General features: G+C 42.1%; 9 protein-coding genes and 1 non-coding gene across 10 annotated transcripts; 5 read left to right on the top strand and 5 right to left on the bottom strand.

Annotated features, from left to right (window-relative positions):
* Window positions 1-49,675: 49,675 nt before the first annotated feature.
* uvrag (UV radiation resistance associated gene) lies at window positions 49,676-148,199 on the bottom strand. The gene is made up of 15 exons (XM_085364265.1): window positions 147,909-148,199; window positions 141,206-141,323; window positions 140,826-140,860; window positions 139,532-139,693; window positions 137,680-137,754; window positions 137,468-137,553; window positions 127,909-128,014; window positions 123,790-123,916; window positions 117,203-117,287; window positions 114,484-114,571; window positions 114,185-114,245; window positions 111,416-111,581; window positions 101,124-101,199; window positions 67,481-67,572; window positions 49,676-51,967 (listed from the first exon to the last, which is right to left on the bottom strand). The coding sequence occupies exons 1-15, from the start codon at window positions 148,011-148,013 to the stop codon at window positions 51,115-51,117; spliced, it is 2,235 nt and encodes a 744-aa protein (XP_085220391.1). The 5' UTR covers window positions 148,014-148,199; the 3' UTR covers window positions 49,676-51,114.
* Window positions 148,200-149,562: 1,363 nt separating this feature from the next.
* Window positions 149,563-159,940, bottom strand: dgat2 (diacylglycerol O-acyltransferase 2). Its single transcript, XM_085364264.1, has 8 exons — window positions 159,659-159,940; window positions 157,879-158,007; window positions 157,583-157,690; window positions 156,437-156,507; window positions 153,780-153,984; window positions 153,230-153,404; window positions 151,721-151,905; window positions 149,563-151,534 (listed from the first exon to the last, which is right to left on the bottom strand). The coding sequence occupies exons 1-8, from the start codon at window positions 159,696-159,698 to the stop codon at window positions 151,380-151,382; spliced, it is 1,068 nt and encodes a 355-aa protein (XP_085220390.1). The 5' UTR covers window positions 159,699-159,940; the 3' UTR covers window positions 149,563-151,379.
* Window positions 159,941-165,037: 5,097 nt separating this feature from the next.
* On the bottom strand, window positions 165,038-178,198 carry mogat2 (monoacylglycerol O-acyltransferase 2). The gene is made up of 6 exons (XM_085363297.1): window positions 178,065-178,198; window positions 177,060-177,238; window positions 166,540-166,744; window positions 166,249-166,423; window positions 165,818-166,017; window positions 165,038-165,464 (listed from the first exon to the last, which is right to left on the bottom strand). The coding sequence occupies exons 1-6, from the start codon at window positions 178,156-178,158 to the stop codon at window positions 165,310-165,312; spliced, it is 1,008 nt and encodes a 335-aa protein (XP_085219423.1). The 5' UTR covers window positions 178,159-178,198; the 3' UTR covers window positions 165,038-165,309.
* A 1,869-nt stretch (window positions 178,199-180,067) lies between these two features.
* Window positions 180,068-202,492, top strand: map6a (microtubule-associated protein 6a). Its single transcript, XM_085363296.1, has 5 exons — window positions 180,068-180,783; window positions 196,557-196,770; window positions 196,926-197,140; window positions 200,349-200,459; window positions 202,345-202,492. Exons 1-5 carry the CDS (start codon window positions 180,068-180,070, stop codon window positions 202,490-202,492), a joined length of 1,404 nt encoding a protein of 467 aa, XP_085219422.1.
* Window positions 202,493-208,732: 6,240 nt separating this feature from the next.
* On the bottom strand, window positions 208,733-224,153 carry umodl1 (uromodulin-like 1). Its single transcript, XM_085363295.1, has 17 exons — window positions 224,078-224,153; window positions 223,614-223,856; window positions 223,194-223,352; window positions 222,071-222,192; window positions 221,762-221,945; window positions 220,922-221,062; window positions 219,194-219,457; window positions 218,079-218,336; window positions 216,707-216,819; window positions 216,412-216,631; window positions 215,065-215,202; window positions 214,529-214,986; window positions 214,213-214,373; window positions 213,302-213,532; window positions 209,711-209,867; window positions 209,518-209,602; window positions 208,733-208,981 (listed from the first exon to the last, which is right to left on the bottom strand). Exons 1-17 carry the CDS (start codon window positions 224,151-224,153, stop codon window positions 208,794-208,796), a joined length of 3,198 nt encoding a protein of 1,065 aa, XP_085219421.1. The 3' UTR covers window positions 208,733-208,793.
* Window positions 211,696-211,799, top strand: LOC146623711 (U6 spliceosomal RNA). Its single transcript, XR_014906555.1, has one exon. It is a non-coding gene; the product is annotated as a U6 spliceosomal RNA (small nuclear RNA).
* A 1,923-nt stretch (window positions 224,154-226,076) lies between the features above and the next one.
* zbtb21 (zinc finger and BTB domain containing 21) lies at window positions 226,077-235,658 on the top strand. Its single transcript, XM_085363294.1, has 2 exons — window positions 226,077-226,167; window positions 231,117-235,658. Exon 2 carries the CDS (start codon window positions 231,119-231,121, stop codon window positions 234,182-234,184), a length of 3,066 nt encoding a protein of 1,021 aa, XP_085219420.1. The 5' UTR covers window positions 226,077-226,167; window positions 231,117-231,118; the 3' UTR covers window positions 234,185-235,658.
* A 2,924-nt stretch (window positions 235,659-238,582) lies between these two features.
* Window positions 238,583-239,948, bottom strand: atg101 (autophagy related 101). Its single transcript, XM_085363292.1, has 2 exons — window positions 239,354-239,948; window positions 238,583-239,276 (listed from the first exon to the last, which is right to left on the bottom strand). The coding sequence occupies exons 1-2, from the start codon at window positions 239,603-239,605 to the stop codon at window positions 238,872-238,874; spliced, it is 657 nt and encodes a 218-aa protein (XP_085219418.1). The 5' UTR covers window positions 239,606-239,948; the 3' UTR covers window positions 238,583-238,871.
* Window positions 239,949-240,096: 148 nt separating this feature from the next.
* On the top strand, window positions 240,097-256,992 carry c2cd2 (C2 calcium dependent domain containing 2). Its single transcript, XM_085364262.1, has 13 exons — window positions 240,097-240,996; window positions 241,324-241,419; window positions 244,322-244,441; window positions 247,452-247,553; window positions 247,910-248,008; window positions 249,632-249,740; window positions 251,071-251,179; window positions 251,264-251,328; window positions 252,076-252,191; window positions 252,324-252,486; window positions 252,750-252,991; window positions 253,310-253,577; window positions 255,759-256,992. Exons 1-13 carry the CDS (start codon window positions 240,706-240,708, stop codon window positions 255,977-255,979), a joined length of 2,001 nt encoding a protein of 666 aa, XP_085220388.1. The 5' UTR covers window positions 240,097-240,705; the 3' UTR covers window positions 255,980-256,992.
* A 2,636-nt stretch (window positions 256,993-259,628) lies between these two features.
* Window positions 259,629-274,145, top strand: prdm15 (PR domain containing 15). The gene is made up of 24 exons (XM_085363291.1): window positions 259,629-259,685; window positions 260,248-260,287; window positions 260,400-260,493; window positions 261,305-261,458; window positions 261,549-261,701; window positions 261,800-261,908; window positions 261,997-262,080; window positions 262,338-262,547; window positions 264,298-264,507; window positions 264,605-264,699; window positions 264,781-264,868; window positions 264,946-265,113; window positions 266,509-266,603; window positions 266,688-266,819; window positions 267,381-267,521; window positions 267,622-267,785; window positions 268,142-268,221; window positions 268,558-268,677; window positions 268,786-268,917; window positions 269,308-269,391; window positions 271,015-271,190; window positions 271,287-271,367; window positions 272,193-272,414; window positions 273,609-274,145. The coding sequence occupies exons 2-24, from the start codon at window positions 260,257-260,259 to the stop codon at window positions 274,143-274,145; spliced, it is 3,360 nt and encodes a 1,119-aa protein (XP_085219417.1). The 5' UTR covers window positions 259,629-259,685; window positions 260,248-260,256.
* The last annotated feature ends 14,213 nt before the right edge of the window (window positions 274,146-288,358 follow it).

Genomic DNA, 288,358 nt, shown 5'->3' with positions numbered 1-288,358 from the left:
GATTGTAGATGTGAGATTACTTCTGTCACTTTGAATCACACGGTTTGATATTGCTTCACTTGGTGCTTCCTTGGGTTTGGTTTCTCTACTCTCTTTATTGCCTTCCATCTCTTTCATTTGTGGTTCCTTGTCACTTTCCTTTTCTTTCCTTTTCTTTGAGGTTTTGTCTCGTTCCTCATGCAAACATGTCGGGTGTTTCCCTTTACATGTGTCACACATCTTTCTCCTTTCACATTTCTTTGATTGGTGTCCAAAGCCTAGACATCCAAAGCACAGTCCCTTAGTTTGCACAAATTTGACTCTTTCACTCAAGACCTTGTCCATAAACTTCCTACATGTGTGAATGCTATGATTTGAGTTTTCACAAAACACACATTTTTTTGTGTTGGACGTCTCTTCTGCAGCACTCACTAGCACCTTTGCTCCAACACTTCTTGTCTTGAAAGATTTCATTTTCTCTGAGTCACCTGCTTTGAGTGCATGAAGCGATGTTACTGGATTGCACGCAATCTTGGCTTCTCTCGCAATGAAGTCAACAAAGTGGCTAAATGTTGGAAAGGAACCATCTTGTTCTTCAATTTCAATGACCTTTCGATTCCATCTTGCTGACAACCAATCAGGTAGCTTGCTTAGCATTCTCTGATTCTCATTGCAGTCATTCAAAACTTCAAGACCTTTAACCTGAAGCATGGCCGCTTCACATCCTCTGAGAAAATCTGAAAATTCTCGAAGTTCAACGCTATCCTTGTTCCCAATCCTTGGCCATGATGTCAACTTATCTCTGAAAGCTTTGGTGATTACAAATGAACTTCCATATCTTTCCTCCAAAACGTTCCATGCTGAGTAATAAGCACGCTCTGTTCCCAACAGAAAATAACTCTCAACAGCCTTTCTCGCCGGTCCTCCAACATACTTGTGAAGATAGTAAATCTTTTCATTCACTGGGATGTTCTTTCTGTCTATCAGCATTTGAAACGACATTTTCCAATCCTTGTACTTGAGAGGATCTCCGTTGAAGACTGTAGGTTCTGGTACTGGTAGGCGACTTATGTGAATGGACTCAGCTAGAGCTTGGGCCAATGTTGTGGTACTATCTTCCTGTTTGCTTTCTCTTGGTTGTGACCTTAAGTTGGCTTGTGGCATATCAAACGGCTCTGCATTTGCATTAAGTTGCGAATGTGCAAACTGATTCATCGGTTTAGCTGTGACATTTCTCCGTTTGCTCCTTTCGTGCAGAAGGTCTGATATTTCTTCATCTGAGCTTCCTTCGTCATTGTACACTTTCAAACGTGCTTTAGCAGCATTCATTCTCTTTACTGTTTCTAGCCTTTCAAGCTCTCTTCGCTTTTGCTCTAAGGCCTTCTGTTTCTCAGCATTCTCTGCTTCAAGGATTTCAAGTGCCTTTCTTTCACTTTCCAATTCCTCCATAATCTTCAGAGTTGCTTCAGTAGCCGCAAGCTCTGCAGCTGCTTCTTGCCTCTTTACAGACAACTTACTTGAGCTTCTTGATTGCCTGCTATTCGAACCTTTGGATCTTTGAGAGGCGGCAGAATTGAATGCTGATCCTATATCACTCCAGTGAACCAATCTCTCAGAAAGTTCTTCGTCTTCTTCTGCTGCTAATTTTTCTTGAGCTAGCTTTATCATCTTTTGAGAAACCGCATCACAGGTGTCCACTCTGCGGCGAGTGTCTGCATCAGGAGTTTCATGATTGCGCAGTTCATCATAAACTTGTTTCACTTCTGCCGAGGTATGTTCAACTCGGCCGATAAGCTCTTTAAGTTTTGCACTAACAGGTTCTTCAAGTGCCTTTTTGCCTTGTTTTGCAACAACTTTCCACATTTCATAACTGACTTTGAAGCGAGCTTGAAGCTTGTTCACCTTTTCATCATGTAGTGCTTGGCCCCTTTCAGTGAACTTCTTAACTCTTTGACTTTTCCTCAAACTTCCTTCTTTAGTAGCTTTATTTGTGCATGGTTCTGGCAAACTTTCTTGCTCTTCAAAAGCTTCTTGCTGCTCCACAGCTTCAGTGTCACAGCCTTCTTGCTCCATGTCACAGACAGTCAAAGGTATTGTACTACACTCAAGTCACCTAGGTCAACTTAAATACGTGAATAGTCACCTTATGAAGCACCTAGGACCTTAAATTGCTTTACTTTAAAGAGTCAACTTAAACATATGTCACAAACTCTTAAACCAAAATAGTAAATTGCTCTTCACTTGTAGTAAAACAGAAAATAACCTTCAATATCAAACAAAATACTATAATGTGACCTTTAAATATCTAATGCAGTCTTAAAATAAGCAAACCCTTATAATCAACTTAAACGTACCTTAATTACAGTTACTTAGCATAAACAACAATAACATGAGCTTAAACTTTTACTCCAAACCACCACACTTCCACTTTCATTGCTTGACAGAGTCCCTTTAAGATGAGCTAAAGAAATCTACTCTCCACATTTAACTTGTATAAACGTGTTACTTCTTTGTAGCTTAACCAAGCTGCACCGCTGGACTCTGGTTGCTTTATGAGATGTCTGTGTGTGTGTTTGAGCGTCTTTGATGCGTGAGAGAGACGCGAGCTTAATCACGTGACCCGGCGCGCTGTCGGCTCCGCTCCGCTCCCACTCGGCTCAGCTCCGCTCCCGCTCGGCTCCGCTGCGGCAGACCTCTTTCTCCTTCTCTCTCCTCCAGCACGAAGCAGGCTGAGTTCTGACTGTTACTCCCCTCGAGTTGTAATAAAGCTCAACTTGTTCCTTGTGTTTTAACTGACATTTATTTCGGACAGGAGGATTCTTCGACATGCCTTAACTTGTAATGATGTCCAACCACAGCCGATACAATGCCGTCAGAACTAAAAAGAAATACAAACTTAAATGAATATTCTTAATAAAGCCCCTAAGCATTATATATGGCGAAACATTCCAACAAAACAATCAATAAAATACACATTACACCTCACACTGCGGTAATTGCACTAGAATATCACGCAACACTAGCATATTTACATACAACGAAAATAAACAAAAGAAAACATTTACCTCATTGGCCTCACTCAAAGGGAATAAAACTTTAATCCTTACATCGTGGGGAGGTCCAAAAAAGGCACTCTTTTATTTATCTTACTATTTACTATCTTACTGTGGACGTGCAAACCTCGTGGCTCGTCTCAATTAGCTTGCTGAGTGTGCCAGCCAAAAATACCCTCTTAGCAACAACAGACGGAACTATAGAAAAGGTTCCTATCTAATTGCACAATTAGTAAAAATAACACATTTAAACATATAAATCCAATGAACAAAACATGAATTACTATTGATTTATTTCTTAATATTTCAACTACTAATTGTTTCAACCTTACATATCTAATAAAATGAACTTAAATGCGAGAGTTGCCTATGACGGCAGCTACAGTTGTTATTTTGCCATTTGTTAGGTTTCTGTTCTTTGCCTGCCTGCTCCCACTTCTCTGTGTTCCCTCTGTCTGTCCATGGTGTTATTGTGTCTGCTCATGAGTCTGCCTGTCAAGTTCAGTGTCCTGTCTGGTTCTCTGTCTGTTAATTTCCTGTTTTATTCTGAAGGTTCATGTCTGATGTGAGTGTGTTCAGTTTACATTTCCCCTGTCCCGTCAGCTCTGATTTCTCCCAGCTGTGTTGCCCTCCTGTCTCTTATCCCCTGATTACTGGTGTGTGTATTTAAGCCCTGTGTGTTCTCCTGCCTGTTGCCGGTTCGTCTGTATTACTCCATGTAAGTCCGCGCTTTTCTGCATTCATCTGTGTCTCTCTGCGTTTTTGTATCCTCCGTCAGTCTGCCTTTCACCCCGTGTCCTGTGGATTTCTAGTTGCTCTTTAGTTTTCCCAGTTTAGGTTTCCGTTAGTTTGTCTCATTATTCGTTTTCTGTTCCTGCCACTGACACCTTGTAAATAAACTCCACTAATCTTTTCATACACTGCTTGCTCTTGGGTCCTTTTTCCAACTCCACACGGCTCGCCTCGGCAGCCGTGACAGTATTGTGCTTTTGGAGTTTGTTTTTTATTCCTGAAAGATATTGTATCTATAAATATGCTTAATGTTAAGTTTTTTGATATTGTGAAATCCTGCAGCACAATTTCTAAAACATGAAGTTTGTGTTATTCAAAGGTTGCATGTTTGTTGCACTCTGGTTAGTTTGCAGTATTGTGTTGAAGTTTACAGCGATGCACTTTGCTGGGCTGGTGCCGAGCAGCCGTGGTGTTCATGATCAATGTTAAGTTACTTCAAGTGTTGCAGACATCTTGTTTTAAAGACATCAAATTAAATTTAAGGTGATAATGGAAACCAGCGACACCACGCGCGAAACATTCGCTTACATCTTCCTGGAGATGACTTGGGCTCACAATAGAAATCACTGTGACTCGTACGGCTCATAGTACTGCACCGAACTCAGGCTTCCCTCCTGTCAAACACCACTTTAGCCCCTGAATAATCTGTATTACAACAGAAAACAGAGCTTTTTTTTGTACTCACGGAAACAGACTCAAAACTTCAGAGCCTGTACTTTTAATTCTCACGACCTCTCGGCTCCAGCGTTATAGTCCTAGCACCAGTGTTGGGAAAGTTACTTTTAAAATGTATTCCACTACAGATTACAGATTACATGCCCCAAAATGTATTTTGTAACGTATTCTGTTACGTTACTCACTGAGAGTAACGTATTCTGAATACTTTGGATTACTTAATATATTATTAAGCTTTTTACAGCTACATGAATGTCCTATTGCTGTGTGATTTATTACTGTTACTGAAGGTTACTCTCCACACCAACACCAACTAGATGTTTAAATCTTAATATAAATGAGTAACAGTAGGTGGCCATTAGGTAAGGCTGCACTTTTTGCAGCGATCTCGTATAGAAACTATTCCTCGCGTATATAAAACAGGTCCGCGGCTCCGAACCGTAGTAAAGGGACCTCTGGCTGATACGTCGGGTTCATGTCGGGCTCGTAGCTGAAAACTAGCTTTACTTTGTTGTCTGGGTCGACTTTGCTAGCAGAGACAGAGAGAGGCGTTGAAAGGCTGCTCCAACGGGACTTATTGTTTCAGAGGAAAACACGAACACAGTGTACAGTCGAGTCTTAACAGCTTACTTACAGCTGGACTGGTCAGGCTCTCTGTTTGGCTGCAGTGGTTATTATTATATCTACATGCTTCCAGCTCCTACTTTTCCTTTCTCTCCCTCCTCGCTCACAGACACATCACAGGTATGGCAGTCCATTCTCCCTGCAGCACGGACTACACTGCCCATCAGGCTGCATGCTTTAGGGCGATGCCTGTAACACTCTGCCTGTTGCCTTCATGTTAAATCATTTTAAAAAATATTTCTTCACGTCATTGTGAGACGCAAGATTGAGACACGGGCATTTGAGCCTCTTAATGTTTTGTTTGGGTTTCCAACGGCGTGGAATTACCAAACATAGAGAGGGCGTAGCCTAACATATGAAACAGGAAAAGACCGCCATGTAATCCCTTTACTTCAGCAAAGTAACTGTATTCTAAATACCACCTTTTTAAATGGTAACTGTAACGGAATACAGTTACTCATAGTTTGTATTTTAAATACGTAACGGCGGTACATGTACTCCGTTACTCCCTGTCAGGGACCAAGCAGTAAAGCATAAAGGACACAGGTGGTTTTAATTCAAAAAACAGGTTTTATTGACCCAAAAATATGAAAATATATTTAACAAAGCCAAAACTTAAACAGGCAGACCAATAAAAGAGGTCAACTCAATAGACTAAACTCAAGATAATAATTAACAAAACCTCAAACAAACATATGGTAAACTGACCTGCTGAAATGACACACAGGGGGACTTAAATACTGGTTTAGCTAAACCAAATGACACACACGGGGGAAAACAAGATGGCTGCCATATAACCAACTAATACAAAACATTTAAACAAACATGAAACACCCCCCAGGCAATGAAGCATGTGGTGCAATCCAATTAGGCTGTCAGCAGTACTTCAGGTCTCCCAGCCCTTTGCCACACCTTTTGCCAGACAGGAGGAGACACCAACCCCCAGGTAACTCAAACAAAGAAAGATGTATTAATATAACATAAAACAGAACTTTGACCTTGCAAGGTTAATATGTGTGCACGCCATATAAACATTGGAAGGTGTGATGGAAAAATGAATACATTTAATAAAGAAACGATATTGAACAATAAATAGAATATTTTAAAGTAGTGACTGTAAATTAAACTAAAGTGAATCAACGGGTGATGAGGTGTGGAGCTTACCATGTGTGGCATGCCATCACACACCTCCCCTCTTCAGAGCTGGAACAGCGAGAGAGATAGTCAGCAGTAAGGTTCTCCTTGCCTGGTACGTGGTGGACAGTGAATCGGAATGGCTGTAAGGCCAGGTACCAGCGGGTAATTCGCCCATTTGTGTCCTTCATCTGCTCAAGCCACTGTAGTGCTTTGTGATCAGTTTCCAAGGTGAAGTCTCTTCCCAGTAGATAGTAGCGGAAGGAGTCCAGGGCCCACTTGATCGCTAAGGTCTCCTTCTCTACTGTGGAATACCGAACTTCCCGTGGAAACAGTTTCCGGCTGATGTAAGCCACTGGATGGCGGCCTTCCATGGTTTCCTGAAGGAGGACAGCTCCCAGGCCCCGATCTGAAGCATCAGTCTGTAATATGAATGATTCATCAAAGTTGGGACTGTACAAAACCGGTTGCTTACTTAGTGACTGTTGTATGTCATGAAATGCTGCCACTGCCTCCTCTGTCCACTGGATGTAATTGGGGGAACGTGATCCCGTCAGGTCTGTGAGCAGAGCTGCCCTGTTGGAGAACTGAGGGATGAAACGACGGTAGAAACCTGCCATGCCCAAAAAGGATCTCAGCTGCTTCCTTGTTTAGGGCAGGGGGGATGATTCCATGGCCTCGATTTTGCTGACTTGTGGCCTGATAACCCCCTTGCCGATGACATGGCCCAGGTATTCTGTCTCAGCAGCGGCGAAAACACACTTTGACGGATTCACCGTCAACCCAGCTGAGTGCAGGTGGTCCAGAACAGTTCGCAGGTGTTCCACATGCTCCTCCCAGGTGTTGCTGTGGATAACAATATCATCCAAGTAAGCAGCAGCAAAGTCAGAGCAGTCATGTAATACCTGATCCATCAGCCGTTGGAAAGTTGCTGGAGCTCCATGTAGTCCAAATGGCAAGACTGTAAATCGGAAAAGCCCCCATGGTGTTCTGAATGCTGTGAACTCTCTGGACCGTTGAGTGAGTGGGACCTGCCAGTAACCCTTACACAGATCTATTGTGGTCAGGTACCTTGCTTTTCCCAGACGTTCAAGTAGATCATCAATTCTTGGTGTCGGGTAGGAGTCAAACATGGATATGGAGTTCAGGTACCTGAAATCAATGCAGAACCTCATACTCTCATCCTTTTTGGGTACCAAGACCACAGGGTTGCACCATTCACTCTTAGATCTTTCAATGATCCCTAGAGATAGCATCAAATCGATTTCCTTCTTCAATGAAGGCAGCAGACGTTCTGGGATCCTGTAACTTAATCGTCTCACAGAGGCACCTTCTCGTACCACAATATCATGTTCGACAATGTCAGTTCTCCCTGGATTCTCTTGAAAGACTGCTGATTTACACATTTCTCTCACCTGCTGCTGCTTGTCCTCTGGGAGATGGCTGAGATCATAATCTAGAGAGCCAGCAGGTGGTAGATATTGCTCATCTGCTTCATCTTCTTCAGGCACTCGCCGTATGAGCATTGCATCCGCCTTGTGTTCAATACGCTCCACCCACTCCTTCAGAAGGTTTATATGCAAGACCTTGCTGGAGCGCAACTGCCCTGGGGTGGACACCTCATATGTGGTGGGTCCCAGCTTCCTCATGACTTCAAATGGCCCCTGCCACTTTGCCAACAATTTGTTGTTGTCACTGGGGAGGAGCACGAGCACCTTTTGTCCTGGCTCAAACGCACGCTGACGAGCAGATTTATCATACCAAGACTTCTGCTGCTGCTGGGCCTCCACCATATGTGATTGAGCAAGTTCACCCATTTTCTCCAACCGTTCTCTCATCTGAATGACATAAGACAAAATGTTCTTGGATCCCCCCTCCACCTTGTCTCCCTCCCAGATCTCCTTTAACAGAGTTAGAGGGCCACGAACCTCATAACCATACAACAGCTCAAAAGGTGAAAAAAAAACCTGTGGAGGCTTGGGGGACTTCTCTATAAGCAAAGAGTAGATATGGCAGCCATTGATCCCAATCGTTACCACTGTCGTTGACAAACTTCCTGAGCATCTGTTTCAATGTCTGGTTAAACCGTTCTGTCAGCCCATCAGTTTGAGGGTGGTATGGTGAAGTTCTCAGACTCCGGATGCCCAACAACTGATAAACTTGCTTTAACAGAGTAGACATGAAGTTAGTGCCTTGATCAGTTAGTATTTCTCGTGGAAACCCAACTCTTGCAAAGAACTGCACTAAACAAAATGCAATGGGCTTGGCCTTTATAGATTTTAAAGGGAACACCTCAGGATATTTTGTGGCATAATCTGTTACAACAAGCATGTAACGATTTCCTGCTTTGCTCCTCTCAACAGGCCCTACAATATCCATTCCAAGACGCTCAAAAGGAGTGCCGATGACAGGGAGAGGTTGGAGTGGAGCTCTATGGGGGATTTTAGCAGATGTTATCTGACACTGTGGGCAACTTTTACAAAACTGAGCCACATCTTTGCTAAGACCAGGCCAGTAGAAATGATGTTTGATGCGAGCTGTGGTCTTGTGTTTACCAAGGTGGCCAGCCCACGGAATAGAATGCCCTAAGGTGAGAATGGCGTTTCTAACCTTCTGGGGAACCACCAGCTGCAGCACCGACCCCTGCTGACGATAGAGAATGTCATTTTGCAAGATGTACTCACTGTTAACCTGCTCCACTCCAGGTTCCTTTTCTTTGGCCTTCCGGAAAAGAGATATTAAAGATTGATCAGATTTTTGGAGTTCAGCAATTTCAGTTGGAATATTAAACCCTAGGGGTGACGGTGTTGGCTCAGCGTCTGTTAGTGTATCCACAGGTGAAAATTTGAATTTCTCCTGCCTTCTTTGTCTGCGGGTCTTCCGTGGCTTCACCACAGTTGTCTCAAACTCCTCATTAAAAAAAGGCAGGGCACTCAGGGTCTCAGAGTGGGTACTGACTTGCTTAGCCTGAGCTCTGGTAACAGCTACATTGCACTCCTCAGTCTGCTCAGACTCCAACAAATCAAAAAGCACAGGAAGGTCACGCCCTAACACGGCAGAGTAAGGCAAACTGTTCACAACACCCACATTCAGCAGATACATCTGGTCCTGAACTTTAATGTAGATGTCAGCTGTCGGATATCTTTTCTCATCTCCATGGACACAACAGATTGAAATTGTATCACTGGTGCGAACAATATTAGGTGGGGCAAAATCTGAGTGAATAAGAGACCGAGAACTGCCAGAGTCAAGAAGGGCATTGAGTAGAACCCCATTCACTTCAATCTGGCTCATTTTGATGGATTTGTCACTCTCCTGCTCAGGATCAGCATTAGAACGAGGAGCAAAACACATTTGCACCATTTTAGCAGAATTTCTTGGGCACATAGGTTTTGTATGGCCCTCTAATCCACAAAGATAACAAATGAGCTTCTTACCAGAGGCCTTTGGTGGTCTAGTGGTAGACTGAGAGCTCTTACTGGTGCTTGTATTTGCTGAATCCAGATGGTTTTGCTGAGGTATCTTCCGGGTGTCCCTCGATACCTTCCATGCATTATGGCTCCATGCTTGCCCCTTCTTTCTGGCAGCAACAAAAACATCAGCTAACCGAGCCGCTTCCATTGCTGAACCAGGGTTGTGTTCTCTGATCCAAACCTGAAGCTCAGGAGATAACATTCTGAGAAACTGCTCCAAGATTATAGTTTCACCAATGTCATGAATAGTTTTACCCTTTGGCTGGATCCATTTCCCATAAAGCTCCTTCAGTCTCGCATATAGCTCACGAGGGCTTTCATCTGGTTGAACGTCCAGGGATCTGAATCTTTGCCTATATGTTTCAGGGTTAATGTCATATTTTGACAGAATAGCTGATTTCACTTTATCATAGTCTAATGAATCATCAATGTCCATGTGAACATAGGCACCTCTAGCTTTACCAGTAAGCAAGGGTATCAAATGAAAAACCCAATCTGACTTCTGCCGTCGATAAGCTGTAGCCATACGTTCAAATGCGATCAGGAAATGTTCAATATCATCAGCTTCAGTTAATCTTTCCAATCTGCCCTCTATTTGTAGGGGAAACTGAAATGCTGGTGAAATGGCTGGATTGGAATTAGTCATAACTGGTTCAGCCTGGGCCTGCTGAACAGAGGAAGAAGGATGAATATCAAACTCTAATGATTCAGAGCGAGCTTCTGCAGAATCTGATGGTGATGTTCTGACTTGGATTTCTGACTGCAAAAGTCTAAACTGATGTTGAAAGGCTTTAAATCGCTGTTCTTGTCGTGCATTTAACTCACTCTGTTTTGCATCCCGGATGTCCTGTTGTTCCATGTGAGCATGTAGCATATTGACTAGATCAGACAAAGTAGGCTCCTTTTCAACTCTCTCCACAACTTCAGTGACTCCTGAGGCTCCATTTTCCTCCTCTTCACAGGTTTGCTGAGCAGATCGCTTTTTCTTTTCATTCTTGCCACCACGATGCATTCTTCCTCCTCATGGGGAAAAACAGAAGAAAGAAAAAAAGAAAAAGAAAAAAGACCTGTGTCCAATACTGGATGATCCCACTGCTGCCACCAATTGTCAGGGACCAAGCAGTAAAGCATAAAGGACACAGGTGGTTTTAATTCAAAAAACAGGTTTTATTGACCCAAAAATATGAAAATATATTTAACAAAGCCAAAACTTAAACAGGCAGACCAATAAAAGAGGTCAACTCAACAGACTAAACTCAAGATAATCATTAACAAAACCTCAAACAAACATATGGTAAACTGACCTGCTGAAATGACACACAGGGGGACTTAAATACTGGTTTAGCTAAACCAAATGACACACACGGGGGAAAACAAGATGGCTGCCATATAACCAACTAATACAAAACATTTAAACAAACATGAAACACCCCCCAGGCAATGAAGCATGTGGTGCAATCCAATTAGGCTGTCAGCAGTACTTCAGGTCTCCCAGCCCTTTGCCACACCTTTTGCCAGACAGGAGGAGACACCAACCCCCAGGTAACTCAAACAAAGAAAGATGTATTAATATAACATAAAACAGAACTTTGACCTTGCAAGGTTAATATGTGTGCACGCCATATAAACATTGGAAGGTGTGATGGAAAAATGAATACATTTAATAAAGAAACGATATTGAACAATAAATAGAATATTTTAAAGTAGTGACTGTAAATTAAACTAAAGTGAATCAACGGGTGATGAGGTGTGGAGCTTACCATGTGTGGCATGCCATCACACTCCCCAACACTGCCTAGCACTGATATAAAAGTATTACAAAACTTTTCATCAACGTCTCAGCAGGACAGAGAATAAGACCATGATTCATGATGTCATTCCTTCCTTAGGCTACAGTAGCTGCTTTTGGCTGGTTCCAACATCATGATGTGTATCAGTGTGTTTTACACGTGAACCAACACGGTGCAAATGTGGGACACAATTATTTTTGGCACAAAATACTTGGACTATTTTAATGGACGTAGGCATGAAGACACCGCTACTCGGCATCCGCTCTCTGCTGTCATGTTTGGACTACTTGAGCTCAGTTTATTTTTGTTTCTAACTGAAGTGACAAGGAGATAAAGAAGTGTAATGTCACCCTTGAATGTTTGGAGACAGCCTTTACTATGCAGGAGGACGAGTGGGGTAACAATCAGGAAAAGGACCACAGTGGGTCTGTTCTTTCTCAGGCACCGTTGCAGGTCAAATCCAGACGTGATCTCTTCTCTTTCCCGCTGCTGGTCCCCCATGGCAAGCGTCATGTGACACCGCTTTCTGTTGAAGAGGCGCATTACAAATAGAAAGAAAAAACTGCTTCAGAGGGACCGTTTAAAAGAGCAGAGAGATGCTAAAGAGTGGAAAGTCTAGCACAGAGCTACACCAGAGAGTCATTTTCACAGATTATAAAAATGTTGTGCCCCATAACTTTTCATATACTGGGACTAAAAATACTGCAGCTTGTTCTAAATAAAGGGCTGTCTAATGAAAAGGGCTTTAAAAAGTTGATAAACTCAAAAAGAACTTAAACTGTGAAATCGTATATTTAAAATTCATCCAGATATAAGGGAAGGTTTTCTATAAATAAAGAAAAGGCTGTTCTGGAGCCCAGAGGCCACAGTGGTAGCTCCTCTGTCCCTTTTAGCTTTCACCAAAGGCTTCTGGAGCTGATAAGACCCGAGGATCTCAAGCTGTGAGGTCAGATCTGTAAAAGTGACGAATTTCTAAAACTAATTTGGATCATGCAGTAAAAACACTAAACCTGGGGTCATGTGACAACAGGATACTGTGGTGTCTGGAGTCGATCGATAGCTTTTGGTTTCAGGCAGGTAAAAAGGCTGCTTAATAATGAATGTGTGTAATTCATGAACGTGTTAAAAATGGCCCTGTGAAACATTTAGGACGTCAAAGACATTAATCACCAGCCCTGGTTCAGCTCTGTCATCAGGAAATACTGTTTGCTCACAGCAGCATCTGCAGAAAAGCCAAGATCCAAGGTTTACAGGCAGACTGGTCAACTGAGCATTATACCAGATCTGCTACCTTCTGATGGTGCTCGTCCCGAGGTAAATGACATTCAAACACCCAGCTGTCCACAGCAGGGAGTTTTTTTGTCTTCTGTTACTTTGCAGTCTACTCTGATCTGTAAGGTCTATTGTAAGTGCTCAGAGCTGCGGACGGGTTTTTCTTTAGAGTACTTTTGAAAGACATTGAGTACTGAATCCAGAGAACAAGCCAAAGGATGTGTTATGTTAGAGAACCTCTGACGTCGGTGAACATCGGATTCCAGTTTGGCCCTCATCAGAGGTGCTCGACATAGAAATGCATATAGGATCAGTTCACCTGTCACTGTGAGTGCCGTTCAAAGTTGAGTCATTATTATTCGTTAAATGTCTAATTTTTTGGCACAATGTTCAATACTTGCCGTGTAAGGAAAGAGCTCACCTTTCGCTCACCTTTCACCACACTTATCTAAGCCAAAGCCACCAGAGGAATTGTTTTTGTTGTTTTTTAAATCCATAAAAATGCTAGCACCCACCATAAAATCTCAAATATTGAAATAAACAGCTGTATAACACTTTTAAAGTTATTAGACCCTCCAAATATGCGTATGGTCTCAATAGTGATCATGCTTCTCTGGTTCCAACTACAATCTGATTTGGCTGCATTTCTAAATGAGGATGAAGAAGCCAGAAATGTTCCTAAAGTATTCAGAAGGTTTCCAAGGTCCACTGGAATTACAGCCCAAATCTGATGCTGACGCAGTCTGATATGCAGACTGAGCAGACATTGTTTGAATTGTTTGACAAAATTTGAACCGTTGATGGAGAGTCAGAGGTCTGGAACCAAGCAAACATTGACCAAAAACATGTATACTGCTCAAAAGTCCCAGAATAACATTAGATATAGACCTCCGTTTTACTGAGTTTATAAGACGCAGTAAATAAACAGGAGAAGCTTCAGCACCCTCCGGACTTCTTCCTCCTAGCGTTTTTCTCGCTCTGCAGGGTCCGATTTTCTGCAAAGCCGCCTCCATTCAGCACGATCAAGGGCGTCGTTCAGGTTGGCGCCGATCTTCTTCACGTCGTCTTTGACTCGGTCCATCCATCGCCTTTTTGGTCTGCCCCTTGGTCGCCGGCCTTGGGGGCTGAGTCGCAGTGCTGTTCTTGTTTTCGTCACTTCTGACCACGAGTCTGCGGACAGCATTTTGTAAAACTGCTGAAAGAAGGCTTCAAGAGCAGCTTCATTTTAGACCAATCGTTTTAAGAGTAGTTTCACTTCTGTATACTGAGTTTGTTTACAAAATTTAAACTTAGGTAGCCATTATCAGTATTTCTGCATTAACGAGGGAGTATAGCCACCTTTCAGTGATGGACCTCAGAAGTTAAGCAAACCATCTTCCAGCTGGTATTTCACCAAAATAAGTGCATGCTGCATACACAGACACCCAAACATAGCCTGATAATCAGCATAGCACGCATTTTATTGTAAGATGGTCATATATTTCCTTTGGAGCTACTGAATACCAAAACACAACTTGGGAAAAAAGAGTTATAGTACGCACTGAAATTAGCCAGAAATGTAGCTAATCTGTTTCCAAGACTCTCAAGAGTGCTAGAAATGTGTAATAAAAGGTTTACAGGATGAGTACAACGCAGCTCTTTATTAGCATACACTAGCTGCCTAATTTGTAGCCAGTCAGTGATACGCTGCATGTTCTCGTTTGCTCCTAAAGTAAATGTATGTAAAAATAAATGGCTAATCTGCACATAGAGAAGAAATACTGGACAAACCAGAGTTGTTCTCAAGACTTAATGACTACATACAAGGGAGCACAATGAAAGTGTAATGAAGTAGGCAGGAACTGGCTGTGAAAATCTGGAACAGGAAGAAGACTATAAAACACTCTGCCAATGGATGACCTGCTGAAAAGGCATTCACGTTTTATAGGCTCTGACGCTCTACTTAGAAAACCATTATTTGTCTGTGAGGGAAAGTTAGACTGCACACAATGGGTTGCTAAAAACTATTGCTTCTACTTACTGCTCAGACATCTGTGTAAAACAGATATTACATATATATATATATATACTTACTAGGACCTGGAATTACTAAGAATTCCTTATTCATGGGAAATAACTTGTTTCTTGCCAAAGAGCATGTTCTGTGGATCGACATTCTCCGCTTTTTTTATTGATTAAGTGAATGATTGACAGTTATGACAGTCACTGGATTGTCTGTGAGGTGTTTGTGGTAGATGGTGTGGTGGTTAGCAGTGCTTCCTCATAGCTAGAAGGTCCTGGCTTAAATCTAATGTGGGGCCTTTTTGTGTGGACTAAACTTCTACACTGACCACAGGTGTGAATGGTTGTCTGTCCCTGACTGCTGACCTGGGTGTACCCTGCTTCTTGCCCTCTGACAGTGCTGATAGGCACACAGAGAGATGCTGAATTGGATAAGAAGAAGAAAAAGAATCAATATTTCTTCATCGTGTTTCTTCTATCTGGCGCTTCGTATCACAAATGAAGTGTAAGCTACATTTCTTGGAGACGGGTCGGCTGTGAGTAAACGTTCTACACCTCATGGCGTGGAGCTACTTTACATAACCCCTCGGACTGCTCCAACTGCCCAGGGTTAAAAATCGTACAGGTCATAACCATCCAGAGGAGATGGTATAACAAACTAAGTTATAGGCAGCCATTGTCATTTCCTTTTTATACCAGAAAGCAAATGAAGTTGCATATTGACAGCAGGCCTTAGTGCAAACCAGGTGTTGGAGGGGAGATCCTGTTTACAAAGCCATTCCTCGTGGTTGCAAGGTGCTTGTTTACTTTGCAGATATTGCTCAGCATTCTACATATTCCAAGAGGAGCGCTTGCTTTATGTTTTATCCCTCTCCTCTAGCTACAGCCCGGTGTGGCCTTTGCCAGCTGTCACTGGAATGACCTCTAATTAACACTAAGCTCCGAGCTTTAATGTCCTTTTGAGTGGGTGTGTGTTTATGTGTGTGTACCAGCTCCCTCCATAAATACCCTCTGGCATGTAGTAGCCATTCTCATTGAGGAACACTGCTATTGGCTATTCATGTGTGTGTGTGTGTGTGTGTGTGTGTGTACAGTACATTATGTGAATGTGCACATAAAAAGCTGTTTTATTGGTGTTTACAGCAGAGCAAAAAAGTCCAAAAATTTGCAACATTTTCCCACTTGTAACCATAAAGGTGATCAATTCTGTTTTAATTAAAATATGGGATGCTCTGCTATGCCACACACTCCCTGTAGGACACACACGCACACTCCCACACATGCTTTCCACTTGTTGACTTGTGGTGCCAGCCTGATCTCACCTTTCTAGCAGTCCATGAAGCCAGTCTGCAGTGTGGACAGCCCCCTTCACACTCAAGGGTCCCTCTTAGATCTCATTACACTGTATTACGACTAAGCCCACCATGCATTCCCACAGTGGAAAATCCCGCTGTTCTCAGTGTATGGCTGAAAAACCATTAATTTCCCCACTCCCCTGTTTTACACCGATACAATCTCCCATTCTTCATGTTCGTAAAACCAGCGAGAGCTCTCTTGGCCGATGAGATAGCAGCTGCACCGACGCTGTTCTTCAATAAGTGAGCAGTGAAGTAAGAGCGTTGCTGCAGAGCTGCAGGGCTTCATCTTCTTCCTCACAGCAGGAGCGGCTCAGCTCATAATGTTGAGAAATGGTTTTTAAAAAGTAATGTGAGGTAGCCTCTGAAGGAAGTCTCACAGGATGGGAAAACTCCAGCCGTGGCCGGCGGCACTAAATAAAGACGGGGGGCGGAGGACTTTATTAATTTGCTTTTTTGTTTTCCTCCCTGTGTCAGTGCTGGTATTTTTGGAGCAAATGGTTTCTTCAGCAGCTGTGACCCACCTGGGATGAGCGTGTGTTTGTATGAGGGAGTATGCTGTTATTAGTTCATGGTCACCTTCCTGGCTAAGCAACCGGTCATGGCGGGGGTGGTGTGTGGGAGACAGAGAGCCAGGCCACACACACCTCATGCACGGCTGCAGTGTTCATGTCCCCGAGTTTCTCTTCCTCAGTCCTGTGGATTTTCAGCAACAGGCGCAGAAACAGCCAAGCTGTGATATCGTGGTTGCGGTCGCATTGATCGGCCTGTACGGCACCACCTGGGGGTGACCGAAGGAGCTTAGATGCCACTAATGCATGCTAATGTGCACGTGGCCGAAGAATTTCAAGCTAGAGTTTGTCAAAGCTTAACCCTCTGCACAGAGGGATCAGGGATGCAGAGCCGCAGAACTCTGCGTCTACAAAAATAATAATAACATGCTTCTCTGCAGCTCCCTCCGTGTCGAAATCCCAGCCTGCTGCGATCACAGGGGCAAGGAGGAATTCCTGTCTGGAGATGCCAGAAGCTGTTAGTCTGAGAAACAGAGAAACTCTGCTCGCTGCGTTCAACCACAGGGGAGGGAAGAGTTCTTCTATACAATGAGGCCAAATTTATATGCTCTGGGGAGGGGAGACGGACGTGTTTGCAGGTTTTTAATTAAGTAGGAGAAGAGTAAATCAATGAGGGAAAACAGTCTGCGTTTGCTCGTCAAAAAGTAGCCGAGCATAAAAAGGTATTCAGCCTGTCTTTCTTTAATGTATTCAGTATTTATCTCCCTTCTTGCATTCAGTATATTCCTTTTCCTCATTCTGTCTTCTTTCAGTACTTGTTTTTCCCCTTTTCCAGCTGTGCCGTCCCTCTTATTTATTTCTTTGTTTCCTTTCTTTTGGTTCTGTCCATTTTAAGTTCTTTAAGGCATTTGTTCCTTTTCTACATTCCTTCCTTCTCTTCCCAGCGTTTTCTCTGTACCTGTCTGATAAAGCGACAGCCACATAGCGAGAGCTGCGTGCGTACAATGTGACAGCTCTTAAACGCTGCTGCCTCGGCAGTGACAGGCTGCTGAGCGCCGTGGTTGATGGGATGCAGTTAAAGTTACAGCAGCAGATGGAAAAGCTTTACAGAGAGGCATTTCAGAGCTACTTCACATGCCCCCTGCCTTTGTGCAGCAGCGTATATATATGGAGAGGTATTAAAATCCGAGGGTCACATACATCTTCTGCTCAAACACATCCTGGGCAACCAGGAAAAGGAGCCTCATGGTTTTCCCACATTGCACCTGGGTGAATTTTGAACCCCCACCGCCCCTTTTAAATTTGACTTTATCTTTGCCTTGGCTTTTTTTTCTCAGCTTAGTATTTCACACCTCGTAGCTGCCAGCCTGACAGCTGATTTATTTCTTTTTGGTGCAAAAGGCAGTCCCCACCTTGAAAGATGTTTGGGACTGGCAGGCAGGTAGTATGGTGTTACACCTCGGGCCTTTGCGGTTTGCATTGTTGTCCGGCTGAACTGACGTCACTTGACATTCATGTCTACCTCTTACCCTGCAGGACGGCTGATCTCGTTACCATTCAGCAAGCGGAATTCAAGAAGAATAAATCCTCAGCTGTGTAAGAGTTTATAGGGCTCCCTGGATGTTATTTATCCCTGTAGCCAGGAGGATATCCCATGTGAGTACAAGGCATTCAGGGGTTAATGTGAAATCCTCCTTATTCCCCTCATACAAGATGATTTATTCCTCAGACTTAAGTTGTAGCACATGTGTCTTGCATGGACGGAGCAGCACATCGGATATGACTGCTGCCCCCAACGCCTTGAGAGCCATTTGTTAAGGGTCCAAAGAGGTCAGAAAAAATTTTGACCCTACAATCAGCCAAGCCTGCCGGCCGTGGTGCACATATCAGTTGGTTTTCGTGTTCTTTGAGCTGCTTAACAAGCAGGGGGCTTCGACTCAAGTACTGCCATCTGGCAAGCAGCGACAATAACATCCATCCTAAAAGAAAACGGACAGGCAGAATAGAAGAGCCAACTTTAAGATTATCCCTCAGACACAGTCACTGCACAAATCCCTGTTATTCACAGGAAACCAGGATCTGACTGGAGGCTACGAATGTAAGGGAGCTTTTAAGGTGTGCTGTAAAGGTAAGCAATCGGGATGATGTAGCTATGTCGAGCCATAAAATGAATCATTGTCTCTACTGGGGCACATTTCCCCCCATCTTCACCATTGTTCGTGTCCATCTCCAGTATCCACTTGGCTTCTATTCTTATCTCTTTTGTAAGTGGGATTATGGTGACATGTTGTCTATCGTGGCTTTTACAGCAAGTACTGCATCCGTCGCCTCAGGACAACCATAGGGCGGTCAGCGCAGGTTACAGGGATCTTTGCACGCACGCACACCCGCATGGAGTTACATGTTGGCCTACAGGAACTGGCTCACAAAGGAGAGTGTTTGACTGGGGATTTCTGTTATTAGGAATAAAGGGATGAATTGTTGCTCATCAGATGATCAGCTTCGTCATGGTTTAGCTCAAAGAAATTGTTCAACATTGTGATTTATGAACTTGCAATATTTGTACAGAATAAATAATCAAAAATATATTGATATTTATTTTGTGTTTTTTTTTATTTAACTTTTAGACAGCATAGGTGTTCAGCACTGTTGCCTCATGGCACCATTTTACCTGCGCCTTTCTGTTTGGAGCTTTGCATGTTCTGCCCAGGTCTGTACGGGTTCTCACCGGCACTCTGAATATAATAAAGTAAGAATTCTGACTGTTTTCTCAGAACTCTGACATTAATCTCAGAATTCTGAGAAAACAGTATTAAAGTCTTAGTTTAATCTCAGAATTTTGGGATTAAAGCCTGACAGTGGCCCTATTCCTCTTCAGTAAGCTTCTAACTCTGTTAAACTAAATAAATCATATTTTTTACAGATGCATGGATGTTAAACTTTGTTACACCTGGTAGAGCAGCCACACTAATCATTTCATTAAAGATGAAACTCTCAGTGATGTGTTTGTTTGAGTTTGGGACCTGAAGAAGAGTTTGGACAGCAGGTCTTTATGCTAAGACAAGCTAATTTAGCAGAATTTAGCTAGCACTACAGAAGAGGACAGAGCATAACTGGGCTGTGTTTTAAGTTGCAGGTAATTTCAAATTCAGCTTTTAAAAAACTCAGAAAATATCATGAAACAAATTGTTTTTGTCACAGAATATGTGTACTAGCCAGCAGCTAACTTTACAGTCGCTGCGTTTCCCAGTATGTGCAATACTGAGGTGATAAAAGATGCAAGAAAAAGAAGACCGACAAGGAAGATGGGACTTCATTTTTAAAGGTAAGGAGAGCTCAGCATTAGATTACATCTGATCCCGCTTTAACCCTTGTGCATTATTAATCTTCCAATGATTTATGCTGTGACAGCTGCTGATCATTTTTTATTAGCCACACAGATTTTTAAAAAGATTCCAGTTACCAAACAAGCTTTGTTACAACACAATAGCGAATGCAAACAAGCTGCTTGCTTCTGCAACAACAGAGGAACATTTCGTTCTCTTCTTACTCAGGATGAGGACTCGTAGGCTGTTTTTAGGATGCCTGTGTGTTGATGAAAGCACACATTCTTGATGCTCCAATCAAATTTAATTGTTTCAGTTATTACCAAACTGAGTCCATATATCAGTTATGAAGCAAAATTACTGCATAGTAGAATATGAACAGCTAGCTACTATTTAAAATAAATTAAAACTTTATTGCAAAATCCTACTTTGTACAATAGTACAACAAAACTGGAGTACTGTCCTACATCGCTGCTGAAAGAAAGGCAAGCAGGTATCAGAATCAACATGCATACAGAAAAATATACGTGTTTGTGTGTGGAAAAAAAGGAGCTAATCAGATCAGATTAGGGCAAAAACTGTCCTTGAGTCTATTTTGGTCTTTAGTGAGGCAGGGAGCGCCCAATGATGTTCTGGGCGGTGTTAATCACCCTTTGTAGTGCCTTCTGGTGTGCCATTTCTTTTCAAATACGAGAAAGCAGCATGTCAAATTGAACTTGACCGTTGTTCCCTTCACACCACAAACGATGTGGAAGAAGATGTGCACAGAACTGCAGAATCCAGTCCCGGAAATGTTGCTTCACTACAAAGATTTTCACAGAGGTGATCAGATGGAGCATTTTCATACTCTAGAAATGTTTGACCCGTTGCCCAGTACTGCACACCATCTTGGCTGTATTTGTGTGCCTGTAATATAATACTTCCCTGCATCAAATAAGCGAGGCATTCCTCTTCCACTTTAACATCCTCAATTGTGCAATAAGTCACCTTTTTTTTTTTACAGTTTAAGTTTTGCTGGCTAACTCGTTTTTTATCCACACACTCCACCAGAGAACTTCAATGTACCAAAACTAGATCCGATGTTTTCGCAGATGTAATTTGAGTTCCTGCCACACTGAGGAACTACAGGTAAAAGTTCAGTCCATTTGAAGCCCATCTTGAACAAAGTCATGTGTCTTCGTGCTAATTCAGTTAGCCTTGAACTCGTAAAGACCATAACTGGAACAGCTGGATTGTTTCCTACGTAGAAGGATTACCAATACCGATGATGTATCCACATATGCCTCCAATAAAAAGTGGAGGGAAATGAGGGTCAAAGTTGACATAGCTAAAGCCAACAAAACATCAGAAGACAGAGATATAAATCTGGCAAAGTCAATATTAGTCAGATAGGAGATATGAGGAGCCTGAAGGAAACATCTCTAGATCAATGCCCCAGCCCCTTGGGGCTCTCAAAGTAGAGCATTCAGCCCAACCCCACCCTCATCACTCCGCTCTTTAACTAGACCTGTGTTTCAGCTTCTGTCTCATCCATCTCATCTGCAGCAGTGCTGTTAGGCTGCTCCCAGCTGCCGCCTCCAGAGGAATCCACATACCTGCACTCCCCCTCCTCTGCCAAGAACCATTCAGTCCACAAACAACAAATAACTTACCTCAGCTGATGGATGACTCGGCGTGTAACCTAATACGGGGGCTTTCATCTTGTCTGTAGAGCTACTAACAGCTTAACTAGAGGTTCAACAAAGGTTTGATCATGATGGGAAAAGGAAAAGAAAATATGCCATATTGTGTAAAATACATTGATACTGGCCATAAATGCATGTTTGTCTTCATTAAGCTACATGAACTTTAGATTAGCTGTGCACACAGTATAGATGTTACTGGTTCTGGGAGCAGGGCTGGAGTTAGTCTTCTCTCCAAGTCTCGTGACTCTGCAGTCCGCTCTTCCTACTCTGTAGTGTGTCTCCTTTAAACTCTGCAAACATTTCCTTTATTTATTGGGTCCTCCCATCAAAGCTCCAAATTCCCTGTAAGGCTGAGGTTTTCATGTTCCTAAGCGGGATCCAAAGCTTTAAATTTTCACTGATGGTTACTTTTACAGATACAGGAGCAATTCCAGCTCACATTTTACATTTTTGCAGTTAAAAAGTACATGTGAGTCAACCCTGTAGAGCAGAGATTTACAAGCCAAACACTGTGGCCTTTTATCCAAAAGATCATTTAGTAATACTTAGATTGGAAACTAATTCTCCTTTTGCACTGTGTCCTGTAAATTCATGCTTTAGTTCAACAGGAAAACATAGTGACCACCAAAAGAAAGTGAAAACCTTACACGCACATCTGACATGATTAACATTGTACATGATAGCTAAGATATTGATTGGTCACTGTAATCCAGCAATAACTAGATGGGAAAAACGACCTTTTCGGAACACAGAGTGATCGATTGTGTGAACTTAGAATGTTTATGTGATCCTGCTTTTTAAAGTGATGACATGTCATTCAGACATAGACCACTTTTACATACATCTGGCAACAGGACAATATTGTGCCCTATTCTCAAGATTTGATCATACATTAAATGGCAAATAATGCATAGGGCTCCGAAGCAGTGCTATTCCTCCAAGCAGAACATCTCCACTAACCTGCTCTGCTTAATGTCATGTGTATGTGTTAGTCCCCATAGGGAAATTACTCCTCTGCATTTAACCCATTCACCCAGTGAAGCAGTGGGCAGCCACCAAAGCAACACCCGGGGAGCAGTGTGTAGGGACGGTACCTTGCTTAGGGGTACCTCGGGGTAGCTGGTCAGTGGATTCAAACCTCCGACCTTCCGATCATGGGGCAACCACTCTACCTACTGAGCTATCCCTTTTAATGTAAGGTCCGAAATATTGACTCTGACCTGCTTATTCGTTTTCTAAAGGTTCAATCAGAAGTGAACATATAAAAAGTATGAATTTATTTTTGCGAGCAAGACAGTTTTTTGACAGGAGCCTTAATCTGGAGACTCTTCATGATTTAATGTGTCCACTCAGTGGACATGCAGTCTGAACTGAATCGATCTCCTCGTTAGACACTAATCACACTTTAAAATGGTCCAGTGCTATTTTACAGCCAGTGTGTGACGTACGTGTGGGTAGTCAGTTAATCAGTCTACACTCACTTTAACGTGCTCTTGATAGATAATGAAATCTGTTGCACTGCTGATATAAATTAAAGTGACATTTATCCAATTTATCACTGGAACAGACCCTGTTACACTGTTTAGGGGTTGCAAAATAAATTTCAAGCTTTGAAAAGTGATTTCAGTTCAGCCAGCTATTCCAGCATGTTTTACATGCTTTGTAACAGCTGCAGGACTTATTCAAGTGCTGTCTCCTCTATACTTCTTTTCTATAGCTAAGCCTCGTGTTGTGTTGGAGCTCCTGATAGCATTCAGCCCAGCCTTTGTCACACAACAGAACAATATTGCCTGTTGGTGTTGGCTTACACAGCTTATCTCATCCTAGACAGCACATACAGCACGTGTGCTTTTAGGGGCCCACAATGTCAAAATTGCTGTGGGCTACCCCACATGGAATAAACCCTACAGTTCACCCACAGATACCCACTATGGGCATGTTTGTTGGGGTTCTACAGCAACCCGTCCCTCCATTGTCCTGAATGCTTTTAGAAGCAGCTGGCAGCAGATGCTGCTATCTGCTCTTTAACTGTTGACGTGACGAATCCTGCTTCCGGGTCCAAACTGCGTTTAGTAAGGCTGTTGTGTTTTTAACATGTTTTAATGCTTTTTATCTTGTTGTATTTAATGTCAACAAGCCCCTAAAAACAGTCAGTGATCACTGTCGGCTTCTCTCGGTTTTTATTACCGCTATTCGTTTTAAAGCTCAGTTTTTAAAACCTTACCATGTAGCTACAGCCCAGCCCATGCAGCAGTATATTAATGACTAACCTCGTATTGTGGATGGATTATCTCAGTTGTTCTCCTGACTGAAGTTTGGTCCGTTTACAGCATCCTGCCATGCCATTGCATTTGTCTCTAACCATCAGGAACCCTCACGTTAACTTTTACCCAGTGGAAAATTGTTAGCGTTCATCCTCCAGCTTCACTGTGTTTATGCTATGCTAACATAGCTGTGTCGCTAGCGATCATGTAGCACATCATTATATAGCAGCTAGCCCAACTTCAGTAACCCTACAAACGTCACTGCTGTTTAGTTTTCTGTCTTCATTTATGTTGGAAGTGATAGCAGAGCTGTACGTTTGAATTTATTCATAAATCTCTCAGTCAGAACAAGCTATATCATGTTTAGCAGGAAGCTAGCGAGCTAACTTCCTGCTAACTTTTAACAACAACAGCAACAACAACAATCTTTATTTATAGAGCACATTTTAAAGCCAAGGGCATGCCAAAGTGCTTTACATAAAAGAATAAAACAATAAAACAATTAACACTATAACATCAGAGTCATATAAGTGTGGAATTATGTTCACAGGTAAAAACCACTAATAAGAGTAAACTATAGCACATAGCTATAGCAAAGTAAAGCTGTACCATCAAACACAGTGATAGAGAACATAGACAACGCAAGACAACGCAAGACAAACAGAAAAACTAATAGAATAACTCACTGCAAACAAGGCCAGGATTTAACTGGTAGAAAAAGCAAGTTCAAACAGATATGTTTTAAGCCGTGATTTAAAAGATTGAATAGAGTCAGACGCCCGGATGCCAATCGGGAGATTGTTCCACAGCTCAGGTGCAGCTAGAGCAAACGCTCGATCACCTCTAGACTTCAAACGAGATCTGGGCTGAACCAACAATAACTGTGAGGATGATCTTAAAGCCCTCGCAGGAGCATATGAGTTTAAGAGTTCCTTAAGATAGCTTGGTCCTGTGTTATTAGTAATTTTAAAAGTAAGCAACAGAATTTTAAATTATTAACTCTGTTAAATTTTGTTTTCATGGATGCCTGGATGTTAAACTTAATTGTTACACCTGGTAAATCAGCAACGCTGATCATTTTATTAAAGATGAAAGAATTTAGACAGTTTGTAACTCTCAGTGATGCCGCAGTGTTCGTTTGACTTTGGGACCTGAAGCGGAGTTTGGGTCCAGACACAGCTGATGATGTCAGACTTAAAGACCAGATAAAGTGTATGACAGGAAGGAGAAGCCCAAGCTCCTGCTGGTGAGTATGCACATATGTTCATAGAATAGAATAAATCCTTATTTTGGTGCATTATCATGCTATGTTGTAACTACCACAAAAGATGAAGCACAGCTTAGAATTTTCAAAATGTTTTTCAGGTAAGATTCTGAGTATTAAAAATGAAAGTTTTGAGCTGGTGCTGGGTGAAAAGAGAGTGCACATGAGAAATAAATATTTACATTCTTTTTGAATGTTCATCCAGCATTAAGGAGGTCACCCAAGTCAGCAAGCTTCACCGAATGTCTCTAAATGTCCTCATACTTCAGTCCAGACCAAAGTGTTGACTCATCAATCATCGAAGTTCCAAGAGCTACACATAGTTAGCAACATAAATAGGGTTATCACAAAACTTTGCATTTTCTCTCAAACATATATGTTATACCAACAGTATAAAAGTCATTTTTTGCATAGACCCAGCCAACAATAACGAAGCCCAGAGGGCAAATGGAAAACATTTCCAGAACAGAGCAATCTCCAAAAAATATACTACTTTTCCCCTAGAAGGTTGGATAATTACACAAAACACTATCAGACATCTCTAATGAAAAATACAATAACATAATAACACCTTAAAAGGATTTGTTACGTGCTTTTCTTAAGCTTAGGTAAGATGATATTACCTAATATGTCATTCTTCGTATTACAGAAAGACTTTGATACCGTGTCTGATTTCAGTGTTAAACCGGTAATGAGTGCAATGTTAATAGCGTAATCCCACTATTTCATGATAGAAGAGGCTGGGTATCCATTTCAAGGGCCAGTAATGGACTACTGGTTTAACAGCAGAAACGCCAAACACGGGGCAGATACATGCAGCTACCGAACAAGACTTAACCTACAGCTGTGATCTGTATGGGTGTGGAAAAACATGTCTGTTGCACAACATATGGTAATACAGAGTGTTGTTGACAAAAATTTGGACGCGGTTGGTGGTTTTTATTTTGCAGAGGATTGTCTGAGCTGAGCCAGGAATCGCTACATTCTTTCCTCACGTTGTGAATTATTAATCTCACATTAATCTCGGCTTTTCATGACACAGCAGCCTCAGTACTGTTACTGTTGCTTTGGCTGACTTTGTTTCCCTCACAAATTTATTACATTTGCTCAACATTACTTACTTGCAAGAAACAACAGGCAAACCAGTGTTTAACTATCACATAGGCTGACAGGAATTTGGGAGGTATTTGGATTTTTGGCTACATAAATCTAGTTCACAGACGCAGGACCAACGCTTTAAATTTAAGATTAAAAAAACATGTACACGCTGGGCTCGTGCCAGCATTTGTGAGCTTTGCATACTGTATACAAATAACTACTTTTAGCTGAAAGTCTTCAGCGGAGATGGCTTTGAAACAACTGAGACTGTTGTAGAGAAATCAAATCATCAATCAAAAGCTTATTTTAAGGACTTCCTGGAAAATATAGTTAGAAATGGTTTCGTAAGCATTTCCACAGGATAGTTTCCTCTAAAGAACGTCTTCAGCTTCTGTCTGTGGCTTAACCTCAGTATTTCTAGAATTCTAACTATTCTTGTTTCAAACAGCTGAGAAATAACTTTAAAGACACCAGCGAGACACTGATTCACTTTCACTTTGGCTTCTGCTCCTGAAAAGCTATAAAGTCACACCCCTGATGTAAACATGCTTTCCCTTACTTAGATAAGAATATTAATAGGCCTAAATTTGATTGGGTTCATCTCAAGAGGAAGTTGGTTGGTGAAGGTCTGAGTGGTGACGGCTGTTTGTCAGAGCGGCTACAGAGCTGGAGCCCAGGAACAGATTTCTGGAAGGGTCCTCAAAACAGAGGCCAGCCGTGTTTCTTTGCCTCGCTGCAGCACTGGACCGAGAGGCCCTCCAGAATAACACCCAGTGCCTGGAACCAAAGTAATCCTCACTGTGTCTCACAGTAGGGGAGTATTTCTCTGCCATAGCTCTGAAATGCTGTCCTCTTTATACAAAACTACCTTTTACTGAGCAGACTGACTGTCCATTGGAGCTTAGCTTTTGTTTCGTATTTGCATAACTATGTTATTTTATACAATTATAGATTAAAGGGATAGTCAATGAGAGCAATAAAAATGATTAAAGGACCAACTGGTGCTAACTTTACAGCGTAATTTTAAATCACAGAAAGTCAGTGAAGTAAAAACGGTCATCTTTAGTCATGAGCTGTGATAATGAGGTTTTCTTTGACAAAATCTAAAGAAGAGAAGACGTCCCATGATCTGTCTGTAACTGTCATCATTAAGAGTGTGGATTTGACTAAGAAACAGTGTTAAACATTCCCATTCAGTACCTGTAACCTACCACGCCTGACACACCTGACTATGCTACAAGCAACATTCAACACAGTTGAACTCAACAAGAAGTAAAACCCCAACTGTAACTGTCCAATCAGAGATGCTATCAGATAATGTTTACAAACTGTTGATAAAGAACATAGAGATAAAGCAGCAACACTGTTGGAAATAAGACAAGACAAGGCTGAATAAAACTGTTAATCTTGGGATTTAATCGTCAACTTGATGGCTGGAGATCTGAAACATTAAACTGGATACATTTAAAATATGAAATCTTACTGTCCTTTGGGGCGTATTAGATCAGATGTGGAAACTGCTTGGATTTTTCTTCACACAGATCAAAATCAAATCGATTTCATTGATTGAATGGGTACTTTGTAGTCTGTGTTCTAGTAACTGCGATCCTTAAAGTACAAAAATGTCAGCAGCAGATTAGACTCCAGTCCAGCATGTCTCAGCAATGTCACTCATAACATAAGTACATTTCCACCACTGTGAAAAAATGTTATTCATAACTCAAAATTTTGAGTTGATAAGTTCAAAATTCAAGGTATTTTTTTTTTCAAAATTTCATGTTAGCTCAGCCAATCAGCACGCTGTTTTTTTTTTGTTACCCAGAAGCAGATGGCGCAGACACAGGTGCCCTCAGGTAGTGATATGATGCTGTGCTGCTCATAATGCAAGAATCTGCTTACAGTTGATTTTACACCCAAACATGTAATATAACCTGCTGTTAACAGCTGATGTGTTCAGCCTAAGTCACCACAGCAGCTTTGCCAGATAAAGAAACAAAGCTTTAAGCTTGACGTAGCTTCTTATGTCATTAATCTTGCCTCGTAGGTTTGTTAGCTAACTCTAGCAGTAGTTACTGCTAGAGGTGAACAAGTTGCATGTGGGATAATTCTTGCAAGGGAAAAAGAGACTAATTAAATTAAATCTGTTTTTTTACTAGAACCAGATGGTGATGATGACAAAAATGTTGCTCTTACAGTGTAGCTGAAAACACGCAGTGAAACAGTCAGAAGGCTGAGGCTAGTTTAAGTCTGGACTCAGGAGCAGTGCTATTAAATGCAAACAGAACCACAGATATTTAATGCTCCAGTGTCCTTATAATTTTTTGAAGCAGCTGTATTTTCCAGCTCCAACTTTTATCTCACGTTGCCTAAATGTATCTCCCTCGGGTGCCTCGGGGCTTGTAGTTACCTGTTGATAATAAAATGTGTGTAGTCTGTAAAATCACTTAATGTATCTCATCCATATTTATGAATACAAACAGACTTCGGCTAGAAAAAGCTAAGAAAGCCATAAAACCTGGACCTACAGCAATGACCAGAACAGAAAAGCATGTTCTAGTCATTTCTGCTTACACTGTATATTAGACAAACACAAGACGTTTTTTTCACGTCTGACTTCACTAACAGACATCAAGTATCTTGGCTCACGCTCACAAATGAAAGCCTGCCTCTCACCAGACGCACATCAATCCAACACGCGAGGGGAAAAGACTGGAACGTCTCAGGATAATTATTTCATGTGTCTTTTGATCATTTTTCTTTATCTTTACCATCAACCACTGGCAACACTGGCAACAAATGTTGTTGTGATAATAGATTACTTGTTTCATATTAAGGAAAAAAAATCATACAAAACTAAAGATCAAAACTTGGTGAGCAACAGATAAAGGCTGATGATTTTTAATGAATTACTTGTTTGTATTGTTGAGCAATAGATTTACGGTGGGGTGGAAACAGAGGTCGGATAATCACAAAGAAATGAAAAACGCGTGAGGTCAAAAGACACGTGATGTCTCCTGCACTCATCTGATCTCAGGGTTACCTGCTGAGTTCTAAGTGAACCCCTGAAACACAATGAACCAGCTCACCAAACGTTAATCTTTATCATTATTGCCATTATTGTCAGGTACTCTTGCACTTGCATGCTATGCCAACATTACAGCATGTCTGCGATTCATCCCAAATATTACACTTTCAGTTTAAAAGTCCACCTATGCTGACATGAATTAGAATTAGAAATTGTCATTCATGCATTTGTTTCATCTCGTCTGGACTATTGTAATTCTTTGTTTACTTGTTTATGTAAAGCCTCTTTGGAGCATCTGCAAGTTGTTCAGAACGCTGCTGCAAAGCTTCTGACCAAGTCCTCCGAGTTTTCCCATGTCACACCCCTGCTGATTCAGCTGCACTGGCTCCCCGTTAAATTCAGAATCCACTTTAAGGTTTTGACCTTGACTTTCAGGGCTCTGCATGGACAAGCACCAACATAAGTGAACTTTTACATAAATACATTCCCAGCAGGTCCCTGAGGTCATGTGACCAGGGCTTGCTTGCTGTCCAACACACGAGGCTGAAAGCAAAAGGCGACAAAGCTTTTGTAACTGTGGCCCCCAGATTGTGGAACTCTCTCCCTTTGAGCCTGAGATCTGTGGACTCAGTGGTCGCTTCTAAAAATTTCCCGTCATCATTTGTGCACATTATTACTCAATGTTTAATACAGATGTGAAAAGTACAGCTGTGTGCTATTAATTCGGTTTTGTTTAAAATTGTTGTTAAACAACAATCAGATTCCATATTTTACTAATAATCAGAAATCGTCATAATCCAAAGCGTCTATAAATGTTTCCTCATATTTCAGGTGGAATTATTGTGTTGTAGGATCTACCTTACAGTATAAAGCGCCTTGAGGCGACTGTTGTTGTGATTTGGCGCTGTATAAATAAAATTGAATTGATGATTCTGTTTGACCCACATAAATTTCAGCACTAAATAAAAGCCCCACAGGAGAAAATCAGTCTGGTTAGGAGTGTTTGGCTCTATAAACTCTAATACTTTATGTCTGTGAACAATTTGCTGGAACTCTGAAATTTCATCTATCTGTCACTAGCACTTGACTTTCCTACAGTAATATAATTAGAGTTCGACCACTTAAAAGGTACACAAGAAAAACAGAAGGATGTAGTGTGTAATAAAAGATGCTGTTATTCATTAAACATTAATACTAGTTGTTTAAAACTCTTACTCTGGATATACGACTGTTTCTGTTTATTTCAGCTGATTCTGTCAATCAGCTGTGTCGTGTTGGGAGGAGAGGGGGGTCCTGTTTCATTTTGCACTACCATTAACTAATACCTAACTAATTTGAGGCATAGATGTATGCGAGTAGGTGACCACTTGCATCGGTGGACAGGAAGACGAACATTTAAATTGAGTTAAAGTCATTGAATGATGACATTTTCATCAAAATTCTGCTAGAAATATCTGGAAAGTATGTTAGGTCTACAAATGTCACGGCACAGTCGTGGTTTAAATTGTTGTATTGGGATAATTCCAGGTTTTCCGCACCTAAAGTTGACATATGTAGGAATATCCTTGAAGCATATTTTTAAAACTATACTTAGAAAAAGTTAATGTGGCCCGCTACGTCAAATCCACATTATTAATATAGAAAGTATGTATATAAAAGACTTTCCTGCAAATGGAAATATGTCCTCTATGTCCTGACAAAGTAAAAGTAAAATTAGATGATTAATGTTGCGTCTTGTCTCAGTCTTTGATTTGCTCCTTTTAGATTTCTCTTTAGTTACATTGGTTACTTTTACAATCATTTAACAGGAGAAGAATTCAATAATACTGACTCAATTGTAGCCTCAGATACTGTTTTCACAGTATTATTAGTAATAATTCTGTGAAAACTAATAAATATATATTATATTATAGTATAGTATATTGTTGCTCTTTATTGTTAGCTCCAAAACGAATGTTTTTGTAGCGTTTGTGTGTCATCATTGTGTCTGTAAACATGACAGCTCGAAAGGTTTTGAATAAAAACCTTGTAGGTCTGTCGAGTGGGGCGATGTTAACAAACCACTGAAGTCCTTAAATCAAGTCTTTAAGGTCAACTTGATGGGCAAAAAAACCAACTTTAAGTTGTAAATTATGATTTTAGCGTTGTGTGTACTGTCAACATGTAGAAACGACCATATAAGGATTAAAAATATTTCGTTACATCAATAGATTGATGTGAAGATCAAAGTGATAAAAAGGATACATAAAGCTATTTAAAATGACAACAGGTAACAGGAATGTGGTGCCACGAGTATAAATGATGACTTTGTTATATACATGACAGTAACAGGTTGTAGCCATTTACAATATTCCTGAATGAGTATGATTTTTTTTAAATGCAATAAACTTGCAAAAATATTTTTTACTTGATATTTTTTACACACATTTGAACAAATCTGACTAAACAATGACATGAGTGCTATGCATGTACTATATCCATATAAAAAAAATGAAGACATTTAGCTCAAATTAAAAAAGCCTGTTGTTTTTGCTGCACTGCTGTCTTCTTAAAGTAAGTTTTAAATAATCCAGAACCCAGTACGACTGCTTTAAAACTGCCCAGAGCTGCTTTGGTGGCGGTTTAGTAAAGTGCTTCTTGTTTTCACTGCATTGCTTACATTTCAAATACAAACACCCTTTTGTTTATTTTACACAGACAAATAACAGTATTTTATTTCAGTCGTACTGGAAATAGTACAATTTCCATAACATTTTGATACTATAATTATAGCGTATGCCAGAATAGTTATTGGATGATGTTTTTCGCTTGCTTGTTTCTTCAACAAAAGGTACGATAATTCATTTTTATCATAATGTTACTGCGACACAACTACTGCATAGTTGTTGCTGGGACGTTAGAGCTGACAATAAACATATGGAACTATAAAACATTTATTGTTGAGCCAATGGAAATTCTCCCAGGTTTTCTCCTGTTTCTTCCATATGATGTTGCAAATGTGCCAAATCGCTTTTCTTTTTACATTTTCTCTCATCCGGCTGCAGTGGGACAAGGTGCAACAAAGTATCCCCTGATGACCTGATGTATGCACTCAGACACTTAAAGGAACTTTATGCTGTTTAAGCTACTACACCGAACCAGAGATGTGGACGTGGCACAGGAGTATTCCAGTAACGCCTGAGTTCCAGCTTTTCACAGTCCCTGATTACAGGGACACAGTATAATACCATTAACTGCACTTGCGCTGGTACAAATACAAAATTCTGCCATGAAAAGGTTTATTGAAAAGCATTAAACGGGCTCATTTTGACTGAAAGGAACTGACAGAGTAATAAAAATGTGTTTGTGACATTAAGCCAAAGGATTTCTGTGGTGGATGAACTAAAGTGAAGGCAATGAGAGAGTAACGAGTATTGTTTCACTATATACTCAAACTTTTGCAGCCATGAAACACACACATCCAGTTTTATTGTCTGCAAATCCACCTTGTGATTTATTGTTATTAGAGCCAAGCTGTGCATAATGCGTTTCCTCCTCTCTAGTTTAGCAAAAATAAATGGCCTCTGGCAAGTTAAGTGACATTTTTATGGAATACAAACAGTTTCCAAGATTTTTTTTATGCATTCATTAAAATAAAACTAAATTTTTAGAGGGAGAAAACAAACAAAATGAATCCAGTCCTAATGTGACAAATGATGAGAGAAGGATGCCAACCGTGGGCCGACACAAGAGGCCGAGCACAACACAACACAACAACCTTTGGGAATTATGTTAGTCTCGCCCACCGGTCACACTGGCTCTTTCCGGAAAAAAAGAAAAAGGAAATTTCAAGCTTGTAAAGGCTTAAAAGGCTGCATGTGCTGGCTATCATTCAGTTCATGGTGCTGGTACTGTTCTTGGGCGCTTTGGCCTTTCTTTCATACATAAACGGGCTCAAACAGAACTTTAGAAAAACTCCTTTCAGGGTGAAAATCTTCACCCTGGAAAGATTTTCTGGATTTACAGTGGTGGTAAAAAGAAAGCACACGCAATTTAAATTCTAAGGTTTTATGCATCGGGACACAATAAAAATAATTGGGTCCTTAGCGTGTCTTAAAATGAGCTAAATGCAACCTTAATCTGCTAGTCAAATGCACTTGATTAACTGATCATCAGCAAGTGCCGGACGTTTGCTGGTCTGCAGCAAGGTTGTTGTGTTGTGTTGGAGGGAAGATGTCAGCAATGATCTTAGAGAAGGTTATAAAGCTGTTTCTGTAAGAGGTGGCAGACACCACAAACAGACTTGGGGACATGCACAGAGCTGCGCACAGCTGCAGATACTGTGCTAATGCAGTTTTCTTATTATACTATGTTCTAGTTCAGCTCAACTGGCTCACTTCACGAGCCCAGCGACGTGATCTAGAGAATCCAGTTAAAACCTGAAAAAAAATACTCTGACCTTAGCAAACCTTCAGGAGTTTGCAGATGTGGAAAAAACACAACGTGCCAATGAGAAAGTGTTTACCATTTTAACATAACACATGACTGTGAAAGGTCCTTTTGACGCTACATTTGGAGAATGAGCGCTTGGATGTATCACGGGCTCTGTTGACAAAGCTGCAAAACTTTTATCCAAACTTCAGTCGCAGCTTTTAGGATCGCCTTATTCGTTCCCGAATCTTACGAATTACTTCGATGACAACATGCATGACAGCAAACAGTCATTTCAGCATAACAATCATTTTAATAATAATTACTTAAACCCTGCTGGTGTGAAGTGATCTTTTTCCTCTTATTTGCTCCTAATAAACAGACATTTACTGTGTTTGTTCCTGTAACATGCTGAAATTGTTAACAAGGGTGTTAAGCGTTCAGCCCTGTTACTAGAGTTTCACCACCAGTAGGTTTTACTATTCCCCACTGAATTCTCAGAGTTTTCACTCCAAGGTGAAGTACTGGGAGTTCCCCCAGAATGACTTAAAAATGTTGAACTGTGTTTCCGCACAGAGCTTTGGCAAGTTTGAGAGGAGGAACAGAGACAGTTTGTCAGAAATGAACTTGACAGGCTGATGAACGGTTTAGCTGAAAATGTGACCACCAGATACATATCTTACATGAGCTCTCAGCTTTAGGAAGCGATGGTGGTGAGATAATAATGTCCCTGAACGTGGAATTATTATTACAGAAGACTGTGTGCAAGTAGGTTTAGACGGGGCGGATGAGAAGAGGATTTCAGAGGCTTTGTTCTGGTTAAATCAGTCACTGTTTCCAGGCGTGCTGAGGCTTTGAGTGCCGCCAACAGGAGAGATGGTCCCACCTGCTGGGTGGATATTCCCTCAATGGAAATGTCACCTCCTCAACACTCGAGTGGCTCTCTCACAGTTTTCATTTCTCTCACTCCGTCTTTTTCACTTCTTCTTGCCTCTTTTGTGTAGCCAGTCCTACCAGGGGGGCAATGAACATCAGATGTGCATAAATGCCGCTAGGTCCTAAAGACCGGGCGCACCTGTGATGTTCAAGATGAGACAATTACCCACATGACGAGGTGATTAGTGAGGAGAACATTGAGCCAATTTAACAACCTTGAAGATTTCCTTATAAAAAGCCGGATTTTAGTGATTATCAGTGGCAGCAGCCATGTGTGTCCCATTATCGGATGTGTTTGCACAGCTAAGATGTGGCTTTGCTCTCGGTTTTGATGTTCCCATGCACACTTGGGTTGGGACAAACCCAAAATGCTGGATGTTCAGTTACCTAACAAGATACTTCATCCAGTAATATTAAAACTACAAAATTTAAAAAAACTGAATTGTATTTTCAAGAAACAAAATGACATCATAACAATGTGATTGGTCAGCTGCAGTGTTGATCCTGACCAAACATTATTACCAACACGAGGATTTCAGACTGTGTTTCATAAAAATGATTAAAATTCATCTACACGTGTTCTAACGTGCTTTTGACTGCATGAGCAAAGCAGCCACAGCTTTACCCCTGTGGTTTGTGTCAAGGTTATCATGGTGAACTAGAAATAAACTAGAGCTCTATGAAGCAGTAATGTGGATTGTATGTACGGCAATTTTGTCTCATTTGTCAGTGTAGCCAGGCTGTTATGCATACAGTTAAGAGGACACGAGCTCATACAGTCGTGATAGTAGTAACATCATTTCATCATTTTCAATTCAATTCAATTTTATTTATACAGCATCAAATCACGGTCGCCTCAAGGTGCTTGATATTGTAAGGTCGACCCTATTATAGCACATAAAGAGAAAAGCCCAACAATCATATGACCTCCTATGAGCAGCACTTTGGCGACAATGGGAAGGAAAAACTCCCTTTTATCAGGAAGAAACCTCCGGCAGAACCAGGCTCAGGGAGGGGCGGGGCCATCTGCTGTGATTGGTTGGGGTGAGAGAAGGAAGACAGGATAAAGACATGCTGTGGAAGAGACACAGAGGTTAATAACAGATATGATTCAATGCAGAGAGGTCTGTTAATACATAGTGAGTGAGAAAGGTGACTGGAAAGGAAAAACTCAGTGCATCATGGGAATCCCCCGGCAGCCTACGTCTATTGCAGCATAACTAAGGGAGGATTCAGGGTCACCTGGTCCAGCCCTAACTATATGCTTTAGCAAAAAGGAAAGTTTGAAGCCTAATCTTGAAAGTAGAGATAGTGTCTGTCTCCTGAATCCAAACTGGAAGCTGGTTCCACAGAAGAGGGGCCTGAAAACTGAAGGCTCTGCCTCCCATTCTACTTTTAAATACTCTAGGAACAACAAGTAGGCCTGCAGAGCGAGAGCGAAGTGCTCTAATAGGGTGATATGGTACTACAAGGTCATTAAGATAAGATGGGGCCTGATTATTTAAGACCTTGTATGCAGAGATGGGCAGTAACGCGTAATCTGATTACTTTTTTCAAGTAACTAGTAAAGTAAGGGATTACTATTGCAAAAACGGTAATTAGATTACCGTTACTTTCCCGTAGGAACGCTTCGTTACTGCGTTACTAAAACAGTGATTTTTTGCGAGAATGTCTCACGACAGTGACATAAGCGAGTGCGCCGTTGGTGACAACAGCTGTGTGCAGATCAACAGTGGATCACATATCGATTGTGGGAGAGAGTATGAGCGTGCAGCGTTTAAAGCGTGGAAGTACTGACCTTACTTTGAGTTTGATTCCATAAAAAGTGACAAAAACATTAGCGTCCGCTGTGCGTGGGAAGAAAACTTCTTTTTACAGTGAAAAAACCCCTAAACTTCCGAGCAAGTACCGAGTAGCTACGACGTAATGGGAAATTCAGAGAGAAACTCGCGGATTCTTCCACTGACCGCGGCACACCTGCACCAGGGTAAACCTCCGCCTACCCCACTCCTGCTTTACAGGTGAAAATAGAGCAACAGGACCGCTGAATCTTTGACTTTATTTATTTTCTGCTGTGTTTTACTTGCATCTATTTGAAAGACTGAGTGTAAACACAAAAAATATTTTATTTTATGAGCTGGAATGTGCAGAAAACAGGTTTAAATATTAAACAAATTTATTCAAGTCAGAGAATGTTGCATATAATTAAATTTTTGTTTGATGCATAAAGTTAAAAGATTAACTCATTCACTGCCAGCCATTGGCAGTGAATGAGTTAAACCCATTGACTCATTCACTGCCATTGACGGCTATAGACGTCAATGGCAGTGAATGAGTTAAAACTAATAAAACAAGTTTTAAAAAGAGACTTTTCCATTTGATTACATTTTGTATGATGGATTATGCAGAAAAAGTAGAATTGGGCTGAAAGATCTATCGCTTTATCACCTCTTCAGGTTGTAAATCGTGTTTTTAAAAAGTAACTAAGTAACTAAGTAATTAATTACTTTTGAAAATAAGTAATCAGTAAAGTAACGGGATTACTTTTTGGGGGAAGTAATCAGTAATTAGTTACTGATTACTTTTTTCAAGTAACTTGACCAACACTGCTTGTATGTGAGGAGCAGGATTTTGAATTCTGGATTTAACAGGAAGCCAAAACAGGAGAAATCTGCTCTCTTTCTAGTCCCTGTCAGGACGCTTGCTGCAGCATTTTTACCGGTCCAGATCAGTTTTGTTGTTGCAACAAACAATATAACCACTGAATTTTGCAAATCAGTTTTTTAACAACAATGGCTCAGTTTGTGAGAGAGGACACCCTGACATCAGTGATTTTTTTGTATCTTCTGGAATTTTGGGTGAAAAGGTCAAGAGCAGCTTCAGGGTGAGAAACTAAATTGTGCTGGTGTGACAATGAGCAGTTCAAAGAGCTGTACTTCAGTTTCGAAGACGCACCTGCTTGCTAAGTGCAGCACCGTGGCGCTGAGGCCTGCTGAGGAATAAAGTGCTGAAGAATAATGCCGGTGATCAAGCTACACATCAGAGGCAGCGACGTTTTTGTCCTTTTAAAGCTGGTTACTAAGTTAAAGCTCATGTGCTTTTTATTCATATTGTGTGTAGTAACAGAAGTGGGTACGTGTGTTTTTTATTTGATTTCTGGTTTGTTTTGCTGCTTGCTGGCCATTAAAAATGAAATGAATGTAGGTTGCAGGAGCCTCTCCAGACACACTGGAAACTGAATTAAATACAGTGATTTTTCTGTTACCTTTAAAGCCAACATGGTAATGATACAAGTTCGCACAACATGTGTTTTCAATACTTGAAAGGTAGCATGGCTTTGCAGTGCCCTGAAAGGACACGCGTGGTAAAACTGACACTATGACTTGCGTGTGACTTGTTTAATGGTTGTTTTGGGGATAAAATCCGTAAAGCTGATTAACAGTTGTGTAGGACTTGACTTTCAGTCCATGCCAAAATGACATAAAAAAAATGTACACGACTCAGGTCTGTTGCCCATCAGTAACATATTCCAGGAGCAGTATACTCCCTGGAGCTGTAACTTTTGGCTAGTGACCTTTTAAACGACACCCTAAACCTGTCAGATTTTGCAGGGTGCAGGCGTATTTTCTTTTATTTGAATACTTGTGAGAAAATTCAGTATTTCACAGTTAGCACATATAGTTATGCCAGAAGCTCTGCGGGGCTTTGCTGAGGCGCAGCAGCGCTCTGAGCTAAATGTTATATAGGTGATGTTTAGGAGTTATAACGTTTACCAGTTCTATCTCTGTTAGAGATAAATATAAAGCAGTGCTTGTGTTGTAGTAAAACCTGCGTGACTCTAATGTGATGTCAGTTTGTTAATTTGTAAAGTAAAGAAAAAGTAAACTAAACAAAGGATAGTGTTTCGAAACGAGTTTTGCGTGCTCCCTGTGTCGTCTCCTCAGACTTGGTTCAGCTGTGTCTCCCTTCTGTTACGTATTTCCTCGTTACCCTCTGTGTGTCTCTCCCTGCGTTTTCTTTTCGTTTTTTGTTCAGCATCCACCTTCATCTCCGTCGTCTGCGTTTGGGTCCACACTTACTTCATTCCACGCCGTCTTCCTCCGCAGACCTGACCCCGCCCCTCCCTGAGCCTGGTTCTGCCAGGAGTTTCTTCCTGTTATAAGAGGTTTTTCTATCCCACTGTCACCAAGTGCACACAGTCTGATTGTTCAGGTTTTTATGTCTTTTATATGTACAGTGGTGTCTTTAACTTATATATATATATATACACTTACATGCTACTATGTGAATGGGTATGGTGGAATCATGGACCAGTTGAAAGTCTGGACACAACTTCTCATTGTAGATACATGCTGAAGACATTAAATATATCAAGCAAGATATATGGAATTATGCTGGAAAGAAAAAAATGGTAACTCTTAAAATGTCTCACATTTCAGATTCCTCAAAGTAGCCCTTTGCTTTGACAGTGCTGCAAATCCTCGGCCTTCTCTCAGTGAGCTTCATGACGTGTGCCTGTCAGGGTTTATTTGTGGAATTTCTTGTCTTCTTAATGGAGTTGCAACCATCAGTTGTGTTGTGCAGAAGTCAGGTTGGTACACAGCTGACAGCCCTATTTGTGTGTCCCCAAGTGCAGTCGCAAAAACCATCAAGTGCTGCAATGAAAGTGGAAAAGAAAAGGAAGACCAAGAGTCGCCTCTGCTGCTGAGGATAAATTCATCCGAGTCAGCAGGAGTGGGCTTTGCTGGTGATATTGTTGGGGATTTATTCAAAATTGAAGTCAACCTGAGCCAGCATGGCTACCACAGCATCCTGTAGCCAGATGCGTCCCATCATTTATTCTTCAACAGGACAATGACCCCAAACACACCTGCAGGCTGTGTCAGGGCTATTTGACCAAGAAGCAGAGTGATGGAGTGCTGCACCTGATGGCCTGGCCTCCACAGTCACACCTGACCTAAACCCAGTGGAGATGGATTGGGATGGAGCGCAAAGTGAAGGCAAAAGTGCTCAGCATCTCTGGGAACTCCTTCACGGATGTTGGAAAACAATTTCAGGTGACGAAGCTCATCGAGAGAATGCCAAAGTGATCTTAGTAAATAGTCATGAAAATAAAGAAAAGAAGGCGTGTCCAAACTTTTCACTGGCAGTGTATTAAAAATAAATATCTCCACAGCGACGTCTTTCCCAGGCTTCAACATTTTAGTTTAGTTCAGCACTACATTAGCAGGTAAAGAAAACTGCTTGGTTAGTGAGCTGCTGCCATAAACTGCATATATCCAATGAATATGAATGCATATCTATTAATTAGTGCTAAGCAACAGGCTAATGAAACCACCGAGGTTCACTTAGTAACACAGACACAGGGAGCATCGTGGAGTATATTTAGTCGCAAGGTTAGAATCATGAACGAATGCACGGCTGTACCTTAAAGGCATGCAGAGAAAGGGAATCCCTCTCCTGTCAGAGAGGAGCAAACATGATGTTATCCTGCAAGAACACCTATTTCTGAACAGGTACATCATACACAGCACAATGCCTCAAAAGCCGAAATGATCACCCGGCTAAAATCTAATCTTCCCCTCCGTGCTGTGATATGTTTTTACCTATTGTATCCTGTTGTTAGCTGTAGGGGGACTGTTACTGAGGCTCATTGTGTCTTCCTCTGCATGTCAGGTGTCAGTTACGTCATTCAAAAGATGTGAAGGTAATTGTAGGGAACCACAATGTCAACAAGAATGAATTTACAATGAAATGCACATATGAGCACGATGACATCAGTTCTCAGCGATTGGCTTTCACTTCACAAGTCCACAGTAAATCTGTCATGCTCATTGTGATATTATTTTTTTACTCAGAATTATGCACTCACAGCACCCCGAATCCCAAAGTTGATATTGCTGCAGTGAAATCAGCTGGACACTACTGCGTTTCATTAAGGCGTTCAACTGGACCATGTGGGGAGAATAAGTCAGCCCCATAAAAGTCAGGCTTTGGTGAATGGCTGGGAAAGATTTGGGCTTGCGTTTTAAAAGGAAAACACTGTGAGTGATAGAGGGGAGTGAAGCTTTACTGCTGTAAAAACTGGAGCGATGACTGGGATTTCATCCAGCCAGTTTTGTTTCTTAGATGGCTTAAACAGCTGAAGCGGGCTAGAACCAGTTTGACCAGCCGGGTCCAGACCCAGGACAGGCCGAGATGAGCAAATCCACTCGGTACTGGCCTTAGCTCTCAGCCAGGACACCGGAACCGCTGCATTTCCCTGCTGTCTTGTAACGCAGTCCCCTAATAGCTATATTGTGACTCTCGGCCAGCTAAAGAGTTACAGTCGCTGTATGAGGTCTCAGCTCACTAACCAATGAAATGTCTTTGTGCAAATGTTAACCTCAGAGTTAAAGACTTTGGATGCAGGCTCTTCAGTAATACAGCCAACACTGAATACTGTACATAGTCTGCATAGCAGTATACCCCTTGTGCACATATCACACAGCTCCACTGCATCTCCAGGCTACTTACCAGAGACTGAAACACAAAGAGATGCTTCAGTATTTACAGGGTGTGAAGAGGAGACTGTGTATCCATTTACAATGAGACAGTTTCTGTTGTCAAAGAACAGAATTCAGATCAAACTGATGTTATTGTACTCTGCCATGAAAATCTTAGAAATATGGTATCTAACCAGATTCTTACTCTTATCTTGGCCTCCAGTAACTCTGTGAGGAACCGTGGAGTCATGAATCCTCCCTTAGTTATGCTGCAAAAGGTGTAGGCTGCTGGGGGATTCCCATGATGCACTGGGTGTTTCTTCTTCACTCCCTATGTATTAACAGACCTCTCTGCACTGAATCATATCTGTTATTAACCTCTGTCTCTCTTCCACAGCATGTCTTTATCCTGTCTTCCTTCTCTCACCCCAACCAATCACAGCAGATGGCCCCGCCCCTCCCTGAGCCTGGTTCTGCTGGAGGTTTCTTCCTGTTAAAAGGGAGTTTTTCCTTCCCACTGTCGCCAAAGTGCGTGCTCATAGGGGGTCATATGATTGTTGGGTTTTTCTCTGTATGTGCTATAATAGGGTCGACCTTACAATATAAAGCCCCTTGAGGCGACTGTTGTTGTGATTTTGAGCTGTATAAATAAACTGAATTGAATGTTTTGCTGTGTCGTGTTTGACTTCTTAGTTTTTCACAAAACTATTGTTTGATTGTTTGTTCCAGGTGAGCTGCATCTTATTTTCTCTTTCTTTTCTTTTTTGTTTTAATTTCTGTCGCATGCAGGCTGCTAAAAATTAAGAGACATGCATCAACAACAATTAACTGCAGTCATAGCAGATGGCTGACCCTCCGGTTCAGGGAGGGTCCTCTTGTTATTTTACTTTATTTTTATGTTATGTTAAGCACTTTCTCAGCACTTGCTGTTTTTAAAGCACTTTATACATAAAGTTGGTTTGGCTCGAGTGTTAAAAGAGTTTTTCCCCACTGTCACAAAGTGCTCATCACTAGGAGGTTGTCTGATTTTGGGAGTTTTTTCTGTATTATTGTAGTGCCTTTGGTTCACAATATAAAGCACCTTGAGGCAACTGCTGTTGTTATTTAGTTTAACTTTTTTAATCACCTGTTTTCCAACGTGGACCTCAGTAAAGCTAAGCCTGACACCCCTGTTCAACCAAAATTTCAGACTCTAAAGCTTTTGGATGTGAAAATGCTAAAATAACATCGTAAAAATGTGAGTAAAAGTATGTTGACGTTGTTTTAAGCAAAGTTCACCAAACCATCAGGTGACAGAAGGATGTTTTATATTGTTATAAAGGCCGTAGGAAAGCAGTTACCTTGGTGCTGTGAGGCTGGTTTGTGTTGGTCACCTGAATCAACACCCGTCACATAACAAGGTTTGCTAACACTCGCTAACATTAATCATCCACAGCTAGGCCGAGCACAGCTGAGTGTATGAAGCTAAAAAAAGGTGTGATTTATGACTTATGAACGATGGTTTCATTTTGAACTATTCCTTGTAGATTTAACTTCTCTTCAGAGGAATCGCTGCTTAAAAATAAACAATTTAACTGAGAAATGTAAACTTTTAGCTTCTCAGGAGAGGATTGATCCACATAATGTGCGACCTTTTCCACAGCTTTCCATAAACGAATATAGAAAAATCTCATCATGTCTGAGGTGTAGTGTGTCAGGATTAATGACACTGAGCCTACTGTGTGATGGGAAACAGGTCATGACAATGATACAGAGTATCAGTGAGACCTAGGACTGACAAAGGGAGGGTGAATGACTTTGACCTGGGACTGTGTGTCGGACGATATGGCTGCTGTATAAATGAGCTGCTGATTTATTGCAGCTATTCTCCTTCCTGTGCGCTCTGTTTATCCTGCTCATGATATTTGCTAAGATGGATTCTTCTCAGTCACAGCATGGCCATGAGGATTTGACAGACAGGACAATTTAACCAGACTGTTTAAATCGATGATCTGAGTTAATGAGGACACTGCTGTGGACGGACACACACACACACACACACACACACACACACACACACACACACACACACACACACACACACACACACACGGGTGTAAAGCCCAGAGACAGGGGCTTAGACAACCAGCAGTGCTGGTTTGGCTGATGTGTATTTTGTGAGGTGCCTGTGAAGATGAACAGCACAGCAGACCGTGTAGTTCAGCTGAGCACTCGGCCCAAAAATATCCGGACATCCTTGCGAGCGAGGAACGAGGCCTGCTTACTCTCATGCTCAGCGCCTCGGTTCATTTTTCTCATAAACTTTAAACTACAATAATAACCTGCAAACTCTCAAAACTAAAACCCATGCACCTGTGCACAGGCACGCACACGCACACTGCAGATCTGCCTTCCATAGTGGCACAAATGTCCCGTCTCGGCCTCAATGAAGTGTCATTACCAGAAGTGTTGAGGCCTGCTGACACCTGTGGAGCCAACAGCCTGCATAGGGCCACAAGAAGCTTAAAGGACTGAGAAAAAGGAAACTGGTTTATGTAAAGCTGCAAACAGAGAGGACACGGCAACAACTATGAACAATCCAGCCGGTGATTCTGAAAGAGGAGCAATTTCCATGAGTAATAAGTGAAAATATATTGATCTGCTTCAAAGAACTACGGGAGATGTGAATTAAAGGCACTCAGTTTGCTTCAAAGCCTTTAAGTTGCTGTTTTCCGGCTCTTAATGTGAACAAATTGATACATTACCTGAAGCAGGGACAAAAATGATGTGGTAATACCACCACACAGGCTGCACTTTACTCAGTTAAGTGCATAATGAGGTAAAGGAAAGCAGAAGGGTTTACTTCATTACAAAAGGGCTTACGTCAAGCACTGACTGCATTGCACAACCGTGTGTGTGTGTGTGTGTACACTTAAATGTATTCAAATACACGGCCAATTGGAAAATGACTGACAAACTGTGTTTTGCTGTTAAGGCTGTGGATGCCTGTAGTTTGGCATGGAATGGAAAAAAATCTCTCAATGAGTTGTGCATGTAGGACTGGTCACACAAGATCAGCTCAGGAGCAGACGCTTTCATGCAAAAAGAAGAATCAGAAATAATTTGCAGAAATTTGACCTACAAAAAACATTTTTTGTTCAGAGCAAAGAAAGGGGGGAAAGGCAGAGTACACCCCAGGAATTACTCCTGCTAAAAGTGGCGATACTAGCTACTGATGCCATGGATGTACTTTTGCACAGAAGAACATTACATCTATAGATACAAGTTTGTCGAGTGAATCATTGAAAAATCACATTTTCTTTGTGGTGTCATCATGTATCACCATGCAGACGTAGTTCAAATTTAAAAGGAAAAACAAGTTGAATTCCATTTGAGAATGAGCTGCTCGTCTGAGATGTCTGCAAGAGTAAAACAAGGTTTAAATAATGATCCATGGCCCTGAAAGCAATATATTAATAACTAATTAATAACTAACTAACGAGGAATACAAAGTGCAGCTAAAGAACCAGTCAGAAGCACCAGGTGATAAAATGGCACGCAGCCATATGTGAAATATTTCACGTGGGATGTTTTCTAGACAAGTGCAAAAGATTAAAAGGCCATACCTGCCAGGTTAATGTGCTTTTGCATGTTAAAGGAGGAAGAACTCATTTCCCTGTCATTACATTATGAAGCAGTGTTGTCCTAACCATAAACATATCAACATGCTACATAATGCAATGTATTAAAGAGGCCCAACCTCCACATTATTAGGCTGCTTACGGATAATGAATACTTTTACTGTTGCAGAGCCAAACTGGCCGGTCAGTTCACCATGTCTGCAGCGAAACGTGTAAATAACTGCATGAAGATTCCACAGTAATTTTGGGAAAAGCCCACCTAGGGAGGGATTTGCCTCCCTGCTGGTAAAGATAAGTCAGGTTGACTTGTATTGAAATAAACATTTGATCGTAGCTCCCAGGATTCTTGTCCGACCTCAGGTCTGATGAGTGTGATACGAAAGGACAAATAATAGTCTCTCAAAGTTATAGTAATGATAGTTTCAATGTTGGCAGTCTACGGTGTTGCGAGGCATCCGCACAGGACGTAGCAGTGATGCATCAACACAGATTGGAATATCTATGGAAGCGGGCAGGTGGAGACTTGAGGCTTTTATTATATTAACTCATGCAGTAGAAATGTTTTCTGTTACTCGCCCAGTCTTAATGCATTTCCCACCAAATAATTACACGGAACAAATTTATGGCATTTACTTTTTGGATTTTTGGCATGCTAATGAGCCAGCCCACTTGTTGCTCACAAAGCGCACCAGCACTGAACATACAAACAGTAAAATAATCCTATTTTACCTGAGACACACAGCCAGACGCTGCTCTGGCTCAGCCGCCCCTGAAATGATTTCTCTGCCTCCAACTCTGCTAATAAGAGCTCAAACTGTCCCCCGACATCCTGAAATATGGACAAAAGTGGTTGTGATACAAAAAACCCTTTTTTGCAGTTTTCTTGGTAAATCTCAAGAAGCTTGGTCTGTGTGTACATTACACAACAAAGTCACATCTGGAAAATTTGGGAATTTCTGTTGATTTTTTAGCCATGGAGCTCCGTGTGTGGAGACCTTTAAATTTACTGTCACGCTGAAGCAACTAGCAGTGGGAGTGAAGGAAACCCACTGACCTCTACATGCTGGTATGGTAAATAATTATACTGTCAGCACCTACACGGGTATTTTGGTAAACCGCTTTGGCTGTGCATGTTGGCCTTTTGTCTACATGTGAACTGTGTTTGAGGTCACTGAAAGCAGAGAAAAACACCTCCAGGGGAAAACGTTCAAAAACTCAGTTTCGGTGCTTAGATGTGGACGAGGAAAACCAAGATGGTGTCAGTCAGTTGTTGCCCACTAGTGTCCGGTGTCAGCTGCAAAGGGATTATTACAAATCGCTTCATGGGGATTTTGAATGGATGGACAATCTTTGGAATCTCTTAGCATTCCCATGCTAGCTCAGGGCAGTTGTGCAACTGGAAAGTTGGTGGCTCCAGTTTCCCCAAACACTTCCATTGAAGTGTGAATGCTTCTGTGTGTGAATGAGATGCTTGAGACAGAATTACTGGTGTTTCTACTTTTGATTAGGGCTGAACGATATATCGCATTTGCGATAATATCGCGACATGATCAAGTGCAATTTTCTAACCGCAAAGGCTGCGATTATACTCTGGACATGTCCAAATTCATGGGCTGCATCCTCCTGAGGCCGCATTTGTAGACCGATTACGTCACAGCGACGTGCCGAAGGCTGTCCAAATTACTACCATATCCCAGAATTCATAGCGCGGCCCAGCCAAACTCCAGTTTCCAGCAATGGCGGCCGCTACTAAGTTTTAAAATTACTCATACTAATCTTTCTGGGTCACAAAATAAACTTTTAACATATTTTCAGGCGAGAAAGTAGTTGTGTAAACATCAAATATCTGCTCGGTTTATCAAGATATCCCATATTTGCAAAAGTGCTTCGACGTTTTCAGAGGCGTCTGCTACCCACCAGCTCGACAGCTAGCCGGGAGCTCGAGGGTTACTGATGCGGCCGAGAACGGCACAACTCCCGGCACATCATTTTCAGATCACCGCGGAGTTTCGCTGCTCGGGTTAAACGTAATATATAAGTCACTTAGACAACCTAAAAATGTTATTGTTGGGCTTTTTTCAGTGTTTTGTTTGTTCGTGAGTAAATCGGTTTGGCTGAGATTAAAGTTATTAGATTAGATAAAATAAAACTTTATTAATCCCCCGGGTGGGTTCCTCCTTGGTTTTCACACAGCTGACTAAACGTCAAACAGAAAACTTATTAAACAGAAGTATGAGACAGTCGAGAATTTACACCAGTGTCTGGTTATATTTTAGATAGCAAGAAGCAGACGGCCGAGTTTATTAAACTCCACCGAGACAGCGGTGACGCTAATCAGAACTAGACCGTCCAATTTCACGCCTTTAAATTTTAAAGGCGTGTTTGTGTGTGTGTTTATACAATTGCTATTATGTTTGCACTTTATGTGTAATGTTACTGACTGCAGAGATCAGTAAGATGTGTGTATTTTTTATTTATTAGTTTTATTTATTTAATATTATTTTTTAATTGAATGACTGTCTAGTAGTTCACAGATGTCGAAAAACTGAGTGTGGTAAAGCCACTGATTTTGTTTATGTATATTTCTGCAATCTGCACATTGTACTGACTTTCATTTTAATGTTTACACCAGGGTTCCTTGTCAGCACTTTATGCTCAGATGTTTGTAAGCTAAAAATAAACTATTGTGTATGTTCAAATATACTGTTGTGATTGAAGAAGTTAAATAAAAATGTCAGTCATCAATTCATGCATCACCTCATGTCATCATAACAGAGGTCTGTCTTCCAGGAAAGAACAGTTTAAAATTAATGTAATATAGTATTGGCCATACTATATGATGTATTGCTTGTCTTTGTTTAATAATACAGAAGACAAAGACCTTAAAAAATAATCGCATATCGCATCGCAATCGCAATATTGGGGCAAAAAATCGCAATTAGATTATTTTCCATAATCGTTCAGCCCTACTTTTGATAGGAAACATTCCAAACAAATGCAAACAGACGACTCTTAAATGGGATTAGGGTTGCCAACTCCCTGAAAAATAAATAAGGGACACCTCGTGGCCAGGGCCGGGCAACCCAGTTGTCTTCACCCTTCCCAGTGTGGTAGCTCTTTTTTTGTGTGTGAAATTATTTTTTAACCATTTGACTTGAACTTGATTTAAGCAGATGCATATTCTTTGTGATATGACCATATGGGAAACAAATGATCATTTAGCCATTTATTTTTAGCTCAAAATGACAACATTAACACAGTAAAACAGGTCTCTTTCTTAAACAGAAGCCTGTCATGCTTAACTTTTGAGAATATAAGTAAATCTTTCTTTAAAAGAACTCTGTCCTACTTAACTTAAAATTATATAAATTAATAGAAAGCAATAGAACGAAAAATATTCTTGTAACTGTGCACATATAGTGCATTTAGTACAATTGGCTTCAGCTGAGGTATTATTTCAGCTTTTCTAATGCTAATCAGCTGCTCCTGTTTGTAAACCCACTTGTTCCCACGATTACGCATCTTAACTCATCATCATTATTCATCTATGTATTACTTTTATGTATTAGTCATCTATTTGTTGTAATCATCTATCCTTGCAGTTGTTTATTACACAAAATAAATTATATTATCACACTTCTGGCCACATAGCGCTGATATTCACTGCACATGCCCATATTAACCTTAACCAGAGGGTTTAAAAACAAACAAACCAGTGTTTACATACCATATCTGCTTCTGCCGTGGCCTGGTGGACAAGAAATTGGTAAAGGGTTCCCCGAGCTTTCACGCCCCTCATGTTCTTCATGTGCCCACCAATAGAAGCATGCCTATGGAAAAAGTGCGCCAGCACACAGTGCAGTGCGCTTTATAGTGCACTTTTCCAGCCAGGTGTTTTCCTTTTCCCAGTCCTCCCTGTACTTTTGCAGCCTTTTTTTTTCCTCTTTCTCTGAGGGGAACAAACATTGCTGCTCTAATGCTGGGCTTACACTGTGCGATTTTTGGCCCATTTTGAGCCGATTTTTGAGTCGTGCGACCGATTTGGTGATCAGCCCGATTTTGGCCTTCATCGTGCATCGTGTAGTATACGTGGGGTAACGAGAAGCGATTAACACCTCACGACCAGCTCCCGATCATCAATCGCTCGTGAGGGTGTCACCGCAGCTGCTCACGCGCAAACACGTAAACGTCGGTGAAAAAGACGTTGCAGCACAGCTGTGCAGCGTGTGATCTGGACACAAGCGATGGAGGCACTTGTAGAACTTTGGAAAGCTCATCCGAGCCTTTTCCATGTGGCATCACAAAATTATCACGACCACAACAACCGTGAAAACAGTTGGATTTACACTGCTGCTCAATCACAGCTGCCTGATCATGTTTTTCATTAGCAATTTAGCAAAGTTGATGTGGTGGTGGTGTGTCTGTGTGAGTGAAAGACAGAGAGAGCGAGCGACAGATTTTCTGTTATAACCTTCATGTTATGGAGGCACAGTGTGCCGTCCGAGACGTGCACCGCAGTGTCGGCGTTTGTTTCCCTGTTGGCCATGCTTGTTGTTGTGGTCATCAGTTGTCTTCCGGTATTTTCTCCGTAAGCGACCTTTCCTCGACCAATGAGATGAGCGGTAATCTGACTTGTCATACTCGAATTGTCATAAGTGTGCTGTCAGCTCATTGGTCACAAAGCAGGAGAGGGGCTGGGAATTATGTTTTCAAACAAAGTGTTAATTCCATTAAAAGTTATAGACTACTTTTGATTCTCACTGTATTACGGGACAAAGTGCGTCCCTTATTAGCTCAATACGGGACGTGTACTTTTGTTTCTAAATACGGGACGATTCCGTTTTTTAAGGGACGGTTGGCAACCCTAAATGGGATACATACACCCATGCCATTGGACCGCAAGTCTTTAATAACGCCCCCAAAAATCTCCATACAAAAGTATATGTACATGGTCACTTAATGAACTGTATGGTTATAGAAATGATTTAATATGCTTCACCTTTTAGTTTTAAATACAATAAATCCCAACAATCAGCAAACACGGTACTGCATCGGGAACACGACGTGCGCCGCCAGTGGAAAGTCCATCTTCATCAAGGCCAGCGGTGCAAAGCAGCTGTCCAAGTCTGGACCCGGATACTGGTTATGACATCAGTCTACTACATTTGACAACATTCATGAGTGAATTCAAACTAAATATTGATTTCTTCACACACACAGTTGCTGAGACATAAATAATGCAAAAACTGAATACCAGTGCAAGAAAGCGTTGGGAGCAGGGAGACGCTAAATCACAGACGGTGGGATTGAGACACTCGTTGACAGTTAGAAGAGAGCCTGAGTGACACTCCAACAGACGACGGACACGCAGTGACAGGTTTTGGTCTACTGAATGTAAGAATCAGCGGACATGTCGTTAAATTTATGCCGATGGGGGACGATAAACTTAAAAGGTAAAAGCTGAGGAAAAAAAGACACCGTATCCCTGCCAAGATCTGAAAGCTTCGACCTGCCACTCTTAAGATCCTCATTTGAGACCTGAAGGAGAAACTCGAGCCCGTGAGGAGAAGGACGAGTGGGTCAGCCTGTCGAAGCCGAGGAGATGCAGCGTGTCACAGCTAACGAGTCTCTGACTGGGCTACGGGTTCCAGCTCCCACCTCGCTCTGTGGTAGCAGAATACTGCTGTGTCCTTGGGGTCACTGGTGGGATTACTCCAACTGTGATTGTGTGACTATGATGTCATGCTGATGTGTGGTGTGTGCACACTCACACACTTACTTCCAACTGCCCACTGTCATACACCCTGAATGAAGGCTCGGGAAGCATTTTAACATTTGCTTGTACAGTCAAAGGTGGAATTACTGGGACATCCGACTCTCAAAAGGAAAAACCGCACTAATTCAAAAGACTAGCAGAGTGATCAGGAGGGAGCTGTGGAGGTACTGAGCTGCACTCTGGCTGTGGATCTAAAAGGAGGCAAGGTCAAGACTGAGCGTCATTTTACTGTAATGGTCCCGTTTACTGGAACAACAGAGGGGGGATTACTTAAGCTGAGGCTAAATCCTTCTGTGAATCTAAAAGGTCTTAAAACTGCTTTCAATCTGTTTGTAAAATATATTAAAGTTTGCATGAACAGTAAGAGCAGTGCTTGTCCCAGTACTTGCACTTTCAACTGCTTCTTATTTAAATGTTTATTATGGAAATGTTTACAATAAGTGCAAATTGGTTGTTTTTCCAGAGGAGCTCCTACGTCCTCCACGTCTCGCATGCCCTGCCTCGCATTTTTTCCAAAAGCATCTGTGCAAGTTTCCTGCCTTCGTCTCTCCTCAGGTCCTCAGCCTTACTTCTCAGAGTTCTTGCGTGGCCGACGAAAACTGGACATGTTCTCATTCAGTGCATAGATTCGCCTGGAAAACTCCTCGAAGCCAGCCATGTCCAGCTCTCCCAGCACTTGTTCGTCACACTCCACAGCTACGGCATGGTCTACGGGGATGCAACGGTAGTCATCCAGCCGGGCTTCATCTGCTAATCCCAACCCCATCCCCAGACCTAAACCAGTGGCCTCTGTGCCCATGATCTCCTCAGCTTGTTCCACTGAGCAGCGCAGCTCTGGGATCAGGCTGATGGGCGCCTGTTCTAATACTAAAGAGCCATTCATGGCACCTGGGTGCTGGGCAGCGGGCATCGTTTCTTCATCAGTGTCCTGCACTGCAGAAGAGTTTGGTATCATTGAGCTGCTGGACGGGTTCTCCTCCATCTCATCACTCTTGTTCTCTTTATGCCGTTCGCTCTCTCCTTCAGCAGTTTCACGTCCTTCTGCCTCCACCGCTGTGCCTCTAGCCTCCTGCTTCTCTTCCTTCTGCTCTTCCTCCACAATGGTTTCCGTATTCGTGGAGAGGTCAAGTGGGGCCTTGCTTGGATCAAGGGAGGATGACAGGTGTGTGGGTGATGGTGACGGCGAAGGCGGTCCCAGGCCAACCTGGGACTTTCCCTCACTGATGGCTGTATTGTAGCTGGGTGGAGGGGTTGCTGGCTTGTATTTAAGCTCTGCTTCAGCCTCTGAACTCGCTCTGTTCCTCAAGCCTCGGTCTGGGGAGCTGGTGTGGCAGGGATAGGCCAGCTCGGAAGCTGCAGACACACCGAGCTGAGACTTGGCGGGCACTGGGATGGAGCTGGAGACATGATGTCGGTCACTGTAAGGAGAAAAGAGAGATATCGAATAAGCAAAGACATTTAAAAAGCTACAATAACAAAGTGCCTCTCTATATAACGGCACCATGTTTAAGATGAAATATAGAGCTGTGCTCAGAGGTTTACATGCACTCATCATTGGTCTGAATAATTGTACACTGTACACCTTTAATGACAACAACTGCTTGAGTTTGGATTCATTTTCTCTGATCCACACGGTCAAAAGTACACAGGCCTACACTCACACACACTTAAATCTTTTTAGCACTTGTGCTGAAGGTTCAAACATTTAACCAAAGCTAATTTAACCAATACCAAGACCTCTCAACCTGTTTTTAGTGAACATGATTGATTTGCAGTTTCTCTTTGCCAGCAAGCATCAAAGGCATTTGTTTGACAGCACGTGGATGGACCAATATCAGGAGATCTAAGAAGAATGAATGACTTGCACAAGTTGAAAAGGTCTCTTTTTCTAAACAACTGCTGATTCCAAGATCATTAGATCAAATAACTGCAAGTACATGTTAATTGGATGCGTCTCCACTTTTCTATGCTCTGGAAGAAACTGTCACCTTCAGATAAGTGAATGAGGCCAACATTAAGCTTGTGGAAGGGCCTGACCTCGTTAAAAAATTGCAGCCTATTTTTACAAGCAGAGTCTGTTGGAAAAAGAATGACCGTGACTGTATGTGCTGTAAACCTCTGGCCACATTTATAGTAAGTGGGGTATTTTAGAGTGAAGAGGCTGTTGCATAAATGTGATATTGTCAATGAAAGCGTCTGCAGGCCATCAACTAACAACACACAATTTTGTTAACATATATGCAGCCAGGTCAATTCAACAACGGCCAGTGCAATCTCCCAGAGCAGAGCGGACCTGATGATGAAGTGAGCAATCTAACGCCACAAGTAAAGCATAGAGTTATGGAAGAATCAAATGACACCACAACTTTCAGTGCTGAACTTTTATCATTGCTCCTCTTTGATAACAAACAGTATTTTTCAACGTCAAAAGACTGTTTTACACTGACACAGTTTGTTAAAATCTGTTATAACATATTGTTCGTATTTGCAACAGATCAAAGATCAATTCTGCAGCCAACAGAAGAAAGTATCCTAAGAAGTCTTTCCCCTGGTCCAGGAGAGCAGCAGCTGCAGCTCTTTGTAGGTCACTTCCCCTCACACCATTCAGAAAACATTTGTGCAGTCTGTGCGAGCACTATACATTCAACTTCTGCTTGCTGGGAAAAGCAGCAGGCGCCGACCCAAGTATGTCAGACATTTTCTTCCATCGCAGATAACAGTCTTCGGATCGCCCCGCCCATGAACTGGAGCCATAAATCTATTTAAACAGGCGCCTCGCCGCTTCTTCCGATAGCCAAGGCCACGTATACTCTGCTAAAAATGACCGTTCTGGTGCAGAACAGCCGGGGTTAAAGCTGAAGCAGGACCTTCCTGTGAATCGAGGGTAAATCTCTGATCAGTCAGACATGCAGTCGTAACAGACGTCCTTCCTGTTGCTGACACTCACCGAGGAAGTCTTCTTTGTAACATTTGACATCAGTAATGACAGCACTGGCTGACACGTGCGTTACCCAAAAGTCTGATGGACAGTTTCACCACCAAACCCATGACAGCTTGTGAAAAGGACCTTGGGTCTGACCCTCTCAGGCACCCTGCCAGGGTGGTCCTGACAGGGTTCACGGGCAGGACACCTCGCTAAGCAGAGTGGAGAAGCTCGTCTAGTCTTAAGAGAAACGTGTCAAACTTCAAAGTGCCTGTGATGCAGTAAATGAGAAACATTCACAGTCTGAAGCTCCAGTATGAAACTGCTTATTGTAACAACCTGGAGATACTGTCCCTCATGGCTCACATTTAAGCTAATTGGAGGCTTACGCGGAGATGTACACGTTGGATCGTCAAACAAGGCCAGGTTTAAAAAACAATAAAGGGAAGAGGTAATGACGTTATCCAGCTCTGCTTTACTTGGCAGTACAGGTCAACCAAAACACATCATCTGCTACAACTGCTCTCCTCCAACAGGCACATGGTCGGTCCTGAGGCAAAGCGTATTTGGGCAAATTGGAAACAATGTGCTCTTTACCACCTAATTTTCTGGAAAGATCAATAAGAAGAAGGAGCAGAGCGAGAAGCTGAATGATTTGCCATCTCAAACACTTATCTGTAACTTTCCAAATGGAACCATCATGGCCTCCTTGGAAGCCAGTTCAAAAAAAGATTCAAAACCTGAACCAGTGGAAACGCATAAAGACAGATGCCGTGAGAAGTCATTTTCCATTTAAGTAATTGGAAAATGTTGTTCAGACTGAATTGTAATGCACATTTGGAAACTGAAGAAGACTGAGTAAAAATCGGAAGATTTCCGCGCATCATTTATAACAAGCTAGTAAACGATTACTATGTTTTCTAGTTTGACCGATTGATGTCTGTTCGGCAGCGGCTGATTAGAAGCCTCTGACTTTAATTGGTACCGCTTATTTTCTTCCACTCCTCCCTCCAGCTGGCTCACCATTTAACCTGCCTGCTCCGATTTCATCTATGCCAGAGAACAATGCATTATTGACACTGGCATAGAATCACACGGTCACCATACAGTCTTTTACAGAATGAGGAGTTTTGTATTTGGACCGTGTTACTTTGTTCCACTCAGTTTCAAGGTTAGGCTCCTATTACTGTCATTACTTGTGTCAAATTGTGCGGCAGAGTATTAGCAACAGAGGAGACTGGGTGTGTCGGGGAGGAAGCCAGCCAAGAGAACCTACGAGCAGGAATACATTTCTCTTTTTCGTAAAACATTTTAACTGTTACAGCTATTTCGTGCTATTTAATACTGGCAATTAGGTTAAATGTGTATGACCATATGTGAGAATGTGTCGATTAATCATGCCATGAAAACACTTCCTAAAGCTGTCTGGAAAAGCCGGAACTTAAAGTGGTCGTATTTAAATAATGCCAAGTGCTTATAGTAAGCAGCACAGGACAATTATGTGTTGTTAAATAGATCCAGAGCTTATTATGAGTGGGTTTTTTTCCAGGAATGGGGTGTTATTGTCTGTTTGGTTAGTAGACACTGACCTCTAGGTCTGTAGTATATGAAGATGTACTCAGGTAAGAAGTAAACTGCCTGCAGTGCAGTAAACCAAAGTTCTGCTTTATGGCACTTCCATTTGGAGTTACTATATAAAAATATCAGAACCACAGTTAACCTGAAATTCAACAGTTTTGTAAGAGAACGTCAGATGAGTTACTAACCGCGGGTGACGCACAGATATTCTTCCACGCCTCGGAGCTCCTTTACCTCTGTTTAAACATATTTCAGATCACATACTTTTTTGGGCTTTTTCCAATAATAGTGAAGATGATGCTGGTGGTAACTTAGAAGTGCTGTCATTACATAATGCAGCTCTGACTCCATTGTTTACAGTATTCTCTGCAGTCTGCAGCACGTGAAGGATCACAGCAACCTGCCAACTGAATGCATTGCTGGAACATATATACAAACTTATTGTTTTACATACAGTATAAACACCAATGACACCATCTTTTCCTCTTTTTTGACACAATATACATATATAGTATGTATATATAGAGTACTGGCCTCCACGTGTACACCACTTATGAAGATGAGATGCTGTAATAGGCTTGAGGTCTCAAACTTTCTGTGCAGCTTGGACTCATACGAGGAGCTTGACATTTCACGCTGACTGGAAGAAGACCTGTTGCTCCCTAATGTATGCTGTGCAGCTCCACAGTTAGCACAAGCTGCTCACCTACAGGAGACATTTAAGTCTCACTGGGCCCCATCCTCAAACAAACTACACATTATAAAGGCTACGAACAGGCCTCTGTCTAAATCATCAAGCCGAAAACTTGACTTGCCAAGCCAGAAATAGCTGCCTTCCCTCTTAAGCGTTTTGCCTTCTCTCTTCCTTTCCACTGCTGTTGTCAAACCTGGCACATTTCAAGGCGATTCAGGAATTTGGTGAGTCAAGCCTTCTTACTGTCTAATCACCTGACAGGCTTCACAACACGCCCCCGATCATATCCAAATGCTGCTATGGCGTCACAGGTTTTGGGCCAAAGCTAACAACAGCAGATAAGACTTGTGCGTTTGATGTGGTTTAGTCGTTTCACAGGGATTTCCCTAAAGTAAACATGACTAAAAACCTGATACGTGGTATGGAGGAAGCCAAGTTTTCTTTTTGCTTTATTAGAGTGGCTCTTATTGACTGTCTGGCCTTTGAAGACAGACTGACCACAGCACAGCATGTGGAACAAAAGCTGAGAACATCCTCGCACTACTCAATGGTGCTGATGTGCTACAGAAATTACAAAGACAAAATCTGCAACACTGATATACTGCGTATGCAGTATGCATGTTGCTATCGTCTTCCTGTGATCCAGTCCCCTCAAAACATCAGTACTCTCTACTATTTATGACGAGCAGTATACAAACCCCACTTATGATGCATAGAAAGCCTGGGTTGGGTCAGTGGCTGTCAAACTCAGGTGTCTGGGCCACAGACGACCACGCGGTGTGCGGAGGGGTATTTATATTTATCTTACATATTGTCAGAATGTAAGATATTAAAAAACCAAAACAAAAAGGTATCACAACTTTTAAAAAAAGGTGAGAAAGAGAAAATGTATTCCCAAATAAGGAGGAATGGACGCTTGGAGAACACGAAAAAGGAAATGATCAAAAATACAGCAATTCCACAGAGAACCTGTCAAGCTTAACGTCCCTTACAAATGCTTATTTTAGGTGTATAACTCAAGAATTTCTCTTCCTTTTTTTTTTGCACTGACAGGAGCGCAGCTGTCTAAATATTACAACCCTCGGTGTACTTCATGCAACACAAATCCCTTTGCTAACTTCAGTCACTGTGGGGTTTGGGGAAGATTCACATCCACCAGCTGTGGCGTTGAATGTGCATGGCTAGGCGCCCTGCCACACCTTGCTCCCCCCACACACGTGTACGTAGCCCTGCTTCCAGGCACCGGAGTGGGATTAGGACCCTGTGAACTTCTGCCAGGCCCTCAGCGGATGTGGAGCGGCAAATGGGACCATGTTGAACGTGTTTGCTTTGATGTCGACAGACTGCGTAGTTTACAAAGAACTGGTTTCTGGTGCTGTCTCTATATGCCTCTCGATAATAGATTCACCATTTCCCCCACTGTTTCCCATCCTTCAGCGAGATTAGAGGAGAAAAAACTATACTGCTCATTTTTCACCAGGGCTGCATTGTATATACTCTGACATGTTATGATGTGTTTCTGAGAGAGAACTGTTTGGAAATCTATTAAGATATGATCAGCAGTTTCCCAGATGAGCATCACGAAGCCCACTGTATAAAAATGACATACGCTCTTTTCGATTCTTACACGCATTCTTTCTGCTTTTCCATTCGGTCTGTATAAAATATCCAAGATGAACCCACTATGCACCCGTGGTGTGGGTATGAATTATTTCTATATGTAGGAGGCAAATGTTTCCAAATCTGTTCTGGAAACAGTTCCCTCTGTCATAGCCTTCACCACATCATTCTTGTTTGGATGTGTGGAAGGAAGAAAAAGGTGGCAAAGAGGAGGATAGGCAGCTGATTAGCCTGCCTCTCACGGGCTATATAGCAAAATTACCTGCAGCTGTCACGTAGCCTCTTAAAAACATCCATATTTCATAAGCCGAGTCCCAGCTCCAGGCATTCCTTCTGAATTCAGCCTTTTTAAACCCGGCAGGAAGAAGAACCGGAACTGACACAGACAGAAAGCAACAGTGCGTCCAACAAAGCTGTACTTTTATGACAAAATGTGTGGGTCAACTTATTAAGTAACACAAATGAACAAATAAAATGTTGAAAACATACATGTACGCACATTACGATCAAGGAGCAATAAAGGTGGATAGTTTCTTTTTTCAAGCAGCAGTCAGAAGTTGACAGATTTGTTCATTCACACCACTTTACAGAGGATTCTTTCATCAGAGCCCTGTGTCAGGCCGGACTTTCATCTGGGCGAATCAAAAAAAAAAACGGAATGGGAAGGGGCGTGGTTAGCAAGCAATGGCGTAGGACGTTTTTTGGAAGAGCTCCGCACCAGCCTGTAATTTTCTGTTTATACCCATCTGTTTTTTGACACCTTTCTGTTGATTTCTGACGTTTGGATATATCTTATAACAATGACGAAGCCTAAGGCTCCAAAAGCCCGTGAAAAGACTGAGAAAATCGGAGAAGATGGAGGTGAACCAGCTAGTGTAGCTAACGGGCACGCGCTAGCTGGGGAGCCGAGTGCAATTAGCCCCGTAACTTCCCAAGTGGCTAACCCGACGTCCGCCGACATAATGAGTGCAATCACTAGATTGGAGGCTTCGGTTGATAGCAAATTGACTGCTATCTCAACCACGATGAATGCTGTGGAGGCCGCTCTTTCCGCGGTAACTGGGAGGATACATGATGTTGAGGAAGCTGTAAATGGGCATGACGAGAGGATTGCCGTCTTAGAGGCGCTCTGCGACTCGCTCCAGAAAGGCTACGATTTACATCACAAAAAATTGGATGACCTCGAGTCCCGGTCCAGACGACAGAATATCAGGATCCTTGGAGTCGCGGAGGGAACAGAGAAAGGGAACCCGCTGGACTTTGTTTCTGAGCTTATTCCTAAGCTCCTGGGGAGTGAGAATTTTCCGGGCAGGGTCGTGGTGAATAGAGCACACCGTGCCCTGGGCCCCAAGCCAGCTGACGGGGACCGGCCTCGTCCTTTAATTGTAAGGCTGCACTACTACCAAACCCGCGAGCGTATCCTGAGGATGGCAGCACAAAAAGCTCCGCTGCAGTACAATGGGGCGAAAGTTTTTATCTTTCCAGATTTGACCGCGGAGGTGCTGACACGGCGCAAGAAGTTTGAAGAAATCCGCAAACGATGCAGGGCGGCCAATCTACGCTACGGCTTTATTCATCCGGCTCGGTTTCGGGTGACGATGGACGGGGTCACACAGACTTTCGATAAGCCGGAGGCAGCCAAAAAATTCCTGGACCAGAAACTGGCCGCGGGGTCGGATGAGTAGGGCTCTCCAACACAACGGTTTACGTCCTCGATTATATGTTTTCTCTGTATAAGCCTTATTATTGCTGTTCTTCTGGGCGTGTTGCTGTGGACTCATATAGCTTGGGTCAGTATTGTTGCTGATATTGCTCCCTACAATGTGGACAATATATGCCCTCAGGGTCCTTGTTTATTCTTTGATTTGCTGTATGGGAGCCTAGTAATGCTCGCACATATATGGTTTATATGGCTCTCGTATTTTAATTTATCTGAATTTTCGCCTTTTTTTTTTTTTTTTTTTTCCTTATAAAGTGTCTTATAAATCTCTCTTTGCTGGTGTGGGGCTGCGGGATGGGTTACGGGAAGGATTGTAGCTACTACTATGTTCCTACTGGGTATGTTGGGTGGAGACGGGCTTCGATTGGGGGGGCCCCTCATTTTTGGTGGGACTGTTTTTTGTGTTTTATGTTTGGATGTTCTTGTTCTATGGTGGTACAAGCTTAAACGTGGTAATTTCAGAGTGTATGACTACTGGTTAGCTAGTCGAATTGGGATAAGTAGCATTTATGTTAAATACACTCAATAAGTCTACACTGAGGTTGATCAGTTGGAATGTGAAAGGCCTGGGTAATCCTGTAAAAAGGGCTAAAGTTCTTGCACACCTTAAACGATTGCAACCTGACATAATTTTTCTACAGGAGACGCATGCTAAACGCAAGGTTCAGTCAGTGCTCCGTGCCAATTGGCTGGGTCAGGCATACAATGCTAATTTTGGAGCTAAAGCAAGAGGGGTTGCAATTTTGTTCAGGAAGAATATTCCCTTCTGTCAAAGCACAGTTACTGCGGATCCAGGGGGAAGGTACCTCATTCTTACAGGTCTCTTGAACTCCTTACCTGTCACCTTTGTAAACGTATACGGTCCTAACTTTGATTGCCCTGAGTTTTTTCAAAGGACTTTTAAGCTGCTGCCAAATGTGAATAATTCTCATATTGTAATAGCTGGGGATATGAATCTGGTACTGGACACCCGCTTGGATAAAAGTGCATCGGCCCATACCCAACAGTCTAAATCCAGTCATGCTGTGAAGAGTGCGTTGAAAAACATGAACATGGTGGATACTTGGAGATTACTCTACCCCACAGGCAGGGCTTACTCCTTTTTCTCTTCCGTTCATGGGTCGTACTCCCGTATTGATTATATCTTTCTGGACTCTAAACTTGTTCATATTATGAGGGATGTCACCTACCATCCCATTTTGATTTCTGACCATGGCCCTGTGTCCATTAATCTGGATTTTGCAGGTTTAGCTACCTTACAGAGACGGGATTGGCGCTTTGACCCAACTCTGCTTAAAGATGAGACCTTTCATAAGAAATTAGAGGAGCACATTTTGGATTTTCTTAATGATAATGATAAAGGCGATGTTGACGATGCAATTCTCTGGGAGAGTATGAAGGCAGTAATTCGAGGCCACATTATTTCGTTCTCTGCAGCTAAACGTAAATCCCAGGAAATGGCTTTGAAGGATCTTGAGTTAAATTTACTGCAGCTAGAACAAACTTATCAGTCCTCTCCCAATATAGAATTACTGGGCAAAATTACTAAATTGAAGTGCGAGTATAGTTCTCTGCTCAGCAAACAAGTTTGCCTTCAAATCACTAAGTGTAAGCAAACATTCTTTGAACTAGGTGATAAGCCTCATAGGTTGCTTGCAAGATTACTTAGAAAAACACAAGCATCGCAAACAATACTGTCAATCAATGACGAGCATGGGCAGACCACTAGAAACCCCCAAGAAATAAACAAGTGTTTTGAAGACTTCTATCGTGATCTCTATAGCTCTAAGAGTTCTGCGAGTCAGTCGTCAATTGAGGACTTTCTGGAAAAGTGTGATCTCCCGAAATTGGATGATGAGGCAGTTGCAGATTTGGAGGCGGACTTTACATTAGATGAGATTAAGACAGCTATTCAACAGATGTCAAATAATAAGGCCCCTGGACCGGATGGTTTTGGAGCAGAGTTCTATAAAGCTTACTCCTCATTGCTAGCTCCTCTGATTTTGCGTATGTTTAACTACTCAAAATTGTCTGGCTCTTTGCCAAGTTCATTATATCATGGGGTAATTTCGTTGATTCTTAAAAAAGATCGTGATCCTATGTCTGTCTCGTCCTATCGACCTATATCTCTCCTTTCTGTTGAGACCAAGATATTAACGAAAGTTTTATCAAACCGCCTTAAGGATCATATTGCTAAACTTATCCACCCGGATCAAACAGGGTTTATCCCTAACCGCTACATTTATTTTAACTTGCGTAGATTGTTTAATCTCATATATAGTTCTGCTAGGTGTTCGGATGATTCTGTGGTAATAGCTTTGGATGCTGAAAAGGCTTTTGATCAGGTCGAGTGGCCGTATATGTTTACTGTATTATCCAAATTTGGATTTGGTGATTCTTTTATTAATTGGATTAGAATTCTGTACAAAGGACCTATGGCCTCGGTGAGGACTAATAATGATGTATCGGTTCCTTTTCGATTGCACAGGGGCACGCGTCAGGGAGATCCCATCTCTCCTTTTATTTTTGCCCTGGCCCTAGAACCTTTAGCAGCCCGTATACGGCTCAGTTCTGATATACAACCGATTATGCATCAGGGTATTCCTCATAAGTTCTCCGCTTATGCTGATGACGTTGTCTTATTCGTGTCGAAACCCAAGACCTCGATCGGTCCACTATTGCAACTTATTAACGAATTTGGCTCTCTCTCAGGGTATAAGATAAACTGGACAAAGAGTGAACTCATACCTCTGTCGGACGGGGTGGACATGACTTACTTACATAGTACTCCATTTAGAATAGCGCTGGATATGTTTGAATGTCTCGGTATCACAGTCACGCGTAAGGTGTCACAGCTTTTAAAGAAAAATTGGGATAGAAAAGTTAAACAATTGGAGAAGAATATTGAGTTCTGGGTCACATTGCCAATTTCCATGGTGGGGCGGATTAATGCCATCAAAATGGTAGTTTTGCCCAGATTTTTGTACATCTTTCAGTCAATTCCAGTGTGCGTTCCCCAGTCATATTTTAAGAAGTTGGAATCTATTGTATCCTCTTTTGTTTGGTCGGGTAAGGTTCCTAGAATTTCCAGAAAACATCTTGTTAAACATAAGACTTGTGGTGGCCTTGGACTCCCAAACTTTAGGTTATATTATATGGCTGCACACTTAAATGTTTTTTCTTTTTGGCGAAGGTGTGCTCCAGGTGCTAGTTTGGAAGGACAACCCGCATGGTTGATGATGGAACACCTATCTTGTAGACAAACTTGTCTCCCGGCCCTGCTTAATAGCCCGATAAAAGTGAAGAATACACTATATGGCAGAAATCCTGTGGTTCAAAATTCAATTAAGGTTTGGAACCAACTATTGGACACAGTAAAGGCTCCTAAAATGTATTTGGATGCTCCGCTATGTAACAACCATGCCTTCAGGCCTGGGCTGGAGGACAGCACGTTTGTGTCATGGCAGGGAAGAGGGATTTGTTCTCTCAAAGATATTTACATTAATGGATATTTTCCATCTTTTCAACAACTGAGGGTGAAATTTAATCTTCCTAATTCACATTTTTTCAGATTTTTACAGTTAAGACATTTCATCAAAGCATCTGTTCCACGATACGGTCTGATTCCTCGAAGCCCAGTGCTTGACAGCTTCATGTCGGTTGAGCCCTATACTAGAGGTGCTGTGTCCCGCTTTTACAGGGCCTTACTGGATATGTGCAGTCCTTCCTCTGATACTTTTAGGGAGCAGTGGCAGGAAGAACTGGGGGTGGATGTTCCTGATGATCTTTGGCAAGAGTGCATTAAGAATGTATATTGTAGTTCTGTAAATGCTAGACACTGTTTGATCCAATTTAAGGTTGTGCATAGGTTGCACTTCTCTCCCACTAAACTGGAAAAGATATATAAGAACGTCTCAGCCCTCTGTGTTAAGTGTTCAAGTGGTCGAGGAACTTTATCTCACCTTTTCTTTCAATGCCAAAGGCTGCGGCCTTTTTGGAATCATCTGTTTGATTTTTTGTCCAAAGCCATTGGCAGGGTGGTCCCATGTACCCCCTTTGCAGCGTTGTTCGGGGTGTGTGAACTGGGATGGGCAAGGGACAAGACGGAGATGCAGGTTGTGTCAATGACCACACTTGTGGCTAGAAAGCTGATACTTCTCTGCTGGAAGTCTGATAAACCCCCTACCTTCGAAATGTGGTTGAGAGCATTTGGAAATGTACTCCATCTGGAAAAAATCAGGTTTACCCTGTCTAACCGAGAGAGTGTGTTTGATAAGATTTGGCAACCGGTCGTTAGCCTGATGGACAACCTTAATTGAAGTATACTCTGTCTTGACATTTATGTATGATGTATCACCACCTTGTTGACTTGCCGTTCACCTTCTATTGTGTTCTTTTTGAAGGTGATTGTTGTATGCTACTCAATTATAAAATCAATAAAAATATATTAAAAAAACAAAACAAAAAAAAAACGGAATGTTCCATTTATAGAAGTTATACAAGTAACATTACATCAGTGAAATACTGGAACGTTTGTCTTATGACTACACTTTGTTACTAAGCTGCTTTTTGCTGTTTTAAGATTTTCATTTTTCCTGTGACTTACTGCAGGTTTGGGTAACAGTAGGTTACAGAAGCAACCATTTATTTAGCCAGGGGCGCTCAATTTAGGTGGAACACCTAATGGAACGATTAAAGAAGGAATCTAGTTTTAGGAACGATTTTTTTGGGAGGCCTACAATTTGTTTTTATTCATTCCACAATTAGAAGAGGAGGCTGTGGTGCTCACAGGGACTGGTTTCTATTTGTGAAAGTCAGAGCAGAGGCAGAAAATCCAAAGAAAGAAACTAAAAAGTAGAAACTAATAAACTAAAAAGATGGAAATCTAAGGAGCTTAAAGTGGACTTCTTCAGGTTTCAGACGTTTCAGCTCCCATCTGAGAAGCTTCTTCAGTTCTAAGAGCTCGGTGGAGAGTCCGAGGTATTTAAGCCCTGATGGGAGTTGCTCCTTAAGAGGGTCCCTGACCCACTATTGATCATGTTCCTCATCATATAAGGCAATGTGTGAAAACGGGTGTGGTCATTATCAGCAGAGGTTTCAGGGGACACCACTGTGAGACAGTTTCTGACCATTAAACTGACCTCACAGCCCGCTGTTCACCAGCGGTGCTAGCTTCAACTATGCAAACACAAACACTACGTTAGACGAACAGAATCGACTTCTTTTATTTGGTTTCTCTGTCCAAAATGTGAACATTGGCATCCTCGAAAGACTGACCCAATGTGGATCTGTCCATTCTGCTCACCCTAGCTGGTGTCTGACCTTCTTTACTGTGCATCTCTGCTGATTGGATGAAAGCCCAGTTGGGACAACCACATGTTTAAAGAGCTTTCTTTACATGCGTTCCTTTTCTTTCCCTTCTGCCTCAGAGGGGACGTTTTCTGCCCGGTGATGCAGAGTCCTGATTACTCCAAGTTTGTGTTCCGGAGGGTGGTGGGAGTCAAAGAGTCGATACTGGTCTGCGTGTGTGGGCTTCCGATAAACTTCAGCATTGAGGTTTCCATTCTCCTCAGTGTACACAGCACAGTGCAGAAATGGCAAACTATTATTCTTTGTATGGTGAATTTTATGTTTCTATTTACTGAGTTGATGTGAACAGTGACGGATTCTGTTTCTTGGGTTTTGATTTGTCATCAACGTATTTGTACCAGTGGTTAGGTACTGTCCCTTCAAAAGAGCAAAGAGCCTCACTTTCCACTTCCACAAGGTTTGCCACAGTGGGTGACACTGGGGAGCCCGTGGCACATCCATGTTTTTGTCTGTAGAAACCTTTATTGTATTTCCACTGCATGTCTTTATCCTGTCTTCCTTCTCTCATCCCAACCAATCACAGCAGATGGCCCCGCCCCTCCCTGAGCCTGGTTCTACTGGAGGTTTCTTCCTGTTAAAAGGGAGTTTTTCCTTCCCACTGTCGCCAAAGTGCTTGCTCATAGGGGGTCATATGATTGTTGGGTTTTTCTCTGTATGTATTATTGTAGGGTCTACCTTACAATATAAAGCTCCTTGAGGCGACTGTTGTTGTGATTTGGCGTTGTGTAAATAAAATTGAATTGAAAAATTGAAACTGAATATTTAAAATATTTGTTTGTAAGGCAGAGGTCTGACAGTGATGGGGGTAAAGCTAATTCTGTTTTCTAAGGCGCTGTCTTGCTGTAGTCATTTTCTGACCGTCTCCACTGTCTCAGTTTTGGGACTGCAAGTGAAGAGTGAGACCACAACAAAGGGCTCTATGGTTTCATCTGGATCAGTGTAAATGTCTGAGTTTCTGATTTGGTCTTTGAACTGAAGAAGCTTCTCGGATGAAACAGCATCAAACTCGTCTCTGAAACTCGTAGAAAACCATGACCTGTAAGGCTGGGAACCCACACCAACATAAATCCAGTGGAGTTGAGTCCCAGAACATAAACATGGACAGCATACCATTGTAGGTTTCATTTAAATATGTACATATTTATGTCTAATATTGGTTACAATTTCCTGTTGTACTCTGCTGTATTGAGTAGCTAAATGGCAAAATATCAAAACGTAACTAAAATAGTTTTGCTCAATATGTACGAGAGGTTTAAAGACGACTTAGTGTTGTGGCACGCCATCAATTATTAGTCTTCAGAGGTGCCTGTAGGCAGACAGAGTGCGCTTCCAGTCTTTGTGCTAAAATAAACTAATCAGCTGCTGGCTGCTTCATATTTACTCTACAGAAACGTAGAGTAAATATGTACGTATTTTCTCCAAATGCCGAACCGTCTAATCGCTGTGGCAACATAGCTGAAGCTCTATATCTTCTGACAGTGCTAATGACAGATAAATCTGTAACATGTGTTTGTGGCTCAGTGCTGCTCAAAATGATGGGAACGGCAGTTTCTTTCACTCAGCTGATGGCTTCTGAGTCAGTACAGAGCAACTCCTCTCTGTCACTGTGGTCTCGTTGTCACACAAGAGCGTGGCTGTGGAAAACCGCTGCAGAAGACTTCCACTTTCTTTAAAACCTCCCATGCGCTCGCGCACACACAGCTCCAGGGTTAGCAGACCCACGCTTTCATCTCATCTGTCTTTGGGCTCTTCCACTTCCCGTGAAGATTTTTTGGGAGTGGGACAGAGTTGAGAGCTCGAGCTTTTCATGGCATCTTTCCTTTCAAAACAAAAGATTATTCAATTAATGTGTGTAATACACATTTTCCCCTTTGCTGACCCTGGGAGAGGAGATCAAAGACAGCTTTTTCTTTTATAGGGAAGTGGAGCTGAAGTCTGATGGAGACCAACTCTCAGGTTTTAGTAAAGGGTTACTCACAGGCCATAAGACTGGAGCAGAGATCTAAGCATTCCAGTGGACAAAGTAGCTGCTGTAAAACTCATTACCCACTCCTTTTTTTAGATGTAGGGGAATGATGATGTGCAGGGACGTTACATCATCATAACTTAAAACAAAGTATTCTTTTAGCAGCACTTTCAAAGTCTTTTGTAAATAACAGTCTATGTGACAAACGCAACGAATGGCTGCATCAGATCTTTATTTTCATTTCCTACTAATGACCCGACTACTGCGCTGTATATTCTGTATTAATCTGTTGTTTAAGGCAGCGGCCCCCAACCATTTTTGTGCCACGGACCGGCCTGTAAGGTGTCGCGGATAAATACAACAAAATAAAACCGGTACCAAAAAAAAAAAAAAAAAAAGACGATTTATTCATAACATGCGGGAAAAGAGCCAGGGAAATTAAGTTAACGATAAAAACCCTGAAAACCATAAATGTCACACCCGAGCGTCAACTCTTGCGGCCCAGTGCCAAACGACTCGCGGAGCGATACCGGTCCATGGCCCGGGGGTTGAGGACGCTGGTTTAAGATACAAAACATGAATGGCACTATTGCTGAGTAGCTGACTAATTCAAAAGTAGTCTGTTTGTTTTGGCAGCAGTGCTATTAGCCTACTTTGGCCCATTTCATGGTTAAAATCACTAACAGGGACAAAAGTGTTTGTAAGTGAGTGTTGAAAAGTGTCAGACTGAAGACTTTGTCCTTTTTCTAATAGTTCAGCTTTTGAAAAACGTGCTGGTCATTACTTATGTAAATTGGCAGCTTGTGTGTTTAGAAATGTGTGCGTTGTTAGCAGATCTCCAGCAAAAATGTCGACTCCAAAGTTGGCGTGTTTGAGACTGTCCATGTCCATTTGCCCTGCTTAGTAAACTTTACAAACTATTAACTTGGAGCATGGCCTATACTTTGAATCTAGCTAATCACAGCTTGCATGTGAAGCTGCATGTGTCTCTTGCAAACACAGAGCAGATTTCTGAATCATCTTTAGAACCCACTGTAGAAAGTGTCTGCGTCATTCTTACCATCGCACCATCAGCCCATGTTCCAGGAAGTTCTTCAGGTTGGGTAGTGTCTGCTGCAGGTCTGGGGTGGTCAGTCCATGTTGATATCTCAGCTGCAAGACAAGGGAGCCACATGCTGTGTCATTAACTCCTGACAACCTACCACGTTGTACTGAGCCACACGTAACCTTACACGTAGCGTATGGTGGGCCGGCACCGTCGCATTTAACTCTGACACATGTGCACAGTCTCCATGTTTATAGGAGATAGAAATATTACCTACAGAAGAAGTCTGCATTCTTTCGCCATGACACAGTACTATTCTCCCCTTCAGACTATTATTCATCTGGACACAGAGTGGGCAGTCTTCCCTGATAACAGGCATGTGCGCTAATCAAATCAAATCAAATCAAATCAAATCAAATCACTTTTGATGGAAGCAGTCTGAACAGTTTATGGCTGGGGTGACTGGAGTCCTTGATGATCCTCCCCGCTTTCCTCAGGCACCGCTTCCTGTAGATGTCTTGGAGGGAGGGAAGCTCACCTCCAATTATCCGTTCAGAGCACCGCACTACTCGCTGGAGCGCTTTGCAGTTGTATGTAAAGTGTGTGGAAAGACAGGAGATGAGATGCGGGTGGCAAGAAACAGCAAACACGTTACTGAAACATCTGGATGAAATGGGGCAAAGACAGGACATTAGAAAGCCCATTACATTCTCCCATGATCTCTCTCTCTCTGACTTCTATATTTGGCCTTGAACAGTCCCCTCCTTTTAGCCACAGCACTTTATTTCATGATGATACAATCAAATCTTACATTTAAAAAAAAAAAGAAAAAGAAAAAGTTTCAAGGCCACTTTGAACCTCCAGCACTCGTGTCTCCTCCAACAGTTGAGTGATGTCACAGCAAGCCATCAGTTGTCCCGGGGAGTTTATTTAACCTATATCACTGAACAGCAGAGGAGCATCATGCCACACGTCTAGCTTATATCTCAGAGGCCCCTCTATCACATACACACTGCCTACATCGGCTTACATCTGTTTTGTTTCCACTTGGGTGCCACAGCAACCACTCAAATTTCTTTTTTAAACACTTCTGTGGTGAAGAGATGAAGCGCACATGACTATGGCAGTCCACTCACTCAGGATGCACTCAGATGCAGCTCGTTGATATACGAGCACTTAATGGATAAGCGGCCTAACTGAAAAAGGAATTAAGGAGAAATAAATGTTGAGGCCTCTGAGGTCAAAGATTAGATTTACCTGAAGAAGAGAGATGTTTTCAAGGTCGTCAGCAGGCCTTCAGACACATCCATACAAGCTTTTTTTTTTTCTTGTGGTAAATTTTGTTGTAGTGGCACAGTAGCCACACCTAACATTTAGGTTTCACAATCCGGTGCTTTTGTGGGGCTCTCTTAAATGAAGTGTGCGAAGTGATTGTGGTTACAAAGCACAATTAAAGAGTGTATTTTCTGCACTAAAAATCCTTTAATTTTCTCAAAAATCATCAGTGCGCCTCATGTATGAATTCTGGTCGTGCTTACTGACCTCAAACCGATTTTCTGTGCTACATGGTGCTCAAAGCTCTGTCAAAAATGTTTTAGCACGACTTTGCTAAGCTACGAAGCCGCACCGCTTGATGGATTGTTGGAGCATTACAGCTACCGTAGTCAGGAGCCTCGCAGAGGAATCTGGGTCCTAAACTCCGTCCGTTTCAGGTCCCAAGTCAAGCGAACACTGCAGCATCACTGAGAGTTACAAACTGTCTAAATTCTTTAATTTTTAATAAAATGATCAGCGTTGCTGCTTTACCAGGTGTAACAATTAAGTTTAACATCCAGGCATCCATGAAAACAGAATTTATTACATCTAACGGAGTTAGAAGTTAGCAGGAAGTTAGCTCGCTAGCTTCCACCTAAACATGATATAGCATGTTCTGACTGAGAGATTTCTGAAAGAATTCAAACGTACAGCTCTGCTATCACTTCCAACATAAATGAAGACAGAAAAATAAACAGCAGTGACGTTTGTAGGGTTGCTGAAGTTGGGCTAGCTGGTATATAATGATGTGCAACATGATCGCTAGCGACACAGCTATGTTAGCATAACATAAACACAGTGAAGCTGGAGGATGAACGCCAACTTTTTTCCACTTATAAAAGTTAACGTGAAGGTTCCTGGTGGTTAGGGACAAATGCAATCACATGGCAGGATGCTGTAAACGGACCAAACTTCAGTCAGGAGAACAACTGAGATAATCCATCCACAATACGAGGTTAGTCATTAATATACTGCAACAACATGGGAATAGAGCAGCTGCCAGAGAACGCAGCATTAATGAATCAATGGTACAGAAGTGGAGTAGCAAGAAGAATGAGTTGAGGAAAGTTTGACTTATCTGACTGTTTTTGTTTCACTTAATGCGCCTTATAATCTGGTGCGCCTTATGGTCCGAAGAATACGGTACACAATAAAGATTCCCCAAATTATATTTATATGCATTATTTACCCAAAGACATAAGTTTCACTGTGTAACCAACAGGAGAGCAGTGAGGCTTTGTAGAGGACTGCTGCACACTCGTCTCTCAGCTCACAACACAGAGACCAGTGGTAACTGTAAGGATATCCATCTGAAGCCAGATTAGGACCCGTAACAGCGTTGATGGAGCTGATCTGTTCAATTCTGCATTTTTCTGTGTCAGGATGATGTGGTACTGTCACCCCACCTGGCAGGTGGACGGTGTGAACACAAGTTGCGGTTTGATAAGGTTTAAAGCAAAAATATGTTTGGCAGTAGAAGCTCTTCAAATATGAGACACCCAGACAAAGACCAAGCGTGGCTCTTGTAAAGCTTGCTTAATAGCAAGTAGAGGCATAAAGGCACTGAAACAAAAAGGTCCACTCAACATAAATCCCCTTCAATGTCAACAGCTGCCAGAATAATGTGCACACTGTATGGCATGAAGGGTACAGTATGTGTATGATGGACTGAAGTGTTTTGCATCAATCTTGCAGTGTGTTTTTGCATGTGTGTGTTCTGGTCTCAAATGGTCCGTGTCTGTTAGGGGAGCACCAGAATCAACAGCTCTGACAGTATCAGAGGGAGGTTTTATCAAACACAGCTCATAGTGGGGGAGTCGGAGACAAGTGTGACACCTCAAAACCCAGCTGATGATGGAACGGTCCAAAACCTACGAGAACAACACAGAGATCCCATTCATGGATCAAGGTAAACATCGGGGTTCTGACCAAGAGATGGTGGAACTGGGTTTGAATCGGTAGGCCAAGATCAATAACACCAACAGATTTAGACCCAAAGAAGAAAAAGCACAGCAATGTCAGCAAAGTGGGGCTGGCTGCTAAATGCTACAAAAATTCAAAACCCTTTCCTACCTCACATCAGTCCCAGAGCTTTAAAAAGGAGAAAGCAGGAATCATGAATCAGATATAAGTATAAGGTTAAAGCCTTTGTAGAACATAATGTATGTTTTCCCTCTCAGTTAGGCAGCGTAACAAAACGCTATCTTTAAAATCCCATTACTTGGCCTGTGTTCTTGAGTGTGTGAAAAACACTGATGTCAAATTACATGGCTGTAAGTTCGAGTGCGTGTGGAGGAGGAAAAGCATGAGCCTGCATTTGGATTTGTTCCTTTTATTGTTTTCCTTATGATTAGAAAGTATGCGACGTGCAGCAAGCGGATATGAGCGAATACGAGAGACTGATGGGTGACGTCACAGTCTCGCTCCCAGTGATCTTCAGCACTGTGGAGGCTGCCGTGAGCAATTCAACTTCTGATGTGTTTGGTCTTGTTTTGTGCGACATACAGTCGACCCCCCGTCTACACCTGCCTCTGTATGACATCATTGAGAAAGAATATTCCTAATATAGTCACATCAGAAACATAAAGACACCTGTGGGCACAGAAACCGTCACTCTACCTGGTGTTCAAATCTTCTTTCTGCAAGGGGCAGCCAAGCAGAAGAAAGTAGGCTTAATAGGAAAGTAGGAGCGAACAGCTTGTTTCAGAGGATGAGGGACTGCACCAAGACGTAGTACGATGTAAGAAAGGTTATTACTGAACTGCAAATCATGCAAAACAGCTCTAGTACCATCTGTAGAAAAATACATTGTGCTGGAAATGAGCACAGTTGGTATAAATATGTCCGTCCTGAGGAAGCCCATATGTGGTTGCCTTGTATTCTGATGAGGAACATGGCTGATCCTTTATAATGTATGCCTCCTACAAGCCAACGCTGAAGAATTCCAAACTCTACCTGCATGGATATTCACTCAAGCCAAATCTCTGCCAGTGTGCACCAACAACACTTGAGCTAAGTGTGTGCTTGGCAGCAGTGCAGAGCCACCAGTGCTGGGTGACTGCAGCTTCACACAGTCTCTGTAATGAGGTGTTAAACACATTCAGACAGTTTGTAAGGCTGAACGCATACAGCCCTACAGCTGACCCAGTGCTCAGCCAGCCAGACTATCAATATTCATAAACCAGTCTGGCCCTTCCTGGTAGAAGCTGCATTAAGTTTCTCCTCAGGGTTCACAGGGTATGTGTATATATATATGAGTGCTGCTTGTGGCCTTTGTGTAGGGAAGACATTTTTCCTGTAAGCTGGCTTCCAAATATGCAAGCATCAACCCTCTTATTTCTTCTTCTGACCCGCCTTCTGATCTCTAGACACAAACAGAAAATCAAAAATGGAACGTAGAGAGCTGAAAATACTGCAAAAGAAGATGAAAATTGTGAGAACCCAGCAACAGCGGGCCACAGGCCTGGGATCAGCAAAGCCATGAAGCTATGGCAAAGAGCTGCTGAAGCTAGGTTAAGAAGAGAGGTGGTGATCAGTGAGCAGTAGTGTGGCTTCATACTGAGAAAGAACACTACAGATGTGATGTTTGTTTTGATTGATGGAGACGTATAGAGAAGTTAAGTAGGAGTTGCATTGTGTCTGTGGAGCTAAAGAAAGCATATGATAGAGTAAGACAGGAGCTGTGGTACTGAATGAGCAAGTCAGGAGTGGCAGAAAAGCATATAAGGCTGGTGCTGCACATGCATGAGGACGGTGAGGTAACATATGGGTTTAGAGGTAGAGGTGGGACTACATCAGGGGTCTGCGCTGATGTTTGCAATGGTAACTGACAGGCTGACAGACGAGGTCAGGCAAGAGTCTTTGTGGAGTATGATGTTTATGTGATCTGCAGTGAGAGCAGGGAGCAGGTGGAAGAGGGCCTGGAGAGGTGGAGGGATGTACTGGAGAGAAAAGAAACCAAAGTCAGTAGATGTGAGACAGACTACATATGTGTGAAGGTTTATGAGCTGAAATACCTTAGTTCAACCATCCAAAGCAACGGGCAGTGCACAAGAGAGGTGAGGAAGAGAGTGCAGGCAAGGTGGAGTGGGTGAAGATTAGCGTCAGGGGTGAAATGTGAGAGAAGGATAGCAGCAAGAGTGAATGAAAAGACTGGTAGAGATCTGCTATGGTGTATGGTTTGAAGACAGCTGCGCTAACAAAAAGAAGGAGGCCGAGCTGAAGATTAAGAGCGAGCAGAATGGACAGTATTAGAAATGAGTACAGAGATGACAAAGTTAGAGAAGCAAGGCTGAGAGAGTTTGCAGACCTCAGAGGAGGTTTACAGATGTAAAGTAAGAGGACATGAAGAAAGTTGGTGTGTCAGAACAGGATGCTGGAGATATGATGAGATTGACGCAGATTCACTGTGGTGACCCCTAAAGGGAGCAGCTGAAACAGCAGTAGTGAGAAAGACCTGATGCAGCTTAATGGCTTAAAGCTGGGTGTTATTTCCAACTCTGTGCTCCATGAAAGCTTCGACTGCAGGATGGAAACAAACAGCTAAACAGGAAGGTTTAGATTCTGGTCTAAAAATTCAAACTGTTTTTGGGAGTGTGTCACTGACACCAAATAAAAAAGGGCTTGTTTTCTGCTGCACACAGCAGGATTGAACTTTTGCGCAAACCAACAGCATGCAGAAACAATCTCAGTGTTTCTGTTAGCAAATACAGAGCCGCTCAAACAATTGCTCAGAATCAGATCACTTGAGAGAGCTTGTCATTTCCAGTTTCCCTTTCATACCTCCTTGTGATTTATGCTGGAGTCGTTTACGTGTTTGTGCACGAGTGTGGATGCGTGCTTTCATGCTGCCCACAGGGTTCCTTGTAATAGGGCTAACCATGTCGTGGCAAGAAATTCCCAGGGCCCATTGAGGACAGCTGAAAGGTGAGAGGATCTAGTTCGGGGTGGGGGGTTGGTGGATTGGGGACACCCACTGGGGCTTTTTCAAATGATGACATAGTGAAATTGATCTAGCAAGGGATCCTCCCTGCTGCACACGGTTGTGGGTATGTGTGTACATTCCCTTCAACAAAACCCACTCAGGGCTTTGGAGACTCTGCAGCGCGTCTAGTGGGTAATCAGTCTGTATGACAGCAGGGTTTATTATGAGTGTGTGAGTTTAGAGAACGAGTGCAACTGACCCATCACATCTGAGAATTTGGGGACTCATCCCTATTCATCATCAAGATAGAGGAACAGCCCCAAGAATGCAGCAGTGTATACAGGCCCAGCTTGCCAATCCACTGGAGCCATGACCACACACAAACACACGCAAGCTGAACAGGGCTGGCGGGAACCAGTCAGTTTACAGTACATGCCACCCATCATTTGGCAAAATCTGCTTGTTTGCTCTGAACTCTGTAAAGACACTAAACAAGCACAGTACTAATCACATTCAGATTAAAACCACTAATATGGGCGTTTGCTGAGAATTTTGAGGTTTATTACTGACGACGCGTTGCAGAAACGGTCGCCCAGGTAACTGGTTTCTGAAGTCTGATTTCGAAACCTCAAGAGAAGAAAAAACAAAAACAAAAGTCACCATATTTAGGTCAGACAGAGTCAAGTTATCAAGCCTGGTGAGCAAGCTGCATCCCTGGTGCTAAATAATAAACTAATAAAGTACTCGACTTTAACTCATCACAACTAAAGCACAAATTTTTTGAATGGACTATACTGCACAGCGAGACATATTATTTATCATGTAACTGTATTAAAATGCTCCAAAAGGCTGCAAAAGTGAGAGGTCCAGTTCAGACTCGAATTAGCAAAGGTGACGTCTAGCAGACAGCTACTGCCGACAGCTGAACACCTGTCAGTTACAGCACACTTCATTTTTCGCCCTGGATTCGCCTGCCATGAAAGGGTAACTATCTGTAGTGGAACCAGGCTACAAACATGCTTTTCATGTTAAGTTTAACATGATAGTCTCTGGGTTTCACCCGTTTTTCCACTCCCGGAAATGCCATTTTTGCCATTTTTCAACTAGCATTGTGTTTCAGGATCAGAGGTTGCTATCTGTTGCAGCCCAAAACCTGAACTTGATGAGTTAAAAGGTGAAAGTCTCCAAATGAAACTCTGCAGTATCATATGCATGACTAGCCTGTCCACTGGGGTAAAGCCAGGAACGGTTATTTTACAGAGCACATAGGTTTTACATGCTCCCTGGGGAAGGTAATCAGGGAGCTCATTAGGTCCTATGACAGCTTGTTATAAGGGGGCTAACCAGGGGTTCCTCCCTCCACTGTCCCTGTGGTCAGACTGTGTACGGGATACTTCAGCAGAGGCAGCGAGGCTGACCCAGGCATTCGTTTTCATACTTAGACCTCATATGTTGAGAATTGGAGCTTTGGGAGATAAGTTGCCAGACAATTTTTCAGAGCCGTGCCTTTTCTGGTTAAGATGATTGATTCATGAACAGCTTACATACCAGTGAATTACAAAGAAACAGAGCATACGTAGAAATAATATTACAGGAGCTGAATGATATTTTGGTGTAGCAAAATCCCCTGTAACAAATGATGACCATTAGTGTGGACTAATTTGTTACAGCGTAATTAAACTGTTCCCGTCACTCCTCTCATCATGATAGATGGAATTCAGTAAAGCCTACAGTGCTGTTTGTTAAGCCAAAGCTAACACACAGACCAAGTTTTAAATTACTATTAAAATCTGGTCAATTCTAAAAAGCCCAATGAAACTGTGAAAAAGCGTTACTGTACTTAATGTTGCATTTACCTCAATTTGAACCAATATGGGTTGTGATGCATATGGGCCGTCCCTCTGTTCAAGTGAGACATGCAATAAAAACAGCAGTTTCTTGGCTGATTAGAGCAGCTTTGGGGCAGCTGTGGTGTCTTTTCGGGTCGTTTGGCTGGTGCGTGAAAATCACCCGCCCCACACGCAGCACGCGTGTGTGGCCAGAACTGCTTTGCAGATGATTTGTGTTTGCAGCGATCCACACATACAGCTCTGAATCTCTTTTCTCTGTTTGCCTTCGTATCTGCTGCAGCCAACGGCTTCAAGGTCGAGTCCAGCCTTCAGGAAATAAACATCTGATTCACCTCAGTGGGCTGATATGGTGGAAATGTCAGAACACCATATTTACATATGGGGAGATTTCATCTGATATGTTATTTTGATGTTTCAATAAACAGTTTAAGTCAGGAGAAAGATTACAGCACTGGCATTATCTTTGTGGCTAAGCTGCAAAACCAGGCCGCAAAATTTCTTGTGTTATACAGTTTATGTTTATACAGTTTGAACCTACAATACAACATGATTTAACCAAGCTCTGCTTGAACTTTGAACATCAGGAAGAAAACAAATTATTCTGGATTTATAACTTTGAAACTGAACCTGAAAGTGAAACTTTCCTAAAGGGACAACTGTGCCCTTACATCCCATTTGAACTTCCCTCTTTGCCATGTTTGCAGCTGTGAGCAACAATTAAAAATAAAAGCAAATGACATTTCTGCTCTTACGTCTTAATAACAACGTGACACATCTGTGTTGCTGTTGATGCAGCTTTTCTTTGTCTTTCTTGGCAACTGCAACCAGACAAGTGCATCGCTAAGAACGCTGAGTCTAAAGTCCTTCGGGGAAGTGTTCGCTGTTACCAGTGTTTCCCAGTGTTAACTGACCAAAATCTCATATCTCGATATAAGACATTTATCGTCCCGACAACAATATAAATCACAAACATGTTACATTTTCTGTAAATTCTGTGAATCTCGGGCAACTTGACTTGTGTGAAGAGTCTTCAGCTGGGCGTCGTGCACCTGGAGTCGAGTGTTTTGACTGATGCGTGAAACTGTACACTTTTAGACATAAACTGTAACAGCCACCAGTATCTTTGTATTTATTACACGGCGTGCTGCGGGGGAAAGCCTGTTCTAAGCTTCGAGTCTGAGGTCATTTGGAGCGCCCGACGGCTCTTTTTTTGCTTCTCGCCCATAAACTCTCTCCACACTCTTTCACGTGACTCTTGCGTAGGTGGTAGAAGATGTTTGTCGTGTCGAGTCTGAGGTGGGGGCCGGTTTCCTGCATAATTTGCAGAGTACAGTTTTCTGGTCCATGTCAGACTTTTCATAACCAACCCATGTCCGTGCTACAGAGGCAGCCCCTCGTTTAGGAATAAGGTCCTGGTTTGTTTTGACTGGTCCTTCTGTTTGTCATCATTTTAGTTTATTTTGAAAATCTGAACTGGATCTTCAGCTTTACTGTGAAAGGTTTATGTGGAAAATAAACAAGACGACGGCGGAGCCACACGCTGGGTTTACCATCGTTGTTGCTAACGACAACGCGTAAAAACAGTCGCTTGTCCGTCCGTAGTGTGGTTATTTTAAATATAAGAGAAAGAGAGAACTTTTAGAAATTAATATAGCTGCTGCAGTGACCATCAAAACGATGAAATATTGCCGTAAACAGTTTATTTTGGGACACCATGAAACAAACGATAGCGTAAAATGAAACGATGTTTTTATATCGTCATCAGATACATATCATCATATCGAACAGGCCTAGTGTGAACCTTCACTATCAGAAGAGCCATTTTTGAGCAATTTTTGATTAAAAAACAAAAGAAAAACTCAAAGCCTGAAGTACCATTGAGAAAACTGCAACGCACCAAGCCATGTTTTAAACACACACACACGCCGTCCTGTTTTCAGAGTGGTGACCTCATGACTCCCTTAATGTGATGCATTTCAGGGAAACCTGGAAACTGTAGCGGCAGAAAAAGCTTTTTTACTCTCTCTCCAAACAGGCTTGCTAGTAGTTGGATGTGAACTTAAATACATTACTGGCATGTTGCAAAGCTAGTATTAGCTTCATACTGGTGTAACTACGGCACCTCTAACAAATACCAGAAACCAGCAGTTACACTCAGAAATACCTTCTGGTCTTATCTCCAAGTTTTATCTTTTTTTGCCTTTTCCCCTCCTCAACCCCGTTTGCTTTCCATTAAACAGAACGTCCCCTCTGAGAATCTCTTTCTAGCTCACTGGTGGATTAGAAATGGTTGATTATGTTTGGTACAGTATGGTGCTCCTATGATTCCACCCATCTGGCCTATTCTATCCTACACAGTAGGCCCATAATGAAAATCAGCCTGTACAGCCATCAATCATCCACTAAATGAATTATATTGAAACGGTGGGCAGGATGCACGCAAAATGGCCGAGACAAAAGGGCAGCAGATGGGAGTAGTGAGAAAAAGTGACGTTTCACGGAAGGACGAGCATTTCTAATGTTGTACGTGGTCGTGTTAATCGCCGACCTGCTGTTTTTAGATTCTGCATTTGCGGCTTTGAGTTATCCGACAGGAAAAACGTCAAGTGGCGCAATGCAGGTTCAAAACCTCAACTGTCGTGCAGCACAGCGCACAACATGAAGTCCAAGTTGATTAATCACCAGAGCCTTTCATGTGTCTGAATAAATATACAGAGGAGGGCTGAAAAGTTGTTTGAGTCTGGCTAGGGTCATTCATTCACAACAAAAATTCACTTCCCTTAAGTTCCGAGCAGCTCTCCGGCCTTGAATACACGCCACGGCTATCATCATCCACTCTTTGAGCCAAGCTTAGAATTCATAAACACTGCGAGCGTTTGCTTACCAACGAGAAAGACTTCCCACATCTTTAGAGTTTCAAGAATCACCACCATGTCATTCACAACTTGTAAAAAAAAAAAAAAAAAAAAAAAAGCATGACTATTTTCTAGCCTAAGTATTTCTTTTATTTCTTAGTTTAAAACATCAACCCAGTTACATTCGATTAGAAGTGGGCTGCATGCAAACGCAGGCAACTCCATTCATAGCTCAAACACCAGTGCAGGGCAGCGGTCCACCCACGTCACAGTTCGAGTGAACAGCTCCAAACAAGAAGCCAGTCGCATCAACAAAGCAGAACAGTAATATTTCTTCAGGTGTTGTATACTTCAAAAAAATGGTGCTTCACATGTTTGTTTGGTTTTCTTTTAGAAAAACACGATTTAATATTAGACTTCCTGTTGTCCTTCTGGACGTGCGTAACCATAGAGGAGAGGCTGAACAGCTACAGCGTCTGTGTGGCAAGGATAATGATTTGACTGTTATAGGAGCTCATAATTCATATTTCTATTTTAGGAGTTAAAGAATTACCTATTGCTTAAAAAAAGCAGTGTAGACTACTGAGTAATGTTGTAAGCCCTCCATTTCTTCTGTTTTTCTTGGAGGTGGGAGCATCTGCACCTTGGCTGAAATCGAAGCCCATATTGAGGCAAAAATGATTTGCGCCGCCACAAACACATACCGATTCAACACGAGTTGGATCGTGTCTTTCAAGTCATTATCAGATTTTTTGTCAACATTAAGCGCTGACCAGTTGATAAACTGCTTCCGTCAATTCCAGAAAAGTGTCAACACATGCAGGCCAGGCGCTATAAAAATAAGTTAGAGTTTTACTCTCACTAATTAAATCAACCAAACATTAAATCATGCTTTTTATTGTTAGACCTGCCTCAAAGCGGCTGATAGAAAACAGACTGAGACCACATTCAGGCTTAAACAATCAAATCCCTTTCTTCTACTGAGCAGCCCTTCATGTAGACGAGGAGGTGCACAGCATAAGCAACAGTGAGAACTTCCAAGGGAGCTGAAATGTAGCTAAATGTTAACATCTATCTGAAAAGATGTAACGCGACTCCTTCCGTGGTAAATGAAAGTCACGGGTTAATCATTGAAGACTTTATCTGCCCTTATCATCTAAAGCTCCACAGCTCAGCTCGCAGCGGCCTGTAACTAATCTACAGCACATAATGTCTAACATCCAGGATCCGGGTACCTGAGCGAGATCGGAGAAAAGTGACGGAAAGGAAAGGGGAAACAGTACTTATAGACTCTAAACATTTTACTTTAAGAATCCACTGGGGAAAAAAAGACAAAAACAATTGTGTCTCTAAATCATCTTGGGTGTGCCCAGACTTCAGCTGAGTGCAGGAGGCTCGACTGAAGCCTGGGTTACATTAGCTCCTACTGGCCGACATCCCTAAGCGTGTGACCACACCGTCAGAGGTCACGTTACAGTGTGGGTAATGCAAGTGGACGGTTTTGCAAACAAGAACCCCGAGGACTAAAGAAACAAAAGTCTCTCATTTTCCACTTTGCTACAGTTTAAAGTGTTACAGCACTGCATCCTCTAATGTGAAACAGTTTAAATGAGCTTTAAATGTCCTCTATCTACACACTTATACAGTGCAGCAGTATGTTTCAGGTTAAGGTTTTTGACCAAATTATTGGCTTTAGCACAGTGGCAGCATCGCTTAAAAATGCATGAAACCCAAAGCAAACCACTGATATCTTCATGGGAACTGCATGACTGCATATCGTCACACAAGAATTTGAAATTCCTCCTTTAACGGTTGAAATGCAGTCATTTTTGTCAGTTTTGTTCCCGTCTCTTGTGTCAAGCAAGCGTGTGATAAAACAGCTCTTAGTATTTCATACTGAAAGCTCTCCCACTGCATTTAACATTTTTTAACTGTGTTGGCTTTCTCCTTTTCCCCTCTCCGCTCCCTCCCTCTGTCTCCTCCACACTCTGGTAATGTAATACAGGTGTGGTGTACTCACTGAGCCTGGGTCCGGTTCAAATAGAGCCCTAATTCAAACCAGATTCTTCTGTCGCATTACTTGTTGTTACACTTTGCCGAGTATCGTGTTGCTGCCAAATTCAGTCAACAGATTTACATAATTACGGGAAAGGCTGTATGAGACGAATAGGAAATTCAGTTAGGGACACCACTGGTGGCAAGAGACCAATGGTAGTCTCCTCTGAGCCCGAGCACTGCGAGGACAAGGTGGGTGCTGCAGTGCCATGATGTGGTTCCTGAGTGAGTACTGATCAGTGCAGCAGGCAGCTTGTCTAACGTGCTACAGAGTCACTTATTAGAGGTGCCACCCTCCTCGAGCGTCGCTCCGGCCCTCGAGCTAATGACCCTCGCCACTGTAACACTAGACAAACTAAGAAACCCAACACCTACGCGTGCTAGCTCTCTGTGTGAAATCACAACACCGACTCCAATTTCCTGTCAGCAGTACTGGCATGGAAGGCTATCATCAATCCTCCATGGCAGCTCTCATAAGGACTCCCAGTGCTTGGATGAGGCACACCTAGCAGAGTATGGTAATTCACTACTTTGTAGTTTCTAGTACAAAGCACACAAAGCTCGTGAAGCCACACATGTCCGTGGAATGAACAGCAGCCGGTGCCAAAGAATGAAGGGCACAGGAAACTGGAGCTTCATCAGAGCTCATCGCACACATCGACCGTACTCTTCGTTAGACGTAGTGATCCAGTGAAGGAGGACGCTTCTCCTGAATCGACCACAAATACTCACGACAACTTACTTATTTCAAAAATAGCGCGAGTCTGATCACACTCGTTTTATTACTTGGAATTAAAGCGCTGCGGTGTTTTACAGGGGAAATTTTTCTCTCCCTGTTTTTTAATACATGTGTTTCCACAAGGCCCCTGGAAAATACTAGACCAGAGGATGAATATATGGTTTGTGGGCAGGTGCCTCTCCTAGCTTCACGCTGCCCACATGTTCTCTCCGAGTCTATTTAACTTCTGGAGAATAGGGCATATTATTTTCTTTTCGTTTCCTCTTTATTTTGTGCATGTCTTTACGACTGAGATTTTCTATTAATTTTACCGCTGGATCCGAGGTCACAGGGAGAGCCTGGGCTGGAAAACTCTGTGCACATTTTTCATCTGTCCGAATTACCAGCTTGGAAATGTATTGCTTTCAGAGTGATGCTTGAGAGAGCTACTTATCCAAATGTCTGCTTAGTTTAACTGTCTATTTTTAAGTCTAAAGCATGAGTGAGCCATGACAAGAACTGAAGAATGAATAATAAATGATGTGGGCTTTGGTTTGGCTGTTTAAAAACTATTTCACACTACATAAAAACAGCAAACATTTGCATCTGGCAGATAGTATTAAAACCTCTTTCAGCCTACGTCACCGAAACAGTTTGTCAAGTATGAATACAACCTCGATGACAGTAAAATGACTACGTCTGGGCTGCAGTACAGCTCGCTGGCCAAGTACATGCCCTATCAAAACAGTAAGCAGAAAGCTGAAGATGAAATCTTAGACTTTCAATATTTCAGAGAGCTCAAAGGGACTTGCAGTCAGATCCTGCTGCGAGTTTACTGGATAAAACGTGCCACATTAAACTGCCCCGTGGAGCAATTTGACTCTGTGAGGATAAAAGGAAAACAAGAAGAATTTCATATATCCACTGTATGTGTACCACTTGTAATATGGACATCTTCAGTAGAAAAACTGCACTTTGGATTTGAATAATAGTCTAAAAATGTATTTATACATCAGCCACGAAGATGCAAATATTAAATATTACCAGTAGATTGTAGTAAGAACTACAGGCAAAGACAAAATCTTCATTATGCTTGAGAAAGGACACTTATGTAAAAGACTTCTAATGGAAGGATTAAAGACTGACTTGTGTTAATGTCGTTTGGGATTTAAACCATCAGATGGCACATGAGTAATTAAAGTGCCGCAAACCAGGACCGACAAATACGACTATGAACAAAGTGTGTTGTAAAACACAGCAAATACAGTAATGCACGAGAAAAGGAGAAGCCTCGGCTTTCACCGGTTCCAAGTATCAAATTAAAACCTGCTACGACATAGGAAGAGGATCGGCTCGGTCCCGTTTATTTTGGAGAGCCCGGAGCATTCCCGATCATCTGGGTTCGTTCAGCTGTGACCCAGCAGAGCGTTAACCATGTTTAAACTGTTTTGTTTTTTTTACATTGCCAAAGGGTTGAAATGTTTGAATATGAAGCAGTCCAATAGAGAGAGAAAAAAAAAAATCGCTGATTACAACTTTGTAATTCAAATGACATATCTGATTACACCTGGATGTGGAGTGTTTAATGCATGATTTGCTTCACATCAGGTGAGGATTAGGATCTAATCTGGAAGTAGAATGTCTGAGTCATACTTCTAATTACCGTAATTGTCGGGCTATAAGCCGCTACTTTTTGCACAAGCTTTGAACCCTGCGGCTTTTAGTCAGGTGCGGCTTTTCTCTGGATTGTCCGTGATTTTTGTCATATCGTAAGACGATTTGTTTTGTTTGTTCCGCTGTTGTACGGCACTACGTTGCCTGGCGGAAGGGCATGTGATCAGACACACAGTATCGGGGTTCAAGAGTGGTATGTTGGTCACATGTCCATCTGCCAGGCAACATAGTGCCGTACAAGTAGCGCTACACGTTCAGCGGGAGTCGTGGATGACGAGCGGCAATAAACTTGCGAAAAGCAAGTTATGCTCAACTCCACCGGTGGAATCTGACAGCGTGGAAAAGTGTGAAAACATCCACGATCACCAACGGATTTCGAAGGGCTGGACTGTTGCATGATGGAGAGGACACCGCCACGGCCCTTCAGAGGGTGTTCGACTCTGACACTGACAACGAGGATTTCTTTGGTTTTGAAAGTGACAACGAAGGAAAGGAGCTGAGAGTGGATGACGAAGCCATCCTGAGCCTGTTCGTCTCCGACACTGGAGAAGAGGACTTTGGTGGTTTCAGTGCGCAGGAAGAAGAGAAAGATGGTGGTGAATGACTGACTTTTCTTCTTGTTAAAGCCGTGTCGCTGCACCTGAGCCTAAAAGGTAGTCCGAATCTATTTTTCTGGTGTGCTGTAGGTTATTGTTATGTACTACATTTGTTACTCATTTATGAAGCACAGTACATGTTTCATACTTGTAATTACCGCTACTTTTACATATACCTAAAAAGCTGTGCAAATATGTACCCATAACTTGTTTTTCAAAATATTAATAAAAGGGGTGTGTCTCCAAACAGCCATCTCTTTCCTGACAATTCCCTTTGTGCATATTCTCTTACATATGATAAGTCAACATTGAAACACCTGCGGCTTTTAGTCAGGTGCGGCTAATGTATGTACAAAACGGGATTTCCCCCTGATTTTAGCTTGTGCGGCTAATATTCAGGTGCGCTTTGTAGTCCGGGAAATACGGTAGTTTTTATTTCATTTTTACTTTCTGTTTATAGTTTTTAAATTGTATGAAAATATTAGTTTGAGTGTTAGTTTTGGTCTTCAATTATTATTCGGCATGTGTCGGGGGCAAGATTTAGGAAAATCCGTTCATGTACAACAATACAATGAAAATAATTAAAATGTTTTCACATCTGGTTAGGTTACTATAACAACCATCATTCATACCGTCCTCTGACCTGCTTGACTGTGTGCTTAGTAAAAACTGTTCACGGCTCTTTATCTACCTAGAATACAATAATTTACTCAACTTCCTGTTGAGTAACTGCCAGCCTCCATCTGCTAAGGCAAGACAAATATACACACAATATGAAACGCACATCAAACATTTCATACCTTTAAGTTTAATCCCACAGCGTGAAAGCACCAAATAACTTTCCCAGACACATCTGAAGTGCATTGATTACTTACAAAAACACACACTTGAGATTTTCATAGTAAGAAAACCAACATATTTTTAAGATATGACCTAATTCCCAACCAACCAACCATGCCTGGGATTTAAAGAGAGAGAGCAGAGATGGAACAAGGAACAAATAGCTATTGTGTGGACAAGTCCCCCCCCAACACACAGACACACTTATGTAGGCCAACTATGTAGATTGTTCCATTAATTCAGCATGAGGGGGGAAAGTGTGAGGCTGAACGTGCGGTTTCAAACTCTCTAACCTGGACGAACGCCACCGCTGCACTGAAGGCTGCAGTGAAATGTGAGGGAATCCAGCTCTCATAAAACTGCAAATTCATCGACCCGACTAAAACATCTTCTCACAAAGAAAGACGAAAATTGATCTGATGAAATTTGACAAAATAAAAGCAAAGCCAGGTAATCCAAATAGCTGTTCACACAGCACATCTCATTGGAGCTGCTCCAGCTGATCACAACTCTAAAAAGTGCCAATAGATGAGGCCATCAAGTGGAGACAGCCAAGCAGACACAGCAATGCATTTTCACTTAAACAAGCAGCTGTTTTTTATCTGCATTAAAGTTATAGAAAAATGTAACAGTGCAAATGCAAACTCCTCACTGACAGTTTAACCAAAAGGCATTTCCAGTGGAAACTGGCCGACACATCCTCAGCATAACCATGTATAACATCCACAAAACTTAAAAAGAGGTTATACACACACACAATACGGTAACATTATGTTGAAGCACAGTACATATCACTCCGCCTACGATAGCCGTAATGCTCCGACAATCCATCGAGCGGTGCGGCTTCGTAGCTTAGCAAAGTCGTACTGAAACATTTGACAGATTTTCGAGCGCCGTGCACATAAAATCGTTTCGAGGTCAGTAAACACAACCAGAGTTCATACATAAGGCACACGGGATTATAAGGGGCTCTGTCGACTTTCAGAAAAATCAAAGGATTGATTTTAAGTGCGCCGTATTTTCCAAACAACACGGTAATAACGACGGCCCGCTAGCATGCGCTACCAAAAATAGTGCTTTGTTGTGTATCGGACGAAAGCTAAACCAGTTCCACCAGTGAAGCTGCAGCATTTTTTACAAACCAGTTCTGGTTCATCAGTTTCATTCAACGGTCCGCTTTCGCCCTCCTCTTTCTCCGTCGCCGGCATGCTTTTTCCGCCATGTGCGTATGAAAACAAAGGCAGTGCGCCTGCGTGTTTTACCCATATTCTATCGCCATATTTCATTTTCTTATCGTTGCCCAACATTACACCGGTATTACCGTGAACGGTATGATATGGCCCAGCGCTAGTCCTGACAGGTGAACTTCTCTGGTCGTTCAGCTCTCCCAGCAGTGGTAAAGAGAGATACCCTCCAGCTCTCAAGAAACACTAACCTGCTTCACTCTGACTGCTGTAACAGTTGTAAGGCTGAGGCTCCAAAGACATAAAAACATGTGCGCTGACGCAGGATTACACCATGTGTATTTGTGTTTATATTTATAGTTGGATACTGAGGCAGGACGCAACCGAACTGCTCTGAAAAGCACGAGCCAACAACTTGGCTGAGACATGTTTTAGCATTCAAAAAAAGGTTGGTGGGTGTTTCCATGGCACTGGTAGTAATTTGTCCACTAAAATTTTAGAGATGTCTGCTTGGCGTCATAACGGGTGAGTAAAAACCTGAAGCACCAAAACAAACACAACAGTTGATATGCAGTAAAGTAAAGCTGAATATATATATGTAATATAGCTTATGTAGAAGTAGAAAGAGGGACATTATAAGAGAGAAATGTAGAACTCAAAGACTCCTCAGCAGAAATCTAAAGAAAAATTATACAGTGCAACGACTAATTAAGTGTACTTATAGTTTTTCTTGGCAATTGGTGGGGTGGGTATTAAGAAATTTGACTAATTATTCTATAGATGCAGTTTTCCTTCCTGTAAATAAGTGTGTTGCCATTATCAGGATGGCTGTTAAATGGAAAGCCTTTCCTCTAGAAGGAAGTTAAAGAAGGGGACTTCCTCTAACAGTGATCATTACTAACAGCTGAACATGCATAAGTAAATATTACGGTTAAATCTACACCGACAGCTCAGAATGTTCAAACTGAATTTGCCTAATAGGCTATTGGTCCTTTGCGTGGCTTCATCCCACTGCTTAGAAGGTGCCCTGTGGTATCTGGCAACAGGATCAGAGCAGCGGATCCTTTATATCCCACAAGTTTTGAGCTGGACCCACTGCAGATCAGACGTGGTTCAGCACATCCCCCAACATGCAGCCCATGAGCCGAGGTGTTCTGGCTATAACAATTTCACCCTTGTCAGAACAGATAAAATCTTTACATAAGTCCTGAGCTTCCACGGTGAGTATGTATGTTTCAGCTCATCAGTGTGCAGCTGCTTCTTGCACTATATATCTGATCGTGCATATGTTTGCATCATGAACTAAAGCTGTAGGTGTCTGCAAGTGCTGGGAAAGTCTTGTCTCAAGACCACGGTGAAAGAAAATACGTTATTTAGATTTACAGAAAACAGCTTAGACGAATTATTTTCAAAGACAGAACTCCCTCAGTTTTTTGGGTTTTTTTTACGTGAGCTGGTGTTTATTTAACAGCTCTTTCATGAGCCACTTAGCCTCTTTTCTTCAACAACTGTAAAATGGTTACGTGACCTCTGGGGCAGCAGGCTTGGGCGCATCATAGACGCTTCATTAATTAAAAAAACAAAATAAAAAAGCTTAGCTATGGCTGGATGGCAGGGATGATGACATGACAGTAAGGACACTCCACCCACATCCTCTCACCTTTGCCAGCTAATTGAAGCTGACACCAGGGGCTGATGGAGAGACACTGCCCTAATGAGGTGAGACTGTACATGGCAGACGGGAGTGTTGGAGAGAGTGGCATTTCAAGAAAGAGACTAATTCTGAGATTCACTTGACAAACCTAAATTAGTGATAGAGGCAGCGATTTTGCGATGATAAGCGCCCAACGTACAGACTTTGTGGACCACAGCCGCGGTGCTAATTCAGATCAAAGGCTGCCGACTGGCCAGAGTCAAAGGGCTGTAATGAAATCCACATGGAGGCAGGAAAAGCACCGGCTAGAGGCATGAACGCAGAGCTGGAATGGCTGATATTTTTTCAGATACTGACCACCTGGGGCCAGCATTGTTTTATTCTCAGAGCTGTTTAATATCACTGAGCTGTAATGAGGCCAGCACTCAAGAACAAATACCTCTACTCACATAAGCCCATATGAGAGCACACACGAGGCTTGATGAATTAAAAAGGAAAACAAATTGTTCTAAACTTGCTGATATAAAGTAGACTCGTTCTCTGCCCCGTCTTCTCTTACGACGAGTTAACAGGGACCTCTGGTGCTAAGCTTGGCCTCCAAAAGCAGAGAAAATCCTTTGGTTTGTGTGCTTTGGATCCATTCTGTTTCCCTCTTGAAAAGCAGACCAAACACTACAGATACTGTAACACACCATCAAATAACCACGATCAAAGGAAGTGATAAAACCTCCAGTCAAACCCCCGGCTTCCTCCCATTCCATTAATCTGTTGAGAAGTTTGTTTAATTCTAACCTAAGTCAGCATTTTTAGACAAAAGAGGAGAGAGGCTTCGACGCTCTAACAGAGTGCTAGTGAAACGAGGCGAGCTCCAAACACACAGGCCTCGGCTACAAATTCCAACCAGCTGGAAACTGCAGACACACTATTAAGTAAATGATGGAGCAGAGCAGCCAACACTCTCTAAACACCCAGAATCTCAGCAAAGCCCTCGTTTTTTAGACCGCCGTGCCAAAAAATCCACAGCCTGACCTGTGGGAAAAATACATTTGAAGATAACCATAACACGACTGCACCGATTGATTATAAAGGATGATACACAAAAGCAAATGAAACATGGCACAAGATCGCTGCTTATCATCCGTGGATCTCAACCTATTATTTTAAATTCTTTATGCAGATTACTCGACGACATGTAGGTCCCCCTCCGCCCAACGAGTGAGCCTACACACCATCAGCTTTTGCACGTAGCAAAACTGTGTGGCTTTCACTAACTAGAGACACGACACACTGGCTGGGGCTTAAAAACAATCTCAGTACTGCTCCTCATATGGAATTCTTTCCAATCACTGACTTTCCCTTATACACAGACAGGATTAACATTTACTTTTACTCTTCTCTGTAGTGGAACTAGCTCCTGTGGTACCTCTTTGCGGCGAAGGACAAACCTAGAACTACCAACCACGAAATGTGGAAATTCAATTAGACGAATTTAAGTGTTTCATAAAGTCATAGGTGGCTGTCCAGAGGAATTCTCATAAAAGCTCAGAGCTCAGGCATAATCGCTGTGCAGTGACAGCCTCGCTACGTACACACGCCCATAAGTGGAAACCGCAGAACAGTGACATACACTTAGAAATGTGGTCTGAGACCTGCTTGTAAATCTCGAGGCAAGTTAGAGCTGACAGACTACAAAGGTGGCTTTCTTCATTGTCCTGGTCAGCTCTGGAGCATCTATCAATTCCCAGAAACGGTATCTGAGAGCAGAACGTCAAACGCCACAGCCAAACTATCGCAATCTCCGTGGCACAGCAGGATATGGTAAATATCTGTTTATAGAAACGGGTGCTCCCACTTTGGGTTGTAAAAAGGGTCCCGCCAACAACTCTCTCTGGCCAATAAGTGGCAGTGGATGCAAGCTGTAGCTAACAACAAAAGTTTGTGATGGAAAATAGGGACCACACAGTAAGGCTACGAAAACCCAAGGGCAAAGAGGGGTGTACATTAAAGTCTGGCGTTGGTTAATGGATAGCTTGAATATGGCTTTCCAGAGAAACGCAGAACAACTAATCCACAAAGGAGCTTCCCCCACAGCCTCTACTCCAAACATCAGAAGAACTGGTGTAATTTCTCAGTAGCTGTTCTTCCGGTTCTGTAGCAGTGAGATGATCAAGTTTCACATCTCCTGCAGATAGACCGCTAGCAGCTCCCAATTCATGCGGCAAAACATCCGTTCAGTTTGGTCCAAGACGGCAGCCGTGAATATAGCTGCTTCCTTTTTACAGACATGCAGGAACACGCGCACATAAATGTAACAGACAAAAAGTTAAAGTTTGGTTAGAAACCTTTCATGTGACCTTTGGACTCTTCCCACATCATTAACTTCATTTTATTCAAATGCTTTCAATTCAGAAGGTGAAACATTCAGACGATGTGTTACACCTTACTCCTACGAGTGTTCGATCAATATATCGATTACCTTGATGGATTAATGCTAATCAAATGTTTTCTAAGTAATCCGAGTCATTCAACTAGGAGGGTGAGTAATGATTTTTTATCATAATACAAATTAAATGTGCCCAAAAAATAAAAATAAAACCCAACACAGGCAGTCGCTCCAATAATCCAAAGTTGTTTCTGTCTGACACAACATGAAAGCGCAACAATTTAACTACAATCTGCAGTTTCACACAAAATTGCAAACACCCTGTTCTTGTTATAATTCATATATTATCTGTCCAACACATACAAAGCACAATCCAAATGAGATCACGGAGCAGTGCAGGTTACAGACTCAACCTTTTCGCTTCAGCTCGGCCTGTCGGCAATTTCATTATACAATCTATGCAGCTCTCAACTGAACCTGCTTATAAGCTGCCAGCAAGAATTTCTCACTTGAAATGTGATAAACAAAGTAGAATAATGAAGTGAAGTAAAGACATGTTGTTAAAAGTGGCACCTTAATGGCCTTTAAATGCATAACACATTGTTAAACTTTGGCTCAATAACTTCTCCTCTATTAGATACGAGCGGATGATTATCCAACATTTGTATAGCATGTGGCCACGTGGGAGATGATGCTCAAAGCTTAGCGTTTCAAGCTCTTGCTCACCAGCCTGGAGGAGAACAGGCACGTTTATGGCCTAAAACAGAACGTCACCTAGTACCTCATTTCTTCTTTCCTGTTAAGGTGAAAGTGACGGATACGCGATTGATTTAGAGCTGTGTACTCCGGTGCCTGTCCTGCCCATTATCTGTTGTATCATATTAATGCCTTTGAAATAGAAAGCGGATGTGGCCGTTATGGAATGATGAAGACAATGAGTGGCAGCCGGCAGTTGAAATGGTCTGATTACTTCCAGGCTCCGTCTGTTCCAGAGTAAAAATGGTGGCAGAGCCTGGAGAGCCGCGGTCCAGGGTTCAGGTAAACAAACAGCATACAGTGGGCTGCGTTACGATTGCTGAACATCGAGGGCTCTTTTTGTTGAGATGAGGTCTGCACTGAGGCAGCCGGACCGGAGAATGATCGCTGTTGTTTTGGGTGGAGGGGGCGACAGTGCAGATGTAATCGGCCGTTTCTCTTCCTAGATTTCTTTTTGCTTTTGGGAATGTTCTCTGGTACGCACCAAAAAGTGAGTCATAAACCGCAAAGTCATAGCTGGATGAGGAGAGAAACACCAACGGATTTCTGAGGGAAACAGAATAGTTTCGTCTAAAACGCTTCCAAATTCTCAGAAAGAGCCTTTGGAGAAACAGGCTGAAGATCCAGTTTCTGCTCTCATTCAAGGGAATCTGAGCTGTGCAGAGGCGAAAAAAAAAGGATAAATACTGCAGATAAGGCCGGATACAGGAGGACTTTTCTTGTGTAAGCAGTGCCTCGGAAACTGAAAGATAAATCGCTGCCAAACGTTGTCTGTTTTTCTTTGTTTTTCTTTATAAACGTGAAAGCCTCAAAGTAAGCTCGGGATCTGGGTTCCACTGCTACTTTATTCAGTTTAAGAATGAGGAGATGTTGCAAGATGTGGCAAAAAACTGAAATTAGAATCCCTGCATTTACACTATACATACACACAAACATAAAAGTGGGCAGCAAGAACACACATTTTGATCATTTACATGTGACTACTAAACAATCAGTCATTGTATACCACCACCTCTGAATACCTCTGGCAGACGGAGTAAACACAAAACTGTTCGGAGGAATGTCAACTATGGAAAAACTGAGTTCGTGAGCAAATACGGTCCACCCATTGTTTCTTTAAAGGGAAAACCCGGTCAGCCATCGACCTGTACCATCTCCAACATGTGCAATACTAAAGAAAATAAGGTAATAGCTGGAGATAGTTTCCCATGGAGAATTTTAACCATCGTGACAACTCAGTCTGAGGTGGAGGGGAGTTATGAGGTGGAAGGGAGCTGTGCAATGCTCACTTTCTGCGTGTCTTTGAGTGGGTCATATGGTTTTTATCGAAGCACAATCACATGAGCTATGCCAAGATTTTGTCCCATCTCTTGTGACTTGGGGTCAAAAACTCTGTCACAGAGGCAAAGAGATGGAGGGTCTAAAGCTTGGACTGGAGCATGGGAACTGAACAGAGATGAATGAGAGAAGAGCAACAATGAACAAAAGAGCCGATCAGGTCAAAGGGTTTCCCTGCGCACACCTCACCATAAGCTGAAGAGACACAGTAACGTTTCCATGTTCTTTTTTAGGATGGCAAAACGAGACCAGTTTCCTGCCAGCTCACATTTTATTTACAAATCTGTCAGACTTCTGACTAACTTTGGTTTCAGCGGCGTCTGTGAGGGAAAAAGGACAATTTCCCCTGTTGTATTTTATCCAAACACGCTCGCTGTGGATGGTTGAGATAAGCAAAATATAAATTTCACTATTAGGGGCTGAGTGACCATACAACACAACCGCAACACTGTATGCTCTGATTTATGTTCATAATCCTTAACTTTGAAAATTAGTTTGACATGTTTTTAGAATATATTTAGTATTAAATCTCCCATTTCACTATTTATCCAAAGTTAAGGAACTCACACTAGGTGACAGCATATATGAATGAAGCAGAATCAGCTTCCTGTGAGCCTCGTTCCCATCATCCAACTGTAAACACCAACTCTTGTATACTGCTGTAATTTTAAACAACCTTTCCAAAGGAGCTGCACCAAGAATACCTCCAGCCAACCAGCTCGTGTTGCGCTTGCTGCCACCTCCACTAACCACTAAATGCAGTAGGCTCCCCCATGAGTCATAGCTGTGTTTTATGGAGCCACAGTTGCCGCTCTTAATGACAGCAGGCGCTCTGACGTATGCCCCAGACCACCGCTATGGCACTCTGCCTTTAGACCATGGTGTGAAATTGCCCAGAGACTTGGCAGGTGGAAGAATACAAGCGACTTTCTCCTGTAGACAGAAATAAAGGTGAACCCCGGGGTGACCTGCTTGGGCTGCAACAGATTTAAAGTGTTTTAAATCCCAATACTTGGTTTCCTGTGCCTGAGGCCCACAAAATATGATATACCAAGCACTGAGTCTGAGAACTAGCTGTTGTGTTGACCTCTTCCTGTTGAAAGCATGGCTCCTTCGTGTAGCATCAGTTGTCATCTAATAAGCCCCACATGCCTGTTTCCCAAAAACAGAGCATGGTGGATAAAGCTGGCAATCTGGAAACGCAGCACATGACAATAAGCCGCTCCACTCAGCCACCCTAACTCGGTGGGTTTTTCTGTGTATAGATGAGAGGCAGACTTTAACACTTATGCCTCCCTGTAGATGGATACATCAGGCCCACTTACATACTATTAAAAAAACTCATGTAATTCATTCATGTAACAGCCAAGCAAAGAGAGAAAAACTCTTCTCACATCCTCTCCAAACGCTGAGGTTTGGGGATCGGCTCAGTTTGGAATAAAAGAAAACATACATGTTAACAAAAAAGGCAAAGTTTCCAAACAAACATTTGTGACTCACTCAAGCGTTGCAAATTTTGCAATATTTTCTGATTACACAAGAAATAAAAGAGGGAATTGGGGAGAATAGCTGGACTTTAGCCCGAACATTCCTCAAAGCCTTTTGTTTTTAAACTTCTTATCCTCAAACAAATTAAGCTGAACGAGCAGCACAGGAGCCTGTTATCAGCTGACGTCCAGGATGCTCAGTGCATCTTCTCCATCCCAATAGGAGCAAACGTTCCCCTCTGCCACATCAAAGAAGGGTCGCCCCGCTACGGCACAGATCCTTGGCCAGCTTCGACGGTATCACTTTCAAACACGGCCGCACAAGGCAATTTAATAGTAGACGGACAGCTAATGTATCCCACCCAGCGTCCAGTCACCACCAAAGCAGCCAATCAGACCTTCAGTCGGGCCTGCTGTGAAACCAGACCTCTGCTTGTCTGCAAAGCCAGACTTTGGACAAGCTGTGCATGACTGCTTAACGTGGCTGATTCAAAACAAGGAGGCCTCCAAAGACACAAAGAAAAATTTAAAAACCACAATCTCAATAATGACTCTCTGCTGCAACTAGAAAAGCCATCTGTTTGAAAATAATATTAGCCAGAGAAAACCACAGCTTAAAGTGTAGGGTCAATAAATGAGCCATTTCCCAGTAAAAGCCCCAATAAGAACCTCGACAGGAAACATAGAGCAGTAAAAGTAAAAAGTCAAAGTCAGCCAGCTGATAAAGTGCTTGACAATCACAGTTAATGACTTCTAATTAGATTTAAAGGAGACATTACATACGAGTTAAGCCTGCATTTCCCGGGATTAAGTCCTAAACCCTGAAATTTTGTGATGCGAGACCACAAAACTGATAGCTTATGTAACCCAGTGAGTTTACACGACTCAGTAATGCACTACAACATGTTATTGTTAATTGGGATTTATCATTACTCTGTTAATCACTGAGTTGATCAAAAATAAATCAATAATAAAAGATAAATACTATAAATATAAGAATAAAACCCAAAGAGTATATTTAACACCCCTACTGGTTAGGAAGGAACAAGCCCCGCCTTCCCCTGCTCTGTACCGTCACGTGCTCAGACACAGAGAGAGACGGAGGTGCACGAGACCATCACTGATTTTCACCGCCAAGCTTTTCGCTGGAAAATAACTATTAACTTGATAAATTGAGCAAATATCCATACCGGAGATCTGCATGGACCTTGGAGAAACGGACCTGATTTATTGTGAACATTTCGGACCTTGAAACCATCGCGGTGAGTCAGAAGCTGTTAAGCTAACCTTGAAGCTAAAAAGCTAACAAGAAGTTAACAGGGAATATAATGGCCCGATTTCAATGTCGTAGATCTGCGCGGGAGCGGATGAAGTGGACAAGATCCTCTCTGAGAGTTGAACATTAGAAGTAGAGCTGGGCGATATGAGATTTTTTCATATCACGATATGTTTTTTTCATTTCAGGCGATAACGATATCTATCACGATATCAGCCAAATAACTATATTTGTAAGATTTAAATGTGCCGTTGCTCACAAGTAAAATGTGAAATAATCAGCAGCTTGTTTTTAAATATTTATTTCCCATAATAAGTTCAACAGGGTAGATGTACTTAAGGAACATGAGACTTTTTCAGATAAATAAAGGCAAATATTGCAAACTACACAAAAGGCAGCCGCTAAAGCGTTTAAGTTTCAAAATAGAACAAACGAAACAGACTAAATTGTCAATTCCACTTAGAAACAAAATATTAATTCTAAAAATAAATCTTAGTTTGTTTTACAGAAGAACAGACAAAACTGACTAACTTTTGTCAATATCAAATAAACTGAGAACTAAAAGGAAATTCTCAATCTCTCCTTGTTGTATAGCTGAGCTTTTCAAACAGTTTTAACAGTTACTTTAGTCTGACAAAAGCCGAATGACGAATTAGCGCTTCCAGTCAGAGACCGAGGCTACGTCCACACGTACACGGGTATTTTTGAAAACGGAGATTTTCCGTTTTCGTTTTAAAAAATAATCCCGTCCACACATAAAGGTAGAAATGAAGGAAAACGCTGCTATGAACATGCCAAAGCAGCAGGTGGCGCTAGATTCCTAACCGTGCAGAAATGTTGGCCAATCAGAAGTCTAGAAGCCTCGGTGGGAAAAAGTAAACAAAGCTGGGGCATAGAAGCAGAACCGAGTCGTATGTGTGGAGGGACAGTAACTGTGTGTACATGTAAGCATTTAAACACTGCAGAGAGTAGAATTAACAGTAACAGTATTGTAGAAATTCATTTCACCGAAACAACGTGGCGCACAGTGTGACGCATGCACCAGTTTATTGTATTTCCAGACTTGCTTTCGGCACAATTTACAGTGCACGCTACTCTGTTTTTAGTCAGACTTGAAATAGCCGAAATACCTTCACACTACGGAACTTCTATGGCTCTTCCGTTCGACAATCTCTCCGGCATTGGAACCATCATCTGTTTTCTCTTCGGTCACGCTCGGTTGATTTTTCTAGTCGGCACACTCATTTCCTCCATTACCCGCTGGCTGCTTCCCAAACAAACACACGTGCGGCTTGGCACTTGTGCTGTACGTAACAAGTCACGCGACATGAAGCTGCGGCTGTGATTGGTTCGGCTCTGCGCTACTTAATTTGGATCGGCCGACTTTTTTTTTTTTTTTTTTAAAGAGGACAAGAGCGGCGAGGTCTATCGCGATAGCTTAATTTCTCTATCGAGTAAAAGTTATATCGCGATAGATATCGTTATCGTTCTATCGCCCAGCTCTAATTAGAAGTGTGCTGGTGAGTTAAACTGGGACTGGGCGAATCAGGCTAATTGAAAAGCTAACTAGCCTAATGCTCATAGCTGTAGCTGACCACGTTTTCACTGTGGGAGAACACACGGGGTTTCTCACTGAGTTCAGCCATTTTGAGCACTCAGCTTGTGTGCTGATGATGTTCTAGTATTACTTGTTGAATATTAAATGCACTAAAATTAGATGATGGAATAAGTTAATGTTGATCTTAAAGGTCATGAATCTACTTTATTTTGTTACATTTGATGCTCGAGCGGCACTGGATAGATGTCCGTGTGTATTCTTACTGTGCTGATACGTTACCACATACTGTAAAACTACAGCCTGTGGGTTTTTGTATATTCTTTTGGTAATTTTATTCTGTACATTGAGTGTAAATAATATATTGCTTCATTGCTATGCAGTGTAAAGCAATGCTCCTGTAATTCAGTTAAAAGGCAATACTGTAAAAAAATAATCTACCATAGTTTATGGTTTATTTCTGATTTCTGATAGAAATGTGCACCTTGACGATAGAATAAGCTGATTGTGATTTAAAGATTGCATTCATGATTAAGATGCACTGTATAGACTATAGTTAGAAATTAGAATTAATGTTTTGTGCTTGTTTTGTTATAGCACTTACATTATTTACATATGGCCATGTATATCATTAGAGTGTGAACTGAATTAGTAATAGTCCTGTTGTTTACAGGCTAGGTTTTTTTTATGGGATCGTGAGACCTGGATCTCTTCCTGACGAGGAAGATGGCGAGCCTTTCCCTTTGAACCGAACCGAACCACACAAACTTTTGACCTGTTGGATTTGACTTGACTGAACACTGACTATTAAGCCGGCAAGACTGACATATCTGAGCTCAGATAGGATTCTGACTGTTATTATTATTGCTGTCACTGTATTTTATTTTGTTTTCATTCCTGTTCATAAAATGCTGTTAAATTGTTGCTAAATAGTTTAATACAATTCATAGCAACTTTACCTGTGGCTCCAGTCATTCTTCTCCACGCAACTCCCTTTATCCCTCCTGCGAATCTAGCTATTGGCCCATTCTCTCCATCTTACTTTAATTTCCCCTACCCTATCCTGTACTTGGCTACACTTACATTCAGAGAAGTGAACGGCTTAATGTGGAGTTCAGAAATCAGCCAAACTGGGAGGAAGAAGCTCCGTTTGTGGAGCGTTGCATTTTATTGACTGTGACATGTTTACCACTTCTTCAGTTTTTTCAGGTTTTAAACAATCGCAGCATCGAGCTGGACTACTCATGTGGCACAACCATACTGCTCTGGAGTCAAGCTGATAACTCATCCATAATGTGGAGACGCACACATGGAATGTATAAGGAAGTGCTTTGAACGAAAGCTGAAATTTTATCCTGTAAAAATAGTAACGCTCCTCTGAGCTGCTAGAGGCACATTTCTCAAGGTCAACAAAGCAAAGACAAAGTGTTTGGATCTCTCCTAAACAAGAGGCCACAGCAGCAAAGAGAACTTGGGAATCTACATGCAAGGCTTACACTTATTGTGTAGCGAATTCTGTTACTGCACAGATGAGGCTTTGTGAGCATTGCATATCGGCAAATAGCAGGCGTGCCGCCTTTTTATTAATTCATCATTCCACAGATTCTTTTTACAAAGTTATCGTGCACTCTGCACATGTACCCACCTGTGCTGTAGCTGAAGGCTTCCATCTGGATTCAAACCTTTAATTTGAATCTTTCTGCATTGGTTTCATGGACACTGGTGAGGACGTCCAGCTGTCTGGAACTCATTGTTCCTCTGCAGTGGACCAGATTCCTTTGAAGCACCATATATAAGGCCAGTTTCATCATTACAAAAGGAATGTGTCTAAAGAATATGCTTTACTCTTGAAATCCCAAAAAGACCTCTCTATGAATCACTGCCACATTTTGAACCGACAAATTCAACAATATTACTTGACAATATCTGCATTACGGATAAGCTGATTTCGATTAGGAATATTTCTCCTGCAGCCAAGCCATCCTTGCATGTGCCTTCAATCAGTGGGCAAATTAAACTTTCAGCAGGAGAGAGCATGCTGTGCTGCATCTGATGTCACTATGTGGTTGAGCCTGGTGAAACAAAGCTGATGTGTGGCTCTGATAAAAAAACTAAACTGAGATGATTGCACACCAAATGATCTTCCAGTCAATTTGAATCCACCTACGATACAACACCAGAACATAAGACATCCTGCACACAAACTTGCATACTTGTATATGTTCATCTGAGCTTTACTGCAAACTTTTCCAAGGCTTTGCGAGTGTGAATGCATGACTGTGCACATATGTGAGTGCTCGAACATGTGCATCTGTGTTTAGCCCTGACAGTTATTACAAAACAGTAAAATCCAGAGAAAAATACAAACCTCAGCCCAGCAAATATTTCACCTTTGACAAGAGATCGCTTAGACTGACAAGCAGTGATGGAATGAGTGCTGGATTAGTTTGGCATGTGCATTCTGCTATTAACGTGAATAATAGCTTCCCTTCTGAAATCATGAGACACAAATCATCATTTAGCTACATGACACGGTAAAACCAGTGAATTCCATTTAGTGGTTTTAGACAGCACTTATTTTCTTTTGCCGTCTAAAATGTTTTCTTATCTCACTTATTTTCTTATTCTTGGATGCTGTTGGAAAGATGGCAGATTTTATTGCTGGCTAGAAGCTCGTGGTGTAGCATTAACACTGAAACCTCCCAGTGCGCCGCGTTCTGAAGTGAGCCACCTGTTAGAGCGAGTGGCCCAGTTAAGAGGTGGAGAGCTCCGTCATCCTCGGCCGAACGAGGAGGAAAACAGGGAGTGGAACGCAAACTGTTAAAAGTCGGTGCCAAATGACTCGAGGATAACTGGAGGGCGTAACTAAGGTCAACACATTAAACGTACTTCAATAAACCGAGACGGGTCAAGAGTTCAACAGATCACATGAAAAGACCAAATCCAAAAATAAATTGTTCCTGCTATTAAGTATATACAGTCACATATAAAGATTTAAGCTGTTTTTTCCACACTTGCATGTTTCAGATCATCAAACAAAAATAGATGATGATATTCAAAGTCCTCAAAATATTACTTTGTACTGCAAAATAATGAACCTCTGATTATTGAAAAACCGCCTCTGTAAGATGCTCTTTATAGCAAATCTTGTTACTGAGCTGCTGCAAATTCAACCAATTCGTTGCAAAATGTTCTTTCAGCTGTTTGTTTTCAGTGGCTCTTATTTTCCATCCCAAATTTGAGACCTGCTGCTAGGGCTGTGCGATACGACCAGAATCTCATATCCCGATATAAAACAGCTATCGTCCGATAACGATATAAATCACAAATTTAATATTTTCTGTAAATTCTGTGAATCTCGGGCAGCTCAACTTGCGTGAAGTGTTTCCAGCTGGGTGTCGTGTAGCTGGAGTCGAGTGTTGTAACCGATGCATGAAACGATACATTTTTAGACATAAGTTGTAACGGCGCCGTTTTCTTTGTGAGTATTTATTACACGGCGTGCTGCGGGGAAAAGCCTGTTCTAACGTTTGAGTCTAAGCTTTATTTTTTAGCACCTGGCGGCTCTTTTTTACTTCTCATCCGTAAATAATCTGCTCTTTCACGTGATTCAGTTTATTTTGAAAAGTCTCAACAGGATCTTGAGCTTTATTGTGAAAGGTTTATGTGGAACATAAACAAGCGGACACGCGAAGGTTTTACCGTCGCTGTTGCTAACGACAACGCATAAAAACAGGTTCTATTAAATATAAGAGAAAGAGAGAACTTTAATAAATGAATATACCCACTACAGTGACCATCAAAATAATGAAAAAATATTGCTGTAAACAGTTTATTTTGCGACACCACGAAACAAACGATAGCGTAAAATGAAACGGTAGACGTTTTTATATCGTCATCCGATATATATGGTTATATCGAACAGCCCTACTGCTGCTGCCACTAAATTTAAAATGAGCTAATAGTTAAAAACATCTGAAATGTTTTCCATGTTCGACTGGTAATCAAATATGGGTTTATGAGATTAGCAACTCATCTCATTCTGTTTTTACTTTTACACAACGTCCAATTTGACATGTGAGATATGACATCAAAAACCAGTTTCATCCTATCCTGGAATTATAAATTATTCCTGGATCTACACGCAGCTCGATTCCAAAATTGCACATCTGGTAAAATTTCCATGCAAATCATCCATAACTTTGAGTAACCCTGCTAACAAACACAAACTGAATCCATTACATAACTTCCTTGGCAGAGGTAACGATCACAGATTAACACTTGTAAATTGGCGCTAATTTAAAAGTGTTAATGAGTCGATGAGTGTTGTGAGCTTTGCATGTCTGTCTCTTCAACTGACTAACAGCATCATTCATTACTTTTACATCAAGGGCGTAAAAACTTCATTCCACATTAGTCCACATAGATTGCAATAATTCAGCACTTACTAATATTTAAATTAAGCCTGACTAAAAGGCTTTTACAGCTGTTTCAGGAATTTCTTTATGACTAACACCTCCATTAATAACAATCAAGCTTTTTAATGACCAACCAGATGTTCCTGGAGCAACACACAGACTGGGGAAGTCTGCAGGTGTTGCAATGGATTAATACACAATGGTTTTGTTGTTTTCATGAGACAATTTGACGACATGAGACCGATATAATATCATCATCCTTTATAGTGATGGCAGAGTGTAAATGTATTAACACCTGTATGTCAACAGCAGGTCTCGACACACTGAACGCCGTATTGTGAAACTTAACCTCCTAGGACCTGCGTCCACATATGTGGACATCACATTTTGGCTTATTTAGACCAAAATACTCAATTTTGCTCTACAAGGGCCTGATATCCACTTACGAGGACATTATCCTGCTACTGTTCTATCAAAATTTTAAACGAATATCCTCATATGTCGCTCTTATTTTTCTTAAAAACAAAAATAAAATCTGGTAATTCTTTGTTTTTACATTCATCGGGCCCCAATGTGCCGAAATATCAAAGAGAAATTAAAATTGCTGCCGTGGAAGAGTTCGGGTCTTAGGAGGTTAATGGACGAGACGCTGCACTCGGTACTAGCAACTTTTAGAAACTGCAGGACAACTTACAGTTACAAATTAGTATGATTTTTAAATAAGTTTTCAAGTCTAAAATGTCGTCAAACATGTTTAGCGCGTGTGCATGCAATGGATTACCTGGGCGATGTTCTTGTTGAGTAAGTAGACGCCATATTCAAAATGAAACCGCTCTCCTCTGGGGTACAAAGGGAATCTGTGAAATGCAGAAGAAAAAGAAACACTTAAAGAGGATTTTACTGTTTGTGATCCAGTCAGAGAACGTCTGCAAGCCGGCTACATTATATCCATATTACACATCAAAATATACTACACTTCCATCTACCTCGTTCTCTCTGGCTTCGCCACAGGAACGATTTGACTCGCATTGTTGAAAGTGTCCGATAATGTAGCCGGCAGTGTTTACATTGGGTGATACTTGCAGATTGCTCAGGAATCGAAGTCTGAGTCTATGATCCCTTCCCACAGATGCCACCTCCGTACGGCGCTAAACTGAAATATCAAACAGCAGAGGCGTCCAAACAACGTGTTTATCCGCCCCTGAACAGGAACAAATTTTCTTTTCAGCATGGTGGGAAAGTCCTATCGGCGCCAGTCGCATGGCTTAGGTAGGACATGCAGGGAATGCTCATGAAGGAGATCCGGGAGATGCCCTTGGGTGCTGGCGTGGGGTAGTGAGGTGAATACGCTGACATGCAGAGATACGGTTGGGGATGTTAAGGCCGGACTCATCCCTTTCAGTCATTAAGTGCTTATGCCTCCTGATCTCCCACTGAGGAGGCTTCAGCGTGATGAGAAACGAGCTCCACAGAATAAGCAGGGATTTACTCTGAGCAAACACACACATACTCAAACCTGTGAATACTTTCAGGGACTACATTCATATCAGAGCTTTATCTGAAGAGCCCTTCAAAATTCTTCACCTTTACCTTTGGAGGAACCTAACCCCAAGTCTGCTCTTAACCTCTCACCCAAACGCTGAAGCAACGTGGGAGGAAATATGAGTGAACTTTGGAGTTTTAGCGTTTTATGGCTCATGACATTCATCAGCAGAGTTGAGATGTTACATGTTGAGCTGATAAGAGGCCAAGTCAAATATAAACAAGGTTGTAAAGATAAAAATGAATAAAGCTTGTGCTTTAGAAATTTCACTTGAGGTGTAAATGTTTTTCTTTACTAAAAGAATAAGGTGGAAAAGTAAAAGAATTAAAAAACCTACAATACACACTCACTGTGACTAATTGCTTCTCATCTATTGGATAGTATTCCCGTGTGTGTGCCACAGGGAGGTCAGAGGTGATCTTAATCCTGTGCAGGAATAAAGTAGAAAAATACAGCAGAAACTCTGCAGCTTATAGGATATTATACGTCCAGATTTCACTGTATGACATTTGTGTTTTAGCATTTCCTCTCGATAAGAAGAACATACAGAACTAAGGGATTTTTAACAGCTCTCTCTCTTTTATTTGGCTTTTATCCACATCCTGAAAGTTTGCTTTACATCATATCTGCGGCTGTCTGGACATGTCAGACAACATTCTGACTGCAGGGTTCACTGTAAACACCTCCTCACTCACGCATCGCACTGCAGATCCGGGAAGGTTGAGAAGTAAACCTCGAACACATGGAGATCTTTGCAGCCCCGAAAATGAAATTTAACAGGATGTTGCTGCAAAAGTCTGGCAAAGAAAAAGTGCCGGTGTAGCCCGAGGGCCACACAGCCCGTCGCTCGTTAGACCTCCGTATCGCCGACATGCAGCCAAGGCCCCGCGGAGAAGGCGACACGCCAGAGGTCATATCTCAGCATTCGGAAATAACTAACAGGGAGAGGAAGAACAGCACAACAGGCATTCCCTGTGCACTGCTGGCAGAGCCAACATCACTTCCCCAAAAACAGATAGGATTTGTTTGCTGATGAGCATGACTGAAAGGGAAACAAAGCTACCTTCAACACACACAAACGCACCACGCACACTCCTGTACAGTGCGGTGATTAATGACTGCTGTCCGCTGTGTCTGAAATCACACTGCAGAGAGACTCTGGTTCACCAAACACCAGGAATTCCTCACGGGGACGTCCAGTAACGCCAAATATATTATTACACCGCAGCGGCGGGGAGGATCGAGTCGAGGGGAGGAGGCGCTGAAGGAGAACTTCAGCTAGAGAGCACTTTTAATTAATGCCGTTTGTTTGTCCGTCAGCGAGAGTACACAAAGAGCGGCGAGCACAGTTTAATAAAAGCCGGTGGAGTGGTCGGGCAAACAAAGAACCCGTTAAGTGTGGATGACTTGAGAAATCAAACAAACACCAGCGTTCAATGGTTTGTTCTTATTTGCTGTGTTTCGTTCCAGAGTAAAAAGGAAATCGCTGTATGAAATAACAGCCCTTGAGAACAGACTGCCATTGCCATTATCTCTGCTACAGCAGGAAAAATCTAAATGACGTGTCTGCGAGAGACATACGAGTATGAGGAGGCCGGACGCCGTTTTTAATCACTCATCCGGCAACATAAACTGAAACAGTCCTCTGCACTAAACAATGTACGTGGTTCTTTTGTTTAATTGTGTTTTACATGTAAATCAAATCAAATCAAATCAAATCATCTCTTTCCCAGAAGGCCTCCGCACATTTCTTCACTTTCCTTGATCAGGCAGTTTCTTCCGTCAGCACATCCCTCTCCCGCTCCCCTCGGCGGAAGCGCCGCTGAAGGGTCACGTCTATGAAACTAACACAGCAAACTGAAAACGACAGGCGCCGTAATCAACACGCCCACTCACTTAAGGGTGCATTCAAAAGACTGATTACTGAAACATGAAATCTGCTTTCATTTAGCTAATATTCAACTCTGGATGCACCGGACAGACAAAAAAAAAAAAAGATGACAAAGAATAACAGTGATTTGAGGGCAGACGTAAATCTGTCACATTTCTTCCCCCTGCAAAAAAATAAAAAAAATAAAATGCACTTCTCTTTCCTTCTCATCTAAAGAGCATCCCAACCACAGCATAGTTAATGTGCAAGTGCTGGCTCTGGGTGTAGACCTGAAAATATGTAATTAATAAGTGTGGAGCCACGACATTGTAAAAAGACAAAAGCAGTATCTTACAGGAAAGTCCCCGGGTTTTATATGAATGCCCCCAGCCTGCCAGCGTTTTAACTGCAGGGTCTAGACAGCCTTTATCCACAGACAGCCTTCAAATATAAAGCTGGGACTCTTGTTAAATGAAGGAAACAACCAATAAACACGTAGTTACAACGATGGGATGAAGCAAAGGAAGGCTCGCTGCTCTCTCTCTTCCTGTCCATTTCTTTTTAAACTCACTCTTTGTCCTGCCTTTTATTTCTGTTCAGGGATCTTTTAATAGCAGGCTGACTTATAATGCTTTCATCTGTGGTTGATGCACGACCAGTGTCTCTGCACCGTCTGCCTGTACTGTACTCTGGGGCCTGCTAGCAGGTGTCAGCAGCACATGACGTTTTTTATAGTTAAACGACCACATTTGTGGGCGATTTGCGCAGTGAGGAAATGTTCCTGCAGCACAAAGATGTACAAGCCTGTTTAAAACAACCATTGACTTCTGGAGATTTTACAACAATAACAAAGCTAAAATAGAGGGCACCGAGTCCATCTGAGCTCTGTTTTCTTTCTGTCAAAATTGCGATGTCTCTATAGACACCTTGTTAAAAGCATTAAAAGCAGCCAATTAGAGAACTGGGGCCACAAGGTCACAGGGCAAACCTACAAAGTCTGTATATTTAAGCATTTTCTGGTACACGACTGCTCTCACTCCCCTTCCGAGTCCACTGGATGAAACGGAGGAACATAAGGAAGACACAGCTATGCAGGTGGGTGGTCGAGCGTAGCTTTAGCGCGGTTCATGAGAATATGGTGGGAAGGCTCCTAGTGACTGACTGACTGACCCGCTGAAATGTATACACTGGCTGAAGTGTCCACATGTGTTGGCTTGCCTGTTTAGACATTCTAATTAATACTCCAAATGTGCAAAACAACAGATCTGGCTCACATGCCGGAGCCGAGGCTTGGCCGGTATTTAAATGGTGGTGTGGGCTGCTTGTAAGTTTCACAATGTCTTTAATGTGCAATTTCAAATGCCAGGGGACCATAAATCATTTGGACTTGCTTTAAAAAGAAAAAAAAGAAAAACAACCTACACCTGCCTTGCAACTGTTAAAGATCTGATGGCAGCGGTTACTCTATAAATCACCGGGAGCTGTAATTTCCAATATCTGAGAAATGATTACACTGAGCATCTGTCACTGAATGCTATTTTAATGACCACTGCTGCACTTAAGACCCCGGCATAACCATTTCACCATCTTGGTCAACGCCGTTAAGGCGTCTCCTGAGTGATGTGGTGGCTGCTTGCTCTGTCACACTGGGTTTTCATCACGGCTCTTAAGAATATCCAGGGGTCTGCTGACCCCGGCACCCAACCCCCACACACTCCTCTTTCCCCGTTTCCTTCTGTCTTCTTCAGCTCCCTTGTTTTCTCAAGGGGAGCTGACCATCGCACCAGTCCAAAATGTTATATCGTGTATGACGATGAACACCACTTGCACTTTATCGAACTTCCCAGCACTGTGGCAGCTCCATCAGACAGACGAGCATCTCTGCAGACGTGTGGCAAAAACAAAAAACTATCACACATGCAGCACAGATGCTTTTTATTAACTTTTTAATGAAGAATGGATAAAAAGTGCTTGTATAGGCTTCACAGCAGCAGGACACCAAGATGAAGGGCTGCTTACGCAACTCAGCTGTCAACCTAGAGGAGCCTCACTGACTTCTTCAGAGCCATTAAAAACATACCAATCCTGCCTTTGGCCTTGAGCGATATGACAGAAAACCTCAGAAGACAAGTAAACACTCTGTCCAGTCCTCGGGTGCCTTTGTAGTTGACGTACGTACCTAAATAATGAGCCATTCTCAAATTTGATTTAAGCCCTCATGGCTTCCCAGTTGATCGCCTCATTCATCTCTCGTATGAAGAACACAGCAACTATGCAACCGAACCACTACAGAACATGTGCGTATCACACCAGCGAAACCACAACATTTATTCTATAATACCAAGAGAATGTGTTTACTTGTTTCTGTCACTGTGGAGCCCAGTGTCGTTTTATACTGGACAGGACACTCGTTTCATCCTGGAAAACAACACAAGCAATTTAAAATGCACGAAATCTCCAACACATTTAAACTGTAGTGAGAATCTAGAGGAGGACTAACTGTCATTCTCTTCATCTGCACTGAATGAGCTTAAGTGCAGGAGAAAATGAAACCACTCCATTTGCAAAATAGCCACCAGGGGTGCATACTGTTTTCCTTTTTATTAAATCGTTTGGGTGAACTGCTCTTTTAACTTATTTACTGATCCTGAAACAACTTAAATGGAACAATAAAAAGTTACTCTCCTCTCGTGGGCGTGCATGCTTCCCAGTAACGTAGGTCACCCTGTAAACCGGGTGTTTAGCCTCACACTGCTTTGTCTTGTCACTGCTGTGCAGCTTCAGGCAGGCAGAGCAGCGGGGGGGTTATTCCCACTCTTCTCCTCTTCACATAGTCCATGTTAAGAGGCATGAAACCGCTGGAGGCCTGGAACAATGACCGCTTTTCTTGGTGTTCGCAGGTTCCTCTCGTCTTCAGCTGGTATCCCTTCCCTGGCAGCAGCTCTGTCTTTTAAATTTGAAGCGAGCAGCGATGCGTAAATCCCACTTACATCAACTTTTCTCTAACCAGCGATAGTTTAAAAGAAAAAAGCTGATGCGCTCCAGTGCTTTGGTTGAACAACTATATGACTCAGTTCGTGTTTTTTTAATGGCCAGGCTCTGGTCTCAATCAAATGCGGGACATCTGGATCACATCTCCCTCCTTCTCCCCCTCGCAATCAGCAACTCTGGAACTGTGCTCAACACGAGTCCAAATGTGGGTGCAACATGTTAAAAGTCCAACAATTTTTGAGAACATCTCTGACCCAGAGGACAGCGATCCCTGAAAAGGTCAAATTGTACTTGTCGTTAAACAGTCCAGTCATATTCCACACCCTGCTTTCAAACACTGTTGCGGGGCCAGATTCAAACTCTGGCCTTTGCCCAGTGTTGGAGTTTAACACAGTTCAGAGCAACAGAGGCCTCGTCTGATTTTCTTGGACTAAAATATTTTGGTCTTTGTAATAAAACTATTGTTGTTTTAACCCACAGGAGGAAAAGAATGAGGTAACAAACTCACAAGGTAAAATATTTTCAGATTCTTCTCTCACCAAACTAAAGCTCTGCTTCTTGTAACATTTAAATTAACAGCGACAATAGAAAAATGTTCTTGCTCAGCTCCGGCCGTCGCTCTTAACGGCTTAAGGAGCAGGATTTTCTGCTAACAGAGTATATCTGTAATCTGGACTCACACTAGTTATAATATGCTGCAGTAGAGAATGAATGAAGATGTTGAGACTGAGATGAGAACTACAAACATGGCTCACATAGTAAAACTAGCCGTTTAGGGAAAGCCAAGTAAGTGCAATTATCATTTAACAGCAGAAGGTGCAACCAAGACACCTCCAAGTGTCTATGTGCACGCTATTAAAAGTGGCTTTGCTAATCCTGAAGCTGATCGCACACCACCTAACTTATCACCACTAGCCGGCCTTTTCCGACACTTTAATTGCCCCTTTTTTGTAAACTTTCAGAGCCCGGCTGGGTGCTTTCCATCTCCCCACACATCATTTTGTTGTATGTCTGCAGCCCACTGGGGCCTCAGCAGTCATTAACGTGTGCAGGGGGTGGGGTTTGCTGGAGTGCATGGCCCCACGCGGTAAAGAGCAAAGTTGGACTGTTGTGTCTTTGCGATATCCATGGACGCCACAGGTTGTTGACGGATGCTGGTGTAAACACGCTTGGTAGGACTGGAAACGAGTAACGCAACTCACAGGGAGTCTCTCTATTGTCTTGACGTGTTAAGCCACTGAATTGTTTCGGCTCCACACAATGCTTTCCTCTTTTTATGTGACATGTGGATGTGAAAGAGGCAGTGCTCAGCGACATCAGCTCCACACGCGTGCCTCCACTGCAGACATGTAAAGACAAAACAAAGCCAGTATTTTTGGCGGCCATGTGTATTCATTTGCAGTCAACTACATAACAGCGACTGAGCCATTCACGTTGTGTGACTGAAAGGCACGGGCAATGCTTAATGCAAAAGCAGTAATAATTTATAGGTGCTTTCCTGCAAAATTATTGCAGATGAGTATTTCAATGAATTCTCCCACAGTGCCTCTGTTCAGCATCGCAACACGAGACAAAATGATGGCATCAAAATTAATCCAGAAACAACAAACATCTGATCATTGACTGAAATATTCCACCGATATCAACCAGGAGGCAACAGGTAAAGAGCTGATGAGCATAAGCAAGACTGTGGACTTCATCATACTCTATAATAAAGTGCGACATCCACGGCCATCAGCAGCACTACAGCCAAATCTCGCTCCACGCCGGTCACGTATTGGAAGGCCTTCGTGTGGAATGTCAGTACGTATGTACATTCCTGAGCGCGTGTGTCCCGAGTGTGCAATTATCATAACAGAGAGGGGTTTTTTGTTTCTCATTTTTTACATTATTTTTCTGACTTGATGCATAGTTACAAGAGCATAACACACACAAATAATAATTTCATCACATTAGCCGTTGCTGCTCCTCTGTGCTTCCTGACTAACACAAAGGGTCCTGGCAAACCCCCAGATCAGTTTATCATTTGTCACGCTCTGTGTCAACATCGTGACTGAACAAAAAGAAATGTAAAAAAAAAAAAAAAGATACAATGTGGCGAAGGTAGGAAGCAAAGTGGTTACAACCGTAGGGTATGACTGTGAAAGGCTGCTGTGTGATTTACAGTCTGTTCCCTGTGAACACCTGAGTAAACCCAGTTGCTACCATAGGCAAAACAAAACAACTTCGAGGGACGACTCAGGCGCTTTCTTCACCGACCAGCTATGCATGTGTTAACGTGAAACAACAAGTATCCATACTGAGGTTTTTGTTCAGCAGTCATTTCCAAATCAGAACAGTATTTCAGATTTGGACGCACGTCTGAATCAAGAAGCCAACACAGCCGTCAAAACGGCCTACTGACGCTACTGTGTGGTCTGTGTGTGATTGTGCACTGATGCACTCGTGTGGAGCTCATGACTACCAAATCTGTGTTGTGTTTGAGAAATTCAAACTCAACTCGGGGGGTGGACGAAAAAAAAACCCCAAAACGCTGTTTTAGTCAAACACAGCTAAGAAGCACAGGTCCACACAAACCGCTGTGCAACACGATCGGGCTAGATTCAGCACACAAACCAGTCGATTCAGTAAATAAAGGTGACGATTGTGGTTCCTTATTCTCTGTCACATACTCTACATGCTGCATGCACTGTTACAGTGATGCATGCTAACATTAAGGCCAAAGACTCAAGCAATGAGGTCTGCAGCAGGATTCACTGATCCAACACTTTCCACCTGAGACGCAGAAACTTTGGCTTAAGATATCTGCAGATCTTCTATCCATCATTTGCAGACATTCACAGTCAGATGGTTGCATAAGGGTTAGTATCCCACACAGAAAGGGAACACTCAGGGATTGAACTACCAACCTTCCTATTTGTAGATAACCTGCTCTACCTCCTGGGCTACAGCCACCTCAAAGCTGTAACAACTGTAAAAACTTGGTAACAAATCCATGGATACTACCGCGTGGAAAGTTGAATTTATCATCTGTAGGAAATCTAAAGCCTCAAGGCTGGTAATTTACCAACTTTAATAAAACTTCCACGTATTCATTGTGGCTCCGTAGGTTTGAGGAGACTGCTGAAAGTGTGATGCAGCTGGTTCCAATGGTGGTGACAATCACTTTAAACAATACTTTGGAACGTTGTGATGTTTTTCCAATAAAACATTCTTGTTAACAATGTTGAAATGTTACAAATGTTAAAGGCTTTTGTTGAGTTAGAGACCAGCACCGACCGCACAGTCAAAAAAATCTACTGGTGTTGGAGTAAAGAAATACTAACCAAACAAGACTAATTTTAGCTGAAAACATGCAGGGACATGTTTGTAGAAGACGGTTTGGACGTGAACAAGGCAGAATGTTTGGACACAAAACAAATATAAGCTGAAATAGAGTAAATAAACTTTTTGAAAGAGATAATTTAATTTTGTAGAAACTAAAACTGAGATAAGTAAAAGAGACAGAACAAATAACCAGTGCTTGTGCAGCAGCGGCAAAAGGAAAGGAAAGAAAGAAAAGAATGATTTGCACAGTTTTAGATGGCAAAAAGCATAAATATTTTTCCCGTCCAGGAGCACAACACAAAAAGAGTTTGTTTGCAACAGAGTAAATTTAACAGCCAGTCTCATCTGCAATGGGAGGCATGGACTCTGCTCAAACTGCAGTAAAGTCTAAATGGTGGATTTCACAGTAAAAGCGCTTCATTTATCAGAGTGTCACAGTTTAAATCTGTACATTTACATATTCACAAAGTAAACAACATTCATTCTTCTTGAGAGAAGAAAGTCAGACTTTATTCCCTCTGTTTTATTCACGGCAATTTACATCAACTGCTTTCTTTAAAGTCTGGATGCATATGATAATGTGATGATTCTGACTTTGCAGAGAGAAGCAATTTATTTGAAGGACCCTCCATGAGAAACAGATGGCTTATTTTCATCCATCTGCTGAGCTGATCTCGTTCATAAAAGGGCAACGTTGGAATAAGAAGAAATGTCCCAAACATCACTGTCGCTGTTCTGCTGTAACTTTGCTGTTTTTCCTTTTTCTGTGTCTTCGTTGATCGCCCTGTCTGTGCGACTTTGTTATTGGTCTCTCTTTCTTTCTGTATTATTTTGGAGATCATTCCCATGTGTGTCTTCCTGCCTTTTGACTTCCTCCTTTTGTTCTCGTCTCGCCCTTGTTACTGTCTGATTGAGTTCACCTTGCTCAGTCTATATTTTGTCTGCGTGCTGTCAGTCAGCTCACTGAATTATCCACCACTTCTTCCCCGTGTCTGGTTCGCATGTTTCCTCTAACAAATTTTATTTTCCTTGTTTTTTGAGAGAATTGGATTTCCTCAGTTTCACTGCAGCCGAATAAACGTGCTCGTGCCAAATGTTGACTCCCAACCTCGTTAGAATTGTACAAATTCTGTTTTTGCTTTATATGGATTTCTTTGCACGTTTGCATATTTTAAATAAATTACACTAGAAAAATACAAAGACGTGAGGAGTGGCTCGAGACTTTTGCGCAGTGCTGTATACTATATGTACAGATCGTACAGTAAGAAAGAGAGCTCAGCATTTGTGATGTGGATATTTCAGGTTTTTGCTAATATTAGGTGTGTTTGTAAAGGGTACTTACTCTCTCTCTTTCTCAGTGAGTCTGTCAGTGATGGTGTCCTTGATAGAAGAGCGTGAACCCTTGTGGATCACCGGATACCTAAGAGGGATCTGCAGGAAGCATGAGATCATGAGGACCAGGTGTGCTGTGTAACCCAAGGCGACTGCTATGCTCCCATCATCCTTTGCTGCAGGACACAAAGTGAAAAAGATGCTCTGCTTATCACATATTTAAGGTTTGGTCACAAATGAGACGTTTCCTGCTCAGTTGTTAAGTGCGCCTTTTAGTTATTATTACTTTGGTATATTATTATTATTATTATTATTATTATAAACCAAAGTGTTTAAGAATCTCACTCAATGAAAACTGAGTCAAAATAGTAACATTTTATTATGGTGAAAACCTCAAAGCATACAGTCAATGTCAGGGCTGTTTGTCTACATCTTATGACCCCCAAACTGTACGAACATCCAGCTAAAGATAACTTGGTAACAAAGTATTTGCTGGAAGGAGAGTAGTCGCATTCATGTTTTTAAATGCGTTGCAGTACGTGGCACAGCACACAGTACCAAAAAACACTGGCTGCGCTGAGATTCCCAAATTCTCTGTGATATGTGCTTAAGAAGCAAAAGCATCACGTACAGCTAACCCCTCCGAGTCCAAATATCTGTTAGTGTGGAAAACTGGATGCCTCCGTGAACATTTGACGGACTGGGAAAGAAACTGCAAACCAACTCACTGTAAGCACGAGAAATTGTTTCAAGACAAAACACAAAGTGGTTTCACATTCTCAGAAGGACACTGCTCGAGGCTAAGACTTAAAATCACTGTGATTTTTATCTTAATGCTTTGAAATAATAAACTATGGCAACAGAGTGGTAGACTCTTTGGCTCAAAATGTGTGTTTTTCAACTTAGCACAGAACCCCTGGATTATATCACTGTCCTTCCTGTCTTTTCAGTCCAAAGGGTTAAAGCCCATGGAGAGAACGACTTCCTGCCCCCGAGGAATATCAGGTCAACTGAAGGACACAAGTTTAAGTGACACCTCTGGGTGCTAATGGAGCCTGCAGATACCTCATGAGGCTGAGCTCACAGGGAAGGCTTTGGGGTAAACGTGAAACATGGATGGGCTTCAATGTCCACCTTGACTCTACAGGATTAGGACGCCAACTAACCCTAATCCTGGGCTCTGATGTGAAATATTCCTCTCCTGCAGGCTTTTTCAAACCGGCTTTGACACACAGACAGCTCTGGACTCTGAGACCTCTAACTGCAGAAGACTAAAGAGAAATGAAGAGAAATGAGTAAAGTGGAGGTGGGCAGTCCATGTTTCTCCATCTGTCCTGACTGACAACACATGCAGTACATCGTTTTCCTTTTGAATCAGTATTAAATTTAATCTGCCTCACTTTAGCCTCACACCGGTAACAGACGACTTCAGGGCTGTGGTTCATGCTCGCACTTTTGTAGATGTGTCTGAAAGGACCGATCGATCATCTAAAACTGAGAGAAAACAGGATTCGGTCTGTGTGTCAAATTTTAAATTGAGAACAAGTAATGGCTGCCCATCTCTACTGTGTATGTAAAAGATGTTAACAGGTGGGGAGCGGCAGCAGGGAGCGGAGGAGTCGAGGCTAGTGTTGCTGAATTACGGCCTCAGAGGCTTGCTGGGTTTCACCAGCTGTGAGGAAGGGGAGCCCGAGAATGCGGCGTGGACAGTGGAGGTTGTGTTCCCTGTGTTGGACAAGTGGTCCTGACCAAAGCTCAGCATTCAGAAACCCATTCAATTCTCATCCCCCAACTATTAAGAGGTCATACAGTCATCACATTTCTCTTGCTGTGACTGCAAATCCAATTTGTCACGACACATACGATGCGACCTTTACTCCAACCTTCCCCACCAAGCTCATAACGGGAGCATTGTGTGCGAATGTGCCTGCTGACACAACTTTTTTAATGCCCCGCAGTTCACTAATGTGTCTTTTATACCATACCATGTGGTTTTTGTGGCTCTTTTCCGGTAGAACCGGATAAAAACCATCTTGTGACAAGACTCTCTTAGAATGTGGTGGCAGTGAACAGCTCCAACAGCTACCAGCAAGAGATCAGCAAGAATGCAAACTAACCATGCTGCATCTCATCAGGGCAAAACGACCAAATCAACAATTCCCTGCAGAAACTCTCATTGCCCTCTATAACTGATCGTAATTAGATCAGTATGGAGCAGTCTTCCTCCTTTTGACATGGCGCACTCCATGCGTAGTTCGTGCTCCTCTTTTGAGGCTTACTTGTGCATGTCTACCTATAAAGGGCTGTGCATGTCTCTGTTAATTTGATCACTGATGTCATGCACAAGACGAGACGTGCAGCAGTGGGTGTACTGTGATTTCAACTGAGCAGACCGCGTGAATGGGAATATCAATCATCTGCAGCTTCTACAGCTATTCTCCCCTCATTTAGGCTACAATTATGTCATTATGCCCTTTATGTATGAAAATGACAAACTATCAATTATCGCATTCGTGCACAGTACGACAAAGGTTATGGTACCTTAACAGTAATAGCTTTTTGCAAAATTGCCATCTGCAATAGCCAAAACTATGATATCATAGATAACTGTCTATGAAATCATCAGCCTTCATTTATCCTTCAGTAAAATGTTAGATTGCTTCACTTCACGACATCTGCATCTAACCACAAGCGTCGAATGCAAGACAAAACATTTGCACAGCATACCACTTATCCTCCTGTAACACTTAAATAGGCGGGCAGGCACATAATCAATTACCTTGAAAGTCTTCCGAGTTTGGCAGCTTCACTCCACAGATGACATAATCCGACTGATTGGTCTGTGGATTTAAAGAAGAGCTTTCACATGAAGGACAGAGCAACTGGACATCAGCAACAGATCCATAATCAGCCGGCAGAGGGACGGGCCTAAAATCATTCAGTTAGTATACAAACTAAATTTATCTTTGGAATAAACATGGAAATCGCTGCACACACTATATAACCCCCTCCAGCATCTGTGCTTCACCAAAGTCTTACATTTGTAACCAGATATTTCTCTGCAGTTGCCCAACTCACCACATCGATGGGGTAGATGTAGGAAAGCTCAGAGAGGAGCTGACGACAACGGAAGGTGAGCTGGGCGTTGGACTTGAGGAACTGCTCTCTGATGGAGACAGAGCAGAGGTCAGTTAAAGAGATGGGAACAGATGAAAATCAGAGGGAGGACAGGGTCCCAATTAAAGCCTTAAAGGCCTGACAGCTACTGCCTATATAAAAGGGATCAAGACAAAAGATGCAGTATAATATGGCAGTTTAATGTTGGAAAAAAAAGGAACAAAAATAGCATGATCTGGGGGTTTTCTCCTCTCTCTTCATGTGACAATGTACTGTTCAAAATTGTCATTACAGGTCCTTTTTAGTAATGCAGGGTCTGTCTATGGCCACTAGGAAAAATCATTCTTAATGGCTGTTATCCAGGTTTTAGTCTTTGACCTATGCGTATAGCTCCGAGGTGACACAGACTGAAACTAAAGGAAGCTGTGGAGCTAAGTGAAACCTACCACGATTCCCCTTTTCATTTTTTTGCATTTAAAATGTTGTTACCTGAACTTTTATAGTTAAAAGTCATGAACATGACTGGATGCCTTTGTATGAATACTCTCTAAATGTGTATGCTTACATTTAAGTGAGTCTGTTCGCATTTTAAACTCATGCCTCTACTTGTGGATCAGTGTGGATAATACCAAAGCATTTCATGCAGATACCTCTACGTTCTTCCATTAATGTGTGTAAAATCTCACCACTAGATGCTATTGGACTGCAGATTGTGCATAATCGGTGGCCACTGTAGAACAAACAGCTCGAACCACTTTCTGTGCATGCTGTGTTTGTAATGAGTGCAGGCTGTCAGTCCTGTATCCCTCAGCTATCACACGTGTCCACGTCTGTTTGCTCTGGACGAGGCTGGAAATGTTTGTGCAAAGAGTCTGACACAAACTGATGAGTCAGTGAAGCTCACATCTGACCAATGACAGCGATACCGAGGCGAGTCGTCGAGGACATCACCGAAGTTCTCGCTCAGTAATCCATCAACACCTACGAGTCCTCTCCTGCTCTGTCTTTAGCAGACTACACATGTGGCTGGTCTCTAGTCACATAGATAAAAATGCGATCAGGGTATGAATGCCATGCCTGTCTCAAGACAGTCAGGCAATATGGTGTCTTTTACAAACCGGCGCCTGCTCCTGTGTATGTTTAATGGACTCATTCTAAGTTTATGAGAACACATCAATTTGGAAGATGTCATTACATAATAACCAGTGTATATTTATGAATTCAACATTCGTACATTTAAAAATACATGTTTGTTTAAGCAGTTACTCGTAAAATACGCCAACCTAAACACTTTGTGTATACACCAATCCTGCGTCACAGAAGGAAGAGAAAGAAGAAGTTTAGTTCTCAATAGTAAAAACTTCTTTCTGTTTTTCTGATAAGTTAACTGGGTGCTGACTTTACTATTAGAACATATTAGATAAAAGTGGGATCGATCTTCTCTTTAAATGAGCAAACTGTTAACTCCGCTGTTATTGTGCAAGATACAGTGAAACTAATGTTACACTGTATCAGTAAATAAGTAGCACTTGTAGTTTATAATTGGAATAAATATACTGCTCCAAAAAGATCTTTCAGTAAAGATTTTCAACATGAACTTTTCTTTCATGAAGGTCCAACATGTCATTTAAGTGTTGCTTTTATGTTTTTGGCTTTTATTCTATGTTTGATTTGTTTTTGAGCACAACAGTTTTCGTTGTCTTATATAGTTGTGTCATGTTGGTTTGCTGTGTTGTAACTCTTTGCTTAACTGCTTTTTTCCTACAAAACTGCGATTAACGTGACCTCTGCTGCGAGTTTCTCTGGACAAAACCATCTGATGAGTTCAGAAAAGAAATATTTCTTCGGCTGAACTGCCAACATGTGGAAATGTGGAATGTCTTAATTAAAAGTGCTCTTAACTCAAGAAAGCTGTCACACAATAGTTTAACCTTTAACTATAAATAAATTAATAAATCGCACATCCTGTCTTAGTACAGAAGAATTCAAAAAAAATGCAGCTATGTAGCTATAAAATAGTATCATGAAAACACTGACGTCACATTTTCAGAGTAACACGATTGAGTAAATGTACTTGTAACTTTCTGGGGATCGAAGCCATGACAAGATTCAAATAATATTAAACAGAAACGTGGAAAGGCTGAGAAAAAGTGTGTATGCTCAGTATAACATTCCCTCGCTAAACACTATAAATGAAAAGAGACACTTTCATGAAAAACAAACGACAAGTTATTTCCAAGGAATGGATGTTAAGCAGATACAAGTGTCGGTGTTAATTTCCTGTTTGCTGGGTCTCTTGGCCCCTGCTGGCCTTCCTGGGGCTCTGGCTTACCCTCTGCGACTGCCAGGTACTTCTCAGATAAACAAAAACGTATCCAGAATGTGTGCCCGCTGCACACACGTCTCACCGCAAGCCAAGGCAAACACCGGCCAAACGCCTTTTTAGCACAATGTGCAAACTCTTGGTCGAGAACACATAAACAGGGAGCAGCGGCCACAAAAACAGGCCATTGTTTTGAAAGGTGCAGGGTGCAATCTTATACCTGTTAGCTCAATTTAATGCAAGTGACTAACACACTGAGCATCATCATTCAGAGTGTCCATCTGATGGGGTTCAAGCTTTTAAATCGTTTTCCTGTGCAGCAAACACAGAAACGGTTAATTGTGGTTTGATACACACCTCTTGGCTGTGCATTCCTTCTGCAGCTTGGATAAGGACTCTTTCTCCTCCTTCAGACGCTCGTGCTGAGCAGAAAACGAATCCTCTGACAGAGACAGAAAAGAAAAATGTAAATTATTAGGTGTGCGTTTGTTCTGGTCTATCTGAACAGCCAGCCAGGTGGGCTTGTGTTTGGTTGGCTGCCATCCACTGTTAAACCCGAGCAAGATCAAACAGCTGCTTTGATGAGCCCAAAACATTTCCTTCTGACACAACATAAAACCTAATGACATATGTATGCAGATTATAGGATTAGTCAGACAGTAAATACAGAGTTGGGGAAATGAATAAAATCAGACAGAAAAGTGACGGGATGATACAGAGTGAGGAAGTGGCGTTACCGCAGCACTGGCAAGCTCACAGTATGCACGTGAAAAAAGCAGAACGATAACGGCTAATTAAAGGTTCGAACAGCATGTCTCTCGGATAGAGCATCACATAAGCAGTAGACAAAAGCAGTAGAAATGCATTGCATTCTTTTTCCTTGAACTCAATGTTTACAGTTTTTTTGGCTTGTTTACACAGCGAACGATTTAATTTTTATCCCTTTCAAATTATGAATAATAATCATTACAAAGGAAAGCAGCGCTGTTTGCTGCGTGACGGGGTGAACTGCAGAGACGTGCATCAATCTAACATTTCACATCAACTTAGCAAAGCAGTCTGTGCGTTACGTTCTGGCTTCACCACATGAGAAACGTTGGAGTGTCTCGTCTGGTATCCCGTACAGTACTCACAACAGCGTTCTGAGTCGTGTGAATAAATAGCATCCTTTCATGCAGATAAAAAGGGATTTTGATGGGAAAATTGTTATTGGATGCGACGCGTCCTCCCATAAAGGCTCCTCTCCTTTCACATGAATTTCCTCTTCAGGTTTGCCTGTGGTTAGCAGCCTCTTATTGCTTCTAATTCCTCAGTGGGAAGCAGTTTTGTTTAACTGTAAGAGGAGATGGACAGACAGCTGATCTCAAATCACACGCGTCTAACATTCTTGGCTTCGTCTAACTGGTTAAGCCGTGATGGCAGCTCCTTCTGAAGTTTTTCTATAACTCTAGTTCCTCTCAATGTATGCCATCAAACAAAGAGTTAAATCTTTAACACATTTGCAGAATTAAACACACATTCTAGCTTAGAATAATTCACATTCTGGCAAATGCAACTCATTTTCAGAGAAAGAAGAATTTAAGTGAAACACATTTTGTTTACAGTAAATATGTAGTCAAGCACATTTAAGTGGTACTGAATTCAGTTTAGTTCAGTGTCTGCATGAAACCACCAGAACATACAGAACAGACTGTATACAACGATGGGCACAGCATACCGATCTAAAAAATGAAACCAAAGCAGAAGTTATGTTAAATCTTTCCAACAAGCAACAGAGGGCGAACATCCTGGTTGCAAAGGTCTAGAAGAAAATGACTGTGCTGCTTATAGGTGCTATTGTGCAGTTGTCAATGTGTTAATGCTGTGTCCGTTTGCTTACAGAGAGGGTATACGACCCATCTATAAAAACAGGAACACATAGGCAGACAAAGATGAAGCTGTGCATAAGTCGAATAGACAGACTTCAGTTCTTTGCCTACTTTGGTTTTTCCCCTCCTTGCAGCTGACTAAAGAACCAACAGAACAAGCAACAATAACCCACAGACCGATGTTTGTGACACTGCCCCTTGGTGACAGTAAAGAGCTACAACATGCAGATAATGGCTCCAAAGCTGATCGTAGGGTCTGCTTAGGCCAGAGGTCACCAACCTGCGGCTCTTTAGCCCCTAAGCTGTGAGGGGCTGCTAACTGTGACATTAACAAAACACCACTGTTAAAGAGTTCGAAAGAAATCAGGTTTTTCCTTTAAATGTCAGCGTATTAATGAATGCTATGAAAAATTAGTGCATGCTTCCAACATGCGCCACATCACCACAGCTGCATCTGGTGGGATTCAGACGTGACACCTGTCTACTTTATTGTTGTTATCAGTGCGTTTTGTATTAAGCATTCTAACAGGAGAAGACCTGCACCTCACCAGTATATCCAGTATGAACAGAAACAACGTAGCACATGTCTAAATATTCTCCCATACAATTGTTTTTAAATGCACTGTTATTGCGAGTAGACAGGAAAATCCCTCACAACGCTCATGTGTGAAAAAAGACTGTTGCCCTCTTGCTGAAATTTGAATCTAAATAAGTCAGCAAAGAGCAGCGAGCACAAGTGAGAGTTTGGAGTAATAAAGCTTATCAAAGCACGTGCGATCAGGTGGATAACAGGATTGCTTTGATCGCATATTTCCACTCATATCCATGATTGTCCAACTGACATCATAAGGGTATGAGGTGAGAGGGCATAGTGCAGACAGAGCAAAGGAGAAAATACAGGTACTTCATCAGATTAGGAAGAAAGGCAGATAGCGTAAGACAGAGATCACAGGCCATCGCTCTGCTGTGAGAGATCACACGAAAACACTGTAACCCAGATTCCACGGTCTTCTACTGCTGCTTTCATGTAATGCCCACTTCTGTCCTATCTGCTCTGTCCATCCATCGTCTCGTGCTTTCATCCCACTAATCTGTTCCACGGTATGGAAAGACAATATACAGTGAAGACACAGCAGAGAATATGCATCGTTCTGTCCACTGGTCTCTCACTACACCATCTTCCATATTAAACGTGGAATAAAAACCAAAAAAAGTACTCTAAAAATAACTATTCTGACACTGGACAGACGAGTCCCCTCTGGACAATTTCCTCCTGTAAATCAGACAGAAGACTTATTGAGACTGGCCTGACCATTTGTGAGTACAGTACCACGAAAGAACTGTGTTCCTGCACTGGGTAAAGCCTGGACAACAAAAGCGATCCTCTGATCCGTGTAAACATGCGTCAGTGGCATTCAGGATCAGTCACCATCAACTAATGCACAGAAGCTACAAGTGGCTTTATCACGTGACGCTGTTGTGGTATGCCTTACAAAAATAAGGATCCTCTGGTTGCACGAGAAAGGGGACACAGCGTAAAACTAACATGTGAGGTCAACTCTAGTGACAAGCAGCAAAACGCAGCTTCTTTGATCTCCTTTACTATATGGATGGTTATATATTACTTCCCACCATCAAATTGGGCTGTCTGTGGCTCCTGAAATACCGGGCGCTTGGCACCCACGGTACAGAAATACTTTGAAAGTGCAGGTCAAAGCTAGTCAGAAGGTGCATGCAAAGTTCTCAATGAAATGATTTAAAAAGGTGCATTAATCTAATATACACTGTAAATAAGCTTGGTTTTTATACCAGCATTTAACGCACATGAAAAGCTCAGTGGAAAAATATCAATTATTAGGACAAAATATAAGAAATTTCTGACCTCGACATAGAAATGTCAGAGGGGTCAGTAAGTATAAAAAGGCAGACGGTTGGCCTGTTAAGCAGTGTCTGACTCCAGTACCTGTCAACCTTTACCCTGACTCAAGATGGCAGCCAGCTGGTTGAAGTAAATGTGTAAAGCGGAGCTGCTGCTAAAAGAGCTCTAATGATGATCGCTTCAATATGAGACCTTTTTCACTGAGGTGACAAATACCTCCACACAACATACCTTCACAAAACCTGGAGAAACCCAACCGCTGACATTTATTGGTCAGGAGCCCTGGCTGTGTGGCAGAGCGTGAGAATAACTACTGTTACCAAGTACAATAAACGCTGCTCACAGGCCTGATTTATGTCATCTGCTCAAGGTGGGAGGAGGGAAATTAGACAGGCGGAAATTGTGACAAGAGTGTGACCCCACAGAAACCAAAGTGATGACTTACTTTCAATTCATAACTTAAAAAAAAAATGGGGGGGAAAGTGATCATGCTGACATGTGACATGGCGTGTGCGCGTTCCCACGCACAGAAAAACAAACTTTTACTTTCCTGCTCTGATTTCCCTGGAATTACATTAATCAGCTGGTTAAACTATCAGCATCAGCGTTACACCAAACAGGCTCTAGCAAGTCTAAAGGAAGATTCTAATAGTTCAACACTCGAGTCGTTTTATCTGGTTTCTCACAAGTTCAACACACGAGAGAAAAAAAGCAACACCTTCTCTACGTTTGGGTTTTCTGCACCTGCTGTTTTGTTAGGGAGGCCCATTCGGTGGGAACAACAGGTTGATAAGAGCTATTTGCTAATGGGCCCTGTGAACGTGTGGGAGACAACGAGACCACACGGCCAGGTACGGATGAGGTCCTAAAGAGCGTGACGAAGAATGGAGCTTACCAGCCCATCTGTGGTGCCCACGGGGGACATATTTCATAGCAACATACTTACACTCGCTGTAAAACTGTCAATAAAATTTGAAGGTAAACCTGCAACTTATAAGCACTGGAATGTGTGAAAGCTCAACAAATGAAACACTTGCTTCTGATTAAAACAACAGTGGCATATGAGATCGCCGCTCAGTCGCACGCTCTTGTGATTTTGCTGAACAGGAACCATTTTTGGCTCAAATCTGTCCATTTCTCACGGGCTTCTCGGGGAAATTTCTAAGTGAAATTTAGCCTGCGATTGATAGAATCATATGCGTTTCAAAAGTGAAAGACGAGATCATATGAAACAAACACACTGTGGTGCCAATCCAAATATAATCAGACAGAAAATCAGCTGCTGTACGAAGCACTGTAAACACCTGTCTCCAACAGTATCCTGTCCTGTAATTAATGCACACTTTTTTCCAATCTTGAAACAAATGAATGTCTGCTGGCTGATTAGAGGAGTTAAACAACAAGCTGGAAGTACAGCTCAGCAGCATATGGCTTTTGGATTTTGACTTATGAGTCTGGGAAAAGCAACAAGACTTCAGCCTGGCTGTCTTTACATATAGCATTTCAATTTATCCTAAAAGACCAGATTTTCCCCTCTCTTTTTAACCAGCTAAAGGAATTTTCCTTCTATTTTTTAATAAGCACCTGTCCCGTCTGGAAAAAGGCCTCTATAGAGCTGCGAGGCAGCAGAGCCGTGAGTTCGTTTGGCTGCAGACAGAGTGGTGACAGACAAAGAGGAAGAGAATTAATGGTCATTTTTCAGAATCGTGTCACAAAGGCAACCTCTCCCTGAAGCGCTCTTAGAGCTCTTTTATTATGTGACAGCGTATGTATGAGTGCAGACTTCACGCTAATCACTTCCTCAGATCGGTGATTCAGTGATCTGTCTTTGCCAAAGAGCGAGCTGATCTTAAAGGACACAGAAATCAAGATACATCCTGTCAATTCATTGTGAAAAGTTGCACTGGGCTTATTGCATCAGAACATGTGACTATAGATATATAGATGGATATATCCATCTCTAAGATGGAAACTTCATAGGGTTAACTAAGTGACAACTGCACAAACACTTCTGCTTTATCACAAACTGCAGGAAGTATCTGTGTACTGCAGATCTGCTTGTGTTAAGAAACTCCATCTTCTGACTGGACCAAGACCACATTGTGGAATATACTAAAATGATCTGCCTGCTGCTCTGACAACATGGGAACCTTGACCGAGCCGTTAAAAAGAGCAGATTTCTCTATAGATGTGTAAGACAAATTATTAACACCGTTTCAGGACCTGAATTTATGGAATCATGGGTGTAAAATCCATTAGTTTGGTAACAAGCTTCACTTTCTCTCTTTCAACAACAACTAAAACTGTCACATTACTGAAAGAACACATTTGGAAGGATTGGTGTAATTCGTTTTATTAAAGAAATGCAAATTATGTGCAATTTATTTCCATAAGCTGTGTGTGACCAATGCTGGATTTTTGATACCAAAATGTATTTTTAGAAAAACACTGACATCTATATACTGATCAACAACTTTATATTAATGCATTTGGCCAAATATAAGACTAACATTCAAGCAGCGGATTTTCTAATAAAGACAACCATCTGTCTGTTCAGCTACAGTATTTCCAAATTCTTGTTATTTTGTTGTTTGCTTTTTGCATTGTGGATGTGAATTCATATGTTTGAATGTGCCAATTGCACTACATAAGTGACAGGCTAACATCTCCCAGCTATTACATGAGTGAGCCAAAGCAAACTCACTATTGTTCTAAATGAACATGCAAACCGTCCTGGTTAGACCTGTGCTTACCACAATTTACACAAAATAGTCAAACTGTCAGAACTACTTTTATATTCTGTTCTCGTTACAACTGGTAGCTGCAGCAGAGCCTTCTGTGGATTATCATGAAAAGATTTGGGGATTTCGTTGGAATTGGCAGCACATGTTTTTACCATTATATTAAGTCTTCTTCCACAAGCAGGATCTGAGTGACGCAGCACCACTGGAGACAGCAAAATGAGTTGCAGAGGGAATAACCGATCATTTGAAGTTACTTTTATATAAGACCAAACTGAGCCTTTAATTTTTCTTATTGCTCGTGTGTTCATGTTTTCACCCACTAGTTACTGCAAGCAAGCACTAAACGGTGCACACAATAGCATCAAACAATATTAAAAGGTGATTTATGCATGGTGGTGTGGTGTTAACACTTTCCCCAGGTGCATATGCAGCATGTCCACCTATTCCGTTTACCTTTCTTCTGCAGCAGTGCCCTCTCTTTCTGTCGCAGGTCTCTCTCCCTCCCGAGTGCCTTCCTCTGCCGCTCCAGCTCACTGTGAAGGACCGCTATACGCAGCTGCATGCACTCGCGCTCCTTCTTCTGCTCACACAAAGCGGCAGAAAGGAAAGAGAAAAAGACAGTGAAAGAAAATATTTAGCATGTGGTCACAGCAACCTTTTATAAAGACCCCAAGATTCCTACTAGCTCCCACAAAAACAAACACTGTTTTTTAGGCTGATCCCATATCGCGCTGATTTAATGCACAACCACTGAGCCAATGCTCACTGTTAGCAATAACAGAAAGCACTGTCAACAGCTAATGATAACACAGAAAGGAAGATTTGCGTGTTCAAAACGTCTTACTGAGCCCTGGAATCATCGTTAATGTTTACTAATGAGCCCAAGTCATGGGAACGGCCGGCTCCAAGGTAAGTAGTACTGAGTTCCACGTTCAAACAGCTGGTCTGAGGTGAGCAGATGAGGCCGGGTGCCGAACCTGCACCAGAACCACAGTGAATAAAGTCTTCTCCCTTTCAGGCCTCTCACATAGAGCATATAATTTACAAATCATCTACATAACACATCTGTCCTCGTATGCAGTCATTTGTTCCTTTTTAAATCGTTACAGCTGGGAAAGAAGGTGTGTTTTGTAATATGTCTCTTACCATTTATTTCATTTAAACAATGGCCCGAGCATGTTTTTGGTTTGTTCCAATTTCCTTCTGTCTCCTACTAAACCCAACTTCACAGGTCTATACACACAGAGACAAACAGGTGTTTTCACTTATTGTGGCTGCTAAGGCCTATTTCTCATGTTTGCATAGCTGTGCACAGACTGTGACTGATTGACAGCAACCTGACTCACCTGTGAAAGTGAAAACATTCAATCTTGTTTATACAGCAACAAACCCCAACAACGGTTGCCTCAAGGTGCTTTACATATTTGGATGTAAACCTACCCTGCAACAATACAGAGAAAACCCAACAACCAGTCTGTGAGCAAGCAACTGGTAACAGTGGGAAGGAAAAACTCCCTTTCAACAGGAAGAAGCAGCCCTCGGCAGAACCAGGCTCGGAGCTGGGCGGCCATCTGCCGGAAGCGTTTGTGGGTGATGGGAGAAAGGCAGGATATACTGTGAAAATAACAAACGTCAACTAATTCTTATTTATTCGTTTAATATTTCCCACTTGGAGTCATGGAAAGTCATAGCTTTCCATGACTCCCAGTTTAACTTAATTCATCTAATACTGGGACTCCGTTCGGCCCCTGAGTGCATCCTCTGTCTCAAGCAAACCATTTTCTTCTAAACAGCTATCCCTGTCAAACTAAAGGTTTGAAGCTATGTCTGTAGCCTGACGCCTGAGCTTCTGGATGAAAATTACTACCTAATAAACTGAACTGATCCCAGTAACAGACTGGTAACAATATACAGCTCAACAATGACTGAATCACAAACATGGCTGGTTGGGTGGATGGAATCCAAGTACACTTTAATTAAAATGAGAAAAATGAAAATATATGTATATTTACTTAATTTTACACAGTTTATTTTAATACTGTGTTTTGATTTCTCGACTGTTTGCGTAACTTTCCTCTGCCATATGATATTGCTTTATTACTGCGATATTACATAGAAAAAGAGAATAAAATAGAGCCAGGACAGTTATCTGGAAGCTGAGGAAACAGCTGTCTCCAACAGCAACCTGAGCAGATTTGTAGTCATGCAGGTGTCAACACAAAGCCATTCTTAAACTGATGCAGACAGTGACATTATCTGAGTGTTGTCTCAGGAAAGAATGTGTTATGAGTGGCAGCAGTGGAAGTTAGAAATATGTACGCTCAACATTTGGAGGAAATTGCTTGTGCATGGATTCGGCTGGGAGAACGTGAATGTGAAGTTGTAGCTGTGGGTTTGTTCATCAATTAAAATGTAAGAAAGGCTAAAGAGTAAGACGCCACATGAAAGTCTCAGAACATGCAAACAGGAAGACGGACACAAACCCTCAAACATAACCCGAAGCAAAAGACCACAATAAAGCCCAGCGACTCGAGATGAGTGACCGCCCCGAATTAAAACTCCTGCCAGGAGGCGCCTCTCCACCCCACATCCCTGCCCACCAGCGCCATCAGAGCGCAGGTCATTAGTCGTAATCTAAGCCTCTCCGAGCGGCGTCCCTTCATCATCTTCATTTCTCTATCTGGTAAAGAGGAGTGTGAAGTGGGCTCACCCTAATCATCTAATAAGGAACAGAAACAGGGGTTGATGGATGCACTTGCACAGTAGATGAAGGGGAGAGAGCAGCGACTGACAAAACCACTCAACGAAAAATGATCCATTCAAAACAGGAAGACGGATTTAGGGGGATTCAGGAGGGCAGCACAGTTGCTGAGACAGAAAAAAAACTATACACATACACACTTGTAATAAGGAGATGGAAGACACAAACAGGGAACTGATAATGATGTAAGATTAGGGAGGGAGGAGCGGGGACTTTGGCATCTCACACACATTCGCTTAGATAAGAGATCGCAGCCTGGATCAGAGCAAAAACAGATATGATACAGATTTTTTTCTTCCTGTGGGTACCGTGGAGAAAACACGGGGAAAGAGATGACTGATAGAGCCTCTATCTGTCCAGTGTGTCGCACCCTGACACTTGCATGTTAACCACAACTGGCTTTGGCACGAACCACGAGCCTCCTACACTTTCACTGAGCACCAGAATTAACAAGTGGGTTGCTGTGATGTGTGAGTGTGTGTGCGAGACAGAGAGGGAGAAAGACTGTACCTAACCAGCAGGGTCTGTCTGATGTCTACTGAACATCAAACAGCAGTGGGTCAGCTGAGTAAATAAGCAGCAGGCGTGGGGGTGGGGGGGTGGGAGCGTGTTATAACTGAGCAGATTAATGGCAGAGTGTGGGTGAGAGGGTGAAAGGGGCATGTGCTCGGCTAGGTGGCCTCCACTCCATCGCCCTTTGATGCATGTTCACCATGACGCATACAGAAAGATGGTACAGAGCTCTCCAAAGTGGGAAGCCCTTAGAAGAATCACACAATGCTCCACTCACTCCAAGATGGGGGGGGGGGCTTTTACAGAAAGGTAGAAGATGAGGATTATGTGATTTATTGGCAGATTTGAACTCTGAAAAGGGGTTTGAGGAATGTTTCACTGAGAGGGAAATATCAGAGAAAAGTTCTTGAAAGGGATCCTTTGTGGCGAAAAGAATGGAGCCTCGATGTTTTTGTGGGAAAGCTGAGGCTATAGTAGGGGGCTGCCTTAATAAGTAGGGTGAAGGCCTAAGGAAAGGAACAAAAAAAAAAAAAAATCAGGGATATCAAAAACTCATGAGGAGCAGCAAGATAGAAAGCAACAGCTGTAACAGCTGTATAAAGAGGCTCACTAAGCAGACATTCAGATCGCTTAAATCTTCTACCAGCACACATACACACTCTCAGAGTCCAGTTGGACTGGACACAAAAGCAGCCCAGTTGTCCACAATTGTACCGTGCATGGTGAGTGAAAATGCTTTTTTGTGCCGCCTACCTGGGGGACAAAAATACTAAAGTATCATTGCCTCCGGGCTTGTATAACACCAGAAGAGAGGGGATGCTTTTGAAGTGAATTTTTACAGTAAACACAATGTCAGACCTGGGATCGGTACTGCGTTTTCACAGCTGTGCGCCTGACAATTCCAAATATGTTAAACACGCTTCTTTAGCGTATTTGAGCACATTACAGGAGGTGGAAACATAAACAAGGCATTTTGGCGCAGGCATCATCACTGAGGAGCTGAGCTATCAAAACAATCACAATCGATGGATTTTCAGATCTCACATTTCTTTACGTTACAATTACATTTGGAGCTTTGTGTGAGACAAGCTCTTAAATCCTTGTAAGTATCAAGCACGATTCTGATGTTTATTATTGGTGGAGGCCAGAAACTCCGTTATCGCTGATCACATCAGTTGTGGTGTTATACATGGTACCTCCTCTGAAAACAAACTTCACACCAACTTTCAAGCTACTGAAAACATCTAAACCAGTCGCTGATGAGCTGGAATTTGTTGCCGAGGGGCGACCACGCTCACCCGCTCTGTGCAGGCCGCCGTCGTCCTTAGCTTCTCCTCGATCTCCTTCCCGATCTTCTGCACTGTGACTTGGGTCTGTTTGATGGCTCTCTGGGCTGTGTGAAGCCTGCCGAGGGAGTAGAACACAAAGTCATCATCCACATCATCTTAACCACACATCAGACCACAAGAACAACTCAGCGCTGAAACGGAGTTTCCAGCAGACCATTAAATTGATGGGCTGGCTAAAAGTTGAGAGTCAGTTATGATTACACCAGCAAATCATTCTTTTTAGCTTGGATGTTTACACCGACTGTTTGTAGGGCACAATAAGAATAATGATCGTCCCCATGTGGGGAAGACTCATTGTGCAGTGTGTTTGTCATCCCTCCCCGTTTCTTTTTCTGACTTGGGTTGACCTTATTTGTTCCAGACCAATTGTTGAGTCTCTTAAACTGTAAAAGCTATTGAATAGTTCTGCCATTAAATAAGGACATAAACAATATTGAGAACATTCCTAATAATAAAAAAAGAGCAGCGAGAACAGACGGGTCAAGTTCTAAAGTACAGAAATACGACCGCAAAAGTTTAATCACTAATATTGTCTAATAATGGAAACAATACCGCCTGAGATCAAACGGCTCCAATAGACCTGAACCCAAGCGTGCCAGAGAGCAGAGAGAAACCTCAGCAGCCCCACTAATTAACTAAAACCACAAAGATGGAGGCCCACGTCCAAATTCCATGTCGCTGTCATCACTGAAATAGGAAACAGCAACATCAGTATACAAATGACAAGCAAGCACATTATTTAGACCATCGATCACAGAAGCATTTAGCTTCGGAGAATGTTTTCGTCAAGTCGCACAAAGACAGACAAAAACCCCCTCAGCACAACCCCTGGGACTCAACAACTCATCAACAGACGAAAATCCCACATGGTGGGAACTGGCAGCTAGCAATCCAACTGTCACTCTGGTGTTAAATCATCTGCTTCATGCAAAATGTGTCAGTGGCGTTCATACGCCATAAGCTATGATTGGACTATAATGGTTACAGTTCTATTTCCATGCACACAAAGTGACCCTTAAAAATGAAATTGCATACGGTTTGCCTCACTCTTAGAAGCCGTCCAGCATGGTTGGGTTTGATGTAGGGATCCAGTACTTGGGTCATATATTGTAACAAAGAGCTCATCAACTCCCTTTATTTGATTTGTGCACCAAGAGCAGTGCATCGATTGTCAGCTCTCATGTTAGCAATCGCTGGCCTCTAAGCTGATTCCAAAAAAAGGGAGTTGATGTTACAACAATGTTACTAATGTTACAACAACCAACTCAAAAAGCTGTTTTACGGCCTGGTAGCAAGAACTGTTTTTGCCCCCTTGTGCAGCTTTTAGTGCAACTCTGTCCTAGAAAATGGACTTAGGGGCGTGGCTGCACAGAACGGTAGGTATCCCAGGATAGGCAGTTGGAACCAATCAGCATCCAGGCCTCATCCAGTACTTTGAGTCACCGAGTGTCACTGTGGGTGTGTTGCTGGTCTCTTTTATGGTATTTTTATCTAAATAATATTATGGCTTAATGTGCGGGACAGACCATCCAAGAGGTTTGGGCTTCATTCTCGGTGAGTGAAATTTTTGTGTTTTAATAGACTGTAACTTAAGTTCTTATCAGCTGTTAGGTGTGTCTGAGTATTGCGCACACACACGATGGAGTAATGCAGCTTGCTAGTATTAGCTGATAAATCAGCACTGCAACCTTTTATCCATATAAGGCAACTTCTGGCTCAAAGACAAAAGAAAACAAAAATAGAAAATGCTGTTCAAGTGCCTTACACATGAAATAATGACACTAGGTCTCTTCATCTAAATGAGGAATAAAGCATAATAATTTCAGACCGGGGAGGCTTTTTGTAATGAAAATATACTTCTTCAAGAACCAAAACAACAACAAAAACGCTTCTATAATGATGTAGATAGAGCTGTAAGTAGCTGTCCTGCAGGGGAACCACACCTCTTAGATTTTTTTTAATCTGTCTGAGGTGACAGTGATAAGAGTTGTTGATAATCTTTTGAAAGATCAGGATGAATCTGTTTTGAAAGCTTCATCTGTTTAGGTGATAGCAGTGCGTTCCCTCAGGTGAGAGCTGTTATCTCCTCTCTCCTTTTCACGCATGTCTGCTCCGTTATCTCTCCATGAGCCTCGGTCTGAAGCACAGCAATCACTGCAGCAGAGGGGAGGCAGGGGGTGTTCACGCTGTACGCTCTCAGTGGGTCTCTTTAAGATCCGAGTAACTGTCCAGCAAACACCAGCTCATGTGGCCATTGTTTTCATGCCTGACAACTCTGCTGTGGACACGCAGGAAGTTATGACTGAGGCTCTGCGCTCAACCCTTCGTAATGATAAACATCGGACAAACAACAGCATCTGCTCCTTGGATTCTAGATACGATGAGGTGTCGCATGAAACTCGCACCCAGATTTTTTTGATAAAAAAGAAGGCACTGTTGGAAACTCTGGGTAAAGGTTTACAGAATAAATTCAATAAATGCTAAGTATTTTTTGATAACAGGAAGGAAACTGGAGGGGAGGGGCTGCCTCCGTGCAACGCAGCTTTTGTTTTCTGTTCATTTACCTTTGCTGATTATATTGAAATAAACATTTGCAGCCATGATGTAGTCCTGAATCTGCAGTTTTGTAAATGAGGACTGAGAACGAATCAGCAAATACAGATGTGTCATCTGGCTTACAAACAAGAAGGCACCTGGGAACATGTCGTTTCTCATCTGAAAGAACGTGAGAGCTAAACTTCAAGGGTGGCCTTGTGCTGCTCTGTTACTCGGGCAGACGACTCGAAAAGAGGACATCACTATGCAGTGGCTGTAGTTAGCTGAATCTTTTCTATCATTTGCATGTGCAGGCGATCTTTCAGTTTCTTACAATATCAAGTAGTAGAGCTGCTCTTGATTCTTTCAGGTTTCGTTCATCAGGAAACACTAAAACAAAATGACCGGAGCACAAATAGGTCTTAAAATTACAAATTCAACCTCAGATGAACAACAACATTATTTTACAACATGTCATTCTTTATTTAACAAAAACTACGCAGAAGCAGTTTGTGAAAAATGTAGTACGTCCTTACTGCTCCCGCTGGAATTAAGAGGGGAGAGAAGTAGCAAGGTGCTGCTAATCAAATCCACTCGGTTAATTGATAATTAAGTGTGCCTACTCCCATAAAAGCAGAGGTTTTGGCAGTTTGAGTGTGGGAGTGTATGTTAACACAATGCCTTCCCAGGAGTGGATGTGCCAACAAATGGTCACGCCGTGCAAAAAACCCAAGAGCAACACCTCAGACTCTAGAGGGTTCCTTTCCTTCGGGTACACGAGACCACAGTGGAGTCTGGCACAAGAAGGAGAAACAGATGTAAAGTGACTAAATGTATGTTGTGATTCGTTTCCTTTCCTGTGTGGTTCAATTAAATCTACGCCGAGGGCAACTCCTCAAAGTCTCCTGCAGGGGGAATCCAGTCGATTATGTGAGAGCTGTCAGTCAGCACCCTCTCAGCAGGCTTTTCTCTCTCTCACAATTTACATTTTTTTAAATCACCTATTTTTTCCTCACACTTTGTAATTTTTAAAAATATTTGGGTGTTTGGCTGGGTGGTTGATAACACGTTTCTGTGGTGTGACAAACACATTTCTTTCTGCTTTACACTGACTGTAAAGGAGTACTCACTGTGTGGCCTGCCCAGACTTCCACCTGTTTATCCCATGTAAGTATACCCAATGCATTTGTCAAACAATCCTGGATCAAAGGAAACAAGCCCACAGATTAACGACTGTGCTGCATTCATTTCTAGCAACCAGCACAGGGTGAACAGGGCCGCCCAATTAACCCATTGAAAACAACAAATGGAGGGTAAGATCCCACTACACACCTCTGCCAGGGACAATACAGAGAACACAACGTAGGAAAATCACAGCAAACAACTCTTCTCGCCGCTGCCTATATCTCACAGCGAAAGAATGTCAACACATTTAACTACTTGCTATTCACATCACCTCTCCATTGTCTCCATCCACATGGACTGAAAGATAAGATTACTGCTGAGAAGTTTCTTTGGCGAGCCCGTGTATGTGCTTCTCCTGCTCCGGGCTGGTGTTTTTGTGGGGATCTGTTGCTATAAGCCATGTTTACACGAGCTACAACAAAGATGCAGGGAAGCCAGAGAGATCTCGAGGAAAGATATGTTTAGTCTTGAAAGGGTCAAAAAGGGGTCAAGCATTTAGACAACTCTGGAAGGCTGGATTGCCGTGATGAGTCACAAGTGTAGGCTCCTTACGCTGGTCTTACTCTAAAAGTGTCAAATTATTAGTTATGCTCACTTAGGCTGGTGTAATTAGCCTTTTTCTTTTTTAAAACGTCCGAACGCTGTTAGTCAAAGCTTGCACTCTTTTGTTTAAGAAGCCAGGAAACAGAAAGAGAGACTATAGCTTAGTACTGTACATGTGGAAGGAGTAATCCTTACGTCAACAAGCTGAGATAAAAGCCTGCAATGCTAGGCACACACCAGAGGGGCTGTAACGCTGCAGACAGTGAGAGAAAATCGGACGAGTAATGGGCAGCGTCAGGAACAGCAGACAAACTGGAAACATGGATCTCTGGAGGAAGCAATCTCAGGCTGAAAGATGTGTTTCGGAGGACAGGCAGTGAGGTAAATAACTGAAACAAAATGACACACGCAGCATATCTGAAATAACGATTGGTCGTGTTGCTCCAGAGGAATGAAACAACCAGCAGGCTTGCTGACCTCAGGGGCTGCCTGCAGGAAAGCATTAGCACCTCAACAGTCTCTGAAGGCACGAAGCCCCTCCCCCCATTGAGTTCAGCAACACTGTGCACGGCTTCCGTTGACACACACCGTACGTACATGTAGTCCACGTACGAGCATACGCAAGGAAGTCAGGAGACAACATGTGGCTCTGACCACCAAGAAGAAGAGAAGCCTCCCTTTTAGGCTTTGGGCGTTTGAGACATTATGCTAACCTGTGAAAAGTTCTGCTCCAAGAACCATGTTTACCATGTGTCACATCATCATAAGGCCAGCAGGGTTTACAAGTGCATGACTCTTTAAACTGGTTTCAGAGAGCAGGGACCACGACGTGCACACTCTCACTTCACACTACTTCGGTGTGACACAAGTTTAAACTGCAAAACAATTAGAATCATGAGTTGGTGATATCAAAATTAAAACCAAGCTACAAGCTTCCACCCTGTCCTACCAAATAATTATTCCACTTACAAGCTCTGCCAGGACAGACAAGCATACTTGGGGGGTCAAAGAATATCTGAACCTTTATTAATAGTCTCTACATAAAGGGGGGGCTTTGTTGAACAGCTGTCACATTTTTTTTCTACCCACACAGGGGCCTTGCTCTTTGTAGGATGTGGCCTGCCCTCTATCACAGCCTCACTGAAAGAGACAGGCGTTTGCTGATTGATGATCTGTTTGCTCCCTCTTCATCTCACCATATGAGATGTGTTGTGTTGGCTAGCTCACATCAACATGTTACTCACACAAGCGAAGGGTGCTGGAGCCAGGCCGAAAAAGCACACTATGAATCTGCTGACAAATTACCGCCATTTATCAAGATCAGCAAGCTCTCTGTGAAGCCGCCCTCATCAATTTCCATTAACACACAGCATTAACAAAGACACGCTGCGCCGGGCCAGAAAGGAGAGCCGGAGAGAGCTGGGCCAGATCTCGACACTGTGGGTGTTTGCAGTGGACATGCACAACTGCTGTTTGAAGACATTTTTTTTTATATATATATATATATATATATATATATATATATATATATATATATATATATATATATGTTAGATGAGCAAAGGTGAACACCACCCTTCATCTCACTTCATCATCAAACAGCTCCAGAAACTAAGCATACATCCTTATATGCCATTGGGGGTGGGGACTACAATAGTGCACCATGTCTGATGAGTCATGTTATAGTACGTAATAATAATAAATCATGTGCATGTGAGTGCACCAAGCCAAAAAAAACACTGACAGAGGTGGAAGCTGCAGACAGAGCAGTGTGAGGAAATAGAAGGGATCAACCCACAAGAGTGGGCAAGATATCGCGAGTTAAGAAATCAAGTAACTAAACTGAATAGGCACAAGAAGAAAGAATATTATCAACTTAAGCTCAAGGAGGCCAGTAAGGACAGCAAGAAGGTGTGGAAAGTTTTAAATAATATAATGGGTAGAGATCTTGCTCTGGTGGTGTCTCACATCTACACGGGTGGAACGTTTATAAGTAAAGCTAAGGACAATTATTTTGTGAATTATTACAGCAATAAAATAACAAATTTAAAATCTAATATGAGCAGAGGCGATCCCACCTTATCACGTCGTCTTATACAGGATGTTATCGTGAATAATAAGCAATGCCAATTTAAGTTTGAGGCAGTGAGTGTGGAGATGGTAGAGCGCTTATTGATATCACTTCCTGACGATACATCCTCCGGCTCTGATAACACAGACAGCAAACTGCAAGTTTGTGTCCCTTCCTATATGTCCCATATGTAATAGATCTTTGGCATGCAGCTTATTTCCATTGCAGTGGAAAGAATCGAAAATAATTCCCATCCCTAAAAACAAGAATGACGTTTTTAATGGTGTCAATAGCAGATCTATTAGTCTGCTCCCCGTTCTAAGTAAAATTATGGAGAGGATTGTCTATGAACAAATTCAACATTACCTAACAGAAAATCAGTTACTCGCTCAGTTTCAACATGCCTACAAACCTGGTTATTCCACCAGCTCAGCTCTCAGTCACATGACAGATAACTGGTACAAATATCTAGATAATGGGAATTTGGCCGGGGTGGTATTTTTGGATTTTAGTGCTGCATTTGATTTGATAAATCACGATCTTTTGATAGATAAACTAAAATGTTATGGATTTTCACCAGCTGCTTTGTGCTGGATGGAAAGTTATTTGTCTGGAAGAAGGCAAAAGGTTTATTATAACGGTTATTTCTCGGAGGGCTGTGAAATGAACTGTGGTCTACCCCAAGGCAGCTGCCTCGGTCCACTTCTGTGTTCAGTCTTTACAAACGATCTGCCGTACGTCCTGGATAAATCTCATCTTGTAATGTATGCTGATGACTCCACCGTGTTTTATTCAGCCAGTAGCTACTCTGAATTGACCAGCGTGTTACAACTAGATTTGCTGAACGTGTTTGACTGGATAAGTAAAAACAACGTGATTTTAAACGTGTTTAAATCCAAAGACATGTTAATAGGAAGTAGAGGACGCTTAGTCAACAGCCCACAACTAAATCTTTCCATAGCTGGATCGGTATTAGAACAGGTCACCCAGACTAAATTACTTTGTGTTACCATAAACCACCACCTTTCATGGTCTCAGCACATCAACTCTGTTATTAAGAAAATGGGACAGGGCATAGCTATAGCTAGGAAATGCTCTTTTTATATTACTTCTTCAGTTATGAAAGATGTCATTAATGCACTAGTGTTATCTCATCTAGAGTACTGCTCAGTCATTTGGTCAGCAGCTAATAAGACAGATCTGAACTTCAGTTAGTCCAAAATAGGGCGGCCAGATTAGTGTTAAGGTGTTCATATTATACAGATATTGATAAAATGCGCGGTAAACTTTCTTGGCTTTCTGTACAAGTTAAATTATACTATGGCTTACTTGTATTTTTAAAGAAAGCAATACTGGTAAACACACCACACTTTTTTATGCTCAGTTGCAGCATCCAGATGAAATACATAATCATGCCACACGATTCTCAACTAACCACAATTTAGTGACTCCTCGAGTTAAAAGTAACTTTTTGAAAAACTCTGTTATATTTAAAGCATCTTTTCAGTGGAATAAGTTGCCTTATGCAATTAGAGAATTGGCTTCTATTCATAATTTTAAAAATCACCTAAAAGCCTATTTAGGCAGTTTTTAATTTATTTGTAAAAATTGTAGAGGGTAATGTCACTTGTAATGGAAATTGTGTATTTTGTTTGAGTGTTTTTTATATTTTTTAATATTTACATGCTTATATTTTCAGAATTGTAAAACCTTATTGTGGATGTAAGAGCCAAATTATGTGGATATTTTGCATCCAATTCATTGTGTAACATTTTATTCGATGGTATTTGATGGTTTGGGCCCCAGGAAGACTAGCAACCCCTGTTGTGGAAGCTAATGGGGTTCCTTAAACAAATAAACAAACCTAAGTGTGGTAAACCCCACAGATCCCATGTGGTGTGGATAGAAAGAAGAGGATGGAGACGAAGGCTACGATAATAGAAGAAGCCAGAGCAGAGGTCATAAAAGTTGTGATTCAAACTGGGCTTTTTCTCCTTCAAGCTGCTGGAGAGGCGATGGTCTCCACTCATAACCATAAACCATGACCACTTCTAGACTGTTAAAGTTCAGACAGCTTTGGCATAACTCCATTTACTTGACATTGCAAAGGCCTGTGACGCATTTATGGCCCCTTATTTAATTCTTAAAGGAGGAAAATCTTAGTGCAAGCCTTCATAATGCACCTAATGACAGGACCGTTATCTTATTTTGGAAACATCTAACTTGAAACTTTCCAAATATATATTTATTTAGACAAAACTGGGGGTAATTACACGATCGGTAAACAGAGGGTTTCCCCTTGGGGAAGCCCTGGTGATTCTGTAAGTGCTGTTTACGTTCTACCACATTTAAATATAAATGCAGAACAACAAGCCTGTTTGTCAACAGATGCAGCCGGCCCTTATGTCTCAAGTTCCTAATTACTGAACCAGGGTTTCTCCCAACAACTAGCAACTTACTCGGCAAATTTTTGTCTCCCTCCTGTGGCGTAAAAATGCATTGCAATCCTTTTTACACTCCATATCCTCAAGTACCCCACAACCACAAGACTGCCACAGACCTAATGAAAAGGTGATTAAAATCTGTAATTCAATAGTTTTATTTTGTCTGAGACCAACAGTGTTCACTCTGGGATGTATGAGTTGCTACCAAGTTGCAGAGCTTCCCTCACAACGACTCTAAAATAAAACTGTTCCTCTGGCACCATCTGCTGGACAGCAAATACCCAAGTAAAACCCACAAAAGGCAAGTAAAACACAGGAAATGTATTGAAAATATTTATGATAAAAGCAAGAAAGACCTATTTAATAAAAGTAATAATAATAATAAGAAGAAGAAGAAGAAGATGGCCCCGCCCCTCCCTGAGCCTGGTTCTGCTGGAGGTTTCTTCCTGTTAAAAGAGGTTTTTCCTTCCCACTGTCACCAAAGTGCTGCTCATAGGGGTCATATGATTGTTGGGTTTTTCTCTGTATGTATTATTGTGGGGTCAACCTTACAATATAAAGCGCCTTGAGACGACTGCTGTTGTGATTCAGTGCTGTATAAATAAAACTGAATGGATCTATTTGTCAGCAGAAGATGCTCCCCATAAAAAGTGATTCACTACATTTGATTTAAGGCCAGCTCCATAAAATGAATATGAGATGCGACAATGCTGCACAGCTTGAATCTTACCTGAGCAGAGAAAAAACGCTGTACGAGTTCCTGACTGAACTCTGGTCAACCTGAAGCAGGCTGTTTTTCTTACGCTCCGACTGATCCTGAAACAGCCACATGTCTGAGTTTCAGCGCAGAAGCCAAACAACGTCGAAACAATGCTAACAAGATTTGAACTTGGTATTCTATTGTCATGCAAGAAGCTTTAGAAAACAGGCGAAAGGACATACCTTCTGATCAAAGTCAGCTGCATAATAGCCATCATTCAATCCAAATATGATCTCATTTGGATTTCTGGATCGAATCTGTGGATAAAGCAGGGCAGAAAAGGCTGATTGTACGGGGACAGAGTCTCAGAACAAAGGACGGCTGCATCTGGATGTGCATGAGACTGTGCTGTTTACCAACCTCCAATGCAGTCTGGATTTGAATAAATTGGAATAACATTGAGTTCTTCATCAGCATTTGAACTGCATTTACTATTTTGATGAAGGCTTTGAATGGGCCAAACTTTTCACGCAAAGAGCCAAACAGACAGCTAGATTCTGAAGCTCTAAATCACATTTTCACATGCAGACATTTCATATTACTACGGAATCAATGCAGCATGTGGCGCATTACACTAATGAGCAGCCTGCTACATAATCACTGGTTGTTTCCCTACCACTGACATATATGTGGCATGCACGGGAAAAGAGAATTGTATTGAAGACGATGAGGAAGAGAATTGCAATTTTCTTTGATTACTGTCAAAATATAAAGCACTAAGCATTTGTTACACTGATGGAAGTTATTTACAATCATGTAATGTAACGTATATACGCTCGGTGCATTTTTAGATGATTTAACTGAGTGAAAGAACATTTGGTGTAACCGAATAAAAGAGTGAACTGACGCAACGACAGACAGTCACAATAATCATTTTACCTAATGTTAGCAACTAGATGACATTACAGTAAAATAGGCACCAATAAATTTATTCTATATGACTGAAAGTAATTTAGAAAGTTTAATGTTTGGGGACTTGTATTTCTAACCACAGTTTGTTTCTACTGCGATTATTCACATTTAATAATGTGCATGCAGTACTTAAACTTATTAGACCACATAGAGAAAAATATTGAACATATTTTAGAAAGTTTAAACTAAAAGCATGTTGTTATTTATTAAGCAAATAAACTGAATTCATTTACTGTTACACCCAATCACACTGGACTTCTTTGATGATTTTTTAAAAATGGAAATAAATCACTGTAACTCAGCATCTTAATAAAAAATAAATAAATGTTTCTTTTCTTAAACAGTAAATTTGAAAATTATTTTATAACAATAGTAACTATATTTTAGCATTAGAAATATCATTTTGATTAAAGAGTTTGCTCATAAATGCCAATTTAAATGACAGAAACATTAAAAAAATTATTTTGTAAATACTAAAACTGTTCATTCAGGCCAGCTGTGCCATACATCTTACACCAACAATCAGTTTGTTAAGCACTGCATATAAGACCCCTTTAAATTGACAGAAAGATTTCCATTTAGTGAACTACTTAGTTTTCATGTTCAAATATTTAGAAATTAAAACTCAAACGCAGATCCAGAGTTAAATGTTCAACTCCAAATATGGCTCACCCCACATTCACTCGCTCACAGCAGTGAGCATCACCTCAGCCTTGCTACCTTTGAACTAGATTCATCCACTTGTATAAATTCCAAGCAGATGAAAAATATTTCATACACAGAACTGTGCAGCCGAGTCCAAGTGATCATTTTACACATAAACTTGCTAAGAGCACAGCAACAGCCCTGCTCATAACTACTGATATGTCATGAAGTAACGTAAACCACATGGACAGAACGGAAATGCATGCATCGCGCTCTTAGAAGGATTTAATTACACATTCAGCTATTCAACATTTAACACATGTGTCAGATCATATCCAACAAATCCTTTGTAAAGATCAAAACTGTACTATTAGATTTTTGCAGTAACAATTCACTTTTTCAAAAGCCACACAGAAAGCCTCAGGAAAAATTATATATTGTGTTGCTACTTTGTTGCTCTTGGGTGTGTTTGCTGACCTGCTGCCCCGTGTATCTGAGGCCGTCCAAATTAACCTTCCATTCGATGAGGAGCTGGTACTGTTCCTTCTGCCCTCCCCAGATTCTCACCACAAAGCAAGACACTGAGGTGTCCAGAAGGTCTGGGAGCATGCCAAAGTCCAGGCTCCGCCAAGTTGGATTCTAACAAAGATCCACAAACACACACATTTCAAAAGGAACAGCAGTCACATCTTAAATCTTTTCTACTTTCTGACTTTTTGTTTTTAATGGGAGGATAGGTTCAAGAGTTTGAAATAAAAATCTGAGAGCAAAATTTATGTTACCTCTTAAATCCATACAGTGATCCTTAACCACTGCAGAGTAACTGAATCATTCTGTTCTGCATTAACCTTAAAGTCTGATCCCCATTTCTGTTTGTAGTCTGTCCCTGAACGTTCAGAACGACAGCATGACCGCTGGTTCAGCGGCACACAACTGGAGTCATTTACATCATTTAACTATGTACCATTTCCCTTCATCATACAGAAAAATCTCTTTTTCCCTGGGTAACTTTCATGGACAGGCAGGAGAGGAAGGCCAAAAGCAGAAGTACAATCCACAGGTGAAGATAAGAACTAGCATTAGAAGCAGAGGGGAATGAAAACAGGAAGAGCAACAGGAAACAGTTCCTTATATGAGCGATGACAGGAAGGAGATGGAATAGCCGAGAACGCCAGCACAGATGTTAAATAAAACAGGAGGAAGTTGTGCTGGGAGACGACAGGAGTCATGACTCCTGAAGTGCATTACACTGTCTGTCTGCTGAAGGTACTGACGAGTACGCCTGGAAAGCAGCTTAGGTCAGCTCATGGCTCGGCAGCAAGCCCAAACAGTAATTGTAATTGACTACGTCTGTAGTTTTGTGCATAGCTGTGTCTGCATCACAAATAAAAGTGGAAATTAAAAAAAAAAAAAAAAAAAACCAAAACCACACACAACGACAAGGTAATACGACACAGCACGGTCATTTGCACAGCTTAATGATGCATGCAGGCCAAAAGAAAAAGCTGTTTAAGAGAAACACGGATCAAATTTTATTCATGCCGACACACGCCTGATATTTTATTCAGCAAATCATGTTAAACAAGAGCTGGCTACATGTGTGACTGGCAAGAAGGGATCAGATAAATGCCAAGCTTAGCATTCATAAAATACAGCACTGCTTCGCTGCTCGTAATGAGTACATTCTCCAACAGCAGGCTACAGGAAATGACAACATACTGGACCTATCCCAGGACGCGGAGAGGAAGCGTCTGAGGGTTAGTTTACTCACCAGTGAGTCTCGTATGACTTCACTCTTGTAAAAATCTAAGAAACATGAAAGAATGTTGATTAATGCACAATAAACAGGAGGAACTAAACCCTGAACATGTTTTGCTGAAGCTCAGCTGGACACCAGTTACACAAATCTATCACATACAAATTTTGCACTGACTGCATGTTCCAAAATCAGAGGAACGGTACAGTGTTAGTGCCACTTTCAAATGCATTTGCCTGAGATACTAAACTACAACTTGCTGCAAGTACAAAATAAATATAAATATGCGCACTGCCCATTTAACTTTATTTAAAAGCCTCTTGATAAAAAAAAAAAAAAAAAAATTGTACAGGATAAACATGATCAGTAGTGTGTGAGAGGACTTTAACACCGACCTCTAGAAATGCGGTCTCCTATACAAAGGTGGAGGGTGAAGTACGTGTCCAGCAGTGGAGAGCCATTCCTGTTGACAATGTTTCTGGCTGCGATGCTCCGAAGATGACGCAACCGTCTCTGTTTGCCAGGAGGAAATAGAGAGGGAGAGAGACAATGAGAAATAGTGACGATTATTGATAACAGAGTTCTGTAACCAGCTTAATTTGGCTCATGTGATTGGTCAAATCTATCCCACATATAAAACAGCTTAAAATAGCCGTCCTTTCTCATGCACAGAGGCAGCATAAGTAATGGAGGCGTTACTCATCTTCATTGTAACATTATGTCAGTCATCAGTTACTTTTTAAATCAATCCAGCAACACTTTAAGACTGGATTGTTTGAAGTTTTTGAAGTCAAGGACTTTGTTAGTGAACAGTCTTTTCAATCTACTAAAAATCTCATGTCTTGATCTAAAAGATTCCTGGGAAATCTTTTAGATCAAGCGCTTTTCGAGACCCTCAAAGCACTTTACAATTCCACTATTCATCCACACACTGGTGGAGGCAGCTACAGTTGTAGCCACAGCTGTCCGGGGGCAGAATGACAGAAGCGAGGCTGCCATATCGCGCCATCGGCCCCTCTGGACGGCACATCCTACAGTCTAACCTTTCCCTTGAATGGCCGGCCCACCTCCTTCCTGCAGCCATAGCGAGGACAAATCTAAGTCATGGGATTTCCCAAAAGATTAACGACTTCAAAAACAAACAAATGATTGTTCTCCAGGGGACTTTTAACCCTCTCCTTATTAATTTTATAATGTACATTTCTCAACAGGAAACATGGACCACATGGAAAACAAAAATAAAACAGCAAAATTATTCAAAACAGTTCAAACATCAGAGTCCTCTCAGACTACGCTCGAACAGAAGAGCACTGCAAAGTTGACCGCATGTTATAAAACGACCATACAAGTCTGATGGTGACACGTGGCTTGTAATCTGGGTGACTAGGTGGTCACAAGCCTTCTGTTATTCATGAGCATGCAGACATTATTTTGGATCAGGCGTGGGTAACTCCAGGCCTCGAGGGCCGGCGTCCTGCAGGTTTTAGATGGGTATTTGATCCAACACAGCTGATTCAAATGGCTAAATTACCTCCACAACATGTCTTGAAGTTCTCCAGAGGTCTGGTGATGAACTCATCATTTGATTCAGGTGTGTTAACCCAGGGTGAGATCTAAAACCTGCAGGACACCGGCCCTCGAGACCTGGAGTCGCCAACCCCTGTTTTACAGAGTGGACTGACCAAACTAAAGCAGATACGACAGGTAGCCCTGATAAGAAAACACACTTGAATGCCAGTTTATTAAGTACAGACAGTTAAAACTGATGCCAACTTTATGCAAGAGGCTTCCAACAAATCCCCACTCTCATACATTTAAAAATAAACGTAAGCTTTTTTCATATATGAACTGCAGCACTGAAAACTAAACCCAGACACGTATAGGTGAGAATGCAAATGTTCGAATAAGTGGGACAGGACAAATGGTCCTAAAAGCTCTTCTGATTGCCCAAGAAGTTTATGTAATGTGACATTTATGCATGAGAGGGTAGTGCAAATAAGTGTCAAGTTATTTCAAATTGGTATCATGTGTACTGCATACTGAGACAACTCCCACACATAAACCAAACTCAGTATTTCCAGTCATCTGAAGTGGATTATCTCCTCTTATTAACTACACGCAAGGGACCTTTTGGTCACACACATAAAAAAGTGTGACCGAAAAGTTCCTAGAATCTACGTGCCATATAAATCTAAAATGACTTAACTAAATGCAATTTTCCCTTCAAAGTTTTCATGTCATGCACTACTGGACCAGTTTCTGGACTGCTGCTAATTTAAACTCCCAAGTACCAGTTTTGCCCATGTGTACCGAGTGGGATGCAAATGCATGTAAGGTGGATTCATGGACCTCAAACTCCCCTGAATTTATGTCATGGATCATAGCTGCTGATGAGAGCTGAATCTCAGGTTATGGTCAACCCCGAAAACAGTGCATCAGGTCAAAGTGCATGCTTGTTGTTTGCTTTTCACAATTATAGTAATTAATATATATATATATATATATATATATATATATATATATATATATATATATATATATATATATATATATATACATACACATACATACACTTTGTGGAGTACTCAAAGTATTCAAAACTGCTCAGTTAAAACATGTATTATCTAGCCTGAGATTAGCACTGATTATAACCTGTAAAGTGAGTCAGTGTTTACTCAGTAAACAAGTAAACCAGTAAGGTCACAGAGTTTCAAACTCCCTTCTAAACTGGAAAGATTGGTGCACATTTAAGAATTTAAATGATGTCCCATTACAATTTCGCATTAGCGTACCAATAAAGTAAGCTTCACTCATGCCACCAATAGGTCGACTGTCCCACCAGGAAATAGAAGATTCTGGTGCTATGGAACTGTCAAAGATGCCGACACTGATTCCGCTTCTAGGGGCGTCTGATCGTAGTGTGGTTTATCCTGTCTATGAGAGGCTACTGAGACAGAAGAAAGACCCTACACTGACATGACAATGTGTGGCCGGGCTGCTTTGACTGCACTGTATGGGAGGTCTTTGAGAGTGCTGACATTAATGATCACACTACACATGTGACTGATTATATTCATTTCTGTGTGGACTCTGTGGTCCCAACCAAAAGGATTAAATGATGCGAATGACAACCCTTGGGTGTCAAACAAGTTCAAAGACCTTATAAGACAAAAATGCTTTCAGGAGCTACAATGATACAGCCGGAAGGGACCTTTAGTACAGTTAAAAGACAGAAGGCACTTTGTCATCAAGAAAGCCCAGAGATGCATTACTCTAACAACCAATGCCCCACATAAGGATAGGGGATAGGCTTCGCTTGACCTGCATGGTCGAATCTGAAGATTTTTAGATCATCTCAGTCTTGTGATACTAAATATTTAAATTTGGAAAGTATCCATAATTGTTCCTGTTCCTAAATCTCCTAGACCTTCAGGTCCCAAAGACTTTAGACCTGACCTTTCATCACTGGTCTTGTACATGGGATCATAAACTTGGCATCAAAGAGACCGCTGCAATTTGCCTACCAACCCTGTATGAGGGTGATTTATTGAACTATTTTACGTATTGCACACACTACTTGTATTTGTGGCCATTTCCCCGCCTTTTAACTACGAGTTGGGTTAAAAAATTGATCTTTAATTGATGAAAATTGGTCTTTAAGTCTGACGTCATTAGCCGTTTCCAAGTCCAGATCTTATAAATGGGCTAAACTTCAGTCAGGAGAACAACTGAGATAATCCATCCACAATACCAGGTTAGTCATTACTATACTGCTGCATGGGCTGGAGTTACATCGTAAGGGTTTAAAAACTGAGCTTTAAAAGTAACAGTGGTAATAAAAACCGAGAGAGGCCAACAGTGATCACTGACTGTTTTAGGGGCTTGTTCAGATTAAATAGAACAAGATACAAAGCATTAAAACATGTTTAAAACACAACAGACTTATTAAACACAGAGTAGTTTGGACCCAGAAGCAGGATTCATCACATCATCACTTAAAAACCGGATTGTGATAAATAGCATGGAGGTATTCTATTGATATAGAGACGCCAAATCTCCGTATTATTTAAATAAAATACTCTGGGAATACTACAAACAAGAGGGTTAATCTCATGCACCATCATCCTTCAGGAAGGTTAGCTGAGCAAACATACATGAAATCAGTGCAGCCAAGAAAACCATGCAACACTGGACACACTTAGCTTGACAGAGCATATCACAACATGTTTAAAAAAAGTAATAATCCCAATATATCGTATTGTGAGTCAAGTATTGTGATGATATTGTATTGTGGGGTGTCTGGTGATTCCCACCTCTACTTTTAACAGTTTTACTGAGTATTTTAACAGATAAAAGGGAAACAGAATTTTCACTTCTGTCTTGTTTAGCTTTCGAGATCAAGGATTTCCCTGGTAGTTAAACCAGAGTAGGAACTTTACTTTCAGACAAACTGACAACTTCCACAGGCTCCCCTCAGGACTGTGTTTTCTCTCTTGTGTTGTTTATTTGGTACACCAATTCCTGCACAAACACTACTACCACTTCAGTGAATCTCCTACATGATGGAAAGGAACAGCAGGGACCAGATCCGGACCATTTCATTAAATGCTGTGAGGTCAGGCCTTGTTCTCAACGCAGCAAAGATTTCAGGGGGCAACAATCATCCCAGCACACTATCACCAAACAGCTGATCCAGTCTGTGACTGAATATCAGTACCTAGGGGTTATTCTTGACCACATGTAAAGAACTTTTCAAGGAAACTTGTATCTTTCAAAGCGGGCTCTAAAATGCTCCACATGTTCTACTGTGCTTTTACTGAAAGTGTTCTGACTTTCATAATCTTTTGTTGGTTTGGAAATCCCTCTGAGGAACACTAAAAATCTGTAAGAAAGACAGTAACAGCATGAAGTGAATTGCATTACAGAGTTAGGAACGCATTTATAGTTATGGTGTTAGATGTTAGGCAAATACTGTTGTGGGTGACGAGAGGCATCCATTTGCCTCTTCTTTTAAAGTGAAACCATCTGGGTGGCGCTATTACCCCCTGTGCTTACAAAACACAGGCCAAACTGTAATTTATTCCTCACGGCACTTAATAGAGCATTTGTAGCAACAGATGTAGAGGGTACCAATAACAAGGTTGTTGGATCAATCCGCAGTTCATATTTTGAAATATACTGAACCCCAAGTTGTTCCCAATGCATCCATCAGGGTGTGTGTGAATGTTAAGAGTGCATAAAGCGTTTAGGTATAGATAAAAACAGGGTTTGGATGCATTTGATTGGGTGAATGAGGCTTGTAGCAGAAAGTGCTTTGAGTGCTCAAAGTGAGTGGAAAGGCACTATACAAGTACCAGTCCATTTACCAGTTCAATTTTTAAACATGGGAAACACATACGTTTCCCAGCTAGTTTGGACAAATCATCCTGTAAGGTCCAATGAAAGGGTCTTGATGTATTGTATGCTTTTATGCTGATGTGTTTGTTCTTTGTTGGTGTATGGAAATGCCACGTGGTTTCTGCAATCCAATTTTCTCATCATGACAAAGGTATTTATCCATCTAGGTCTCATGTGGTTAAAATGAATGTGCATATAGCCTGCATTAAGAGGTCATCATCAGGTTTTTTAATGAGATCACAGATAAACAAGAGGACCCATGTTAATTAAACAAATACAAAGGAAAAGTGTTTTAAATGAAATCTCTGATACTTTTTAGCAATTTATGGCCCAAACACAAAGCCAGTTGGTTTCCACTGTAATGCAGTAACTGCACACGATTAAGAGATAGAAAAACCCAACTATTTGCATGGCCAGAGTTCACAGATAAGCGTAAACAACAAATTGGTATACTGATTCTTTAAAGAGCAAGTAATGTGTGTATTTAGCTGCAGTTTAAGTAAAAGATTTTACTTACACACCACCCTCAAAAAACTGCATATCAGAGACTTGTGGTTTCCCAAAGTAAAAACAAAAACACCCAGTATACAGGATAAGATTGGAATATGTCGATAGTACTAAAATGAGGACATAGTTTGAATCATTCCAAATTGCATTATCAAAGTGTCCATCTAATCGATCCAGCACCTATCTGGGGGAGAAAAGAGTTACACTTAGTGGTGTAAATACATTATACTGTCTGTCATTTCACTGAGAAAAGAAAATCTAATGGTGCATCAGTGACACCCACGTTATGAATCCCAAGAATTTGCAAATGTCAATACACATTTGCGAGGTTTAACTACCATTAAGTAATAGTAGTAGTAGAAGATTTAAGTTTGAGGATTCATTTTATGCTGTAGGTTAACTCCATATTTTGGTTCCTAATGTTCAGTTTAGTGGTCTGAAGCAGGATAACAGTTGAAACAAGTCCAAGAGGTTCCTGCAGCACACAGACCTCTGGCTCACTGAAGCGAGGAAGTGTCATTTATCTCAACCCTAATAAAGATATTTGAAAACAACATGTTTTCTACTACAAATAATACCCAGCCAGTAAACACTGACGGAGATCTGTCGGTAGGAGACTTAGTTCCGGTTTAAGGTACGTAATCACAACGAGAGAAGCCTAGATGTCAAATGAATGAAAGCACGGAATTTAAAAGTCTTCCACTTAATCCCCGGGGTTGAACGGACCAATAACGCATTCAGTCTTGAAATGCTTCAAATCACATTAAAGCAGCCGTACGAGAGCGTTTAGTGTCAAATTAATGACACGCTGTATGCTGATTTTACTTAGCTGTCACCTGCGTGCTGACATGACGCCAAGTTAAGTTACCATTAGCAGAAGCAGCTTTGTACATAAATATGTAGAAAAATAATGCGATATGGCAGTACCATGAAAAGGCTAGGCTCCAAAAGCCAAACTGCGACCTAACTGGTTTCGGCGTGTCTGGCGAGTCAGACACACTTCCATTTATTTCCAACGGGCTAGCTAACTGCAAGCTAGCAACTGCTAGCTAGCTAGCCCGCCAGGCCTGCTGTGGACCTCCGGGCAGCAGTTACAAACTAGTACATAACACAATATGGGAGCCCGGTCCAAGTTTTCCCGAGTTCACCTGAATGAGTGTGATGACAACGAAAGCTCATGGGATTTGCATTTACCTGCTGGGATGTGAGCTCCACATGTAGGGCTCGAGAGGCTGAAGCTCCAGAGTTGGTGACAGAGGCGGCGGGGATAGCAAGAACCCGACCGGTGATGGAGTTCATCCTCCTGTCGGCATCTAGCAGCAGCCCCTCATTCAATAAAGCATCCCATCTCAGACATTCACGACACTTGGCTAAAAGTTGACGAAGTTCCGGAAAACTAACAAAGACATGCAGACACGAGTGTTTCTGTGAGGAAAGCGCTACAACAGCTGTCAGCTAACCAACAGGACGTAAACAAACTCTCGGCTATTTCGCTACGTTCGGAAATCCGTCTACGGAGAGGAGGCGCGGAACTTCAGTTGCTGATTGGCTCAAACCAATATCCGTCGCGTAAAGGCGGTGCCTGGTCGTGAAAATTCGCGTTTCTATTGGCGGTATCATCTGTTTGTCTCCCTGGAGGGGACGAGCATCCGTTGAATTCTGTCAAAGCTGCAAAATATGAGGAAGTTGTATGGTACAGCGTGACATGCAGGTGACAGTTTAAACGGTAGCACTGATCTCATAATCTCTACTGGTACAAAGACAGCCAGCGACCAAAGCATTTAAAATGTATATGCAAACTGATATGAACTTTTTTCGCTAACTTTCAAATCACAGACAGTATAATACGAATACACAAATAGAGACAGGAACTAACTGCAGAATACGCGGGTAGCTTAGGCAATGTAAAACTTAAACACACACATATTTAACATATTAGCAAATTAGTCGATGTAATATTTGTTAGGCCTCTCTTAACGTTGCATGCCAATTTAGATTCTGGTCTTGTGTTTTGCGTGTAACTCAGTAGTGTAAAGTTGAAATTCATCTTTAAGTACGATGACTTGTAAATCCACCACCTACATGTGAACAGCACAGTCAGTTATTTCAGCTTCATTCACACTGACTGCAGAACATTAAGCAACCACTAGGGGGCTGTATCAGCCACATTAAATAGTTGCGCTTCTACAGGGCCAGGAGACTGAAGGCTGCAGTCAGATAACGACCAAAAGTAGCTCCTATCTATCCACGTTGTCACCTTGACAAAAAACGTTAAAATGTAAAAGAACTTAGGGAAAATAAAAATGGACGTTCTCGATGGACTAGTCATACACTTGATGTGTTCTTATTGGTTTTTTAATAATGTTGAAGATGTTTTAATAAAGTCATATAAAAGATAACCAGTAGCAAATAATAATAATAATAATAATAATTAACAAGGTTGTAATTCAGATAAATAGGAATACAAGGCATATAAAGTGAAATAATTGCGTTTTGCACTGAGATGTGTTGCTCCTGTCATATTTTTTTTCCAGCTGATAAAAGGAGCCAGAGTACTTCCTGTCTTTATTAAGGCTTTCTGAGACTAAAGTCAAATTAACTAATGACCGCACTAAAAAAGGCCATAAGAACAAGTATAACTAACAGAAACTGAATAATGGAAAACCTTAAATGAACTTTGCGCACAGGCTTTATTCCTCAAACATTTTCAGTTTCACTTCTGAAAACAAGGCAACGACTCCATAAGCAGTAGATACAATGTTTATCATTCCGTTGTAGGTTTAACAATTTCAAAACATGACATACACAAGAGTGTATATGGTTAGTGCATAAAATGGAAAACATACAATTAACATTTACACGGTCACTTTTCATGTTGATCGTTTTTAAATGGGGTGGAATAATCCTCAAAAATATTCAGTTCAGTTTTATTTGCATAGCACCAGCAGATGTGGAAGCTAAAGTTTAAAATGGTCCCAGTGGTAATTAGCAGCAGTAGGAGCTGTAACCCTGAAATTGGAAGAGTGGCTCCAGAAAACTCCAGGTATAACATCAGAGGTGTCGGTCCAGAGGAACAGACAAAGTACGGCACAGAGCCCTAAACTCCCAGGTCTCTGGTAGAGAACGCGAGCTTGAGGATCACATCTATATCACCTGCAGGGAGGGATGAAAGGGAGGTTTTTTCCTCCCATAGAGGTAAATTGTGGTTTCAGAGGTATACTGTATGGCCCAGCTGGACTTTGAAAGTTTTTGCTGATAAGAGAATTGTGGATAATATTAAATACTCTCCAGCCAAATACTGTTCAAAACAAAGCATATATTTGGTGGGCGTGCTCCCTACACAGCACATACATAAGACTCAGATTTAGTAAAACATTGACATAAATGTGGGAAAGACTTCAAAGACACACCACACTTTTTTTCTGAAAACTTACAAAAGTTTAATTTAAACATCAGCAGAAAGATTATGCAACTCATCACACAGACAAGTCTCGCTGCTTATTGCTTGCAAATCCATTGCACAGGTATCACACTGCTCCATAGTAGTCGTCACAATGCTCAAACCAGTGAAAATTGCATCTGTAAATTCAGCCAATTCTGTTACACTTTATTCCCATCGACATGACGCACGCTTGCTTATTTTAAATGATTCCCCTGAAAGATTTTTTATAAAACTCACTGTAAACTGGAATCATCAAACATCAGGATTCCATCCATCCATCTTCACCCGCAAACATCAGGATTTTCACCCACAAAACCATTTTATCCTTTTCAACTACAGCTCAAAACCTTCCAAGACACTTAAGTTACAAGAAATCACGTAGTTTACACTGCATACATTAAATGTATCCACCCAGATAGAAACCCTGTCACCAGTATGAACATAAAAAAGAAAAAGAAATAAGCCAAGCAGAGCAGTGCCTGTCTTGGGGGTGAGGGGGGGGGAATCTTTGAGACTAAAACCTCAGAGGGTGATGTAAAACATCAAAAGTGCACCAGAAATATTTGTTGAGACAAATGCACTAAAATAGGCATTTCCTTGCTACAGAATTCAATTAACACTGTAAGGCTTTTCTACAGTCTTATGCGTTTGTGCATTCACCATACCTGGTAGAATTCCTTCACTTTCGGCCTTTAACCAGCAGGAATCACCACATGTCTGTGGACATCATATGTCTTTGGCTCGATTAATCTTTGGGCACTACCCAGTGATAAAGTGGTACCTTTCATTTGCATTGTTTGTGCGTTCAGCGTGTAGAGTTGTAAAGGAGCTCAGGAAGAAGTCCTGCAAGTTACCTTCTGGCTCCATCTAGTGGAGCTTAGCGACCACTGCCTGAAAGAAGCAGTTAAAACGTGACGCCCAAGTTTTAAAAGAAAACTGGGAGGGGAAAAAAAAGGCACTGATGAGGCACTGTGGGCAACCAGACAAGAGCAGCTGGGAAAGGCCACCATTCATTAAACCTGCCATTGCCTGAGAAAGCACTATGCGTGTGTGTGAGATGGCGCAGTGAGCAAAGGTTTCTTCAGTAAACATGCAAAATGTGTCATCTGCAGTCCAGAGATAATCTAGGCACCCAGGTGCGATGACGAAGGTGACGAAACGAAGACGAGGCGAGGGGTTTGGAGATGCACAGTTCGGGCCATTAGCAGCGACCCGTCATCTTCCTAGTGGATGTGCAGGATGTCACTCTCTTTCAGACCAAAGCGGGTCTTGTACTTGTCAAAAAGGCACTGGAGGGACTTGATGTACATTGCATGGTAGAGATCCACCGCTTCCTCTGATGCATCCTCAATTTTTGGCACAGTGATTGGCTCCCCAACTATTAAAAAAGAAAAAGAACACAGGAGACAAACAGTTAAAACAAACAGTTGAGCAAATATTGACTGTGTCCTATGAACTGTTTGGTTGGTCACTGTCCTACAAAAACTTTAGTAACACAGCCATGTCGAGGTCAGAGAAAACTAATCTGTACCGTACAGTCAAAGCAAACACGAGACAAACTTGCCTATGGTAGTGATGGGCTTGGAAAAAGGCACAATGCCCCAGGAGCTTCCAAAGAAAAGGCACGGGGCAAAGCCCAACATCTTCTGTAACTTCTTTTGCAGAGACCTCCAGACGGTCCCCTCGTCGAAGATCACCTGCTTGTAGGCGTCGTTCTCGCCGAAGGAATAGACTGGAACCAGATCAGCCCTGAGGGAACAAAGCAAGTGACTCAACACACCTGCCCGACCGTGAAAAAGAACACCACATCTATGCGAAACATCTAGAACACATAAAAGGTCATTGAGACTTATTTGAGAAAAATGTCAGTTAATAAACAAATATTTGTTCACTGTCCTCTTGCTGAAGCTTTGCAGTTGTTGTTCACATGACCAGAAATGTGGTTTTATGGTTATATTATAATCCTATCTGTGAATCTCCTGGTTTTAAAAGCAGTAATAAGAACAGAGTTTGAAGCGTTGCACACGTGTGATAACCACCACGTTCCTTACATGTCTCTACTTGCCTGAACGGCCAGCTTCAGTTTACCAAATATTCAAAAATAGCCAACAGGTTTGGATTTATGGTGCAATGTGCACCATCAGGAATCGGTGCAAGGAACACGGACAGTTTGTAAAAAGCATTCAATGTCCCTGTGGGGAGGAGCAGCCACGTTTTTGTATAACAACTGTGGAAGGTGTTATGTGATCGGGAAATTTCTTAAATCCACCCTGATCTGTAACTAAGCTAGAGTCTGAAGGTTTGCAGGGGCCGTTTTTAGACCACAGAATCAGTCGTTTTTAGAGAGAGATTTTTTCCAGCTGTTTGTGAAAGATTCAATCTGGTTTTCCATCCAGTATTTTAGAAGAAACAATCAGAGCATCAATCCCTTTGACCAAAAATAAACAATAAATATATTTGTTAAAGCGGACACTTGTTTTGTGACGACACAACACATCATTCAGCTGGTTGCAACATCGTCTCTATTTCATAAGCACTGAAACAAAGCCTTAGAAGTTCCACAAAATCAATCCAAAGTGACCCAAATTCACATTTGAGGCTTACATCAGCTGCTGTGCTAGCCTAATTGTAACGAATAAAGGTCTGCATAACTGCGTGTCTTTTCCAGCGCGTTCTAAGCTTCTTTGGATAGGGTGCACCCACTGATATGATAATCCTCGGCTGTATTTGTGAAGGAATGGGCTTGTTTGGGCTGGTGAGATAAACCGAGGGCCCTTCACACTGCAGTCTGTCTCATTAACGCATAGCCAAGGGGGGAGCTCAAACTGCCCAGCCCCTGAAAGTGAACTATATGTCACGAGGAGCTGAGCAGGGACAACACTGCACATTCATAGAATGATTTAGCAGCTCTCTCTTTGCAAGCATGTGGCCTTTCTGGGTATAATAATCTAGGATTTTGTTATTCCCGTGAGGTGCCGCAGCTCAGGGAATGACATTTTCCCATTCAACAACATATTGTGCGGGTCAGTGAAAACCACACGTGCTCGTGTCTGAAAATGCGCAGCCGACTCACCCTTTCCGCAGCGCTAGCCTAACGAAGCCTTTACGATTCTTCAGGGTGACAGAATTCAAGCCGGGTGTGCACTGCAGAGACTCGGCTGCCCCTCCGACAACGATAATCACAGCATTTCCCGTCCCATTCTGTGACAACAGGTAGTCGATGGAGTTCTTGTTCACAGGGCAGATACCTGTGGGGGGGCAAAATGTAGGTAAACTGCTCATTACAACTCAGATTCACTGAGTTTTAGGTCTCTGTACGAGTTACACACCAGCCTTTTGTATGCTTTCTATACCATATTGTGCATTAGGCAAAATCCACCAATATGCAGAAGAAATGTTAAACATTCAAAAAAGAAAACAAGAACTTATTCCACATGTAAGGGGCAAAAATGAAGCCTGAAGAGCAAACAGGCCCTCCAAACAGATGAAGCTCAGAATCAGTCGATCGATGTCAACTGAAGCCGCAGCAGGACAAAGGTCAGCTCTCCCAGCGCTAGTTATCACTTATTTTGACATTTTAAGAATTCAAACAAGAATTTCTGGCTTCTTCAGTCAAATCTCACCTCCAGACATCAGATAGTCTCGCAGGATGGGAAAACGAAAGTTTCCTGCTAGGGTTGCAAGGGAAGGCTTGATGCCAGGGAAATTCTTAGAGAAGCCTGTGGCCTCCGTCCCAAAGTTGCAGAAACCACCAAAACAAAAGATGCCGTGGGGATGGTAGCCAAAGATGTAGTTCCGGCTGGGCAGCAGGTCGTGAGTTTTAATTAGCTGCAGGACAAAAAGGACAAAGAGTGGATAAACAGTGTGAGACCGATTCTCAGACGAGGACAAAAGTTTGATGAACATGGATTTATTTTTCTGCTTTTATCATGCATCAAACGGATAAGGTGCAAAAACTGAAACAGACTTTAGACGAAAACTAAAGCCACTGCATGATAAATGTGATTAAAGGTGGAACCCCCTCCCCTCAAAAAAATAAATAAATACTGAAATGAGACCAATGTTCAGCGCCGTAATAGCAAGAATGCTAGCCTGAAATGGTGTGTTCAAGAATTTGTGATGTCTAATAGCTTACAAGGGTCAGATTCACCCTGGGCACCTTTATTCTAGACCACTGCGATGTGAACTAAATGGCATTTGGCTCGAGGTGCTCGAAGCTCAAAAAGAAAAATTAAAATTGAAGCATTCACCAGCAGCGCATGTTTCCAAAGATCACGGCCTGATTACTCAACAGTTTAGGAACTAGCTTCTCTTTTATCAAACTTTAATCACCAACCATATTTCTGTTCAGCAGAAGCATCCTGTAAAAAGAAGCTTATGACATCATCTGAACTGTAATATTTACTAGCTTTTTGTTTGTGAATGAAGGAAAAAAACAAAAAAAAAACCCCCAAAGATGGTTCAATTATACACAAAGCAATTCATGAATGAGAATCCAAGACAGTAAAGCAAAGTCCTGAAATATGAAGAACATAAATGGGTTCCAGTAACAATGTTAACAATATACGATCATAGCTGTATACTTTAGTGATTTTCAATATGGTAAATGGCCTGTATTTGTATAGTGCTTTACTCATCCAGTCATCCACCCATTCACACACTGCTAATGGCAGCTACATTGTAGCCACAGCCACCCTCGGGCGCACTGACAGGCGATAGTAAACATTATTGTAGGTATATTTTTTAACACTACATGTGAACATGGATGTGTAGACAGCCATTATTCATTGCACACACACACAGTATGATGTATACTGCTTTAGTAAAACTAGGACACTCTTATCAGCCAGACAGCACATACAATCATAAAATTAGGATCCAGTGTGCACCTGTTCAGGCTGACAGCAGTGATGTGTCAGCATTATCATCAAACCCATCATTGCACAATAAAGCTGTAAAGGTGAACATGGCCCATAAGAAAAGTGTGCTCTGATGTGCAGTGCAGACTTGGATCCATCACAATGTGTAAACAAAGCTCCATTAGTAGCTAGTCCAAAATAACAGCTGTGTAATCACATTAGCACAGGAGAACCCATTCAAGCTCTCCATGGCAGCGCAGGAGACCACCTGGCATATGTGGAGGATTACAGTGGGACTAGGGCAGCAAACACAGCACTTAACCCCTCGTACAGATCCAAGCAGAAGAAAAGAGAAGGAGGAAGAAGAGAGTCACTCGTTTCAAGAAGGAGCAGCAGTAATATAAAAGAGTACCTGATTCTAGTATTGAAGCAGACTTGCACATCTATCCGTGCAACACATTTCATAACAAGTCTCACTTCGGACTTCCTTCGGTCCTCACCTCAACTTCAGTGTTGGCTCGGACTTTGACCGGTTGTTTCCAACTCATAAATCATCAATACTCGCCCTGTGACTAACTCATGTGTTTGTAGATAATTTCAGGATATTTTGAAGTACAAAAAACAGTAAATCCCTCACTTTGACTGTGAATGTAACAGCTTCACATGAGCGAATAACTAATACAGTGGCTTCATCTGTGTTAAACATGAGGTGGTGACATCAATGAGAAAGGCCCAACTACAGTGAAGCATCTAGATGACAAAGAATGAATGCTTGGTTCATCACCCTGGATTTAGCACTCTTTGTTCTCAAGATCTGACCGACTTCAACATATTTGTTTAATAAATAAATTAAATAAGTAAATATATATTGCTCCTGGATGTTAGAGAGTGGAACGTTGGCCCTGTATTTTTATGACTACTGTGTAATGTGTAAGAAGACAGCTATCCTCCCTTTAAGCATGCTTTAACCGTGACTTTTGACTTCTTGTGTGACAGTATAGTGAGGAACAGCTACTAAACATCTGTACCATCCAACACAAAGCCCTTTAGCCTGACCAAGGATTTTATTGTCCCCTACACTGCGGAGTACCTGATGAGAGAAAAGCTTAGCACTGCTTCTTAGACCTTCAACTGGGGCAAAGTCTGAAGCCAACATCATACCCTCATCTTAATCAACACAGGACAAGTAAGAGTACAGAGCAGATGGCTCAATGCAGCCCCGATAAGCCTATCTGTAATGTTAAACGTGCACAACTAAACACATTTCACACAGGAGCAGCTTCATCTGACATAAGGGAGATGTTTAGGACCCATTTCCTGGAGTCCTGGCACCACCGTCGCTCTGCAAAGCTCCAGATTTCCCTATATTACAGATGAGTGCGTCAGCAAGGGAGCATCACAAAGATGACACATTCACCCACCCTGATTGGAAAGTAGTCTCGGAAATACGTCCACACTGTCCAGTTCCTCACCCAGGAGGACCTCCTGCCACCTGAGGAGAAAGTTACACATGAGTCACTCAGAGCATGCGCACAAAAATAGAACTAACCGTAATTTTTCGTAACAATTCAACCTTAGTTTTTTATTATACAGTTTATTAATCTGTCATTTAATTAGTTTTGCCCGGAAGTGCAGAGTGACGTCTTCAAATATTACCCAGTCAAAATAATCCGAACAACTGTCCTCTCATTAAGATGCTGAGAAATGAACCGAATATGCCTGAATAATAAGTTTCCGCACTACCCAAAATTCCCTTGAGCTCTACGTTTACATGTGCTGCCATGCTAGGGGTACAGTAAGGCTGTACACGGCAGAGCACTGTGTTGAGCTAAACCAGCATGCTAACATAAGCTAAGCCAGTAGTCTAACATGCTAATGTATAGCATTTTAGCATGCTAACATATAGCATGCTAACATAAGCTAAGCTAGTAGTCTAACATGCTAATGTATAGCATTTTAGCATGCTATACTTTAGCTAACATGCCAATCTATAGCATGTTAGCTAAAGTACAAATTTTTAAAATGATGAAAAAGAAAAAGAAACTCTTTAGCCGGATTAAACTGTCATTTCAAAGAATTTGGCACCAACAGGTGGGCAATTCTTTGTCTAAGACTCAAGGTTATTATAGTTAACAAAAACTAGACTAAAAATTAAAACTAGATGTGGAAAAATGTAGTTAACCAAAATGAAAATAAAAACTAAACTTTTGAAAAAAAATTAACTAATGAAAACAATTTGTGAACTTGTAAAGCTTATTAAAGTAAAATAAAAGGCAGAGGAAATAGCATTAGTCTAAAGCTTTTCTATCACCGGATGCAGAAATCCTCATCAAACGTGCCTAAAATCTCAACATTGTCATTTCACAAATCTCATTTTGGTTACTTCAAATAAATGAAATCATAAAAATAAAATCAAGAATTATAAGCAATTATTTTAGTTAAACCGCCACACTAGTTCACAGTGCCAGAAAGTCTCTCATTAAGACCTATAGTCCGGTGCAGCCAAAACTCAAACCATTAGGTAACAGTTTTGTTTTGTTTTTAAATTGACATCTTTCGTGGCTTGCCTTGTTTTGGGGTGTTCCAGTCAAAAATAAGCCAGGCTATATAAATGGCAGCAATCAGCCAGCAGTCAGTGCAGAAGATGTAGATCAGTAATGCAGTGCAGGCAGCACCTGGGGGGAGACGGGGAAATAGTCACTAAAGTTAAACCTGAATTCATCACAAAGGGTTAAGGTAATCCATCATCAGGGTGTAATCACACGAAAGAAGGCCAACAAGCCATCAACGAGTGTGTGTTCACTTTAAAGACTGATCTGACCTCCTTTACTTGTGACACTAATAAGTCAACTCTCTCACTCACCCAAGGCTAAGAAGGAGATGACCCACTGCATCACAGAGATCACCTGCAGATGCTTCTCCATCTTGGATGTGCAGGGCCATAACCCTGAGGGGAGGTCCTGCAGAGCGGAGAGGATGCTGGAGCCAGTGCCTTGAGACAAAAACAAATCAATGGATCAGGTATAAAAACAGAAGGAAGAGATAAAGATCACGCAAAAAAAAAATCTAGTCAACATTTCCCAGAAGAAATTCTTGCCTAGAGTTGATTTGAGTTAAACAAAGCCAAAGGTGGACATCAATCAAAACAGAGTTAATGATTTACTCCAGAACGGATTGCACCGACCTGTCCTACATCAATAATACAGTACATTTCCAGCGAGTCCAAAACTACACAGCCTCAGCTACTCACCAGGCTGAAAGAGTGAACCCACGCAGCTACGTGTGAGAAAGAAGCGCAAAGCAACATTAAGAAGCAACTAACGTGAGTCGAGGCCGTGTCACAGCGAGCCAATAAGAAGCTCTCGCACTCCAGGAAAACGCTGTCCTCTAATCCCATCTGTCCTCACTGAAAATAACCTGGTACCGGGGCTCGGCTGGTAATGCCTGCAAACTATGATGCTATGAGTCCTTGAGACTATCACAGCTTAAATGTGTGGCAGAGAAGTTGGCTGGAATTCAGCAGTGATGGTTAAACCAGCCTGCTTAGAGCTAGATCAAACTGGTGGGTAAAAGCTGAAACCAAACAAACAGTGTGATCTCCTGGAGAACAGGGGGCACAACAGGGGGGCCCACGTGCTTGGCTTTCAAGAGCCATCCTAGACCTAAACAGCTAGAATTATTGGACATGCAAGTAGTCGCCTCTAAATGCAAACAGCACAACGTTTTGTAATTAACACAATAACAGGCCCACATAGACACATCAGCTTGTGTTTGTATAGTTTCTAGTGTTCGTATAGTTTCTAGTGTTCATTTAAGCCAAGGGTGCCCAATCCCGGTCCTCGAGAGCTACCGTCCTGCAGCTTTTAGATGCATCCCTACTCCAACACAGCTGAATCAAATGGTTTGATCTCTACAGCATGCCATCATGTTTGGCAAAGGCCTGATAACAAGCCATTCATTTGATTCAGGTGTGTGGGAACAAGGATGCATCTAAAAGCTGCAGGACGGTAGCTCTCGAGGACCGGGATTGGGCACCCCTGATTTAAGCTATGAATCATATTTGATACACAGAAACCAAATGGCATGTTTGGATACAGTAACACAACAGGGAACCCCCCACTACCACCACTCCACCCCCATTCCCACAATAACCCCACGAATTATAAGCAAGATGCATGCAGAAAGCATGCGATTATGAGAGGTATGGTCACTTACATCCGTGTGTCATTATTCCATCAACTTTGAGCTAACTTGCAGCTGTCACTGTGTGGTTTAGGTTAAAAGCCCGAGTTTAGTTCCTCTCAACCAAAGACCATTCAGAGTGGAAGCGTGTTATAAGTATTCACAGAACACAAATCAAACACAGTGATTAGCAAAATACATAATAGCAAAATTCTTAGACAGTATTTTGAGCTTCTCCCACTGTGTCCAGATGAACAGAATCAACCTTTGGAGATTGATTTACCAGGATGATTGAGCATAGCAATATCCTATTAATTTCATTTCTGTTATCATAGTAAGTATTAAACTCCCGTTTTGTTTTGCATGCATTAAAACAAAACTCCAGGCTTGTTTGCGTTCCTATTCGTTTCGCTCCTTCACGCCCTTGGGACACTTTTGAAGACCCCAAATAACCATCTTACCTTTGATGAATCCCGAGTATGCAGCAAGTATGGTTTTCATAGCTCAGTCTTCTTGTTGGCTGATCAAAGTGCCCGAAAAACCTTTGAAATTATTTTTTAAACAATAATAAAATAAGTTAAAACATCAGGAGCTCCGAGCTTACAGCTCCGCTGTCATGACTGCGTTTAACAGCAGCTGACTGAAGAGTCCAGCGGGCATTTAATCAGCGCGGGGAGGAGCAAGAAGCCAGGAGGTACTGCGGGAGTCTGCGGACACCAAAGCGGAGGCAAGACTGCAGGTAACGTGGAGGAGCAGTGCTGCCGCTGAGCTGCTCTCTCTGTATTTATGAGGCCAGTCACGTGGGTCAGCGACCTGTTCAAAACATGTATTGACCATTCGTGCCACAGCTCTTCAGCATGCCTCATGGGACAGAGGAGCTGTGTACAAACATGTGTCCAGCTGTTTTATGGCCAGAAGCCAAGTAATAAACGGTCCCTTTCTCCTTATTTTAAAAAAAGTGTTTTGTTTTGGGGGGTTTTTTGTTGTTGTTTTTTTAGAAAGGAAGTCTGTTTTTAATCGAATTAAACTTTTATTCTTTATTATTATTATTTTTGTCTAAAATTATTTGTTCATAGCTATAAACCTTAAAATCATTAGTTTTACTATATTTAAGCTGCTTTTTAATTTTTAGTTATTTTAATAAAGCTGCTTACTTTATATCAGGGTCGTAGGTATTGACTGATGCCAAAAGCAACTCTTGCAAAAGAAGTTGCACCGGCCTTACATCATTCGAGAGATGTTGCACCCTCCGCATACAGAGTTCAATGTTCTGTCTCCAAATTGCCAAAGCTAAGTTACTCGCTTGTTTAAACGCAGTCGGCAACTATTTATAGCTGCGAATCATTTTCCTAAGATCTAAGATTTAACACATATGTAATCTATGTACAGTATTGTGCAAAAGTCTTGCGCTATATTCCTTTATATTTTGCTGGGAAAATGGGAAATATGTGCAACGATTTATTGACACGTGCAAACATACATTGAAATAAAATAGACAAGAAAACGTTCTAATAATTATATTGAACTTGAAAGTCAGTATTTGTTATGACTGAGTTCTTCAGCACAGCCTGAAGCTTATAGTTTCCTGTCGGAGACTCAAAGCTCTTCCTTGGATGCTGCCGTCTCCGTTTCTTTGTCAAGATGATCCCACACTTGTTCAGTAATGAAGTCCAGGCCAATCCATGACTGACTTATCTAAGTTGTTCACCATGTGTAGACACAACACTGGTTCATCCCTTGAGTTAGATTCCTTTTTCTTGCTTGAACGATGCATAGGTCCGTGTTAAGGAGCTTAACAAAGGAAAAAAAAACAGTGCGTGACTGAAAATGGATGAAAAGGCGGCTGATGTCCGAAAACATCAGCTTATATCTTGCTTTCAGAATCCTTGGAAGCAAGATTTAAAGACTTATATCACTTTTGACTTTTCCACAATATTGTATTTATTCTTTTATTCTCGTGAACTGGAATGTGCTCTGTATCAATGCTGCAACCAAATCACCAACATCAGACCTTTAAAAAAAAACTGAACTGAACCTGCTGCACTGAAAAGTGCTCAATATGTCATGACATGACTCCAAACACGGGCAGCTGTAGGTTGCATTGTGTAACAGGTTACAGAGGCAGCCATCTGTCCAAGAAAGCGCTCAGGTAAATCCTCTGCACTTGGCACTGCAGAGATACTCACCAAGCCAGACCCAGCAGGACACATGACTAAAGTAAAGCTGCTGGCAAACAGCTGAAAATGTGAGCCCACCCGTGGAGAAGGTAAACCACCAAAATCACAGTGTAAAAATATCTACTGTTTACTATGTAATGGCATTTAGATGAAATAGCACAAGATACTTGAAGTTTAAATAGTAATATCGATGGGGGCATATTACCATATAGGACGCTGGATGTGTTGTTTTAGATCTTTAGCTTTGATTGTGCAGCAATTGAGCCTGAAGATTTCAATGAAGTCATGTCTGAGCTCATGATCCTGCTGAAGTCATGCTTTTTAATGTTTGCTCTTTGGCTTTACCTCTTTTGACTTCAACAAATTAAATATAATTTCCTGTCTGTTCCAGTAAAAAAGAAAAAAAATCTCTTGCACTTTGTATCTAATGTGCTTCATCCAAAAACTGATATCGCATATCTACAGGGACCCAGCCAAGAAATATAACAGCTTCTGGATGAATCAATTATATAGTCCTTGACATCAGGTCAGTGTTGAGAAATAATTCAGGGCAACAGCATCAGCAGCAGCAGTGCTGGAATAATCTGCTTTTAAAGTACAGTCTTTAGTATTGTTTATTCTTTCTTCAGTGCCGCCTCTGGCTGGCTTTTGATTGTGGTGTGAGGAGTTCGAGTGTTCAGCTCCAGTTTTTTCTGCTGTGGTGACAGTTAATTCTGAAATTATGCACCACCTGCAATAATCCATCCTGCTTACCCCGACTGTTGCAGAATTTCTTGTTCTCATATAATAATAATAATCTGTAGAACAGATATCCCGTTATCTACAGATATGACTTCCTCCCCTAATATAATAAGGTCTCATGTAAGCTCTCTGCTCTAAAGCAACTTTTCATTTCTTAAAATGCTGTAATTCATTTGGGACGATAGAGCCAATATTACGTTATATTTTAATGAGTATTTAGATCGTGACGCTTAAAAGCCACAAAGATAAGATGTGCCCTGTAGGATTCTGTACTTTGACCACTGTCTTCAAAAATAAGTCAATAATGTTGTTATCCTGACCTCACTCACACCCCACACCCACCTAACGGCAGCTTGAGACCAAACAAACATTGAAAGCATTGTCTACTGTACTGTATGAGTACAATCTACAACACACTAACAACATACTTAGCAGGCAAGGACTGTTTCCAAAGCACAAAACATGCCCCATTAAATTTTCATCACTTTACACTGATAAGACTAATAACAGGATCATCACGCCTGGTGGATTACTGGTGAATTCTGCTGTTTCGACTTTTGTGAAACGTGAAACACTTTGTAAGATTTTTTTAAAAAAAATCCCACTGCAGAGATTTGCAGCTGATGAATAATTATTTAAACCTCTTGTTTATTTGACGGGAGAGAGGAAATATGAGCTCATTTTGAGTTTATTGGCAGCAACATTTTCCCACAGACATGTTTGCCACTACGCTGCATCACATCTTCATTCAACACTAAACTTAAACTGCTCAGCAGTTCGAGGCCTTCCATGGGATACTGTTCGTTTAATACTATGCTTTGTGTTTTCAATAGTGGGCTGTTTGGAACCTAAAATAAGCCAGTTTAGCAACTACACTGCTTTAATATAGAGCCATTATGTTGTTATAAGTGTAAACGTGGTTTAGCATCATTACTGTCTTGATCCCTCATTTCTTTATTCATTGACGGAGAAATGCAGCATATAAGGCAAAAACAGTGTCTTTCGAATTCTTGCAAGCTTGAAAGTCAATATTTGATATGACTGCTTTTATTCTTCAGCACAGCCTGAACTCTCAGTGTTTATTGTCATTCTTTAAGCAGTCTTTGAGAATAGTTCTGCAGGGTTCTTGACAGACATCCCAAAACTTTTCTTCAGCTGTTGGCTGCCTTTTGTTCTGTTCTCTGTCAAGATGATCTTACACTACATCACAGTACAGGTACAGTCGGTGACTATAGTGTTCTGTCCAGACAAGACAGAAATGAAAAACACTGATAGATCTCAGAAAGCCTGGAGAACTATTGCTCAAGAGCACTTTAGAAATTACAACAAGGTTGGATCCTTGCAAGCATAAAATAAAGAAACGAGGCATTACTCAAGACTTTTGCACAGTGCTGACAGCAGAGGTCTTGCTGACAGTATCAATGTCTGATGTGCGTTAATGCCTCCTGATAACAGATACAGGATTTTTAAATGGTACGCTGACATTAGTCTATAGACAAGCTCATAATTTCCAGCGAGAAATCTAAATTCTGATTCATGTTGTACTTTGTAGAGTTGGACACAAGACAAGGTTAAAAGGGACTCGCTATATTACGTGCAGACTGCTTTATTTAAAGATGATCTCTTTCTTATTCTCTACCCACATCTGCTCGTCCTTTAGTCAGCATTTTTGTCAGCTCATCACACACGTACACACATACAGTATATCTTGCCTGCTCTGTGTTGAAAGGAGCAGGGCATTGTCCAGTCTGTCAGTTATTTCATTTGGAAATATCAGAATTGTGCCATGTGATATAAAAGTCACCTGCCAAAGTTCACAGACACTCTTATCATTTGGGACTCAGATTAAAAAACCAGACACCCTTTAACCTGTGATTTCTAATAATACAATAACTCACACACACACACTCATATTTATTCTCACGTCTCACTTGGTAATAAAAATATATCTAAGAATTTTAAAACGATCATTAAGACTGTTCTCAATAGTACTGACGGCCTGAAAGGCAGACACTGAAGGAAGACACTTGGATGATTCCTTGCCAACAATTAAAAGCAGCTCCAGGAGATGGTTGGGTTTTGAAAACCACAGCTCAGCCAGCCAAAGGCACCACATGTACAGCTCCTGTACCTAACAGTATAAGTAAAAACAACCATGATGGGTGAAATGCTTGGATTCAAAATCATAATCCTAAAAGTAACCAGTAACGGTGCGAGACTTACTTAACACTACTTTTACATCTCTGAAGACAAAAGAAGGAAATTCCCGCTGATTTTGTGCTGCCTGTATGGAGTGTACTGTTTAAAATATGAAATGAATCCTGCAGTTTTTGCTTCCGTTCTTTTACAGTGTTGCCAGTATAATGTTGTAATCTGACTTCAACCTATGACTCTATTTGAGAAAGTTTCGGGCCTTGCACAAATCCCAACACCTCATATGCAACAACTGCAATGTTCACATGTAGCCCCAGAGGAAGGGCAACAGTCTAAATCCAAGGTTCCCAGAGCGAGGCCCGTGTGCCAGCTGTGGGCCCACGTTCATGTTTCGCTCCACAGTCATGCACCAGGTGAAAAAAGAACCAAGGGAGCAACTTTTCCTTTCTGGCAGTCATTGCAGAATAAATCATTTACAATTACAGGTGAGGTCAAGATGTCTTGGCTGTGTGGCCTCGGTTGGCTTCTTTGATAATCATGACTAAATAAACACAGAAAACTTTCCCTTTTTTCAGACTACATTAGACTTCACCGTGTAAGCATGAGTCAGCCTAACTGTCGTTTCAAAGAGAGATTGTTCTCAGACACTGAAGCTGAAAGAGCTACACATGAAATCTTTAATACATGAATATGTGAGATTACACAACTGCTTCTGAACTCTAAATATCCAAATGAACCGAACACATTATTAGAGTTTCATGATGAATTTTAATGCACTCGTAGAACATCTTTCATTTGATCTGAGATTTTAAAGACAGCCTTTCCAGCTTACATGTTTGGGCTTTATTGAGACAGGACATGTTTAAACACAGACCTCTGCAATAGCCTTGAGTCACATGGAGCTCCTGCTCAGCCCGGTGCGAGCGTACAAACAATCACTTTGTCTTTAGTTAAAGGATGAGCTGTGAGCAGGTGTACAGAATCTGCAGCACCAGAGCTTTACAAAGAGGCGTCCAATTCCACCCAGGCCTTGTTGCACTTTAGACAAAGTTCAGGTGTGTGTCTTTGTCTACTCCATAGTTGCCTTTGTGCTCCTCAAACAGATTGCTGAGTTCATCCATGTACAGCTGGTGGAGGGCATCAAGTTCCTCGGCAGTTGGCTTCGCTTTCTTCTCCACTTTGATTGGCCGCCCAACTGCAGAGATGTGACAAAGTGCTTTATGTACTTTGTTTAGTTACAGTATGTTTAAGATGTTTACTGAGCGTGCGGACTGCGTGCCAGCCAGTTACAAAGGACGGTGTGTTTGTTCTCACAGCGAATCTCCCTCTATATCTGATCGCCATTACTCACATGCACCGAAACTGAACTCAGTGACGTCAGTTACTTCTCACAAAGTTGAAAACTTATTGGGAAGTGCAAGGATGCTTTACTATATGTTTTTACCTGAGGGAAGATATCTATTAGGCCTTTAGAGTGTTAATATACACTGCTGCCCAAGTATCCATCCAGCTGCACGTAGTGATGGTGGAGTAAAGCTGCTTACTCACCTACTGTGTTGATAGGTTTTCTGTAGGGCATAAGGCCGAAGGAGTACTGGAAAATGCCTCGTGCATGGAAGAGAGGAAGAGAGACACCCATGATCTTTTGCAGGTTTTCCTGCAACCATCGAAGCCAGGTTCCCCTCGGGTTTTCCACCTGGTCATACACTTCATTCTCCCCAAAAGAGAAGACTGGTACCAGATGAGCTCTGGGAAAAAAATGGTTGAGCTCTATTGGTTTCTTATTTCTAACTGATCTCATAGCAGAATATGCGCTTTCCCAGGAAATTCCATGCAAGTCACTTGAATAAGTTTCAGGAGTCAAGCTACAAAAAACCCCTAAAATGAATAGATTGACAATCTTTTTAATAAGCAAAACCATTTCAGAGGCGTAGATGGAGCAGAATTTTCCACATTGCCTCAGGGGTGGCTGATCTTACCCATACTCCATGGCCATTTTGATGAAGCCTTTTTTATGGGCCAAGAGTACATTGAAAGTGCCTGGGTGGGCATCAAGGGCCTCTGGTGCCCCTCCAACAGCTATCACAATAGCATTTCCACCTTTCTTTTTGCAGAGTGGATAAGTGGCACTCTCTTTGTCTGAAGGAATCAGGCCTGCAATGTTGTAACAGAAGGAAAAAATATTTAAAGTGTTCAAATACAATATGTTTATTTTAACATACATAAAAAAGAAGAATGGGAAATATGATTGAAATGTCAATAGCTCAAACCTCCACACATGATGTAGTCTCTGAAGAATGGAGCTCTGAACCAAAGAGGCAACATGAGCAGGTAGCTGGTGATGCCTGGAAACAGCTGTCTGAAGCCTGTCGAGTAGGTGCAGAAGTTGGTAAAGGCTCCTGCCACCAGCACACCATGGGGATGGAAGCCAAGGATGTAGTTATGCCTGGGATCTAAGTCAGCCGTCTTCACCAACTGAAGGGAGGGGAAAGATGATATTTGTAGATGTATACATAGTCAAGAGTGCATGCAGACATACTCGGGATGATAATGGCCACCAGAATCATGGTAAACCGTTTAATCCTCATCAGCCTAAGAGCTGTTTTGGACTTTGCGTTGCAGTTGCTTGGCTCTGGCTGCAGTCCAAACATGTGCCTCAATATCTCAGTTTCAACACAATGTCTTTGACCCTCTGAACCTTCCCTCATCTCCCCTGCCTGAGGCTTCAGGACTCGATTGGGTATGACTTTAACAGCCACACTGGCAGGATGAAGTACTGTATGTGAAACCTTTGAAATTGCCCGTATTTCTGCACAAAAAGCATCATAAATATATAAATATTATACAGTATATACTACAAGTAAATGGTATATTGCAAGTGTGGTTTCATAGATCTGGCCATATTTGACATGAATAGCAAGAAGGGGGACCTAAACTGCAAAAACCCCAAAACCCAACAACAGGAAAACGACAAACTTTCACTTAGGTTGAAAGCAAGACACAGGTACAGATAATCCAGACAACGAGGCGGGGCGAAGTAAGACTGAACACACAAAAAAACAGGAAATCAGTCATAGCTAAACTGGGAAATGCAGACACATACATTAACTTAACTTATGGGGTTGACACAAGGAGATATAACAGAAAACACTGAGCGAACACTATGTTTTAAAAAATATTCCAGACCATCCAAATCATTGAATTAAGTTTTCCGATAACTTCCATGGCTACAGGTGTGTAAAATCAATCATCTAGGCATGCAGACTGCTTCTACAAACATTCGTGAAAGAATAGGTCATGTGATGGGGTGGGCCAGGGTCACGCAGTGGTTTCCCCGAGTCAGAATTTTTAACTGGTATCTCCCTCAACTCAGAAAGTCACTGCAGGCTCTACCAGCTCCAGCTTTGTTGCCTCCCAAAGTTAACAATCCAGGATGGCAGCAGTGAGCATAAAAAGTAATAAAATTGTTGTTGTTTTGTTTTTGTTTGTTTTTTAAATTATTTATTTATGTATTTATCCTTAAGTTCTGTTATTGAAGTTTAAAATGAAATGGCCCACACATTTTTTCACACGTAGGCTGATGTGATGATCCACATGATCAATAGCAGATCAACGCGCCTCAGGGGATGAGCACCACTCAGGGTTTAATAACTTGGACTCACCACCATTTTTATAACCTAAGAAGCCTCTTGGATGAACCATCAAATCAAATCAAATCAAAATGTATTTATATAGCACATATAACCATGAATATCTTCCTGGAGGCGTCCAGCTGTTTTCTTTTTTCAAGCTATTTTTCATGTTTTGTTATCAGCTGTACCAACGACGCATTTCTTCTCTAAACTCTACATATAGGACATTTCCTTCCTTTACAAAGTGTGCAGGCTAGGCCCAGAAGCCCGTTCAACCAGAGTTCAACCAGAGACTAAAAATGACCAGAGGCTCCACTTGTATAATTCCTCCTCGTTCTGTTGAAGTTTAGCAACTGTTTCACAGCAATTTCATTGCTGGGTATTGCAAAAGATTTTCTGACTGCGATTGTTTTATTACATGTCTTCACATTCAAGCTTCCAGTAGACATTTTCTGCCCACTATTGCCTCCGTCGTCCAGATTTTATGCAATGCAGAGTTCAAGTTTCCACATCACAACTGTGTCTAATGCCAACTGGATCCCAGAGATACACACATGTTTTATCATGTTGCACAGGTGTTTTATTATCTATTAATCCTCATTTTTATGCCTTTTTTAGTCTGTTCACATCTACTGATGCTGTTTTGTTTTTAAAAAAAATAGTAATATTTTGGAATGCTAGAGGGCTTATGTAGCTTTATTAACTCCAGCCAAGAGTCCTAAAGAAAGTAAGTAAAAATACTGAAGGTGTCACTGGACCTACTTTACCTGAGAGCTGAGCTGGGACATGCTCTGGTCATGAAAAGGAGAGCTAATGCTGTTACATGACACTTTTGGCTGGTTGTCTGTTTATTTCAGATATTTTATATTGGGGTTAAAATGACCCTGATTGGTGTCATCATGTAAATAAAACACAAATAACATAACTGACATTACAAGATGTTTCAAATTCAGCTTGATGCAAGCAAACAACAGTTCCTTATCTTTTAAGTAGGGCCTAAAGTTAAAGCATGAATACATGCACCTCTAATTTCAGCGCAGCACTTGATGAAAGGAATCAGGGGATATCCTGCATGTACCAAATTTCATTACACAAAAATGAAGGAGAAATGGTAAAAACAGTGAAGAACAATTAATCATTGACTTGTCTGAGAGGTTCTGCAATATGCTCATGTGCCAGAAAATAACCAGGACCGTTTGAATAAAAAATACTGCACTTGCAGTGTTTTTCAGATATTAGGAGCACCTTCCCTTCATTTAGCTTTTAGCATTCTAGGCTCCCAGCACACTGTTAGAAAGGTCAAAATACAGTTGGCACTGCCCACAGCGCTACTCTACTGCCAACCAGGAGGTCAGAGATTCAGGTGTGATGTGTTAATAGTTACATGGAGAAAGTAGCCTCAAACAGAGATAAGGAGCACGTTGCAGAGGTTTGGCAGGTTCAAGTTTTCTAACCCTTCATGCACATAGAAGGTTTTACAGCATGAAAACAAAATATCTTCCTGAAACCTTTTAAACATAAATGTTACCTGTTTTTTCTTTTTAATGCTGGCTAACATAGATGTCTCCCGAACATAACTCTAGAATAAATATGGAAATATTCTGAGTTTCAAAAGTGATTTCAGAAGCGTGCCTAATGATTGCAGTGGATGTCTGCTGAGTCACTGAAAGACTTTTGCAATGCTTCAAATTTCCACTTCACAGCTGTGTTCTGCCAACTGGACCAGGGCTGTCTTCCAAAGTGTTTGTGGCTCACATCTTAAAGTACAGAAGATTTCAGCTGGGTTTTGAGGAGCTACCCTTTATTCACGTGAAAAAAGCACTTAATAAAATATAATATTAAAAGGTGAGCACAATGGGGGCCCATCGTGTTTCCAAAGGCGATAAGTGTCCAGGGTTGCTCACTTCAAGTTTATATAAAAGTTGAAATGAACATCTTGTACTTCCATATATTTGTCACTTGGCAGGAAGGTTAAAGAGATGTGCCAGTGTTTACACATGACAAAGGTCATCTTGCTATTTGCAAGGTAAAAGACTTCTGGTGTCACAGAAACACTGGATATTAGCAATATTTAATAAAAAACACTCTCTGATTATCAACAATAAAATCTCGAGGAAGATAAGCAGCTCTGTCTCAAACCTTTTTCTTGGGATTCTCCTTTAATGCTGGAGATGTTCTTTTTGTTGGAATTGGTGAATATAGACGGATGCTGAGTCTCTGAATTCATTCCCCAGCTCTTCTCCATTGGTTGGAGCTTCATTGAGCTGCTTATGCAGCTTATTTTGCTCTTTGGCAAGTAAATTATGAGCCACTGTGTTTGTGATCAATCCTCGCAAACTTAGTGATATTTCTCTGTAATGTTTGAAGCGACACAAGTGAAAAGCTCCATGATGTCGTTTGTTTAGTCCGCTAAAAATAAGCACTCCCTTCACTGATCTGTGCGTGAGATTCATACTCAAGACAACACTTTTCTTTTATCAGGCAATCATCTCAGAACCAGTTTCAGTCATTTGATACAGTTTTTCCAGTAATGTTTTCTCTTTATTATTTCTTAATGAATAAGGGTGCATTCACACAGATTTTAAAGCTTTCTCAGATTGTAATAGATCACATGAAGGTTGTGAGTAAAGCTTATATAAGCAAGTCATGTTACTGGACCTTCGTGGAGCTGATTGTTGGTGTCCGTGCTGTGGAGACCTGCTGCAGGTGGCTCCCAAAGTTAAACATTAGCTCCAGTTCCACTGATGAGGCACTAAGTAAGCGAAGTGTCTATCGTAGTGTCACCAAGACCTGCTGTCGAGCCTTCATCGTTACATAATCTGTGTTTCTATCATTCCTGCCAAGATAGTTTTCAAAAGGATAAATATCTACTTTTCCCAAATTCCCAGGTGGACCTAGCTCCACACTGCATCTTCCGCTGCATTAGTGGAAAGGTATTCATAGATGTACCCTGGGGAAGTTTTGTGGGAAGACAATCATGGCAGATAAAGTCTGTGGGCTACACAGGAGTATCACCCCAAATCACTTGTGAGAAAGTGCTTTTCCATAACCACTGACAACTTCAGGACTTGGTAACTTGGTGGTGGCGTCAGGATTAAATGTGGTTTATCGTCATAAAGATGCAAAAATATGTTTTGTAGCCTGAAAATGACGCCATGTGTGCCTCTGTAATTGCCTTCAGATACATTTGAATTTGCGTCACTATCTCGTCTACATGCATTTTTGTCCTTTTAGAAACCAAGACACTCACATCAGCTGGTGAGCTTTCAGCCTGAGCTGGTGACGGTGTATTAGAAACGGTGGGCAAAGACACGCTAATGAAAGGAATTAGGAAACTTTAAATAACACATCTTCTCTCTACCCTCACACGGACTCCTTGTTTCGGGCCCAATGTGGCAGTCAGATGATGCTGGGCAGAATTCAGTTTGAACTAGATGGCACAAAACATTCTTGGTTTTTTTTCTTAGAAATTTCTTTCTAAGAAATTATTTAATATATGAAATTCAAAATATTCACACGAGGCCTCTAATGATATATATATATATATATATATATATATATATATATATATATATATATATATACTCTCAGTGGCAAGGGAACAATAAGAGAACAGCACCACCAAGGCTGGAGACGGAGCAATACTGGAAGAGCATATGGGAGAAGGATGCAACCCATAACGGCAATGCTCAGTGGCTAGTGGATCTGAGGGCAGACCACAGCGACCTCCCTGAACAGGGTCCAGTAACCATCACAGTGGCAGATATCCAAGAAAGGGTCTCCAGTATGAAGAGTTGGACAGCACCAGGCCCAGACATGGTTCACGCCTACTGGCTGAAGAAGCTGACTGCACTCCACGAGCGTCTGGCAGCACAAATGAACCAGCTGCTAGTTAACGAGAGACACCCGGAATGGCTAACTGAAGGCCGGACGGTCCTGATCCCCAAGGACCCCAAGAAGGGACCGGTCCCCTCCAACTACCGACCAATAACCTGCCTCAGTACTACATGGAAGCTCCTGTCAGGCATCATATCGGCTAAGATGAACAGGCACATGGGTCAATACATGAGCGGGACACAGAAAGGAATTGGCAAGAATACCAGAGGCGCAAAACACCAGCTACTGGTAGACAGAACAATCAGCCGAGACTGCAAGACCAGACTGACCAACCTGTGCACTGCCTGGATTGATTACAAGAAGGCCTATGACTCAATGCCCCACAGCTGGATACTGGAATGCCTAGAATTGTACAAGATCAATGGGACCCTAAGAGCCTTCATCAGGAACTCAATGGGGATGTGGCGTACAACACTAGAGGCCAACTCCAAGCCCATAGCACAAGTCACCATCAAGTGCGGGATCTACCAAGGAGATGCTCTGTCCCCACTGCTGTTCTGCATAGGCCTGAACCCCCTCAGTGAGATCATTAACAAGACTGGCTACGGATACCGACTACGGAACGGAGCAGTTGTCAGCCACCTCCTGTACATGGATGACATCAAGCTGTATGCCAAGAGTGAACGAGACATCGATTCACTGATCCACACTACCAGGCTATACAGCAATGACATCGGAATGTCGTTCGGACTGGAGAAGTGTAGTCGGATGGTAACAAAGAGAGGGAAGGTAGTCAGAACTGAGGGGATTGAACTACCAGAAGGCAACATTGCAGACATAGAGGACAGTTACAAGTACCTGGGGATCCCGCAGGCAAATGGGAACCATGAAGAGGCCGCTAGAAAGGCTGCAACCACCAAGTACCTGCAGAGGGTCAGGCAAGTCCTGAGGAGTCAGCTGAATGGTAAGAACAAGATCCGGGCCATCAACACATACGCCCTGCCCGTGATCAGGTACCCTGCTGGGATAATAGGCTGGCCAAAGGAGGAGATAGAAGCCACTGACATAAAGACAAGAAAGCTCCTGACCATGCATGGAGGGTTTCACCCCAAGTCCAGCACCCTGAGGCTGTACGCTAAGCGGAAGGAAGGGGGCCGGGGACTGGTGAGTGTCAGCACCACAGTCCAGGATGAGACAACGAACATCCAAGAATACATTGGGAAGATGGCCCCAACTGACCGAGTGCTCAGTGAATACCTCAGGCAGCAGAAACCCAAGAAAGAGGAGGGAGACGAGGAACCATCATGGAAGGACAGGCCCCTGCACGGTATGTACCACCGGCAGATAGAGGAGGTGGCTGATATCCAGAAATCCTACCAGTGGCTGGACAAAGCTGGACTGAAAGACAGCACAGAGGCACTAATCATGGCAGCACAGGAACAAGCTCTGAGTACAAGATCCATAGAGGCTGGGGTCTATCACACCAGGCAAGACCCCAGGTGCAGGCTGTGTAAAGATGCCCCAGAGACAATCCAGCACATAACAGCAGGGTGCAAGATGCTAGCAGGCAAGGCATACATGGAACGCCATAACCAAGTGGCCGGCATAGTGTACAGGAACATCTGTGCCGAGTATAACCTGGAAGTCCCGAGGTCAAAATGGGAGATGCCCCCAAGGGTGGTGGAGAATGACCGAGCTAAGATCCTGTGGGACTTCCAGATACAGACGGACAAAATGGTGGTGGCTAACCAACCGGACATAGTGGTGGTAGACAAACAGAAGAAGACGGCCGTAGTGATCGATGTAGCGGTTCCGAATGACAGCAATATCAGGAAGAAGGAACACGAGAAGCTGGAGAAATACCAAGGGCTCAGAGAAGAGCTCGAGAGGATGTGGAGGGTGAAGGTAACGGTGGTCCCCGTGGTAATCGGAGCACTAGGTGCGGTGACTCCCAAGCTAGGCGAGTGGCTCCAGCAGATCCCGGGAACAACATCGGAGATCTCTGTCCAGAAGAGCGCAGTCCTGGGAACAGCTAAGATACTGCGCAGGACCCTCAAGCTCCCAGGCCTCTGGTAGAGGACCCGAGCTTGAAGGATAAACCGCCCGCAGGGGCGTGCTGGGAATTTTATATATACATATGTGTGTGTGTGTGTGTGTGTGTGTGTGTGTGTATTACTTGTTATTATTATTATTGATGTGCAGACAAAGTTTTAGTGATTTTGTGTCCGATACTATTTGTTGTATTTATTATTAATATTCATGTCACTGTATTTAAAATTATTTTCAGTATTGTATTTTTTTGTTAAATGTATCACGATCATGTTTCTAATCCAAGGAGCCCCAAGTGTGACATATTTTATGGCCGACTGCACGTTGACATAGCTGACCTATAGATAAAGGACAAGCTTTCATATTGCTCGTCTACTGGACAATAATAGCCAATGACTTGAGCAAATATACTGGTCAGTTTCTATTGTGTTTTCATGCATAGCTTCGAGGGCTTCTTCACGTAAAGACAGATATGACCCACTTACAGCACTACAGATAGTTTCAAAATGAAACATCTACAATCACTTTCTGTTAAGATGTAAAGCTTTCTAGGAGGAAAATAAGTTGATCTTTATGATTATTTTTAGTAATCATAAGTTTTAGATTTCAGTGAAACATTTATTTAAAGTAATTTTAAGGAATCCACCCATAGAATAAAAACCCAAACAAATAAACTTCAGTATAAATGTTTTTTAGCAAGTCTTTATGAACACTTATACGGGGTTTGTGCTAAAACAACAACAGCTTCATTGTTGTTTCACGTTGTCTTATCAGCTCGGTCCAAAGTATCAGTCACATCCAGGGGCGAGCAGTCGATCCATGTAATGAAGCAGATGTTGTTAATAGAGTTTTTGTTCTCTGTGAATTTCACAGAAAAGGTCTTCTGCCGTTATTTGTCATGGTTAAAAAAATAAGCCAGGAGTCACTTCATAGTCGTGTAGACAAAATACTACTCATCCATGCTGTCACAAGAGGGCGTGATGTAACACAAGAGGGGAGCCTGTAACGCACAATCAGGGCTTGGCAACGCAGCGTTTATTTACAGCAGCTTCTCTCATGGATCGTGGGTTTTTCACCCACGTTTCAGTTTCATATTATTTTTTGATTCCTGCGTTTATTGAGTTTTAAGTTCTTTTGCATTTTACATTCTTTCCTAATAGCTCCTGTTTTCTGGTTGGCTTCATTACACTTATATTCTCAGGCCTTCTCAGTTTATTTTTTATTTTTTTACCTTTGACAATTTAGTTTTTGCTTGTGGTTCATATTTCATTCTTTGAGTTTCACTTCATACTTCTGTGTGCTCCTGTAGTTTGTCACGTCTCCATCTCTGTGTTAACCTTATATCAGATTACATCCTGTTTTATTTTGGTAGTCTTTTGTCCCTCATGTCTTGTCTCTTCTTTTTTTCCCTTTTTCTCCTTATCAAGTAAGTTTCACCGAGCTGTTCTTTCGTCCCCTAATTAGCCCCTTGTGTGTATATAGTCCTGTCTTTATTTTGTTATGTACGACTGTTCCCCCGCTTTGTGCTCTGGTGTTGGTCCCTGGGCTTTTGGTTTTATTTTTATGCTTTCAGTTTGTTTATCTTCTTTCAAAACAAACAAATATTTGAAATATTTTTATTGAGATGTGGATTTTTATTAGACTTTTTAGTATTGAATGAATACACTACCGGTCAAAAGTTTTGGAACACAATTTTTCCAATTTTTGTAATTGAAAGTTGTGCAGTTTAATGTCTCATTTAACTTGAAATGAAAGCCAAGTACAAATAAGCAACTGGAGTTAAAAAAACAGAAATGACTTCTGACTCAAAGTAGCCTCCTTTAGCAGATATAACAGCTGAACACACCCGTGACATTCTTTCTACGACAGAAATCAAATATTCTTCAGAAAGTTTTTCCCATATTTGTTGCAGAAGTTCCCATAAATGTTGACCTTGTAAGTTGCTTTGCTTTCTCTCTTCTGTCCAGTTAATCCCAAACCAGCTCGATGGGGTTTGAGTCTGGAGACTGTGCTGCTGTTTTCAAGCTCACCATCTTGTTCTTTTTTCCTGAGGTAGTTCTGGCACAGCTTGGACTTGGAACCATCCTTTCATCTACTCGCCTGCAAAGATCCTGCTTGATGAACCAAAGATTTCAAATTTTGATTCATCCATCCATAATACCTTCCTCCAGTCTTCAGTAGTCCAGTGGCCGTGTTTCATGGCCCAGACAAGCCTCCTTGTCTTATTCTGATGTTTTAGCATTGTTCTGTCAAACCTGCAGCTTGAAGTCTTCTCTTCACAGTTGAAACTGAGACTTGCTTACTACGACTACTGTTGTCCCGTGAGCCCCTTATCACCCAAGCTGTTAACTCAGTCCTCTGATTCAGTTGTGTCTTTGGGTCTGCAGACCTCTACCTGTCAGATTTTGCTCCAGTTTCTTCTGATGTTTAGGGAAACTGTAGTCACCGACACCTGACTTTCATTGCAGTTTCTCTGTAGGACAGACCTATTTTTAAGTGTTATAAAGGTCTGTGTCTCTTCCATTGTTAATCACCTTTTTCTCACCATTTTTGTAGCAACACACTACTTTCAGCAGTACAATACTGTTCAACTGATGCTCACGAGGGCCTGGTACCACAGTGTGTTCCAGCACGGCTTTCATGCAGACAGAAGAGGCTGTAAGTAATCCAGAAAAGTTGGAAACCTGTAGGAATTAGTAGCACCAGCTTTCGAGACTTGATCAACCTTCATTGCTGCAGAACAGCTTTAAATTATTAACACATGTTGTTCCTGAAAAAGGTATTTTTGTAGAATTCTGAAATGGACATGATTGTTCAGTTTTGGGTAACCTTACCTTTTTTTTTTTATTTCTGGCTGTTCACCTCTTACCTTTTCATTGGACTTGAACAACTGGAATTGCAAAAAGGTTGAGGTGTTCTAAAACTTTTGACCAGTAGTGTATGCACATTTTTTAACTCATATATTTAGCTATGAGTGTCACTTATCACTGTATAACACTGTCACAGTACCTAATTACAACAGGAAACAGAGGAGTGTCCTCCATCTGTGGATCATTTGTTGCCAAGGACATAGATAAGAAGCATTCCTCATTGCAGGCTGGAGATTAGATCAGATGACCTGGCAGATGTTCTGATGTCCTACTCTCTTGCACAAGCGAATCCCTTGCACAAGCGAATCCTCCACATATTGATTTTCTGTCTCCTTATGGAAGCAATGTGCCTGCACAAAAAATAGATGACGCAAAAACAAGAAGTCTAAAGCTTTCTCTTACCTTGATGGGAAAGTAATCACGCATGTATTCCCAAACTTTGAGGCTGCACAGGAAGGGCGACCTGTTGCCTCCACGTGCAGGAGTGTCATAATCAAAGTACCACCAGACAGCATACAGCACGCTGATCAGCCAGTAGCGAGTGAACATCAGGTAAAAGAACAGGAAGATGCAGGTGGGTGCTGAGACGAGAAGGACATTCACTAACACAACAGACACTAAATGATTGGTAACTATATCAGAGTTAGCCATGATAGCGTATGCATAAATTGGACTCTGTTCAGGGGGGAGACCATCTCAGAGTCTTGAAGTCCTTTACAGATTTACAGATATGTATTAGAAGTGCCAATCTTGGTTTTATAACTGTATATTTGCTATCACTCTCATTTTTATTGCTTTCAGGACGCTTCGAATCAATATTTTTAATCTCTCTTGGCGAAAAAAGACAAATAGCATGAAGGCAAATAATCAAAGCTCGTGTTTAGCATGGACACTGAAATACTAGTTATCACAAACCTAGCTATGAATGACTTGTATCACCTGCTGCACCAGGGAGCTCATAAACTAGTTACAGAGATGGTGAAGTGGCTAAGAATACAAATGTAAACTTGAACAGAGCCAGTGGGATAAAGTGTGGCAGCAAATATTAACAGGGTTCTGTGGCTGTGTCAAAAAATAAAAAAGCTTGGAAACCTGAATTAAGGAGCTCTGTTCTCCAGAACTACAAAAACAACAGGCGGATGAAATGACTTGGATGGATGCTCTTCTGTCTGGCTCCCTCTTCTGGCCATGCAGAACTACAGCTCACGTAAAACAAAGGTTCTCTCTGTTTTGCACTAATTGTGACTTTATCAAAAGCAGCTAAACAAGCATGTTTATGTTTCACAACAATAATATTAATGTGAAAATCTTCATTTATCCTTTTACTTCTTTAGCAGAGTCATTCTTGCATCCTTCCATCATCTACAGGTTTCCCAATTTAATTCACACAGAAAAGTCAACACTCACCCAGACCAAGGAAGGTGAAGACCCACTGCAGCACCATGGCAGTCTGCAGTCTCCTGTGGAGGGGTATAGCCATGGGGGCAAAATTAATTTTCATGATTTCCACAAGAGAAGAAATCCAAACCACGGCGCTGCAGTGGAGGCAAAGAGGAAGAGCGAGAGAAGGAGGTCCAAAGTCTGCTCCTGTCACCTCTCCACCAGCATTTCCTATTGACCGGCTTATCTCAAAAGCTTAGCAAAGACTTTGATTTGCCAGTCCATATCTATGCAATCTGACTTTTGAACAAGCAAGTAATGCACTACACAGAGATCCCCAGCAAAGAACAACAAGCCACAAAGCTGTGGACTTCCTGCAGAGCATTGGCTAGCATGGCCATGCTGTATGCATATAAGTGTTTATATTTGTAAAGGCTCCATCTTTTTGTTAGAAAAAATTATACATTTCTTGTCACATGGGGTCTATGTCAGCGCTGCATAAAAGCTTAAAAACTATTTCCAAAAGGTAAGGTAAATAGACACCTAGTCTGGACAACAGTAGCTAAGCTAAGTGAGCTAAACACACACCGAAATTAACAAAGGGATCATCAAAGGTGTGGATGGAGCATATAGATGATTCAGATTATGCATTGTGTCACAAAGCAACGCACTGATAGGACTGTAATCTATGCACATTATCTTTTTTCTAATGAGTTAGGCTGACATTTGCTGGATCAGTGGGTTTTATTGGCTTTCTTCTTTCTTCTATTTGATTACATCCTCATAAATTATTTATTATCTACCCTAATTACCTCATTAACACTTTGATCTCTCTTACTCAATCAGTTTTCACTTGCACCCACTAACAAACAATAATAGCAAATACAATAGGAATTAAAAATCAATGGTCATGTCTGTAAAGCTTAACAGCTGAACTGTATAAGGCTTCCGTTCAAACAATGTGTTTTTCTGATGTCTTAAACTAAAGTCCGGTTTGAGACAGGCCCTCGGGGCATGTAAGGAGTCGGCATTATTCATGTATTCTGCTGTTGTTGGCACAATCTGCAAATGACGATATGCTCTGTCACAGAGGAGACTTTGCATGAATCACTGGCCTATTTAATGAGTGCTGTGATGGCTTTATTTTAAAGAATATGAGAAAGAATCAATAAAAACCTTCCTTTATTTAAAATTCCCTTCAATACTGTCTGTTTTTTTATACTTTTATAATCATGCATAGAACTGCAGCATTACCTGACTTAATATTTACTGACATTCATGTAAATAATATTGAAAATATGCAATGAACCAAAGCATTTATTTGAAAATGAAATGATATCTAAAATAATAAAAATAAAAAGATGGATGACCCTCCTGTAGGTCAGGTGCGTAAAAACAAACCGTTCGTCAAGCTCAGCATGTTTATCAGCCCGGCACTAACAGGAAACTCACAATAGTCTCAATGGGAGCCGGTGTTTCAGTGTTTGTAGCTCCCCTCAGATATTCTGTTTATTAATAGGAGCCTGTCGACACACAAGGTAAATCCCTCTAATATGTTTATTTTTCTTTGAGGTGTATTTCAATTTGCGCTGCTTCGAAACGGTGGAAGAGCTTTTACAATGCAGGTTACACCGGAAGTCCTCTTTAGATTGTCTCTAACGTGACGTCTAAGTGCATCCTCGGCTAGTGTCTCTGGGATGCTGAGCGGGCAGGCGGGGCCGTGTTTGCTTGCAGAGCCCTGCCGTGGAGTGATGTAGCAGGACGCACGGACACAGAGGACACAGAGACGCGGAGAGGACGTCTGTTAGAAAAAGAAAAACCTCAAAACAAAGTCGTTCAGTTCTGCAGCTGTGTTCCCTGAAAGCGCGATGGGTTTCCACACGAAGCAAATTTAACGCCAAAGACAGCATCGCATCCCTCCGTGAAGCTCGGACATCTTGGTTCACTGACAGCACAGAGTGGACTAACGTCTCCCCCCTGTCCGAGCCGCGGGACACCGTGCTGTAGCGGAGCTGTGAGCTCGGCTCACCATGGCGTGGCCCTGCATCAGCAGGGCGTGCTGCATGGCCCGCTTCTGGAACCAGCTGGACAAGGCTGACATTGCGGTGCCTTTGGTCTTCTCCAAATACACGGACGTCTCCGAGATGCAGCACATCCAGCTGCAGCCGCAGCTACATCCTCCCCAGGCCCGAGTTGCTATAGAAACGCAGCCGTCTCGCGCAGAAAGCCGCGCCGTTCCGACTGCACGCGCGCCGCGAAGGTGCGTCTCCGAGGAGCGCGTGTGCAGCTCTGTGATGCGCGAGGACTTTAAGCACTGGAAAGTGCGTCCCGAACCGAGCTGTAAGCCCAAGAACCAGTACCACGAACCGGAAACACCGTTCAACAGTGAGACCCAGTACCAGAAGGACTTCAAGCCCTGGCCCATCCCGAAGAGGTACGATCACCCCTGGATACCCAAACCGCCTCCGAGCGCCTCCGCGGGAGAAGATCGCACACCGGCTAGGTCCAAGTACCCAAAAAAGCACGTGGTGGTGGCGGAGGCGGACAGCGGCGTTGAAAAAAGCGCTATAGCCGACAAGGTCCAGGAGAAGGACCTGCTCCAGGGCCAGGAGAGGAAAAAGCGCGTCAGCAAGAAGGAGGGGGAGAAGAAAGTGGTCCTGAAGGGGGATGGAGAGGGCAGAGGGAGGGCGGCGGACGCCGTGAACAAACAGATCAAAGAGGAGATTTCAGGCGGCAGCTCCTACAAGTAAGTTAATACAGTGGCTGTCACTGTGTGTGTGTGTGTGTGTGTGTGTGTGTGTGTGTGTGTGTGTGTGTGTGTGTGTGTGTGAGAGAGAGAGAGAGAGAGAGAGAGAGAGGGTGCTGAAGGCCTCAGAGCCCTGTGAAGGGTCAAAGGGGTCAAAGCTGACATTAAAGAAATATCATTGTCATAAAGTCAATTCAGAAAGACAGTTGTGATCACACTGCTAACTGCAAGAATATCTGTTAAGGAAGGGGTTCAGATGTTGTTATGGGTATAATAATGTTCACAAAGTGAAATTATTTACAATTTAAAAGCTGATCTAATTGTGCATCCTTACTAATCATTATTTTTTAGCCAAGAGTTGTCCCATTTTCTTCAAGCATTCATATTTTTGTCTTTTAAAATGCAGACTTGCAAAAAAAAATTTAACTGAGCCTCAATATTTACCCAGTTCTGGGTCAAAGGTGAGGGAACCTTTCCATCCTTTACACCACCACAAACAAAACAAACAAAGAGAATAAAGAATCTAATGTATCATTTTTATATAGTCCATTATTAGCTGCACAGCTGGATACAAACCTGAAATCAAAGGGAAATGAGCAGGAGGCCTTTCCACAGAGGAAACCCTCCTGAATGGGTCTCTATGAGAAGCTTTGTTGAGGTTGCATTGCAGGTGTGATAATCATCAGAACACAGAGCTTAATTGGGGGTGACTAACAGAGAAGTTGTTTCACAGTGTAATTCAGTCAAAGCATGCAAATGCATTACACAGCGGTCAACTTGTATTTTCTCCACTGAAGGTAATTAAGCTGAGTGGAAAGGTCAAGGTGCAATTGTTGTCGAGCGCTGTTGTGTTTAGTTCTATGAGTCTAATCTCTGTACTGCTATGCAATGTTCCTGAGGGATGGTGATGATGGCGACTGGTGGATAGATGAACATCAAGTCATGCACGTCTAAGCCACTGTACACATGCCTCAGCTGATACTCTATATATGTTATACTCAAGTCCTATGGAGGATACTGCTGTGCTATACGCCGATTTTGTAGAATATTCAACATTCTGTTCTTCGTGTTATCTTAAACACCTCTCACAGTATACTCCTAAATCGGGAGTCTTGGCTCAGAGCTGTCACGGGATGCAGGTTTGGGCTTTTAGAGGGAGCCTGGCTGAAGTGAGACTCTGCTGGCAGAGGTGAGTGGTGCTGTGTGTGATCACTGAGGGAGCCTTACAGCTGTTTGGTGCCTTGCTGGCGTGCCTGTGTTGTTAAGCATCAGCAGGGTACAGACCAGGGCTTTTCCCCCGCACGGCATGAAATGGCTGCACTGTGACAAGCAGAAGCCCAGTCGGCTCGCTGTCTTCCTCTGCCAGTAGAGACTCAAAGCAGGTCAGCTGTGGGTTAATGCCACAGATTGTATGCATGCACACACACACACACACACACACACACACACACACACACACACACACACACAGTGTTTGCACAAAAACACTGAAAGAAATTTGCTTCAAATTATGTTTTCAAGTTCTTGATATGTTTTTAAGCAGGCCTTTAACACATGGCAATGTGGCTGAACAAATACAATCCTTTATAACTGCTTTATAACTACAGTTTTCATGAATGTAAAACTGAATTTTAACCTTCAAAATTCACTATGGACATCTCTGTTCTTATATGATGTCAGACAGATATGTAGCTACACTTGGAATTGTCCTTTGCATTTACTTGACAGAGTAACAGACTGTTTAACTTTCAAAATTTAATGCCATGGTGGGTATCCAGTTCATAAAAACTCCTAAAATGCATAGTGAAGAGCTCCATCTTCTTTTATGTTATTTAAAAAAAATTGCTTGGCTGAATACATCACAAAGCTGTTTCCTGTCTCTTGCAAAAATACTTCCTCCAGAGTTAAATATGTGACTTTAAATCAAGAACTGAATTACTGAGTTGTGCTCGTATTACATGTGTGAGAACAACATGGTATCCATTACATCTTTCAAGCTTTCCCAAATGATTTTGTTAACTTGCTGATATCCCAGAGGATGAATCCTCAGGCTTCTTCCTCCTCTCACCCCTGACCACTTGAGCCTCGTTCTTCTGTTAAGTCTTCCTGTCATTATTATGGAAATTTATTTATTTTTTTACAGTGGGTCCAAAACAAAGGACGTTTTCTGTGAATTAGCAAAAACTTCCTGTTTTATAATGACTTGTCAGAACTTCTCCTGTAATTTTACATATTTATTCATTTTCACAGTTTAAGCCCAGGGAGTCGTAGTAACAGATTTCTTTCATTTACTAGAATAGCATTTCTGTGTTGTGCAGAAAAACTGAGACATACTGCTGGAATTGTACTTCGTTTTCTAATGCTAAGATATCTCAGGGAAAACATGTGTACTGTATTTTTCGGACCATAAGGCGCACCAGATTATAAGCATTAGCGTTCATCCTCCAGCTTCACTGTGTTTATGCTAACATAGCTGTGTAGCTAGCGATCATGTTGCACATCATTATATACCAGCTAGCCCAACTTCAGTAACCCTACAAACGTCACTGCTGTTTAGTTTTCTGTCTTCATTTATGTTGGAAGTGATAGCAGAGCTGTACGTTTTAATTTGTTCAGAAATCTCTCATTCAGAACATGCTATATCATGTTTAGGTGGAAGCTAGCGAGCTAACTTCCTGCTAACTTCTAACTCTGTTAAATGTAATAAATTCTGTTTTCATGGATGCCTGGATGTTAAACTTAATTGTTACACCTGCTAAAGCAGCAACACTGATCATTTTATTAAAGATGAAAGAATTTAGACATTTTTTAACTCTCAGTGATGCTGCAGTGTTCGTTTGACTTTGGGACCTGAAACAGACGGAGTTTAGGACCCAGATTCCTCCGAGAGGCTCCTGACTACAGCAGCCGTAATGCTCCAACAATCCATCAAGCGGCGCGGCTTCCTAGCTTGCCAAAGTCGGAATAAAACATTTTTGACAGATTTTTGAGCGCCGTGTAGCACATAAAATCGGTTCGAGGTCAGTAAACACAACCAGAATTCATACATAAGGCGCACTGATGATTTTTGAGAAAATTAAAGGATTTTAAGTGCGCCTTATAGTGCAGAAAATACGGTAGTTAAACTTCTTTACACTAATAGAAAAGGAGTTTCACACAAAGCAGACGGTATGTGGCTCATAAGGTTAAAGGAGTTTGACATCCCTCTTATAGTTGTCATGGTGATGTTGTACTCACCATCCCAATCAGACCCTGGTGGACAGATATGAAAGGTAAAATCAAGCACTAATACCTGAATTATGTTTCTGTGGTGACTCCATGTGGAGTCTTCATTGGAGCCTACACAAGTGGCTGATGTCAGCATTTATAACTGTGCTGGTTGTGTTACATTTATGGGGAGGTGCATGTCAGATTACAGCGTAGGGTTTCAGAAGGATTTGGAGTTACGCGTACCTACAGCGTGGATTTAACACAGAAGTATAAATCCACTGTAATGCTGGATCTGCGTTAGTGTTTATTTCAATCAGCTGACTTCATCGCTAATGTCACCTTACACTCTTCATTTCAGTAGTAGAAATTCAGAGAAAATAAGTCTCGAGTTTCAGGCAGTGGCTGCTGTCAGACTCTTTGTTATTGTGTGGTTAGTGTTTGCAAAAACTGTAAAAGACAAAGCCTGCTCTTCATGCTGACAGCGTTGTTTGTTGCATTGTGCAACTGTGTCGACTAACAAAAGACATCCAAAGAGCAGATCAGGCAGAGCTGTCGAGAAGATGAATGCCGATGCGGTTTCATCGCTGAGAGTGAGGCAGGTAGAGCAGGTTCATCGAGTTCAGAAAAGATGAGAAGACGACTGAGGAAGTACATTTTTAATTTGAATTTACGCCACGTTACTGTCATTCAACGCATTTATTAACGCAGTGCCCTTCTTTTGCATGTCCTCTCTCCTGTTTCTCACCTGGGCAAATAAAAACCTTGTTTTCTAAGACAGTAATGTTCAGACTTAAAGACAGTTTATCTCTCATGTCACGTCCACAGAACAACCAAAATGCAACTGATTTTCTTCTGAACTGCTGCATTCTTTAGCGGTGACAGATTTCCAAGTATTGTTGCCCAAATGTAATCCTAAACTGTCAGTTCAGAGTGCTGCCCACTAAAGCTGGGTGTCTTATATAACCACTCTAATCTGATTTTTTCATATCTGATTACAGCGAATGTACAAGGAAATATCCCCAGATTTGATTCTGAGTATGAATGAATTATGTAAGTTAGCATTGCAGTTAGCCCTAACCCTGAACCAAACACTGATTACATTAAAAACTGAAACCAGCCTTTAGCCAAAAACTTGCAACATTAGTTTAGCGCATCACTTTGTGAAGATTTAAAACTGCGCCTGTGTGATTGATGATTGCGATGTACAGTTTCAACTGGACCCCTGAGAAGCTACGGCTGTAAGATTGAGAGGGAGCCAACTGGTCCCAGAGGACGTAGGATGCGTTAACTTACAGCCGCCGTTGCACTCACTGACACACCAAGAAACACGGTGAGGAAGTGGAGCTGTGGTGCGTGGGAAGGTCAATTTCCCTGGATTACTCTGGCAGAAAGCAGCCAGGTCTTGATGTATGGCCAGTGCTGCTGTAAAATCAGGAGTCAGGATGTCCATCAGTGACAACTGCACATAAATTAGGCTTAGCAGTCTCAGTGGGCAAATGTACTTACAGCTTACAGAACAAGGTGGAGCAAAGGTCCACAACATGCTGCATCAATACAGGGAAGTTAAAGGTTAACACATGGGTTGCTGGAGATTTATTTTCTACTAATTTAGTAATTAATTACTCAACTGTAATAACCTCTGGGCATGTTAGGATTCATTGTGATTTGAGTGGACAGATGCATAGAGCAGTTCTTCTCCCATTTTCAGAGGAAGCAGTGAAACAGCATCCTCAGGATTTCAGATTTCAATAGAAGATCCAAACCCTCATCTTCCCCCTGCTCACCTCATTCTACTCCTCCATCCAAACCTTCAGTCTTTGTACATATAAACCATTATTCTTGGCCTTGGCCTGTGTCCTGTTCTCTCTGGCCTGCCAGTAACACCTCATCATGCTTTTTTAATATAGCTGAGCACTGTTTGATTCCACGGTGCAGAAATTTGCAGCCGTTTGTTTGAAAGCATTTTCTGATGACTCTCCCGCTGGGAGAGGTCGGAATTGTGCTCTCCACATACGGGCAGATTTACATGAAGCTCAGCAGTACTGTACCCTGGCGCGGTACCACCACGGTCGGTGCCAGCGTTTGGCCGTTGTGACGAGGGCTTTCTCCGCACATCCTCTCAGTCACGGCGGGTCAGCAGAGTGAGCCCTCCAGAGCAGCTTTACTTCTGTTGTCTCTGTATGCTTGGATATTTGTCTACAGAGAGGCAACCTGTGCATGCATGCTTCCATGCATTCCTCCAACACCCTCACAGCGTGTAGCTTGGCTGTGTGCACTTGAAAAGCTGATTGCTTGACAAGTTGGCCATAACAAGTAGGGGAGTGACCCTTCTTCCGTTCTGGAGTTCACCAGGAACAGAAAAAGCATGAAGAAACATCGTGAATCAGAAATACAGCATGAAAAGCACAGACAGTGACTGTGGTGGACACTTGTTGTTGTTTTTAACTCTCCGTTACACTTCAGCTCTTCTCCAGGGCTGCTGACGCACCAACAACAGCACAAGCAACAGTAACCACAGACGTACCACAAACTTGCCTCCACCAGGATACAGGAACTCTCTGTAGGTGCATGGGCCGTCTGCAGTCGGTGTGGTAATGAACTACCAACCAAGAGCTGTGTTCAGCCACAAAGAACCACAAAAAGCCCTTTAATAAATTATACCTGTATTTATTATTTAAACCACTTTCCGAGCAGAAGCTGCAGGTTCTCCTGTGGTTCCAGCTGCCTTTTTTTGATTTTGAAAGTGTTGTTTGGATATCAAAAACCACTTGAAGGCATCATGTCGGCCTTGCAGGAGTTTCCTCACCACGTTTCCCCTTCTTCTCACAGGAGTCTCGCCATGAACATCACAAAATAAATGCACAGCTCTTCTTTTCTTCGTGTACTTGTGATTCTAGGAGGTCCAGCCTACGTACAGCAGTGCACAACCTTTAGTCACCAATAACTGAACTCACTTTCACCAGAAGGGGGTGTTTAAATTTGGATCTTTTATCGTCAGGTGCAGACTAGCTTTGACGTTAGTTAATAAAATCACAATTTCTATGAGATACGAGTTGACTTTTTAATCCACTGATGTCTGAAGATGAGAATCGAGTGGCTACATTTTTTTCCTCACGATTTCACCTGTAAATTTAAGTTATCTGTTGGAGTAAGGGGTTAATGCTAAAAACGATTTTGCAAAGATTATTTTATTACAGTCACATGAATGCCCTAATGGCTTTTTTTAAATAGGAAAAACAAGCGTAACATGTTGACGATGTGTCACCTAACGTAAAATATTACACCTCGGGAGTGTTGGTATTATTGTAGGGTCTACCTCAGCGGTCTCCAACCTTTTTTGCGCCACGGACCGGTTTATGCCCGACAATATTTTCACGGACCGGCCTTTAAGGTGTCGCGGATAAATACAACAAAATAAAACTAGTACCGGTACCGAAAAAAAGAAGATTTATTCATAACACACGTGAAAAGACCCAGGAAAACCGAGTTATTGATAAAAACGATAACAAAATAACGCTGAAAACCGATAAAAACCCTGAAAACCAGACATTTCACACCTGAGCCTCAACTCTCGCGGCCCGGTACCAAACGACTCACGGACCAGTACCAGTCCGAGGACCGGGGGTTGGGGACCGCTGGTCTACCTTACAATATAAAGCACCTTGAGGCGACTGTTGTTGTGATTTGGTGCTATATAAATAAAATTGAACTGAATCTGCTGAGTCGCCCTCACTTAGATCCATTCAGTAAAGCTCACATAGAGCATTGTATATAAGCTGCTTTAGCCTCGCCACATGTGCTGCACACCTGCTTCACCTCAACTTCCCCCTGATTTAATCAGAGTCATATTTACTGTCATTAACACCTGCTCTGTACATAGATATGCTCTCCACTATTAAAAGATTTATATGAGGGGTGCTAAAACAGAGCCATTCTGCCATATATCAGGTATTGTTGCTCAGTAAAATGCAGACCAATAACTATGTCCAGAGGCGCTGAGCGCATATGAACATCACATTGCTATGTTTTCATGTTTTTTGTAAAAATATTTTTGTTTTGGTTTGTTTATAAATACAGAGTTTAGCTTCATGATATGACAGGAAAGTGTTTTGAACATTGTCTGTTTTTTTGTACCAAGTACACATCGACCTTGGAGACACAGGCTTTATTGTTACCCAGTCATATGTTGACTAGTAGCAGCGATGCTACAGTGCAGGCCGGTGTTTCACACTGTGAACCCTGTCTGCACTCACAATCTGTCTCTTTCTCCATCTTTCTGTCACATACGCACACGGCCTGTGAGGTCATGCGGGTGCTTTATATCCTTGGCCTTGGACATTGTTGTATAACCTGTCTTTGCATTGTGGCTCCTTGGGCCCCGTCGAGCACTGAGTGGACGTTGGTGGTTATGTAATGGCTCTGTGTGTGGCTTCCACCTCCTCTCTGCACCATGTGAAGAAAGGATATTTGTATTCAGCAGCCATGTCACTGTCACCAGCCTTTGTACAGTATAGCTTACTTTCATATTTCACAGTGTGACATTTCACTTTGGTTTTGTTTAATAGACTACATGTTAGTGTCTGACAGCTAGTTTAAGCTTAGATTAACAGGAGATTATGATAAACTCATGGAGAAGAGAAGTTGAAAATTAGTTTTAATTAAAAATATGTTAAATAATTTGTAGACTGTCACTTGTCTTTAATGATATTCTGCCAAGTGTCACAGTGTAACGGGACAGTTTTACAGTGTTTAACAGAAACACTGTTTCTGTCTGGAGTATAATTTATTTATCTGTGAAACTAATTTGCAGGTGATGTTTCTTATTTGTGCTTTAAGTAATTTTGGTTGTGACGTGGAGGACGTGCCTGGGGCTCGGTCTGTGACCCAGCACGTTCATTTGGTTTTTGATCTCTTTTGTTGTATTTTGAAGATGGTGTTAAGTTCTCGGCTCATTGTTTAGTTGCCTCAAGTTTAATCTAGTTATGTTTCACTTACGTCTCATGTGTTTCTTGTCTGTGATTTCAGGTTGTGAAGTTCATGTTGTCATGTCTGTGTCTCTTTATGTTTCCTGTTTTACTTTGAAGGTCCGTGTCTCGTGTCAGTGTTTCTAGTTTTGCTTCCCTTGTCTCGTCCTGCCTAATTACTCCCAGCTGTGCTCTCCTTCTGTGTCTCATTCCCCTCGTTATCCCTCAGTGTATTTAAGCCCTGTGTTTCTCTTTTCCAGTGTTGTGGTCTCCCTCATACCTGTCTTTGTGGGTAGCCTCTCTAGTTTATGTTTGTGGCCGCAAGTTTAGTTAAGTTCTCCTAGTGTCCAGCAATAAAGCTGCTGTTTTGAGTTTAAGTTTTACCTCTGCTTTTGGGTCCTTTCCTTCCTGCCTGCACACAGACCATGACAGGACGACTAATGATGGTTTCATTTTGCTGCTCTAAAAACAAGAGCTTTGTAATTAGTAGGGGTGCAACGATACACAAAATTCACGGTTCGGTTCGGTTCGATACTTTGGTGTCACGGTTCGATATTTTTTCGATACAAAAAAATGTTCATGCCTTTTTAATTTGTCATTTATTAAAATTATAAATATATATTTTAACTCAAAAGTACAGTTTTTAAATTTAATGTTGCTGAAACAAAAGTAATTTAAAATATATATATATCTCAGGGCTCTCAAAATTTCAAAATCCCTGGTAGCCCTTCGGGCAGGGACTCTTCAGTTTTTGGTAGCCCAAAATAAATGTAAGTAGCCCGAATAAAAAAAGAGAGCAATTTTTTTGATTAATGTTTTGTTTCCTGTTTTGTTTCCTTTACAATATTATACATTAAAGTATAATATTGTAAAGGAAACAAAACATTAATCAAAAAATTGTTGAAAAACAAATTACAACATTGTATAAAAATTACAATCATCAACTCAAATACTTGGTTCTAATTGAACAGAAATTTCTATGAACTTGTAAGAACTGTGTAGGACATGAATCCGTCTGTGTCAGATCCTGAATTTGAAATTTCCACTGAAGTCACGGGTAAGAGGCGAGTGGAACCAAGATCGAGGCCATTTGCTGTTTGAAGTTTGCAAAGACTGCTACATTGTGCCAGTGGTAGTTCACTCTTTGCAACATAGTAGCTGTTCTAAACAGATTTTCAGGTTTATTTTTAGTATGTTATTTGCAATTGGTGTTTGTTCTGGGAAAGATATTGCAGACTGAGCAATAATGCGTTTCTTGCATTTCTCATGGGTTCTAATGGGGGCCTTTCTTAAAATGACTGGTCCCAGTAACAAAGGCGCTTGTCGACTCAGAAATCGAGAGAAAACCAACAACACACCCGGCAGAACATTATGTTATTTACACGGGTGCACATAAGTGGTCCGCATGTGCGCATTCGCTGTCAAAATAAAAGACGCGCACCAGATAAGAAGTTGCAGCGCGCGTTTGCGTCCATATAAAAAGCAGTTTTTGTCCGCTAGAGTGGGATTTTCACGGCACATTCTGCACCACATCTCTGTGCGTTCATCATTTGTTTGAAGCCAGCTCACCTCCTGCAACCACTTTTCCGAGAATACGCGCTTCTTTTGTGGTTCGGACTCCTGACATTTGTTTGGAGGTAGAGGAACACCAAAGTAATTGCTTAAAGGAACTTCTTCGACATCTTTAAGAGTTTTAAACAAATGTCTGTCCTCCTCCAGAAAATCTTATGTATGCAAACACGCGTTGCAACTTCATATCTTGTGCGCGTTTTTTGGTTTTTTTTTGACAGCGAATGCGCACCTGCAGACCACTTATGTGCAGCCCTGGTTATTTAGCTCATCATATTGCAGCCACAGAAATTATTTTGTCCATGAAACCATAAAGCTGCACTTTCTTTTTGCCTTATAGTCTGATTTGTCATAACTTCTCCGTTTTGTGGTGAGCTTTTCTTTGGCTGTCACTTCTTCACCCTGACCTGTCTTATTTGGCTCAGCAGAACTGAAATATAAATCCTGCTGCTTTTACACACGCACTCACATAAGCTCAGCGATTCTCTGCGCGATCAACCTCTCATATGTTTAAGCTTGCTGCGGGAGATTTCACTTGTCATGTTTGCATAGTAAGCTAACGATTGATAAGATGATGTCAGAGGAATTGGTGCGCAAATTATCATCACTCACAGATCAGTGCTGTCGCTCTCTATACACAGTTCGCGCGATTGCAAAGTGAAAGCAAAAAACAAGCGCAAATTCAAACGCGATTTCAATATGTCACATATTCACAGTGGCTCACCGATTCCAATGACATAATTACCCAGCTACATTTCTGAAAGAATGCAAAAGCATTGACATATATTTTTGCTTCCTACAATAGCCCGACGGGCAGGGCAGAGATAGATTTTGGTAGCCCGACTGGAAAAATCGCTAGCCCCGGGACGTCGGGCTAGCAATATTGCGAGCCCTGTATCTGATTGAGGAATCACTCATCTTTGGAAAAGAGAGTTTATTACAGAGAAATGGCTCTTTCCAAAATAAAAGCTATACTATCCGCTTCTTCTGGGCTATATTCTCAGCAGCATATTGTAGCGGGTCAGGGCTGTTCGGGGTTCTGTTTGTACAGTTATGTTTTGTTTATGTTGCCATAGTGACGGGTGACGCCCTCTCGCTGCGACGGTGTGTCCTTCCGGGGTCAGAGGGCGCCCTGTGTGTTGTTGTTGTTGTTGCTGTGCGGTTGCTGCGCTGAGCAGTTAGCTAGCGGCAGTGTTCTTCTGCAGATGTCAATAAACGGCTGTGCTCCCTGGCTAGCTCACGGGAAGCAAGACCAAACGACACCTCCGTCTCCTCGTTGTCTGAGCTCGCCACATTGGTGTCAGAAGTGGGATGATGGTGGCACCCCATGTTCTGACCCGAGTGACTTTTCCCCCGCCGGTCGTGACCGGCCGGTGTGCCAAAAGAAGGCACCTGGACATTTGCAAAGTGAAAGCAAAAAACAAGCGCAAATTCAAACGAGATTTCAATATGTCACATATTGACAGTGGCTCACCGATGCCAATGACATAATTACCCAGCTACATTTCTGAAAGAATGCAAAAGCATTGACATATATTTTTCCTTCCTACAATAGCCCGACGGGCAGGGCAGAGATAGATTTTGGTAGTACGACTGGAAAAATCGCTAGCCCCGGGACGTCGGGCTAGCGATTTTGCAAGCCCTGTGTTACAGGCATGGCCCTTTAAGGATGAAGCCTGACGGGAAATGTATTCGGGATGTGTGTAGCGGGACTGCCTGGTGTGTGTGTGAAGAGAGAGAGCGGAGAAGGGGAAAAAGTAACGGTTAGCTACAGAAGAGACGAAAAGAAAATAAATAAAAGGAATATAATAACTCCCTCGACAGCCAGAGTTGTGTCGGCGATGCTCGCTGTGAGTAAACTGTTTCAGCCCACTGTACGCGGTGTCCGTGCCTTAGAGAAGAAATAAAGTTCGGTGAAGCAGTTTCCTACGCCTCCTTCGATCTTTTTGCTAGCGGAGTTGACCTGTATAGTAAGCTGTTGCCGGCTACGAGTCAGTTACGGAACCTTCAAGTAACTGCCAGAGGTTTCCTTACTACGGTTCGGGGCCGCGGATCTGGCGCGGTAACACCTGTATCTGATTGAGGAATCACTCATCTTTGGAAAAGAGAGTTTATTACAGAGAAATGGCTCTTTCCAAAATAAAAGCTATACTATACGCTTCTTCTGGGCTATATTCTCAGCAGCATATTGTAGCGGGTCAGGGCTGTTCGGGGTTCTGTTTGTACAGTTATGTTTTGTTTATGTTGCCATAGTGACGGGTGACGCCCTCTCGCTGCGACGGTGTGTCCTTCCGGGGTCAGAGGGCGCCTTGTGTGTTGTTGTTGTTGTTGCTGTGCGGTTGCCGCGCTGAGCAGTTAGCTAGCGGCAGTGTTCTTCTGCAGATGTCAATAAACGGCTGTGCTCCCTGGCTAGCTCACGGGAAGCAAGACCAAACGACACCTCCGTCTCCTCCTTGTCTGAGCTCGCCACAATATTAAACATATCAGGTCCCCATAAGGAGAATCATGTGCTAACGGCTGTCTAAATGACTCGGGTAAAGTTTGTAGCATGCATGCTTGTTGTTTTTGTCTGCTTCCACTTGTCTTTGCACTAGGATGATGTCGGCATAAATGTGCAGTCATATTCGTTGTGTTCCCACTAGTGCTGTCAGCGTTAATCTCGTTGAAATGACGTTAACGCCACAACACGGCAAATCTCCATTAACGAGCTACCCCTGCGTGGGGCTAGACAGCCAACACGTTAACGAGCTAACTGCGCTAACACACTAGTTCCCACCCATGTAATTGAGCATTGCGTGGCACATCCAACATACTGTTTTACTTTAGTCCATGACGCGCTTACCTTCAGGGTCATACGTCACATGAAAACCAAAATAATTCCAAACGCCAGATCTGAATGAGGGTGGGGGAGGTTCAATTTGCCATGTTGCAAGGAGAGCTTAACTTCTGTCTTGCTAGCTTGCCCTGCGCTCTTCCTTCTGACGATGCTGTCTGTGTTTAACGCTCAGTGGATCTGCGCTCGACAGTGCAGCCTAGGCGGAGTAGTCGAACGCAGATTCACTGAGCGCTCAACACAGACAGCATCGTCAGAAGGAAAGTTGATAAAATAAATTACAAATTTTGTAGTGTTCGATACATATGCGTACCGAACCGAAAGCACTGTATCGAACGGTTCAATATCGATACGAGTATCGTTGCACCCCTAGTAATTAGCTACCTGATTTCAGCATTTTGCTGCAAAACACCACGTGACGAGCTTGAATCTTAAGAACATAAGCCAAAAAATAGTGAAATCCAAGTTTCATATGTTTTCATCCAGATTACTAAAACTTTTAAAATCATATTTGTTTAGAAATCTTTTTCAAAATACTTTTAAAAAATGTTTAAGTAGCTGAAGAGCAAACCTGTGTTCAAACAATAGACACTATGTGGACGAGAATACTGGGCTGCCTACAGATTGCGCCTACAGGAGCTGCTCAGCCATGGAAACCAAATGGCACGAGGCTCCTGGTGCACAGTTTTTATGCTGAGGTTATTTCCAGAGCAGGTTCGGCGCTGTCTGTGACGTTTCTGCATTATGTACCTCAGCACTCTGCGACCTCATGCTGTAACCTCACATGGTCTGAGTTGCTGTGGTTCCTAAACACTTCACTTTGCAGTAATATTGAGTATACAGCTGATGGTGGACTGTGGACCTTAAATCCAACGAGCTCTTTAGAATGACTCAGTCTTTCACTAACGTTTGTAAAAGCAAGCTTGGTGCATGCATGCATGGACTACTAATGTTAAAAGAACACAACGCGCTGCAGAGAAAAATACAGTGTGATTAAAACAGGAGCGATGGAGCTGTGCAAGGTGATGTAAAATAAATGCCTTTAATACACAGCTCATATCCAGACACTGTGTGGATCATGCTAGCCATACATTTTAAATGTCAGTGATACAGAGCACATGCTGCAGGCCAGCCTGCACTGAAGGAATGCCATACTGCTGACCTTCTTCAGAAATGCTGTGTGAGGAGGACTACAGGATATCACACCATCAAATTGTGGTGCAGACCTCCTCCCACCTGCACTACCTCTGACATTCTCTGCTCTTCAGTAGTAATGCACCACTCGTTACAGTTTTTCTCTACACAAGCATTGCTAAAGTTAGTAACAGCAAAACTATGCAGATTCTAATAGTGATGATCGTTAAACAACCACCACAATGGCACAAAGGTCCACACAAATGGGACTTTTCTTTCAGCTTTAGTTAAACACAGCTGCTCGGACTCATCATGAAATGATTTTGGTGAGATCATGTGTAAGGTCAGGATTACTCTGATCTCACACATTTTTTGCCATCCTGTGACAACATATCTCAGGACCTTCAGTTCATTTCTTTAAATTTGGCACAAATGCTCACTTTGACTCAAGGCTGAACCTTTCGATGGCCATTGTATTATAAAGATGCACAATAAGCACATAGAATAGAATACAAGAGAATCCGGTCTTTAGTGATGACGTGATGAATCCTGCTTCTGGGCCCAAACTACTCTGCGTTTAGTAAGGCTGTTGTGTTTTTGACATGTATTAATGTTTTGTATCTTGTTCTATTTAATCTCAACAAGCCCCTAAAATGTAATGTAATGTGATGTAACTCCAGCCCAGCCCCTGCAGCAGTATATTAATGACTAACCTGGTATTGTAGATGGATTATCTCAGTTGTTCTCCTGACTGAAGTTTGGTCCGTTTACAGCATCCTGCCATGTGATTGCATTTGTCTCTAACCATCGGGAACCCTCACGTTAACTTTTATCCAGTGGAAAATTGTTAGCGTTCATCCTCCAGCTTCACTGTGTTTATGTTATGCTAGGATAGCTGTGTAGCTAGCGCTCACGTAGCACATCATTATATAGCAGCTAGCCCAACTTCAGTAACCCTACAAACGTCACTGCTGTTTAGTTTTCTGTCTTCATTTATGTTGAAAGTGATAACAGAGCTGTACGTTTGAATTTGTTTCAGAAATCCCTCAGTCAGATATATTTAGATGGAAGCTAGCGAGCTAACTTCCTGCTAACTTCCTGCTAACTTCTAACTCCATTAAATTTAATAAATCCTGTTTTCATGGATGCCTGGATGTTAAACTTAATTGTGACCCCTGGTAAAGCAGCAACACTGATGATTTTATTAAAGATTAAAGGATTTAGAGAGTTTTTCGACTCTCATAATGCTGCAGTGATCATTTGACTTTGGGACTTGGTTTGGAAGTCTTTGATCCTCGAGCAGGTGGCAAGGGGTGTGAGCTATAGTCCACCAAGAACATCATCACTCAGCTCTTCCTGTTCTCCAGATGGCTCAGCGCTCTGTGAAGGTTGACGGTAACGGCATCCTCTGTCGACCGATTTACCCTGTAAGCAAATGGGTGGGGGCTCTGGCCTTTGTAGTTGGTGAGGGCTTGGATGTCTCTCCACACCTTGCGGGGGCTGTTATCAGTGAGGAAGCCCTCTATCCTCGTCTTGGCCGCTTTGATGCCCTTCGTCAGGTTGGCTCTGGCCGAACTGTCTCTCAGCCTGAAGGCTAAGTTACGAGTTCTGATCAGAGCCTGTACTTCACTCATCATCCTGGGTTTTAGGTTGGTTTTAGTCGTTGACACACTCTCTACAGAGCGCTTAATGAAACAGTCCTGTAGCTGGAGGAGACCATCATCTTTAATGACCCGGGTGCTTGAAGGGTTTGTTTCCTGAGGGGGGGGGTGTATTTATGTCCCCAACAACAGTTTGGACGTCCAGCAGGTGCTGTCTCTGCTATTTACTGATAATAAGTTGGAGGTGGTCGAGTGCTTTGATTCATTTGGTTAACAGTGTGCTCATACTCCGCATGTGGGCTTTGACCTTGTCCTCTAAAAGCACATTTGAACTCCACAGCTTAGATGCACAGGTCAATATTTATCATCCAACTTCCAATACTGAACAGTGCCATCTTACACTGTAGATCTTGCAGGATTAGTAAAAATGAGCACCAGCTTATTTCCTGTTTTTCTCCACAGAACTGAATTCAAAGCGTACAGAGACGTGAAGCCAGTAAAGATGATACGGGCCAAGTCCCAGTACCTGCCACCGGATGAAAAGACGAGCTTGGAAACCAGCTACAGCGCGACCTTCAAGGCCCAGTTCCCGCTGCAGCCTGCTGACAACAAGGCCGTGGAGAGGAGGAGGATACGCAGTTTGTACAGTGAGCCTTACATAGACCCCGGCAAACAGGTGAGAGCACACCTGCCAAACTTTAGTTCAAATAAATCTCGTGATAGAAATGAGACCTGTGATGTTGATGTGCAATCCTTACCATGATCATCTCATTGCACACCACTGAGGCATGTCAGCTCAGGATTCTCTTTTCCACTATCCACCATCCTTAGGTTGACAGGTATAGTCTCCCTCGCTCTAAATCCAAAAAGTCTGGAGCCACAGCAGCAGGCCAGAGCAAGCCAGCGAAGAAACCCAAAGATAAGCAGAGCACTGTGCTGAGGGGCTCCAAGAAGGCGACCTCAGAGAACCAGCCCGAGAACCGGCCTTCGGTGGGGGACAAGGAGAAAAGTAAAGAGATGAACAACAAACTGGCTGAGGCAAAAGAGTAAAAATCATTTAGCACTACTTCTCCTTTTCTTTCTTATTTTCGGGGAGAAACGAACACAGAGGCTGCAAAATTGATTCTCACATCGGTTCTCATCTGTCTCTCCTTCCTCCCCAAGCCTCTTTCTCATCCTCTTCCTCAGTGCTCTGTCACTACCTCCTGGCCACACTGTTACAGTAACATTAGAATAAGATGCTGCGCTGTGATCATGCCACGCCATTGCTCCTCCTGTATCACGCTATGCCTCATTGCTTCAGAGTGGGCGTGAGCATCCTCTCCCCTCTCTCAGCCTATTCACCCCCCCCACTCTGCTTGCCTCCATCTCCAGGTTGCCATGGCTACTGGCTGCCTGGCTAGCCAATCGCTGAATGCACAGGCCCAGCGACAAGCAATTCTGGCGGATGGCTTTGATCAGCCGAGCAGATTGCATTGTTGAATTTATCAAGGATTTGTTTCTTCCCTCCTTTGTGGGTTTTTTTTGAGAAAAAATGAATCAGATTGGCACTTTGGACATGCACAAAAATGAGCAGCAACTCTGAAATCTTTGATAAATGTCCCGCTTGGTTTATCATGATGAGCGTCTGATACCTGCTCTGTTATCTTTGCTGCTGTTCTCTGTTCACGTGCTCAGAGTCTGTGTTGAGCAATATCAGCTTTGCCAAATGTGATTCGTAATCAGTGTCTCTTTCTGAACTAAATTCTGTTGTACGGCTTTTTATAATTCATCTAAAGAAAAACACTTGAGCATTTTTCTCCGCTCGCGTGAGGCTCATTTCATTTCGTAACGCACCGTTCGTAGCCAACAAACCATCTAGGTCACACTAAACTGATCGTGCATTAAACACCAGTCAGTCTGCAGAGCACTCGAGTATTCCCCCTGAACTAGATAACATTGTCATGCAGGCATAAAGACATAAAGACGGGGAGTAGTGACGTCGGTTCTCAGAATCAGAGAGAGATGAGTTCAGTGAAACTGGGAGATGTTGTGCTTCTCATCGTTCTCGCCAAGTGCCGAGAGCTGTCAGTCTCACTGACCATAGTTCAGTGTAATCACCCCAACACTGTCTTTACTAACAGGTCTGGTCCCTGTGCTGTCTGATTTAGACTTCTTTGTAGAGCCTCTGATGTAACCTACATAAGTGGCCGACTTCATTTATGCTTGTGCTGCTGCGTTGTGTGTTAACCATGTGCCACGTGGTCGTGTCCTGGTGTTTTACATGCGGTGGCAGAAAGCAGAAGCAAAATAAAAGGCTGCTCTTTGTTCTCATTTGTTATTTTTGGGGCCAAACATATTTGTCCCCCGAGTTTTTCCACTTCTTTTCAAATTACCTCACCCCCAGTAGGTAGCCTGTAGTTTCTGTAATCTCCCCCCATGTGTCTGCTGACATTTGTGAGTCCTTATACTGATGCTATATGAGACTGTGATTGTTTATCTCTCACTGATAAATGTAAAAAAATTGCAGCGAAAAACATGTAGTTCCATTACTATGGAGGTCCATGTCAGTTACGCCGTAGGTTATGGTGTAGATTTCCTGCTGGAGCATAAATCCCCAGTGTGAAGGTGCATGTTGTGCATCTGCTTTTCTGCAGACTATAAACTGCAGCTGGCTGACAGCAGACATCTCATGCTGCACCTTAAAGGAGCGTTCTGTACGGCTGAGGCACAGATCTGAAAGAAAAAACAACCGTCTCACTGCATTTTTTTAAAGTTCCCGTAATCTGATTTTCTTTGTGCTTATAAATACTTTTTTCCTGATATTAGAGGCACAGCGATGTGTCTGCTGGATCCCATCGTTCATCGCTCTCTGTTTCTGAATCCCGCGTTTTACTTCAATCACTGAGTTTATTTATTAAAATGTTGCTTCTCTTTGTCTTCAAAGTGAACATGGTAGTGCAGAGAAAATCGGATACCTTCAGCAAGATGCTGAACAAAAGAGAACACGAGGAAAGTTTCACACTGTTTGTCTGTGAAAAGTTGTGTGTATATAACTTATATTTACTACTAGTTTATAGCAGGGATACATGCTGGCTGAGTCCAAAACTGCACTTACTGTAAAGTATCAGCTGCTTCATCCTAGTGTACATAGAGACACATTGTTTTGCATTAGAAGACAGTCTTGTTATCTTTGTGCTCCACCCTACACACACCTCTGTTTTCATGCATCTTTCTCTCCATTCTGAACGATGGACAGTCCCTTCTCTGTTTGCTGTGGTGTCTGAGACAGCAGCAACTCTTACCATCACCGCTGCATCACATCTACACAAGCTGAGCACTCGCTCCATCAGGGATAAAGGCCTGACTCATTTAACATTTTGCAGCCTTTGGTTGGGGGTTTGTCATGTAACACGGGTGGGGGTGGGGGGGTGGAGTGGGGGGTGGGGTGGGGGGTGGGGTGGGGTGGGGGGGCTTGTAGGGGCAGTAAAATGTAAACAGTGCTTAGCACACCACACACCCGGTGCTATCTTTATGATTTTTAGGCAAATAAGGATAGAAAGTATGGTAAAGAAAGTGATGTCTTGGACAAAAAAAAGAAAAAAAAGTTGTGATGTGCTTGTGTTTCTATCTGCTTGCTCATATTTAATGAAACATTACAAATAAATGCAAACAAAAACCAAAAAAGCAGAAAAAGCAGTGTCTTCTTTGCTTCTTTTTGTTAAGAAGAACCATGAAAAATTACCGGTTGCAGGTATCTGTCAGTGTTTCTTCCTGTCCAAGTCTTTGTCTTTGTGACAAACAACATTTCTGAAAAAATATATCGAGATTTTTTTTAAATCCACATGGAAGAGAATTTTCTCTCACAACTTTCTTTCTATGCTTATCAAAGATTGCGCTGTGTTCTGGCACGAGCTCTGACATCGTTCCCCGCTCCTGCATGTTGCCGTCACGTGAGAACCGAAGAATATATTATTTTTGCATCGTGTCTCAATATATTCTTAGAACTCGTGCGATTTATGGAGCAACAAGCATGAGGGAGGATGTCCAGACACTTATTCCAGAACAAGATGTCATGTGCTTCGTAGCTTTTAGTGAATTTGCCAAAAAAATAAATAAAATTCCACAGACGTGTGCGCGATGTTGCATTTCACATTGTTCTCTCTCATACTTTAGCCCGGTGGCACGGGCATGCTATTTGAGGATGTCACATTTTGGATGATGCTGTGTCCAATATGTCCTGTGCTAACCAGTGACATTCTGGTTCATTTGAAGGGTTGTGCTAAAACAGTACCACTACATACAACTCTGCCAGCCAATCCGAGATATTGGCTGGGTGCAGACTCTAAAGCAACACCTGTGGGGCTGTGCACTTCCCAATCCCAGGTAATCAAGAGCAACAAGAAGACATAGACACAGAATTGCCACTCATTGTCATTCATACTTGCTCATGGAGTTGTCATTTACTTTTGTTTTCTATTACAGTGGCACACTTTTGTTTTTTTTCTGGTGAACCACCACATTATCTCTGGTCTACTCCCCTCTGTATTTCTCTTCCATATGGACACTAGAGTAAGGGGGGAGGTGGGTTAGAGGGGGACGTTTGCCTGCCTGCTGTCACATCCTACATTTAAGGTTCCTTAAGGTGGCTTTTCTTAAGGAGGCCTTGGGTTTTAGTCCAGTCGTGAGCGACTAGTCCCGATCGAGCTGCCGGAATGCACCCACTCCCCACGGTTAAATTGCATGACTGACTAGTTGAGTTAGCGGCTCAGGTATGACCCCAGTTATGTGCGAGGCAGGTCACTCATGCACTGTAGTCACATGCAAAACTGAAACAAATCCATCTCATGTGGACTTTTCTTTCTTTAAAGCATGCTGCCACTGTTTTCTGTTGGACCTGCAATCTGAGTTTGTGTTCAGTAATTTGGCCCAGGCTTTGCACTAGACTGTGACGAGCGTTAGCATGGGTGTGAGATGAGCGGTAAGTATGGATGGAATGAGGGAAGCGACACTGCTTTGATCAGTTATGACAGGAGCTCTAGGTGCATGCTTATGATCTAATTTGTGATTTGGATTTTTTCCATCGTCTACTGCATTTTGTAGCCTTTCTTTCAAAGAACACCCCGAGACCCTCATTGTACTCTTGGCATCCTGGAAATCGTGATAGCGCTGCGACTAAGCGAATGGGTCAAAGTGCAGGGTGGGCCATTTATATGGATACACCGTAATAACATGGGAATGGTTGGTGATATTAAAGTCCTGTTTGTGGCACATTAGTATATGTGAGGGGGCAAACTCCTCAAGATGGGCGGTGACCATGGTGGCCATTTAGAAGTCGGCCATCTTGGATGCAACTTTTGTTTTTCCAATAGGAAGAGGGCCATGTGACACATCAGACTTATTGGTAATGTCACAAGAAAAACAATGGTGTGCTTGGTCATAACTTTATTCTTTCATGAGTTATTTACAAGTTTCTGACCACTTATAAAATGTGTCCCATGTGCTGCCCATTGTGTTGGATTGTCAATGCAACCCTCTTCTCCCACTCTTCACACACCGATAGCAACACCGCAGGAGAAATGCCAGCACAGGCATCCAGTATCCGTAGTTTCAGGTGCTGCACATCTCGTATCTTCACACCATAGACAGTTGCCTTCAGATGACCCCAAAGACAAAAGTCAATGGGCAGCACATTGAACACATTTTATAAGTGGTCAGAAACTTGTAAATAACTCATGAAAGAATAAAGTTATGACCAAGCACACCATTGTTTTTCTTGTGACATTACCAATAAGTTTGATGTGTCACATGGTCCTCTTCCTATTGAAAAAACAAAAGTTGCATCCAAGATGGCCGACTTCTAAATGGCCACCATGGTCACCACCCATCTTGAGGAGTTTGCCCCCTCACATATATTAATGTGCCACAAACAGGACTTTAATATCACCAACCATTCCCATGTTATTACGCCGTATCCATATAAATGGCCCACCCTGTACTGATTGTAAAAAGTAACCTGTATTGATGCAAAGCAGCTTTCCCAACTTTTATTTATCCTTTGGTTTTTTATGTAATAAATTGTGGGAAGCAAAGAAAGAAGAAAGGAAGCCTGCGGTGTTGCTAAATCTTTCCCAGATATTCTCTGAAATGAGCGGTCACAGGGTGCTCAGCTCAGCCCATTACCTTCTTGTGCTTGGCCCTAGAGAAATGCTTCATCACGTGTCTCTTTCTGTCTCCTTCTCTGCCATCTTAACCATGTGCTGCCTCCTAGAGATGCTAAAGACGAGGTTCTCCGACCCAGTAATCATCATTCCCAGGATGCTGCTGGAGGAGAACCACAACCACCGCTGGATAGACCCGGACCTCGGAGAGGTGGCGGCGTCGTACGCTTTGCCCTAGATATGAACCAGACTGAGTAATTCTGCCAGGACTGAGGCAGATACATCTTTATGCAGAGACTGCTGCTCTGTACTGTAAATATCTAGTATTTAAGTTGGACTAGAAAGAAAGAGGTGAATCTCACCAAACAACAAAAAAATCTATTAATACAAATAAAAATACATTGCTATCCAGGAGGATTTCCACGTAATTGAGACACGCATGTTTGAAACAGCTTCAGAGGTTCCAGCTGTTTGACCCACGGCATTATTGCAAAGGTGCTACATTATTATTATTATTATCAATATTTTGGTTTCATGCATTTTGTTTTAGGTCAGTCTATTAGTATCAATACCACACCATAAAGTGCTCAACAGCTACAAAATACTGTACTGTATATTGATGGGTTTTAGTGTAAATAAATCAGCAGAACTTGCAGATGGGCTTTATTGCATTAGAAGGTCTGAAGTAAAGAAGTATGCAGCATGTAAGCAAGGACACTTGAATCTGAAATGAGGCCCTGGGACCACGAGGCTGCAGCAGATAATAAAGGCACAAAGTTGAATTAATAAATGAATTTCAAAGTGAAAAAACAAACATATTTGTGTCTGTGAAGGTTCTCAGTCATCCAGGTCATCATAGTCAAAGGAGCTTGCAAAGAAAAGCGTCTGGACTTCTTTAAGTTGCTTGAAGACGTTTCACCTCTCATCCGAGAAGCTTCTTCAGGAAAAAAGAAGGAACACACACATGTAAAGGAAGCACTCAAAACGTGCAGCTATCCTAAATGGGCGTTCTTAAAGTCAGCAAAGAGGCACAGAAAAGAAGACCAGACACCAGCGAGGGAGGATAAGAAGGACAGACGCAACAACGTTGTCATCCCCTATGTAGCCGGTGTATCAGAGAAACTCAGGAGAGTTTTCTCCAAGCATGACATCCCAGTGTATTTCAGACCCAGCAACACGCTCAGACAGAAACTGGTTCACCCGAAAGACAAAACGCCAAAACACAGACTTAACAATGTGGTGTATGCTGTACAGTGCAGCGAGGAATGCTCAGACCTCTACATTGGAGAGACCAAACAGCCACTTCACAAGCGCATGGCACAACACAGAAGAGCCACCTCCACAGGACAAGACTCAGCTGTCCATCTGCATCTAAAGGTCAAAGGTCACTCTTTCGAGGTTGCCAATGTTCACATTTTGGACAGAGAGGACAGATGGTTTGAAAGAGGAGTGAAAGAAGCCATCTATGTCCACTGTGAGCGACCATCTTTGAACAGAGGCGGGGTTTACGACACCAACTGTCTGCCATCTATAATCCAGTTTTGAGATCCCTCCCCAGACGCCTTAACGCCCACTCACATCCTGGGCCGTCTGACCTCAGGAATTCGCATGATAAGGTGGGGCCAGGTTTCACAATGAACTCACCCGAAACTCTGGCTGATTGGGACCCACGCCCAGTTTCACACCTTGGCTCAGGCGATTAGAGGATCATCAGGGGTTCCTTTTGTCCCTCTGTGGGGGGTCACTCCCACTAGGTTTATATCTGGGACTCTCCACCATTTGACCTTAGAACTGAAGAAGCTTCTCGGATGAGAGGTGAAACGTCTTCAAGCAACTTAAAGAAGTCCAGACGCTTTTCTTTGCAAGCTCCTTTGACAAACATATTTGTGCAGATTTCAAAATCATAGTTTTTTGTTTTAATTCAACCTTTTTTTAAAACAGCAACATTTTATTATACAGCGCACACTTTACATTTTAATCTATACGTCAGTTAACAATAAACTTGGTTTTCTACTGATACTGAACTTGAGTGCAATGTGCAAGAAGCACACTTTAGACCCACTACTGCTGTTGTCTCTCCTAATTACACAGCTACATTTATAAAGACGCAGATTCATAAGGTGGTCTGATGGCACAGCTGTAAAGGCTGCTTCCTCTTATTTTTATCTGAAGTACGATATGAGACACACATATAGTTTATTTCCCTTTTCTCCTAAAAAGGCCAGCTGCTACCCATTTGTTCCTCTTAGCTTGATTTTGTTCACAGTTTGAGTCTTCCAACTGTTTTCTTACGTTGATGGATTTCTGTTGTGTTAAAGAGGAATATGATCATCAGGGTGTGATGATTAGAGTCTCTTAGGTTTGGTACCAGACTTCTGCTGAGGTTAGAAGATCAAGAAGACAACTGGCAGAACACACCTGAAAATCCCATGTGAGTGCTTGATGATACACTCTATCAAGAACTCAAAGATGTCTAAAACAGCCTCTTTTGTAAAGAGCCTTGAAGGTATTTGCTGTGTGTGGAAAATCAAAAGGTTTGCTGTGTTACCTCCACGGATTTTTCTTTTCTTCCTTTTTACTTGCTTTGAACGATATATTGTGCCTAAGTGCTGTACAAAGATACCTACACTGATGGTGTGCATAAGAAGATGTGCAAGAGGACAAAGTGGTCTAAAATTCCAATTACATTCAATTAAACCCGGAACTATCTGATCAAAGAATTAGATTAGACTGAACTAGATCTGACCGGGCATTAAATGCCAGCTTTCAGATCCTGTTTCAGTTTTTGTCTCTGTGCCACAGACAAATCTTGATACTCAGCGCTCCAGCGAACAACAGTTAAACAAACCGGGACTAGTTGTTCTCACACAGGTTGGTGTGTATCATTCCTGGGTGAAAATTTAGACCCTCACTAGACTTGACTCTTTTACTACACTGGTAAGTCTGCAAACACTAGATATCATTGCATCAACAAAGTGACACGTTCTGCACAAAAAAGCAGAACATGTCACTAACTCATATTTCATATGTGGTTTATTGTCTGTTACATAAGCAAGAGCGAGATAAGAAACAGATCAGGGAGGGAGGAGGACATTAAGCAGCTGGGTTGAGTTTTGGTAAACAGAAGCTGCTTCCTTGTTACAATTTATGTAGCTCCTCATTAGATTACCCTTCCCTCATTACTGCTCTTTGCTTTAAAGGAAATGGCTGCACGTATCAATACGCCTCTCCTCACAGGCACACAGATAAAGACAGAAAGTTGTCACACAGTAAAGCTGAGCTCCCCTTTCAGAGACTTGCACTGGTGCTGAGGTTCACCGGGATTTGTGTAATGTGTGCATTGATAGGCTGTTGTCTTAAGCAACCACTGGGGGAGGGGACGTAATGCTGTCAGTCTTAATCAGCAAGCCAGACATCCTGGTGACAGAAAGTGTGCTACGGCAGAGGCAGTCTCTCAATTTGTTTTCCAACTCAGAAAGGGTCATGCAAACGGGAATCAAACGCTGAAGATGATGACTGAACAAAGAGAAGGACAAAGATAAAATGAAGATGAGATTAATTAACAATGGGAAACAGATGAGGAAGAAGACACAGGTGAATATAATCAAGACAACCAAGCTCACAGGAAGTATTAACATGACACCAAAGAAAGCAGAGTTTCAAAGTAAAACAGGAAACATCCCAATAGACGTACTAAGCACAGAGAAGATTCTCACTAAACATGATAAAGAAGGAAAAACTAAAATATGAAATAGAATCAGAACAAAAAACATCCATTTTGTACCACTTATCAGGATCCAGACTGCAGGGGCAGCTGTCTACGCAGAGATGCCAAGACCTCCCTCTCCCCTCCCGCATCCTCAAGCTCTTCTAGTGAGACACAAATGGTCCAGTTGAGAGACTAAGGCTACGTTCACACTGCAGGCGAAAGCGCATCAAATCCGATTTTTTTGACCCTTTGCGACCCATCTATCCGATCATGGTCTGACAGTGTGAACGGCACAAATCCGATATTTTCACATCCGATCTGGGTCACTTTCGTATGTGGTCCTGAATCCGATACATATCCGATGTTTTAGAAAGCGACTGCTGTGTGAACGGTCATGTCGCATTAAATCCATCTTTTACGTCACCGACACAAGACAGATGTCAATTATCAGCGCCCGAGAAGACATCGTGAACGCTTCCTGGCCATCCAGTGTAGATGTCAGTGAAACTGTTAGTAAGACAATGTGAACATTTTCTTTGTTCTGTATAATCTGCAGATTCTGACAGAAATCTGCAGCTATCCTTTGAAGCACCACTCCTCTAAAACAGCAATAAGGATCATTATTAGGTTATCTACATTATTATGTAAATTTTATTTGTAGTGTGAACGAGCAGACAAAAAAATCGGATTTGATCAAAAAATCGGAATTGAGCATCAAGACCTGCAGTGTGAACGTAGCCATAATCTCTCCAGATTATAATCCAGCCCAGGTTCTCCTCCCAGCTGAGCATGCTCGGTGTACCTCAGCTAGGAGACCCAGACTTTTTTGAATGTGGATGAGGAGCAGCTCTTTTTGAATTTTCAAAAAAAGAAAACTCTGCTGAACTGATCTGCTCCCAATTAGAAGAAAAACACAATGTTCAACTGGTCATTGAAATTCCAGATTACTGAGTGTAAATGCATCATGCCTAGCAAGTAACTATAGGATATCCTTTGGTAACAGTTTCACTGTTGATTAACATAGTCTATAACTTTGCATTAAATTCTTTGACTAGAAACTGCAATTATGAAATACATGAAAAACATACTGGAGTAAATGTTTTTCACAACTGAAACAAACTGATGGAACTGACTGAGAATTAGATGTTGTATATCAAGTGAGAGGTATTTTCTAATAGTTCGCGGACAGCATAATTATATCTCTCACCTCTGAAGATTACAAAGCCATTACACTGGCCAGATGCCTGAGGGACGGTGTTAATGTGCTCTATGAAAATACAATCGGGATCAGGATGTTTAATTAGTAATGACCCGTGTGAGAGAAAGCACATTTACAGCCATAGATCATAAAGCAGAACCAATCACTGTTTCAGAGCCGCTGTTACGGGATGAACAGTGAGGCAGAGAGACTGGTGTAGGATGCAGGAGGAGGAAAACTGGAAGGACTGTGGAGACGTGGATCATGTTACAGCCATTACTGCCTCCCAGAATACAGACGCACAAAGTTGGAAAAGTAATTCACGGCACTGTCACACTCCTGACTGGTAAATTTAGAAAGCACTCAACAGACACAAGTTATTTGTGTTTAAAAACTGGGATAATTGACACTGTGTGTGTGTGTGTGTGTGTGTGTGTGTGTGTGTGTGTGTGTGTGTGTGTGTTGCTTCTAAATTATTAAACACCTGCACATTTGAAATATAGTGCTGTCCAGAGACTAACTGGAAACCATTACCGAAACACTCAGCAGAAGAGATGAAGCCCAGGAATGTGCTGTGTGTGATATAACTTCATCACGTGGTTTGTCTGAAAGGAAGAAATAGAAGCTCCTGAGCTGCAGCCATTCCTCTGCTTTGATCACTGCTGCTCTCGCTCCTTCTTGCTGCATCCGTCATTCCCCTCCATCCCTGCACAGAGCTGTTGCCATAGCGATGGGTTGCCAGGTGTGAGGCTGAATGGGTTAATGAGAAGGCGGAGCATTTGCTGCACTCCAGATGGTAGTAAGCCCTCCTTCACCACAGGTCTCCAGGGACCTCCCATGAAAGAGAAAGCCGCTCCTCTTTTTAGTATTCACCCCCATCACTGCTGCATTTCTGACCCCGTGACAATGTCGGATTATGCAAAGTGTGAAAGAAAAGCTGGGCTCTCATCTTTGGCTCTTCTCTGCTGAGAAAGGCTCATATGAGATGTTTTCATTAACCACTGATCTGGGTGAAGGAGAAACTGACAGCACAACCTCCAGCCAACTGAATAAAAGCGGGACTGTAAATTTTTTGTTTTTTCTGAATCCACCACCTCACATCGTCCCCTGTAAACGCTCGTGTTTACTCTGAGTGCAGGAAGCCATCTTGGACTGTTTTTTTAATGAAGAACTGTGTTAACAGCACCCCCAAGTGTCTGAGTTTATACAGGATGTGTTTATTGTCTCACCACTTAGAGCACAAATTATGTGTCAGTAAACACAATAGATAACAGACAGCAAAAAATAGCATAAATAACATGATTTAAAGAGGCAGCTATGAACACGTTTGACTATAAGAATAGGATACAGAGACCAACACTTGCATAGTTACTTGGTATCTGATTCTCTGCAGTCATTAAATATGTCATGCATGAAATATTGATAGTTTCTACATTTGACATCCCTGTATACAACCACTCTATCGTTTGAATATCTTAATTATACAAAGAAGGTGCAGGTAGAATTTAAATTCAAACTGTACATAATAGTTTCATGTACACGATAAAGGGTGAATGGTGCAACAGTGACACATGGTGGCAGGTGTGGTGTAAAAGCAGCGACAGCACGTCTAATCTCTTCTAATTGTGTGCCTGTGGGTGCAGGGGCTGTCATTAGGTGTTATAGGCAAGGTAGGTGAACTTCTCCTCTTTGGGTTTGACGTTAAAATTGTAGTGTCCGATGCGGTTCCTCTGGCAGTAGAAGAGGCAGGCGAGGGAACAGATGAAGAAGAGCGACAAGCAAATTCCCAGAATGGAAAACCCAACTACATTTAGAGTGCTCAGCTCCTTATCCAAGGGCTCTGCAGGAATATATGAACCAAGGCTGAAGAAGTACAAACATGCAGACAAGCAGTATATGATGACAGAAATACCAAAACTTTACTCACTGGCTCTTAAAACAAACGTTTCCAGCTCCCTTACATAAAAATAATGTTTAAAAAAATGTTCCCCTCATGAGTGTGTCATGATAAAAGCAGCCAACCCTTTCCTAGCGATGGCTAGTTAAGAACATGGATAGATGGATAAATGTTTTCCATCAAGTTAGTTGAACTTTCCTCTCCACCACACTGATAATAGCGACAGCTGCACTACTGCCTTAATTCAACAGCTATAGACAGCCCATTTAAATGCTGAGATGAAGTGAGAGCCAGATTTATAATGGCCACTGAAGATTTAAATAGCTTTTCTACTTTTAAAACGGTCCGTGTTGAGTGGAAGCTGAAGTGTCATTACACTTCCAACTGAAGCACAAAAGAAGCATCCAGGTGAAATCAGCCGTGCTCCAACACTCTGGAGTGGAGTGTTTTCAAAGCAGATACTGTGTAAAAATACACACCTTCATCTGAATTCATCAGAGGCCCAGCTGAACCGAACCTTGTTCCAAGTGCATTTACAGATCGAGCTGTTCTCTGGTGACAGTCCTGCAACAAAACATGAGCCGAGTTTATGTTGCATCAACTGCTTTTAGTCTAAGCAGAGTCAAAGCTGCAGGGTTGCATGAAATGTATTGTGGAGTAGAAAGCACTCACTGGCACGCAGCTATTCGACTCAGTCTGCAGGCAGATCTGAACCTTGCAGTGCACATAGATCACCTTCAGGTTGACAAAGGAGAAGATCTGCACGGACAGACGGGACGTGCTGGAGTTCCCGTTCATCATCACTTTGGTGAATGCATTCAGGGAACAGCTGTGGAGACACAGACAGTGGGGCTGACTGATGAACTTAACTGCACCTGATCAAAAACTATTATTAGAAAGCATCGTGCTAAATATATAGACAGCTGAATAATCTGCTGGTTCTCTTATTATCGCTTTGCAGAAGGCTTTAACACAGATTTAGCTACCGCACTGACTCATTGTCACTTTTGATGGCACTTTTTTTTTTCTTACATCCTGCTCAAAGATGAATTTCATTTGAATGGAGGGACCTTTAGCTGTGAATCAGAAAATGCCTTCTCGTCAACACTGCTGCATGTGGGAGATTTTGGGGGGGAGGGTTCAGTAGATGATATCGTGACCACCACATTTTCCATGTCCCTGCCATACATCTAAGTACCAGGTGTTTGAAACTGATCACTAGAAAACAAATATTGTAAATATAAAGCTGGAGATTCTAAGTTTGCTCGTAGAAATGGAAAAAAAGGTGATGCGAACAGACACAGTAACAAAACTGGCCCACTGGCAACTATGCAGCTCATTAATTCATATAATTTAGTTCATTTGTTTCACAAATGCCTCCGCTGACACGTGTTTTGCAGTGAGACAATGGGAGTCAGATTTTCTTGTATCTGAATGGGGCTAGGCTAGCTAGCTTTACCCTTATATGTGCATCAGATTTACGTGGTAACTTACAACATAACCGCAACTTCATCTTAACTGTATGCCTATTTAACCCGACGTGCACCTCCCATAGAACGTAACTACACAATGGCTCAATGCATACTTGAATGTTGTGTTGCAGGGATTAAAAGAAGTTTCCAGACTTCCAGCAGAAGCAGAAGCTAAGCTAACCTCCTGCTGACTGTAGCTTTAGACAGTAACTAACAAAATGAGCAACACAATATGAATCCTTGTCTTGTTCTGTCTTTGTAATGATAAAAGAATGGAAGGGCCTGGTTTCAGGCCTTGTGAAAGACTTCCTTTTAGGGAGGGGAAGAAGTAGGGTTGCCAACCGTCCCTTAAAAAACGGAATCGTCCCGTATTTCGAAACAAAAGTACACGTCCCGTATTGAGCTAATAAGGGACGCACTTTGTCCCGTAATACAGTGAGAATCAAAAGTAGTCTATAAATGTTTATGGAATTAACGCTTTGTTTGAAAACATAATTCCCAGCCCCTCTCCTGCTTTGTGACCAATGAGCTGACAGCACACTTATGACAATTCGAGTATGACAATTCAGATTACCGCTCATCTCATTGGTCGAGGAAAGGTCGCTTGCGGAGAAAATACCGGAAGACAACAGATGACCACAACAAGAAGCATGGCCAACAGGGAAACAAACGCCGACACTGCGGTGCAAGTCTCGGATGACAGTACACCTAAAGCTGGGCAGACACTGCGATTTTTTTCAGTCACGTTATTCAGCTCTTGCTCAAACTGCACGATTGACTCGCAGGGGTTAGAAGTTGGTAGGTCACGATGCAGGGTCTCACACTATACCGCCCGATGCTCTGATGCGACCTGAGTGCTCACACTGTGCCAACATAACATGAAGGTTATAACAGAAATTCTGTCGCTCGCTCTCTCTGTCTTTCACTCACACAGACACACCACCACCATCAACTTTGCTAAATTGCTAATGAAAAACATGATCAGGCAGCTGTGATTGAGCAGCAATGTAAATCCAACTATTTTCAGGTTGTTGTGGTCGTGATAATTTTGTGATGCCACATCGAAAAGGCTCGGATGAGCTTTCCAAAGTTCTACAAGTGCCTCCATCACTTGTGTCCAGATCACACGCTGCACAGCTGTGCTGCGCCGTCTTTTTCACCGATGTTTACGTGTTTGCGCGCGAGCATTGTGAGCGGCTGTGGTGACCGAATTGGATACGATACAGAGAAGATTAGCATGGCCCCTGCGCAAGGATGACACGCAAATTCGTGACACCCTCACGAGCGATTGATGATCGGGAGCTGGTCGTGAGGTGTTAATCGCTTCTCGTTACCCCACGTATACTACACGATGCACGATGAAGGCCAAAATCGGGCCGATCACCAAATCGGTCGCACGACTCAAAAATCGGCTCAAAATGGGCCAAAAATCGCACAGTGTAAGCCCAGCATTAGAGCAGCAATGTTTGTTCCCTTCAGAGAAAGAAAAGAAAAAAGGCTGCAAAAGTACAGGGAGGACTGGGAAAAGGAAAACACCTGGCTGGGAAAGTGCACGATAACACCTATAAAGCGCACTGCACTGTGTGCCGGCGCACTTTTTCCATAGGCATGCTTCTAGTGGTGGGCACAAGAAGAACATGAGGGGCCTGAAAGCTCGGGGAACCCTTAACCAATTTTTTGTCCACCAGGCCACGGCAGAAGCAGATATGGTATGTAAACACTGGTTTGTTGTTTAAACCCTCTGGTTAAGGTTAATATGGGCATGTGCAGTGAATATCAGCGCTATGTGGCCAGAAGTGTAATAATATAATTTATTTTGTGTAATAAACAACTGCAAGGATGGATGATTACAACAAATAGATGAATAATACATAAAAGTAATACATAGATGAATAATGATGATGAGTTAAGATGCGTAATCGTGGGAACAAGTGGGTTTACAAACAGGAGCAGCTGATTAGCTTTAGAAAAGCTGAAATAATACCTCAACTGAAGCCAATTGTACTAAATGCACTATATGTGCACTGTTACAAGAATATTTTTCGTTCTATTGCTTTCTATTAATTTATATAATTTTAAGTTAAGCAGGACAGAGTTCTTTTAAAGAAAGATTTACTTATATTCTCAAAAGTTAAGCATGACAGGCTTCTGTTTAAGAAAGAGACCTGTTTTACTGTGTTAATGTTGTCATTTTGAGCTAAAAATAAATGGCTAAATGATCATTTGTTTCACATGTGTTCATATCACAAAGAATATGCATCTGCTTAAATCAAATTCAAGTCAAATGGTTAAAAAATAATTTCACACACACAAAAAAAGAGCTACCACACTGGGAAGGGTGAAGACAACTGGGTTGCCCGGCCCTGGCCACGAGGTGTCCCTTATTTATTTTTCAGGGAGTTGGCAACCCTAGGAAGAAGTGTTTTTATGTGTCACCCCACAGAAGCTGGTCACATTTGCATCTTGTTTTAAAAAGTGTGAAGCCCCAAGTTAATCATATGCTGACTAATGAAGCTACCTACCTATCATTTCTATCATCCAGAACAAGTTTTCCTATCAACTTAAAACCACAGATGTTTATTCGTTGAGACAGAAACTGTCAGGAACTTAATTTGTAGAGTTTTGGCTTTTTAAATGACACATTTTTATATAACGTGTGTTACCAATGCACATGTTGGCCAAGTCAACCCCATCTGAGATCTTAACTCCAGATTAAAGTTGTCTGAGTTAACAATAATCATAGTGGTAACAGTATGAGTAAGCTAAAGAAAGCTGTAGCTGGGAAACAGACCTTTTCTCCAGGAAGACATGGCTGTAGGCGTCTACGGGGTTTGGGGTGGGAGTGCACCAGCACTTGCTGATGACTGCTTTAATGTGATCTGAAGAGGTGTTGAGTCTGACCTCCACTACCACGGGCTGCTCACGGGACAGGCTGTAGTTGTAGGGCAGAGGCACTGCACTGTCCAACAGATGCACGCTCATCTGCAATGACCCCGATCCTGTGATTTTAATTATGTCATACCTGGATATGGATGGGAATGAATTGTAGGTATAATGAATACAATATAAACTATACAAAATATTAAAAATGAAATATTTATCAGTTTATGCTACTAATGCACAACATAACTGCATTCAGTGAAAGTGGGACATGAGAGTTTAAGTGAAGTAAATAAGCTAAACACCTATCAGACTTATGCTCAATAGGATTTTAGGAATGGCTATAGCCTGCGGTGGCAACACTGATGAGTGCTGAGCGGCTTTCAGCCTCAGTTAAGTCCATTTATATAACTAAATGGGAGCTCTACAGTATCAGCCTCTATCTTGGGATTCATTCTTGTTTAAACCTTCATACCAATGACAGCTGTTCATGAAACGCAGTTCAGGGTCCTGAATATACTAACAAAGAATTTATCCCAGTCTGTTGTTGCTTGTTACTGTCAGCTAATAAAGGCTGCTCGTGAAACTGCTGTGTAAATGCAGCAGCAGCAATCAAATCCCCGCTGTGCTGATATTCTGAACAGCAACACTGCCTCTCTGTGATTTGAATGTGTCAATATTCTGTTCTGGAGAAGTAGTTCTTTATCTCTCGATGCTGTTTCCTCTTGAGGCATTTGTCAGCTGTGTCAGTTATCAAGGGGTTACTGATTTGAAAAATAATAAAATATAATGAGTATTCGTGACAGTACTCATGGCACTTACCCCATGGGGCTAAGGTCTGCAGAAATAAGCATGCTCTTCATGTAGGTACACATGATTGGGACTTCCAGCTGTTTTCTGGGCACCTCTGTTGCTCCCGTTGGTGAAGTGTATGGATCCATAGTGTTAAGCAGGTTTACAGAGGCTATGTAGTGGGTTTCATTCTGAAATACCGACACGGCAGAAAGAGCAGAGTGTTGGTTTTCATACTTTTTTATACTTCGTACTTAGCTGAAGAAGATAATGGCAAGCTAGTATACAAAAAACAAGAGCACAGGGGATTCAGGAGGTTTCCCAAATGCAGAGGAGAAAAACTCACTTGCACAAGTTTAGTGTCGCACTCATTCCAGGCCACGGTCAGCTCCACGTGCGTGTCATTGCCGCCATTGATGCCACAGCCCACCGTGCCCAAGTAAAGTGCACTCTCCTGGATCATGGAGCTCAGAAGAAAATTCTTAGTGACAGTCACAGTGATGGCCGCAAGTCTGCAATGGACTGAGAGGGCTTCTTGGATAGAGTCGTCGGTGGCAGATCCCAGAGCAGTGGTACTTTTTGTTGAGCTGGTAGCAGTTGTTGTGGCAATTGTAGAGGCGGGGATGGCTGTTAGGGAAGTACTGGTTGTCGGGGTAGTGGTGGTGGAAGCTTGAGCAACAGTTGAGATTGTTGTGAAAACCATGTGACTTGTTGATATACTGTCTGTGGTTATTTCTGGAGCAGTAGTTGAAGTGGTTACAGCTGTCGTCAGGGGCGGTGCCGCTGTTTCTAAGGTTGTAGGTGCTGCACGAGACAATGCTCGCTGGTTACAAAGATATTCTGTTTTACATGTAATGTGTATAAATGAGTTTTTACAGCTACCTTGGCAGACCCGTCCAGGTCTCTCTGGGTCGTTGTCAGTAAACCCGAACAGGCAAACACATGTATAGGAGCCCCAGGTGTTGTTACATGTGGCCGACTGGGAACAATCATTTTCCCCCGAAGCACATTCATTAAAATCTACAGACACAGAAATAAAAAAATAGAGTCAGGTATTATGTTATTGGCTGATTATTTAGATGTTACTTTAATTACTTTGAATTTCCAAAATGTTGCTTTTGAGACACAAAAAGGTTTTGTTAATACTTTTAGTGCACTTAGGTCTTTTGAATGGTATGTACTAAAAAACATTGTGCAGTTAGAGCATTATGACTTTGTGCATCATTTGTGTTGTATTTCCATACAGCTGAGAAAATTAACATGAGGCAACAGCGACCAAGAAATATTGCCTTTTAAGTCAAAGCGTCAGTCGACATCCAGAATTTCTGGATTCCACAACGCAGCTTCATAGTTATTCTAACATATTGTGCCAAGAGAGAAAGTATGTGGAGCGCACGTGTCTGAGGCAAGACTGCAGAGAATCGGCAAACGTACAATAAAAACACAACACGTTCTGAAACGCTGACTCGGCCGTCCCGTTCAGTAAACACGTGAACAGGATATTTCTGCTATAGTTCGGTGAGTTTTTTTTCAGGTCCATGAAATAATTTCTGTCATTTAATTATTTATTTATTTTCAAAAATCTAGATTTTAGTTTAGTTAAATGATTTCTTCATGTTGAATTTCAGTTTTCAGTTAGTTTTAGTTAAGTTTGGTTCACATTAACAGACATGAAAATTGCAGCTGCCTTTCACTCGTTAATGGACATCCCAGAACAATAAAATAACTGCTGGCTATATTTTAATCAAAAGCTACCAAGAAAACTGTTTGGTACAAAGACTGTGAATGACTGCTGCAGGATGATTAAGGCCCCATTTCTACTTCTCACCTTAGCCTATACTGCAACTTCTCATGCACGTCTCCAGAGATGTAATCTCCTATAGTCTGCAACACAAACATTAACTGCTGTGATTTGTAGTAGGCTGGCCCCCTGACTCTCACTAGTCAAATGCACAAACACAATATATCTATTTTATGAAGATTTATGAAAGTTTTAATATGTTGCTTCTACCATCATGGCCCCATTTATATATTGGGCCACCTCCAGTGCCTTCTTTCTTTTCTGTGCTGTGATTTCAGTAAAAATAAAACATTTGCTAACACCGCGAGTAAGTCTTTAACGCTAATTTGCTATAATGTCAAACTCAGCACTCCCTCTTTGAAGCATTTTCCCAGCAGTGTACCACTAACAGCCCACAGCATTAGAATAAGCAATATAAAGACACATACCATTTAGACTTGTGCTGTTTTGATCTACTGTGTATGTCGAGCTGTTCGTCAGGGACTGCAGAACTGCTGTGGACACATTGCTTATGTCCAGGCTTTGACTTGGGATAAACACTATGGTGAAGTTGACCATCACGCTCCCCGGGGAAAAGTTTCTGATCTCGATCCTGACCTGGCCTGAATCCACCATGGCTTTCACCTCTGGAGACACAGACTGGTAGATCTGGTTGGTGACACAGGAAACAGGCTCAAGTTTGTGTTTTCATTTGCACATCACATTCAGTCACTGGATACTTGCCTCTTCTGTTATACTCTCACTGAGGGTTTTGTAGGCCTGACTGCTGGTGTTCTGGAGGTCAGCTGTGAACTTTATGTTGGTAAGTCGTGTTGTGGCATCGAGAGTCTGAGCGTCTACAAAGAAAACCTTTATTATGCACAATAACCACATTTACCACATAAATGTCGACCGTCCTACTGACCCCAGGCCTTTTGATAAAACACTGATTCTTTTCTTCATCACGCATTAGTCATTAAAGACAATTAAACTGCTGTACTCCTCACTCCCTCAGGGTGGTAACTGTGGCTATGTTCTTATTTTCAGAAATCTGGGTCAGTCACTTTCTTCACTTGTGGCTCAGACAAAAAAACACTTCCAGTATTCTTGTTGTTCTTTTTCTGAAAATACTTCCACAGAGGAGAAATAAAGATTTGACCTACATTTTGACTTCTGAGGGGAAAGTAATGCATCTCTGTGTGTCTAGATTCTCAGTCATGCAGGTAACAGGAGTCTTAAAAGCTCGGAAAAAAGGCAACTGAGCTTCTTTAAGCTGTGACACCGTTTGGCTTCACATCCAAGAGGCTTCCTACCTGTTGTTGTTAGAACTGAAGAAGCGTCTTGGATGTGACGCCAAACAGCTTCACCAACTTAAACAACTCCAGTTTCCTTCTGTTTTCACTTTTCTCTTATGACAGTAACACATTTTATGATTTCTTCTTCTAATAATAACCATGCAGATATCCAAAAAACAGTGTTAAGTGTTATAATAATGTTATAGGTTACATATTGTCACAATGCTATTTGGCAATATAACATTTCTATAATATCGCTGGGAGCAAAGAACAACAAGTGGAGGTGGAAATGAAAGCCTCTGGTGGAAAATATCACTGTTTCCTGAGAAGTGTGTGTCTCCATGCAGAGACACACACAGAAAGAAAAATGACAAAAAGTGTTTTTCAGCATTTTTAGTCAATTAGTCAGTTTCGTTCTTCTGGTTCAGGCAAAATCTACTGCAAAAATATAATAAATAAATACAAATGAATAAAAAACAAGGGCACACTTGAACAATTAGATTTTTTTAAGTCATTTTGAATCCAGCACTCAAAGGGTTGATGATTTGTTTTCAACTCTTTTTTTTTTTTACATCAATTTGTTCTCAACAAAATAAAAAGTTCAGCCTGAATATTTCGTACATCAAGATCCAAGGTGACATGTAAGTGTTTCCTTACTTTTTTAAAAACACCATCACAATCAGCCATAACAACAATATGACTGCATAACAGTTATAAACAAAGGTAAAGCTGTACTGAAAGTTACTGGAGCTGTCACATAGATTGGCAGCTCTCGAGTACTTTGACGTTCATATTTTGATATATATGTTCAATGTACTTACAGGTTTTTACTGAGATGTGAAGAGGGGCTCCTTGATTTCGGCAGGCACGAGGTGTGACGGTAACATTGTAGAGCAGTCCAGGCTTCAGTCCGCTCACCTCTATCGTGGTATCACTGATTTTCTGAGTCTGAATGACCTCTGACCCTTTCCTTAGAACAACCAAGTAAGTCTGTTTTGTCTCGGCATGATTGGACCAGCAGACAGAGAAGGACGTTCCAGTAACATTAGTGGACCATAAGCTGCCGATGCTGGGGGGAGCTGAGGGAGGGGACAGACAGGGGAATCGCTTGTCATTAATCTGAATCTGCTTTCTTGCTGGTTGTTGCGTGGAAATATGCCACTCCCACATCTGTGCGGTTTGTCTTAGGGAATAGCATCCAGCCTTGTTTTGCACAGTGACTGGAAACAAACACCACAGCTAGCCTAAGCCTGTCAAGAGTAACAAAAAAGAACAGCTTAAAAATGCATTATTTTACTTTTTACATCCTGTCAGTTTAATCCTACACCATTTTAGGCCAGTCTTATTCAGTCTGTGCAAGTCAGATCCAGAAACTTTCACACAAAGGAATATTAAAATATTATCTCATTTTGAATTTGATGGCAGCAAAATATCTCTAAAATGCTGTTACATCTGCAGCAAAGGATTCCAAGAATCCAAAGAAATGATGAAATCTCTGTGCGCAAAGGACAAATATTGGATGTCACCAGGCAGCACTACATTAAAACCAGGAATAATCTGGCAAGGAAGTCGCTGCATGGGCTCAGGAACACTTCCAGAAATCACAGTTTGCTGTGCGATCCACAAATGGAGGTTAAACATCAAATATACCAGGAAGATGCGAACGTCATGTGAACATGATAAAAATGCACAGAAGAAATGTAAAAAGTAGTCTGAAAAATAAATACTCGAGTAAAAATAGCTGAAATTTTTTTACAGGTGTGAGAATAACAATTTAAGACTCCTCCAAAGAGGATGAGCTTCAGTGTAAATGATGTCAAATTATAAATAAATGCTTGTTAAACCCAAATATCCCTCTCTTTCTGGCTTGGACACCCTTCCAATCAAGAGATGGAGATTTCATGTAAACTTTAGATGAAAACAGAATATTTCTCACAGCATGTTGTTGCTGGATGAGCTGACTCCACAGCTGTATTCATTTGGCTGTGAGATGCAGAACTCGTCCACAGCGAAGCTTGTGATGAATTCCAAGAGACAGAGGTCGTATTACTCGGAGCCGCAGTCACGCTGATCTCAGTGGATGTGAAGAAATCTGTTGTGTTGTATCCAGGAGGGCCTTGTGTGCGACTGGAAGCAGGGGGATAGGTTGTGTTCATCAATGCAGGGCTGGTCAGGGCGGTGGGCCACACTCCAGTGTCAGCTGGGAGCAAAGAACAACAAGTGGACGACTGGACTCTAAGTTTCTGGTGTAAATACCACTGTGTGACTCACATCACAGACGTGTAGTAATTAGAAACAACATATAGTGTTTCCACTTTAAAAGAGCAAAAAAAATAAGTAGGTAAGTAGAGTCATGGATCAAAAATACACTTTTACTCTAAACTGTCTTTACATTGATTGGTGACTTGGGTTAATAAACACCATCTTTGTAAGAACCATTCTCAAGCTTTCCAGTATGACGACTGAAGACCTGACTCCGCCCTCCTCCACTCATCAGTGGTGAACAGACAATTTACATGTTGTTAGTCACACAGCCAACAGAGGTCACTTTAGAAACTGTGTCTTTACAAAGCAGTAATAGCAGAACATTGTGGATCATTTATGAGGAAGGACCATCTTCACAAAATATGACAAATGTGGCAACTTTGTTGTGAGCTAGCTAAGCCTTTAAAACTAACCACAATTTCCTTGTTCGAGTAGGTTTGTCTGACTTGAAGAACAACTCTGACACATATTATTGTGCAGCCGTTTCAGATTAAGGAGGCAGTCTGTTAACCACAGCTTTGTTCCAAAACAAGGCCTCCATAGCCTCTGTGTTCCTTAATGTTTTCACACAGCTGTCAGTAGGTGATTGGTAATTGACCTTTTTCTGCTTTTAACAAGAAAACTATCTTTTGAGACTTGTTTTCTTTTTTCTTGTTTGATATTTTACCCAAAAAAGGCCGATGGTGGGCGGACTATTAAAATCTGAGTAAAACTGAGAGAAATCTTCATTTGTTCTCACTCAGCTTCCACCTCTAGTTCTACAGGTCAGTTATTCTAATAGTCTGTGTGTGTGTGTGTGTGTGTGTGTGTGTGTGTGTGTGTGTGTGTGTGTGTGTGTGTGTGTGTGTGTGTGTGTGTGTGTGATGGGATGTTGTAAATTTACTCCACCTAGCAAACATCAATACATTAGCATTAGAATAACTTGTGCATAAACTTTAACCCCCCAAAAGCTCTTTGATCAGTCTAACTGTAATCTTATCAGTTTTTATTCGGGGCTTTCTGATGGGGAAATCCCTCTCGTCACTTCTAAAGTGACTGAATCTAAACTATAGTACTTGTCTGAGATGCTGCACTTGCACTTACAAAAGTAAGGGCTCAGGGGATTTTGAGGATAGGGTAACTGGAAGCACTTGAGAAAAAGAACACTTTCAAACGAGGTTCAGATGTTATATTTAGCAATATGATTGCTTTCTCTGTGTACATACATTGTGCACGTGTAAGTTAAGTGTGAGCTAGTTTCTGAAAAACCTAAATAAATTGCACAAATTGGTGCGCATAGCAAAAATGGAACAAAGTCATGTGCAAATAAACATTTTAATTATCTGGCAATTATCTCACAGTCCAGACTTTAAAGGGTTACGTCTGCACTGCAAACACACACACAAGTGTGCGGTCAAACCTGAACAGTGGGCTCCAGGGTTGCTCGGGTCAACATCAATGTAACCTTGGTGGCAGACGCACTCATAAGAACCCACTGTGTTGTTGCAGTCGGCCCAAAGCGAACACTGCCGAAGAGCAGAATGTGCACACTCGTCTACATCTGCAATGAAAATGCAGACATATGGAGGAGTTAAGCAGCAATTATAATTACACATACATAAAAGCTGTTCAATTACAGTTGTGTTTGCATGAGTTGTAACAAATGTGTTTCTGAAAATAAATCAATAGTTTATAGTGGAAGCTGTTTAGAAAATCTCCACATCTGTTCGGGACCCTGGAAAAATCACTGGAACTTGAAACACATTATGCAAGTCAAGACTGGATTCACTTATCTTGCTCACGTCTTTCATTTAAAGGCTTGAAAATTCAGATGTGTCTAAAAATAAATGGCTTTCAGCACAGAAAAAGGGAAGTTAATTATCTCTGAGAAAAAGCCAGCTTGACGTGCACGCGAGCCATGTTTTGTGGGAATGTAGCAAGCATGACTGATTTATGATAAATATCTGAGTGTGGGTGTGTGTTTCGTGTGTTCATGCACGTGTGTTTGTCTCTGTGTGTGCGTGTGCGATCGCTCTGGTGTTATTTTCCGCTGTTGCAGGAAACATCCCACAGATGACTGTCACTCAAACAGAAGTAGTGGGAGAAGGAAACTGTGGTGCGACTGAGTCATTTTTTCCTGAACGCCGTGTTCTTTGCACATGAATCATTCTCAAAACTCTACAAGAACGTCATTTCTCAAAAGAAAAAAAGCCGAGTAGCTTCGCAGAGAGGTCAAAACTGCCATACAGTGCCTCCTCACCTTGCACTGTTATTGAAGACACTTCCTCTATTCGTTCGAGAAGGCGATGCAGCTTCGATGTGACGTTGTACAACGAGAGAGTGAAGTTACACTCAATCAGCAGAGAGGTGGCAGTTCTGTAGGGATGCACAGGCCATGTGCTGAGATAATAGACAGAAACATCAGACTGCAGAGCTCCAGTCACCTGATGATGACACAGACGAACATATTTTCATAAAAAAGCGACCACCAAGGAAAGTGCTTATGTTGGAAGTCTAGTCTCATTATAAATGTCTGGAGGAAGTTTGACCATAGAAGCTGTTGTGTTACCATTGCTTGCAGCAGCCTTGTGTGATTCAGAAGCCCTTCATTCTTGGACATCAGTTGCTGGTAGTCTGTCTTCACTGTCACTGTTGCATTCAAACGGTTTCCTCCATTCTCAGAGTAATTTGCTGAGATTAACATGATACAATATAAAGATCAGTGTCGACAGATTTCTCCCTGCTTCAGAGAAAGACCTACAGGCTCACTTAAGAGCTTGGTTAAAAAAAAGAAAATCAGCTGATTTATTTATTTAATTGCTAAATGAAATATGAACAGGCTGAAGCGGTCTATATACGACTCAGCAGTTATTCCTTTCATATTTTCTTCAGCAGGAAGGGATCCAGTGAAAATGGCACACACACTGTGGGGTCTGTGGATTACCCCAAGTCACTAAGATTAGTTTGTAAAAGAATTTGGTGGCACTGTAATTTTACAAGAACACACGTACGAACACCCGAAGCAATGAAACACACAACATTGCTTGTCAGACAACATGTCAAGACAACATGTTCTTTTTATTTTTTTGTGTGTCTGTTTTTTGCTGCACTCTTAGCGTGTGCGCGGTGTGCATCGGCTGAACGTGACACAGAACATATGAGCGTGTTTTTGTTAACACTTTCAGTTTCTGTAACTTTTTACTGTTGCTGTAAGAAAACCGATGCATTTTTTTCCTTTACTTCATTTGACGGTGGCACGGTGGTTAGCACTGTTGCCTCACAGCGAGAAAGGCCTGAGTTCGATTCCACCAACAGTGAGGAGTTTGCCTGTTTTCCCCGTGTTTGCATGCATTTAGTGTAGCCCTCGCCCTTCGGGGGGATCTGCCCTCTCTGAGTGCTCATTTTTGAAATTTTACGAAATACCAAGGAAAATGACACATCAACAGAGCGGCCACATCAGCACCAAGATGGCAGCAGTAAAGCTGCACTAACAGATAAAAACAGTTTGTCATGTTTAGCTGATATACCGTAGACGCTGGGCAAATTTCAGTTTAATGCCTCAGTGAGTTGAGTCGCTCATTACGTTTTAGCACTATTCTAAAACTGTCATTTGCTTAAACAAAGCACAGTAAGATGCATGGTGAACATTCACTTTAAATGCAATGTGGATGCAAAATCACATATATACTAACTTGCTGGATCACTGCAGGAAGAGTGGTGAGATCTCTGGCAGCATTTTTGCCAGCCTGGACAGTCTATATCCAAGTCACACTCCTCAGAACTGGGATGCAATCCATCTGCAGTTGGACAGGATCCTGGCTTGGAACTAAACTCACCACTCCTGTTTACAGCTTCATTCAAAGGAAATAACATGTTGCAGGCCATATATTAGCAGTGAGATATTTGTAGCATTGCAGTTTCAGCGCTTCCATCTGGTGTCTTGCACACAGCACCACACACTGAAAGGTCACGCTGACTGCCTGGCCAGAGACAGTGTGTGTGTGTGTGTGTGGTACATAATCAGATTTTGCAGACAGAAAAAGTGTCTTCTACAGTCTAAGAACAAAACAATGTGTGCTTTTCTTTAATCCTGATCAGTGCAGTATACTCACGCAGGGCACAGTAACGACCAACTTGCACATAGCCAGAGCAGCATCCCATCACCTGCTCCGTCACCAGCTTGTACTCAGTCTGATGGATCATCCTGTACATTGTGACATTACAAGTCTTCCAGAGGAGCCAACCGCCACAAGGCTTTGACACTGAATAGGGAACCTTGTGCACCACCAGGAAACTCACAATCTTTGTTTTGTTATGAGTGCACAGGTGGTAGCCAGACAGACACAGGCTATTTCCTGAAAATAAAATATATCTTTTGGATATCAGATGTTTCCATTGGTATCTTGTACACTGCTGCAAAATAACATTTTGAGTCACTCTAATAAACTGCTCCTATATGTTAATGTGCTCGGAAAGTTTTGAATGAAATGTGAAGGCTTTAATCGAAATAAATGTCACATTCTGTTTTGTTAAAACATCTGTTTAGAGTAAATCTGTCGTCGGCATCGTGGCCTACCTTCATTCACAGTGTCCTGTCCCCTACAGAGAGCCAGCAGGGCCACAGCCACCCCAAACGAGAGCATCCAACTCATTTTCACATCAGAATCTCACCCATGTATTTAAGCACCACATTTTACCTCCATATTTCACTTTGAAATGATACCAGCGCACTGTTCAGGGTGTAGTCAAAGACCAAGTCCTCTGTGGCTATCTTTCCCCTCCCCTTAATGACCCAACGGTCCCAAATGTACCACAAAATTACAGCATCCAACAGGTAAGTATTATATGAATTTAGATATTTGCAGTTACCATTTTATTAATTTACTAAAAGTATATTAATTTTGTTTTTTTAAGCGGGTTTTAAATTGCTGTCAGCGAAACAACCTGGATAATCAGCATAAACACGACAAACAAAGTCTTTGCTTTTCATGCAACCTGTGAGAGGAAGTGCATGCTTTTATTTTTGTCAAATAAATGCATTATGGATTTGCCTATTCTTTGGCTGTGTCATTGTAAGTAAACATGTTTATGAGGCCAAGGAGAATTATGGGCTGGGAGGAGTCAGAGTCCCTAATGGCTTGGTTTCCACTCAGGTAACCATGGCAGTGCTTGCTATGATGCTGGCATTAACAACCAACCATCTTAGCTATTAAAATCAAGTAAGGAGGAGTGAGAACTTCCCTGCCATTTTCCCACATGTCTTCATTCTGCTAATATCAAAAAGCAACAGGATGCTTTGGCTGTCAAAGACATATTCTAAAAAAAAGGCTCTGAATGTGTCTGGATGTGAAAATCCTGCTAAAACTCTACAAGCCTTTTGGCATGCCTTTAATTCTTCGCAGAAGTACCCGTTCAAATAATGGTGTTCCATTAATAGTAATGAGGTGTGAAAATGAACCTGATTAAACGTAATTCAGTGATTAAGCAGTAATGAGTGGGCTCATGCTAGCAGGCTTGTGGGTGTGAATGCAAGGCAGTGAAGGGTTTTCAGATGGGTTATCAGAGGTCACCAAACATAAATATATGCTTTGCATACGCATGCTTTCATGTTTTGTTGAACCTAAAGATAACTGGGAGTGGTGCTGTCTTTTCACCATCAGCGCTGTCCTTGATTAAGTGAGATGAGACTGTTGCCAGGTAGGCTACTGTAGCAGATGAGGCTTTCCAGGAAAATCAGAATCAGAATCAGAATCAGAATACTTTATTGATCCCTGGGGGAAATTATTTTTTGTTACAGTGCTCCATTTTAAACCAACATTAAGACAAGACAGACAATACGCTAACTAAGAATAGTACAATATATACATATATATACATACATACATACATAAGTCACTTATAAATAAATAGTTGGAAAAGAAACATGTGTAGCTGTAGCAGCAAACAGTGAAAAGGCCTTTAAGCAAAATAGGCATGGTGACAAATCCCCACTGGATAGAAGTGATGACACAAATACACTGCTGTGCTGCAGTGACTTCTTTTGTAGTCATGGATATAATTAGTTTCACTGGGGCTAGATGGGCATCAAAGTAGTGTCTTCTGTAGCATTGATAACGTTTAAGTCATGGCATTGTAAAGTAAAAAAGTACTCTTTAAAATAATCAGACCAAAACTATAATAATTAAGAAAGAAACAAAAATAAGGAGAGCACTTACTTCCTACTTGGTGTTAAAAGTTTCCACACTTGGTCAGGTTTACTGTAACACATGTGACTTCACACAAGCAGAACAACCCCAGCAGCAAACTCAGTGTACCTCAAAGTGTGCAACTAAAGTGTGCAGTGAATTACAATGTGCAGGAAAGTGCTAGTTAGCCTTTACCGACTTTCACTAAATCTTGTTTTAAAAAAAGATCAAACGAAAAATATGACATATCCCTTTAAATTAGCCTCAGTTTCGAGTCTTCCGTTTGCACCGCCCCTTGCTCTTTGACCAGCCTATCAGTGCACGGTGCACGTGACGAGCGCTCTCTGCGATGACCTCATCCCTGGTGTGGGATGACGTCAAATTCAAGATGGATGGAATCACGACCAGCGCGGAGAAATCTACACAACACTGAACAAAGTCCCGGCTACGTGGAGGAAAGACCGTATTCACGACGGGCAGGGTAAGTGTAGCCAGCCTAACGAAGTTACCGTTCAGTAACACGAGCAGGGAGGCGCAGACACAGTTGGTGAGAGCTGTTAAGGAGAAGCTTTTTCCTCCCTGACGTAACTCGGAGGGGGGATTGTGTCGCTGTAAAAACCTGACCAGCTACAACCTGTTTTGCAGCCAGCAGCAGCTCCAGTGTCAGGCCGGTGTGGAGCCGTTTTTGCTTTTTTGGTGGGAAAAAAAAATAAAAGAACTAAACATAACAAAACCAAAAGCCCATGACTTCCACCAGCGTTTACAACTGACTCCTTACACGCCAAAACGGCGTCTCTGCCCGCGCAGACTTTCATTTCTGGATTAGCGCGGTGCAGTCCATTGAAACGCGCTCAACTTTCCCCCTCTTTATTCGGTGTTAGCTGCTCGAGACCAGGCGTTGCACCCTCGGGTTTGTCTGAAGCTAAACAAAAAAGAAATGTACGAATGCGTTGTGAAGTGAAAGCAGCATATCAGTCGGAGAAGTTCTTTTAGAGCCACGTCTCATGGATGATCTAATGCCCGAAGCTTCACTCGGCTTCCTCTGGGAAAACATGACACGACCCAACATTCCCGTGTTTTTCCTAACACGGAGCACACATTTTCACCCAAAGTCCATGAGGCAATCTTTAGTTTTTTGATGAATGAATGGGGGTTCTGCCCATAAATATATTTAGCAAGTGTCAAAGTAGCCGACGTAAGTAACGCGACTTCCGGTTACAATTTCCAAAATAAACGCCGTGACGTCCAGGCAGCACCTTTTTCAGGAAAATGAAATGCATGCATATAATGCTTTGCAGTCCCTGTTTTTGACTATGTTAATCACACAACTATTGCTGTGCGTCAGATGGGGTTTGTTCTTGTAACAGTATAGTGCTGTTCAGTAGTATTATTGTTGTCTTACCACTGACCGATGCAGGTGTATCGATATTACGCAGTTTCTTACATGAATTCTACAAAATAAATTAGATTTATAATAAAAATGATGAAAAACACATCATAGAGCCCAAATTTAGTGCAAGAAAACTTTGTTCAAGTCAATACTTTATAACTTGGTGTGCTTTCTAAACTGTTTTAGTTTCGATTACAGCACCAGTAGACTTGATCATCACACAAAGGGTGACATGGAAGTAGTCAGCACAATGGTGTTTAAGCTCAGCTGTAAAGCATACAAATGCTAATGGATCCTGTGCCATGTTTGATGAATCTTTTAGCTGACAGTATAAACAGCAGGCTAGATTCATCAAATAAACCTGCCTCCTGAAATACCAAGAGTGCTTTTCTCTGATAGTTACATTTTACAACCATAGAAATAAATGTAGATGTTTAATGGTTTAGGTGAAGGTGGATCAAGGCAGACAATGCATTTCAACTTGTAGTTGAAACCTTTTAAACTTCCTGTAGTGCCCTGTGTGGTTGAGGGCAACTTGACAGAACTCCATTTTTCCTACCTTCAGACTGATAACATGATGTAATTCCCATAAATTCTGTGGAGAGTTCCTTTACACCATTTTATATTTTAAAAGGCTCAACTTTGACCTCTAGTGATCATCACAAACAACAGCAAGACAAAAAATGCACATGTAGTTGTAAACCCCGTTCTGTTAAACACGATGCCTAGTTTAACCAGTTGTTTCTTTACTTTTACAGCAGTCTGTAAGGCATCAATATTTATAGCTCATAATAAAACTGATAGGTTGTTTGGATAAATAAAATGTAAGCAAAATAAATCTTGTTACTGTATTTTAGACAACATAATCCTGTCTTGTGTTTTTATCAGATGAGCATCTGAAAAGTGAGAGCTATGCTGTTTTCAGTAATACAGAAAACAGATGAGCGTCAAATCTTCACACATGATAAACTGGAGCTTTGCTATGTTTGGCATGTTTGCAGTTATTGGATTGCCAATTTGCTTAATAATGAATAATGGCTGCAGCTGTAGTTCTCAGCAATTATTGTATTGTGTTACTACTTCCTTTGAACGGTTATGGTTTCAACGTAACATGAACGATCACCAAAGGCTGCACTAAAACTTGGATTATTCGTAATGTTTTTGTTGCAACATGCTGATGTCAGCGTTGTTAATATGGAGATCTGGTGTAGTATATTAATCTTTTGTCTCACTGTGAAGTCATGTTGTATATGAGCTCCTGAATAATATTCTAACGAGCTCAAACAAACAAGTGCTTATTGCTTATGTCCCCCCCCCAAGAACTAATGCTTTAGAGTTTGAATCCGATCCGATGGAAACCAACGCTTTTTCCTAATTCGTGTGACCCTGACCTTTGACTTATGACCTTGAAGCCCTACATACTAGGGCTGAACGATATATCGCATTTGCGATAATATCGCGACATGATCAAGTGCAATTTTCTAACCGCAAAGGCTGCGATTATACTCTGGACATGTCCAAATTCATGGGCTGCATCCTCCTGAGGCCGCATTTGTAGACCGATTACGTCACAGCGACGTGCCGAAGGCTGTCCAAATTACTACCATATCCCAGAATTCATAGCGCGGCCCAGCCAAACTCCAGTTTCCAGCAATGGCGGCCGCTACTAAGTTTTAAAATTACTCATACTAATCTTTCTGGGTCACAAAATAAACTTTTAACATATTTTCAGGCGAGAAAGTAGTTGTGTAAACATCAAATATCTGCTCGGTTTACCAAGATATCCCATATTTGCAAAAGTGCTTCGACGTTTTCAGAGGCGTCTGCTACCCACCAGCTCGACAGCTAGCCGGGAGCTCGAGGGTTACTGATGCGGCCGAGAACGGCACAACTCCCGGCACATCATTTTCAGATCACCGCGGAGTTTCGCTGCTCGGGTTAAACGTAATATATAAGTCACTTAGACAACCTAAAAATGTTATTGTTGGGCTTTTTTCAGTGTTTTGTTTGTTCGTGAGTAAATCGGTTTGGCTGAGATTAAAGTAATTAGATTAGATAAAATAAAACTTTATTAATCCCCCGGGTGGGTTCCTCCTTGGTTTTCACACAGCTGACTAAACGTCAAACAGAAAACTTATTAAACAGAAGTATGAGACAGTCGAGAATTTACACCAGTGTCTGGTTATATTTTAGATAGCAAGAAGCAGACGGCCGAGTTTATTAAACTCCACCGAGACAGCGGTGACGCTAATCAGAACTAGACCGTCCAATTTCACGCCTTTAAATTTTAAAGGCGTGTTTGTGTGTGTGTTTATACAATTGCTATTATGTTTGCACTTTATGTGTAATGTTACTGACTGCAGAGATCAGTAAGATGTGTGTATTTTTTATTTATTAGTTTTATTTATTTAATATTATTTTTTAATTGAATGACTGTCTAGTAGTTCACAGATGTCGAAAAACTGAGTGTGGTAAAGCCACTGATTTTGTTTATGTATATTTCTGCAATCTGCACATTGTACTGACTTTCATTTTAATGTTTACACCAGGGTTCCTTGTCAGCACTTTATGCTCAGATGTTTGTAAGCTAAAAATAAACTATTGTGTATGTTCAAATATACTGTTGTGATTGAAGAAGTTAAATAAAAATGTCAGTCATCAATTCATGCATCACCTCATGTCATCATAACAGAGGTCTGTCTTCCAGGAAAGAACAGTTTAAAATTAATGTAATATAGTATTGGCCATACTATATGATGTATTGCTTGTCTTTGTTTAATAATACAGAAGACAAAGACCTTAAAAAATAATCGCATATCGCATCGCAATCGCAATATTGGGGCAAAAAATCGCAATTAGATTATTTTCCATAATCGTTCAGCCCTACTACATACTAAAATAGTGTACTTTATTATCTTTACCCATACGGTTGGAGCAGAACCAGCTGAAATCTTGAGCTTTTTTAAGCTGTAAAAACTTGAGGTTTTAATATATATTCATGCAGTGTGTGATAGGGTGTTGTATTGGAAAAAAAAGTGTGTTGTACAGCTTTCCCGATGCCCTTTCATGTGATATATTATGCTTGAAAGATTTCTTGAAGGTCAAAGTCAAATGTTTACCCAAACTAGCTGCTCATGTCCCCCAAGGTCTAGTATATTGTTGTGAAGTTTGAATACGATCCATATAAATCTCTGATTAATAAACAGATTTTACTGGTTTTCATATTTGGTGTGATCTTCACCTGATTTTCACCTAAATTAAATCAGCCGGAGCTTTTATGGGTGTCTACCATCAGACGAAATTTGCATAGGATATCTTGAAAACAGTGGATGCTAGACTGCTAATAGACAAATAAACAGAACTGATTACATAGTCACTCGCTTTTGTGGGAGAACAGACAAAAGGCTTCAAGAATACTGCCGTGTGTGTGTGTGTGTGCAGAAAATCCAGTGTCAACTTTGAAGTAGATTCGATGACGGAAGAATGTGAAGAACACATACTGAGATTCCTTTATTCATTAGTGAAACAATGTATTTTTACTATTCAGAGCAGGGATGGGGGAACTCCAGGCCTCAGGGGCCGGTGTCCTGCAGGTTTTTGTCCTTGGTCCAAAACAGCTCATTTAAACGGCTAAACGACCTCCTCAACATGTCTTGAAGTTCTCCAGAGGCCTGCTAATGAACTAATCATTTAATTCAGGTGTGTTGACCCAGGGTGATGTCTAAAACCTGCAGGACTCTGGAGTTTCCCACCCCTGACATAGAGACTATGAATTTTTACTTGGTGTCATATTAAACTGATCACAGAGAACTGACAAGAACACCACACACAATTATACATATAGTGCACAAAAGCCCATCAGCTTTTATCTAGTAGATGCTTATTCCTGTAGATGCATCCATGTCCAAAGAATTCTGAAACATCTAAAGTATACAAATTTATCTAGATCAAGAGTATATGCATATATATGTTTATATGTCTACATTGTTTCAATAAAATGTAATCTTTTTATAATATAATCTTTTTTTCTTGTCTTTCAGCCATGGAGAGCCTAGTGCATTACAGTAACCCCTCCCACGCCCTGTCATTGCTGGGGGCTCTGAATGAGCAGCGACTGCGGGGACAAGCGTGTGATGTGGTCCTGGTTGTGGGAGACCAAAGGTACCAGGCCCATAAGAGTGTTCTGGCTGCCAGCAGTGAGTATTTCCAGTCCCTTTTCTCGCGGATGGACGCAGACTCGCTGACAGTTGTAAACCTGGACTTCTGTGAGCCGGACGCCTTTGAGATCGTTTTGAATTACATTTACTCCTCCTCACTCTTTGTGGACAAAGGCAGCCTGGCAGCCATTCAAGAGCTGGGATACAGCCTCGGAATCCCTTTCCTCACCAACATTGTGTCAACAAGGCCACATGCATCCTACTGTGTGTCTAGAAAAAGGCTTTCGTTCTCAGAGGGGGATGAGAATGATGTCCACACAAGGAGCGTCATTGTGCGTCGGGTCCGGAATGACACGGCCCATCCCTCTCGCTCGAGTTATCCGAGAAAAACATCTGAGAGATCGACATCTCCCCACTCTGCTCATGGGTCCACTCGGCCTCCCTCGGAACACAACTCGTACGAATCAGTCAGAAACTCTGAGCCCAGCAGGAAGTCCCCTGACCGGGGTGAAGCTTTGGAGAGGACGTATGCCTCCATATTGAAAGGGAATTCATCACACTTCACACCCGTGAGACCCCAGCTGACATCATCAGTGTCTTTCAGTGATGCTGAAGTGCAGCACATCAGGCTGCTGTCTGGCCCTGACCAGGACAATAAAGAGGAGAATGAGGAGCAGGAGTCCCGCTACAATACCAAAGTGCCCTTTCAGGGTCAGGCTAGTGAGCCAAGCCAGACCATTGACAGGAGTGGGCCACTTATAAAAAGCCTACTCAGGAGGTCATTATCCATGGACAGCCCCGTTCCAGTCTTCTCCCCCACGCTGGAGCTCAAGGAGCTGCAAAATCGAGACCAGTCAGTTGTACAGATGGCACTGAAGACGTCTGTGCCAGAAACCTCTGCCCACAACGGCGACTCAAAAAGAACGTCTCCTCTGGTTCTCAGGTCAAAGTATACCGGCAGGTATGATGGAGAAACTCAGGTAGAAGGAGAGGTGAGTGTGAAAGCTGAGCCCAGCAGTCCACTTGCTGACCCCATGGACATCGTACGCATCACAGTTGGTGATTCTTTGCCAGTCAGTCTCAGAGACTTTCAAACTAATTATGATCAAGGTCCCAGGGAAGTCTTAAATCCTGTGGGGAAAAGAAGGGACAGGCCAGACAACAGACGGTACCCATTAAAGAAGAGCAAACTATTTAAAGAGCATGCTCTCTCAGTTAACGTGAATATGTCAAAAGCAGTACCTCAGCATGCCAGCGGCGACCCTAACGAGGACGGCGAGGAGTCACCTCAGAACAAGATTTTCAAATGCTGGAATTGTTTAAAGGTTTTCCGGTCAGGTGCTGGGCTTCATCGTCATGTAAATATGTATCACAATCCGGAAAAGCCGTATGCTTGCGACATCTGCCACAAGCGCTTTCATACCAACTTCAAAGTGTGGACGCACTGCCAAACGCAGCATGGTGTAGTACAAAACCCAGCGTCGTCCGCCAGCTCCTCTGTTCTTGATGAGAAATTTCAAAAGAAGCTAATAGATATTGTGAGAGAGAGAGAAATAAAGAAAGCTTTGCTTTGGAAGTTAAAGAGGAATAAGCAGGGTTTGCAGTCTCCTGCAATTACAAAAAAGAGGTCGAGGCCCAGCTACATATGCCCATACTGTGGCAAGACATTTGTGTTCCAGTCTCAGTACAGACAGCATTTAAGGACACATCCTGCTGAAAAAGCTGACCAGGACACAGCGAGGGAGAGCATCCTCTACCAGGAACAGGATGAGATCATTCAACAGAAGAACCCTGACACCGGTGTTTACTCCTGTAGACTTTGCAATATGAAGCTGTCATCGCTCCTGGAACAGGGTGACCACGAGAGAGGCTGTCGCCATGCAACCGTGTGCCCCTATTGTGGCCTCAGATTCTCAAGTCCAGTTGTCAAGAAAGACCACGAGGCACATTGTAAGTACAAGAAACTGACATGCCTGGAATGCATGCGCACCTTCAAATCCTCCTTCAGCATTTGGCGCCATCAGGTGGAGGTGCACAACCACAATATGATGACTGTTAAAGACCACATTCTCCTGAAGCAACAAGAGAACAATGAAGAGGAGTCTGAAATGCTCAAGGAGGAGCATTACAGTGATGAGCCTCTAACAAGCGAGAGCACAAGAGAGAACATCAGTTACAGTGATTCCTCAGGTCCACCTATGTATGACTCTGAAGACTCTTCCTCCTATGTGCCTGAAGACCTGAGCATGGGCCACCATGGCAAGCTGGTAGTGAAGGAAGAGCCGTTGGAGGAGGCTGTGAGTGAGCGGGACAACCCCGATGCTGCCAAAAGTGGCTCCGAAGAACCCGGTGTGTGGCCGTGCGAGAAATGCGGAAATCTTTTCAGCTCTCGCAAAGACTTAGAACGACACCAGGAGCTGCTATGCCACATCAAACCATTCATCTGTCACATCTGCAACAAAGCCTTCAGGACCAACTTCCGCCTTTGGAGCCACTTCCAGTCTCACATGTCGACTGCTAACGAACCCGGAGCCAAAGAGATCGACAGAAACCCCTCACCTCTGAGCCCTTCCCCTCCACTTACCCCTTCAGAACGTCCCTCCCCACAGGCCTCTGTGCTCATATCTACTCAGGCGGCACCGGTCCCTGCTGCTACTGCTGCTGCAACCGCAGGGACCGACGAGTCCAGCAGCCCAGATCCCTGCAGCTCATTGGTAAGCAAGACCAAGAGGCCCGAACTGGAACGGCAAACCAGCAGCCAAAGCCCCCTGTCAAGGTCAAACAGCATGGAGAATCCAGGCGGCCCTCAGGAATCGGACACACTCTTTTACCACGCACCGTCTCTCTCTGCCCTGACATTTAAGAGGCAGTACATGTGCAAACTCTGCCACAGGACCTTCAAGACGGCCTTCAGTCTGTGGAGCCACGAGCAGAGTCACAGTCACATGTAAGATTCAGATGGCCGATAGCAGTGAGTTTTTTTCTCGGGAGACAATACTTACTATAAGAATAAACACACCTCAGCCTACAAACAAAAGACTTTGAATGTATAGCTTATTCGCTTGCCTCCAATGTCATATATTGAAGTGCCATGTTTATTTAGACGCGTAAACGTGAATGTGCAATCAAGTGCTAGATTCCTCTGTGAGAAGAGATGACTATAATTTTTTTTCTTGCAAAATGATCTATATGAATTTATCTGTTTCAGACCTCTTTTGGTTGTCTAGTTGTATTTACCTATCTAGTCGTTTTAAGAGTTGCACCCCTCAATGTTTTCGACTGAAGGTAGAGAAAAAGGCGGGACAAGTGTTTACGTTGTTCTCTCCGAGTGTGGTGGAAAAAGTGCTTTAAAATTTTGGAGGCTGCGGTTCATTTAAAGACGAGAGCTTTTGCTTTTTGTACAAACATGTGATTGACATCCCTTAAGATATTATTGGTGGCCTCAACAATGTATTCAATATGCACTTTTTTGATTCTGGTAGGAAGATATAATCCTCAGCGATTACTCTGGATCAGTATGTTTCCCTGACCGAGTTTTTAGGCTGCAGGAGTAACAAAAAGCATCTAACTTTTTTTTTTTTAGCACTCATTTGTTCTTACGTTTGAGGCTCATATTGAATTCACATCAACTCATTTCATGGAAAAATTCAATGAGACAGTCTGTATAAGAAAGCTATACCACATACAGTCTTCATTCAGTACCAACAAACACAGTATCTTCCTAATGATTAGCCTGCTGTGAAACAATGCAATCAACTGGAAGATTACAGAAAAAAATATTTATTTTCTGAAGTTAAATGACTAAAACGTCGCTAAATTATGTGGGAAAAGGTGCTCAGACCAGTGCACTAGTAGCCATGCAGGCTGTCGCTGAAAAACAGTGAGCTGGGTTGATCTCAAAGTCCTAAATACGAGACATCCTTGCAGTATTTGGCTTATAATAATATTAAATATTTTCTGTGAGTAAGCTTTCAGAAGCTTTCACATCAAACGTTGTCACAGTGTCTCAATCGCTGAGTGTGGCACCAGTGTTGTGTAAATGCACTGATAGAATTTTTTGCAATTGAACACATTGGACTATTAAGTGAGCTTTACAGCGCTTCGATGGCCTTATGCAACTTTACAAAACTATTTTGTTATTTTACGTGAAAGCACAACAGCTTCAGACCACTTATGACTCAGGCATTTCAAGGTGGCGACGTTAACGGGAGGGAAAGCAACGAGACGGCAAATCTTTATTCTACGAACGGTCACAGAGTGTTCCTGCTTCCTGAAGATTTCTTGGAAAAGTAATGATTGTGTTTTGATTGTATTCCGGTTGTTTTACAAATGTATTCTTGTACAAGTATATACTTCTGCTTCGGCTTGATAGTTTAGAACTTTGTCATAAATTATTATTGCTGTTTGGGAGCCTGACAGACAGAACTCCACATGGACTAATGGACTTTGTTTTCCACTAAATGATTAATGCAAGCTGCATTGTGATGTTAAATTCTTTGCGGAAATTCTGTATTGATAATAGTGCTCTTAATTTCTTGTGAGAAAGACTTTCTGAAAGTTTCACAGGAATGCTTATAGACTTGTGTACATGGAGGTGTTTGTATTCTTGATTTTTGTACTGATTTTGTTAGTAAACAAGAGTTTGATCTTTTTAGTATTCCTGTGCTCTCACTGCAATAATGAATATTTGTATCAACATTGGTTGCATCGCTGTTGCTTTTTGAGACTTGCAGCTGTTTTGTGTTTAGGTTTTTCTACAGTTTTGTGCTTCACTTCTGTAATAAAGAGTAACAATGGAGTATATATATATTATATACATATATAAATGATCATTTGTGGTGTTGGATTTATGAACTTAACAACTTTGAGTGTTTCACGGTGGATCAAAAGATTTTGGGTTACATTGTCATTCGTGTTAGTCTAATTGGCCTTCATAAATTGGCTACATATTGCTGCTAGGTAGATTAAGTAATTAAATGGATAGAATAATGTGTAAAAAGGTGGATTCCAAATACTTATGTACAAGCATTTGGACAACGGCACAATTTTTTACCTTTGTACACCTCCCCAGTGAATATCAGATCAAATGGCTGCAATGTGACTAATGCAGACTTTAATTTAAAGGTTTTAACAAAAGTAGAGTATTAACTGATTTTGAATTCTATGTAGCACCGCTTTTAAATAGTTTTCAAAATAATTAGACTGTTGACAAGCAGTTGATGACCAGCTAAGGCCTGTTCCCTCTTTATTCCATGGCTAAGCTGATCTGTGATGACCTTGCATTTAGTAGTTGTTAAGTGGAACTCTCACTGTTAGGACCAAGTGAAAGCATTAGGCTGACAAAACAATCAAACAAAAAGAAAACTTTCAGAAAGAGCAAAACTTTAGAGAAGGAATGCACTGTTCAGCTCAGCAACACCAAAAGGCCAGGAAGACTACTGAAGGGGTGATCACAGAGGTTTTGTTTTTCTCACTTTGGAAAAACTTCTTCACATCTAACCAAGTCTGGAAAACTCTTGAGAAGGTGTGCGTATCTTTGTCAAAGTACACTCAAGACCAGGAAGGCCGGATTAACTTTGTCAGAAAACATGCGAACGTTCTTGCAGACTTCTAAAAAAACCAAAATAAAAAAAAATTCTTTGGACTCATGAGATTATCGTGGAGCAAAATGATGGGAATAGAAATATAATGGGAAGATGAGAAACAGCTCTTGATCTGAAACATACCACATAACCTGTCAAACATATGTTGTGGCAGGGGTATATATGGCTGCCAGTAGAACCACATCACTAGCTTTTATTGTGACTGCTGACAGACGTGTAGAGGGCTATATTCTCTGCTCAGATTCAGTCAAATGCTACAAAACTAGAGCACAGGTCGTTGTTTGGCCATTTGACAAGCCAGGAGTGGAAATGTTTGAGAAAACTCATAGGTATTGCAAATTACTTGTCTGCCAACTGGCTGACTGATTGATCCGCTCATCACTGCAGTACTTTCAGCATTACCAACGCAATGAAGTTGGGAATTCTGATATTTATTTACTGCACAAAACCTCAACTTAAAAGCAAGTAGGTGGCCCTTTCCTGATTTTAGTTTCTAACATATGTCACATTTACAAGATTTTGAGATCATCAAACAATTTTGAATATTAGACAAAGACAGTCTGAGTAAATACAAAATGTATTTAAGTGATATTTGTAATGCTTTAAAAAAAAAAGCTATCCAAACCTACCTGTCACTGTGTGAAAAAAATAATTGCTTCCTAAACTAATAACTGGTTGTGCCACCCTTGGTGGCAGGAACTGCAACCAAATGTTTGCCGTGACTTTTGATGAGTTTTTCACATCACTATGGAGGAATTTTTGACACTTCTTTGCAGAATTGTTTTGTTTCAGCCACACTGGATTGGTTATGAGCATGAACAGCAAGATTTTTTATTTTTTTCAGACTTGTTGACGTTTTTTGGATCTTTTTCCAGCTTGATAACCCACTTGTGCTTAAGCTTGCAGAACACAAATTCATGGCAAGGTATCCAAGTCCTGAAGCACTAATGCAACCTCAGACCATCACACTACCACCATGTTTGACTGTTGGTGTGATGTTCTTTTTATGAAATACTGTGTTTGTTTTATGGAAGACGTAACGGATGCAAATCTTCCAGTGATTTCTAGATTGAACAGACCCGGGTGTGGACACTGAAGTTGAACTCACTTTTCCCAAAAATGTGGCTAATTACAGTTAATTGATTCAATATGAGGCAAGAAGGAGCAATTACTCTTTCACATGGGACCAGGTATGTTGATTTTTTCCCCTTAATAAATGAAATCATCATTTAAAAACTGAGGCCAAATACTTTCACAGTACTGTACAGGGATTCAGTGATTAATGCTTTTGAATATGTTCTACACCTTGTCCCCTCAAACTAGAGAGCAGATAATTATACCCAATGTACATGTTGACCTAATGTATTCACACACATGTTGTTTTCCTCTTGGCAAGCAGACTATCCTGAAAACAGAGGGATGTTTTTCAAAGTGCAGGCCATGGTGGCAGTTTCTGGCTGGAAACAAGGGAGTGAACTTAGGAAGTGTTTGCTTTAATTTGGAAAAGTGGCAAACTGGAAATCCTGTCCTTCCCCATGTGGAAGGTCATACTCTCCATGAAACTGTGCAGAGAGGAAGTTTTCACACAGATGAGGAAATCTGTTCCCAAACTCTGCCAGATCTTTTGCATAAAACGTTTTACACTGATCCAGCGTGATAATATGGAAGCAATGTTTTGCGTCAAGAGCTGTGGCTGTAATTAAAGTAAACATTTATTGTTATTCAAAATTTACAGTAATGCACTGATGACATTATCAAGAAGAGAACATTTTAAGGAACCAAACTGATAAACACGGTTATTTGCTAGTGTGTATGAGAGAAAAGGGAAAGCTTGCACAAGCAAGAGATTGTTAAAATGAAGATTACATAATTCAGTCTCTTAAGGTACAAATGATACCAGAAGCACAACAAAGACATTAGAACACCATTATACTGACACTGCCTCGTTGTTCCGCTGTATAGCTGACAAAACATAGAAAAGAAATGACAGCAGGACCATAAACATATGAAAGATCCACACCATAAATATTTTCTCTCACAATGCTAGTGTATCCTTAATCAGCCTTCTCATAGTGGTGCTAACAGAAGTGCCCAGCGAGTCAGTGATCTGGTATGTGATTTTGTAAAGGTATGGCTGAACATCTTTAAGAGTGGTGTCAAACACATTGTCCACTTCTGACTGGGTGGGCATCTTTGGCAGGTATTCGTGGCGATTTATGACCTCAACGACGTTGATCACCTTCTCACCCAGCTTCTCACCCACTTTCTCCCTGCAGATCTGTCTCTCCTGCTCATTGGCCAGGTTGACCACATTCACCTTGATGCTCCACACTTCCCAAGGAATGCACTCGTCAGAAAAAGGCCAGCGAGACTTCTTTTTCTGGTAGAACTCCAGGGAGATCTGTCCCATGCCGTCGCTGCCCGAGTTGCTCAAAGCATCCTGCAACAAAAGCACAGCTGAAAGTACAGGCCTCACAACACGAGAGTCAGAAATCACGCGTTAAAACAGACAATCACCTTGAATTCAGACACCGCTTTCCTGATCATCCTGTCCAGCTCCTCTGAGGACACCCTGACAAAGGTGAAATCTATGAAGTCACAGTCGATGTCCTGTGTGCCCACAGTGCCGATGGAGTAGGTGCCTTCCTTTTTGTAGTGAAATTTCCCGGTGCTCCGGTGCAGCAAAATTGTGTGCAGCAAAGCTAACATAGCTTCTTCAACCTGTCTCGCCTCCACAGTTACTTCAAGAACTTCCGAGCGACAATTCATCGCGAATGTCTAGTTACGTCTGTTAACGAAGAGCAGGAGTCGAGTTCAGCGACGATAGCTACTGTATAGCAGCTAGACCACGGTAGATGACGAAGGTATACTGTTTACATTCACAAATCGGCGTGAAATATCTAATCCAGTGTGTTATTGTATATTAAAATACAAAACAGGGTTTTAATCGATAATACGCAACCTCCACATAACAGTCGTGCTCACTGAGCGTTGATACATTGTATCAAACGCAAGCTAGCTAACTGTTTACTACTACAAACAGATTAAGAACAAGACAGGAAGTGGTGGACAACAGGACGAGCTACGGGAAGTCGTGTAGTTCAAAATACCAGCTCGGATTTGTTTTCCGTTGATTTCGACTTAAACATGGACTAATCTAATCGTGTAATAGCTTAATGCTAATAAAAACAATATCCTAAAAGCCCAATTGCATCTTCAGCATGGAAAAAAGCTTTAGTTCCCTCGAGGTCTCGACAACAACAAACGTCTCACAAATGTCGCTGTGCATTCTGGGAGTTACAGTTTGTGCCACATATCCGTCTGGAAGCGATAACTTTGTACAGTCACACTGAAAGTAGTCCACCGGGTCAGGCTGCACTCTTCTCCTGCAGGATGTTTTCCCGGGAATGTTACTCTTTATCTGGATATCGTCTGTTGGAGTATGAGCACGAAGCTCGGGCATAAGTCCGTTTTGGGAAACTTTTACGGCTTAGTAGCTAACGAAGAATAGCTAGTTAACGAGCCGTAGCGAAAATTAGCTTACTAAGCTAACAATCGTATTCAATGAGAGGAGGAGTGGGCTATTCTGCAGGTTTATTTGTACGCAGGCTACCTTTAGTTTTTTGACAATGGTTTAGCTTTCCACAACCAGCTTGCGTAGTTTGGAAGCCCTGTATGGCAGCACTGAAGCATGGATAACGATAAGCAGAATTTGTATTGGAGGTGGATGTTTGTCTTCTTATCATTTTTGGGCGATTGAATTTATTGATTCCACCGTTCCTTAATTAAATACATAACATGAGGTTGGCAGGAAAATTCCCAGAGGAACCGGTGTGTTAAACTCAGATCATCGATCATTTTCCCGAAGAATGTCCGACCCAGAAAGTTCCAGTTCATATTTTGGGTTGGAGGATCCGCAGTGGCTATGTATGGTCACGTTGTTTATCGCCTCCCTGGTTACTCTTATACTGTATTTCGTACAGTATTTCCAACATAGACTTATAGGAAATAAGCAGGGAGCAGCAGAAGGGGACAATGCTGCGACAGAGGAGGAGGAAGCCGCCGCTCTGCTGGGATGGGCGCTGTCACTGAAAAGCTGGAAGAGTCAGTGGAGAAGAGCTTGGTGCATAGCTTTGAATGACGAAGCAAGGAAGCGAAAGGTGAGTCTCATGACCACCAAGCCAATGCTGTACTGTGGGGCAGGTGACTTCAATAAAAGTGTAGCATATAATGCGACAAGGTTATAAAATCTCCTCTTGTGTGCTGTAAAGAAATTTCCCCCCCCCACTTTTTTTTTTAAAATCATAACCCTCAGTTTGATATTAGAGACACTGTAGTGTAAACTCTCCACCTTCCTACTTATGGATTGACGCTGCCAATGTCGTGCAAGCCCACATAATTTTGATTCCTTGGCAACATTTCGCCGAGTCTGCAAGACTTTGAGTAGGTGTTTGTTGTTTTAAAGTTTCTGCCCTGTCTCGTGTCAGGGTGCTGTTCTGCTGGCATTTGAAGAGGATGGTCTCGAGGCTTCAGATCTCACGCTTAGCAGGGTCTCCAGCTTTCAGAAGTCTGCCGGCAACAAGGTACTCACTCCATATTCTCACATTGGAAAACACCTTTGCAATGTTTTTGGCAGACAAGCACTGACTTGTCGACTTTCCAACGTTACTACAGGCTTTTCTCAGTAAATTTAAATGTTGACAAACTAATCTACTTAATATTTTATCAGCAGCAAATATGGTTGTTAATTACCGTAAACTATACTTGAATAAACCATGATGCACTTATTAGTCAGAGTGTTTGCCCATTTTTGCCAACCTGTGTTAGAAAGTATAACTAGAAACTGTAACTTGGGAGGTCAGACAGGGACACACTGCTCACTACTTTTGTGGCTTTGCAGAGATTAAATGCAAACTCACTCCTTTCTTTGTGATCGTTGAGATATAGACCAAAATACCAGGTACTCTATGGAGTCTAGGGAGTTTAATGAGCAGAGGTTTATTTTTACCACACACTGTGTGTGTGTTGTGTGTGTGTAAGAAGCTTATAAAGCTGTCACGCTCAGCACTAAGGAGGAGCAGGCAGCCAGAAATACACCAGCACCTATGGTTATGTTTAGCTTTCCTCTAATACTGTTCTTATGTCAAAGACATGCAGTCTTTGCTGAAATCAGAGTTAATTTGCTGAGTAAATATGTTTCTAAAGCTTAAACTACCTCTGATACTCAGTTCAGGTTGCATGTCATTCATTCGACTAGAGATCACAGATAATTATACTGCTTGATGCCTTTGGGATCTATCAGAGTTGTTCTTCTTTTCCTTCCTTTCAGAGTTCAAAGTAGAGATGGCACGATACCACTTTTTTATGTCCGATACCGATATCATAAATTTGGATATCTGCCGATACCGATATGAATCCGATATAGTGTTTTTTAATCAACAAAACTGTTTTTTAAAATATCTTGCTGCATTTTGCAAGTCTGCAAGTTCATACTCAAGTTTAAAACAACAACTACACTAAAGCTATTCTGTTATACCTGTATGCAAAAAAAAAATTTCATAGTTCAGCAATACTGATCAATCTAATAAACTTAAACCTACACCATCCTCCCTATTCTGGTATTTTAAAGAGTACTTAGCGTAAATATTAAGCAACCTAACTAATAGGGTTCCAACTCCCAGCAACAACAAAAATAAAAAAATAAAAAATAGGGAACCACCCCTCACGCTCCACCTCATGATGCTTAATCAACGTAATCAACCTTAATTTGATGCAGTGTGAAAAAAAATGCACAGAAATCAATTATTTTTCAAGAAATATTAAATAGATTCAACATCTTTCTTCAACAAAATTGCAGACTGCACAGATGGTACCTTCCCAAAGGAAAATGTACTATAGCTTACTAGGGTATATATATTAGACTTAATAGTCACTATATACAGTAATTGACTTCTATTCATTTTACATCAAATTAAAACTTTGGGTGTCAGATAATTATTTATTAAAAGCTAGACATTTTAAATGAGAATAAGAAAGAAAAGTATGTCTTTGTGCCCCCTTTTCCCTGTTAATGCCCTATCGGCCCCCCTGGCTAAACTTTGCTAGATCCGCCCCTGCACAGTTACCAGCCGTCAGCTACGTAGAAAACGATCCTGGTGTAGAAAGTAATAATAAATAAATTCTAACAACAGCTTATCAAGCTTAAACGTGCTGCTGTTGTTCAGCCGCTGGTTTCCTCTTTCTGGTGCAAAGTGGACCAAAAACAAACAAGAGAGACTCACGACAGAAAAGCCGATCAGCTGATTATTAGCAGTTTCACGATTGAAGTAGCAGCCCGAGAGCGAGAGGCAGTCGCTCGTTAAGCTTAACGTGGGAATGCTTTACAAACATTCAGAGATGGACTTACACACGTGCTTTACTTCTCTCGGGGATAACTTTGTCGGAGATGAAATGCCGGGTTGCTAGCGAAGCTCCAAATGCTATCCAGACCACCGACAGGTCCCGCATGCCACAGCCGCTCTATCACGTGATGCATACTGCTCCGACGTTCTGAGGCGAGTTACGGCGTGTTGCAAGTTTTGTGAGGTGCTTTCGTGATATTTAATGGATCGGATTACATTTTTTATTTTTCTCCGATATCCGATCCAGTAATTTAGGTCAGTATCGGACCGATACCGATATGTAATATCGGATCGGTCCATCTCTAGTTCAAAGTGAAGTTGTCCTGAAGCAAATGCCAGTTTTGGGTCAGTTTTATGCAAAGTCAGTATGTTAGCACATTGCTCTGGTTTAACTGGGACTTCTGCCCATCACTGGCAACTGCTGCTGAGATTATACTTTTGGTTTGTCTCGTCTTACCTTTATCCTCTAACGTCGACTTAACAATTGACTAATTTGATTTTGATAGTTAAAGATCATGTCACAAAGCACACAGAAGCTTTTCTGTGTAGCATTTGCATGTATTTGATCGGATTGGATATGCTGACGTGTCCAGGGTGTACCCTGCTTGTCACCCAAAGTCAGATGGAATATGCTATGGCCAAATCTCAAACATGGATTGAATGAGCTCTTAGGAAGATGGATGGATGTAAAGAGATATTTTATGATGTTTTGCAGAAGCACTTTGGGGTCCTATTTGAACCTCATAGCTCAGGAGCAGAAGGCGAGGTCATACTTGGTGAGATATTGATGTGGAGAATTACACAGATTTGGACAGATATGTAAACTTCAGCTTGGTTGATGCAAACTGCAAGGCAATAATTCTGGTTTAAAGTAAACCACATGAATGCATTATCAATGAAGCATCACACATGCATTCACATACAGCACCTTTTAGTTCAGTGAAAATTCTGGGCTTACTTTCTATTTGAATTGCATTAAAATGGTATAACCACATGAGTAGCATGCAAATGCTGTCACTGCCTTAACTCCAGGATTCTCTGGAGTTTTACTTTAAACTAATGCCTCACCTTGTCCTCCTAACAGGCCGCTTCCTGCTGTGTGGTTGGGGAGAAGCTTCAGTTCTCTCTGAGCACTGCATCGACAGCCATGGCTACAGCAGATCCTTGTAAATATACTGTGTGTATAGCTCCATTGGAGCTGCAGGTAAATACTCTTAAATTTGTGAAGTCTTAGACTGCAAGGAAAATAACACTGTTGATTTCCTTTTGTAGAATATGTCTGTAACAGTTAGACTGTAGAGTTAAATCCGTTGGAAGTCGTAGTGATTTAGTTTAATGGGAGCTTTTACTGAACATGATGTGCTGCCCAGCATTGGCTCACTGCAGGCAGCAGTATTAGATTAAATGGTTGGGGTATCTTTCCTTCCTTGGCAGATGTCCCAAACAGCTCATTAACATCCCTTTGAGGCCTGTTTCCATATAGAACTGATGAAGTTATGATCCAAATAAGACTCCCTTGTTTGTACCTGGAAATTGCAGTGATTTGCTTGATTTGTCATTATCAAAACTGTCTGCGTTGATCTCTTAAATGGAGTCCTGCAGCTCACCTTCAGCCTTTCCTAACGCTCCTCTAGCATTTTGAAATAAATTGGAGCCAAAGTTGATATGTTGGCATGTGTAATGGGTCGTGTCCGGAGGCTTTCTCCTGCTTTTAGGTTCATATTTACATGTTCAGAAATGCAAAAACTGCTTGTGTCTATGTAAGCTAATACAGCTGTATTAAGGCTATTTCTAACCTAATTAACGTGCTCTTCCATTGAGGTAATTGTGCTATAAATACAACCTGAGTGTGAGAGGTTTGGAAGCTAAAGTCAGGTGTTGAGGAGGTTTTGTTTTGGTCGTGGGTTAGTCGTTGTTTCAGGGACATAAAGGAAGCCTTTTGTCTGTCTTTTTCACTCCCACTGTTTCAGCTTAGTCTGGAAAAATCAGAGAGCTTATTCAAATGTTCCCATCCGTCCACTGGAGCGTTTTTTAGCTTTTGACTCAGATCCAAGCTAGAATACTCGTGGCTCATGATAGGAGTGCATGGGCATGTGGGACAGAGGCATTTAATGGACATAATAACACGGTCACTAGATTAAGGTGTGCTGCTGAGTGTACTTTGTCTTTAAATGCACTACTGTATCACGTGACCTGATGAGGGACACGGCAGTATGCCACGCCTCATAATGAAAAACTCACCAGTGATGATCTGTAGTAGATGGAGTGTGATGTCACACCTTTGTACCTTTGCCTATATGGAGCTGGCATGGCTTCATTTCAAAAGCAGAGATTATTCCTTCACTTCAGATTTGCATTTGTGTAGTTAGTGTTATACAACCAGCAAAAAGCATCACATTCTAATTACAGCGTGCTCTGGGAAATCATTCCTTACTCCTGATTTCACATCACACTGGCCATATGAATCCCATTAGAAATGTAATCGCATCCAAAGACTTCAGTTTGGAAAAGGTTAACAGAATGATGTATTCAAGATGTGGAAAAGAGTCCCTAGTTTTCTTAAGCAAGTAGCATTTCTCTTTTGTTAGTCAATAAATGAACAAAAACTTGGTCTAATGTTGTCATTAGTGGTGTCAGCGTAACACACTGATTGTATGTTATTTACGTTCAGGTAAGGGACTAAAATCCTACAAGCAGTGTTTCCCATTATTATCTCTGCCTGCTACAGTTTCATAATAAACCAAAAATATTTTTATGCTTTTCATGGTAATCTCACCCTGTAAAGTCTGCCGGTCATAAGAGAGCCAGCTGCAGACTGCAGTGAGACAGAGAAGGCAGCTAAATATGTGTTTCAGTTATTCATTTGTCACAATGCACTTAACAATTGAACTGTTCTGTACTTTGTGCCGCTGGTATAAGGTAGCAGGTTGTTTATATTCAAGAGTACTGCTGCAGGCCACACCCCTTTCCAGAAGAGGTCTGATGAGTGATGGAAAGCAGCCAGTAAGAACAGTGCATTCAGTTGATCACTCAGCAGATAAAACACCTCTTCCTTAAAAAGCTTTTCTTGGAACATGTTTTGAAGTAAAACGTATAAAGGAGAATTCACAAAGAGTTATGCATTTATAACAGGCTACTTAACTTTGTTATGTAGGCTGTATGAACAAGGACAAATAGGTGAAAAGCACCACTTTGATCTGAGGCTGAAATTGAAATAAAGAAATATAGATTAGCAGATTGGCGAGTGGTGATTAGTATTTAACGCATCAATAACATTTCAAAAGATAAAAGGTACGAGATGTGTTCCTTGTCAGTCGTGTTGTTTGTTTTTGTGAATCGAATGATGGCGCTTTGGGAACAGCATTTTCTCCTTCCCTTTTTTCCACTAACAGATAAGAAAGGAAGCACTGAGGGACTTTTTCTTTTTCTCAGAATTGTGAACATTTGACTGTCTCTTATTATGTACGTAGTTCATGTCATTTCACCATGTTAGGAACAGGAAAGACTATTTGATCACATGCTGTGGCTTTTTTTCCTGTGAGCACCTGTTTTGCACATTAAAAATCCCAGAACAGCTGTTCTTTTTAACTTCCGAGTATGGTCATGTAGTTGCATGGCAACATAAGTATGTACAGACCGCTTTGAAATGGCTTAAAAGTGATACTTTCATCCTAATAGGGCGAGTTTGTCTCACAGCTTCATTGTTGTTCGATTTGCACTATTTGTGATAAGACAAACAGAAAAATAGAAGCTTTATTGGGGACTTGGTTGCATTCAGATATATTTGAATTATTACCGAGGGTTGGAGAGGAGCATTGAGGTTGCTTATCATAACCCGCTGCAAATCTGATGGGCTCATTGAGGGAGACGCTGCGATCCAAGGAGAAAGGGAAAACTGCAAACGGAGCATCCTTGATGCCTCTTTAGTCTGGAGAACTGCAAATTATGTTTAAAAAATGCAAAAGTGGATTTTGCATAATATGACCCCTTTCACAAAGCGTAGGTATGCACACCACCCACTCACCACCGGCTGAAACACAAATATGCGGGAAACACTGCGCTGATTTCGTTCCTCCACGCCCACCTCACATACTGAGCTGCTCCTTGTTTGGTGTATCGCTTCATCTCCAGAGAATCAGTTTTAGTTCATCTTTCTGTGAATTTGATGAGTACTGGATGAGTCATAGGGCAGCTCTTTATTTTCTCTTCCCCAGCTTCATCTACACATGCAGGAATCTGAAGATAAGGTCAAGGTAAGCTGGGAAGTGTCTCATCTAGAGGTGGAGGAGCTTCAGGTGATGCCCGGTTTCACTCAGGTAATCTTAAAGCAGCAGAATCGCAGATGTATAAACCTAACCAAAGGATGCGCCACACACTAACATGGGAAGAAATGTTTCGCTGTACCAAAATATAAAGAAATTGTGTGACAGACAGCCTTCATAGAAATCACTTTGTTTATTTCTTCATGTTCTTTTGTTACATCAACGTGTTTAGTCACGCAAACGAGGACGTGGAGAGGAAGATTCATTAGTTTCATTATCAAACAGTAGTCGAACCATTTAGAAACCAATAAAAATGGAATTAAAAGAATTGACATTTGTTTTATCACCAAATAGAACTTTACATTTCTAGTTTTACTCGATTAATATGAGGTATAATCTCTTTCTGTCAGGACAATGCAGCCATAAAGGAGCAGCTGAAGCAGCTTTTGTGTGTGTCGCATCCCTCTGTGCTGCTGAGCTGCAGGCCTGCTCAGGCCTCAGAGGTCAAGGTGAGCGAACGAGTCACGTCTGATGTAAGGCTGCCAGACTCATAATTACTTCCACCAGAGAGGGGTGTTTGTGTCATTTTGTCTGTAAACGTGACAGCCGGGGTGTAGAGGGGGTCGTGCGAACGCTCCAGACTCACACAAAACAATTTTATGATTTGTTAGTGGAGAATTCATCTTAGAAATTACGATTCCTACAAGTGTGGTGTTTGAACTCTGACCTCTCCTTTAGGGTCAAAGTGACAATTATGCTACTTAAAACTATGTTTCTTAAAGCAGTTGTTATATTCAGAACATATAGGCATGTATGAGCTTTCTAAATATGACCTGTGACCTTTTCAAACTGTCGTAAAATGTCTTTTATCTTTAGAAACTACTGCTTGTGTTTGTATCAGTAAGTTTAGAAAATGATACCAGTATATTGAGATTTGAAATATCACATTATAGTTTGCATCTCAGTGTCACGTTTCACCTCTGATCTCATGTTTACATTCCACGCCTGCCTTTCTTTCAAGCTGAACCAAGGTGTGTTAAAGACAGAAGTGTCAAGAGAACGAGCTGCCTGGTTAGGTTGAAATATGCTGTAGTATAATGTTTTATATTTATGTCCAGTTATTTGCAAATCAGTAGTTATTCATAACCTACTCATACATAATGTTTGTATGATCAATAAACGTCATGCACGTTGCCATTATCTGACTTTTACTGCACTAAAAGCTCTATAAAAGTTTAAAAAATAAATAACAAAGAAGTATGAAGATACACAAAATACATTATGATTCCTTTAAAAGTAATGCTGCCCAGAGGGCCAGTTCCTTGGCTGTGGTTTGCGCTCTTACTGCTTCTTGTTGCAACCTTAAATAATGCTCATCTAAAGCAGCATTGATTCACTGAAGGTTATTATTCACAACCCACCATCACATGATGCTGTTTCACGTGTTTCTGATTAGATCTTACTTGATACAGGATGACAAGTTTTCTTTTTTGGTCCAAATATAGTTGTGAGTTACATGAGAGGCAGTGGGATTAACTCTTATTTTGATCAGAGGAATTTCTTTTCCTCTGATCAAAAAAGTCGATATTATTGACATTTATATATCTGGTCATCGGACCCCAAAGTTTCCAGATGATTTGAATTTTGTGGTTTATGAAATTAAATAGTCGCTTTGTGGCGTAACATTTAAAATGTTCAAGATCAATTAGCCGGCAGTTTTAGCCGTAATATAAAACAACCATATAGATTTGCATGCTGGTTAAAGTAAGTCTAGTGCTTTGAAGGTATTTAAGCATTAAGCTCATCAGATACGCTGCTATTTAAATGACCAAAACAAATCACTTTTGTCTGTAGATGATGCCTGTTTGTAATGCAAATTCATCAGCGGTGCTTCTGATGCAAATTCTCCCTGATCATAGAAAGGCCAATGCAAATGATCAACATGTGAAAGTGGAAACGGGGTCGTGTTGCAGAGAGTCCTTGTTCAAACATGAAGACGCTTCTCGTTTAAAGACACGAGCATACTTAGGCCTCTGCTCGTTTACGTGCTTCCAGTACTGCTCGTAATGCTGCGCTCACTAAATCTGTGCTGTAGGTTTATGTATGTACTCACTGCATGCTCTCTCCAATAGGAAAGCCAGAATAAAGTGGTATCGCCCCCAAAGCCCCCACGCGCCCATGAGTGGAAGCTGCTGGTGAAAAACATCCGAGTCACACTCAACCAGGAGGAAGATGCTGCAGGTCGGTCGTGCGTCTGCTTATAAATTAATGTTAATTCTGAATTTTTCAAGCTGATGATGTTTCCTATGCTAACGGCTACATTTAGGTCCAAGTACAGCGTGTCTAAAACTAAAGAGGTTCTGTTATGTTAAAAGCATTAGCGTCATCAGCAGGAGTGTCAGCAAAGTAGTAATAAGAAAATAATAACTGCGCTGGTTATCTGTGCACCAGCTATGTAAACTCATTCAGAAGCGCTCTATTAACAGATAATATTTACCTTGGGTCCTGCACACTAAGCTGCAGAGAAACATGAGCTTCAATATATGTCACAAACAAAGAATCCTACACCCGCCGTGTTGACTTTGTATTTTTACCAAAAGGACTTTTTTTAAAGACATCTATTGTAAAGTTGAATTAGCTCCTTTCATCAGACTGCACGCACTGTTTGCAGTGTTTAACTGCCCGCTCTTTATTTGCATTACCACGACGATGTAATGAGAAGGTTGTTTAGAGGGTAGCTGACTTTGGTAATGAATCAGCAGCAGTGGGACTGTGCTTCCAGCATGGCTGATATTTACTTTGCCAACGCTGCATGACAAGGCCCCCCCCACTCCCACCCCTCCATTTTAGGTAATCCACTGGTCAAAGCTAAACAATGATGGCAGTATATTAATAATACACCCACAACAGTAAGACAACGCCCAGCGTGGTGGTACAGACCTGCACATAAACAAAGTGCCAGGGTGTGGTCATGTATGAGGCCAGAGAGCATTTGATAGATTGTGCTGATGATAGGCTGTTAACACGATTGTCCAGTAATGAAGTCTTAGACCACCCACAACAACTTTGTTTGGGTAGTTCCTGTGATGAGTCATTCTCTGAGTGTGAGTCAGCAGTTGTCGGGGCTGCAGACGTCCCCGAAAGCGTTCGGTCTGACTCCATATTGCACAGCAGAGACATGACACAGCACTTGACACTTCACTATATACATCTTCCTTCCTTTTATTGAAAATCAGTCACTGTCTGCCGGGTGTTTACGGTCGTGCAGGCTTTTATGTCGTTTTATTCATTTGTATTGTTTTAAGTGTTGTTTAATAATTTGTATTGTAAAGCACTGAATCTTATCTGTGAGGCTTCTGATTCACAGCTTGTGGCCACTAAAATTCATATAAGTGCTTAAGAAAATGTGTGCTCATTTAGCCTCCTCTAATCTCTGCATAATTCATCATATATACTCTGTGAAGTGATCCCGTGTTTATCCATTAGAGTGAGGGAGTGGAAGTGGCTGACCACAAAAAAGAAAGAAAGAAAGCTTTAAAGTCAGCTCTTGGATGACACTTTGTGTTCGCAGGCAGCATGAACCCTCTGTGTGTGCTGCAGTTAGATGATCCTCCTCAGAGGTTCAACACTTCTGTTTCGAAGAACACGACGAGTCCTGCCTGGGACCAGCCGTTTATTTTGTAAGTGTGAACGCTGACTCCACCGCAGGTGGTTCTGATGAACAACACCGTTCACATACATGTAAAATATTCTTCTCTCACCAGTGAACTGAATGGACGATCGAAGGAGCTCAATATTCTGTTGATGAACGATGGACATCCTCCAGAGAGTAAGAAAAACTCTGCCGTGGCCACTTACCTGTCGATGCTTGTGTTGCATTTACTGTAATGAAGAGTCATGTAGTTTAGTGATCCAAGTATCGACTGTATCGATACCAAGTCGGCATCAGTATTGGATCGATACCAGCCTGGTGAGATCGATTCTTTACTTTAAGTTCCGCTCTTGTTTGCGATGCTGTGGTTTCGACAAAGAGGAAACAGCCAGGTCGCCGCACTCGCCGCTCCCGTGTCAGCGCAGAGCAGGCCCGCTTTGCTCGCCCTCCCCCCTCTTGTGTTTCGATGTTGCGCTGTCACGTGACGTGACTTTGGGGGTTGTTAAGTTGTTTACAAACATGTATGTTTTTACCGGTTGTTGAGGATTTTAATTGTAATTTTTGTATTATAGTTTCTCAACAGTACTTGTTTGTTTTACTTTGTTTAGCGGTTTGCGAGCACTTTTTATTTCAGATTTTTCTTTAAAAAAATCAATAATAAAGCATTTTCTATTTAATTATAAACTTTGTCGTAATTATGTCCTGAGTTTTAACTGTTTAATAATAAAAAAGGAAACGTCACAAAAAACACTGAAGGTCATGAGAATGAATTGAGATGTATCAGCGATACTGGCCCGTATTGACTTGGTATCGGATCGATACCAACACATGCAGTATCACACACCACTAACGTAGTTCACACGTTGTGCCTCTCGTAGCGCGTGTTTCTGTGTAGCAGGCTAAATCAGCTGTTTTCTGTCTCAGATTCCTTACTTGGTCAGGTGTTGGTGCCTTTTGATCTTGTGAAGAAGCACCCCAAAGGACAGCGTACATTTGAACTCGTGACCAAAGATGTAGTGACCGGATCACTGACTACTGACGTAAGACCTAAGAAGCTCATTTTCTATCGCATGTTTTCCTTTAATATCACCAGATTTCGATGAATTCCTTCCATGTGTCTCTTGTTTTCATTTACACGTAGTTTGGGTAGTAACTTGAATCGTGTGTTTCAGTTTACCTACCTGGAGCCGAGTGAGGTGAGGTCTTGGCAACCTCCTACCCCAGCCTCTAATAAGAGGGTGGAGATGGACCGCACGGTCATGCCCTGTGGCACAGTGGTTACCACGATCACAGCGGTGAAGAGCAAGCCGGGTCGACCACTCCCACTCAATATAGGTAAAGCCCTGGAAACTGTGAGGCCGCTGCACATTCCTTACACAGCTGTATTGTATAATAAATGATCCTGTTAGAGTTGCTTCAGGAGTTTTTGTTTGTTTTTTGAATAGAGGGAAGTTAGAGTAGCACAGTTCCCCAGTCAGCTTTTTAGATGCTGGTTAGTTGGCAACTCAACTCGGTCATTTTCATAATTTGACAAAAATGAATGTTCTGAAAGTCCTTTACATGAATGAAACTACAGTGAGACGTTCTTGCTTCCTCAGATCCTGCCCAGAAGGCCGTGGTCAACAAGCCCAAGCTGGGGGAGCGTCGCGTCTCCGAGCAGGTGTCTATGTTAGGGGGCACTGTGAGTAAGGCCCTGTCCTCCTCCGACACTGAGCTGTTGATGCTCAATGGGACAGACCCTGTGGCCGAAGCCGCCATAAGACAACTCCACCAGTCTGCTAAACAGAAGCTCAAGTCCCCGGTGAAGAAGAGTACCATCATCATCTCGGGCATCGCCAAAGTAATTATGAGCTCCTTGTACTTGTACTTTTTCCACTTAATGTAATTCAGCTTAAATAGCACAAAAGCACAGCTGGAGCCAATCTTGCATGTTTGATACTCTGGAACTCAGATTCCTCGAGTGCTTTTTAAGCTAATCTGTTCCATAACCTGTGGTTCATAACGTCAGAGGAGAGAAGTGGATTTTAAATGGAAGCCCGTGCCTTGTCTGCAGCAGCGAGGGCCTTCTCATGTTGTTAGCACCCTTCATTGTGCCTGGGCTTTCCACACTAGCTCCACAACAAATATGGCTTTAATGGGAATGTGATTTATTTCCCAGACGCCTCTGTCTCAGGATGATGAGCTGGCTATGATGGCAGGTTACGCTGCAGCAATGGACGCATCAATGTCAGAGAGCAGCTCTACTCAGGATGTGACCACAGCGATCGCATCGGGGACTAGTACCCCTCCGGAGATGTCGGAGCCCACGGAAGGTCCCAGAGTTGAAGGGCGGCCTCCGGAGGACTGGGAGAGCCAAACTGGCGAGGAACAAGACAATGCTTCACTGTCCATGTGTGTGTCTGAGGCGAGCTGCAAGAAGAGCAGAGGTGAGAAACCTCTCGATGCATTTTTAATCTTCACAGGAGTATTATTAAACCTTACAATCCTGAAAAGGAAAATGATGCCTTTACAAGCAGAACTTGATCTGTTTTGGCTGTTTGGGGTTTGTTAGCCACTCCTTCGTTATGCACTCTCTCTTTGTGTTCTCCTTTCTGCTTCCCCTCTACTCTTTGAACCTTTCCTTTCCGAACTGTCGTCACTGCCACCTTAGAGGAAAGCAGTGCTAAGCACACATTGTATGAGTAAGTTACTTCATGAGTTACTTGTAGTATTCTTGATATTCTAATCGCTGTAGTTTCTGTTAGCAGTAGAATAGATAACAGTGTTTTTCTACAAGGTGAGATTCACTTTTGTAGTTCCTCTAAAATCAGTTTGCAAAAAAAAAGCTCACAAAATTAAAGGAATACTTTGAAAAAACATCAGCTCTGATTGGAGAAAAAATCATGCTGATATCTTTAGTGACACTGGGTAATGTGTTAGGGATGAAAGGGTGCCGCATCGTTTGATGAAACTGAAAATGATCAACCAATTCAAAGACGGCCCAAAAATCGAAGACTGGAACGACTCAAAATGGTCCTCAGTCATTTGTATGGCGCCCCCTTGTGTTTGTAGGCATGACTGACAACTTCAGGGCTCCTAATGAGGAGATGGATGGTGTCCCGGGGATCTCCTCCCAGATCTGGACCCATCACTGGTAGAAATGGGGGCTGTCTCATTGTTGCCCGTCTTGTGCTCTGTTAACTTCATTTCCTGACCAGATCAATATCCCAGAAGTTAAGCTGAATTATTTAACTTATTCTGGTTAAAAAGTGTTCCTTTAATTTTTTCTGAGCAGCGACTGTCTTTTATTTGTGGCTGTACAACACAGATGAAGTGCCGTGAATGTTTCGGTATTTATTTCACTTGCAATATGAAATATTAGTCACTTGGCAGGTGCTTTCGGACCACAGGAACTTGATCATAACTCTTTAAGCCATGTAGGAGTTCTCCAGTATTTCGTGTCTTTAAACCATAAAAGCTCTTAGAAACCTTTTTGTATCGCCTTCACTTCACTCTCTGTCACAAGAGGAAACTTTGAGTAAAAAACGTCAGCTGTATAAGTAACACATAGCTATAACATGCTAACTGCTGCTTCAGTAAAAAAAAATGGACAAACTGAAGTTTAGAGGAAACGCAAGAAGATGTTTACTCGCTGAAGAGCAAGTTTGCCCGTATTTCCTCTGAAACTGCTGCCTGGGGCATCCACACACGATGGAGCAATGTGCAGCGGAAATGTAGAAGCTGACAAGAAAATACAACACCTGACAGACTGTGTGTCAGAGCAGCACACACACAGCTCCACCGTTTGGCTGTGACGCTGCAGAATCATAGCAGGTGAAGAGCGCCACTGCGAGCCCCTCCTCCTCCTCAGGCTGGTTGTAACCGTTGAGCTTATCAGTTTTAGCGCCTGACACGCTACCACTGAAACCCGGCAAACACACATCTCTGATTACAACGCCCTCAGTCATTTGTAGCTTTTGTTGTGCGACGTGTCACACATTTTTAGAGGTCCTATTGCACACAGAACGAAGGCTCTGAGGGTCGCTCCCTCCAGTGGGCGGTTCCCCTCGTGTTTGGTCCAAAAGCATCTAGAGAAGATCTGATGCTGTTCTGCGTTCTTCTTTAGGAGTGTGCTACAAATTGAGGACACGAATGCCTCCTTTTTTCTTTGTCATTTATTTGTTTTGATACTATTTAGAGTTTCTATTGTTTTGTACTGACTAAACTAATCCACTGATACTGAGGATAACACAGGAGCTCCTTAAGTGTGGAAGCAGAGGAATGGTGCTTGTAGCCAGGCTGGACTATGAGGCTGCTCTCTGTTGGTACAGATTAGTATGTGTTAGCTGGTGATTAAACACAATATTACAGCTCTGCTGCTATTTAAGCCACATTTTTCATCCAATCCACAGCAAGTGTTTCACAGTAACAGTTTCCAACTAACACCGATTCTGTACCACTGCTGCTTTAGCTTTTGATTTGTTTATTTTAAATGAGTTTTTCCATTACTGCTTAGGCCAATACTACTCGTGCCTGTTTTTTATCTGTAGTAATGACGTCTCCTTGAGTGGTGTCACTTTGACACTATCCACGTCTCAGGCTGCTTCCTTTCCTCTTCTTTGCCACAGGCAGCTTCCTGCAGAAGAGCGCCAAGCTCTTCTTCCGACGTCGTCACCAGCGCAAAGACCCGGGGATGAGCCAGTCACACAATGACCTGGTTTACCTGGAGTCTCCGGCTGCAGTGGAGCGAGCGAGCCGAACAGCCACGCTCAGCCGCATGCTCAACCGCAAGAGTAAGAGTAAGAGTAAAGCCAACGGCTCTACCTCTGTGGGGGAGCCACATGCGTGACCCCCCCACTGTCCCTCACTCACCTTGACCTCAGTCCCTACCACTTCAACTACCATCATCACCTCCACCTCAAATTGCACTGGCAAACATCTTGACTAACCTACTCCCCTCTAATGGCTGACCTGCATACTGGGGCTGCTGCACTGTGGATGGGCAACAAAAAAAAGTGATATTTTAAGGCTTCAAATAAGAAGCCACCAACAGCAAGCGTGTGCATGTGTGGATGATCCTGGCCTGGATTGATTTCAGAGATTAGTCCTTTTTATTTGATTTTATGCAACATTTCAAAATCTTTAAGTGCTTTTACGGCTGTGTTATGGACAGAAGGGACCGCCGCGCGCCATCACTCTTTACCTCACTGAAAGCTGAGGGCGGATTCAAAACTCTCCCTGCTGTAAACCGTAAGTTGCCTACGGTGACTCAACAGGACCAAAGACGAAGAGCCGAGTGGTGTTTGTATGATTTGCACAGTTTTTAGTACCTTTTAAATTAAAGTGCAATGACAGGAGCAACTCTTGTGCAAGAGACTGTAGTTCATTCACAAAGGGAGACGATCGTTTCACTGCAAGACTGCTGTACGTGGGAGCAGCATGACTACTTGTTGACACTAATATGAAATCATTTGTTTATTACTCGATGATATTCCCAAATAAAGCTAGATCCAGTGTGTTCATGACATGTGTAAGACTAAAAATTTCTGCCTTGGTTGTCAATTTCAAAAAAGAAGCAGGGTGTTTTCGAATCATATGCAACTGTCTCCTGTTGTACACTACCGTTCTCAGCAGAGTTGTTGTTGTGTCGAAAGGGAACTGAAGCTTTATCCAGGGACCGCAGCGAGACACGCGGCCATACTTGTGCTAATAAAACGGATCCTTCCTTACATTTCAATAGCATGAACTGCTCTGTCATTTTACGTGTTTCTAAAAGATGTGCACATGGACAGAAGAAAAGTGTGAACACCTATGACAGCAACCAGGTCTTGTGGCTGCTGCTTTTTTTTTTTTTTTTTTTAAATCCAGCTAATGATTGTATTTTTTGTCCTCCTGTGAGCAGCTTGTTTCTGTACATCATGTTAACTACTGTTTGTTATTCTGCTCAGAGAGCTGAATGGTTGCCTTACAGTTATTCTGTGAATGATGTCCCAGCTGCTCGAGTCTTGTTCCTCAGCTTGACATGACTTTGGCTGCAGCCGCTATCAGACAAGTGGGCCTGAGTGTCTGTGGTGACCTGTTGGATTGGCTCTGATCAGGCAAGCATACCACTGTGTTTCTGCATCATCAGCAGTTTCTATAATCAATAAGCCTATGCACTTAACATATCTGTTGACTGGGTTGTTTACAATATTCGACTACCTGAGATATTAAAACACTCTTGCTCTTCACAATAATTCTCTTCTGCGGATCCTGCGTGGGTGTCTTTGTATTCATAATTACACGATCTGCTTTAATCCACCGTCACTGACTGTTGTCTGTTTAAAAACAAATAAAAGAGAAAATCATAGAAAGAAAAGGCCGAGAAAATAATCATTCAGACAGAAGCACCTTCCAACTCTGAGGAGAGGAATAGAGGGAAACTGATTGTTTTAAATCGAGCTCAGCTTCTTACAGCCTGCAAGCGTTAACTGCTGTCGTGCAGTAAGCAGTGGGGCTGTAGGAGATTAATGAATTGCTTCCTGATGTTTTTTGTCTTTCTGCTCTGTGTGCGCAGAAAGTGGCTGATTAACTGTTGCTGCAAAGCGTCAGTCACTTCCTTGCAGGGACTACTATACATACTGAGTTAAGCAATAAATATTGATTGAATAACTAAGACTGTGGTGATGTCGATGTTCTGGCTATCACGTGACCCGTTCATCTGATTTGCTGTTTAACTTTTATGCTACTTTAAACATCTGCATCAGAAATGCGCTCACTGGACACTTTATTAGGAACTCTTTGCCAATACTGCTGGACCGGCTTTGGCCTTCAGAACTCCATTAATTCTTCACACCAGTGAAGTGTTGGAAACATTTCTCAGAGATTTTATAACTCCTCTCACAGTTACTGCACATGTTCCACCACAGCACCACGGGGCTCTAATGGATTGACTGTGAAGGCTGAGTGCAGTGAACTCATTGTCAAGAAATCAGTTAGACATGACATGAGCTTTGTAGCACGGTGAATTATCAACATGGATACACTGTGGTGATAAAGGCTGGGCAGCAACAATGCCCAGATGGGTTCGGGCATTTAAACGATGCCAAAGTGTTAACAAACTATCCCACACAACGTTACATCCCCACCAGCTGCCTGAACCATACAAGACGGAGTGGATTCATGCTGCCGTGTTATTTATACTAACTTCCACATCCACACGTGGTTGCAGAAATTGAGACTAGGCTATGTTTTTGTGAGCCTGCGCAAATTGTACCCTTGGTTTCCTGTTCTTTGCTGACAGCACGGCACCCCGTGTGGTCTTCTGCTGCTGTGGCCAACCTGCCTCAGGGTTTTGCATTCAGAGATGCTCTTCTGGTTGAAACAAGTGGTTATTTGATTTACAGTTTTCCAGTCTGGCCATTCAGCTTTAACCTAGAATAAACATCACTGGATATTTTCTCTTTTTCTGACTTTTTCTCTGTAAACTGTAGAGATGGTCGTGTGGGATCAGCAGTTTGTGAAGTACTCGGACCAGCCTGTCTGTCACCAACAACAACGCCACAATTGTGGAGATCCCTTTAATCACCTTTCTTCCTCCTTCTGATGTTTGGTTTGAATTTCAACAGACCGTCTTAGCCATCTGTACATGCCTCAACACACTGAGTTGCTGCCATGTTATTGGCTGACTGGATCTTTGCATTAATAAATGAATGAAGCAGTTGGATGTAGCAAAGTGGCTGGTGAGTATATTGTGCCTTTTATGTCTATATTTTTCTAATCCCCTAGAACAACTAGTAAATGTCTGTTGTTGTCAGACCTCAAACAATTAAGGCAACTCATTGCCTCAATGGTCCAACCTTCACTATCTGTCCTCTGCACATGTCCAGACTATCACAACTTCATGCAACAACTATGACAGGCCACACAGGCGATCTGTCAGCTGTTAGTACAGTCCTTCAGACATGCCCACTCTGAGTGCTAACATAAGGAGACAACGTTACAGTTTTATTATATAGTTTATCATATTAGAATTTAGTAACTGTGAAGTTATAACAAATATAATAAGTGGGCTTACTTAATCTCAAAAAAAGAGTCCATATTAATCAAAGAAACTCCAAATATTTAACTAGTACAGTTTAGTAACTCGCACTGCTCCACGTGTTTCATCACTTTGCTTATAGAAAGACATTTTGGTATAAAGACAACATTGTAAAAAGCTTCTTGACACTGAAATATAATTTTCATTAAATGTGTTGTTAGGACTGAAACAGAAAGCGAAACGTTGTTGTGACAGCAAACGTTGTCGGAAGTTTGATAAAGTAGTTATAAGCAGCAGCTTACGCTAACATGCTGCCTTTTAGTATTTGGTGCACATTTTTGTTAACTTCTGCAGTTTCTATAAGACTAAAAACTGTTACACGTATGAGGTAGTAGGTCCTAGGTTAGCGCCATTGTGTTGCGCCTACATTTCCCATAATGCAGTCGGGGCTGCTCGTTTCCGGTCCTGCGCCGTTTCTGGAGCGGATTGGAACCCGGAGTCAGGATTTGGTAAATGAAGGGGTTTTGCAGAAAAGGTAACGTGTTTCCCGACCAATACACGCCGCCTTTCTACCAAATGGAGACGCAGTTTGGTAGTAAAGGTGCAGCTGATCCGTCCGGTTCGGTCTGAGTTTACCCGAAACGCCTCCACCACACACTGGCGGCCGTTGAATAGCATTGACTCCGGTTTGGGGGTTTGCGTCTCCGGTCCATCCGCCATGCCGACTGTTCTTTGTTACATTTTAGCAAAGAGCAGCCGCTCAGATCGGAGTTAAAACCCGGCTAGAGTTTGGGAACGACTCAAATCCTGGATCCCGTCTATTCCCCGGGCTGCATATGTTCAAATACACGCGTCAACTGTTTCGCGTAGAACAAAAACCAGCTAATGTTTCCATAAGGCACTAGTGTACAGCCGGTAGGGCTGATGCATTCACGTACACCTGAAGGGTCCCACATTAAACGATGAGCAGGCTCAGAAGTTCAGTTACATCCTGAAACACTCGTTAAAGTACTTCCTTCGTGTAAATGTGCAGTAAAACTGAGTGCGACCAGGCTGCTGCTCTCTGGTAAACATGCAAACACTTTCCCTCTCTGTAGGTTGGCATAATGGCTGAACAGACGCCAGATGAGTTCATCTGTGAGTATGACTCCAGCCCTTACTGTCCCGTGTGTGTGTGTGTGTGTGTGTGTGTGTGTGTGTGTGTGTGTGAGAAAGCACTATGAAGACAGATGTGATGTGTATCTGACAGGGTGCGAGGACTGTGGCCAGTACCATGACTCTGAGTGTCCTGAACTTGGGCCGGTGGTGACTGTCCAGGACTCCTTCGTCCTCAGCCGAGCTCGGTGAGTGACAGCTGGAGGTGTCAGGTGGGGGTTTGGGCCATTCTTTGAACTCAAGTTTCTTTCTAAAGATTCAATCAGAGCAAAACCAAAGAAGGAGAAACATCGATCCCTGCTAGCGCTGACGTCCAGTCATCCTGACCTGTGAAATTACAAACCCCATTCATGTGTCACCTTATTGCTGTTCTAGACCTTGCAAAGAGATTGTCCAAGTATCCCACTGTGGGTGGTTGCGTTTCTGCCACTTGCAGCTTCATCCTAAATGTGGAACTTTTTAACTTTAAACATAATAGATTTCTCACTCGATGCTTTCTTCTCACAAGCATACAGCTGCCTTCCTCGAGCCTCAGCCTGCAGTTTCTTTTTTTGTTTGTGTTTTCTCTCATTCTCATTCTCTGATATTTTGCATCATTGGGGCTTCTGTCTATAATATTGCACAAAATTGCTCAAAAGGGGAGGACACACCATTTTTCAGCATTTTAGCAAAGTAAGCATACTGAATCAAGTGATGCTGAAACTAAGGGATCACAAGAAGGCAGGAGGCTGGCCTTGTTATTGTAAAGACCCTACAATAACCAGATCATCCTCTGTGATCAAGCACTTAGCAACAGCGGCAGTAAGAGTCCCTGTTTTAACAGGAAGAAACTTCTGGGAGGAGTCTGCAGTAACAGGTTGGGGGTCGTGATTGGTGATGATGCAGAGTTGAGAGTAAAGAGTGAGGGTTGTCGCTTTCAGCTTTTATCATGCTTTTAGCTTACATACTGAACAGACAGTAATCAGGAGTTTATGCCATGTTGCTCTTTCCTTGGATCAGGTCGTCTCTTCCGGACAGCCTGGAGATCAGAGAGATGGGAAATGGAGAGGAGGGGGTGTTTGTCCTGCACCGGCTGGTCAAGAGGACTCGGTTTGGGCCCTTTGAAGCAAAGAGGGTTCCCCACCTGGAGAAGGAAGGAGCGTTCCCCCTGAAGGTGCACTTAAACCCTCTGCTTTAAACTGTACGTGTGCATGTGGTTTTTAACTTTAACTTCCTTCTTGATCCTCTCTCTGTTGTTGGGCAGATCTTCAAGAAGGACGGTGTAGTGGTGTGTTTTGACTCCAGCAGTGAGGAGGACTGCAACTGGATGATGCTGGTGCGACCTGCCAGCGACCACAAGCACCAGAATCTGACGGCTTACCAGCAGGATGACGAAGTGTACTTCAACACCTCCCAGGTATCTTCCTCCACCTGAAACCTGCGCGGCTCCTTCACCTCTGTAAGCAGACTGATTTGTTGATCCACGTGCATACCTGCCGCTGTTGTGTTTCCCAGGATGTGCTGCCAGGAACAGAGCTGAGAGTCTGGTATGGAGCGTTCTACGCCAAGAAGATGGAGAAGCCCATGCTGAAACCCCCACTTCAGCCACCGCTGCCTCCACCAGGTAGCTTTGGTTACAGCACAGATGCTGTGTTGGGGTACCATGGAAACTGTGAGAGTTACATCTTCTCGCTTTTCTCTTTTTCAATCAGATGTGACAGCTCCATCCGCTAAATCTGAGATCTCAGAGAAAAGTGGAGCCCACATGCCTCCAGCGGCTGAAGACAGCAGCACAGGTAGGATCATTAAAAACACCCACCACCTCCAGTTCACACGTCTTTGAAATGTTTTCCCATATTTTAGCTAAGTTTGTGATTATAATCCTTTTTTTTTCTTTTAACTGCATCAATTTTTCAGCAGCTTTTTGTTTTGGCAGCAAGTCCAGCATGAGTGAACGCCACATGTTCACCCGTTCAAAAGATTCTAAGCTGAACAAAACGCTGCGTCATGATCGCACACGCTGACTCATCTACCCCTTTTCTGTGGATCACAGGCGACATGCTGAGCCACCTCAACGAGGTAAAGACGGTAACGGTGCTTCCAGCAGAGCAACTCCTGCCCCAGGGGGAATGCCTGGTTGGTCCTGATGAGGAGGAGGGCATCTCCCCTGCAGCGCAGCCCAGCCCCAAGAGAGGGCACAGCCGAGGGAGGAGGGCTAAAGGACGCAGGCCCAGTGCTGCAGCTGCAGCAAGCAAAAACAGAGGTGAGAAGAAAGTGAGAGTCAGGCTTGGGCAAAAAAAACTTTGTGAAACATATTCTGGCTTGCAGCGGTTAAATGAAGATGATCGCATGATATTTAGAATGCATGCTGCACCAGTTAAAACACAAAGCAAAAGTAGATCGAGTGCTCCCTCGGTCAGCGCCTGTTTCCTGCACAACACAGCTCAAAGTTTCTGGATATAGTCACTACGTTAAGACGGATCAAATTCAAATGTGTAGCACAGCAGGAGGTGAAGAGCTTGTTCTTTGAAGCGGATCATCGTCCGCTGTTTGGAAATACAGCAGATAACAAGTAATGTTGACCAAGAACAAAGCAACAAGTGTCGTAGAGTCGCGTCTGCACCACAGAACACAGAAAAGACACAAAGACAGTTAATGCATGAAGATCCTGCAGTGCTGAGGTGAATCGCCCAGTGTCAACTCAGACGAGGCTCCTTGTATCCATCCAGCTCACAAAGTCACCAACCAATCACATTCCATCTGAACAAAGATGTGTGCCCACTAAACACGTCGAGCCAGGAATGTTTCGGGTCTCTGGTTTACTTAATGGAAAAAACATATGTTGTCCCCTCATGCAATTATTTTTCCAAAGTGGCAAAACCTGCGCTGTATGCAAATCACCACCAGGGGAAAAGAGAGGGATCTCACGTGTGTCAAGTACTTTTCTACTTTTTCGAGAAGCCAGACAGAAACTCCTCAGTAAGAGTCACATGACAGCCCACCTATAGTTTTCCAAAAAGCACCCCAAGGACGCTCAGACCATGAGAAACTAAGTTCTCTGGTCTGATGAAACAAAGATTACACTCTTTGGCTTGAATGCCAAGTGACAACCAAGCACTGCTCATCACATGGATGATCTCATCCCTACAGTGAAGCATGGTGGCAGCAGCATCACGCTGGGGGGATGTTGTTCAGAAGCGAACTGGGAGACTAGTCAGGGTGGAGGTAAAGGTCAATGCAGCGATGCACAGAGCCATGATGTTGATGTTAACCTGCTAGAGCGCTCTGGACCTCAGACTAGGGTGAAGGTTCATCTTCTAACACAGGGGTGGGGATATCTAAAACCTGCAGGTCAACACACTGGAATCAAATCATTAGTTCATTACCAGGCGTCTGGTGAACTTCATGACATGTTGAGGAGGTCATTTAGCCATTTAAATCAGCTGTGTTGGATCAAAGACACATCTAAAACCTGCAGGACACCGGCCCTCGACGCCTGCAGTTCCTCCACCTCTGTTCTAACAGGACAATGACCCTAAACACACAGCCAAGATAACAGAGGAGTGGCTTTAGAAATTTCCCTCAATGGCCCAGTCACACCCCAGAGTTGAACCTGGCTGAACGTCTCTGGAAAGATCTGAAAATGGCTGTGCACCAACACTCCCAATCCAAACTGCTGGAGCTTGAGAGATTCTGCAAAGAAGAGTGGGAAACCCCAAAAATAGGTGTGCTAGCTTGTAGCATCATACTCAAAAAGACTTGAGGCTGTAATTGCTGCCAAAGGTGCTTCCAAGCTACCAAGGTATCGAGCAAAGGCTGTGAATATTTATGTACATGTTATATTTCAAACAAACTTCATCACTTTGTCATTACAGAGCATCGCATGTAGAGTTCTGAGGTGAAAAATGACTATGATTAATTTTGCAATAAGGGCGTAAAACGATCAAGTGTGGAACACGAGCTCATCTACGGTCGCTCCGTCGACTTTGACGTTGGGTTCCTGATGTGTGCAGATGTGAAGCCCCCACTGGTGAGCTCGGAGCCTGTAGCGTCAGAGGGGGGAACGAGAGCGGCAGAGAACAGCAGCCCACTGAGCACTCCAGACAGCGGGCCTGTCCTGAAGAGGCACAGAGCGAGAGAGCACAAGAAGGTCTACGCTTGCCCCCGCTGCAACAAGGTCTTCCAGAACAGCAGCAACCTCAACAGACACATTCGATCTCATGGTACAGTTGTGGCTGTGATGGCGTCATCTCCAGATAGAGTTCAATTCAGGAGGAGTGAGTATGTTTACTAAAAGGTCCCTTCATGTGTGGTCGGCAGGTGATAAGCTGTTCAAGTGCGATGAATGTGACAAGTTGTTCAGCCGTAAGGAGAGCCTGAAGCAGCACATCTCATACAAGCACAGCAAGAACGTGGTAAGTGCGTTTCGAACGGCCGGATCGAGGGTTTCAGCCGCTCCAGCGGTTAATGACGTCGTGTGTTTATCCCCCCAACAGCCTGACCAAGAGTACAAGTACAAATGCAACACCTGTGAGAAATCTTTTCGCCTGGAAAATGCCTTAAAGTTCCACAACTGCCGGACAGGTAGGTTTGCCTCTTTTCTTTTCCCCCTCGTTTCTGATCACATTTCTAACCATCCTCTTTTCATTCCTTCTCTCCAGACGACAAGACGTTCCAGTGTGATATCTGCTCGCGGTTCTTCTCCACCAACAGCAACCTCTCCAAGCACAAGAAGAAGCACGGCGAGAAGCTCTACTCCTGTGAAATCTGCAACAAGATGTTCTACCGCAAAGACGTGATGCAGGAGCACCACAGGAGGCACGGTTTGGGTGAGTGCATGAGAACACAGAGCAGCGTTTGATTATTAATGCTATTTTTTCACAGTACTAGAATGATGAGAGCAAAATGCTTCTCGTGCTTTTTATGGTTGATGAAAAGCATTACGGGAATAAATAAATCAGAGTATGGATAGTTAAACTCCCTCCCAGGCAGTCGTGCCGCTGGTCTTATCAGTCACCGTGATTATGCAAGACAAAGAGAATTTCCAGGAAACGTCTCGCAGTCAAGTCTGCAACTGGAGACTCTGTAGGCCTGAACCTTTAAGGTTTTTAGAACAGAGAGATTTTCTGCAAAACACTCCAAAGTTCATGTGTCCATATTGCTCAATCATAGCTTCTTAAATAATCAGGCCCCATCTTATCTTATAGACTTCATAGTACCATATCGCCCCAGTAGAGCACTTTACTCTCACACCGTTGATTATTTAAAAGTAGAATGGGAGGCAGAGCCTTCAGCTTTCAGGCCCCTCTTCTGTGGAACCAGCTCCCAGTTTGGACACCAGACACCCTCTCTGCTCTAAAGATTAGGCTTAAAACTTTCCCGTTTGATAAAGCTTATAGTCATGTGACCCTGAGCTATTCCTTAGCTATGGCACAATAAGCCTAGGCTTCCTTCACCTCATTTCACTGTGTGTGTGCTTACACAACACTCGGCATTAATCATTAGTCGTTTTTAATCTCCGGCTCTTCCACAGTGTCTCTTTTGTCCCGTCTCCCTCCCCTGAGCCGTGTTCTGCTGGAGTTTTTCCTGCTTGCTCATAGGGGGTCGTTTGATTGTTGGGGTTTTCTCTGTATTATTGTTGGGTCCTCGCAAATAGGAAGAGTCTCGAGGCAACTGTGACTTGGTGCTGTGTAAGCAAAACTATTGGTCAGATCTCTGCAGGTTGTTTTCAGAGACCTCTGTGTGTTCGACTCCAGCTGGTTTGATCGGTTGCTGAGAAACATCCCCCATAGCCCGATGCAGCCACCGCCATGCTTTACTGTAGGGGTTAGGTAGGCAATGAGCGGAGGAGCTCTACAAATGTTTGAGTTCAGAGAATACTTTTAACCATACCATGAGAGCTATTTAATCACTGTGTAGCAAATATTAAGTGATTTGTTGTTTTGTGAGTTTAGCCAGGCAGCAACAAATGATATAAAACAGTTATTTGAAGCCGTTCATATGATTGCATTACTCTGGCATTGTTAGTGGTAATCATATTGAATCTCACTGTGTAAACGATTTCATAAAACTGAGAAGGATTCGACTTTCACGTCTCCCACACAAACACACAGATAACCAAGTCAGAGCTGAGCAGCCTGGTGCATTTTTGCACCGTTTAGATGGATTTCTTCTGTTGGCCCTGACGCTCTTCGCTAAACTAAACCTAAAATCCATACGCACAGGACCAAAGCACATGAAGAGAGAGGAGCTGGAGGCCAATGGAGAAGAAGGGACCAAGTACAGGAAGGAGCCGTCACCCTGTCCCATTTGCAGCAAGGTAAGCCGTCTGCACGCGTCGGCTCATGGCATCACTTCATCGTTCACCTGCTTCACTGCAGTGTGTTTCTGTGTGTGCGCACAGGTGTTCTCCTGCAGGAGTAACATGAACAAGCATCTGTTGACTCACGGCGATAAAAAGTACACCTGTGAGATCTGCGGTCGCAAGTTCTTCCGTGTAGACGTCCTCCGAGACCACATTCACGTGCACTTCAAGGTGAAACCTGCAACATTATCAGACCTTTTGAAGGGTTCGTTCACAGAGAAGCTGCTGTTTCATCACAAGATCAAAGAGTTTGTGTATATTACAAAAATGCAGGATTTATGGATGAAATGAATTTCTAGGATGAAAGCTGCACCACTGCTTATTCCACAGGACCAATGACGCATGTAGAGTCTGTTCCACTTGTTTAACAGCGCCGCTGCACATTTAGCTGCACAAATTCAGAACGCTTTTTTGGCTTTGGGCCTTTGAGTACTTGGTTTCCACTTTAATCACACACACAAGGATTTACAAGGATGCCACTTTGACTCAGATCAGGTATCAAAATGTGGTCCATCTCTGATTCAGTATTATAGACACCTGACAGAATATTCTATACATTTACATGTCCTCAGTCAGAATCTCACCATTTCTCTAAATTATAGAGAAGGGGACATATTTTTAAAAAAAATCAGAAGCACTGCTACTCAGATAAGAAAAGATGAACTCAGAAATGCTCAGGTGCTCTCCAGATACCTGGCGTTCATCAGGTTGAATGACATCCTTTTATTTCAGGACATAGCCTTAATGGACGAGCAGGAAAGGGAAGGCTTCATCAAGAAGATCGGCATCTCAGCGGACGACAGTGACGAAACAGACGAGGATGAAGATGAAGATGACCCAGAGCACCATAAATATAACTGCAAAAAATGCCAAGTAAGCAATCGTCTGTCACGGAGAAACTCTGCAGTCACATGGAGCTCCACGTATCCCTGTGTCCCACACAAATAACACACGTCCTGCTTCTTGTCTCCAGCTGTCATTTGCAAAAGGAAAAGAGTACCTGAAGCACATCATGGAGCAGCACAAGGAGAAAGCCTACGGCTGCGGGATCTGTAACCGACGCTTTGCACTCAAAGCCACTTACAACGCTCACCTGGTCATCCACCGAGAGCAGCTGCCCGACCCTTCGGTGCAGAAGTAAGACAGTAGGAAGCAAGCAAGTACAAATGCTAGTCACAGTCTTGTGAGCCAGCAGAGAAATGTATAATTGTATAAAGAAGTACTTTTGAAATCTGGCGAGGAGAAGAATACATCTGATTCCTTTAAATATGTTCACGGGAGGAAAGATAGTAACATTTGCGTGCAGCAGCCATTGAGTGCTAGTTACTAATCATCCATGCATGTGAGAGCTGAAATTGCTGACTTGCACCTAAAAGGAAATGATGTCATTTTTAGCGCAAACTGTGTATTTTTCAAAATAAAGGTACTAAATAACTATGAAGTCAGAAAAATGTACAGAAATCATTTTCAAATAGTTTCGCTCTTTCCTAAAGGTACATCCATCCATGTGAGATTTGTGGGCGAATATTCAATAGCATTGGAAATCTGGAAAGGCACAAGATCATCCACACAGGTGAAGTGTTTATTCTGTGGTCAGTGCTTAACAAATTTATTCGCCTACCACCCAGCGTAAGGTTTTTAAATGAACACTACTGGTAATCAGCAAAATGTTTCATCCAAACGCTAATCCCACAAGATTTTAATTGAAGTCACATTTTTAATGCTAAAATGTGTGTTTTTATAAAATAATGGCATAAAAATGTTCCTCTGTTCAGCAAAGCAGCTGAAAGTTGTAATCAAGGGCAGCACGTCAGTAAATGTACTTCCTACGCTGGCTCATACTCTCACAGGGTGAGTCTGTGCAAAGGTAACGTCACAATTAAAAAAAGATGTTTGTTCACTCATCCAGGGGTGAAGAGCCACGGCTGTGACAAATGCGGCAAATCGTTTGCAAGAAAGGACATGCTGAAGGAGCATCTCAGGGTGCACGACGACAACCGAGAGTACCTGTGCGCCGAGTGCGGGAAAGGTCATCGCACGCCTCATTGCTCTTTTCCCACCGTGTAAACTGAACGAGTAGACTTGAACTGGTGGTGGTTGAATTATTCTGAGATTGTGTCAACGTTTGCCTGCCCAGGTATGAAGACCAAACATGCTCTGCGGCACCACATGAAGCTCCACAAGGGCATCAAAGAGTACGAGTGTAAGGAGTGTAAGCGCAAGTTCGCCCAAAAGGTCAACATGCTGAAACACTACAAGAGACACACAGGTGAGTGAGAAGGTGTGCGTGTGCACGTAGAGCTCATTTTAATGCATTACCTTAGTCTAACACACACAGACACACACATACATATAGCATAAGCATGATGGGTTGGTTACTCTGTTTTTCCATGTACACGTTCAAACACACACCTGCACTAATGCTCAGTCACACACCCACAGCCGCTGTAATTCTTTTTGTCTGTGCAGCCCCCCCACACTGTCTTTACCCTAATTGTCTTGATTGTTCTCACTTGTCTCTATTGCAGTAAGAAAAAGTGTTTGTGTGTCACAGACATGAAGGATGTATACTGCAAAAAAAGCACTAAAAACCAAGCACACCTAACAGAGAATCACGTCATTGTCCCTCAGTGCTTGTTTTGTGTCACCGTGCTTGCAGGTATAAAGGACTTCATGTGCGAGTTGTGTGGAAAGACTTTCAGTGAGAGGACCACACTAGAGACTCACAAGCTCATCCACACAGGTATTTCATGTCACTGTGGCGTCATAAAACCAGACTGCTGTGCATTACTCGGTTATTACAAGCTGAACATGAAACTCTTTCATCTGAATCTACTTTCCTGCTACATTTAAATCAGAACATTGTAAACAGGACTGGACCAAAGCAAGTGAGAGGCTGATAAAGTCACACAGAAAGCAACTTATTACTTACAATCTTCAAATGTAATGCCATATGTAGTAATGTAATATCTTCTTTTAGTCATAATTTAAAGTGATTTTACCAAAAATAATTTTAGCTGTTAATGTTAACTGTTGTGGTATGAAAATGTAAGTTAGCTCTTATTAGTTGTTGATGAATAGAGGAAAGAGGAACTTTTGTTTGATCCCAAAAATAAGAAGGTTGACTTAAGTTAGCATAAAGGCTAAAATCAGTTTGGTCCAAAGGTAAACTTGCCAAAAAGCCCGTGACATGCAGCTGCTGCCAGGACCTTATGATTTAAGAAGCATGTTGTATCCTTTCATGTAAACGCCTGCTATTTTTGGACTGGAACAAATACTAGCATAATGTTAGCTACATGGTGCTAACTAAACAGTAGTTTCAAGTTTTGTACGGAGAAACAGTGTAGCCACATTTACCCATAATGAAGTTCTTTGGCTCGTGCTCCTCAGCCTTACATGAACATGTAGAAAGTGTGCAGTTATATTAAGAAGAAAATAACAGAAAATAGCAGTAATAATAATAATACTGATGATGATGATAAAAGAGAAAAAGAGAGAAAAAAATTCTCTAAATATTTAATAGTTAAGACAAGTTGGTATTTGCATGTTGTGCAAAACTTGTGCAACGAGCATTTAAGTGGCATTTGTTGAAGTGACAGTGTGTAGAGTCCTGTAGTTGTAGTGAGTGTGTAATGGTGTGTGCAGAACGGCAGCAGCTCGAAAGCCTGATGGCTTGTGGGTAGAAACTGTCTCTGCGTCTGCTAGCGCGGGTCTGGATGCTCCTGAACCGCCTGCCGGACGGCAGGACTGAGAAAAGTCTGTGGCTGGGATCGGAGAGGAGCCGCTGCATCTTCCTCACGCAGCGCTGTCTGTAGAGATCCTGCATGGCTGCCAGTTCAGTCCTGGTGATGCGCTGTGCTGTCCTCACCAGCCTCTGCAGAGCTTTGTGGTCCAGAGCATTACAGCTGCCGTACCAGGTGGTGATGCAGCCAGTCAGAGTAGTAGCTACACCTATGAAGCAAAGTTACAAACAATTTTTAGGAAAATGTGTTTTCTTTCTTAAACAAAAGTTTAATAAGACGGGGAAGGACTGGGAGATTTAGCAACTGAGATTGATACATTATTGAGCAAAATTATAATGGAGTAAATAATTTGTTACACGACTCGTTACATTACTTTTGCTCCATAAATTGACCTGAAACACGTTCACATAATTTCCAGTTCTGCTGTTCTACACACCAACATATATCCCTATCAAAGTCAGAACACACATGTGATCTTTCATATGTATGAACACAAATCCAACAACACAAAGCAAAGATGCTTTGGAGTGCATTACACACAACATTGAATATGATAGGGTTTAATTTGGGGCTTCATACTAGCTGATGCTGTCGAGCTGACCTCTCCTTCTCTGCTGCTGCAGTGGGTAAGACGTGGACATGTCCCACATGCGATAAGAAATATCTGACCGAGTACATGCTGCAGAAGCACGTCCACCTGACCCACGAAAAGGTAGAGGCCCAGTCGTGTCACCTCTGCGGGACAAAGGTGTCCACTCGCGCTTCTATGAACCGACACCTGCGACGCAAACATCCCGAGGTGAGTGGGGTCAGACCGGAGAGGAAACGACCCATATTACAGCACTCGAAAGGCAGACTCGGCCTGAAATGCTGTCCTTCTCCTATATGCCTACAGGTGGTGTCTGTGAGAATCGACGAGTTTGATGATCTTCAGGAAAATTTGTCAATGAATGAGTCATCGATCAGCATTGTGCAGGTTAGAATAAAATTCCGGATTTCTGACACCACAGACCAAAATCCAATTCATTGTATTTTGGTCTCGACCAGGCCTCCACCCATCGTCTTCAGATGGTCCAAAATGCAGCTGCTCGCCTGCTAGCTGGTACCAAACGGAGAGAGCGTATAACCCCAGTTTTAGCTTCTTTACACTTCCTGTCTCCTACAGGATCCAATTTAAACTTTTACTTTTAAGTCGCTTAACGCCCGAGCGCCTTCTTACCTGTCTGAGCTCCTCTCTGTTTATGCTCCAGGAAAAACCACGAGGTCTAGCTCAGAATAGATGCTGTCCATCCCACGGACTTGTCTCCAATCTCGTGGTCATAGATCCGTCTCTGTGACAGATCCCAGACTTTGGAAAAGTCTCCCCCTAAATATTAGATCTGTACAAACACTTGAGCAATTTAAATCACTACTAAAGACACATTTTTTTATGCCCTGGCTTTTAACACACTCTGACCCAGGCATTCTGCTCTTATTTTAAATAGTTTTGGTTATTGTTTTAATTCTTTTATTGTCCTATTATTGTTTTATATTGTTATTATTGTATTACATTGTTGCTTTTTAATGCCATTTTTATATTGTTAAGCACTTTGTGCAGCATCGGCTGTTTGAAATGTGCTATATAAATAAATTTGACCTTGACCTTTGACCTTATTGGCAAACGAGGTGGTTTTAGGGAGGCGTAGCTATGGAAACACTGACAAACAACAAGAAACCATATTGTCTAAGTATGTCTGTGGTGTCAGCTGCCTTAAAATCTGCATTTTTCTGTACACTAAAGATGTTTCACTTCCTTCTGCAGCCCTCTCTGACCATGGAAAAAGACGGGATGTCTCAGGAGCGGCCCAGTCGACCTTCCCGACACCCCAAGAAGAAGCAGAGAAGCTCAGCTGAGCCGGAGCTCTCCGAGTCCGATGAATACGTTGACTTTGCTGAACCAAGGCACGAAGCCATGTCAGAATTCAACGCCGTCATTGTCGGTGATGAGACTGAGACGAGCTCTGCTGTACAGAGCATCCAGCAGGTACGTGTGCACATTTCCCCCAGAAGATTCTGCTTTGTTGCTACAATAACGTGTCCAATTTCTTCCCCCCCGAACACCACGATAAGTGGATAAAGGCAGGCGGCCTGATTAAAAAGGAAAACACAGACTGAAGTTTTTCTCCCTGAAGAGCCCTTAAGTCACCCACAGCGGCTGGCTCGACATTGCCGATGAAAGGCAGAATAAATCTGGATTTGCACTTGTTTTGTTGATTATTTGATATGAAGTCATCATTTAATAACTGTGGCATTTGTCTAAAAATGTGGCAGTTGTCTAATAAAGGTTTTTTTTGAATGGGCTATAATGTTACATAACCTAATAAATTGCCGACTTTGGTAATTGTTGACCTAGTAGTTATGACTTCATTGGGAATCGTAGGATAAAATGTGGATCTGTTGAGTAAAGCAGGTGTAAAATACACACAGTCAAACCACAAAATGATTACATTTATAATATACAATTGTTTTCCTGCTGTTAAGACAGTGTTATGAAATTACACAGATGCAGTGCAACGCTTGAAGCCACAATTGACAGCTAAGGCTTTGTGATTACAGATGTGCTCAAACACATTAGACCTTTAACAATTTTAATAATATAACTATACAAACTGGCATGATGCTTAAATAGTTTGATTTAAAAATATGCAATAAGACGTAGTTTCTAATTTTATTTATTTATTTTCCATTTTTCAGATGTGTTTACTACATTATTTCTGTCTGGGCCACTTGAGTCAATATCAGACTGTTATTCCAGCTGCAGTAATTTATATTTGGCCTCTGTTCTGGAACTTTCCTAACATGTGCAGTATGGAAAGCCAAGAGGCCGGGAGAGCGGCAGCAGCAGCAACAACACATTTCTTCCTGTTAAAAGGGAGTTTTTCCTTCCCGCTGTCACCAAGTGCTTGATCACTGGGTGGTGTCTAATTGTTGGGGTTTTCTCTGCATTATTGTAAAGTCTGTACAATATAAATCACCTTGAAGTGACCGTTGTTGTCATTTGGTGCTATGTGAATGCAATAAAATTCAGTTCATTCAGCTCGCTGGCTGAGCTTGACTCACGGCCTCAGCCAGCTGCTGTTCCTCACAAACTTAGATTATAACAACAGTGTTGTGCTTTAGCGGCAGATGAGCTGCTTTCATCATCGAGTTGCAATTGATTCCATTGTTGCCGTTTCAGGTGGTGGTTCTGACCGACCCCAGTGCTCCATCAGCCTCCTCCCCCAACAGTTCAGTGGGACTGACCAACATCACAGTCACGCCCATCACCAGCCACGCCCCTGCCCAGTTTACCAGCCTGCAGCCTGTCGCCGTGGGCCACCTGACAGCCAGCGACCGGCCCCTCACACTGGACAACTCCATCCTCACGGTCACCTTTGACACAGTCAGTGGCTCCGCTATGCTGCACAACCGGTCTGCAGAACTCATCCCAGAGACTGTAGGTCCTGCTGGAAGCGGGACACCCCAGTCCGTCGCCCATTTCATCAACCTCGCCACTCTGGTCAACCCCATGGGCCACCAGCTAGAGGCCCCGACTCTGGCGTGGAGGCCTGTACCTGCAGCTGAGGGCAGCCAGGTCACTCCAGTGGTGGAGGGTGCACAGGGGGAGAGTCAGGAGGCCCAGAGCCAGGGCTCAGATCCAGGCCGGCCCAGCCAGAGCCAGCCAGCCACCCCTCAGCAGCAAAGCAGTTCTGCGCAACAGATGTTCAGCTACTGAGCAGACACTAGGGGTGCAGGTCACCTCACACAGATACTGTTACATAGTAGAGTAGATTTTTAACAAACTGTACAAAGTGATCACTGTCACCCAGATGCCTCTCCAGCCCAATGGAAGCAAATGGTATTGTCATATTTTTTAATAGTAAAACGGAAAACAAATTGTCAGTTAGTGAATCTGTTTTTGAGAAAATGAGGAAAAAATGTGCATTTAGCCACAATCACTGACGTCTGAAACCAAAGCAACTGTTGAATATTCTAACGCCTTATCAGCCTTGGGGGGGAAATGCATGTTTTCGAGATAAACCTGCTGCTTGAACAATGAGATGTGGAAATGCACCAACATGAAAAGCAGATGAACTTTGTGACAAAGTGAAAATACGTTGACCACATTATAATAACACATGGTATTTGGTGTATTCCCTAAAGCAGCTGAGTGCTGAACATGATTTTCGAATGCTGTAAACTAATTATTGTCAACCTGTCTGAAATAAATATTGGCAGCCATTTTTAAAAATGATATTTTTAAAGAAAATTCATCAGGTCGTCCTTTTTGTATGTTGTCAGTTGTGACTGCAGTTGCAGAGAGCGCCTGATGGCTGGGCCTTTGCCCATGTGGCCTGGCCAAGTGCAGCCTGAAAAAGCCATATGGGCTCACCCTCCTGTAGGCCCATTTATTGTGGGCAGTCTAAGGCACACCTGTGCAACAGTCATGCTGTCTAATCAGCACCTTAATATGCCACACTAGTGAGGTGGGATGCAAAGGAGAAGTGCTCACTGACAGAGATTTAGACAGATTTGAGAGTAATGGTTGTTTTGTGCATGTAGAAAATGTTTCAGCTCATGAAAAATGGGAGCAAAAGTGTTGCATTTATATTTTTGTTCAGTGTTTCTACACTTACACAACACATTTTGACACTCTGTTGAATGCTTTTATTTTCAAACTTGGCAATCCAGGAAGTATAGATTTTATTTGAACGAATGAGAAGGTTTTTCGCCCATGAAGCAGTTCAGCAAACATGTAAAGCACCAAAAATGCACTTTAGGTAGTAAAGTGTTTAAAATAACTAATTACTGATGAAAGACTCGCTCTAGTTTCCTTAATTTAATTTAATATAATATAATTCAGCCAGAGAGGAAACAGAAATCATGAGCCTGAGGAATACTTTATGCAAAACACTCGTGGAGGGTTGTGAACAGAAACCAAACAGCCACAGACGGTATCAACTACGTGAAAAATGGCGCCATCTCGTGGCCTCTTTCTGTCACTATAACAACTTCAAAACTTTGTAAAAAAAAATGCTTCACCTGTAAAAGTTTCAAAGTGACGTTTTTTCACCAGCAGAGCAGCTTCAGTCGATGACGTCACTGAGAGAGTCAGAACGCACAACTACAAAGTTAACCTGTGACGTTCATCACCATCATTATATTTGGATAGTTGGTGGAGACATATCAGTTAACAGTTGGCAGCGTTCCTCACAGCATTCAGTGGTGATTAGTCTACATTTACTCCGCGTTTTTAAAGAGCTAAAAGATTTCACAGCATTTTAAGGACTGTGTCATAACTCTGGATAAGTTGGAATCCGTAAAGTTTGAGAGCTGTACTGCTTTAGTTTCCTCCAGACTGTGTATCATCCCAGGAGAATGGACAGAGGAGACAGACTACCGATTCAAAGTGAGTGCGTGATAGGTTGGAAGGCTACTATTATTCCCCATAGGCAGCAGAGATGGGCAGTAACGCGTTACTTGTAACACGTTACTGTAATCTGATTACTTTTTTCAGGTAACGAGTAAAGTAAGGGAACTATGTCAATACGATAAGAAAATTGTTATTGTTTTTTTCATGTTGCATTAATGGTTGTCATTTTATTAGTCCATTACTAATCGCCTTTCTGGGATCAATTGTTAGTGACTCCATCCTCCACCAGGGGACTTTCGCGCGCTCTCCTCTTTACCGGTACCGGTCCGTGAGTCGTTTGGTACCGGGCCGCGAGAGTTGAGGCTGTGAAATTTATGCTTTTCAGGGTTTTTATCGGTTTGTATGTTCCCCATGTAGTTATTTTGCATAAATTGGAATTTGTGGACAGTTTTAGCATCATATGAATGATAACAATAATATTTCTGTTTGTTGTTGTAGGGGTACCAGCTGATGAACTGGTTTTTGAACTGCAACAGCGTCCGGATTTTGAAGAGATTCAGCCGATGGTCCACTGGCTTGAATTCGGTGTGTTGCGCGGCCTCTTAACTGAGGAAAACCTCCGTGTTCTGGGCCAAGTTATTCATCAAGTGCAACAAGATGTTGATGAGGAGGTCAGAGTTCAGGACAATGATGAAGAGGCTGATAATGAAGAGGAGGAACAGGCTGATGTTCCAGTAGTGGGGATAGAAATAAATCCACCTCAAGTAGAAGGACCCTGGGTCCATAACAGAGAAGAAATCCCAGCAGGAGAAATTGAAATACTTTTCAGGGAGTTTTTTGGACATCCTGATAATAATGAATTACAGTCGTCCAGCCTGGAAGTAATAAATGCATGAACTTAGTTATGCTGCAATAGGCTTAGGCTGCCGGGGGACTCCCATGATTTTCCTTTTCAGTCACCTTTTTCACTCACTCTGTGTTAATAGACCTCTCTGCATTGAATCATACCTGTTATTAATCTCTGTCTCTCTTCCGGAGCATGTGCTTCATCCTGTCTTCCTTCTCTCACCCCAACCAATCACAGCAGATGGCCCCGCCCCTCCCTGAGCCTGGTTCTGCTGGAGGTTTCTTCCTGTTAAAAGGGAGTTTTTCCTTCCCACTGTCGCCAAAGTGCTGCTCATAGGGGGTCATATGATTGTTGGGTTTTTCTCTGTATCTATTATTGTACGATCTAGTGTACAATATAAAGCACCTTGAGGAGACTGTTCTATATAAATAAAGATTTTTTAGTTGCCAGTTTCTATGTGTGCTTACCAACGGTGTGTTATTCCTGACCTTGTATTGCTTACAATACAAAGGTCACTGTGAGAGCAAAAAGGTAATGTTTCAATTTGTCCCAAATCTCAACAAATGTGTCATATTGAAATCTGTTAGAGAATGTAATTTTCTCCATTTTAAACAACCATAGACAACCTCACGCCAGTCATTTAGTGACAGAATTTTTACACTTAGCCATTTCTTAGTGATAGTCTTTCGGGCAGCCACACTCAAAATGCCATATAACAGCTTGATCACTTTATCCACAATACTGAGTATAAACATCCAAACAAGAGTTCATCCCAATTAAAGGGAAGTTGCATACTAAGAATAGTCTGTAACTCAGAATGAATCGAAACCCAAAAAGTGTTTATCAATGGACAGGACCAAAACAAGTGGAGGTGCTTTACTCCTTGGGCCCCACAGTTTCTCCTGCTGCTGGAGGAGTTGGAATAATGTTTACTTTGCGCAGGTGTAATAAAAGATCGGCAAAGACTCTTCCAGCCAAAACGTCTCCATATATTAGAGCTAGAGATTCTCCACTATAAAGCACATTGCTGATACCAAATGTCATTTGAGATTACCATATTTGTTTCCCTTTCCCATTTTTGTTTGATGTAAATTGTATTCAAATTCCTAACCTCCTGTAAACCCTTGCACAGTCTAGAAATCATTTTGAGACCAGGATCCACATGGTATGCCTTAACAAATATATTCAGAACAGGAAGAGAGAAAAGATCTGTTCTCTTGGGTATAAAGTTATGTAAATGATGCGGGATTTGGAGAAACCTGAAAAAAATCAGTCTTGCTTAACTGGTAAGGCAAGGCAAGGCAAGGCAAATTTATTTGTATAGCACAATTCAACAACAAGGTGATTCAAAGTGCTTTACAGAGACATTAGAAACAAAAACAAATAAAAAGCATGATTTAAAATGAATTAAAACAAGCAAGCAAACAAACTAACTAAACACACACATTTCACACCTGTTCGCGCGATCTGAACCCTTATCGTAAGGGGAGCTACCAGTCCTTCTGTGGACGAGCTACTTTCTATTTTAAATTCCCTGAATTTAAAATACTCTCTAGACCCAGTCTAGACCCAGCTGGGGAGCTACCCAGAGCTCTAAACCCACTTAACAAACAAACAAACAAACAAAACAGTATATAAAATCAAAACAGATAAAATCAGAACAGTAGATAAAATCAGTAGTTAAATGTAAGTTTTGAAATTTAAGCTTAAGTGTGGATTTGGTGTTTTATTCAAATGCAGCTGAGAACAGGTGAGTCTTCAACCTGGATTTAAATAAACTGAGTGTTTCAGCTGATCTGAGGCTTTCTGGGAGTTTGTTCCAGATATAAGGAGCATAAAAGCTGAATGCAGCTTCTCCGTGTCTGGTTCTGACTCTGGGAACTGATAAAAGACCGGATCCAGATGACCTGAGGGATCTGGAAGGTTCATACTGGGTCAGGAGGTCACTGATGTATTTTGGTCCTAAACCATTCAGAGCTTTATAGACCAGCATCAGAACTTTAAAGTCTATCCTCTGACGGACAGGCAGCCAGTGTAAGGACCTCAGAGCTGGACTGATGTGGTCCACTTTTTTGGTCTTAGTGAGGACTCGAGCAGCAGAGTTCTGAATGAGCTGTAGTTGTCTGACTGATTTTTTAGGTAGACCTGTAAAGATGCTGTTACAGTAATCAAGCCTACTAAAGATGAATGCATGGACTAGTTTTTCCAGGTCCTGTTGAGACATCAGATCTTTTATCCTTGATATATTCTTGAGGTGATAGTAAGCTGACTTTGTTATTGTCTTAATGTGTTTTTCTAAGTTTAGGTCTGCATCCATCACTACACCCAAATTTCTCGCCTGGTTTGTGGTTTTTAGGTGTATAGATTGAAGTTCTCTGGTGACCTGTAATCGTTTTTCTTTGGCGCCAAAGACTATTACCTCAGTTTTGTTTTTGTTTAGCTGGAGAAAATTGTGGCACAACCAGTCATTGATTTCCTCAATGCATTTACCAAGAGCCTGTACAGGGCCTCGGTCTCCTGGTGACATTGTGATATATATTTGTGTGTCATCTGCATAGCTGTGATAGTTTATTTTGTTGTTGTTTATAATCTGTGCCAGTGGGAGCATGTAAATGTTAAACAGAAGGGGTCCCAAGATGGAACCTTGGGGAACTCCACATGTGATACTTGTCTGCTCAGATGTGAAGTTACCTATTGATACAAAGTATTTCCTGTTTTCTACGTATGTTTTGAACCAGTTTAGTACAGTTCCTGAAAGACCTGTCCAGTTCTCCAGTCGTTTGAGTAATATGTTGTGGTCAACTGTATCAAATGCTGCACTGAGATCCAGTAAAACTAGGACTGACATTTTTCCACTGTCTGTATTCAGACATATGTCATTAAACACTTTGGTCAGAGCGGTTTCAGTGCTGTGGTTCTGTCTAAAACCTGACTGGAAGGCATCGTAGCAATTATTCTGTTTTAAGAAGTAACTGAGCTGTTGAGAAACTGCTTTTTCAATGATCTTACTTAAAAACGGGAGATTTGAGATCGGCCTGTAGTTGTTCATTTGTGTCTTGTCAAGATTGTCCTTTTTCAGTATAGGTTTGATTACAGCAGTTTTTAGTGATTCTGGAAACACACCTGATAATAAAGAAAAGTTGACGATCTGTAACAGGTCTGACTCTAAAGTCTTTGAGACCTTTTTGAAAAAACTTGTTGGCAGGACATCTAAACAGCAGGAGGAGGAGTTCAGTTGACCTAAGATGTCCTCCAGGTCTTTGCTGTTAATAGGTTGAAACTGTTTCATGGTGTTTAAACAGTTTTTCGGTGGACACAGTACATATCCTGGATCTGCTGTTGATGTTCCAACTGCTTGTCTAATCTTTTGGATTTTGTCTGTGAAGAATTTGGCAAAGTCATTGCAGGCCATGGTTGAATGAAGTTCAGCTGCCACTGACACAGGAGGGTTTGTTAGCCTGTCAACTGTAGAAAATAAGACCCGAGCATTATGGCTGTTTTTAGTGATGATGTCAGAGAAGTAGGACCTCCTTGCATTCCTCAGTTGTAAATTATAATTGTGAAGTTTCTCTTTATAAATGTCATAATGAACCTGGAGGTTTGTTTTTCTCCATCTGCGCTCAGCTTTCCTACACTCTCTTTTTTCATTTTTCACCAGTGTGGAGTTTCTCCATGGAGACTTTTTCCTTCCAGAGATAACCTTCACCTTAATGGGGGCAATAGTGTCCATTACATTTAACATTTTTGCATTAAAGCTATTGACGAGCTCATTGACTGAACCTTTGGACAGGTCAGGTGTTAATGGGAAGACCTGGTTAAAGATCTCACTACTGTCTTCAGTTATACACCGTTTTGTGATCACTGCTGTTGATATATTTGTGTGGGCTGAGATTTTACTTTCAAAGAAAACACAGTAATGATCAGACAGGCCCACATCAGACACAGTAATGTTTGAAATGCTGGTATTGATCTTTTATTGACTGGAAGTCCCTAAGAGTTCCCTTATCATAAAACATACAGTATGCTGTTAAGCCTTGTCCTGCCCAGTTCTTCTATCTCACATCTAACTTATTGGGTAAAAAAATCAAGATCATAAGCGCACCATCTTAAGATCCTGGCCTCTTCATTCCAATCATTCTTGTTAAGAAACTGTAACCAGAGTTTTAAAGCCAGGTTAATCCATTGGTTTCCTTGATTAATTTGTTTTTTAATAAGTGTCACGTCCCCTAAGCTTGCCTGAATTGGAAAATCTCTTGAGGCATCTCTTTTTTTTCTATCCATCTTGCTTGCTAATCTACATTACACCAGCACACTAGGGTCCTCGGTTGAGCTGAAACATAATAATCTTTCATACATGGTGTAACAGCAGTCTGGCGAGGAAGGAGTGGCTAGCAGGTCCAGCGTGCGTGTGGTGTGGGGGTTAGCCGAATAACCCGAAGCCAGTCGGTTAAATCCAATAACAGACCTTTACTCGCTGTCAGCAACATTACACCTTATGAGCCAGGTCTCCACGGCTGTACTCGTCCGTGCATACATGCGCGGAGATCGTTACAACAGTACGGTTTTCTTTGAGCATGGAATGGCTGCCGCTAACAACACACACCCACTAGGAGACTCCCACAGCAATAGTACAATAGCAGGGGGTGACTCAAAATTTAGGATTGGTATTAAGTTCCATCTTTTAATACATTAATAGCCATGCCATATGTTAAAACAAGAGCTAGAGTGTGATTAAAGTGGTGGGTTGGTTCTTTTACATTTTGAGAGAAGCCCGTTGAGTCTAATAACAGATTGTTGGGTTTATCTAGGCACAAACCCCGCTGGAACACAAGACACTCAATAACTGCACGACAAAACAAGACAAGGCAGAGCTTGTGGCTCACAAGGGAAGTCAGCTCAGGCCTTCACCTGTCCTTAGCCAACTTCAACTGATTCCTTCGCTACAGCCCTTTTTACTGTCAGCAAGCAATCATTCATGAATATGCAATTACAAATACACGTGACATTCTTAGACAGGCATCAGTGTCTGTATTCTGTGTGTGTGTGTGTGTGTGTGTGTGTGTGTGTGTGTGTGTGTGTGTGTGTGTGTGTGTGTGTGTGTGTGTGTGTGTGTGTGTGCTTCCAGCCATACTTTACATAGACGTATGACCTTTCAATGAACTTAAACTGTATGCAGAAAAGCAGAAGTAAGCGTCTTGCTAAACTATAAAAACAGGTTCTTGCAATAGGTCATATCTCAAATGCACATTTGAAGGTGTGAACTCTGGCACTTTTAAGAAAACAGAACAGGACAGTCTGGTTTCTAAAGCTATAATGGAAATTATAACATCGAGGCCACTTCCTCTCATCTCATGGTACACAAGTGCAAACAGATTTTTATCAGACCTAATAAGGATAAGATACTTTATCAACATACAAATGATTATGTATTTCTAAGGATAAATGATTATATGTTCCTAAGCACAAATGACTATATAAAAAATATCAGTTCCAACAGATTAAATGCCGTGTTGAGGCTGCCATTTTTAGCATCTACATGGATGTTAAAATCACCCACAATAATTTTTTTATCTGAGCTGATAAAAAGTCTGAGTCCAGCTACCCAATTTTGCTGTGCAAGAAACTGCACAATGACAATAAAAGCTCTAAAGTGTACGTAAAGAACAAGTCAACAAAGTCGCCAATTTAATGTAGGTGTGCAAAAACATGTGCTTTACAGTTAATGGCACAAAGTGTGTTTGAATAGAATGAATGACAAAGTGATGTGTGTATTAAACACATTCAATATTAAACTGTAAATCTGTCCTCAGTAGTTTTCTTCTGTCATTGATGCACAAACTTGTCAGCAGGTGGAATATTGAACCTGTTTGGAGGCGGAGCCGGGCCTTTATATGGACGTTTCTCTACACAACAAAACATACAAATACAAACATCCATCCATCCATTTTCTTCCACTTATCCGGGGCAGGGTCATGGGGGCAGCAGCCCAAGCAGAGAAGCCCAGACCTCCCCAGCCACCTCCTCCAGCTTATCCGGGGGAACACCAAGGCATTCCCGGCTCTCGGCTGGCCTGGGTCTGCCCTGGGGCCTCCTCCCGGTGGTACATGCCCGGAACACCTCACCCAGGAGGCGCCCAGGAGGCATCTTTGTCAGATGCCCCAACCACCTCAGCTGGCTCCTTTCAATGTGGAGGAGCAGCGGCTCTACTCTAAGCACTTCCCGCATGGCCTGTCTCACCCTGTCTCTATGGGAGAGGCCAGCCACCCTTCGGAGGAAGCTCATTTCCACAAATACAAACAGCAAAAGCCAAACTGCTGCTGTAGACTCTCATGGAGCTGAAAAGCTTCTTAGAATGATTTACCTGCTGAAATAAAATAGTCATAAATAAAACATAATGTTAAATACTTTGTGTTTTTGTGCCACGGTGCTTTGTTCGCCTGAGCATAGCAGCCATAGATCTTCTTTTCTTTCCTGTTCAACATGCCGTCAAGATCCTCATCGTCATGGTGACGTGCCCGTGGCTTCTGGGCTTGGCGCGCCACGTCCTCAAGTTTCTGCTGATGCATCAGGCTCTGTGCTCACCTGAACCTGCACCTGTGGAGTTTTAGAACTCCATTAAAGGCTGAGCGACACGAGCTTGTTAACGCTCAGATTTTTAGTAAATACAGCTCAGCTGCAAGGATTAAACAATCTGCCCTGTGTGTGTGTGTGTGTGTGTGTGTGTGTGTGTGTGTGTGTGTGTGTGTGTGTGTGTGTGTGTGTGTGTGTGTGTGTGTGTGTGTGTTACACTGCTAAGGAACTGGTGGTTGCAGCAAAAGACTATCATTTAAATATTTTGTCTTTTATTAGCTGCAGAAAATGTTTCCATCAAAATCTCTCCAACCCAGAGCCTTTGGTTGTTCACTGGTGCCTCACAGACGTGATTCTTTAGACTTGTGTGTGCGACTGTTTACTAAAATGAAAGAAGGCATGACAGCAGGGAAATGCAGCCTGTTCTCTTCCTTCTTCTTAAGATTCAAAAGACATTTTAAGCAACAACTTAACTGACTTCAAACTTGGATTACTTTCTGTTCAAGGGCCATAAGTAACGAGTTTTTAAAAATGTCGTCTAGAAACAAATATCTGCATCTGAATATGCATGAAGCTGCAGGCAATCGACACATTTGTGCTTACACCTAACTACACATGAAGTCAAGTTTGTCCTCGCTGCTCAAGTTGCTTTGGGTTTGTGAGGAGCCCTGTGAGAGCTGTGGTGTGAGGACAGGATACCAGAGCTCGGCTCCAGATCGGCAGCCTCCATCCCATCATCCGGAGCCGAGGCTGGGCTCTGTGCTGTCGCATGTCAACAATCACCAAGCAATATTTTTACCTTCACATAGTATTTTTTCTTATTTGCATTTAGTGTGACTTGATAATTAATTAAATGAATTAAATTCATTTCATTCGAAACATTTAATAAATTATTCATTTATTTAATTCATTTTGTCACTCCTGGCCCTCTGCAGGCCTGCACCGTTAATATTGCACTGACAATGGTTCATCATTTATTTACCTTCTACATCCTCTGCAAAGGATTACGTTATTTGCTGCTAAGAGACCGTAAAACTTTTTCTTGAGTGAGAGATTAACAGTAAAACGGTTCAGCTTCAACATTTGTTTGAGGTTGATGTTTCTTTTCTTTAAATCACATTAAGCCAAATTCTTTAGGATTAAAATAAATTAGAGCAACATTCCCCTTCTCTTGAGGACAAAGCCTCCATGCAGCAGTGTAGCCTACTGTACTGGAAACACCAGGACATTTCTGGTAGTCTGAAAGTGGTTTTGGCCTGATGAGAACAGGCAGCTTGATCATGATAAGTACTTATTATCAAACCCAGGGATACACGAATGCTCCAGATCTGGTTCAAGGGGAACCAATAAAGCTCACTTCACACTAAACCGACTTCTGCCAGTTAAGGCAGTTTTTGAAGGTAAGACCATTTAAATCGATTGTTGTTGTTGTTGTTTTATCTTTGTGGCGCCAGCTTAAAGTTAGTGCGCAAAGGTTAGCTTACACTGTATGAAGTGATTACGAGTTACCATATCATGACAAAGATATTAGCTAATTGGTAAATAAAGGTACTTATTGAGAATATTTGTGTTTTTAGTTTCAGGAGAGTCGAGGAGACAAGTACACAGAAAGTGAACGAGCATCTCTGAACCGAGGAGGGGACCTAAGGAGACATCGTTCATCCTCTTGCAATGCTGTGATTGCAGCCGTTGATCAATTGTCATGACAATTTACATGAATTTACATCTTGTCATGATTGAGTAAAAGGATGTTACAGTCCCTGATAATGCATTACATTAAATGGAGGGAATCTTGAGGGATGGCTGTTATGAGGAAAGCCCAGACGCTTTTATCAGCAGCACACATCGTTGTGTGCCTCAACTTTCGGTCTTTTACCCAGGCTAATCTGCCATTTTCCTCCTTAGTTAGGTTTAGGGATTAGAGATCTGATCTAAATTATCATTTTAAATTTGGGACACATCGTCAGTAGTGGACCTTGCATTCATCGGGTGTTTCGGCCATTATCACTAGGCACCCTCATCCAAGGAGGCCCTGCCTGATCAGGCCCCTGAGTGTGTCACTGGTTTATGTTAAATTGTTATTTCTCTTCTTTCTTCTCAGTTTTCTACAGCTTATTTTCTTCTATCTATTCACTGCAACTGAGAAATAATACTTACCTCTTTAGCATTTATGGAGTGTCGCTTCTTCAAAGGGATAAAAAAGGTGATAGAGAGAAGTAAGACAAAACCTACACAAAAAGTGAACGAGCGTCTCTGAACCGAGGAGACATCGTTCATCCTCTTGCAATGCTGTGATTGCAGCCGTTGATCAATTGTCATGACAATTTGCATCAATTTACATCTTGTCATGAAACTGACCTCGAGGCCCATTGTTAGTCAGTGGTGCTAGTTTCAATCATTAGGCAAATGTACTGTTTTTAACACTGGAGAGGCTGAAGAAGTCCCTTGGATAAGTGATGAAACATTTCTCCTGCTGAATATTCAACAGAATCTTCCTGGGAACACCCGGTGAGATCCATGTTACTTATACGAGTTACAGAATTATGTGATACAGAACTATGTTAAGTTTAAATGTACTCGAGAGCCACCGGAACCAAATTCCTTGTATGTGTCTGCACATATACTTGGCCAATAAACACGATTCTGATTCTGAAATGTTCTTTTTAAAATAAATACCACACTCGGTCTTATGTTAAGGGTTAGTCAGGTTAGTTTTAGCTTTTCTGACTCTTGATTTACAGACTAACTCACTGTTATTTAGAAACTGAGAGTCAGTGGAATATGAATGTTTTGTCAGTAGTTAGTAGATCAATCAAGCACTCACTCATGTTACTGGCTCAGTGTTTACACACTTTCCAGCCTCTCAGTCTAAGCAACAATCTGAGGAGAGGCAGCCGCCTGGGACTGAAGGAGTGTAGAGACCTCAAACAGGACAAAACTACAGGAGACAAAGGCTAATGACATGCAGAGTGGCTTATGGAACCAGCCCTAACTACAAGCTTTATCAAAAGAAACGCTAAAAGCTTCATCTTAAAAGAGCATGTCTGTCAGCAGACTCTCCTTCCATTCTACTTCTCCGAATTGGGTGGCTGTGTCTCGGGAGGTGGAGCAGTCCAGTCAGAAAGTTGGCGGTTTGATCCTTGGCTCTTCCAGTCGGCACGTCGAAGTATCCTTGGGCAAGATACTGAACCGTGAATTGGCCCCGATTCCACTCGCACTCAAGAGTACGAGTTTCACGTGGTTGTAAGACAAGATGTTTAGATACAGAAGGAAGCACGTGTGTGTGTGATTAGTTGGATGAGGGTTAGAGGGGAAGGTTATAATTTACAGGCTATAGTATGTAAACTTTAATAAACCTGGATCACGAGCACATAGATGTTTAATGTTGTTTAAACATGGCTGACGTGGGTACAGGATTATTGACCTGCTTCTAGAAAAAAACCCCAGATTCTCCAGTATTTAGAAAGGTCGAATCAGCTTTGCTTTCTATTGTTTTGTTCTATTTACATGAGGTCTCATATCTCATCCCCAAGCTCAATGAGTTAATATGAAACTACCTCCAGTAGATGGCGATAAAGTTCCACTGACAACTACTTGATGTTGATTTCCTGCTCACGACTTTGAATTCCTTGCACCCATTGTGTTCACTCATTAAAACATTCATAAACACGCCACCACCTTCTGCATCTATGGTAATATGTGTGCCCACGCACAGCCCGAGGGGACAAAGTGCATGATGGGAAGAACAAAGCATACTGGAAAGATGTCAGAAGCAAACACGATGCCAACACACACAGGCTGTCGCAGGCTGACACTTCCTCTGTGGCATTCTTAAACCATTAGACTGCAGTCATTAATATGTTTTAATATCAATTAGACAATCATTTATATTTCTACACCGTTGGCGCTACCTCGCGCTCCCTGTTGCAGATCGTTTAGGTTTAGTTGTGTTTGTGATTAACAGAAGACGGTCCTGATTGGTTTGTTTTTAATCAGATAAATAAAAGCAGGTAAAAAGACACGTTTAATACCATTTCATACATGTTTGTCTTTGATTCTAATGACCAAGAGAGAGTGCACACACACTCAAAAGGCCCTGCAGCTTTCCCCTTCTACAGTAACCGCTCCCCCGGTCTTTCTGCAGAGCCTCAGGGAGCTGAACACTGATAACTGCTGCAGTGATGGGAGCCAGCAGGCCGCCTGGCTCCTCACATACCACTAAGATCTGCTCATTGTCCCAGCAGCCTCCCAGATAACATATTTATACCGCCTACCTGGTCATTCCAGTTTTCTCATTAACTCTGGGGTGCAGGGAGGTGATATCACATCTTAAGCAGAGGTAAACAGAGAGGTTGGTTTGTCAGACACTAGCAAACGGCAACACAGAACAAATTCACACGTTTGGAGAAATCATGCTTTTACAGTCGCGTACCGTTGCCCACACAAGCTGAAGAACACCAGAAGAGCACTGTTTTGGTAAAGTCCAAGAGAGGGAATTTTGGAATAGTTCAACTACAACAATCATTTTCATATTTAACTTAAAAGCTTAATCATGTTTATTATCTAATAGTTTAGGTAATAATTTGAGGAAGGGGCTCGTTATGTTTATTCTGTTTAGTTTTCCACAACAACAGTTGCCTCAAGGTGCTCTATATAGTAAAGTAAAGAAGCTACTATATCAGAGAGAGAGAGCAATCAGATGTCACCTATGAGGATGCACTTGGTGACAGCGGTGAGGAAGAACTCCCTTTAAACAGGAAGAGTCATTCTGCAGAATGAGGCTGAGGAACGACACTCGTCTGCTGTGAGAGGTGGGAAGGCAGAGAATGGGGACGAGGGCAAAAAGGTCTTAATCCGAGAGACGTTATAATCCGGTGTTTGGGATTCGAGGCAAAATGTCTCCCTGAACCAACCTCGCAGAAAATAATCCCATGATTTCAAAAACCCAAAGTCAGTCTAAGAACGTTTCTAAAACAGAGCAGTCGCAGATAACAGGCTAATCTTCTTTTTATGATAGCACAAAAATAAATAATTTACCAGCTGGTGCCTGCGTGCAGGAGGTGTCCTTGAATAGATATGCTGTAGCTCTATCAGCTCCACAGCTGATATTTTATTTCTGACCTTGACCTTAAAAAGTATCCAACACACACCTGTAGGA

The sequence above is a fragment of the Diplotaxodon limnothrissa genome, linkage group LG10, assembly GCF_057381915.1.
Source record: "Diplotaxodon limnothrissa isolate DT_005_m linkage group LG10, D_limnothrissa_male_GT1.1, whole genome shotgun sequence".
Classification (NCBI taxonomy): domain Eukaryota; kingdom Metazoa; phylum Chordata; class Actinopteri; order Cichliformes; family Cichlidae; genus Diplotaxodon; species Diplotaxodon limnothrissa.
Note: the sequence above shows the minus strand (reverse complement) of the source record. Positions and strands in the feature narration are given on the sequence as shown.

What these genes read in the sequence shown, in the direction of transcription:
- uvrag (XM_085364265.1), bottom strand. Translation starts at nt 148,013, where the DNA reads ATGAACTCCATCACCGGTCGGGTTCTTGCTATCCCCGCCGCCTCTGTC. An exon ending in TGGAGCTCACATCCCAGCAG is followed by an intron (nt 141,324 to 147,908) that starts GTAAATGCAAAT and finishes CCTGGCAAACAG; the next exon opens with AGACGGTTGCGTCATCTTCG. An exon ending in GGCACTGCTGCAGAAGAAAG is followed by an intron (nt 117,288 to 123,789) that starts GTAAACGGAATA and finishes TGTCTCTGTCAG; the next exon opens with AGGATTCGTTTTCTGCTCAG.
- dgat2 (XM_085364264.1), bottom strand. Translation starts at nt 159,698, where the DNA reads ATGAAAACCATACTTGCTGCATACTCGGGATTCATCAAAG. An exon ending in CATCTCCTTCTTAGCCTTGG is followed by an intron (nt 157,691 to 157,878) that starts GTGAGTGAGAGA and finishes GTCTCCCCCCAG; the next exon opens with GTGCTGCCTGCACTGCATTA. An exon ending in AGACTATCTGATGTCTGGAG is followed by an intron (nt 153,405 to 153,779) that starts GTGAGATTTGAC and finishes GCCCCCCCACAG; the next exon opens with GTATCTGCCCTGTGAACAAG.
- mogat2 (XM_085363297.1), bottom strand. Translation starts at nt 178,158, where the DNA reads ATGAAAATTAATTTTGCCCCCATGGCTATACCCCTCCACAGGAGACTG. An exon ending in CTTCACCTTCCTTGGTCTGG is followed by an intron (nt 177,239 to 178,064) that starts GTGAGTGTTGAC and finishes TTCTCGTCTCAG; the next exon opens with CACCCACCTGCATCTTCCTG. An exon ending in GTGATTACTTTCCCATCAAG is followed by an intron (nt 166,745 to 177,059) that starts GTAAGAGAAAGC and finishes CCCTCCCTTCAG; the next exon opens with TTGGTGAAGACGGCTGACTT.
- map6a (XM_085363296.1), top strand. Translation starts at nt 180,068, where the DNA reads ATGGCGTGGCCCTGCATCAGCAGGGCGTGCTGCATGGCCCGCTTCTGG. An exon ending in TCAGGCGGCAGCTCCTACAA is followed by an intron (nt 180,784 to 196,556) that starts GTAAGTTAATAC and finishes TTTTCTCCACAG; the next exon opens with AACTGAATTCAAAGCGTACA. An exon ending in TGTGCACTTCCCAATCCCAG is followed by an intron (nt 200,460 to 202,344) that starts GTAATCAAGAGC and finishes GCTGCCTCCTAG; the next exon opens with AGATGCTAAAGACGAGGTTC.
- umodl1 (XM_085363295.1), bottom strand. Translation starts at nt 224,153, where the DNA reads ATGAGTTGGATGCTCTCGTTTGGGGTGGCTGTGGCCCTGCTGGCTCTC. An exon ending in TGGTCGTTACTGTGCCCTGC is followed by an intron (nt 223,353 to 223,613) that starts GTGAGTATACTG and finishes CTTTGAATGAAG; the next exon opens with CTGTAAACAGGAGTGGTGAG. An exon ending in ACCTGGACGGGTCTGCCAAG is followed by an intron (nt 214,987 to 215,064) that starts GTAGCTGTAAAA and finishes TGTCTCGTGCAG; the next exon opens with CACCTACAACCTTAGAAACA.
- zbtb21 (XM_085363294.1), top strand. Translation starts at nt 231,119, where the DNA reads ATGGAGAGCCTAGTGCATTACAGTAACCCCTCCCACGCCCTGTCATTG.
- atg101 (XM_085363292.1), bottom strand. Translation starts at nt 239,605, where the DNA reads ATGAATTGTCGCTCGGAAGTTCTTGAAGTAACTGTGGAGGCGAGACAG. An exon ending in AAGCGGTGTCTGAATTCAAG is followed by an intron (nt 239,277 to 239,353) that starts GTGATTGTCTGT and finishes CTTTTGTTGCAG; the next exon opens with GATGCTTTGAGCAACTCGGG.
- c2cd2 (XM_085364262.1), top strand. Translation starts at nt 240,706, where the DNA reads ATGTCCGACCCAGAAAGTTCCAGTTCATATTTTGGGTTGGAGGATCCG. An exon ending in TAGCTCCATTGGAGCTGCAG is followed by an intron (nt 244,442 to 247,451) that starts GTAAATACTCTT and finishes TCTCTTCCCCAG; the next exon opens with CTTCATCTACACATGCAGGA. An exon ending in CGATGGACATCCTCCAGAGA is followed by an intron (nt 251,329 to 252,075) that starts GTAAGAAAAACT and finishes TTTCTGTCTCAG; the next exon opens with ATTCCTTACTTGGTCAGGTG.
- prdm15 (XM_085363291.1), top strand. Translation starts at nt 260,257, where the DNA reads ATGGCTGAACAGACGCCAGATGAGTTCATCT. An exon ending in GCACAAGATCATCCACACAG is followed by an intron (nt 268,222 to 268,557) that starts GTGAAGTGTTTA and finishes TCACTCATCCAG; the next exon opens with GGGTGAAGAGCCACGGCTGT. An exon ending in ACACTACAAGAGACACACAG is followed by an intron (nt 268,918 to 269,307) that starts GTGAGTGAGAAG and finishes CCGTGCTTGCAG; the next exon opens with GTATAAAGGACTTCATGTGC.